General features: G+C 42.6%; 40 protein-coding genes across 78 annotated transcripts; 22 read left to right on the plus strand and 18 right to left on the minus strand.

Moving 5' to 3' along the window:
- Positions 1-17,773: 17,773 nt before the first annotated feature.
- LOC120456934 lies at positions 17,774-18,870 on the minus strand. The gene is made up of 2 exons (XM_039644074.1): positions 18,371-18,870; positions 17,774-18,230 (listed from the first exon to the last, which is right to left on the minus strand). Exons 1-2 carry the CDS (start codon positions 18,832-18,834, stop codon positions 17,774-17,776), a joined length of 921 nt encoding a protein of 306 aa, XP_039500008.1. The 5' UTR covers positions 18,835-18,870.
- Positions 18,871-19,286: 416 nt separating this feature from the next.
- Positions 19,287-28,662, minus strand: LOC120457088 (katanin p80 WD40 repeat-containing subunit B1). The gene is made up of 10 exons (XM_039644271.2): positions 28,277-28,662; positions 27,411-27,538; positions 27,128-27,345; positions 22,379-22,720; positions 22,118-22,253; positions 20,544-21,611; positions 20,355-20,482; positions 20,197-20,286; positions 20,062-20,136; positions 19,287-19,997 (listed from the first exon to the last, which is right to left on the minus strand). The coding sequence occupies exons 1-10, from the start codon at positions 28,308-28,310 to the stop codon at positions 19,763-19,765; spliced, it is 2,454 nt and encodes an 817-aa protein (XP_039500205.1). The 5' UTR covers positions 28,311-28,662; the 3' UTR covers positions 19,287-19,762.
- LOC120457089 (peroxisomal multifunctional enzyme type 2) lies at positions 23,200-26,725 on the plus strand. 3 transcript variants are annotated; one of them, XM_039644273.2, is made up of 3 exons: positions 23,200-23,362; positions 24,320-25,107; positions 25,444-26,725. In XM_039644273.2, exons 2-3 carry the CDS (start codon positions 24,399-24,401, stop codon positions 26,529-26,531), a joined length of 1,797 nt encoding a protein of 598 aa, XP_039500207.1. In that variant the 5' UTR covers positions 23,200-23,362; positions 24,320-24,398; the 3' UTR covers positions 26,532-26,725. The 3 variants fall into 3 exon arrangements, with proteins under 3 accessions (XP_039500207.1, XP_039500206.1, XP_039500208.1); XM_039644272.2 differs by lacking the exon at positions 23,200-23,362 and adding an exon at positions 23,861-24,014; XM_039644274.2 differs by lacking the exon at positions 23,200-23,362 and adding an exon at positions 23,912-24,014 and having other exon boundaries at positions 24,310-25,107.
- Positions 28,663-28,945: 283 nt separating the features above from the next.
- On the plus strand, positions 28,946-30,217 carry LOC120457091 (proteasome subunit alpha type-7-1). The gene is made up of 3 exons (XM_039644277.2): positions 28,946-29,166; positions 29,245-29,474; positions 29,541-30,217. Exons 1-3 carry the CDS (start codon positions 29,065-29,067, stop codon positions 29,956-29,958), a joined length of 750 nt encoding a protein of 249 aa, XP_039500211.1. The 5' UTR covers positions 28,946-29,064; the 3' UTR covers positions 29,959-30,217.
- Positions 30,218-30,991: 774 nt separating this feature from the next.
- LOC120457090 (ethanolamine kinase) lies at positions 30,992-38,368 on the plus strand. 2 transcript variants are annotated; one of them, XM_039644276.1, is made up of 5 exons: positions 30,992-31,244; positions 33,663-34,071; positions 36,409-36,980; positions 37,070-37,519; positions 37,763-38,368. In XM_039644276.1, the coding sequence occupies exons 2-5, from the start codon at positions 33,664-33,666 to the stop codon at positions 37,842-37,844; spliced, it is 1,512 nt and encodes a 503-aa protein (XP_039500210.1). In that variant the 5' UTR covers positions 30,992-31,244; position 33,663; the 3' UTR covers positions 37,845-38,368. The 2 variants fall into 2 exon arrangements, with proteins under 2 accessions (XP_039500210.1, XP_039500209.1); XM_039644275.2 differs by having other exon boundaries at positions 30,992-31,176.
- A 319-nt stretch (positions 38,369-38,687) lies between these two features.
- Positions 38,688-41,094, minus strand: LOC120457231 (vesicle transport protein GOT1B). The gene is made up of 5 exons (XM_039644613.1): positions 40,936-41,094; positions 40,782-40,873; positions 40,519-40,697; positions 39,865-39,946; positions 38,688-38,870 (listed from the first exon to the last, which is right to left on the minus strand). Exons 1-5 carry the CDS (start codon positions 40,958-40,960, stop codon positions 38,826-38,828), a joined length of 423 nt encoding a protein of 140 aa, XP_039500547.1. The 5' UTR covers positions 40,961-41,094; the 3' UTR covers positions 38,688-38,825.
- LOC120457233 (cytochrome b-c1 complex subunit 7) lies at positions 39,000-39,702 on the plus strand. The gene is made up of 3 exons (XM_039644614.2): positions 39,000-39,157; positions 39,273-39,320; positions 39,386-39,702. The coding sequence occupies exons 1-3, from the start codon at positions 39,118-39,120 to the stop codon at positions 39,631-39,633; spliced, it is 336 nt and encodes a 111-aa protein (XP_039500548.1). The 5' UTR covers positions 39,000-39,117; the 3' UTR covers positions 39,634-39,702.
- A 221-nt stretch (positions 41,095-41,315) lies between the features above and the next one.
- On the plus strand, positions 41,316-46,085 carry LOC120457230 (RNA-binding protein cabeza). 5 transcript variants are annotated; one of them, XM_039644608.2, is made up of 7 exons: positions 41,316-41,476; positions 41,550-41,681; positions 41,747-41,837; positions 43,563-43,597; positions 44,477-44,637; positions 44,718-45,193; positions 45,477-46,085. In XM_039644608.2, the coding sequence occupies exons 1-7, from the start codon at positions 41,470-41,472 to the stop codon at positions 45,775-45,777; spliced, it is 1,203 nt and encodes a 400-aa protein (XP_039500542.1). In that variant the 5' UTR covers positions 41,316-41,469; the 3' UTR covers positions 45,778-46,085. The 5 variants fall into 5 exon arrangements, with proteins under 5 accessions (XP_039500542.1, XP_039500543.1, XP_039500546.1 ...); XM_039644609.2 differs by lacking the exon at positions 43,563-43,597; XM_039644610.2 differs by lacking the exon at positions 41,550-41,681 and having other exon boundaries at positions 41,322-41,476.
- Positions 46,086-46,406: 321 nt separating this feature from the next.
- Positions 46,407-48,974, minus strand: LOC120457229 (endoplasmic reticulum resident protein 44). The gene is made up of 7 exons (XM_039644607.2): positions 48,731-48,974; positions 48,469-48,553; positions 47,787-47,878; positions 47,276-47,669; positions 46,939-47,205; positions 46,671-46,869; positions 46,407-46,603 (listed from the first exon to the last, which is right to left on the minus strand). The coding sequence occupies exons 1-7, from the start codon at positions 48,785-48,787 to the stop codon at positions 46,459-46,461; spliced, it is 1,239 nt and encodes a 412-aa protein (XP_039500541.1). The 5' UTR covers positions 48,788-48,974; the 3' UTR covers positions 46,407-46,458.
- Positions 48,975-49,072: 98 nt separating this feature from the next.
- Positions 49,073-55,395, plus strand: LOC120457228 (myotubularin-related protein 4). Of its 5 annotated transcripts, none has more exons than XM_039644601.2 (15): positions 49,074-49,214; positions 50,086-50,209; positions 50,274-51,265; positions 51,409-51,599; positions 51,663-51,858; positions 51,929-52,114; positions 52,184-52,348; positions 52,415-52,541; positions 52,604-52,709; positions 52,775-53,103; positions 53,158-53,728; positions 53,810-53,960; positions 54,023-54,127; positions 54,370-54,572; positions 55,050-55,395. In XM_039644601.2, the coding sequence occupies exons 1-15, from the start codon at positions 49,200-49,202 to the stop codon at positions 55,243-55,245; spliced, it is 3,657 nt and encodes a 1,218-aa protein (XP_039500535.1). In that variant the 5' UTR covers positions 49,074-49,199; the 3' UTR covers positions 55,246-55,395. The 5 variants fall into 5 exon arrangements, with proteins under 5 accessions (XP_039500540.1, XP_039500535.1, XP_039500537.1 ...); XM_039644603.1 differs by having other exon boundaries at positions 49,116-49,330; XM_039644602.1 differs by having other exon boundaries at positions 49,116-49,306.
- Positions 55,396-55,895: 500 nt separating this feature from the next.
- LOC120455774 lies at positions 55,896-58,883 on the plus strand. The gene is made up of 3 exons (XM_039642229.1): positions 55,896-56,152; positions 56,263-56,985; positions 57,175-58,883. Exons 1-3 carry the CDS (start codon positions 56,000-56,002, stop codon positions 58,207-58,209), a joined length of 1,911 nt encoding a protein of 636 aa, XP_039498163.1. The 5' UTR covers positions 55,896-55,999; the 3' UTR covers positions 58,210-58,883.
- Positions 58,869-60,341, minus strand: LOC120455775 (lambda-crystallin homolog). The gene is made up of 3 exons (XM_039642230.1): positions 60,181-60,341; positions 59,732-60,110; positions 58,869-59,487 (listed from the first exon to the last, which is right to left on the minus strand). The coding sequence occupies exons 1-3, from the start codon at positions 60,216-60,218 to the stop codon at positions 58,957-58,959; spliced, it is 948 nt and encodes a 315-aa protein (XP_039498164.1). The 5' UTR covers positions 60,219-60,341; the 3' UTR covers positions 58,869-58,956.
- Positions 60,342-61,900: 1,559 nt separating this feature from the next.
- On the minus strand, positions 61,901-64,827 carry LOC120456339 (IWS1-like protein). Its single transcript, XM_039643112.2, has 6 exons — positions 64,612-64,827; positions 63,275-64,546; positions 63,065-63,218; positions 62,642-63,005; positions 62,177-62,584; positions 61,901-62,106 (listed from the first exon to the last, which is right to left on the minus strand). Exons 1-6 carry the CDS (start codon positions 64,628-64,630, stop codon positions 61,984-61,986), a joined length of 2,340 nt encoding a protein of 779 aa, XP_039499046.1. The 5' UTR covers positions 64,631-64,827; the 3' UTR covers positions 61,901-61,983.
- A 506-nt stretch (positions 64,828-65,333) lies between these two features.
- On the plus strand, positions 65,334-69,408 carry LOC120455519 (WASH complex subunit 4). Its single transcript, XM_039641796.1, has 9 exons — positions 65,334-65,433; positions 65,498-66,000; positions 66,060-66,266; positions 66,321-67,421; positions 67,481-67,733; positions 67,789-67,943; positions 67,997-68,423; positions 68,484-68,689; positions 68,748-69,408. The coding sequence occupies exons 1-9, from the start codon at positions 65,409-65,411 to the stop codon at positions 69,189-69,191; spliced, it is 3,321 nt and encodes a 1,106-aa protein (XP_039497730.1). The 5' UTR covers positions 65,334-65,408; the 3' UTR covers positions 69,192-69,408.
- Positions 69,409-69,597: 189 nt separating this feature from the next.
- LOC120455520 (peptidyl-prolyl cis-trans isomerase) lies at positions 69,598-71,926 on the minus strand. Its single transcript, XM_039641798.2, has 2 exons — positions 71,654-71,926; positions 69,598-70,163 (listed from the first exon to the last, which is right to left on the minus strand). The coding sequence occupies exons 1-2, from the start codon at positions 71,909-71,911 to the stop codon at positions 69,738-69,740; spliced, it is 684 nt and encodes a 227-aa protein (XP_039497732.1). The 5' UTR covers positions 71,912-71,926; the 3' UTR covers positions 69,598-69,737.
- A 1,160-nt stretch (positions 71,927-73,086) lies between these two features.
- On the minus strand, positions 73,087-74,850 carry LOC120456629 (27 kDa hemolymph protein). The gene has a single exon (XM_039643551.2). It carries the CDS (start codon positions 74,577-74,579, stop codon positions 73,671-73,673), a length of 909 nt encoding a protein of 302 aa, XP_039499485.1. The 5' UTR covers positions 74,580-74,850; the 3' UTR covers positions 73,087-73,670.
- Positions 74,851-74,923: 73 nt separating this feature from the next.
- On the plus strand, positions 74,924-76,937 carry LOC120455713 (XK-related protein 6). 2 transcript variants are annotated; one of them, XM_039642126.2, is made up of 5 exons: positions 74,924-75,303; positions 75,365-75,520; positions 75,694-75,824; positions 76,008-76,160; positions 76,804-76,937. In XM_039642126.2, the coding sequence occupies exons 1-5, from the start codon at positions 75,074-75,076 to the stop codon at positions 76,926-76,928; spliced, it is 795 nt and encodes a 264-aa protein (XP_039498060.1). In that variant the 5' UTR covers positions 74,924-75,073; the 3' UTR covers positions 76,929-76,937. The 2 variants fall into 2 exon arrangements, with proteins under 2 accessions (XP_039498060.1, XP_039498059.1); XM_039642125.1 differs by lacking the exon at positions 76,804-76,937 and adding an exon at positions 76,233-76,629.
- A 231-nt stretch (positions 76,938-77,168) lies between these two features.
- On the plus strand, positions 77,169-79,711 carry LOC120455711 (calpain-C). Its single transcript, XM_039642124.2, has 2 exons — positions 77,169-77,905; positions 77,990-79,711. The coding sequence occupies exons 1-2, from the start codon at positions 77,175-77,177 to the stop codon at positions 79,299-79,301; spliced, it is 2,043 nt and encodes a 680-aa protein (XP_039498058.1). The 5' UTR covers positions 77,169-77,174; the 3' UTR covers positions 79,302-79,711.
- A 147-nt stretch (positions 79,712-79,858) lies between these two features.
- LOC120455714 lies at positions 79,859-81,936 on the minus strand. Of its 2 annotated transcripts, XM_039642127.2 has the most exons (4): positions 81,891-81,936; positions 81,080-81,424; positions 80,702-81,017; positions 79,859-80,571 (listed from the first exon to the last, which is right to left on the minus strand). In XM_039642127.2, exons 2-4 carry the CDS (start codon positions 81,418-81,420, stop codon positions 80,275-80,277), a joined length of 954 nt encoding a protein of 317 aa, XP_039498061.1. In that variant the 5' UTR covers positions 81,421-81,424; positions 81,891-81,936; the 3' UTR covers positions 79,859-80,274. The 2 variants fall into 2 exon arrangements, with proteins under 2 accessions (XP_039498061.1, XP_039498062.1); XM_039642128.2 differs by lacking the exon at positions 81,891-81,936 and having other exon boundaries at positions 80,702-81,014; positions 81,080-81,591.
- Positions 81,937-82,486: 550 nt separating this feature from the next.
- On the minus strand, positions 82,487-83,014 carry LOC120455376 (HIG1 domain family member 2A, mitochondrial). The gene is made up of 2 exons (XM_039641500.2): positions 82,784-83,014; positions 82,487-82,700 (listed from the first exon to the last, which is right to left on the minus strand). The coding sequence occupies exons 1-2, from the start codon at positions 82,926-82,928 to the stop codon at positions 82,537-82,539; spliced, it is 309 nt and encodes a 102-aa protein (XP_039497434.1). The 5' UTR covers positions 82,929-83,014; the 3' UTR covers positions 82,487-82,536.
- Positions 83,015-84,366: 1,352 nt separating this feature from the next.
- Positions 84,367-90,945, plus strand: LOC120455375 (high mobility group protein DSP1). Of its 6 annotated transcripts, none has more exons than XM_039641494.1 (7): positions 84,367-84,385; positions 85,027-85,139; positions 86,927-87,403; positions 87,487-87,648; positions 87,724-87,887; positions 88,019-88,193; positions 88,260-90,945. In XM_039641494.1, exons 2-7 carry the CDS (start codon positions 85,116-85,118, stop codon positions 88,440-88,442), a joined length of 1,185 nt encoding a protein of 394 aa, XP_039497428.1. In that variant the 5' UTR covers positions 84,367-84,385; positions 85,027-85,115; the 3' UTR covers positions 88,443-90,945. The 6 variants fall into 6 exon arrangements, with proteins under 6 accessions (XP_039497428.1, XP_039497430.1, XP_039497432.1 ...); XM_039641496.1 differs by having other exon boundaries at positions 86,948-87,403; XM_039641498.2 differs by having other exon boundaries at positions 84,368-84,385; positions 86,951-87,403.
- A 656-nt stretch (positions 90,946-91,601) lies between these two features.
- Positions 91,602-97,704, plus strand: LOC120455248 (1-phosphatidylinositol 4,5-bisphosphate phosphodiesterase gamma-1). Its single transcript, XM_039641244.2, has 4 exons — positions 91,602-93,207; positions 93,524-93,995; positions 94,053-94,906; positions 94,963-97,704. Exons 1-4 carry the CDS (start codon positions 91,903-91,905, stop codon positions 96,031-96,033), a joined length of 3,702 nt encoding a protein of 1,233 aa, XP_039497178.1. The 5' UTR covers positions 91,602-91,902; the 3' UTR covers positions 96,034-97,704.
- A 156-nt stretch (positions 97,705-97,860) lies between these two features.
- Positions 97,861-100,119, minus strand: LOC120455251 (splicing factor U2AF 50 kDa subunit). Its single transcript, XM_039641248.1, has 5 exons — positions 99,963-100,119; positions 98,824-99,387; positions 98,667-98,755; positions 98,484-98,606; positions 97,861-98,408 (listed from the first exon to the last, which is right to left on the minus strand). Exons 1-5 carry the CDS (start codon positions 99,973-99,975, stop codon positions 97,947-97,949), a joined length of 1,251 nt encoding a protein of 416 aa, XP_039497182.1. The 5' UTR covers positions 99,976-100,119; the 3' UTR covers positions 97,861-97,946.
- A 279-nt stretch (positions 100,120-100,398) lies between these two features.
- LOC120455250 lies at positions 100,399-102,363 on the plus strand. Its single transcript, XM_039641247.1, has 8 exons — positions 100,399-101,121; positions 101,185-101,293; positions 101,351-101,486; positions 101,547-101,691; positions 101,744-101,820; positions 101,877-101,992; positions 102,046-102,160; positions 102,228-102,363. The coding sequence occupies exons 1-8, from the start codon at positions 100,475-100,477 to the stop codon at positions 102,326-102,328; spliced, it is 1,446 nt and encodes a 481-aa protein (XP_039497181.1). The 5' UTR covers positions 100,399-100,474; the 3' UTR covers positions 102,329-102,363.
- A 251-nt stretch (positions 102,364-102,614) lies between these two features.
- LOC120455249 (protein no-on-transient A) lies at positions 102,615-111,294 on the plus strand. The gene is made up of 6 exons (XM_039641245.2): positions 102,615-103,062; positions 103,927-105,190; positions 105,390-105,692; positions 105,761-105,816; positions 106,912-110,859; positions 111,091-111,294. Exons 1-5 carry the CDS (start codon positions 102,712-102,714, stop codon positions 107,017-107,019), a joined length of 2,082 nt encoding a protein of 693 aa, XP_039497179.1. The 5' UTR covers positions 102,615-102,711; the 3' UTR covers positions 107,020-110,859; positions 111,091-111,294.
- A 1,261-nt stretch (positions 111,295-112,555) lies between these two features.
- LOC120455247 (furin-like protease 2) lies at positions 112,556-120,856 on the plus strand. Of its 5 annotated transcripts, none has more exons than XM_039641243.2 (16): positions 112,587-112,710; positions 114,352-115,285; positions 115,353-115,457; positions 115,519-115,594; positions 115,667-115,767; positions 116,064-116,198; positions 116,256-116,415; positions 116,469-117,996; positions 118,055-118,242; positions 118,316-118,472; positions 118,529-118,803; positions 118,911-119,196; positions 119,269-119,468; positions 119,533-119,820; positions 119,885-120,108; positions 120,172-120,856. In XM_039641243.2, the coding sequence occupies exons 2-16, from the start codon at positions 114,482-114,484 to the stop codon at positions 120,595-120,597; spliced, it is 4,953 nt and encodes a 1,650-aa protein (XP_039497177.1). In that variant the 5' UTR covers positions 112,587-112,710; positions 114,352-114,481; the 3' UTR covers positions 120,598-120,856. The 5 variants fall into 5 exon arrangements, with proteins under 5 accessions (XP_039497173.1, XP_039497177.1, XP_039497172.1 ...); XM_039641242.1 differs by having other exon boundaries at positions 112,588-112,710; positions 115,667-115,776; XM_039641239.1 differs by having other exon boundaries at positions 112,556-112,697; positions 115,519-115,776.
- Positions 120,857-121,248: 392 nt separating this feature from the next.
- On the minus strand, positions 121,249-124,565 carry LOC120456690. 3 transcript variants are annotated; one of them, XM_039643655.2, is made up of 5 exons: positions 124,229-124,565; positions 122,604-122,791; positions 122,211-122,472; positions 121,931-122,149; positions 121,249-121,867 (listed from the first exon to the last, which is right to left on the minus strand). In XM_039643655.2, exons 2-5 carry the CDS (start codon positions 122,789-122,791, stop codon positions 121,568-121,570), a joined length of 969 nt encoding a protein of 322 aa, XP_039499589.1. In that variant the 5' UTR covers positions 124,229-124,565; the 3' UTR covers positions 121,249-121,567. The 3 variants fall into 3 exon arrangements, with proteins under 3 accessions (XP_039499589.1, XP_039499588.1, XP_039499590.1); XM_039643654.2 differs by having other exon boundaries at positions 122,604-122,805; XM_039643656.2 differs by lacking the exon at positions 122,604-122,791.
- Positions 124,566-125,284: 719 nt separating this feature from the next.
- LOC120455815 (trimeric intracellular cation channel type 1B.1) lies at positions 125,285-128,463 on the plus strand. 3 transcript variants are annotated; one of them, XM_039642276.1, is made up of 4 exons: positions 125,285-125,429; positions 126,786-127,104; positions 127,157-127,429; positions 127,515-128,463. In XM_039642276.1, the coding sequence occupies exons 2-4, from the start codon at positions 126,827-126,829 to the stop codon at positions 127,792-127,794; spliced, it is 831 nt and encodes a 276-aa protein (XP_039498210.1). In that variant the 5' UTR covers positions 125,285-125,429; positions 126,786-126,826; the 3' UTR covers positions 127,795-128,463. The 3 variants fall into 3 exon arrangements, with proteins under 3 accessions (XP_039498210.1, XP_039498211.1, XP_039498212.1); XM_039642277.1 differs by having other exon boundaries at positions 125,306-125,425; XM_039642278.1 differs by lacking the exon at positions 125,285-125,429 and adding an exon at positions 126,315-126,403.
- On the minus strand, positions 128,093-131,160 carry LOC120455814 (negative elongation factor D). The gene is made up of 5 exons (XM_039642274.2): positions 131,028-131,160; positions 130,199-130,911; positions 129,672-130,118; positions 129,123-129,604; positions 128,093-129,057 (listed from the first exon to the last, which is right to left on the minus strand). Exons 1-5 carry the CDS (start codon positions 131,088-131,090, stop codon positions 129,026-129,028), a joined length of 1,737 nt encoding a protein of 578 aa, XP_039498208.1. The 5' UTR covers positions 131,091-131,160; the 3' UTR covers positions 128,093-129,025.
- Positions 131,161-131,448: 288 nt separating this feature from the next.
- LOC120455467 (serine/threonine-protein kinase ATR) lies at positions 131,449-139,567 on the plus strand. The gene is made up of 5 exons (XM_039641689.1): positions 131,449-131,741; positions 131,803-134,014; positions 134,067-134,360; positions 134,426-139,126; positions 139,185-139,567. The coding sequence occupies exons 1-5, from the start codon at positions 131,515-131,517 to the stop codon at positions 139,308-139,310; spliced, it is 7,560 nt and encodes a 2,519-aa protein (XP_039497623.1). The 5' UTR covers positions 131,449-131,514; the 3' UTR covers positions 139,311-139,567.
- Positions 139,563-143,427, minus strand: LOC120455469 (phospholipid-transporting ATPase IF). Its single transcript, XM_039641690.2, has 7 exons — positions 142,991-143,427; positions 142,805-142,930; positions 142,164-142,740; positions 141,693-142,107; positions 141,020-141,611; positions 140,157-140,949; positions 139,563-140,091 (listed from the first exon to the last, which is right to left on the minus strand). Exons 1-7 carry the CDS (start codon positions 143,190-143,192, stop codon positions 139,605-139,607), a joined length of 3,192 nt encoding a protein of 1,063 aa, XP_039497624.1. The 5' UTR covers positions 143,193-143,427; the 3' UTR covers positions 139,563-139,604.
- A 1,508-nt stretch (positions 143,428-144,935) lies between these two features.
- LOC120456336 (phospholipid-transporting ATPase IF) lies at positions 144,936-153,649 on the plus strand. Of its 5 annotated transcripts, none has more exons than XM_039643110.1 (10): positions 145,878-146,426; positions 149,187-149,394; positions 149,465-149,590; positions 149,651-150,197; positions 150,263-150,677; positions 150,744-151,495; positions 151,558-152,054; positions 152,113-152,926; positions 152,987-153,313; positions 153,378-153,649. In XM_039643110.1, the coding sequence occupies exons 1-10, from the start codon at positions 146,391-146,393 to the stop codon at positions 153,589-153,591; spliced, it is 3,936 nt and encodes a 1,311-aa protein (XP_039499044.1). In that variant the 5' UTR covers positions 145,878-146,390; the 3' UTR covers positions 153,592-153,649. The 5 variants fall into 5 exon arrangements, with proteins under 5 accessions (XP_039499043.1, XP_039499042.1, XP_039499044.1 ...); XM_039643107.2 differs by lacking the exon at positions 145,878-146,426 and adding an exon at positions 147,623-148,576; XM_039643109.1 differs by lacking the exon at positions 145,878-146,426 and adding an exon at positions 144,936-145,140 and having other exon boundaries at positions 150,263-151,495.
- Positions 153,650-154,229: 580 nt separating this feature from the next.
- On the plus strand, positions 154,230-156,540 carry LOC120456107 (TNF receptor-associated factor 3). Of its 4 annotated transcripts, none has more exons than XM_039642718.1 (6): positions 154,230-154,314; positions 154,880-155,308; positions 155,371-155,519; positions 155,576-155,835; positions 155,892-156,007; positions 156,063-156,540. In XM_039642718.1, exons 2-6 carry the CDS (start codon positions 154,955-154,957, stop codon positions 156,369-156,371), a joined length of 1,188 nt encoding a protein of 395 aa, XP_039498652.1. In that variant the 5' UTR covers positions 154,230-154,314; positions 154,880-154,954; the 3' UTR covers positions 156,372-156,540. The 4 variants fall into 4 exon arrangements, with proteins under 4 accessions (XP_039498652.1, XP_039498654.1, XP_039498651.1 ...); XM_039642720.1 differs by having other exon boundaries at positions 154,287-154,305; XM_039642717.2 differs by lacking the exon at positions 154,230-154,314 and adding an exon at positions 154,329-154,808.
- On the minus strand, positions 156,410-161,427 carry LOC120456106 (annexin B11). 2 transcript variants are annotated; one of them, XM_039642715.2, is made up of 8 exons: positions 161,290-161,427; positions 159,265-159,328; positions 158,396-158,986; positions 157,861-158,242; positions 157,556-157,785; positions 157,289-157,498; positions 157,156-157,224; positions 156,410-157,097 (listed from the first exon to the last, which is right to left on the minus strand). In XM_039642715.2, exons 2-8 carry the CDS (start codon positions 159,274-159,276, stop codon positions 157,032-157,034), a joined length of 1,560 nt encoding a protein of 519 aa, XP_039498649.1. In that variant the 5' UTR covers positions 159,277-159,328; positions 161,290-161,427; the 3' UTR covers positions 156,410-157,031. The 2 variants fall into 2 exon arrangements, with proteins under 2 accessions (XP_039498649.1, XP_039498650.1); XM_039642716.2 differs by lacking the exon at positions 158,396-158,986 and having other exon boundaries at positions 161,290-161,418.
- Positions 161,428-162,004: 577 nt separating this feature from the next.
- LOC120457111 (zinc finger protein hangover) lies at positions 162,005-177,360 on the plus strand. Of its 4 annotated transcripts, none has more exons than XM_039644321.2 (8): positions 162,005-162,807; positions 168,388-168,717; positions 169,912-170,055; positions 170,219-172,010; positions 172,535-173,499; positions 173,568-174,188; positions 174,444-175,788; positions 175,872-177,360. In XM_039644321.2, the coding sequence occupies exons 1-8, from the start codon at positions 162,481-162,483 to the stop codon at positions 176,000-176,002; spliced, it is 5,655 nt and encodes a 1,884-aa protein (XP_039500255.1). In that variant the 5' UTR covers positions 162,005-162,480; the 3' UTR covers positions 176,003-177,360. The 4 variants fall into 4 exon arrangements, with proteins under 4 accessions (XP_039500255.1, XP_039500257.1, XP_039500253.1 ...); XM_039644323.2 differs by having other exon boundaries at positions 170,219-171,998; XM_039644319.2 differs by having other exon boundaries at positions 174,444-177,360.
- Positions 177,361-177,765: 405 nt separating this feature from the next.
- LOC120457112 (cell cycle control protein 50A) lies at positions 177,766-180,226 on the minus strand. Its single transcript, XM_039644324.1, has 6 exons — positions 180,066-180,226; positions 179,577-179,845; positions 179,130-179,325; positions 178,740-179,075; positions 178,510-178,675; positions 177,766-178,208 (listed from the first exon to the last, which is right to left on the minus strand). The coding sequence occupies exons 1-6, from the start codon at positions 180,124-180,126 to the stop codon at positions 178,163-178,165; spliced, it is 1,074 nt and encodes a 357-aa protein (XP_039500258.1). The 5' UTR covers positions 180,127-180,226; the 3' UTR covers positions 177,766-178,162.
- A 258-nt stretch (positions 180,227-180,484) lies between these two features.
- LOC120455611 (protein DDI1 homolog 2) lies at positions 180,485-184,082 on the plus strand. Its single transcript, XM_039641991.2, has 4 exons — positions 180,485-181,074; positions 182,535-183,018; positions 183,079-183,364; positions 183,423-184,082. Exons 1-4 carry the CDS (start codon positions 180,837-180,839, stop codon positions 183,801-183,803), a joined length of 1,389 nt encoding a protein of 462 aa, XP_039497925.1. The 5' UTR covers positions 180,485-180,836; the 3' UTR covers positions 183,804-184,082.
- A 427-nt stretch (positions 184,083-184,509) lies between these two features.
- On the minus strand, positions 184,510-185,933 carry LOC120455612 (eukaryotic translation initiation factor 2 subunit 1). Its single transcript, XM_039641993.2, has 2 exons — positions 185,127-185,933; positions 184,510-184,981 (listed from the first exon to the last, which is right to left on the minus strand). The coding sequence occupies exons 1-2, from the start codon at positions 185,819-185,821 to the stop codon at positions 184,648-184,650; spliced, it is 1,029 nt and encodes a 342-aa protein (XP_039497927.1). The 5' UTR covers positions 185,822-185,933; the 3' UTR covers positions 184,510-184,647.
- A 17,179-nt stretch (positions 185,934-203,112) lies between these two features.
- Positions 203,113-203,827, minus strand: LOC120457188 (histidine triad nucleotide-binding protein 3). The gene is made up of 3 exons (XM_039644533.2): positions 203,563-203,827; positions 203,309-203,499; positions 203,113-203,235 (listed from the first exon to the last, which is right to left on the minus strand). Exons 1-3 carry the CDS (start codon positions 203,750-203,752, stop codon positions 203,197-203,199), a joined length of 420 nt encoding a protein of 139 aa, XP_039500467.1. The 5' UTR covers positions 203,753-203,827; the 3' UTR covers positions 203,113-203,196.
- A 207-nt stretch (positions 203,828-204,034) lies between these two features.
- On the plus strand, positions 204,035-209,726 carry LOC120457187 (eukaryotic translation initiation factor 4H). Of its 2 annotated transcripts, none has more exons than XM_039644530.2 (5): positions 204,035-204,181; positions 205,305-205,610; positions 205,763-206,049; positions 206,839-207,129; positions 207,474-209,726. In XM_039644530.2, the coding sequence occupies exons 1-5, from the start codon at positions 204,150-204,152 to the stop codon at positions 207,638-207,640; spliced, it is 1,083 nt and encodes a 360-aa protein (XP_039500464.1). In that variant the 5' UTR covers positions 204,035-204,149; the 3' UTR covers positions 207,641-209,726. The 2 variants fall into 2 exon arrangements, with proteins under 2 accessions (XP_039500464.1, XP_039500466.1); XM_039644532.2 differs by having other exon boundaries at positions 204,036-204,181; positions 205,763-205,950.
- Positions 209,727-217,749: the final 8,023 nt, after the last annotated feature.

The following is a 217,749-nucleotide window of genomic DNA, read 5'->3' on the forward strand; positions in this document are numbered from 1 at the left end:
AATCAAACTGTGTTTAAAAATAAAAGTTGAATCTAAAAAATTTTTTTTTCCAATTTTTGACCATGATTTTTGAATGTTTGCCGAAAATCGTGTTTCTGCGACTATAAATATCAGTATTTTGATCATAACTTTTGAAATATTGGTCCAATCATGGAATGTCATACCTCGTTGAGTTCGTAATTAAATTTCCAATCAAATTGTGTTTAAAAATAAAAGTTGAATCTATAAAATTTTTTTTTCCAACTTTTGACCATGATTTTTGAATGTTGGCCGAAAATCGTGTTTCTGCGACTATAAATATCAGTATTTTGATCATAACTTTTGAAATATTGGTCCAATCATGGAATGTCATACCTCGTTGAGTTCGTAATTAAATTTCCAATCAAACTGTGTTTAAAAATAAAAGTTGAATCTAAAAAATTTTTTTTTCCGATTTTTGACCATGATTTTTGAATGTTGGCCGAAAATCGTGTTTCTGCGACTATAAATATCAGTATTTTGATCATAACTTTTGAAATATTGGTCCAATCATGGAATGTCATACCTCGTTGAGTTCGTAATTAAATTTCCAATCAAACTGTGTTTAAAAATAAAAGTTGAATCTAAAAAATTTTTTTTTCCGATTTTTGACCATGATTTTTGAATGTTTGCCGAAAATCGTGTTTCTGCGACTATAAATATCAGTATTTTGATCATAACTTTTGAAATATTGGTCCAATCATGGAATGTCATACCTCGTTGAGTTCGTAATTAAATTTCCAATCAAATTGTGTTTAAAAATAAAAGTTGAATCTGAAAAATTTTTTTTTCCAATTTTTGACCATGATTTTTGAATGTTTGCCGAAAATCGTGTTTCTGCGACTATAAATATCAGTATTTTGATCATAACTTTTGAAATATTGGTCCAATCATGAAATGTCATACCTCGTTGAGTTCGTAATTAAATTTCCAATCAAACTGTGTTTAAAAATAAAAGTTGAATCTAAAAAATTTTTTTTTCCAATTTTTGACCATGATTTTTGAATGTTTGCCGAAAATCGTGTTTCTGCGACTATAAATATCAGTATTTTGATCATAACTTTTGAAATATTGGTCCAATCATGGAATGTCATACCTCGTTGAGTTCGTAATTAAATTTCCAATCAAACTGTGTTTAAAAATAAAAGTTGAATCTAAAAAATTTTTTTTTCCAATTTTTGACCATGATTTTTGAATGTTTGCCGAAAATCGTGTTTCTGCGACTATAAATATCAGTATTTTGATCATAACTTTTGAAATATTGGTCTAATCATGGAATGTCATACCTCGTTGAGTTCGTAATTAAATTTCCAATCAAACTGTGTTTAAAAATAAAAGTTGAATCTAAAAAATTTTTTTTTCCAATTTTTGACCATGATTTTTGAATGTTTGCCGAAAATCGTGTTTCTGCGACTATAAATATCAGTATTTTTATCATAACTTTTGAAATATTGGTCCAATCATGGAATGTCATACCTCGTTGAGTTCGTAATTAAATTTCCAATCGAACTGTATTTTAAAATGAAAGTTGAATTGAAAAAAAATTTTTTTCCAATTTTTGATTATGTCAAAAATGCGAAAATCGATCCAAAAATTAAGCATTGGTTATTAAGTGCACAACACAGTAATTATATTAGCTTTATCATATTTTTATGATTATGAATTTATGATAATAAGCCTACTCTATTCATTGTGAATTCTGAATTTCTATTTACGCATAAATATTTCTTTGTGTGTAAAAGGTAAAAGGCCATAAACGAATGGACATTCCATAGAGGTGATCCTAAGCGAACATTTTCAGCTAGACCATAATTCCTTGACAACGGTTTGCATTATTCACATAAAACTTTATAGCTTCGGCCGGTTTCAGGATGGAGCTCCTTTCTATTTTCACCCGTTTCCTGGCCGTCTTGTCTCGGTCTCGTCCTGTGCCTGTGCCAGTTAGTCGTCGTCCTGTGCCGACCCGGCATTTGCATTTTAAACATTAATAGGTGCATAATTTACAAAAAAAAAAAAAGAAAAAAAAGAAAAGGCGAAGCAAATGAGGCCGCTGTGGGCTAACAACGGGTTAATTAATAATTTCCAGCCTTAAAACACGGCATGTACTTATTCGGAGATCCATTCGACAAATAGCCACTCTTTAAAGAGAGGGTTATGTCGTCTTTAAGTCGCAGCCCTTCATTTTTTTTTGTCGCTGTTGTTGCTGTGGCGCCCCCCAGTTGCTCATCCTTTTTTATATTTTAATTATTATGACGAGAATGTCCAATAAGGCGCGTCAGGACTTTTAGAATCCTTCCCCCTGGGTGCAAGTAGATGCGGAGTCCACCGAACGGGTTACCCAAATCCGAGTTCTCGAGGGCAAAGTTTTCGAGTCGCCAGCGTTTACTTACTATCCCGCTCCTGATGAAGCCTCCCGTTTCCGGCCATCCGCAACTCACATTCGCAGCCAAGTCCTTTTGGAGTCCTTGACTTGGTGCAAATATTGTCTGGTCTGGTCTGGTGTGGTCTGGTATGGAGCTGGACTGGTTTTTGGTCTGGTTGTTGGACAAGTTTGCTCTGCTCTGCCGTCAGGAGATTGTCGTTTTTAATCTGCAGCGCGGTTTTTGGCTGGAGTTGGGGTGGCTCTTCATTTAAGGTAAGGGTAGGTAGGTACATATCTCTGGGTGGGTGAGTGGGTGTGTGTGTGGTGTGTGTCTGGGGTGCCAAAATGATTGCGAAATTGAATTTTCAATTTTATTTTTCGAATAAAAAATTCAAAAGCCAAAGAAGCAAGTGTACATCGCTGCTGTCGAGGCAAAAAGGCGAAATGTGAAAAGTGAAAAGCAAAAGGCACTGGCCTGTATCCAAAAAAATATTTATTGCAAGTAAACTTTTATTACAATTTGTGTTTATTTGCTCAACCTCTTTTCAATTAGAAACCAGAAAGTCGTAAAACAAATCAAACGAATGTTCGGAAAAATGTAGCATCTGAAGGATAAAAGCGATCGAAGTGACTTTTCAACTACGTCTGGGTATTCTATTGGTTTTTCGGTCAGCAGACTTAACCCTCTGGGTGTTTACATACAATTTTCTACCAAAAATGTTTATTAAAACGTTGGCCAGACAAATTGGGTCGATAATATAAATTTAAACACAAAACCTTTATACATTTAATAAGTAAGTAATAACATCGGTCCGAGCAGACATGAGATGGCGAAATTGCATCGATGGAGCTGAGGTTCAACCTTAAATCCACTGAGTCTGGTGCTTCCTGGTTTAATTTATGAGAGTGACTTGTGCTACTGCGCCCACTGCCCATTGCACAGTGGTTTGAGACCACGTCAAAAACTGGTTCAAATTGTTGTCACATGAATAAGCAAAATAAACATAACTATCTTTTTACATTGAAGAATGTTTATAAAGCTAGCAAAATTAAGCCTTAAAACGACTTTATATTCTATGGATTCGAAGTTTCTCCTTTGACCAGTTTATTGACCATTTGACCACTGTCCGTTGTGCAGAATCAGGGTTTTTGACAAATCATTATGCGAGAACAGGGATCCATATTGCATATTGAGACAGACCCCTCACATTTCCCCAACACACTGATTGTTTGCCAACACTTAGCGACTGGATTTCCAGGACACACGAGCAAGCACCCAGCACCAATCACCAATCACCAAGCAGCAAGGACCAAGGACCAAGGACTAACGAGCGCATAACGAAATGACAGAGTGTCCGCGACACGATGATGTGGCAAAGGAAAAGCAAACAGGATCGAAGCAGGAGGAGTAAAAACAATGCAAATCACGCAAACCACTGCCATGTCGAACCAATAATTGAAAAGTCCTAACGCCAAATGGCCACGACAGTCATCAATCTTTTAGGTGTGTTAGATGTGTTTCCCATTCTGCGCTACTGCTACTACTTTTACCACTGCTGCTCCTCCTGTTTTCATATTTTCGCCACATCTATTGCGTGTTTGTGTCTTCGATTTGGAAACGTACATCCCCGAATGGGACCGGATTTAACACGGAATCCGTTGCACTTTGTACTCCCCAGTGCTACTCAAACTTCCTCCTCCGCCGGACACTCCCACACTTTCATGTGAATTTTGTGTGGCTATGTCTTTCGAATCCTACAATACGAAACTACACTAATCAGGTTAACTACACTGCCATCGGCATTATGGATGTCTGAACATAACGCAGTACAGAATGCCAGTCAAATTTCATTGATTTTACAAACACGGAAGGTGGATTGTCATTCTCAGTAACTTATAAACATTCCGCCTTTGGCGTTTGACAGCTAAACGCTTTAATTAGAAAGAAATATGTATATATTTCTGAAATGTAAAAGTAGAAGGAATTGTAACTTACATTTTACTTAAGCATTCTAAGACTTTAGTTCGAAAGCTAAACTTTAATGTGTATTCCAGAAAAACTACCCGATTGGCGAAAGTTTGATGCCCGGCCATTTCCGCACTTAGTGTCCTTAGAGTCCTGCGGCCGATAATGTCCAGTTACGCGAGTGGAATACGGATATTTTGGGGCTGATTGAAAGGGTTGGCCCCCCAGTCATTTTCGCAATAGTGTCTACACTATTGATTTTCTCTAACATCTCAACATTCTGCTCCCACCGTGTGGTTGTATATTTTTATATATTTGGGGAAAAAATCCCGGTGATTTACCGCGACTTCTAATGAAAACAGCAAAGTTAAATCGTAGGTAAGGAAACGCGGTCATCCCAAAAGTAATATTTTGCTTATGTTTTTAATGTACAATTTTGTGGCTTTTAGCGGCTGTCAGGTGGTGGAGGCAAGCCCAACTTTTTATAGTCTGCGACGGTTGGGGTATACATCTCAAATGGTGGTTGTGAATGGGCAAAACTTGTTCTTTGATGCACACTTTTTTTTCTCAGTTTTTTTTTCCTTTGTTTTTTTTTTTTTTTTGAGTTCTACAAAGGAACTTGCGGCACACAGCAGCTGTGTGTGTTGTGGGGAATGGGGAATGGGGAAAATCCTGGTTGGAGGTTAGAGGTTGGAGTTCTAGATGGTGCGACGGACATTAAGTAGTAGAATGTTGTCTTTATAACACTGTGAACACAAGCAAACACAAGAAAAGCGCCGGCGAAAAGGTCACAGCATGCCCCCCGGTACAAAAAGCCAAACTCAAGTCAAACCGACACACACCCCAAGAAACAATTTTTCAATAAATTAGGTTTCTCAGCAGATTCCGCGCCGTTTGCCCCACACCTCCCACCTAAGTACTATGGAGGCCATGCCATCTATAGCTCCGCTCTGTCCATCCATTTACATTCGGGGGTCCAAGTCAAGTCAAGTAAAGCAATTCACCCCATATTTGTTTTCTGGCTTTTTGTACGCAAACGAGGAGGCAACTTCCTTCCACCTCGACCTCATCCTGTCATCTTGTTAAAAAAAAAAAAAGAGTCCTACGGGTATCGCCGAACGCCCGGGGTCGTGGAAATATGCTTTGCTACTGACGCCGCTGATTTATGCCCTTTTTAATGTGGCCAAAGTAAATGTCATTTAATTACACCCGATTTAATGGAATTTTACGCATTATCGGTACATTTTTCGAAAACTTCCTGTCCGCAGTTACTTCCGCCTCTCTCTCTCCATCTCCATCTCCACGATGCCTCGTAATTTTGTGCCTTCCTTCCGTTTGGCCGAAAGTCAAAGCAAAATTAAAGTAATGCAAAGTAATGCTGCGGGGCAGGCGAGTAATTCGGTTGAAACGCTTTCAGAAGGTTACGCAAACAAAGACTCAAGTTGAATGGAAAACGCGACACACTTCAAAGGAATGCCCAGAATTTTTGAAAAGAAAATATTTGTGCCCATCGCAGTGTATTCAGATTGTATCTCCATCAACTTGTTTTGATTACCATTCAGTGAAGGCAATAGAAATATATCTATTCACTCAAATCATATTGCAAATAGTCGGAAACATGAGAAGTTAAATGCGATTTCAAGCGATTGGCAGTGATTTTATCATTAATAATATTCAATATCTTTTCGTATTCATGTGGCGTGTGTTTTCAATTTGAAATGACATCGATTATATCTATGGTTGGTTATAGCTATAGTTGAAAACAATATATGCAATCAACTATTTCTGCTGTCCGGAAGTGATTTAGTTCGATTTATCTGACATATGATTCATGCTCTAGTTTAAATACGAAAGGAAACAAGGAAACTCCCACAAAGGACACAATGCTAAACTCAACTCATTCCCACACATTTCCATTTCCATATCCAACTTTTGTTTTTCTTTTGCATTTTTCATAAAAGGAGCAGAAAGCTGGGAGCAGAGAGGCGAGTTCTGTGGACATTAAAATGCCACAAAACGTTTTATAGTAATTTTTCATCTTTGTCGACGGTCGGCCAGCCCCAACCGCTGCCAAAAAATACCTCACATCGCAACGTTTGCGATTCAGTTTTCCAGTTTTTCACTTTTTCCATTTTCAGTTCGGTGGAAGGAGTTATGTAGGTGGGAGGGGTTGGGTTTGGGTATGAGGATGAGGGTTACACGGCGCTATAAAGCCGCCGACATTTATGTTGATCTCGTGCGGCGAAATAACACCGCGCTCCGCACCCATTTGCTGATACATTTTTATCTTTGTATGACAAGTTAATAATGTGTCAGTCCAGGCGCCTTTGTCGTCCTTTAAGGATGGACACGGAAATGCGGAAGTACGGAAATGCGGAAGTACGGATATAGGGAAAAACCCGGGGTTGCTATGTAGATTGCTCCGCATTTCGTAACTTCACCCACGGCATCAAATAAATTCTGGCACGCCTGTTGGTTTTTTTTTTTTTTATTATTGAAATTTTGTTGCGTCCGGAAAAGCCTTAGGTCCAAAAGTATTTCCTTCAAGTTTTAACGGATTTATTGTGATTTTTGGGTCACGTGTCTGCTGAGGAATTTGTTGAGCCTCGTTCGTTGATAATTGATTTTCATTTGATTCATTCGCTGGAGGTTCAAAATGGAAACGAAGGGATGCAAATGGATTAGGGTAAGAAAATGGGAAATGTTGCAGTTCCCCAAGTTAAGTTAAGTAATCTCGTCGCACTTGTTTTATTTTTATGTTGCTTAGCTATGTGACAGTTTTCGATAGATTGTTTTACATATTATCCACCAGCAAAGAAGAAATAGATTTAAATACATGCTAATAAACTTGGATTTTAAATTAAGATACATCATTTGCATTACATTATTACATTATTATTATTAATAATAACTAATTAAAAAGAAAATTCACCCATTTTGTTTCCATTTAATATGAAACAAACTTTGGTTGCAACTCACTTATTTTCCGCTCAGTGTTCAATATTGATTTCGTTGAAAAATTATCGAGAGGGTAACAAATTATAAATCTACCCACATTCGACAGTTTCGAGGCGCAAAAATTATTTCACATTCATATCTCGAAAATTACGACACCCCTGGGAAATTGGTGTTGGTCAGTTTGCGACATCTACCCCAGGACACCCAGGATACCCTGGATCCCAATACCGATATCCTCGCATAGAGGGTCTTCGAAATGCCATTTTCAGTTTGTATAAATCTTGCATCTGAATCACTGGCTAAGAATGCATAATATGCAAGTCACACGCGCGAAAATGCGATAAATAGATTATGGATATGGGCAGGCGAAGAAAAATAAAATAAAGGGGGCAGTTTTCTTTAAAATGTTGAACTTTACCAGTCGTATTCATCTAGAAGGAAAGAGTACACAAAAAATATTCAATCTCCCAGAATTTGTATTTTGTATATACTAAAATCATCTAATTTCTAAAGTAATTAATAAATGTTCTTAGTTTATTGAGAATTATTCCGGTAAACCACCTTGATATTTTCCAAAAATATTAAATGACAATTTGTTAAGTATTTTAGTGAGCTGCGCCTTTATTTGATATTCTTTTGCCACCTTCAATCTCTTTCATCCAACGAATATTGTAAATCTCCTGCTCCACAAATCGTCAAACTATAAAAGCGAAAATTGTTTTTAAGCTCAACTCCCCGGCGACTGCTAATCAAAGGAGCATCTTTGATGTTATCTGCCAACCGCCTTAGCCGTAATCCAATTGGCAAGCCGATTTGGCCATTTGGGGGAGGACAAGTCATTTGTAAATTGGGTTGGGCTATAAAATGTTCATTTTTACCGCTGCTTCATTGCCGTAATAGAACTCATTTATTGAATGCTCAGCCACACAGAGCTCAGTTCCGTTCCCGTTCCCGGTCCCTGTCTAAATTAATGTAAATTTGCATTGGCCAGGGCATTTTGCGCCAGGGGGATATCTAGAAAATATGGTATCTACTGGCATCCACGAGGCCAAGAAAAAAACAACAAAAAAAAAACGAGCCAGGAGGAAGCTGCTGTGTGACCCTTCTAAACGTTCTATAATTCGCTTATTATGCGCTCGATGCTGCTCACTTTTATGTTTTGCCACATTTCCTGGCACCCAGCACCCAAGTCCTCCTCCTGCAGCCAGGACATAAAGTACGCACCCTCGCCCGCTTTCTGGTGGGCACCCACTTCCTCAGCTCCTGCAGCTTCCTCAGTTTTCTTGGCCTAACCCTAACCCAATGCCAATCGCAATTGCGAGGGTGAAAGTGAAGCTGTGCCCTGTGGTCACGACCCCGTCCCCCCAACGGCGGTTCATATTTAGTCATAATTTATGTCGCTCTGGGTGTGGAGCTCTTCCAATGCCCCGCTGTTGATGCTCTGCATCTCCTCGGTTTCCGGCTTTTTTGTTTTTTTGGGCCAGAGGCAGAGGAACCAGCAGCATGGAGAACACCTTCTCGGCGGCAGCGGTTGATGTGAAATTTGCAAATTTATTAAAATTCCACCGCCAGATACATTTTATGGCGGCAGATCTGTCAAAAGTGCGATGCAAGTGCGTAGCCAGAAGAAATGCGTCAAGTCGACGAATTCACACTTGAAACATGGCAGGAATTTCACATTGGGTGGGCGCAGTTTATACTGGCTATGTATACAAATAAATACTTACTGACAAGCCGGGCAAACAGTTTGTTTAGTATAAAATACAAAAGAAAAACTGATTTCTACTTTAAATGGTTCTTATGTTTATTACATTTATTGAGCGTGTAAGGCATATTTTCTTGTGCACTGCGCCACAAAATTAAGGTAATTAAACTCGACCATTTCTATGCAGCTTTTTCCAGGCTTGGGAGTGTGTAGTAGCCATTTCTCTCAGTGCAGCAATGTGTGTGTCTGGTTTTGCTTACTGTTGACTGCCAGCAACAAAGCAACAATGGCAACATTGCGTCCCTGCGTGGCCCGCATATTACGAATTTCCTCTGGGATTCCGGGGCACCAGACATGAGGCATCGGGCATCAGGCATCAGGCATCGGGCCCCGTTCGTTTGATATTGTAATGCGCATAATAGGATTTTTATGACACCTTCTTCATTGGGGCAGCCGTTGCCAATGGCACTGGCTGCGATTAAACGCCATCGCCATCCGTTTCCGCTTCCGCTTCCAGTTCCGCTAAAAGCGAAAAAAAAGCGATGGAAATGCAGATGGAGATGGAAATGGAGTTGGAGTTGGAGTTGGAGAAGTGGAAGGACGATGCCGCTTGTCACCAAAGTTGTGAATTTTATCGGCCGGATGTGTGCGGCATGTGGTTTCGGCTGGATTTGCATCAGATCATGAATTTCGGGTGATGGTAATGGCCACATTAGCATCGACTACACGCGTTTATTGGCGAAGTAAGTGCATGTGCTAAATTTGTAATATGCAAATTTCGTTTCAGGGGCGGCAGAGTCCTTGAACCACCCACCATCTACCATCCACCACCCACCATTTACCATTCACCTATCAACTTTGGCATTTCATTTACACTTGTGCTGCATATTTTATTTCCATATTTTGTGTTGTACCTACACGGCATTATTGCACACAAATGGCCAGTTAGGCATTAAGGTGTATGCTTATGGCTGTGACTGTACGGCGTCGCTTCTCCTGGGGGAGATGTGAAATCCGGATGAGACTGAGACCAAAGCTGAGGATGAGGATGAAGATGAGGATGAGGCTAAGGATGAGACCCAGATCCCAGCCTTCAGACGATTGTTAGGAGCTGCGTCTGCCGCCAGCTTTAGTCTTTCTGGGGGACTGGGACTGTCGTAATGGGCCTTTGGAATTAATTTTGGTACGTTTTTTAAAGGTGTCGCCCCATGACACTGAATTTTAAGCAGTTGTTCTTCTGCTTGGTTTATGCCATGCAATCACTCCATGAAAATGAAATGAAGTGAGTGCTCACAAACATTTTTATTGCCCTAATGGCGTTTGGAAATTTCAAGTTAACTTCAGAGTAGAAAGTATGACTTAAATAACCTACAACTTTGGAACAAGAATACTTTTTTAAAGCACATGCACATCTTCTTTGGATACTGCATTATTTTAATATGCATCTTATATGAACAATGCAAATGATTTCTCGCAAGCAAAGCTGCAATTTAAGCGCAGATTTCCAATCTTTAATTAGATATGAACAAGCTCAATTGATTTGGTATGATATGTACCTTTTAATATAACCTGACAACACTTGAAGAGTTGAGTTAACCCAGTAATTAGAAATAGGTATTTGCAGTAGCTGATGGAAGGACTTGTGACAGTTGAGACACTTGATATTTCGTCACTCCTTGGGATTCCTTGCAGCTCCCCAAAAGGCTGCCTCAAAAACTCTGGCTGACTTCTTGAGGAAAATAAATCAGTGGCAGGACTTCTTAATGTTACTTTTTGATGGCCGAGCCGTCCAAGCGAAAGGACTGAATAAATATTTTTGCTGTAGAACACGTAGCGGAGGGAATTACGCAAAATGCGGTTAACAATTGTAAAGAGGGTGAAATCAGTCCTCTGTAAATAATTTCACTTTACATCGAAGCCGAAGAAAACGAGGCGCGGCAAATAATTTTTGGGAGCGTACAAATTGTCGAGTGATAAATGGTCTTAACAGGATTCTATTTATATTTATTTTTCGCTGTGCTATGCGAACGGGCAAGTTACTCTTCATTACATTTTCTCGCCGGCTTGTCGTTTCAACAAGAAAGAACAGCAGAATAGAATGCCAGGCCGGCGTCACTTTATTTTGGCATAAAAGTGTACATAATTTGACATTGACAATGCACGGGGACAACAACAAGTGCGCGGGTGGTGTGTTTGTTTTCGAAGGTCCTGAAAGACCTGAAAATCCTGAAAGTCCTTTAAACAGGAACTGGAACTGGAACAGGAACAGGAGCTGTGGCCAAACGGGCGAAGCTCTCGGGCGCAAATTGATTAATTGGTTTGTGAGCGTCTAATTAAATAAAGCGGTTCAACGCCCGCTACCAAATAGATCCGGCTCGTGGGACCCACGTCACTATGCCCTGCTTTCGAGCAACAGCAACAGCAGCCCATTTTTTTTGCTTCTTTTGTTGTTTTTTATTAATGTGACGGCTATTTGTTTCTAGTAAGCAATTACAAAGCAATTTTATAGCAATTACCTTCTTCTAACAGCTTGGGACAAGGCCTTTTAAAGCTATATTTTGCGGGTGAAGGGGCCAAGCTAACCACACCCAAAATCCCCCTCCCCCCAACCCCCCAACTTTCACTTCGAAAATGGGAAATTATTGCCCGGCTCCTTGAAATATGCAACTCACCCCGCCTGTTCCCATTTTCCGCCTCCGTTCCTCTAATTTTGTAACGTAATTTTGGCCTTATTGTGGGACAGATGTGACCAGGGCATGTGCTGTGAAATATATCTTCTGTTTTTGGCGCTTTTTCTACACAGATTTCCGCTGTTTTTTTTTTGGATCGGCTAGCGGGGAAGGACATTAGCCGCATCACCTGTAGGTAAATGTTTTCCTTTAATATCTCAGTGATTTTACGGTTTAGGTAGCTTAAAATTGCCTGTATAGTGCTATGTGTTCTAATGATGTGACAGTATCTTCAATCTTAAAGTTCTTACGCTTATTTCCTTGAATAGTGCCGAATAGTGCAACAAGGCACTTAAGATAACCTCAGTTAACATTTCAGAGTTTTAATTAGCCAAACAATATTTGGTACAAACATAAATCGCGACGGTTCATTTGGTTGGTATGAAACTGATAATTGCTCGTTGGTTTTTATGGCACTACAATTAAACGTGGCCCGTATGTTTAAGACCAAATATCGGCGATGAAATGGGCAAAGAAGGTCACCGGAATGGCGAAATCCATGCCACTTGTCTTGGCCAATTCTGGCACATTCCACTTTGCCACTTGCCACCACATGCCACTTGCCACTTGCTAGTTGCCACTTGGCACTTGGCAGTCCTCATTTGTATGGACAGCGGCAGATTCCCGCAGGCAATGAAGGCGAAATCAGGCATTATTCATTAGTCGCCGCCAATCGATGGATGCCGAATAATTTTGTGGACAAACAAACGGGGCAAATACATATGTAGAGCTCACAGAAGCGAAGGAGTGAGCTGATTTTTGGTGGCAGGGGAAAAGAACATTTAAAGAGCTCTACGCCAGCTACATTTTGATCGAACTCATTCGATGCGGATGGGTTGGCCCTTGTCCATTGTCCATTGCCTGCTTAATTGACACACACAGAGTTTTATCTGTGGGAAAACTAATTTCCTAGGCGTACTGTCTTCGGTGTGCGTGTGGGGCGAGTTTTGTTTCCTACGCGAAAAACTAGCTGTGTACATGTAGAAAAATCTGGGCTTTGTAATAAAATAAACTATGGCATTTTCAGAAAACAACTCAAAGTCTTCTTCTCCAACTGAATGAAAAGTAAAGTACGGAGTTAGCAGGTAGATTTCATACTATAAAAGACTGTTTAGAAAGCTAGTTGAGGTCTGGTCGAGTTTTTCTCTCAGTGCACGTGAGCTATGCCTGTGCCTGCTGATAAGCATTTCATGTCACATCCTTAAGGGCTTCCACTCACTCGCACCACGCGGCAGACATCGGAGTTCACATGAGGACGACATGGTGGATATGGAGGATATGGAGGACATGGAGGACATGGAGGACATGGAGGCAGTGGCTCGGGCACACCCTCCCTTTTGTCTTTACTGTCACCGTCAGCGGCGCTTAAGATTGCTTTCAACGCTTAATTGCTTTTTTTTGTGCGCTGTGCGATGTGCGAGTCCTTTTGATGTGCCAATGTGGAGAAGGCGGGCTTTTGTCATGGACCCGAACGTGTTTCATATATATATATATATATGTGGGTATAGTATGGTGTACTATAGTGCGTAGCATTTTCGCAGGAAGGACGTTATTTCAATTTCCGCCTTGCCGCTTACTGCTTTCTGCTTTCTGCTTGCTGCTTGCTGCTTTCCCTCCATTTTCGGTCAAACATCCCAGACACGCCATTATTGTTTGACGTGTCAGTGTTAATGAGTCATTGTCCATTAAGTTTGCTCATTTCAAACGGGCAATTAAATTCGACTTTATTGCACTTCACTCACCCACTCACCGACGAGATCGAACCCCAAAAACCGAATCGAATCTGACTAACGATTCTGCTCGCCAGTGGAACTGCTGCTCTTGGAATGGTTATGGATTTGGATTTGGACGAGAAATGGCCGGACAATAAATCAGTTTGTTTATCTAAATTAATGCCGCTGCTTTGCTATGCAGCACTTGTCATCCAATGTCACATGTCATGCAAGTCCCCAGGCAAAAGTAGCCATAGTTTTTGCCAGAGGCCATATAAATCAGAACGCAAGAAAACAAAATATGAGGCATGGTCGACATAAATAATTAACAAACTCTGACACAAATGATAAATTTTTTTCGCACAGCACAGACGACGGAATATTTATGACAAACCAGCAGATACAAACATACATACTACTTCTTTCGTTTACTCGCAATGCCCATGGCACTTGACACTCGAGTGGCCAGGGGCATCCTATCGTCCATTCCCTGCCCTGCTCTAATGCTCTTTGCCTCTAATCAAGGAGCAAGGGATGCGATCTGCCCCTTGTCGGTGATTTACGAGCTCCCCAATCATTCGGGACACATAGCCAAACAAGTAGATACCGAATACTAGCCGTACAACCTACAACATACAACATACAACCAACAAGATACTCGTAGTAGAAAGAACATGGCATCATAACTCGTCATTGCATTTGATTTTATTTCGGCGTTATTTATTTGAATTATTTATTTATCCTATTATTGGGACGTCGAACAAGTTTCGCTTTCTTCCTGGGGGTGGTAATCTCAACGCTGCCATCGGTATCAGTAGGGTGGAGTTCCAGAGTTCCGAAGTTCCACGCCCCGCAAATTTGACATTATGAACGGAGCGTTCCCTGTGCATGAATATTCGTAATATTGCCCAGCATATGTCCATATGTCCATTTGCGTGTCCTGCGTCCTGGTCACAGTGCCAATCAATAATGCGGACTGGAGTGGATAAAGATTTATAGGTTTTGCATTTGCCCACCGCACGCACCACTCCTTCCACAATTATACTCGCCCCACCCCTCGCAAATCCCCAACCAGCCACACCCACACACACACGGCATCCAAAGGACGAAGGATATATCTGGCATATTTGCACCACCCATCCAGATGGGACACCGCTTTGGGACAGACTGGCCAACTGGTAATTACAAACAAGAATAAGTGAGCAGTTATTCATGCTGGATGTGATGTGCACGAGTATCCGAAAGATACGAGGATACAAAGGCAAGGGCCAAACAAACTGTTTATCCCACCGAATTGTATTTATCAAATGAGCAGTATTATTAATGAGCTGGCCGGAATGCAGAAGGTCAATCATAGGTGTTATAATACGCTTTTCCGGATAAATGATACATATTTAATTTCACTTTCATTTTACCTCAGTCCACTTTCGCTTGATTTAATCAGAAAGAAGGTTTGTGCCGCTTTGTCAATTGTACTTCAAGAGTTTTTCATTCAAGTTCTAAACATGAAGAAAAGTATTAAAACTTGTTAAGAGAAACCCTAGTTTATAGAGAATCTCCGAGCAGTTCTTTAAAGTTATTTCTTAAACATGGAACTGGAAGTTACGCCAGCGATGATTAGCTTCCTGGAGCACATCCCCATCGCATTGGGCGCCACCACATCAATTAAGGGCATTCAACTTGGCCACTCCGCCGTTGACACTCTAATAGGGAACTGGAATTTTTATAGGTTTCTTTATGTCGTTTGTACCTTGGTTGCCTAATTACGTGCAAGTCTGCCCCGGGGTAGACAAATAAATTTTCGGTGATTTGTTGACATGTGGATGCGGAAGAGAAGGCATTACTCTCAACTGTGTTCGGTCCACGCAATAAGTAACTAGAGCGCATTTAACTATTCGGCGATTACAGCTGAAACACTCCGCAAGGAGTGGAGAATGAATGGCTCCATCCGTACTTTATGTCCCATCAAAAGTACGCCTACTCCATGAGGTGGTCAAGAATGGTTACTCCACGACCGCCCAAAATCAGTAGCATCCTGATGGAGAAAGTGGCTGTGGCAGTGGCTGTGGCAGTGGCAGCCATGTGGAAATACTGGCGAGACCGGGGCCATAAAGAAAAACTTCATTTATTCGGAGGGAAATAAATCTTTTAATGCACATCGGAGAGTCGTTACTCGGGCATTGTTTTCTCATTTGCCACAACACCTCCAAATACGTCCCCAAAAATCATGGGGCATATGTCGTGCCATTTGGCCATCGAGGTCCTCCAGCCAGCCAGCCAGCCAGTCAGTGTTCCCCCAAAGGTAAAGGAACATCCTGAACTAAAGCATCCAGCGCCTGGCCTGAAAAGGCCCGACTTCCCTGTCAGAGCAAATGAACGTTGAATGGCTATTTCAATGATTCTAATTATGGAGCCGCCCGGCGCAAAAGTTTGTTAAGTATCGCGTGCATCATTGTTATTGTTTTTCTTGCCAAACCCGAGATCCACAAAGCAGCCGAATTGCCTTGTTTCTTGGATATATGTGCGTACGCACAGCAGCGGGCAAGAAGCTAGATGCCTGTGGGTCTTAGAAAATACTAAGGGCTTTTGTCGAACATTGGGTTCATTTGTTTATTTGTAATGATCATACATGTTAAAGAAACTGACTAAAAACTATATAATCTTATGAAAATCCATTAAAGTTTTGCAGTCCATTAATGGCACTATTATGTTGCCCTGTGCTGTGCGAATCCATCCTCGCCTGTTACATTTCATTCGATGGGTGGTGTGCGCTCATTAGGTGGCCATCCCTGCCACTCTCACACTCACACTCACATCCATTTCCAATTCCAGCGCAAGTCCTTCGCATAGTCATGCAAAATGTCCCACAAGGACGGCAATTGTCCTGCGCTCCCGGATTCATGGGTGTGTGCCTGAGTTCATGTGTGCGTGGCTGTGACCTGTGAAAATGTCCGTGTCAAGTTGTGAGTAATAACACGGAAATGCCGCAGGAAAAGGACAGCGAAGCACAGCTCGTAAAATGGACAAACGCAGGACAGACATTCGCGCGGCTTCAATCATGTAGTAGACACGGAAATACCCTGCCTTCAACAGCACAAGAAACACCATTTTGGCGATATCTGTATCGCTAGGAAGAGTGGGCATAAATATTCTATTCATAAAGCACTTAAAAAAAGGCTTAAATGGGGATGGGAAATATGAATGTGATTTTCAGCTTGTATTGCTGTTTTAATAATTGCTCCTTAATTAATTTGTGACATGAGCTATGTGAGTTTTGATTGATGAGATAGAAGGAAGAGTTCAGTTTACGCCATTTGGCACTTGACAAATCGTGGGCATGCCATACAACAATATCGGCAACTACATTCGCCGATTCTGCCCGACAAATTTCGGGGCAAAAAAAAAAGGACATTAATTAGCAGTACGTGTTCATGCATTACAGAAGTATTTGTTGTCGCTGGTATTGGGCACCATAATAGCTCTTCAGCTCCTCTTGTGTCAAAACGACGAGGAGAACAAGGAGAACAACGAGAACAAAACCCAAACACACATAAAGCTCCAGGATGAATGGCCTTTTCGACCTTCCATGTACGTAGATATACTCGCAGCGAATTTGCCATAGATATATGCATGTTTGTGAATAATTACGAATGCTTCTCTTTACATGCAGAGACAGCGAAAAAGTTAAATTACACAAATCGCAAACTTTAATATCCCCCCTAGTCCGCAACGAAACAAAAGTCAAAGTCAAAGTAATGGCGTTGCGTAATTAACGAGACTCTGGGGATCTCGAACCGATGAACGTAATTTTGCCGGGTCTTCAATAAATCCATATCCGTAGATGAAACTTGGTCAAAACGAAGGCAAACCTGGGAAGTTGTGAATGGGCTTTATTTGCTTTGAAAGTTTTTTACACGTTCAAGTGAAGAAGATTATCTAAAGATTTCTTTCAGTTTAAGTGGGTGAACTTTTGGATTATAATTGATTTTTTTTGTATAATTTGTTTGGATTTAGAATTATTATATGCTTTATGAAGTTAATTTCTTGCCTAATACATTTAGTCCGTTTAACATTATGGAATGGTATAGTTTATGCACTTATATTTATCCTATGAATCGACAAAAAAAATACCTTATAAGATAGGAGAAGTGAGTGAAACAATTTAAGTTTAAATATATGCGAAATCATCAAAATTGCTAATAAGCTTAATTTTTAATTAATGTGGCGTAACACTGAACTGGGTGCTCATTTCCATGGGTGACAGATACAAATGCAATCGAATAATGAATTACAAAAAAAAAGGCTTAGAATCTAAATGCCCCTCTACAACGTCATTTTATAGGTGGTAGAATTACTCGCTAGGGGCCGCTGAATGTTTTTGATTTTCTTCTTGTTCTGCTTGTAAGGAGCTGAGTTCCGATCCTCTGGCGATCCACTGTCATGGTATGGTGTGCGCACAATCTCCGGCAGGTGGGCGTAGTATACGATTCGTTCGTTACGAACCGGAAAATTCAGATCTGACTGCTTCGAAGAGGCGTACTTGCTGCTGCTATAGGAATCAATGGGCGGCGCCATGGGTGGTTCACCGATGTATCCGCGGCGCAGTTTCGGATAGTCCCTCAATGGTGGGGCATCCGGATAACGGTCGGGATACATAACGTAGGGTTCCGGGTACTGCGGTATCCGGGGACTGTAGCTGTCATACGGATCGAAGCGCTGGCGGTGCATGTACATGTCCTCAAAGTACTGCGGATAATTCCGATGGTATTGCTCATCATATCTGTAAAACAGTAGATAGTTTCCAATAGATAATTACAAATTATAGTAATAGAATATTTCAATAATTGTTTAATGTTTTTTGTTTAATTTCTTACTTAACACAGATCTATATGGATCTATCATTTTGCGATCGAGACTCACCTGTCGTAGCGGCGGATATAGGGATCGTAGGACCTGGACGGGTACATTGGCGGAGCACTGGCCAGCAGTTTGCCGGAGTAGTCGCCGTACCAGGGCAGTGGCTTGTGGGCGGCGATTCCATTGACCGGCCTGTTCAGCGAAGCCAAATTCCCCTCGCCATGAATCTTAATGGCCGAGGAGGCACTAAGGTTGTTATCGGCCGCATAGGGATCCGCCATTCGTCGCGGCCCCAGATAGTAATCGTAATCCTTGTAGCCCAGTGATGGCTTCTGGTAACTCATCTGCTTCGGTTGCGTGGAATCCAGCATGCCCATGCCCATAGTGTCCACCACGCTGCTGTCCTTCGTCTCCAGATCCGGACTGCGGCCAAGGTCCTCGAAACTGGGATTCGCCGCAATGCAGTTGGCCAGCAGCAGTGGCAGCAGACAGCGCATCCAAACGGGGATGACTCTATTCGCGGACATCGTGCAGAAGTACAGCCGATGCGCTCGGAGTGCCAGGTCGAAGTGCTCCACTAATCGCTGCAAAACTCTATTGAAAGGTTGGGCATTAAACGCTACAATGATTCGGCGACATGGTAAGTTGAACTTCAAAGCCGTTTGTTCTGGCTGCTTTGTTGGTCATCATTCTATTGGAGCAGTGAACCGCAATAGTACATTCCCCGATTTCACCGCTTGCACAAAAATAAGCATAATAATATCAACAACCACCCTATAGAACTTTTCCCTAAACACAAGTCTGTGTGCTAAATACATGTAAACCCACAAGTTTAGTTGCAATTCGTCAAAGAGATAAATCAGGTAGCTTTTAACATATGTGCCTTGGATAGCCATGAACTTTTTTAAATTAGTTGTAAGCGCTGAAAAGTGTACTTACGTAAAAGAATATTTGATCACAAACCATAAATAGAATCCACTTGTTTTCTTTTATATATTTTCAAATTAGACTTAGGTGTAGGTAAATAAGTATTACATAAATTAGTTTGCATAACAAATTAATAGTACAAATCATTAAATAACTGAGCCCATTTTCTAATCATCATGGCCGCCTGAAATTAGCTTGTGGCGTAGGAAATCATAACTTCGCAGTGCTCAAGTAGACTTCATCGCAACATGATGATGAAAAGAAGGCCCTAGGGTTAATGTTTATGTGGTGGATAAACAGCGTTCGGAATAGCTCGTCTTTGAGCTGCAGTTCCGGAAACGATTGTTTCAAATTCCTTAGTTTGGCAGCTTAGAGCGACAAATGAGGCCACTCCCCACGACACTGGATTTCGTAATCAGGTTTTGGGAAGCTGGTGGTTTTCTTCTGTTGACGATCTTTGTTGTACCGTTCAAGTTGTACCGCTGATTTGAACGCCGAGGAGCATTTACAGCCGAATATGCGTAGCCCTTAGAAAATAATTATGTTTTGTAATTGTGACAGCGTGGACCCAAAGTGGGTGCTCTCGGGCAGGTTCTTGATTTGCAGCAACCACCGCTGGCACTCGGCGCACTTCCTCTGTCGATCCTCGCGGGTCACATCGACGCCCAGGCCATTGGCAGCCCAGGAATCGAGGTTCTCCTGAATGGTTGGCAAGAAGTTCGACAATATAATACGCAGGGTATCACAGGCTCTCGTAAAATGGCTAAGATAAAGATTAAAGTTACTTTGTTGGCTGTCTTGTCGTTTATTGGCATCTCTATACTTACAACTTGTGCTGGCTTTGCAAGAGTTCGTAAATCTCTGGCAGCACAAACATGCAGAAGTCCAAGTTCCACGAGGACCTATAAGGGGATTTTTAACTTCAAATGCTATCGCTTTAATATTTACATTATAACGCTTACGGTTTCTCCAGAATGGCTCCGAGTAGATCTATGAAAATGGATTTGCCACAACTCTTTGCCTGCCTTAATGCGCCCAGCACATCGTGAGCCCTACGTGATTACAAATGTATATATCGATTGATACTATCCTTGAAATCTAACGTTTAATCAATACTTACCTTGTTGCATGCCGCAGCAAATCCAGGCTAGACTGGCGATTGTTCAGCTCTTGCAGCACAGCCTCGTGTGATCTCAAGAGCATATCGAAGTCGTGATCATCCATTATGATGCGATTGTTCATTGGTTGCTGTTGGAATAATACGAAGTTGATTAATGAAGTGCACAAACCAGAGCTTTAAAACACCCACATGAATTGGCTTTTCCTGAGTTTTAGCCTGGTGCGACGTACGCATATCCAGGGTTGTGCGAGATCGCATCGGTGGCTTTGTGAAGATTTCCACGTTGATATTTTTCTGTTGATTGTTCTCCTTGCTGAACTGGCTCTGGGCGGTGCCCATGGGCCGTTTGTTCTTGTTGACGACATTCGAGGAGGAGGACTTTTTCAGTAGCATGTTGTCGTCCAGCTTGTGCAGTTCCATGGAGCTAACCGAGGAGACCTGGCTTAGTTTGCTGCTACCAAAGATGCCCGTGGACGTCTGCTTTGCGCTGCCCATGTTGTTCGTTGTCCTCTTGTGCAGGGTGGTGGTAGTGGTCTTCTTGATCGACTTGGACGAGGCGTTGATCGTGGAGGTGGCGGGCACTGGCTTATAGTTATTGGTAATGTAGTTCACGTTCTGATTGACCGGAAAGTCCTCGGCCATTTCGTAGTTATCATAGTTATTGAGTATCGGCGGATTGCTATCGTTCAGATTGAACTCCAACTGCTGCACATCCGCCTCCTCGTTCTTGTCCAGCGAATAGATGTTGTAAATGTCCGGCTTGTGCAGCGAACTGGGTTCGTTCAAGGACATCAGGCGGGTATCGATGGCGCCGTAACTACCACCATAGCTGGCCATATTATCGGGCACTCTGGAGTACTTACCCTGCCGCAGGGAGGAATCGATTGCACCGCCGTAGACGACATGATGCGGCGCCAGGTCCGACGACGATCCTGCTATCGATGCCAAGTGGACAGGTGGCAGCGAGGACATCGGAGACGTTTCCGCCGACTCCAGCACCGCCTCATTCACAACCTCCAGACTATAGTTGGGCGAGGACAGTCCACTCTTGTTGTCCTCGTGCTCCTCCTGCACCTGAGCCGGCTTGGCGCCGCCCACTGACAGCCTGAACTTCTGGTTGCCACGTGTGAAGCTCTTTCGGTTCGTCGAATTGTGCTTAAAGTTGGGTAGAGAGTTCGGCGGCTGATAGAACGGTATCACTCGGTCCAAACTAATGGTGTTGATTGAAACGGTGTCGACTTCATGACAGCCACAGATCTGCAAAGGGAAGGGCAATGGATGTGATTGCAAGTTCTATAGTTCCTACAGCTATTTCGCTAATTCAGACCAAAATTTACACAAAAAATCAGAAAAACGATTTTCGGCAAAAATTCAATATTTACGACTGGTATTTTTTGTATAACTTGGCTAAAAATGATCAGAAAGCTAAAAGAATTACAGTTTTTTACTCCTAATTACCAATATTAACCATCCATATCACTTTTTGACCCACTTGATTAAAATCAATTTTGGCCAAATTTTTGCATTTTTTGTAAATTAAAAATTAATTTTGTAATTAAAAATTGCAAAAAATGTGAAAAAACTGGAGTCCCCATTTCTGAACACAGTTCAATTGGAAATTTAATTACGAATTCAACGAGGTATGACATTCCATATTAAGCCCATTAATTTTAATGTTATGACCAAAAAACCGATTATTTTTGGATAAAAACGCAGGATAACGAAATTGTTAATTTGCTTGAAGAGTAGGTGTTTTCACTTACCAACTTATTGTTGACCACTTTCATGTCGGCCAAGGAGGACCAGGTGCTTTTGATGTGGTCTAACTCACGATCCGGTTCCCATCCAATAACCGAAATACCCGAAGAACTGCCGACAAAAAGGCACTCGCCATTGTCACTGAAATAAATGAAATAAAACATCCAGATTGTAAGAATTTATGCACTGTTTGGCACAATGACGAGGTTTTCCAACATTTTTTTCATCCATTAATAAATGATTAATGATCAATTCGCGGGACTCACCTGAAGGTTATACATTTGATGGCCTGGCCATAGAAGTGCGTGGTCTGTGAGACGAGCTGCTGGTGTTCCAGATCGTAAATGGACACAGTGCCATCGACGCGACCGGCGGCCAGCAGGAACTCGAATGGATGGAATTGTACGCATGTGATGGCCGTAACCGGCGGATCGGCTATGAACTCCATTATCTGCTTGCTCTTCCGTATGTCCCAGATGAGTATGGAACCCTCCAGACCAGCAGAGGCGATCCAAAGACCATCCGGGGAGAACTTCACGGAATTCACATGCGACATGTGACCCCGACACACCTTAATGCAGTTGTTTTCGTTCTGCACGTCCCACAGTCTGAAATGCAGAGATGTGAAAGTTATTTAGTTAGTTAGCCATCGATTATTTAAATAGGATATAACAGGATTTTATTAATTGCAATGTTTACATTTGAATGCTGAATCGTTGTATTTTGGTTTAACCTATCTTTAAACTAACACAATACCACATATTACTTCTTACTGGGCCACCAAGAAATAAAATATATATATTTATTATTTTTGAAAATAAATAAAAATTAAAAAATACTAAATACCAAAAATACTAAATTCTAAGTTAGAATAAATACCAAATAATACTAAATCCTAACTAATAGTATATACTAAATAATACTAAATACCAAATAATACCAAATACTAAGTGATACTAAATACTAAATAATACCAAATAATAGGTGCCCTCCTCTGCGCTTCTCAAAAGTTATACTTAACCAAACCACCTTTTAAGGGCTTTTTTAAAAAATACCAAGTGAAAGTAGTGATTTTAGTGGCCGCAGAAAATATCAATAATGTGCATTCGATCAAGTTAAAGTGCCTGAGAGAGCTATTTTCGAGTAGCTTCAACCAGCTGTGAGCTCTGACGTGGAAAGAGAAAAGGAGCTGGGCAAAAGGAGAGAGACGCTTAACTTTTGGCGGGAGGAAGAATCCAACGTAACCCAAGGTAAGAAGAATTATGATATTATTTTTGTTTAAAGATACGGCCTTCGAAATACATAACTTTTAAGATCTCAAATGTAAACATGTAATTTTAAAAATAGCTGCTTTTGCGGCAGCATTAGTTATGAATTATCAAAACTTATTTTCAGATTTGACTTGATAGAGTGCTTGATAGTTTAAGAAATATATAAAATTTCGTATTTCGAAATATTACTGTTCAAAGACTTTGAAAATTTTGCCACCAAAAATTGTGTGACACCTTTTTATTTGAATTCTTTTTTATTTTGAACGCCCGTTTCCGGATACTAGACCTAAGCGCTAATTTAAGATAATTCATCACTCAATATGTATTCGTGTTAATTTCGTGTTGTTCTGTGTTAAATAAAGAGACAAATTGTTCGAAATACAAAAATGGTTGGAGACACTGCTACGGCCTAGCAGAGTTCCGAACCAAGGTGTGTGTCTGCGATGCAGTGCTTTCTAGTATTGTACTACTTTACAGTGCTCGTCAACGTAAGTATTTTTTAGTGCATTTTCGTGTAATGAACCATTGCAAAATTATCTTGCCAGCAAATAGTAATGCACTTTGTACCAGTGATACAAAGTTAATCTGTGCATCTGGGCGTACTTATCGCACGGTTTAATCTTCGTAAATTGTAAGTGAAGCGTGGTGACTTTCCGAACTGCATGTGCGGGTGTGGGCCACTCACACAGTATCTGTGTTGTCACTCTGCAATGTATCTTGTATCTCGGCTTTCGGGGCTCTGGGGCCATCCGAAGCACTGGCGTTGAACCATGAACCCCTGGACTTGGACCATATCACCAGGGTAACGTTCTTCAGCCGAAGAGCCCAGAGTTACACTCACATATGCAGTGGTTGATAGCATTATCGCTTGAGATTAAGCCTATTGAATAGTGCTCTACATCCATTTTCGATTATAAACCAACCAGTTATTTTCAGCGTTTCATTGAGAGCGGAGTTCACCGGAGTTGTGAAACGAAACCAGAAATTGCGACTGCGATTGCCCAACAGAAAGACCATGTCCTCATCCGATGGAAAACTTCGATACGACGGCCGTGTGGCGGTGGTGACGGGAGCTGGCGCCGGTTTGGGCCGGGAGTACGCCCTGCTCTTCGCGGAGCGTGGCGCCAAGGTGGTGGTCAACGATCTGGGTGGCACCCACTCGGGCGAGGGTGCCTCGCAGCGGGCCGCCGACATTGTGGTGGAGGAGATTCGTAAGGCCGGCGGCGAAGCGGTGGCCGACTACAATTCGGTCATCGATGGGGCAAAGGTCATTGAGACGGCCATCAATGCATTCGGACGCGTCGATATCCTGGTCAACAATGCCGGCATTCTGCGCGACAGGAGTCTGGCGAAGACCAGCGAACAGGACTGGAATCTGGTCAACGATGTGCATCTGAAGGGCAGCTTTAAGTGCACCCAGGCAGCATTCCCGTACATGAAGAAGCAAAACTATGGCCGCATCATCATGACCTCGTCCAACTCGGGCATCTATGGTAATTTCGGACAGGCCAACTACTCCGCCGCCAAGATGGGTCTCGTCGGATTGGCCAACACGGTGGCCATTGAGGGAGCCCGCAACAACGTTCTTTGCAACGTCATCGTGCCCACAGCAGCCAGTCGTATGACCGAGGGCATCCTGCCCGACATCCTCTTCAACGAGCTGAAGCCCAAGCTGATTGCTCCCGTGGTGGCCTATTTGTGCCACGAGTCTTGCGAGGATAATGGTAAGTGGGATCGGAAGTTATCTCAGAATCGGCTGTCACCTACACGGTCTTTGTACCCTACCACTTCACTAATAACAAATTCCTATCGTCTGTTGCGCATCATATGAATATGTATCAGTTTATCCCTTTAAGAATTATGAAAATTATGCAATTTTTGGCCAACCACTCCTAAGGCATCTATACTATGTTCAGTAGTCCAATCCAAAAGTTTAACTTAATCTGCCTGATTAGGGAAATTCATACTGATAGCGTTTAAACTTAGCCCGTTTATCAGGAATATATGTGTGTGTATATATAGAGTCTATTAATTGATTTCTTCTCTTCTCCGATCCACAGGCAGCTATATCGAGAGTGCCGCCGGCTGGGCCACCAAGGTGCACACCGTTCGCGGACAGGGCTCAGTGCTGCGTCCCTCGCTGGATGATCCCGTGACCATTGAGTACGTCAAGGATGTGTGGTCCAAGGTGACCGATATGTCCAAGGCCAAGCACTTGGGCGCCATCGCAGAGGCCTCCGGCACCCTGCTTGAAGTGCTTGAGAAGCTCAAGGAAGGCGGCGGCGACGCCGTGGAGGATACATTCGAGTTCAATAGCAAGGAGCTTATCACCTACGCCCTGGGCATTGGGGCATCCATCAAGAACGACAAGGACATGCGCTTCCTGTACGAAAACGATGCCGATTTCGCCGCCATTCCGTCTTTCTTCGTTCTGCCCGGTCTTCTGCTGCAAATGTCCACCGACAAGCTGGTCAGCAAGGCTTTGCCCAGCAGCCAGGTGGACTTTACCAACATTCTGCACGGTGAACAGTACCTCGAGATCGTCGACGATCTGCCCACCAGTGGCACATTGTTGACCAGCGGCAAGGTATTCGATGTTATGGATAAGGGATCTGGCGCCGTGGTCGTCACCAACTGCGAGTCTTTCGACGAAAATGGTCGCCTGTTGGTGCGCAACCAGACCAGCACTTTCGTTGTCGGCGCTGGCAAATTCGGCGGCAAAAAGGAGCCCATCGCCGGAGTCGTTCCACTGCAGCCGACTCCCAACCGCCAGCCGGACGCATCCGTTCAGTACGCGACGAGCGAGGACCAGGCAGCGCTGTACCGCCTATCCGGCGACAAGAACCCCCTGCATATCGATCCCCAGATGGCCCTGCTGGCCGGCTTCAAGACACCCATTCTCCATGGACTCTGCACACTGGGCTTCTCGGTGCGCGCCGTGCTCGCTCAGTTTGCGGACAATAACCCTGCTTTGTTCAAGGCTGTGAAAGTTCGTTTCTCCGGACCCGTGATTCCGGGCCAGAGCTTGCGCGTGGACATGTGGAAGCAGGGCGCACGCATCAACTTCCGCACCGTGGTGGTGGAGACAGGCAAGGAGGTCATTTCCGGCGCCTACGTCGACCTAAAGAGCTCACAGGCCAAGCTGTAAACTGATCACAAAGAGACATAGTCTGCCTTAAATGCGATGCATCATCATTGATTCGGTTTGCGTCCGTTTACTTTGTACATACAAACAACCAATATGCCTAGACATATGCAATTATTAAACACCCGTGGTGGTAGAAGTATTGTTTTTCTTACACTTTTATAAAACTCCCAATAAAACATAAAATAACTGACAAAGCAATGTGGTTTTTCAATCATGGAAATAGATCTGAAGAGTTTCCAAGATAACTAAGAGTTGATAAATAATGTAAACTTTAGCTTAGCATCCCTATTATCTTTGTCCGATTCTGTGCAATGTAGCAAATTAAATCGCTTTACTTTTCTACAGATGTCAAATAAGATCTGTGCATTATTCCGATACACATTAATTTATACGCAACCATCTTATTTCGTTTCTGTAGATTTCAAAGCCAAAATTAATGTATTCTATAGGATTTAGCACAGCTAAGAAAGGGAGAGAGAATATCGCCTTCTCTTTTCAATCTACGAACACACTTTAAATCTGCAGTTGATAAGAAAACTAGAGTTTCCTTCTGACTCATGGGTGATTCAGATTATTTATATCGAGTCTTGGCTCACCTGACGGTGGTATCATTGCTCCCGGACACCACATATTCTCCGGATGGGTTAAAGTCCAGAGTGCGAACACTCTTCATGTGGCCATTCAAGGTGGAGTAGATTTTCTGTGAATTCAGATCCCATCTTCGGATTATGCCGATGTCGTCGGCGGAGTAGACAAAGTTATCCTTATATGCAAAACGCACACAATCGATGGAGCGATTGTGGCCCGTCAGAGACTGAAAGGAAAGGGTCACAGATTAGTTATGTAGAAGATAGTAAGTTATTAGCAGGTTGAACTTACCATAAAACACTCATTCTGGCCAATTGCCCAAAGGTTCACATTGCGATCCTCTCCTCCGGTGACCAGCACTCGTCCAGTTTCGCCAAGATCCAGGCTCGTGACCCTGCTATCGTGTGCCTTAATATCATCTGCAATGGATAAGCGTAGAGGTTAGATCATTTTGCCCAGTTTTCATAATATAATATGATATGATGATATTCACGTTAAACTACAACTGTAAAGGATTCAATAAATAAATTTATAAATATATTCTAAATATCTTGTACGTTATCGACATTTATGAATGGCAACGATTACTAACAATTTGAAAAACAAACAAAATAGATAACGTTAATCTATGCTCATACATACTTATGTATGTATTTATATGTAAACGTACGCACTTCAAAGAAATTGAAAACATATTCCCTGATTAAAACCTTTCTGAACTTTTACAGTTTCTAAGATTGAATATATTAGGTTTTCTACAGGATGTATTATTTGAAGCGTTGCAAAAAGTATAACAATTATTTTAAAGTTTCAAGAAGCCGTAAAATGTTTAATTGATATTGATATTGCGTTTTAATGTGGGATATTAAATTTCCTTAAAACGAACCACTCGCCTGCAGCTGCACTTTATTTACTTATTTACATACAGATATTTGTACATATGGGGATTTTCCTATTGGATACTTGCATTGTTTATGAGAACGCGTGGTAATGTTTTAAAAGTGGCAGAAGTTGCATGCAACAAACAATAGAATTTACGATAGTATTTCAAACAAGCACACACACACACACATACACGCGCCGTCTTATTTGTACGTGCGTGTGCGTGTCGTTTGTGGGAATATACAACGGTACTTTCGAACATTCGGTTTACTTACAGATCTTCGATATCAGTTTTCTGGGCAGCGCCATAATCAATCAAATTGTTGTTATATAAATACGCTGGCAGCTGCTAAATTCGGCCCGAGTGCCAGGTTTTTGAATAATTATTATCTTTTTGTAGCAGGTGTGAACCAAAGTCTCTGTGATCAGCTGTCTGGGCTCCCGTCTTTTTTGGGCAAACAGAAATCCACTTATTTACGAAACGAACAACAAAACGCACTGAAACAAAATCACACGGTGTGTAAAACCTCTACGAGCCGATATCACCGCGATCGCATTGTATTAAAACTTATAGTCTAACTGTTTAATCGGGCGATTCTGATTGACAAAAACAAATGCACATCACATTGTAATTACAGCGACGACGAGGGCTGCAGCAAACTATCGATGAACGCCGATTACCAGGGCCGCAAGTGCGAGTGCATTTTGTGCATTCAATGCGATAGTTTTTTTAATAATTACTAACCGACAATTGAACTATATTTGGCATATAAGAGAACAACAATAACTTTGAGAACTTGAACCTGTAAAACAACTTAGAAACGTATTATATTAAAATTGAAATTATGATTGAAATAAAAACTATTAAATTGTTACCAAACGATAGTAACGATATGGCTTTCACACCGAAATGGTATTATTTTGGTAGTTTTCATCGCACCACTGCTGCGGTCACACTGCGGCATTTACTCAAAAAAGCATCATCATTGCCTGCAAATTCAAGAAGCGAAGAGCTATAAGTTTATATTCTGGAAGTACCTTAGCTGTTGAATAAACCAACAAGATGTCCTCACGCTACGATCGAGCTGTTACCATATTCTCCCCCGACGGTCACCTTCTGCAGGTGGAGTACGCCCAAGAGGCCGTCCGCAAGGGATCCACAGCGGTAAGTGCAATGTAATCCCAGTCGCAGTGCCGCAAAACCGAAACAAACCTGAACGTGTTCACTTTTTTTGTCTCGCAGGTCGGAGTTCGCGGCGCCAACTGCGTGGTTCTTGGCGTGGAGAAGAAGTCGGTGGCCAAGCTGCAGGAGGATCGCACAGTGCGCAAGATTTGTATGCTCGACCACCACGTTGTGATGGCTTTTGCCGGTCTCACGGCCGACGCTCGCATCCTGATAAATCGCGCCCAGGTGGAGTGCCAGAGCCATCGTCTCAACGTCGAGGATCCCGTGACTCTCGAGTACATAACCAGGTGAGTGTTTGTGAAATAGTTGCGCGCTAAATTGGTTCCTTTACGGTTTTTGGCCTTTCATTTCAGATACATTGCCCAGCTGAAGCAAAAATACACGCAGAGCAATGGTCGCCGTCCCTTCGGTATATCCTGCCTTATTGGCGGCTTTGATGCCGATGGCTCTGCTCATCTGTTCCAGACCGAACCGTCGGGCATTTTCTACGAGTACAAGGCTAACGCCACCGGGCGCTCGGCAAAGGTTGTGCGAGAGTTCTTTGAGAAGGCTTACGACGAGAAGGAGGTGGCCACCGAGCACGGAGCCGTCAAATTGGCCATCCGTGCCCTGCTCGAGGTGGCGCAGTCAGGCCAGAACAATCTGGAGGTGGCCATCATGGAGAACGGCAAGCCACTGAAAATGCTGGACACCAAAGTCATAGCCGATTACGTTAAGATCATCGAGAAGGAGAAGGAGGAGGAGCTCGAGAAGAAGAAACAGAAAAAGTAACACTCAGCAGCTAGGAAACTTCTTCGATGGAAGGCCTTCGCATTGAATTGTTTTCCAAAAGTATCCGGCGAACCAATCTGGTATCGCCGCCCACATTTTGTCTGCTCCTTGTGGCAGGCCTGATTTTACTTGGAAAACGGTTCAAATCCAATTCGGTAAACCGAATGCATACTTTTTTTAATCTTTCTATTCTTCGGAACCCTGTATAATGGTATGAAACTATTTGATTTGTATAAAATACATGCGTCATCATACATTAGGAGGAGCTCCAGTTGGTTATTCGAATTTGGTCCTTGCACCTGGGGTTAAAGACTGTTCAGGGAATGCTTATGGGCAAGTTATAAAGTATAGTGTTAAAAAAAACAATACCAGTATGACAATGCATATAAAAGACAGCTCATCCGAGACAGTAAAACAAATTTTATTGCTGTACATTCCGAATTTAATGGATACTACAAAAGACGAAAAACAGAAAAATTCGGCTTGAGAAAAAATGATCCCTTTGCATTCAAATAAAATTTAAAATTGGCGGGCTCTTGTGAATGGCACTTGCATTTGAAAAACGCAACAAGAAATGCAATGACAGTCTGGCAACGCCGTATATACCAGTAGCTCCATGCTTAGGCGATTTTGTGAGAAACCCCTCTATAAAAAGTCTGCTCAGATAGAAAGCTTTGAAATATTTCGCTAGTTTGAAAAACTCAAGATCTAGTAATAGAAAACACGCCCATAAAGTGCCGGTTTGACAGTCTGGCAGCACTGTTCCCGAAGAAAAATTTGCCTGAAAAGAAGGGAATTCTATGTTTTCAATAAAAAATCAACTAGTCGGCTAGTTCAGAGTCCCCACTAAATCTATTCATTATAAGAAAACCACTAAAACGCGATAATTTCATTAAAAACTCTTTGCATTTCAGTGCAGTGTGTCCAGTTGGTGGCTAATCGCAAGTGCCCTCGTTCGCGCGCCAGTTCACCGAGGCGTTTTGGTATTCCCGGCAGACGGAGCGACCGGTTGAGGTATCCGATTGTTTCATCGATAGTTCGGCAGCTATATATTCCAAGACGGAACCGAATCGTTTACATCGCCCGCTGTTCGTTCCCCAGTCAAATTTGTGTGTTGTGTGCGCCAATTTCAGCGGGGGCCAAAATCAATAATCTGGTTGTGTGATTTTCGCGGCTTTTTTTTTGTGTTTTCTTTTAAAAAACAATCAATACCCGAAGGTAACGTGTGTAGACAACTAACAATTCACCTCAGTGTGCGTTTGCATTCGTTGACGCTTGACATATTGGTACACATTTTATTATTATTTTACCTTGTTTCTCGTTTTCAAAACTGAAATTGCATGCGAAACACGAATCAAATCGAATCGAATCACTATCTGAATTCAGAACCACCGAATCAGAATCGAAATCGGTATGGGAATCCTTTAAATCAACCAACAAATATCGCACCGGGTTCAGAAAAAGGATGCACGGTTTGTGGGAGGGGTCGTCGTGAGGAAGGGGCCGTGGACAGGGGGTTCTTAACCCAGAACGCGCGTAAGGCCCTTTTGCACGACCTAAATTCCGAATGGAATCTTCGATTTTGAGACTCAAAAGACGTATATTAAGTAACTGACAAAGTATATTAGCTTATCTGTATTTTAGTTTTATAAATAACATTTTAGTTTCCGAATTGAAGTAGTATTAAGGGATGTAGAGGTCCTATCGGAAACTTTGCCCGTGCAGGTGGGCCCTAATCCCACCTACTATGCACACACATGCAGTTGTACCCTTGCACGTACATATGTATGTATATTGCTACTGTATGCGTAAACTATTGGCCTGGCTAAAAAACCAAAATAAAGATGAAAAAATAAAGAAAGTGCGAAACAAAAAACATGTTAATATTAAAGCAAATGTCGCGTGCTAACGTATCCCCGCCCACCTGTCTTATTGGCCACCGGTTTTTCACCTGATTTCCGATCTTACATACGTTTGCATGTACATAATGTACACTTGCATTGCTCAACACATGATTTGCGTGGAGTAGGTACACATGTATGTACATATATATGTACATACATGTACATTCACATATTCACAAGATTAGCATTTTACGCCCTAATTATTTGTGCGCGAGTGTGGGTGCATTCCCCTGCTCCAGGAGCGGAGTCAGGGGGGTCATTTGGGGGGTTTTACCCCTAAAGAGCTCTGATTGCAACCAAATTAAGTAGATACAATTGAATTCCGATTTCAAAATGCCTTGGACCAAATTAAAAACGTAGCCACCCCTTCGTTCCGCCCCTGTATTTTAAGACATTGGCTTAGCACTGCGATCTTATTGACTTATTTCGACCCCCTTACCTTATCCCATGCAAATATACGTATGTTGTCTCGTTACCTTCTCCGATTTATAGTCATCGCCTTACGCACCTTCGTGTATTTCGAGTACACACGTCTACGTGTACTTTCGGCTGTGCCGAATTCGAATACATTTACAGTGCGGGGCAGAATAATAGTACCTTTAGCGTGAATAGCTGGTTTTTGTTCCAGGTGTCAGTATTACCAAAATGATTCTATCACATAACTTCGAGATGTTTTCTTAAGGTTTTCTTAACATCGCAGTTGCTTATCATAAATGGATAAAAAGTTTATTTCTAAATCAGCGTTTCTTGATATAGTCGAAAATGAAGACAAGATGATGGATCTAGTTAGTAGATAATGTCAGCGATAAGCTCAAAAAAGAATGGTAATCAAAAAGCGCACGTCATACCTACATACATACATCATACACTTGCATGTATATGTAATTAGAACTGCATTATGTATTATTATTAACTATTAACTATTAACAAGTTATTAGTTTGCAAAACGTATCTTCCATTACATTACTGATTAAAGTGTATCATTAAGGCTGCTTTTATCTATGTATATTGCGAATTTTGGTGTTCAACGAGGGTAAAAGAGCATGGTATCTATTACTGGAATAAAGAACTTCCTGTATCAAGTCAAAACCAGTTAACGAAATGACTATCAAAATTTCAAGGTTTATTTTCCGTAACCATTTTATATGGACTATATATATTTATATGTGTATTATTTGCTTGACAAATTAGCGGACATTTTCTCGTATAATTGTTAATTGCACATTTGGGACTCTAAAAGTGTGATCGTTATGTAGAATATTTTTATTTGACTTTGTGATGGGATTATCGTTGCACATTTGGAATAAAACTAGCTTGAATTCATTTTTTTAATTTCCAATGCCATGTCGAATCCCCAAAAGCTTTAGTTTATTAACTTTAGAATGGCTTATTGAGATTACATTTAATGTTAGCTTTACGCATACGATTACACTCAATGAATGAGAGTTTCACTTGAATGAAGTGGAAGTGTTTGGGCTATTTGCCACATGACACGCAGATCCTACTAACTGGGTGCGGTCTTCTCCATCCAAAACTCTGGTTTCGGTGCGCATGAGTGAGAGGACATGGGCGTAGTATACTTACTGGATGCGGCTACTGGTCAAGGCTGGTTTTTGGCTCATTTCGCTGTGGGTCTTTGGGGGATATCATGCTGGTTTGGTTGGGTACTCGGTTGGTTTTGCATTCGGATGATTAGCTTTTAACTAACGCTACCTACTCATTTTACATGCTGTTGTTATTGTCGTTCTATGTGTATGACCCGACCTGACACTTTCGTATTTCACATATATAATACAATAGAATGGGCACAGAAACCAAGAGCAACAGTTACACAGGACAGATTTCAACAAGTGGCGGCAACCCCAAAGTGATGAAAGATTCTTTATCCTTAGTTCGTCAGACGGTCAATCAGCAAACGCTATCGCAATCGAACCAGGTCCAGAACCAATTGAATTCACATTCAAATTCCAATTCGTATCCAAATCCAAGCGAGAGCGAAAACAAAAACAAAAACCAACACGAAAACGAAAACAACGAGCACGAACAAAATACGCGTGATATTCGAGCAAAACAGGAGGATAAATCCAGAAAAGAGGCGATTGTACCCTTTGTCCCCATATTTGTTGAGGAGGCTGACGTGATTCAAGGGGCCAAGGAACTGTTGAAGGTTATTCGACCGACCTGGGACCTCAGCCACGTCGAGTTTAAGGTAACGTAAACCCCATCAACCTTCGAAATTACCTTACCTTACCCCCACTACAATATCATAATCCCAAACAAATCAAATCAAATGAAATCACAAAACAATGCAAAACACTATACAATGCAAAAAAACGAAACCATCAATGTCATATTCTCTACATTCTCCATCAGATCAGGGTAGTTCGCAGATCGAAGATCGTTATCCGGCCCAAGAAACGATGGTGATGACGACGCTGTATGTTTCCTTATCATTTATTACGATCACTAACTGGTGTGCGGAACGTGGGATATTATATAGTACAATACATATGTATATAGAGATATAGAGTCGTAGTAGTTGCTAACATTGTTTGAAACAGGGTTATTGCACAACAACCAACCTTCCAATTGTAATAATTATATAATATATATATACAGAACAGCGTACCCGCTGCCGCCTTGATAATTGTAAATAGACATTGTTATATCAATGGAGCGAGACCCATAGGATTGTTATTCGAAATTAACATTAACAATTACGCTGGTGTTGGTGTGTTAGGACTGCGAGAGTTTCTGCGAGTCTCCAAGCGAAACTACAGAGACAGAGACTTCAGACCCCGCGTCGCAGTAGAAACTTGTTTGCTAATCTAGCCCTCGACTCCGGGGTATAAACAATAAGTGTTCCCTACAAAACGGAGCGGGGTAGAAGGTAGCAGGTGTGAGCCAAGAAGTAGGCCTTCGTGCCAATTAGTAGTCGTCGGTTCTAATGAAATCGCACAATACTTTACTTTACTTTATACTTTATATGCTGGCAGGGAAGCAGGTGCATTGACTCGAGTGTTTTTACAGATAACCATTACCGTCCGTCCGTAATTTACGGATGATCCAAATAACCGATAACCGTACGTTGTACGTTGGTATTTTTCCTTAGCCTTTTAAGGGGCTTGATTTTGTTTGTCCCAATTTGATAATGGTACGCCGTCCAGTTAGAGTTAATGTTGTACAAATGCCTGAGGCTGTTTTAATCACTCCGGTTTTGAAATGGGGCGTTCTTGCCTTATCGGCACCCACTTGTACGCCTTGACCTCGCTATCTGTTGTACACGCCGCACCACAAGCATGACGTCTAATTGGTGTACACAGCTTGTCCGTAACTCACTTATCAGCTTTATGGCAGCTCCAGTCGGATTTGCCAAGTGCTGAGTCTTGCCATTGCTGGTGGGCTATAAAACGTGGTTCATCCCTTGATCAGCGACTAGTGCATAGTACATGGTACATAGTCTAAATCATGTCGTGTCCGTTTTCCAGATATAGATACTTTAGTCGAGTGAAAAGGATTTAAGTAGCGGAAGCATCCTTGTGGAGGCTCAAAGATTTGGCGCCAGTCAGGCGATTTACATATCGTCAAAGTAGAGATAATAAAAGCTTCATAATGAATACTTGTTGACAAGGGGAAAACTGAGTTGATTCATGGACCATGGCGTCATAGTTACGGTTTCTCAGCAATTAACAAATTGTTTGAGTTTTACTTAAGTCGCACGGTTATTTATGCCGCACAACTGTCATGGTAGTAATGGGTTAACAAATATATAGAATTATTGACATTTTCATAGCTGCTAGAGTTTTAAAGGTATATTTATGAAGTGGAAAATTTACAATATCGCAACGATCTAAAACACACGTGTTTGTACTACTACCACTTTAATCTTAAGTGCATTAAACACTGAGTAAAGGAAAATAAGTGGAAAATATTAATTACTTTATTCAGTTAACTTTTCAATCAGTAAAATGACTAAAACTAATAGTTTTCGTAGATGGAAGTGATTGAACTGAACTAATTACTATATTCCTACTATTATTTCCTTCGCCTACACATTGTGGACTTTTCGCTTGGAATTGCTAATTGTGAATTTAAATTGTTTAGCATTCCATTATCTTATCTGTTTCTGTGTTTTCATTATAAAAAGCACCGTATGCGTATATTTCAAGACGAAGGTGGTCTTTCTGAGACGCTTAGCACGCAAATAGCTGGTGTCACAAAGTTTATCACCCATGTGCTTCACTCTTTTTTATATACGTACATAAAGAAGCATGTGGAGACGATAAGGAAGGTGCCTTAAGCCTTTTACTGTAGCTCTTGAGCTGCGGCTTAAAAACCGAATTCCCGAAACCGTTCCATTGAATGCTACTAATGAACATTTCCATATAGCAATATTGGTATTAGGTGATGCAATAACTTCACGTACATAATCAAAGCACACAAATCACGTAGCTTCTCCACTGACTAGTAATTAATTCTAACCCATTCACTTGATCTTGATGTGTATGTACACGATTTAATGATGTTGTTCTCTGGCTTATTTTAGAGTTTTACCGATGGCATCACAAACAAACTGGTCGGATGTTTTCATAAAGAGATCTCCAAATTGAGCGATGAGAACGGCGGACCGTATCTACCTATCAAGACGAAGACTCAAGGTCTGTCGCCGCTTCAGTCCGAGGATCCAGTCATCATCGAGAAGGACGATGATGACTACACAGACGATCGGGCAGCGGACGATGGCTCACCTGTACAGTACTCCGATAACGTAGTGCTGGTCAGGATATACGGCAACAAAACGGACCTACTGATAGATCGCAAGGCGGAGACGCAAAACTTTCTTCTACTGCATACGTATGGGCTAGCGCCATCGCTGTATGCCACGTTCAAGAACGGTCTCGTCTACGAATACGTACCTGGAACCACCCTGAATACGGACAGTGTGCTCTGTCCAGAGATTTGGCCCTTGGTCGCCCGTCGCATGGCCGAAATGCATCGCAAGGTGAGAAAGCACGGGGAAAGTTCGGCGACCAAACCCATGCCGATGATTTGGAAGAAGACGCAGAGCTTTCTTGATTTAGTACCTGAACGTTTTAGTGATGCTGAAAAACACAAAAGGTACGATACTTGATCCTTCGTCACTCATTCTCTTGATATTCATTCATTCGTTCATTGTCTTATTGCCGGGTTTATCCCTTTGATTGCAGAGTGAAAGAAACGTTTCTACCTATCGGCCGCCTGCGCGAGGAGTTCAATAAGCTATATGAATACCTTGAGGCTCTGGACAGTCCGATTGTCTTCTCCCACAACGACCTTCTGCTGGGAAATGTGATCTACACGCAAAGCCTGAATACGGTGAACTTCATCGACTACGAGTATGCCGATTACAATTTCCAGGCCTTCGACATTGGCAACCACTTTGCGGAGATGTGCGGCGTCGATGAGGTCGACTACTCCCGCTATCCCAAGCGCGAGTTCCAACTGCAGTGGCTGAGGGTCTACCTTGAGGAGTACCTACAGCGCAGCCACATTCAGAACGATGAAGTCGAACTGCTCTATGTCCAGGTCAATCAGTTTGCGCTGGCATCGCATATCTTTTGGACGGTGTGGTCCCTGTTGCAAGCCGAGCATTCCACTATCGATTTCGACTACGTAGGGTGAGTATTGCAAAGTATATAGACTATAGCATAAAATTGGGAATGCAGAATGTATTTAAAAGATATTTCCTTTATACATATATACCATATGTGTATCAGTTTTGTAAATGAGAGTAATCAACATCTATTACACATCCATTATTATTATGGATTTGTTATAGTGTACCCTGCAATACCTGATTTTTCCCCAATTACCACCATTACCAATCGATACTAATGACCAATTTCTCTCTTCCCATGTAGCTATGCATTTCTTCGCTATAATGAGTACTTGGCTCGAAAGGTGGAGTTTCTGTCATTGACTGCAGCTAAGAACAATAAGTGATTTCTCTCTCCCGGCCACTCAGCGCATTGGGAGTTACTAAATTATGTGCCCAGTGATATATGTATAAACTAAGGCTGGAACGGCTATCAATGTTATACATATGTATATATATAACGTGTGTTCAGAAATCAGAAACGAAACCGAAACAAACTTAAATTAGTGTCGTGTTCGTGCCAGCCTTAGTGTATGTACAGTGCTCACTCGAAACAGTGGACTAATGAGAACCAAGGGTGTGCACTGAATCGAATTTGTTCACTATAACGAATTACAATACAAAATTTAAAATATTAAAAAAAACACCTCGTTTTCGAAAACATAAAATTTGATTTTTTTTTACTAAGTTAAACGAAAGTTTCTAAAATTTCATAAAATAATCGTTCACTTTTACTAAAAGTTCACATATTCGAGTGTTCACTCTTAAGGGAGGGCACTGTATATATAAAAAATTTGTATATGTTCTTTAATTTGTATAAATTGATATTTTGTAGTCATAATAAAGCGAAGGTATGTACTTTAAAATAAAAGCACTATCAATCATTTTAATGAGGGGTTTACCGATGGCAGGAGCTTATCGCAAAAAATTGGGGAAATAATATTAAAATGAAAAGTAGGGACTTCCGCTTGGTAAAGCACTCCGCTAATTACCAACATTTTCAGGTTTTCAGTTTTGAGTTAACTATTTTCGATTTATTGAGGTCATTAATAATATACAACACCCGATTTACAAGTTAATTTTTATAATTCATTTAATTAAGGTTTTTTGTTAAAATAAATAAAGCTCAAATTGAGCACATTTCCATAGAGATCCCCATAATAAATTATAAATAAAGAAAGCCATAATCGTTCGGTTTGATAAACTACAAGTATTTTGTTTATGAAGGCGGATTTTTACATGGACTTAAATGGGTTTACAAGAATTTGAATTGATTTTATTTACTTTATAAAAAAGTCTTCGCAACATGGTCCACTATGAAGATGGAATTACACTGTAGTTCGGTTGACGTCTCCTCCAAGTTTTTGAACAATCTAAAAAAATACAAAAGGGTAAAACGTTAACTAAAGAAACAAATAATTTGAATGCGATGTATCGATAACGCATTGCAGTGTGTCTGTAGTATATTTTGAAAATCGATTTGTGCAAACACAACCACAGTGCATGTTGATCGATAACTGGGTGCGATAACTATCGCGAGGCACATCTCCAACGTTCTCATACCTAAAATAAAAAGGTTGGAGGAATATCTCTTTCCCGACTTCTAATTTTACGTAAACCATGTCGAACTATATTGCCAGAAAGGGACCCGCAGTTCTCTGTAAGTATTATGAACGGGTAACAATCGGACACGCGTTGAATGCAACATATCCCGTAGCGCAATAACCCGGAATATTATGATTACGTAAATATCTAATGCCAATTTTTCCCCACAGCAAATCTGGGCAGATGGGCCTACAATCTCTCCGGATTCAACCAATACGGTAGGACTACTATATAACCTAGTGATTTCTAACAGCTGAGCCTTGGTGTTTACCGATTTCTGCAGGTCTGCATCGGGATGATTGTCTGTATGAGAACGAGGATGTCAAGGAGGCCGTGCGCCGATTGCCCAGGAAGTTGTACGATGAGCGCAACTACCGCATCATGAGGGCCCTCCATCTGTCCATGACCAAGACCATCCTGCCCAAGGAGCAGTGGACCAAGTACGAGGAGGACGTCAAGTATCTGGAACCCTACCTCAAGGAGGTCGTGAAGGAGCGCGAGGAACGTGAGGACTGGGAAAAGATTCACTAAACGCGCCACTAAATCCCTATACTTTGGACTTGTAAATGTTGAAATACATAGCTTAGATAAATACCAAAATTGGCTATGAAATCGAGTCTGCGTGGTCGTTTGGGAATGTGGACCCTTCAGTTTATTCAATGGGCATTCGCATCAAGGCGAGATGAGCTCGTTAAATGATCATGAGTATGGGCTAGTTGCTATGTTCTATTTTTTTTCATGTGAAGCTCCATGCTACCTTACCTTTTGCATAAATGGCAAATTTAACAGCGATCCTAAAACAGGCACACGGCCCAGGAAATTAATAGCCACGGGGAAGAAGCCGCTGAAAAGATAAAACAAAAGGACATTTAGAAGAAGTGTCAGGGATTTTTATAGGCTTAAGAGTAAAAGACAAATCCCTAAAAGAAGTTACTTCCTCTAGTATTTCGAAGTTAAGTTCTTATGATGAAAATACCTAAATATATTCTGGTAATTCTTTAGTAGTTCCATTCGTTGGTCGTGGCTTTTTTAAAATCTTGCCATGCACAAGGTAAAAAGAGAGAGATATACATAGGCAAAATATATAAAAACACCCTAGAAACAGCGAATAATTCCTATTTCTGCTTTCTCGAGCATCTATAGCATATGATCGAGCCTACTTCTTACGCCAATCTAAAGAATTAAACTTGTTAGTTGCTCTTTTCTATGAAAGACATGAAATCGAAATCCGTATGACTTGCAGTTTTTCAACTAAAATATAAAAATCTAAACGAAACTATGAGTGCTAAGCCCTGATTTGAGAATGGAATATTTAAAGCGGGAAAGCGGGTAGACCATGTGGACTGTGTAACCGGTTAGCCCCGCTTAAATGACCTCGGACAAATCCGACTGAGCCTTGGCCAGAGAGCTACGAACCTGAAGAGTGCGAAAAATCCATAGGATTCAATAATCATGCCGAAGATGGGGAATCCCAGCAGGACGATGACGATTCCACCGAAGAAGGCCGTTGTGCCTTTGACTTTGTGCCGTTGGAAGAAAAAGCGCAGGGTGCGCTCCACGCCAATGACGCAGCCGAGGCCCGATATGAATAGAATCTGCGGGAAAGAGGCGATTGCTATTATTATAGTGCTCGAAGGGTGTGCTACATGGGGTGCATTATGTGCATGTGACGAACGTACATTGCCAATGGCGAGCAGGCCTTTATCGAACAGCAGCAGCATGCCGAGAAACAGAAAAGAAATGCCAAAACCAGCCAAGCCGATGCCAATTTCTGCGGGAAGATTTCAATAAGCGGTTTAGTTGCGCTGATGGCTTTCACGTATCAATACTTACTCTGCAGATCTGTAATTTCGATCATTTTGTGTTTGGCTCTGATTTAATTTGATTTCAGAAAAATTAAATCCACGTAAACACCAATTCAATTTCAAAGCACGAACAGCTGATTGACACTTTCATTCAAAGTTAAGTGCTAACGAATGTAAACAATGTTTGCAGGGCTGCAAGCGATTCAGTGCTGTAAAGCGCTCAAAGAGTCGATCAATTATGAAATACCTTTTGGGTTCAGTTTATTTGTATCCCATTTAAAATGTAATATGTTAAATTAGGATACGATACAAATATATGGCATATTTATGTTCCATCCCACACATTCCGCAGTATCGATATCTATATCGATAGGAGCTTCGATACACGCTTATACCAGCCCCAGTCAAGGCACATCCCTAATTAATTTTCACACGCCATTTTACAATTAAATTTGTATAGTTCTGACGCTTTATTTTATTCGGGCAGTTTGTGCGCAGCGAGTTATAGAAACTCCTGCAATTCTATTGATTGAAAAGAGGCTGCACACATCGTTTATTGGTCATGGAGCGTAAGTAGAGTTTTAAAACGCGCACAAGTCGCACCGTGAATACACTGAAAACACTGAAATATGTGCACTCTAGGTGGCGGTTATGGTGGTGGTGCCGGACAGGGATATAATAATTTCGCTGTCCCCCCACCAAACTACCAACAAATGCCAAATAAAACGGGTAACTACAACGAGCCACCTCCGAACTACGGCAAACAAGGCGGTGGTAAGGCGTGCATGTGAACTCCATGTTGCGAATCACGCACCAATATCAACACATTTATGTTTAAGGTTATGATTCCGGTTCCGGTCATCGTGGTTCTGGTGGCAGCGGCGGCGGCGGCGGCGGCTCATGGAACGACAGAGGAGGCAATTCTTACGGGTATGTTATCCCCTTTTAGTATTTCGGTACCGATCAGTTACAGGCTTTTCAAATCATGGGTAGTAGACTTCTACGGAGGTTTTTTAAGTGTTATAAGAGAAGTGTATGCATATATAAACATTTATCAATCAATCCAGACAAACCGATGAGAAAAAAAAGACCGAGCCAATACTTGAAACACAAAGCGTAATGTAAAGATGTTGTTGTAGAAATGCAAGCGATGCACGGTGCTGCATCAAAGTGTGAAAATGCTCATAGCAATTCCTGCAAATAACTTGTTTGTACTGGTTGAAAGCGCAGAAAACATCAAATTAGAAAAAATTGTAGCCCACAATTTGGCTATTTATTATTTACCCGCATGACTGTATTTCATGTACGTTTTTTTTTTTTGTCATCGAAAATTTCTCTAAAAATATTTGAAACTGGTATTCAAATAATGATTCAAATGAGTCTAATGGTAAAAAAAAAAAAAATGACCCCCTGGGGAAGCAAATATAACTGCAATAAATAAATAATACTGGTGGTTCGACAGCCGTTGAAATTCGAATAATAATGGTCGCCTAATGAAATCTATGATGAATTCCTTGATATTTGCATAGAGAATCGCGCACATTTTATTATTATCGTTTCACATACCTATGTACACTATATCATCCATTCCTGCGTAAATACGATATAGAAACAGCATCAACATGTTCAAAATGAACATTCAAAAAATGTGTGAGTTTATGACATGATGGTAAAAAAAAAACAAGATCAAACATGACACAAGTGTAATCAAAGATATAATATAAAGCTATGACCTTTGAAAAACTATCATATTACCCAAATCAACCAGCAATCATATAATCTAAAAATAAATAAATGTCGCAAGAGCCACGAAACAACAAGAAATTCAGTAAAATAATTATTAAATGCAAAGTTCGGAGAATTGGTGTGGTTCTAAGACTCTAATCATCTTACGTATACTCAAATAATTAAACAATTTCAATTACATACTATATGGTCAGTATATATTTATATACATAAGAAAGCAATGATTCCGCGTCTAGGATAGAGCTACCTCTAACAAACTAAATGTAAGATAATTTTAAACAATTGTTTTTTTTTATTTTTAATCGCATTGACAGATTTAGGTATTAATGTTGTTATTTTAACACATAATAAACCTGAAATTGCCTTTAATCTAGGTCCTGCCTCGTTTTAAGATATGTATATTATTATTATTTTTTATAGTAGATAAGCAAATAAACAGGTAGTGCTTTTTGTTTGATAACGATGGTATCTGGGTGTAAGATATTTTCTACCTAAGTGTATTTAAATGAGTCGAAAGTCTTTCGTCCCTCTCATTTTTGAGAATTTAGTAAATAGAGTCTGTTTCGGTAGTAGACTAATGCAAACGTTATTATATTAAGATTATGTGGTTAAGAGTAATACATACACGTACATATGCCAACATTACGTTGTCCTCCTTGGCAGTTTGATCAGTGATTGCCGTCGCACTTGGTTCTAATTATTAAGATGGAAAGCAACAAAATGGACATTCGCTGTTTGAACGTCGTCGTCACTGACCGAACTGCGCCGGGTGCTCTATACATGGCATTAGAATGCCATAAAGTCGGACAAGAAATATGTATTGTAAAGGGATCCTAGGCGTATACCTCACCATACTGCATTAAAACCAAAATCAAAGCATTAAATAAGTTATTCAATATCCTCTTTTAGAAATGGAGGCGCCAGCAAGGACAGCTACAACAAAGGTAAAAATAATGCAAATAATTGCAAACATATCGAGTAATGTATACCAATATTTTTCTACATATTGAACTTGAATCCAAAATCGAAATAGAACAAAAAAAAATTACAAAAAAACCCAACCGGTTAGAACATGAAAAACAGAGTCTAATTCCAAACCAAAAAAGTAAAAAAAATGAATATGCATAATAACAAACATGTTCCTTTCCTGGCGGCATTCTTGGTGGGGCCCAATTGCCCATTTGAAATTCCGTCGAAAAGTCCACGCGTCGTGGCCTTTAAAGTGTATTTAGCGTACTTATATTCAGCTCGTTGATCTCTGTTTGATCAATAATGGTTAACGACCGACTCGGTCTGCTAGGTGTAATTTAATGTTTAATTTCTGTAAAGTGTTGTATACATGTCAAAGCGTTGTCACGAATCAAAATCAAGGTTTCCTGTAAGGTGCATTATTGGTCGGGCTAACTCCTGGCAATTTGGGGTCACCTGTTTGTGTTTTTGTGTGCCAGTCAGTCAGTCTGGCTTTGAAAGCTCAAAAGCCGACCGAAACCTGTTCAAAGTGTTATCATGTTACCATGTTCTCTCCCGGAGTCGTCCACCCACAGAAGGTTTTCGAAATACACCTCAAAATTCTGGTTTCACATATAAGTATTATCCTGGTTAAAATATCACTGAACAGCCAACTATAGGAGTATCTGTAACATATGCGGGCGTGTACCTTGGCCCTCACCTTCGTTGCGTTTTTGGTGGTTGATGTGAGGGGCTAAATTCTAAAAAGAAAGAAGAAAATACAAAAAATCAAAACAATAAAATAAAGTAGCAGTTCCATTCTAAGCTATACCCTGACTTGCCAGCTCTTTCTAATATCCCATTCGTATTTGTAGGACCCGGAGGATACTCGGGCGGCGGCGGTGGAGGAGGCGGGGGCTCCGGTGGCGGCGGCGACATGATCACCCAGGAGGACACCATCTTTGTCTCTGGCATGGATCCATCTACCACCGAGCAGGATATTGAGACTCACTTTGGAGCGATTGGAATCATCAAGGCAAGTAGTCATCATATTATGCGTCAGTAGACACGTTTTAACCTTTGAATCGTTATATCCCTTTTCATCTGACTTAACAGAAAGACAAGCGTACAATGAAGCCCAAGATCTGGCTGTACAAGCACAAGGAGACCGGCGCCTTTAAGGGTGAAGCCACTGTCACCTACGATGACACTAATGCCGCACAGTCCGCCATTGAATGGTTCGATGGGCGCGACTTCAATGGCAATGCGATCAAGGTGTCGCTGGCCCAGCGCCAGAACAACTGGAACAAGGGCGGCGGTGGTCGCGGAGGATTTGGCGGACGTCGTGGTGGTGGCGGCGGAGGAGGAGGCGGCGGTGGTGGTGGCGGAGGCGGTGGTGGAGGACGCTTCGATCGAGGAGGAGGCGGCGGTGGCGGTAATGGAGGTGGAGGTAGCGGTGGCGGTGGACGCTTTGATCGTGGAGGAGGCGGTGGAGGTGGTGGCGGCGGCGGCAATGTGCAACCGCGTGATGGCGACTGGAAATGCAACAGCTGTAATAACACCAACTTCGCCTGGCGCAACGAATGCAATAGGTGAGCAAAGTTTAAACATACACTTCTAGACCAACTTCCATATTCCATCATATCATTATTCTTAAAAAAACCACACATGCCTACAAGTATGATTGAACCCAATAAGTAGACGAAAAACAAGAAGTGTTTGAGAGGCAATCGTAAAGCAATTTTTTCTGATAAGGCGCACATAATTGCCACAAGAGTTTATCTGATGGAGTATGAGAACTAATTTTGCTTTGGGGAATCACAAATTGAGCAATCTTTAGTATGTTACGATAGTAATAATCACTCCCATTTCCAGATGCAAGACTCCCAAGGGCGACGACGAGGGATCGAGCGGTGGTGGCGGCGGCGGCTACGGCGGTGGTGGCGGCGGAGGCTACGACCGCGGAAATGATCGCGGATCCGGCGGCGGTGGATATCAGAACAGAGATCGCGGTGGCAACTCGCAAGGAGGAGGCGGCGGTGGCGGCTACTCGCGATTCAATGACAATGGCGGAGGACGGGGTGGCCGAGGAGGAGGTGGTGGCGGTGGCGGCAACCGCCGCGATGGTGGTGGACCCATGAGGAACGATGGCGGCATGCGTTCTAGACCATATTAAGCGCGTGGCAGCCGATGGCGGCACCTATTTTTTTCACTTTTACGTATTAATTGTAGCGAGTACCCCTTTAAATGTACTTTTAAATTTACCAGTCAAAGCCAATTATAAATTATTATTGCCAGCACACATCTTCATTTTAACCGACTTTCTAGCCAAACCGGTTATTGCTCGTTTTGACTGAATTATATTATATAATTATGTAATCTAATTTAACAATTGTAACTGTAACATGGTACATACAAATAAATATATATATATTTACATATAGCTCATATATATGTATATGTATATATATACAAAATCAGAAACACTGCTGTGACTTTGGGAATTACCATTTAAAGATAACATTCTAGCAATCCAGCTTTGCTGACTAAAGGGATTTCTAAAGAACTCGACAAGTTCGCCTTGCCGAAATATTATTCGTATTCGTTGAAAAGAAATGAGGAACTTTACAAGTCACGCGCACAAGGCGTGTATAAGTTGGCAACTGCTCTCGCAATAACCCAGGTCGATAAATCCAGACTTTTTATTTTTAGAATTGTATTAAACAGAAACGAGGTTGCACCCGCTGTTTACATGCTCGATTGATAGCTGCTCACCTTCATCTGCTCTCGGAGAAGGTTGTTTTGTACATTTTTGTATTATTTTCTTTTATTTTCAATATACATTATTATTATTATATTACAGTTCATCTTTTTCTAGCAGGGTGTAGCGATGCTTGGATGGTCCAAGTTCCTTGAATTTTGACTCTGGAGGCGAAGTACCCTTGCCAGTGTGTGGGTCAGGTTCAATTTCATTTGAGGGATCCGGCCCGTAATGAAATTCCCTGGAAAGCAGAGGAGACCGTTTTTAGTTTTTGTGCCTTGGCTAGCACTAGGTTTTGGAGTAATTACCTGTGCAGCTTGCCACTGTAGAGATCCTGCAGGAACTGCTTTAGCTTTCCCGGCGAGTACATGTCGCTGAAGTGGGGGAACAGATACATGTGCTTGAACGAGTCGATGGCAATCAGGGGCAAGTCATCCTCGGATTTACCCAGATGGTGTAGAGGATGCGCGAATCGCTTGCCATCAGCGGTCAAAAAGTTGACGTTCTCTGAAAAGTTTTGAAAATTCATCGTCAAATTAAAAGCTCATATGTAAACAGAACACCTGCACATCTTACGTTTCTCATCCAGCAACTGACGCTCAATGATCGACTTGTAATCCTTGATTGAGTTATTATCAGTGGGGTGATGGAAGAGAATTAGGAACGGCAGACCCTCCTCCGTAAGTTCCTCTGCATTCTCGAAGGTAATTTCTCGTACCAGTGGTACACACTTCTCTTGTACCCAAATTTTGAGTTCATCGAAATTTTGTAGGCTTCCAGTGTAGGTCTCATCGTTTTCATGGGAGAGAGCTACATCGGGCCTAAATACTATAATGGGTGTGCCTGAAACAAACCAATCAATAGTTGACATCAGTATTGCCTGGCATGGCGCAGTGTCTTAGATGGATTTTACCAGGAGGATGCATGGCCTGGGCGGCTTCTCCGAAGCCGACGTGAAACTGGCAGTCTTCCTTTAGGTTTGTCGCCACCTTGCGGAATATGTCGTACTCGGGCTGGTCCCTACGATCGAAGTAGCCCAGGATAAGGCGCTTCTTGGAGTCCAGGTTCTCCAGATCCTTCAGCGATTTAAACTCCTGGATGGGATCCTCCAGCTGCTTCTTAACGAACTCGAGGAAGGCTTCGGCCGAACGCTGTCCTCGATATTCGCGCTTGCTGAGCTGCCCATTGCGGACAATTTTTAAGGTTGGATACTTGTTTATGTGGAACCGGGACGCGATGGCCGTTTCCTTGTCGCAATCCACTTTTCCTAGCACCACCTTTCCAGCCTCTGGGAACTCCTCTTTAATCTGCAAGAGATATCCAATCCAATTAAATGCCACGTATTTGTTCGATATAAACTAACTATATACATATGTAAGCATCGCATTGTTTGTAAGCTTTTACTGCCCATCCATTTGACTCACCTTATCAGCAGCTTCCGCGAATATAGGTGCTAAAATATTACTAAACCGACACCACTCCGCATAAAAATTAAGGAAAACCAATTCATTAGACGCTGCAAGAAAATAAAGCGTGTTTAATGTAAGCAACAAACTGTGTGTGAAATTGTTGTCTGTGTATTCCAAGTGTGGAAAACAAGCAAATGCATTCAGATAATAACATTAATAATATTTTAGTATAACTTCGAAGACTAACTTCAAAGTTTTGTAATAAATTGATATCGACACTATTCTTAACAATAATGCAAATTTATATTAAAAAAAATTCAACCAATAGGGCTATGCTAAAATATAGTTTTATTGCAAGATTGTATATAGAGCATATCCCAAATAAAATAGCCTTTTAGGCAAGGAACTTTTTCGGGCTAGTGCCCATTTTGGCGGACTATCGGACCGATAGATCACAGTGCAGCATGGAAAATAAACCGCCCTAATTAAGTTGTATCCAAATTTCGCACCTTGTCCTTCGCGAAACCGCATAAAACTTATCTTACCACGTTGGCAGTGCCGAATTGAACGAGCCACTGATTTTGTTTAGTGACACGTCAATGGGGCAGTCGGCTAATTGATTCCCACTCACGCTGGCGGCGGGAATGGCATGGGGAATGGTGGATGATGGGGATGAATGGCTATGGACATGTCTTACCTAGGGTCATATCGATATTATCACTGGTCATGGGTACGGCTCCGGCGCCATCAGCCGGCTGTGTGTGCTGGAGTAGCTGTAGAATCTGCAAATTCCATAAGATGTCAGTTCTGGTTAGTTAGTTATTTGGTTAGGGGGAGCCAGAAAAAGCCGGGGCTGTCTGGCCGGCCCCTCCCCAATGAGTCCACGCCCGCTGATTGAGCGGGTTAGCCATTCCAGTGACCAGAAACATGACCAGACAGAACGGAACACGTCGACTCACCGCAACTAGGGCCACACAGGGCCCAAGCTTTCCGATTCCGATTCTGGCTCCAAACATTCTCGTTCGGCTTCCGAATGGCGAGTGCGGCTGGCGAGGAGTGGGCGTGGAATTGCGTGCACCGGCAGAGAGTCCAAGCGATCGGTTCTCTTTTTTTTTGATTTCAGTTACACATCAGCTGGAATGGAATGCAAACGTACGCACAATTTATATGTTTTAACAATTTTTGGTTGATTTTATCGGCTGGCCAGTGTTGGTTAGTCTCGAACCGCACACTTCATCGCCAATCGACTAGGGCGATAGCTTAGTCACATGACTTGGCCATCGCTAGCAGCAGCGATAACAGCGATAGCAGCAAACAACGATAAAAATTTCAATGGAAATGAAACAAAAAGTGTCTAAATGAATACATATGCACACATATGTATGTGCAACAACATTTGCAAATCTTTGTTTATAATAGCTGACGCTTATGGATTTTATGGTGGTAAATAGAGCGAGAAAATCTAGAAGCCAAGCGCGTTTTCAATTCGGCAATAAGTTTTGAGCTAAATACCCTGAAAGTCTGCGGAGCGAACGGTTTGTGGAATCCAAAAACCAAATGTGTGTGCATACATATGTACGATTGTAATGTGTTATTGTTGCTCCCCGAAATATCGAAACATGTACATACCTACATATACGAATATACATATGAGTTTATGTAAACATACACATGCGTAAATGTTTAATTACTTTGTTTATGACAACATATACGGCCATTAGAATACGTTGAGTACGATAATCGGCCATTTTTCGCCTATTGGCTATGGAATCGTGATAATCTAGTCTATTGGTATATATGTGAGTGCGTATGTAATGCAGCAATATACATATATGTGCATACTATGTATTGCGCACCTTGTCGAACTACAACTGTGTGTGCTCACATAAATGTATGTGCATTGTACATTGTACATCCATACGTGCATATATGCAGTGCATTATCTATATTGCCACCACGACACTCAAAAACTCAAATATTAACTTCGATTTGTTCTAAAAGTGTTGATTGTGCCCAAATTATCATCCCAGTGACATTTATTTGGCTTTGTTTGCGCACTGCCTAATGCACATGTCCATAAGTATGTACATAGTATTATTTATTTATTTATGGTAGCCACTATACTATAGGTATCGAATCGCCCCAATAACGTCGCACACACACTGATGTGCGTAATTATGTATTCGGATGGTGGATATATGATATATATGCACCTATAAGCGATAACCGGATTTCCAATGACACCCAAATCGCCTTGCCTAAATATAAGCAAATAAGTAATTTCGAATACGTTACATGCTAAGTATTCTTTTAGCCGATTCACACAATGTCCGATGGATCGCCGCCTCCATCGATTTGCTTTATCCGTGCCGCCGAATCGTATCCAAAATCACAAATGGAGAAGGAAGACTCCCAGCTGCTCGTCCCGTTCCAAGAGTGTAGGTGCTCCCCCATATACTGTAACTCATAACACCTGCTAATCCATAGTATATATCCCACCAGTGGCCGGCGAATCGATTAAGTACCTGGGACGCACGGATGATGGCATCCTCGCCCTGTCCAATTACCGGATATTCCTCTCCAAGCTGTCAACCGGCTATGAGACCTACGTTCCACTGGGCCTAATCGAAACCGTACAGGTGCGGGATTTGTTCCAGCTGATTGTCAACTGCAAGGATGCCAGCACTGTGCGGTGCTCCTTTCCGTCGGCGGAACAGTGCTCCGACTGGCAACGCCGGATCCATCTTATGATCGGGGTTCCCGAATCACTGGAAACACTCTTTGCCTTTCCATTTTACTCCTGGACCTGCGATGTGATCGGAAGTGGTAATGGAAGCGGAATCGGAAGTGGCCAGGCGAACGGAAACGGAATAGTCGCCAAGGATCGCTGCGTAGCGCTACACAATGGCTCTGCAAAGCCCGCAGCCACGGTCACAGCGGCCAATCCTTTGCCCGATCCTGCCAGCGATACCATCTCTGCCGCCATGAGCAACCGCCTGCAACGATCCGTGCGCTATGAAAGCGACTTTAAGAACGAGGTGGCCCGCTTGGGATTCGATCTGAAGGGCTCATGGCGCATCTCAACGGCCAATGCCGATTTCAAGCTCTGTCCCTCGTATCCACCCAAATTGCTTGTGCCCTGCTGCATCACCGACGAAATGCTTCACAACGTGGCCAACTTCCGGGGTTCGCGAAGGCTACCGGCTGTCGTCTGGCGGCACCAAAAGTCGGGTGCCATCTTGGCCCGGTGCAGCCAGCCGGAGGTCGGTTGGCTTGGCTGGCGCAACACAAGGGACGAGCAGCTCCTCAAGGCACTCGCCGATGCCTGTGCCTTTGACAGGGGCGAACACGCCAGGCATTCCAACAGCGCCAATGCAAAGGCGCAACCAACAAAGGGCTCCAAGGAGACCAACGGCCAGTCGGGTTTATCCGGCAAGAGTTCGCCATCTCTGGACGATTCCTCGCATGAGGAACTCACGCTGGATGAAATAAAGGTACGTTTTGGCGTTTATAACTAGATTAACCGGGTTTCCTTGGTATAAATAATCATGTTTATAAATAAACTACTTAACACAAAGCAGTAAAGAAGTGAAAATGCCAAGTGCTGATTAAATTCTTAAATTTTATTTTCTTTCAGAAAATCCTCATTGTAGATGCTCGCAGCTACACCTCCGCAGTTACAAATCGTGCCAGAGGTGGCGGATGTGAGTGCATCGAGTACTATCCCTGTGCAGAGATAGAGTTTATGAACCTGGGCAATATCCACGCCATTCGAAAGAGTTTTCACGCTGTTCGACAGCTTTGCGCGTCGTCTTCAGATGATCCAAAGTGAGTTTACTAAGGCTATTTAACTGCTATGTGTACATATGTAATGGAATCATTATTTTACAGCTGGTACGGACAGTTGGAGAAGACCATGTGGATGCAGCACCTTTCGGGCCTGTTGGGAGCCACCATGACCGTTGTGCATACCATCGAGAAGAATGGACGTCCCGTCCTTGTGCACTGCTCAGATGGTTGGGATCGCACTCCACAGATCGTGGCCACGGCACAACTGTGCTTGGATCCCTACTACAGAACTGTCGAGGTACAGAACTGTTGATATACATATTTTCTGTTCTATAGTTAAAACTTTACCTACTTGCTTCTATTTGCAGGGGTTCCGCGTTTTGGTCGAGCGTGAATGGCTGAACTTTGGGCACAAATTCGCCGATCGTTCCGGAAATGGTCCCAATTCCGATGAAGTTAACGAGCGATGTCCAGTTTTTCTGCAGTGGCTTGATCTGGTGCATCAAATACACAGGCAGTATCCATGCAGTTTTGAGTTCAGTATAAGCTACTTGGTAAGCGGTGCAATGAAATTTCGTATGGTGTAGTGCCCATTAAGCCTTTTTTTTTTATATATCTTTTAGATCAAACTGGCGCAACATTCGTTGTCCTGTCTCTTCGGCACGTTCCTATGTAATTCGCTCAGAGAACGCATCGAGAATTCAGTTTTCGACCGAACGTTTTCCGTGTGGCCATTTTTAGCGGAAACTATGTATAGAAATCCTCTCTATAAGCATGAGACTGAAAAGGTAAATATTATTTTGGTATGCACTGTCAAATTGAAGGGCGATGCTAATGATTTTTCTATTTTTTAGGTTCTTTGGCCGGCGCACAGTGTGCGGTTTTTATATTTTTGGTCTGATGTATACCTTGGTAGTTTAGGGAACAAAAATGGAACTGATCTGCCATTACTAAGTAATGAAAGACAGAGCGGACACAATGGTGAGTAACGATGTACCCCTAATAGAAATGTACTCACTTTCATTTACTCCAATAACCAATAGGCCTCATGGCGAAGACACGATCTTCTGAAGACTTAACAACGAATGAGTTGGGACAGAGCACCATTTCCAGGAGGTCCAGTGATCCTAACCTGACCGTTGAATCCATGTAGGTCAACTAATAATTATTTGATCGGACAGCAAAATGAATTTCGTTTTTTCCTTTCGATTCAGTGTTACAGATTGCTTCAATGCGAACAGCAATTCTATGTTTGACATACGATCTGAGGCCAACAACAGTGTTAGCGCAAACGTCCAAGAAAGTCCAAGTGTTAAAGACTCCAAAGAAGTAGAGCTGGACGTAACGGATGCAACTGAAATAGGTCCATGTGGCCGTTCAAATAATCCCATTCCAGAGTTTCATAACGACCAAAGCACAGCTTCTAACCGTGATATATTGGAAGTAGAAACACAATCGCAAAGGCGAAGTTCCTTGGAGTTCTCACATCAACAGATACCTGGATCCGGGCGACCTGTCTTCATTTTCGGTTCATCCGAAAACGGTAAGTGATATTAGCAAGAAAGAGAACTGAACTTAACTATCGTAATGGTTTCAGATCCAAATCCAGTTCCTTCAAAATCTGAAGACACAAGTGATATTTGTCGCGCCCTATGGCATGGCGCTATTGAAACCAGCACTGATACCCTTATTCCCGCGGAGCCCGTACAAATACCAAACAGCGACAATAGCAGTAGAGACCACATAACACCCCCAATGGAATTGGTTATTGGTGATAAAAAACTGGAGCCGACTACCACTGTCCAAACCAGTAAAATCAGTCAGAGCTACAATAATTTGCCCAAGGTACACATAAGACCGAATGCCGTGATATGCCCGCAGCGAGTAGACGCTTTTCCACATCACCTGGACCTACAAGTGCCAAGGGAGACGACGGGAAACCCGGACCGTTGCAAGCCGGAAAAGTTAGCCAAAGATGCGAATGCCAATGGATCCCTGCTGGCATCGGATGGCTACCACGCGGAGGAAAGTCTCTTCATGTCTCCCGACCTCCAGCGATTCGTGGGCCAGTCGCCATTCGATGCTCCCTCTACGGGCGGACGAATACGGCGAAATACCTTCGGCTCGAGCTACAGTCGCGACATGAAATTCACAGCAGAAAACGGCAGGTGAGTTGTGTACCTTCTCACCTAATGGCGCTTCTCGAAAAGACAATGAGTGTATACTAAAATTACGAAATCTACTTTCAGCGCACACCAATTCCCTTCGTCGGGCATCATTTCGTTGCCCCCAACACCATTTCAGGAGAGGGCGCAGTTCACAATATCCTGTCCAGATGGCCTGGCTCATGGACTCAGCGAACAAAATATAAGACTCCACCAAATCGTACAAGAACACAAGGTAAAATCCAATGCATCAACTTGTTTCATTACATTATTTAAAATACCAATACTCGTTTTTAGCTACGTGAGGAAATGCTTCTGCGAGAAATTCACGGTATGCGGCTGGCTTTGTTGGAAAAAGGTTGCCCCAGTTGCAACAGCATCGTTTCGACAAATATGGAACATGTAAATAATGATCTATCTTGATACTCGTTTTAGATATAACATGCGTGCATATATTCTTGAAAAGCGTGGTTGATGTTAGATATAGCCCCTCGTAGCAAAGTGTGTGCAAATACGTTTAAAATAGGGGCATATTCTATAAAATAACATATTGTGATGTTTCAATCGAGGGCAATATTGTATTCTAATCATAAGTAACAATGTGCATTTACTTTCAGTCGTCTAATTATTTAACTCTTCTTTAGGAAAATGGATCGGATATCGTTGAAAATGCTTCAACATGTTCCTGGGAAGCCGTCGAAGAACGTAGCGGTCCCCCATCGTATGCCCCTTCCTCGATCCAAGAGAAAAAAGCCTCAAGTGTCCTCTGGGTACCAGATCATGCCGTTTCACGTTGCTCTAGTTGTCAAACTGAGTTCTGGCTTGGACGAAGAAAACATCATTGTCGGTGCGCATCCAACACTTGAAACTTTACTGTTTTACTCTTAATAGATTTTCAATATGTATGATTTTTAGCTTCAGTTGAATATTTCCATTTTTAGCGATACTAAATTCCTAGACCTTAAAGTCAGTTAATAAGACTCTCGTACCTTCTTTATGACTGTGCAATACTACGATTAAATTGGACTATTCAATTCTTTTGATGCTCATATTCAACTTAAGTTGAAATCGTGTTATAATTTTGTTATTTTACTGGGAGACATGACTATACTAACAGTGTAAACTATGCTAATCAAGAATATATAAAAATCAAATAACAATTCATTTAATTTTTTAAGTTATTTCATTGTAGCTTAAACTATTTCAGCAAAACAACCCAGTCAGTTGATAAGCCACTAACATATATTATTTAACTATTTTGTCTTATACACAAGCGTATTTTATGAGCAGTTAATAAAGCAAACACTATTTAATTCAATTACAGATCATGTGGAGAAATTTTTTGTGCTGACTGCTCGGAATTTTGGGCGCCGTTGCCAAACGAAAAGCTATTTAATCCAGTTAGGCTATGTGGATCTTGCTACACGACCGTCACAACAAATGTCCAAGAGTATGCTGCAGTACCTGCAGAATCCGAATCCCAGGTGAAGGACGAAGAGGCGTCTTCTGCGAATTCCTAAGAGCTTTTCCCAATTAACTTAAGTCTCCTCTGTTGTATCAATATGTACATATTATTACTCAAAAATATTTATTGCATATGTGTTAGCACCATAATAGCGAAAAGTTCATCTGTGCGTTTATATAGAACACGAAATTATACAATTTTGTTAGAAATATATATGTGGATATATGGAAACAATTGTAAATTCAAATACAATCTTTAAACAAAAAATCAAATTCATTTATTGAAATACCAATGGGTCGAAATGGAGTATACGATAAAAGGGCTTTTCAAAATTACCAAAAGCCTTTTAAATATCGTAAAAAAGGAATTGAATAGTGTGAAAGGTGTGTTTTCTTAACATTCCGATTAAATAAACTTTAATGCTCCTTGGTGTTTTTTTTATATTACTATACTGACGACTTATTTTAAACCAGAGTTTTGTTTTACATAAAATTACAGAACGTCTTTTCTATTTTTTGTACAATTGTTGATTTCTATTTTATAATATATCCTAAAAGAATAGTTTATATAAAGTTAAAAAACATTAAAAAAAAAAGACATAGACGTGGTTATATTTATCGATACTGAACCGGTGTGAACAGACCATAAAAGCTGCAGGTGAAATCCTCGGCTCAGGTAACATATGTATATCGATAACTATTAACCCATACAGTCGTAGAAGCGCCAAACACGGCGTTGTTTCGAAGTTTTTTTTTGTATTAGTTTCCTTTCTTAAATTGTTGATATTTGTGTTCGAATTGTGTGCGAAGATGTGTGATGTCCGAAATCTAATTGACTTGTCCGAATGGGATGAGCCCACCAAGGAGCCGTTGCACGAAGAGCCGGAGGACTCTGTGGTGACCACGAACTTTGAGGTGCCCTACGATCCCTTCGATCTGATGGAGAAGGAAGCTTGCATCAAGGTAAGGTTAGGTTGCATACCACTGGGATCCCCAATGCTTTGGGGATAGATCTTTACCGGTCGTATTTATTCATGCAATTCACTTAAAACTCCTTTTCCCACCAAATTCAGGGCATGACCTTGACGTCGCAGATCAAGGAAAAGGTGTCCAGTGCCGAACGACAGTATCCGGATCTTGAGAGCGAGAGTCCTCCGGTTTGCATGCAGACGGATGCAGCGACTGCGTCCGGACCCGGATCAGGAGAAACAACTCAAAAGCGGCGCTCGAACAGCTCGTTCCAGAAGCAGCTCCTTAAACTTAATGCCTCACGATCCGTGGTGAACACACCAACCCATAGTCGATCCAAATCAGAGTTTGAGAGAACAATTCTGAACGAAAACCTGCAGATGCTGGCGGCAGAGTCGCCATTGAAGCTTATCGAGGACGACGACGTCCTGTCGAACAGTATCAACTTCGAGGAAGACCTTAAAATGCTACGCATTCCGATCCTAGACGCGCTTAACAATGCAGAACCCAATGCAAAAGCCGATGAAAATCAGGGAAACGTAAACAGAATGGTTGACGTGCGGCAAGAAAGTCAGGAAAGTCCACATACACCAATCGAAGACCGATCAAATGGCAAGAGTTTGAGCCAACTCCTGGAGCAGCTGAAGATCTTGGCACACGAACACGTCGAGAGGTCCAAGTGGCATCTGTTTGACACGGCAATTGAATCCATTGCAGCGGTCATCTTTGGACCCGGTGGCTCTTGTCCGGAAGCTAAAAAGGGCGAAGCAGCTATATCATCGCCGTACTCATACACCCGCCAAGGAACATTCGATCTCGAACTTCAAGTAAGTATTACATTACATTATAGTCCTTTATTGAAAATAATTGTTAGCATTTGAGGTCTGAAGCATAGAATACATCTTCGTTGCTATTTATTATAGGAATACGCATGTTTCCTCTAAGATATTGGATTGTTTGTCCTATAGTTTTCTAACAATAAAGCCTTATTAAATTGTTTTATTTCTCCAATTCAGGGCAAGAAGGCAAAACGTTCCTTGGATGCTAACCACATACAGGAGGAGGAGATCGATCTACCAGGAAGTGAAGTTCAAAACTTTCCCGATGCCATGGTCTGCTCAACAGCCACATTTGATGGCGAATCTCGTCTAAATCCATTTGATAGGGACTCGCTTCCATCCCTACCATCGATACCGTCCGTGTCAGAAGCCAGAAAGGAGCCGTTTATGACGGAGTTGGTTGACGAAACACTCGCCCAGCAGATTAACCAGCTGCTGGAGCGGCACAAACTCGCAAACACTGGCATCAGCGATCACGAACAACAGCACGGAGTTGATCCCAGGACAGTCATACTGTTGGTGAACCCCAGCAACTACAGCAGCACTCAGGTAGCATGCAACATTTCTACCAACAACGTTGCCAAGACCAAACCAATGCCTCTAAGTGAGTCCAACGCGGCGGTCTCCATGCGCCGTCGATCATCGTCACTTTCCATTCAGGACAAGTGCAAGTTGCCCAGGGAAGTCCTGAAGTCCGATCGCCAGGTGGAAAATCTGCCGCCGCCCAGGGAGGTCAAGAACACAGCCACTGTTGGGCCGATGGCTGCAGCAGCTGCCTTCCGCCAGCGAAGCAACTCCTTCTCCACGCCCAGTAATCCGTCCACAAAAGCCTACGAAAGCAGGCGCACACTAATGAGCAGTCGCTTGAGGAATCCATCCATAAACGAATCGATGGGCAAACCTAATGGAATGCTTAAAGTGACGAAGCCCATCAAGCCGGTGGTTCCAATTATGAAAGTGACTGCAAGCAACGAGTCCACCTACCTGAATCCGGTCCATCCACGTATACCTGAGACGCCCATATCAACTAGGACCAAGCCTGTCCAAAAGATATCCTGCACGAGCACACCACTGCCACAAATGCGCATCCAGCAACGCAGATCCCTGAAGCCAATGGCCATGACCGCAGGATCGGGTTCCATGTCAAATACCTCCTATTCAACGCCCAGCATTAGGGGGCCGAGCTTCTGCAAGAAAACCGGCTCCGGATAGACGATGCATTGCGTAGACATGGGGAGCACTTTCTTGGCCCGTGGGCGGTGGCGCAATGTCGCCTGAAAGTGAATTAAAATGTGATGTCTGAGGTCAAGTTGGTAACCTTGAAGATAAACCGACAGTGTGAAAACGGCTTGGCTATCTCCCCCCATATTTTTGTTTCTTCCATTTATTTTTTGCCCGACGTCACAAGATAAAGCGAACTGATATGCAGTCTGCACTCAATACTAGACTTTACCAAATTAGTTTGCGTTTCGAAACGGATTAGCAGTGTTGCCTGTCCTTTATATTTACTTTTCACTTGAACTGATCGAACTAATTAGTTAAATTATCTTTGTGAATGCCCACCTATCATCCACTTAGTTACCTGCGAGCTCACACTGCTTAAAATCCCTTTCCCTAATCCAAGTCCTTATTGTTTCGGAATCACACTAAAATAGAATTTATCAACCACGTATTCGCCAGCATATCACAGGACAACAGCGTTTAAGACAGTTTAAGTCGTTTGACCACAAGTATCCTAAGTTTTAAGGATTTGTCTTTTATATATTACCTAGAAGTAGCTAGATAAGACGCTTGCAAAGCACACTCTCTATTATTTTCCCATCTCACAGCTGTCTTGAGAAAGCAGTGAGGAATAATTCAATAAAAAGAGATTATCAGTTAAGAAATTTCCGTATATTTAACGTACATATGTGGCGCTAGCATATCACAACAAAAAAAAAACAGCAAGATTATAATGAGTTACTGGTTGAGCTTGTTCTTGAGAATGCTCAACTGGGTAAGGCAGTTGTCGCGGTAGTTGCGGCGTTGGGCCAACTGATCCAGCGGCACCATCTCGCCCAGCTGCTTGGCCACCTCGACGGCGACGGGACCCTCCATTTTCGGTGTTGGTCCCATTGTCTCGCTGACGGCATAGATGGTCTTCGAGTAGCGCTCGAAATAGTTGGCCATGCCCTCGGCATTCAGATGGGCCGTTTCCAGGGGACCCAGGAAGGCGTAGCGCGGTCCCAGTCCATTGCTCATCACGCTATCGATGTCCTTGACGTTCAGGATGCCGGCCTCGACCAATCGCCATGTCTCGTTCAGGATGGCATACTGGATGCGGTTCAGGGCGAAGCCCTCGATCTCACGCGACAGCGTAACTGGTTTCTGGCCAATCTCCTCCATCAGGGCACGGGTCTTCTTCACCCATTCCGGTTTGGTCCACGGTGCGGGCACGATCTCGACCAGGGGCACGTAGTACGGTGGGTTGACGGGATGCGAGACCAAAACCTGTTCACGAAATCAAGCGTAATTGGGCTTAGTCATTGCGTTCTCATCGAAACCAAAATCGAAATAAATGCGGATCTAATTGGGCACAAGGACGGCGCAGCTTTAAAGTTATCAGCAGCGGGAATTTATCTCTTTGCTGAATGTGAACTATTCTAAAACATTCCCATAAACGACCATGGCACACTGTTTACCAACCCAAGGTGGAGATACTAATTGTTCTACTAATCTCAAGAATTCAACTCACATTGGCCTTGTTTTTCAGATCCGCGCTGAAGAGAGAGGGCAGAAAAGTGCTGGTGGAGCTGGACAGGATGGTGTTGGGTCCGACGACGGCATCCAACTGCTTATAGAGGGCCTTTTTCAGGTCGAGGCGCTCGGGGATGCACTCCTGCACGAAGATGGCGCCCTTGACCAGCTCCTTGATGTCGTTGGTGCCCGAAATGCAGGCGAATTGCTGGGCGGCGGTCAGCTTGCCACGGAGCAGTCCCTTGGCCTCCAGATCCAGCAGCTCCTTCTGCGTGGCAGTCAATGCGGTGGACACCTGCTCGGGCAGGATGTCGAACAGCACCACCTGGTAGCCCACCGAGGCGAACAGCATGGACCAGGAGCGACCAATCAGTCCGCTGGAATCGAAACACTGCCAGTGAGCACCGGGATATCCTCGCGAATCGCATTTCCTTATTTCCCACTTACCTGCCCACAATGCCAATTTTCTCGGTTTTCTGCGACATCTTTGTTTATTTACTTTTCCGATTTACTGCTGCTGCGGAGTTGGAATAGAGGAGCTATGGAGGAGCTATTACTGTCGACCGCCACTTGGCACAGCGTACATGCGTTTGAGCAATTAGACGGCAGCGCAACCGGTTTAATATTCGGCGATAACAACCGCCAGAGGTGAACCCAAAAACAAGAACGAGAACGAGAACCCAAGTGCTTGTGGGGTGTTGGGGCCGCTTGATGGGTGTCGGTGGAGATTTCCGAGGAGATAGTGGGTCGTGCGATAACAATGCCACCCCGATGGGCAATTGGACGATGCTGCCACGCCCACAGCAGTGTATACACATCTTGGCAGCTGCTTTGCATGTGGTCTACTTGTCTCTTGCTCCGAATTTAGACCCCAAATGTGTGTACTTCTTGTTACAAGAAATATGTATTACTAACTTGAATGCAGATAGTAAACTAGAAAACCAAGAAATATGCATCTGATTTATAATTTCATTTATAATTAAATGGAAAGAAACTTTGTAATATACTTAAGAAACTTTGTTGTAGAAAATGCAAACATGGTACACTTAATGTTGGTAACTTGCACCTTAGCTAGGTACAAAGTACGGGTACCTGTACCGTACCTCTTGCAAACGGTATTTTCCACGTGGGGGAGATAATCCATCGAGGAGCAACCGATTTCCTAGCGGGTGTCACTCGGCAAAACTGTGCCAAGATGCCCTTAATTTGACTTTTATTAATAATGCCATTTTATAATGTTAGCTACTACGGCGAGTATCTTTGTGATTGTCCATACGCTTATGTACTTGCTACCGGCACAAAAATAACCCCGCGAATTGTTTACTAAGCTTTTTGAGCTTTCGCAGTCTTAAATATAAGGCAATTAAAATTATAAATATGTTTGTATAGCAATTGGAAAAACTACGTCAAGTATATTAATCTGATTCAAGCTTAATTAGCTTTGCAAGTGAATTCGTTTTAAAACTAGTTTTAATGTACGTTTCTTTTTTCGCTACTCTGCCTGCTTAAAATGGAAACCATCTGAGAATCTTTTAGGTCGGGCGATGCGGAAAGCCAGTCATAATCTCCACTGACATATTTATCATTTACTTTCATGTGCTACGAGCTATTTCCTATGGTAAAAAAAATTTAACATTTAGATTCCTCAATCTTTGTTTTTTTCCACATAATAAATTAAACGCGAGGTCTTGAGATTAGAATGGAAAACATGATCTTTGAGTATATCATACGGTTTCGTCGTGTTTTATTTGTACAAATGGACCACCCATCCCAAAAATATAACCTTTTCAAGGGTATACAAAAAGTACTATCTTTCTTTAAGGACTCTTAGTTTTTTTTTCGTTTAATTAACGAATGGAGAATACGATGAGTGTATTAAAAGTGCAACTTGTATTCTCATTTTACTGTTTCCAAGTTGTTTAACTATTTTATTTATTTAATGTGCTTTGCTGAAAGCTGCAATATCTTATCGGTTAATGCACATTACTTCTATTACACAAGTGCATATTTACAACTGATTTTGTAGCTTCCTGATAAGATTGCAGCATACCTGATAAGAACAGCCTACATGGCTCTCCCATCTCTTTCCTTTTGAGTGTGGAATGTAGCTCATCATTTTAATTGTCTCAAGTGGACCCGCATAATACAAAAGGCTAGCTTTCTCGTGTGGAGTTATATTCAAAAATATATATTTTAAATTTTGTTCTATGATTTCGATTTTATTTAATTTAAAGTTAGCTAGAATGCTGCTTACAGTGCCATCTTCCGACCCTCTATCGATATCTCAACTGCCCTGCGGCTCTCCTTCAGTCGTTTTGAGTCCAGAAAACGTTTCATATGCTTCTCGTAGCGGTTTGGCTTGCGCTTGGTTGACTGAAATGTCCAATGAGATCAATGAATAAAGAAGGAATCGAATACCAGAGCTTAATGCTGGGCAACTAACCGTGGAGATTTCACCCTCGACGGTTGACTTAGGGCGGATGACGTAGTCCTTGTTGGAGGGCATGGGAACACGAGCGCGCGCCACCCAGCCGGGATCTCCAGGACGCAGTAGCTTGTCCTCGTTGGAGAAGGTCTGATTCAAGGTAGGTGCTTTACTGCTGGAGGAAGGCTCTGGATCTGGACTCTTATGCCGATGACGCGACATCTGCGCCAAATCACGCTCCTGACGCTCCTCCTTGCTCATCGCTGAGAAGTTGCAGCTGAGGTTAAATATCGGACGGGCCCACTCTGAAATCAGGCGACCAGCGCGATCGCGATTCGTCTTGGTCTCCTGGGGATGTTTGTACAAATACATTACAGCCTTGCCAATGCCCGACTGTTTCAAAAGTCCCTTTTCAATGGTAGGAAACTAAAGGAAGTGATCACATGAGAATCCATAATACAACAAGACTAGCATGCTACTCACATCTGATAATAGTTTAAGAATACTCTCGCGTATCTGAAGACATGGCAGACTTTTGTTTGGCAGGGGCGCTAGCCAATCTGTAAGTACATTGAGTATATTGTGCTCCAAGAAGGCCAGCTGCAAGTGCTTCTTGATCAGCTGTGACATCACTTGCTTCAGCATTGAAATCTTCTTCGTGGCCGGTTGACCCATCATGTTCAGCTGACGGTCATCGTCCGAGGCGTTCTTCATACTGATTATAAGCTGATCAATCAGATCGTCGTTGTCGTTGATCAGATCAATATCGCGCTTGCGACGACGCACTCGCTTCTCTTCCTTCTTTCTCAAGAGCATAGCATCAAAGTCCGAAATAAAGTTACTGTTTCTGTAATAGACGTAAATGTGGGCATAAATTATATTAATTTGAAAGAAATGATGTCTTACTCTGGTTCATTTGAAATTGGTGTGTTCTCATCGTCAGAGCTCTCTGTGATTTTATCTTGTGATTTCTCTTTGCCTAGGCCATTTCCCTGTTCATCCTCTTCATTGTCTGTGTCCGTGATTTTAACGCGCTTCTTTGTCACCTTCGGTCCTTCGTCTACATTGAAATCATACATTAATTACGAGTCTCTAAAAGTTGTAGCCCATATTTACCATCAGAGTCGCTGACGGCCAGTCTTTTTCGCCTGGAAGCAGTCTGGGATGTGGCACTACCCGACCGAGACCGAGATCGGGATCCCTTTCGCGAACCACCGCTAATGGAGCGACTGCGGGAACGGGAACCGCTTCTAGAACGTCTCGATCCACTCCTGGAACGTCTTGATCCGCTTCTGGAGCGTCTAGATCCGCTTCTAGAGCGCCTGGATCCGCTTCTAGATCGCCTAGATCCACTTCTTGAGCGCCTGGAACCGCTTCTAGAACGTCTGGATCCACTTCTGGAGCGCCTGGATCCACTTCTCGAGCGCCTGGATCCGCTGCGGGATCGTCTTGATCCACTTCTAGATCGCCTGGAGCCCGAACCACTGCGCGAACGCCTGGACCCGCTCCTAGAACGCCTGGACCCACTGCGGGAGCGTCTAGAACCACTGCGGGAACGGCGAGATCCGCTACGTGAGCGCGCTGATCCACTGCGAGAGCGCCTGGATCCGCTCCGTGAGCGCCTGGAGCCACTACGGGAGCGTCGAGAGCCACTGCGAGAGCGCCTCGAGCCACTTCGAGAACGCCTTGATCCCGATCCACTGCGAGATCTTCTAGATCCAGAGCCGCTTCGCGAACGTCGAGAACCACTCCGTGATCTATTTGAGCGTCTAGAACCAGATCTACTGCGAGATCGCTTAGAGCCGCTACGGGAGCGACGTGATCCACTGCGGGAGCGCTTAGATCCACTGCGTGAGCGGTGCGATCCACTACGTGATCGCTTAGATCCACTGCGGGAACGCCTGGAGCCACTGCGGGATCGTCTAGAGCCGCTGCGCGAACGTCTGGATCCAGTAGGCGAGCCCGGAGCTCCGCCAGAATGCCGGGAGCCGCTGCGGGAGCGAGCGGAACCGCTCCGCGAGCGCCGGGAACCGTTCAGGGATTGCTTAGAGCCACTGCGCGAACGCCGTCCACTGGCTGCCGAGTGTGCGGATCCGCTGCGAGACCGATGGGATCCGCTTCGCGAGCGGGAGACGCTCTTCCTGGTAGCACTGCGACTACGACTGCGACTACGTGAGCGGTCGGTGATGGCCTCGGCATTATCATCACCATTCTTGGGTGCTGGCGAAGGAGACTTGCTTTTGCCCTTTTCTTGCAATACTGAATCCAAATTGGTTGCGTCGGGATTGGAATCTGGGATTTCCTTGAGCACCGCTTCTGCGGCCGTGTATGTTGTGGACTTCTCGAGAGCCTCGGATATGGTCTCGGCTTCGTCTCCGCCGGCCTTTTCTGAAAATATAGTTTATAAAATGGTTTAACTAGAATTCCAATAAAGAATCAATTTGGTAATCAACCTTTTTCAGACGTTTCCATGCCGCGCTATGAACTATAAAGAGAAAATTTTGAAAAACACGCTTCACAACTAAATTTGCCAAATCAGTTGGGCAAACGGCTTTTGAATTCAAAGGTAATACATTAACGCACTAACTAAATATTAAATCTTGCAATGACTAAAATACGACGCGATTTGATTGCTCGGCATTTGACAGGGCCAGCGGAACGAATGGAATTGGAACGGTAACGTTTGTGTGTGTACACATACACTCATGCACACACGCTGTTTGGGGCCCTTACACACGGCAAATCTTTATAATCGATAACAAAACTTATATGATAAGAATTATACAGACATTTGAAATAACTTATTTTATAAATACATTTAAGTTCATATGCAAAAGATTGAAAAAAAATTAATAAAAGTATAAAATCAAGATAAATGCTTTGAATCCTCGGCAATCGATAACCAACCGAATTCCCTTTGTAGAAATTAATTTTATTAATGCATCAAGATAAAAACTAAATATTGCACATAATCGTAGTCATTACGACTATGTATTTTTTCCGCTATGTCTTAAATCGAATTATATATGCTTTAACTATTATAAAATGGTCTAAAGTTAATACAATATATATATCGATATCGCAATCACTCGCAACTTCCGATTAAAAATCGTATTGTGTCAACTAGCTTGTTGTAACAAAGACATCGAACATTTTCCGTTATCGAATCGGAATCCACCCACTTGAAATGCCCCATCCCTAAATTACTAATAAGAAAATCAAAACAATACCATTTTCAAATTTGGCAAACATGAAGGAAGAGCAAAGCTCTATGTGTACGCATGGAACGCCGATGTCAGCTATCTAGTATTATTCTAATCTATATATTTTCCATATCAGCTATGTTTGCCGAGGATATCCTAAGAGATTACGGCTCCTTCATATCGGAGCACGATGGGAAATTGAAATTATTGCGGGATAAAGTGCCTAATTCAGATGTTTTGGAGCCTGCACCGTGTATTTCTATGTCGCCAGTTGTCGAGGTGAACTTTATGGGCAATGACTTCAAGGTTCCGGACAGGAGCTTTGAGGAATCGGAGCTTGTGGCCAATAAGCCGCTGACAACTCTGGCAAATCTGTGCAACCAGTGCAAAAATCTGTCCAGAAAGGCGAAACGGTTTCAGCTGGCATTCCTCTTCCTCGACTTTCGATTGGATGGTTCCCCAACATCCGAGGGTTCCTCCGGCTTGGAGGGATCCTTGGTCCGCATGAGCAGCTCCATGGACTTCTTTTGCCAGGTCTACTTTTTGCTCAAACGCATGATTGTGATACTCCAAAATATTTGGAGACAAATAGCCGCATCTGTTAGCGTCCCCATGGACATCAATGAAGTCCACATATTCGTAAGTTAAAGATCTAACTCAAATGAAGTGCAGTAACCATTTGAAGTCGAATCTAACAGGCTGTCTTTGATGCTATGGCTGAGTTACTAGAACACATAGTAGTATTCAATGAACTGGCGAATCAATCAAAGATTTCCACCATGTGGGCGCTGTACAAGAAGTGGCTAATACACCTGTCCAATAGCCAATCCACAAACTTGGAGCTCAATGGCCTCAGTTCATCTCTAGTGGATATAGAGAATCTGATCACCAAGGATTTCTTTCGAGTAAGTTCAAGGGAAACGAGAATGGTACCGCTTAAATGCATGTTTCTTTAACAGATTCTACTGGACAACCTGATGGAGTTAAAGAAGCAATTTAGCCTGAACAGTGTTAGCCCCATCACCCAGCATTCCAATGCCTACATTCGTAAGAAGCTTCTCGACGTCGATGTGAATCAGAGCAACGAATTTAAGAACTACGAGGATCCCAAGCACATTGTTCGCCTTACCACCTTCGTGGTGGTGGTCCATGAGCTGGGGATCCAGATGGAGGGAAAACTGGTCAAGAATGCTGTCGACTTGGTGGCCAGGCATAAGCAGGTGCCCCTCAATCGAAGCGTTTTCTGGTCGCCTGCCGGATTCCTCTTTCTACATGCCAAAACCCTGCTGAAGTCATCAGCCCGATCCCAAGATGGACTTGCCCCAAAAGTCCATAGCACAGTTGTGGAGAAGTTTAGGCTTAGCGATCAGAAGATGTGTCGCCAGTTGGGCGTTCAAATATCGCTGTGGTCCATCAGAATGCAGAGGGTATTCGATGCCGGAGTCTTTGGGCATCTCAAGACTTTCATGCAGTTAATTCTCAACGGTCACTCCTATGCCGATCAAGTTAGCCTGCTGGCTGTCTCGCTGATCAACCGGAATGTGGCTCTGATGACGCCAATGACCAAGAACGATTGGTTCGTCGTCGCTCGGTTGCTGCAGTATCTGAAGGTCATTCAAAAGATCTTTGAGTCAAACCAAATCAATTTCGTGCGCTTTATCAGCTCGCTGATACAGTGGCAGAAACAAAAGATTATTCACCTGCTGCACACAACGAAAAAGAAGATAGTTGACCTCAAGTTGCTGCAGCGCAAGATGAACTTTTTGGCCACAATGAAGCTGGCCGAGAGGTCCATCATGGGATTTCCGTGCAAACAACGATTGACTTTCATAAATCTAGCCCTTGGAGAGTTTCTGGATAATCGCCTCCTGCCCGCCGACAATCAAAAGTTGATCAAATCGATCCTGCACCGAGTGAATAACATCAGCGACTTTATGCGGAATATCGGAGGACAACTGAACACGTCGGACTCCTCGAGTCTGGTATATAATCACTGGTTCCTGAACACTTCGGTGCTTAAGGAGTACACCGAACTGCAACGCAACCCCTACTCCTTACAGGTGAGTTTTTAAGCCAGTATGTAGCAAAGAAACTTCACATGTTTACCATTCATCTGCAGAACCTAGTATCCATGAGCCATCACCTGGACAAGATCATGGCTATGTTCAGGGGTTCAAGGTGTCCCAAGCAATCAGCGAATGACTTGATCATCGAGTTTTTGAGCAACCACCTGGAGTTCTTTCTGCGGATGGAGGCCCTTTCGCATCTCTTCCAGAACCAGGATCAACCATTCCAGCAAAGTGCCTTCGACTATCGCCTCTGCATCAATGCAGTTTCAGTTGAAAATCAAGGAGATTACCATATTATAAGGGGTAAGATAAAAGCATGTGTTTCACTGATCAATTTATAATAACTTGTTTATTTCAGATCACCTAGAGAACTATTTCACTGCCACGTTCTACAATTTAACGACAATCGCTCCGCACGACTGGAAATCGTACGAAAAGATGCGTCATTTGGCCAACAAGGTGCTGCAGCTGCGTCCCATCGATGACCACCTGCCCAACCAGATAATTGACCAGGTAACCGATCAAATCCCTTCTATTAACCATATTAACCTTTCTTGCTTTAAAAGGGCATAGACGTGCTGCAGATCATGCGGAATATACACACTTTCGCCTCTTCCTATGCCTACAATATGAACCTGCAGGTGTTCGTGGAGACGCACAGCAGGAGCAAGCACCTGGACATCATAGGCACCCGGCACGTGGCCAACTCGGTGCAGACGCACGGCACCGGTATTATCAACACCACCGTCAACTTCATATACCAGTTCCTGCGCCAGAAGTTTTACACCTTCTCCACCTTCCTCCACGACGAGCAGATCAAGTCGCGACTGCTCAAGGAGCTGCGCTTTCACTCGGAGCAAAAGTACAGCAAGGCCTACCAGTCGTATCCCTATGAGCGCGCCGAGAGCTTTCTTAAGAAGATCAGAAGGCTGGGCTGCTCCAGCAATGGCGAAACTTATATGGATCTGTTCAGGAAGGTAATCACACAAGTCGGTAAGTCTATGGCTTTAATTTAGCGAATTGGTTAAATATATTAGTAAATATTGCTTTTAGGTAATGCTGTGGGCTATGTGCGCCTTCTGCAGGCGGGCAGCAAGCATGCCAACTTCCGGAATCGCTCGTATAAGACCAGATTCGACAGCAACTTTAGTTGCGGAGGCTCCAAAGTGCGCGCTGCCACGGAGGGCTCCATTAAGGAATACGAGAAGAGCCTGGGTCACATGAAGGAATGCTACTCGGATAGCACAAATTACTTCAAGGTACAGTCAACGATCTTACCAAATTACTTAGCAGCTCAATTCATAATCTATTTGGCAGCTTCTTTTGCAAGGCTTTCAGCCCTTCCTGTGCAATCCGCATAACCACCATCTGCGAACCTTCTACCTCATCACACCGGCGCTCATCATGAACTACATTGACTACCGGGTCAAGCAGAAGATGAAGATCCACAAAAAGGACCAGACTAAGGTCTCGCTGTTCGAGGATGGCTTCGCCATCGGCCTGGTCTACATTCTCAACATGCTGAACCAGCAGACGGAGTTCCATGAGCTAGGCTGGAGCCAAACGACCACGCAGCACCTGTACGCGGAACGCTGCAAGGTGCGCGACATTTTGGCTGGTCAGCAGCGGTCGGCGCCGGAACAGCCGGACGAGAAGCTCTTCCAGACGGTGGCGATAACCGAACGACATGTGAACGCCTACGAGCATGAATACAATCTGCTGTACGCCACTCTGAGTAGCTCCGAAATATTCTTCCAATAAACAAATATCCCATATACCACCAAACGAAAACCGTAATGACAACACACAATTTAGTAGTTGGTTGCCGTTTATTTAGATTTATTAAGACGAAAATACAATTCCGATTCCGGTACATAGCGTAGAACGTTGTTATATATGCCATTAGATAATCAGCATTACTATTACTATTATTAGTAAGCCAACATCAAAAGATCAAACATTTTTCTAAGTCCCCTGATGTCTCTCGTCTCATTGTTTTTTTCTTTCTCAATGGAAATGTGAAAGTTACAGATTCAATGCATATCTTATATAGCCAATTAAACGCTGTCTGACATTGGGAGACTCTAATTTAATTCAATTTTGGCCCCCACATACAATTGGATGGCCAAAACCAAAACCCCATTGGGAATATAGTTAAACATGTCTATTGAAAATATGTTGGTTGTATTGTATTTTTCTCGTAATATTACAGTAATTGGTAAAAAAAAAATGTTTTGGAGAAAATGCAAATGGTTTTCGTCTTAACAGATTTTTCTTCTTGTAATGTTGCTTTTGCATCGCACATTCTTAAAGAGAACCAGAGTTAGCCACCATGATCTTCTTGGAGGTCTTGCCGGACTGGGATCCATAAGATTCAATCTTCTTGACCACATCCAGACCCTCGACGACCTCACCGAAGACGACATGCTTGTTGTCCAACCAGGCGGTCTTCACGGTGCAAATGAAGAACTGGGAGCCGTTCGTGTTGGCGCCAGCGTTGGCCATCGACAGGATGCCGGAGCCGGTGTGCTTCAGCTCGAAGTTCTCATCGGGGAACTTGTTGCCGTAGATGGACTTGCCGCCAGTGCCGTTGTGGTTGGTGAAGTCGCCGCCCTGGCACATGAAGTTGGGGATGACGCGGTGGAAAATGGAGCCCTTGTAGCCGAATCCCTTCTCGCCGGTGCACAAGGCGCGGAAGTTCTCGGCGGTCTTAGGCACGACATCGGAGCGCAGCTGCAAAAGGCAAACAATATGCAAAACTGGGTTAGTAAATAAGAAATTAATATTGGCAAAATACACAAACAAAGCATGACTTTCAAATGGGTCAACCATTAAGTTTCTTTTTGTTTGTTTATCACGAGCCGGACGACCTTGAGACTATTTACATTAACTTTTTTTTTGAAGACTGGACACTTTTTCGTTTAATTCATGTTGAGCGGGAATAAACAATCAGCTGTTTTCTTGACGCCGCAGACGCCGCGTTTTTGTCTCGTTTTTCGGCGCCATTTTTAGCCCTTTGATAAAATAGCACATTTTTGGTATGCTTACACATACACCCATAAATGTGTGCATAACTATACCAATGGAATAAATACATAAATATGATGTACAGAACTTGCAGTGCACTGGAATTTGAGCAATTTTCCAATTCATGCAGTAAGAGAGACAATTGTGTAAATTAGTCAAGATTAGTAAATACTTTTCCCTTTTGCTGCTTCTCTATAAATCTACAATTATTTAGTGTAGAGATTCGGCGTAAAGTACAGACTTTTTTTCGCACTGTACACATGTACATATGTGTGCATATATCCTATTGGAAGAAAAATCCTAGACATGTGGGCTTGGTTTACTTCGCGGGCAATGACTTTATTCCCAGGCCACTAAAAATACACATCAAACATTTGCTTTTCTTTTTCTCTATTCAAACATGATATGTACATTACATCATCGGCGGAATTAATAGTGAGTTCATGCTTGGAAACGGGTTTACAGAACTCGCGCATTCACACCCGAATATCTCTGTGTGTACACTGTACATCTGCGCGTACATACCCGCATACACACATGTACATATGCGAGTGACCGCTTGGAGGTTATGTTCGTGTATTGATCTGCATGAGTGTATGGGTATGGGGTTACACACACAATCAACACGCCGGAATGTACATATAGCACACACGCGCATATGCATTTAAAATACCGGTAAAAATTGCACACCATTTCAGCCAAAGTTTGCCGACACGTCAATTAAATTAAGGAAAATTCCATTCTATAAAGATAATGCCACCACTCGGCCGATTTGCGGGGGGTGGTGGTGGCTGCATGCCTGCCTGCTCGAAATTCCGCGATGTAGATATAATTATAGAGATTTTCCGATTAAACGCGCCTGTCCAATTGGGTTGGAAAATTCAAATTCACCCAGAGCGCATTGTCATGCAATTACTCATGGAAAATAATTGCACTTGTCGCTGGTAAATTAGAGGGCGACTTTGCGCTGTGTGTGTATATATTTTATTTTATACATTTTATAAAATAAAAGTAAAAAAACTGTATGTACTTATCACCCGCGGCATATAATGTAAAATACATAGGCTTAATGCGCGAGAAATGGCTTTATAGAAAATCACGTGTTTTTCACTTACTGCTCAAATTTTACAATAAAAAAAAATAAAAAACTCAACTTAAACTTTTAAAATTAAAAAATAGAAAAGCAAATAACTCACCTCCATGATGATCCGACCGAGGGGCTCGTTGTCGGCCGTCATATCAAAAAATACCCTAGGCAAAGTACTCATCTTCGACGCTTTCGAATATTCGCGAACAATCTGAATTCCAAATTGCAACTGACCCCTATTCGCACTGCACGCTGACGAAGCTAGGGTTATAGATTTTTTAGCTAAAATGGCGGACTCCGCAATCTGAAATGCCGCTGCCGACCTGTGCCGAAACTGTCGAATCAGAGTTGCACCGAAAGAGACCATCGTGTATGGCGTGCGGCCGTATGTACGATACTACGATACCGTTCCATGCGTTCTATTCCGCCCGTTCCGCTGCTGCTGCTGCGGTCGCAGCTATTGTTACATCACTTTGCGGCGCCCATAAACGCACTTTTTGCGGTCCATTCCCCGCCCAACACGCATAAATGGTCGCGTTCATGCGCCTATTAATAATTATTATTATAAAAATATACATTTATTTACACTCATTTGCAACCTTTAATTAAAACAACACATACGCTTTTATTCAAAAAATATCGTGCAAAAAATCACAGCGTCGTGATCAGCGCCCATGAAGACTTTTTATTATATATAAACCACTATTATATATAAAACCTAATTTTTAAACTGTGCCATCCTGCATCGGCATATTTGTCACGTTTTGAAAAACAGTTTAAAAATATAGACAATAAAGTAGACCATGAGAAATAATCGAAAACAAAAAAATTGTAAACTCAAAAGTCACAGTGAAATCACGTAATCATTTTAAGCATTTTTTAAAGCATATTAAATGAAAGCCCTATATGTTTTTTAATGCATATGTATACTTAGATGTAATAGTAAATTTAAATTGTTATATTTTTTTAAAATATTAATTAATATTCGATAGTTCAATTAAGCGAGTCACATTTTCAACTTTAACATTTTAAAACTATGTTTAGGCCAACACTATTGCTTTTATACATTATTATAAAAAAAAATAACTAACGCTGCTAATAAAGTGCAATTATTAGCGATATAAACAACTAGGTTTTTATAAAATTAATATAAAAATTTCATTTGGAGAAACGATGGAATGGTGATGAACAAACTAGATGAGAAATTGCACGATAAAAAAACAATTGAACTAACAAAGCAACGTTTAAAAATACTACGGTCTTTTTTAAGATTATTTTTCGATGATTTTGAATGATTACTCTCAAAAAAACATCAATTATCGAAACTATGTTTTCAAATTTTGTTCAACGTTTTCCCGCGCCTTGTGTTGGTTTTTCTGCCGCGAAATTCAAAAATCGCGCCCGCAATGAAAACTAGGTGGTGATTCATTACTGAAAACGAAATGAATGGAATTGCATGGTCTCTACTGCTCTGAGTACTTTTCACCACCTAATTGACCTTTAACTCCAAGTATTAATGAACTCGTAGTACTATCAAATAAATTTATTTTCAAATTTATCACTTTATTATTACAGTAATGATACGTATATTCATTTACAAAACTTTTCCATTCATTTTTCATACATATATAGCATTTCATTTCCAAAACCCATACCCAATCCACTGTGAAATAGTGAGATTACCATAGCTGCCCTCAGAGAAATACGCGATTTAATACAAACCCAACTCGAATCAGAACCATTAAATTTATATAAAGCATTGAGATGAACGCACGACAAAGGCCAGAAATTCAGATTCAGACTCAGCAGTAGAGAAGCAGAAGTATAAGCATTGTTTACAAATACTACACATAGAAATAGGCAATTAATTACATAAATTAGAAGCACCAAACACAAACGACATAGCTGCCTGTCTGGCCTGTAGTACCTTGACATGCGCATCGACGAAAGCGGTTGAACTATGGACACCTGTTCCACGGCAACATGCATACATATTAATATAAGCGAAGCAAAAGCTTAAAAACAGTGATTATCGCTTTGGAATGGGGCTGCCCAAGTCGAAGCATTGAGAAGGCATTTTAAAGATTCGGATTCGAGATATATAGCGGACTAGCCTAGACTTAGAACTAAGGAGACTTTTGAAAAGCGAATCGCAGAATAAGCAAAAAGATGCCCACAAATGATGGCCACATTTGTTGGAATGCCCGACTTCCTCCGCTGGCCGCAGCCGCAACGAGTGGCGATTTCTGATTGTCTCGGCACAGTGTTTGGTTCCTGATGAAGGTGAACATGGACTCGACGAGATTCGCGGGTGATATGTCCGAGCATTGCTCCAGTTTTTTGACCACACAGGCCTGCAGTGTCAGCATTTCGTCGCACTGCTTCTGCCCGACCGTCAGCTTGGGCATGCTCTTGATCCGGTTCTCCTGCAGATCGGAAAGGTTCAGGTACTCGGAGAACGTGTCGTTCACGCACTGCTGGATGTTGTCCTTCTGGGACTCAATGCATTCGGGTCCCTTTTCGGCGATGAAGAGGGCTATCTTATCGCCATCCTTGTGGCAGACAAAGTTGAGCACACTCTGGATGATCTGCTTGATGACATCCTGACCCTCGCGCTCCTCGGGCACCAGACATGGCACCAGTTTGGCCGTAAACACATCCACACACTCCACGGCATTCGAACGCCGGCTGCAGTACTTGTTAAAGACCACATCCAGTTCGCCCTTGGGCGACGCCTCCTGTATCTCCTGCTGCATCGCCGTGTAGTTGACGATGCCATTGAGGCACTCGGTCAGCACCATGAATCCCGATTCGATCTCGCCGAACGCCTCGCCGCCCGCCTCCTCGCCGGCCACCTCGATGCATTTGTTGCGGATTAGCTCCTTGGCGTCGTTAACGCTAAAGTTTGACTTGCTCAGCTGGTCGGGCAGTTGGGTCTGGATCTGGTCCAGGTCCAGCTGGGCCATTATGCCAGCAGCTGCCAGTACCACCAGCCAAATGGCGCATATCGCTTGGCTTACATATGTCCTGTTCATGTTGGCTGTATTTTTGCTCTCCTCTTTGTGTTTTTGCCTTTTGCTCCTCTTCTATTCTCGTTTGATCTGCTTTTTGCACTTTTCTTTGTGGTTTTATTCGCATCAAACCTTTATATTATTGTTATTATTATATTATTGGTCAGTGTCAATCCGTTTGGCAGAATGTGCATTTGGGCAATTGGAAAAACTTAATTTAATTAGGAAATCACTGGATGGAATTCCCAATTGGAGATTCTATCCCACCCGTTAGGCTAGAGATGGCACTTGGGCGATGACGCTATCGATGCACCAACTATGTACCGATAACAACGAACGATCTATATCCAGTTCAAATGAACAATGAATTCAGTCTTTATTCTAAACTTCAGTGTTTTAAATCGAAAACCTGACTCAACTCAACAAATTGCAGTGCAGAGTAGTTTGAAGGTCGAGGCCTTGGATATATTGTGGAATAGGGTGTCACATGTGCAATATCTCAGCTGGAAGGAGGAGTTATGGCCTCCGCGGAACAAAGAACCGAGGTGGACGCCCTCAGGATGGAGCCGATCTCAAAATTGAGCATGCTGCTCACTCTGGTGTCCATTCTGTGGCGGTTCGTCTCGATCTGCATCAATTGGAGCCTGGCGTATGCGTACTTTGTGGAGGAGTCGTACGGCTACTGCGCCTGGACCATTGGCTCCATTCTGGTGCCCATGACGGTCACATCGGTCATATACATCCACACGTACGAAATCGATAGCGTGTACTTCCCCCGAAATCTACAGATCACGAACTATGCATTTCAGCTTGAAATACACCCATTCGGGTGAGAAACGCATCGTGGAGCGAGGGATATACTCAAATGTTGTGATCTCATATCTATTTCGCGATGTCTACGCCCTCAACTATGCTCTCAAGTACTCGATGGCCAAGGAGCGGGATGACAAGCAGGAGGAGATCGGGTGAGTACTGAGTGCAATGTCAGCTTGTCGGTCATGTTTACCCATATATGTAGTATGTATGTCTAATAGTTTTCAGTAGATTTATGCCCTAAATGGGTGTATTGCCGTTTTAGTTAGTCGAATGGCCATTTTATCGTTTATTTAAAACGAAAATCGAAATTCTTATTTTGCAGATATTACCAAAAACTCATGACGGAGGAGTGCAATGTTAGTTTCGTTCGGCTTTTCGACTCGTTTCTGGAATCAGCGCCGCAGAAAATATTACAACTGGCAATTGTTTTGCAATCGACAACGGAGTTCACATGTAAAACTTAAATAATAATACTACATCAGCTGTTCTGACGTTTACTTTCGGAAATCCAAGTCAATTCAGGCTGTGCATTCGTATTTTACCCTAGCATTTTGATTGTATCCAACGAAAGTGAAACTCGGCGTGGAAAGTCAGTGGATGCAAGTAGCTATTAACCATTCAAATTACTCTCCTCAGACTACCGCCGGATTGCGCTCGTCGTCTACTTTGGCAACATAGCGTGGTGCATCCAGGCGTACAATCACTCCAATCGCCTGGCTCAACTGGACAAGCATGATATCGCGGCAAAGGGACGATTTCTTCAATTTCTCTTCCTGCTCTGTCTCACTGGTAAGTAGCACTTGGCAGTGGTGCTTAGAATCGGTAGTAGTATGCCTGTAGTTATTTGATTTTGTTTTGTAGTTTCGAGAACGCTTTGCATCGCATATGTGGCCAGTCTTTTCCCCATCGAAACAGTGATCATCTGTGCGGCACTCGCTTGCTTTTGCGGCACCATTGTATTCCTTGTGGACTCGCCAATGATCGCCGAATCCCGCCTTATGAACTACCTGTACTGCCTGTGTTTCGGCGTAGTCTACCTGTTTATATTTACGCCCGTCAAGGATGCGCCAACCAAATACAAATACGCCTTTTATCTCACATTCTGTTTGTTGCAAAATGCAATCGCCTGCGCCTTGTACATTCCTCTATACCTTGCCACCACCATTATTGCCTTGTATATTGTCGGCATCGCTCTGCTGATATTCTACTACACGTACTGCCATCCAAATACCGTGAGAACTTATTTTTAATGTACTGTAGTACCATTTTGTATAATAAACGTTTGTATGCCACTTTTGTTGCGCCTTGGAAAATAGATTTTTCTATCGATATTTCTGCCTCGATTACTAGTAGTTAGATTTTGAATTTAGTTAGTACCTGTCGTTGTAATTTAATAATGTTCACTAACTTCGATGATTGTCGGGCGAACTAGTGCCCAGATATTGGCCAGCAGTGCATCATTGGCCATTCCAGCTGCGCATGCGCAACAACCCAAGATGGTGGAGTTGGAACCAGTTGGCGGAATCGGAATCTGGAATCTGGAATCGGTGGCTGTGAGTTGAGCTGGGAGCCCAATTAAAACGGTTCCCGCTGATGAACCAAGCGGAACCGGTTCGGGATCGCAGCTAGACTTGGCTAAGCTAGTTGGCATTGTATATTTCATGCAGCTCGTTAACTTTCACTTCGGCTACGAGGGGCGGAGACCAAGGCAAATCGCAATTGAGCACTGGGACTTGGAGTAGCAACGATCAGGATCGGGTTCACGAAAGCGGGAGTGATGTGAAGGATATCAACGCCCAGAAGATGGCATCCAAATACGAGCGCATACTAAGCGATTGCAGGGCGAAGAACGTGCTGTGGGAAGACCCCGATTTCCCCGCCGTCCAGTCTTCGGTCTTCTACTACCAAACACCGCCGTTCACCTTCCAATGGAAGCGCATCATGGATCTGGCGGATGGTGGCTCCGGTACGGTGGCTGCAACCAGTGCGGGACCAGTGTTCCTTAACGAGACGGCCGAATTCGATGTGGTGCCTGGCAAAATGGGTGATCGCTGGCTGGTCTCCTGCCTGGGGCTGTTGAGTTCCCTGAGGAACCTCTTCTATCGCGTGGTGCCCGCCGATCAGACCCTAGCCAGTGCCCACGGCGTCTTTCGTTTCCGCTTGTGGTGGTGCGGCGAGTGGGTGGAGGTGCTCGTCGACGACCGTCTGCCCACCATCAATGGGCGACTGGCGTTCATGCAGCCGCAGGCATCCAATTGCTTCTGGGCCGCCCTGCTGGAGAAGGCGATTGCCAAGCTGCACGGCTCCTATGAGGCGCTCAAGTATGGCACTCGTTCCGACGGACTCACCGATCTCCTGGGCGGCGTGGTACGGCAAATGCCCATATTGGCGGACAACATTCGGCCGCAGACGCTCAAGGAGCTCCTTACCACCACCTGCATTGTCACCTGCTTGGCGGACAAGAGCGGCACCGTGGCCAAGAAGAATCTCGCCGAGCGCATGCCCAACGGGATCCTGGTGAACGTTAACTACAGGTAAGCTTTATGGGATTCTGTGGCATGCCTTGGGCAAATCTATATTTTCCCAACTACAACGACCTTTTCTCTTTGATTCTACAGACTTTCCAGCCTGGACAAGGTGAAGACCCTAATGGGTGACTCGGTGCAGCTGGTGTGCCTGAAGGACACGTTCTCCAGCAAGCCCTTTGGCGAGAAGACGCACTTCCTCGGCGACTGGTCACCGATGTCCAAGACGTGGGAGCGAGTGTCGCAGGTGGAGCGGGCGCGTCTCATCCGGCAACTGGGTCCCGGCGAGTTCTGGTTGTCGTTCTGCGACTTTGTGGAGATCTTTAGCACCATGGAAGTGGTGTACCTGGACACGGAGACGTCCAATGACGAGGAGATGCTCAAGAGTCGTCCGCTGCACTGGAAGATGAAGATGCACCAGGGCCAATGGAAACGTGGCGTCACCGCCGGTGGTTGTCGCAATCACGAGTCGTTCCACATTAATCCGCAGCTGCTGATATCGGTGCAGGATGAGCAGGATCTGGTGATTGCCCTCAATCAGCACACGGCCGTGGAGCCGAAGGTGATTGGCTTTACGATGTACACATGGGATGGCGAGTACATGCTCAGTGAATGCCTGCAGAAGGACTTCTTCAAGAACCATGTGAGCTACCTGAATTCGGACTACGGGAACACGCGGCACGTTAGCTATCATACGCACCTGGAGGCGGGTCACTATGTCCTCATACCGACCACCTATGAGCCGGCGGAGGAGGCACATTTTACGGTCCGCATCCTGGGCACTGGATCGTTCCGACTCTCCTGCCTGGAGACGCAGACCATGATACTGCTGGATCCGTTTCCGGCACTCAAGAGCACGGATGCCGAGCGATGCGGTGGCCCGAAGGTAAAGAGCGTGTGCCAATATGAGCCCGTGTACATGCAACTGGCCGATGAGAACAAGACCATTAACTGCTTCGAGCTGCACGAGCTCCTGGAGGCGTGCCTGCCCAATGATTACATCAAGGGATGCGCCAACATCGACATCTGTCGCCAGGTGATCGCACTGCAGGACAGGACCGGCAGTGGCCGCATCACCTTCCAGCAGTTCAAGACCTTCATGGTCAACCTGAAGTCCTGGCAGGGCGTCTTCAAGATGTACACCAAGGAGAAGGCGGGCATTCTGCGCGCGGAGCGACTGCGCGATGCCCTGTGCGACATCGGTTTCCAGCTGAGCACGGACATCATGAACTGCCTGATCCAGCGGTATATCCGCAAGGATGGCACACTCAGGCTCAGCGACTTCGTTTCAGCCGTCATCCATCTGACCACCGCCTTCAATCAGTTCCATCTGAAGAACTACGGCCAGGTGAACGTGATCGAGGTGCATCTGCACGACTGGATTAAGAGCATACTGAGCTGCTAATCTACGCGGGCGCGGAACCCGCTCCACTGAATTTCCATCAACACTCTCTTTTTTTTTAATCCTAAGATTTATATACTGGTTAAGGATGATGATGATGACGATGCTGCTGATCAAAGGCCAGTTTCGCTTGAAAGATTTCTTAGTTTCTTCCATTTGAAAATCAAAAGAATGTCTTTCTAAATCAAAGAAACCTTCTACATTATACCCTTCTTTAAATGTCTTAATGTGTAACTAGTTTCTGGAACTAGAGTTTAAACCCATATCAATATTATTTATATGGAATCGAGCGAAATGGGCAATGCGATCATAGATGTTTATGTACTACTGAGAATTTTATTATTATTTATTGTTCTTATGGCTAACAATTAAACGAGCGCTGAAGGCGAGACGTGTTCAGAGTATTTTCAAAATCTATGTATGTTTATTTATTCCTGACCCCAAACCGGGCGAGAAGGACTCCAAGTGGTAGGTCTATATGCAGATACAATAGTTGGCCTTTCCGATCAGCGTTAGTTGGATTATCTGATATAGTTATAGTTGCGGGTATTATTTATAAAAGACGTGTGTGTAGTGTGTAGTGTGTTTACAAGCGAGTATTTTGTGCACGAGTATTATACATGGTACACCAGCGGATACAATCCATAGTAGGCTTAAAAGATGATCGCATGTGCGTGGTTCTCTACAGTAAAATGGGTAACGATTCCAGCGCAGCTGCAGTCCGGCACTCGGGATGCTCATGCTCCTGGCTCGATAGCTTCATGTGGCCAACATTTGTGTTCCTCGAGAACAGTCCACACTTGTGCCTCACTCTTTAAAATAGTCTAAAATATCAGCGTGTAATCACTTCGATCTGCAGTTAGTGATGTGGACGACATGACCGGATCTCTCCTCCATCTCCGAGCTCCGGAATCCCAATCCCAATCCCAATGGACTCCATCCAATGGAAATGTACCATACCCAATTGACAGCACATTTACATGGAGGTGCCATTCTGGGAGGAGGCATCGCTGATGCGACGGGACAGCGTCGTCTTGCGGCTGATGGACTTGGAGTTGCCGATCTGGTTGGCGCTGGAGTGGTAGTTTGAGCTCGATCCTCCACTGGTCGGGGTGTCGTTCAGTGACTCCACAGTGCGCATCGCCGACCGCTTCAGGGAGCCAGTCACCTCGTGCGGCTCCTGGTAGCCGGAGTCCATGTCATCGTGGTAGGAGTCCATCAATGGCGTGGGATCCTCGTAGTCGTAGTCGACAAAGCCATTATTGTCAAAGGACTGCAAACGGTTTAAAGTATATATAACAGTTCGATCATACGTAGGGTTTTTCCAATACGTTTTTCTTTCATAATGAAAGACGCCCTAAGATAGGCCACGTATTTTGGCCACTATACTATACTATCCCTACCTTGACAAAGGACTGCGAGTGCTTCTCGTAGCCACGGAACACCTGGCTGTGCGACTTGCCGCGATAGTCCACCGATTCGTAGTGCCCGTCCTGGGAGTTCTCGATGATGAAGTGCCGGGTGCCGTGGGGCGTTAGGGTGGCCCACAGGAGACGGCTGTCGTTGACCAGCTGGCTCTGTAGGAGATCCCGACTGTTGGCCGTGGCGCAGGGATACAGAATTCCGCCGGATGTGAAGGCATTGGATTTGGTCGCCTCGCCCAGGGCATTAATAGCCGTCTGCTTGATATTGGCGTCATGGTACGAGAAGAAGGAACTGCTGGAATGCCAAAATAGGTGTAGAAATACAAGCAACATTTTTGTGCAACCATCAAGACTTACTCTCTGCATCGCATCACAATGAGGGCCAGGAAGCAGCCGAACACGAAGATCCCGATGCAGGAGGAGACGAACAGCCAGACGCTCTCCAGACTCTTGGAATCACTCCTGACCAGCTCCATCAGCGCGTTCCCGCTCTCGTTGTGCTGCATCCCATGGCCGCACATGAAGGCGGCGAAGCACGGCTGCGACTCATTGGAGGGCACCAGGATGTCCACCGTCGCCGGCTTGGAGATTAGAAAGGACGGCAGCGGTGGCGGCGGCATCGATAGTATAAAGTCCGGCGGTGGACCGGCCAGCTGGTCACAGCTGCCGACACAATTTCCAAAGAGCATGTTCATCATGAAGCTGAAAATGCGTCCAGAGCACACATATATGTAATTACCATCGAATCAATGGCGCATACCCCCATCTAAATCCGCCGTATAATCATGTGTATCTGTGTTGTGTTCTTGGATTCACAACATCGTTTTTGGGGGTAGGTTTTCTACTACTAACTAGCAAACGACTAATCGCACCCATAAACCCGTAATGAAATAGTTTCTATCATTTGGAAACTAGACTCTCTAGTAGGTGCTACTAAAAAAAAAGGTGCTACCAATAAGTTTGGTTCGAATACACAAGTACAAACAAAGCCATTAGCTGAAAAATTCCTTTGCATCCCCACGGGTGTTTTAAAATCCTTTTTTGGCCCCTCGATTGCACCAGAGACTTTGGGATTTTGATAACAACAAGAATGTAGGAGCTCTTTGGGGAACCCATTAACAGGCAATTAACTATACTGCAACATTTGAGATTGAAAACACTTTCGAACCTTTCAACACAATGCCCTGACTTGTGTCAAGGAAATCCCAGTCAGAACTGAGTGGTAGTAACTATTCCAAATACTTGGCTCTCCTCTCCAGCTCCGGCAAAGGTGCGCGCGCATCTCCCCCGCAGAATGGGAAATGCCAGTAACTCGACGATACCTTCGAGTCCGGGACACTTACCCCCGTGCCTTTGGACACACCCAGGTATGGTCCTGTATATGCATGGATGGTATAGGTAATCACAACTCAAACGACCTTTCAACATTAAACCATAGATTATTAAGTGAACTAAAAACTCACTTAACATCTCTAAACTCACTTAACATCTCTAAACTCATTATAATTTATATGATATGTATTATTTATTTGAATCTATTGTTTCATCACAGCTGAAACTATCACATAAATTGTAGCCCCTTAAGATTTTTGGTTTCCCACATTTCAGTACAACAAATTGAGACATTATAAAATTATTATCTATAGGTATCTTTTAGATACTATCTATATACAAGTTAACGTATATTTAAACATTTATATAAGTTTGCTGTCGTAGGTGGTAGCTTTTTGTAACATGGGACTCAAAAAAAAAACAGAATACAACTGAATGAAAATTCAGCCTATATATTTAGGATCATAATAATATCGTTAAAGTTATTTTTTATCAGTGTATGTCATGACAACGCCGACAACTAGGGCCATAACGGTAAATCCCTGAGCAGCAATACGAGTTCGCATCATCAGCTGCGACATCTTCCGATTGCCAGTGCGAAAGTTGTATAAGCCAGCTGTGAGCGCCGCCGTCGTAGCCAAACATCCTGTATGCAAAAATAATAAACAATTGCAGCAATAAATTGATATGTACATTGTTTTGTTTACATAACCCGGCAAACACACTCACCCAACGGAACCAGCGGATTCTCCTTGATCTTGCGCTGCAGCTTCTCTTTAGTCGTTTCCACCTCGGCAACGGGTCCAAGATCCTGGCGTAATTGTATCCAATCCAGTTCCTCCTCCGGAAGCGAGACTTGAATTTTGTTCGACATATCGCGTTTAGTTCCGGGCAATATTAGGAAAACGGCATCAAACAAGTCAAATTCTATTATTCATTTGGAGATGACACCGACGCATATGATGTGCGTGCGTTCACACTATTTAGCCGATAGTTTTCGCACGGCGATTAAATGAAAATGAAACCAGCAATACAAAAACGTTATTTTTAAATTACCAGAGAGATTTCCTACTTTGCATTTTTAAAATGAGATATCTTAAAAAGGATTATATTTGTCATTACATAGCCATATAGCCATATTTAAAAAAATTGTTTCGATTTAAGGAAGCCAGAAAATGGATGGTATTTTAAAGGAGCCTTTCGTGGGAGTCAATAAAAATATAAATTAAAAAAATATAGAAGTAATCGTTTTAAGCAAATCTTTTACTAAAACTAAATACATTTCTGAAGTTTGCGTATACGTATAATAAAAATCAAATTAAAAAAAAAGAAAATATTTAAATGGCCAATATAATTGAGAATTTTGTTTTTTGGGTTTTTGTGACCTCATACATTACATTTGTACATACACATACATATGCATTATTGGCTCTCTCTGTAAAACTAAACTCACGAGAGCAAAAGAGAGAGCGAAGTACAGTCACACAAAATGAAAATGTGTATGTAGCGGTTCGCTGCGATGTACATATGTTTGTGTGTTCCACACGTATGTACATACAGCTGCGTTCGTGGGAATAGTAGTGCGAGAGCATCAAACGGTTTTTTCGTATTCCCTTTTGTTAATTAATACTTTGCTTTGTCTTCTATGTCGCAAAAGGCGCAATGCAGTTATACTACATATTATATTTTAATCTTTCAGTTTCTACTGTACTTAATTGTTTTTAGGAGAACATCTCATTTCAGTCGATCATATGAACTTATCATTTAAAAAAAGAAGCATTTTTATGATGGAATATTTATATGAAACAATCAATTTAGAAAGTAGCGGTCATCTGCACTGCTATTAGCATGAACACAGTTGTATATGCTTGGTTATGTATCAATGTGTTTGCATTGATGCATATCGGTTTTGTAGAATTCGTACAGCCAGGCGTACATGCATACGTCGCATTAACGAATGTAGCTGGCAGTTAAAAATAAGATATGTATGTTTAAAATAAATTTTGGCCCTAAGAACTGTATAATGTACATATGCATACATACAGTTCTGTATTTTTCCCACACTCCACACGCTCCATAGTTTGTATGTTTGGCACGCAAGCGTTTATGTACATACCCGTGTTCGTATGTATGTACGAAAGTAACAGGCCAAAATGTTTTATAAGGCCTTTTCCCTCCACCACGTGTATGTACATATGTATGTATGTATGTATTGGCTCTCTTTGTGCTCTCACTCTCCCGCACACAAGCACAGAATTGCGCACACAGTCCAACGCAACGCAACGCATACACATTTATCCGCCCGTTTGGATTTGGAAGCACAGTAAGAAGGTAAGGCAGAGACGGCAATTCAATTCATTCGTTGTTGGTACGAGCGGCGCGCGAACGAACATCATATATTGTATTTTCCGCATTCGCATTGATACGATACCATACTGTGTGCTGTGTACTGTGTACTGTATAGCATATATACCATACCACACCAACAAAACACAAGCGATACGATACGATACAATAAAGTCAGCGTATGCAGCGCTGTTTGTTTATTTTTTACAAGCTAAAAACAAACGACAAAACAAATCCGCAAAGCCGCCCGCGTTCCGCGTTTTGCCAACTAAAAAACAAATAAAATCAAACAACAAAAAAGCCAAAAAGGCCTAGACGCAAATACAAAAGAAGTACAAAAAAAAACGTGCATTGTGAATTTTTTAGTTTTTCAAAGTTTTGGCTTGTGCTGTGTTCCTTTTTTCCTGCAAACGTGCATCGTACATACATTCGCATTCGTATCCGTACATACATACGTGCAATAATCAATACAATACGACGTACAACAAACTGCGTAGAACAGTATTAAAAAAAAAGGAAACAGAAAAAAAATCTGGCTTAAGACTCGACTCCAATTTGCGTTGGTGTGCGTATTACATACATACGTATTTGTGCTAAAAGTAAATATATATGCTTTAACCATTTAGGACTAAAAGTGAAGGATATATTACGGAAAACCCATTATAAGGCCAATCCACGATTAAAACATTCGGACTAGATCCGAAATCTCACAGTTATGGAACACTTTCATCAAATACAGGTAAGCTTGTGTGCAGGTATACGGCGTTTTATTTAAAACACACATGCACACATTTATATACACTCATGGCACAACACACATACAATCATGGCCGCGTTTTTTGTATAGGTTGCCGCGTTTTAATCATTTTCCCGCCAAACGACAATGTATAATTAATAAAAAGCCAGACGCTTATTTATTAATTATTTATTTGGATATTTCCGAACCTTTTTGCCTTTACTCAGCCACAGTGGAAACTTTTTGTGAATATATATGCTGCATACATACTTACATACGTACGTATGTACATGCAAGCGTATGTACATCCATTGCGTCTCGCTTTTGTTTTTAGTTATTAAATAAATAGGCATGTAACTAAATGCTACAAGAGTACGCCTTTGTATGTGCAAGTATGCATACAAACAAAAAAACGACGCTGTACAATCAAAATTGTATTTTGCGTGCGCATCCAAGTCCGCCATTTTTCTTATTAGTTTGTATAAATACACAAATATATTTATACCAAGAATCGTGAATGCGTGCATGTAAACGGTAAACCGCATTGCATTTCTTTTTTTTTTTTAAATATGCTGCCTTAATGCGATGTACGCACGTTTGTTTGCATGCATAGGTACATATAATATGCAAAAAATAAGGAGAATATGATGTACATAAAATAAAAATACATACACATATAAAAACCTGTACGTGAAACGGCCCAAATCGCAGCTTGCGTAATCCGAAATTGGCTATATTTTTACCCATGTGTGCATAAAATACAAATGTATGTATGTATGTGCAAATACTTGTCTATGCAAATATTTATGCGCACATGTATATCTCTGTATTCACATATGTATCTACGTAAAATGGCTCTCTAAAATACATTTATTATTTTTTGGCAGTGGTAGGAAAGTGTATTATGCTTTTTTGCACAATCGGCAAGCAGAAAGGGGCTTTTTTCGGCAAAAAGAATAATGAGTTCATTCATGTTTTGTAACTCTGACGCCCTGGTTTTGCACTTTAAGCCCTGGAATCGGAATCGAAATAAAGACAATCAAATCCGATTCACAAAACGGAACCGGTGCTACTCGCTCTGCTTCTTCTTCCCCCAACAATAGTTCCATTGCCTTGCCCGATTCATGTAAAAGCTTTCTATCTATGGGCTCAACAGCTGGTGCGATAATTACTATTAATTTGTAAACATAACAAGCTAGATTATTGACATTGAAATTACGCTTTCAATGGGAAATAAGAGACTATCTTTTGGTCAGGATTTGGTATTATATTCTGGTATTGACATCAATTTATCGGTATCTGTAGATAACGAGTATCTACACGTTTATTTACATGGAAAGTAAATGAAAAGGATAACGCCCCAATTCCGACAGATACTTTTTATATCTTTTGATGATTGCTATTTAGAGTTTTGGCTTTAAGTAAGACTAAGACTCTTCAGACTTAATAATTATTAAAAATTAGTAAAGAAAACTAGCTAAACTTTGATAAAGTTAAAGAACTGTTAAATATTTTAACAAATCAGCAAAATATTCTAAATGTAGAGATACGATTGTTAAGAAATATCCAATTTTCTGCACCTTCAATTCTTGGCGCTCATTAAACCGCAGAACTCACAAAAAAAAAAAAGCACAGTTTTCACTATCGCTAGTATTAAGGACTATCTTAGTGGTTAGTGCGATGCCAGACATCGAGAATCAAGCCAAATGATTGTAGTGTATTGTTGTAGCCCAATCGACTGGCATCGCACTAATAATGCTAATAAACATCATCAACCAACTATTGATCAGCAAACAATTCAACACTATCAGCAGCAATTGGCTGCTCAGCAACAACAACAAGTACAACAGCAACAGTTGCAACAACACCAGGTGGTGGTGCAGCAGAATCAACAGCAGGCGCACCAGAACAGCTCCAATACCACAGCCGGCGTGGGCACCCAACAGCTGTTCACATACAAAATGGCCAGCAGTTTTCCGAATCCGGCCACGACGATGGCCCAGGTGGTGGCCACATCGAACGCAGCCGGCACCACGGGCTATGACTATCGTCTAAATATGGCACAGGCAGCCGCTGCAGCAGCCGTACCCGGCTCCCAGTGGTGGTATTCGGCCGCCAATCAGGGCCAGGTCGATGCCAATACAGCGGCGCAACTGCAGCACCAGCAGCAGCAACAGCAGCAGCAACAACAACAGCAGCAGCAACAGCACCAGCAGCAACAACAGATGCAACAGCAGCAGCAGCAACAAAATGTCATCAATTCGGCGGTAAGTTTGAATATGAGAATAAGCCATTTTCATTCCCTTCAGCCAGCTAACCTCGTTCCCATTTCCGTTCCTCCAATCCACAGAGCCCCATGATCAGAGGAGGCAAGGCCGATGCCAAGCCCAGAGGCCGAATGACCGCCTACGCATACTTTGTACAAACTTGCAGAGAGGAGCACAAAAAGAAGCATCCCGATGAGACGGTGATATTCGCCGAATTCTCACGGAAGTGTGCCGAAAGGTGGAAGGTAAGTAATGAGAATATCAATTGCCCTAAGGACTCCTTGTTTTAAAGTGGTTTGCCATCTATCCCATCCGTCTAGACAATGGTGGACAAGGAGAAGAAGCGCTTCCACGAAATGGCCGAGAAGGACAAGCAGCGATACGAGGCGGAAATGCAGAACTATGTGCCGCCCAAGGGAGCGGTCGTGGGACGTGGCAAGAAGAGGAAACAAATCAAGGACCCCAATGCTCCAAAACGTTCATTGTGAGTTCGTAGCAAAGTCAATTATCATATTATGCTATATTGTATACACAATTGTGACTGCAAGATAATGAAGCGAATCAGATCAATAATGATTTACTCCGCCTTATTCCATCACCTTTTTTTTCGCTTAGGTCTGCGTTCTTCTGGTTCTGCAATGACGAGAGAAATAAGGTGAAGGCACTTAATCCCGAGTTCGGAGTGGGCGACATTGCCAAAGAGCTGGGACGAAAGTGGTCCGATGTGGATCCCGAGGTCAAACAGAAGTACGAGTCGATGGCCGAGCGGGACAAGGCTCGATATGAACGCGTAGGTTTTTTGATATGCATAACCACTTCGATATCCGATTAACATGTGAATTTTTGCCTTTAACAGGAGATGACCGAGTACAAGACAAGCGGGAAAATCGCCATGTCCGCACCGTCGATGCAGGCGTCGATGCAGGCGCAGGCACAGAAAGCTGCGTTACTTGCCGCCGCTGCCCAGCAGCAACACCAGCAGCTGGAAGAGCAGCACGACGATGACGACGGCGATGGAGATGATGACGAGAACCAATAGGTTTAGCAGTAAATACTCTTCACTATTTATACACACGATCGTTGTCGCGATGGAGGAACAAACATGATAACGTTGGTCGATCTATTATCAGGTTGGCCAATGTGTGTTGAATATATATTTATATATATAAGGGTGTGCCCTTTTAGAGGTTTCGCTTTCCGGTGACAGAACACTGTCACAATTTGTTCAGGATCATCTGGCAAAGCTATTATCAATCGTGTTTTGATTAAAGACAGGCTAACAATCATGGTGGAAAGGTTCCTTTTTTTTTTGTTTTGTTTAATTTTTAAGCATCAAGAATGTGCATAGAGCTCTTGTGAATCTCTTTCCTTTTTTTTTCCATTTGTAGCACCCCCGAATGAGCGGTGTAAGTCTCTTTCAGAAATATTAGAAATATAGAACCAATGTCCAACTAAAAATCCAACTATCACAGAAATCTCTCGAACTTTCAGAGAAGGTTTTCATAGTTGACCGAAGAGGAGACCATTGTTCCTAGTGTATTTCGAAATCTCGTGAGATTCTGTGAAATTTAAGGATTTTTCAAGCGATTTCCATGCCAGGCGTGGGCAAAATGTCTGCAGAAGATTTCTGTGATTGGCAAACCAAAGCACAAATTGTTTTGTTTCATTTTTCTGTGACAATTTGATGGTTATCGGGAAGTGGAATCTCTAAAGAAAGCACCTATTATATATATGTAAATGCATATATATAAATAATATATAATTTTTTTTTTTAACATAAGTAATCAAATTTCCATGAATTATGAAGATAAATCACAAAGAAACCTTTTATAAGTTCTATGTTAAGATGATTAAGATGAATACGATTAAGTATGGTTAGATTAAAATGACACTCATCTGTCTGCAAACCTTATTTGTGCTTCAGTGCTAAGTTTCTCCTAAAGTAATAAGAAGAATTATTTTATAAATTGAAGAAATTCATCATGATGTCATTCGTTCTCAGCAACTATGAAGGTTACCACTACATTTATAAATATTGGTACATATTTCCCATTTATTAAAGTTAGATTCACCATAATGAAACTATAATTAATGCGTTCGAGTTTATATGTTTCCCACACGAAACAAACTCAATGAAACGTGATAATGTGAAATACTTAACTCAGTGGCGGGTGATATCTCGATCTATTTATTTTTGCCGCTCTCACAACATTTATATCCTCCAAATTCCATTTCATTCAACACATGTTTACTTAGTTCATTTACCAGTTTACCAGTTTAGTTTGCGATTCGTGAATCAAAAGATCCTTGGAGATAATTGGGTTTGTCCTCATTTGTAAATAGATACACATCAACTATAATAGCCACGATCATAAGATACGGAATGTTGGTCTTCGGTTGTTCGGCGATTCGAGAGAAGGAACAATCAAAACGATATCGGACATTGCAACAATTGTTGTTGACTTGGCCATGTACATACTATTTGAAGTATTATTTAGATGAGACTACGTAGAAATTAACGAGAATCGAGAGCAAATTACAACATACAACCCTAATATTAGAGTAGATTTCAGCGGGACTGCAAAGTAATGTAAAAACTAGTTTTTGCGTCGGCCTTAAAAACGCCCAAATGTTCCAGGCACAGAAACAAATCAGAAACAAAAACAGAAACAGAAAAAGAAACAGAATGAGAATGATAATGAGAAAGTGTTTATGCAGATGTAAAGGGAGACGTTCCTCCGGCCTTTGATAGATGGGTATGCATGGATAGAGATCACCACCCGTTGGCCAAAACGGTTGGAAGGATGTTTTCCTTTAGATCGCCTGTATAAGCCAAGTAGTGGTTAGATTATAACGTGATAAGAGAGGAGCTGAAACTATTACCATGGATGCGTCGATGGTCAGTTAACCAGGACGCCTCTAGCTGTACGCCTAACTTCGCTCTCGCCACGTTATGAGTGCGAGATATGCGTGTATATGCATGTAATTATATATATATATATATAAATAAACATATATATTTTTTAGCATGATTTTGATAGAGAATAACTCGCCACCGAGATTATATTCATAGAAGTGTGTCTAGGTTAAACCTTTAATTCCTAATTTTCTACAATTTGACGGTAATCCATCCCCTACATAATAAATTACTATGAAAATTCCAGTTCCCTGTGCGCTTTGTTATTAAGAACTAAACTATTATAAAATAAACTTTTAGAAATGAGATTCCTTTTTTTTTTGTTCTTAAGATGGAATGATGATGTTTTCTTCAGAACCATTTGTCTTTATCTTTATTTTTAATTAATGCTTGGTATACGTAATAGATGAAGAAGAACTTTTATGTTAAAAATCCCAATAATGAACAGCTTTAGCTTTTATATTTGATAGACACAACACTCGGTTGGAACCACGACCGAGTTCCTAAACTTAAAATGTGTGAATTACATTAGCAATACTATAGTAGCCACTAAGTATTTGTTTTTTTTCCTAAGAATTTACACAATACTGTAAAAATAGTTTGAAATAAATTTAATTTAGCTAGATGTACGCTTGTAAAGGCAAATCAGAGAAAATTTCTTAAGAGTTGTTTTGCGTATGTGCGAGTACTACGAGTGGTACTGCTGTGTGCCAAAATGGTTTTGCAGGGGCAGATATATGTATGTACATATTATTATCAGATGGTTCAGATGATTTCGTCCAAATAATATCCAAATGTTTTTCCCAGGGCCACGCAGAGCTTCCTTATCCAAATGTGGGGTTTTCAAAAGAACAGACCTAATTCACTACTGAAATTAAAACTGAAATATTGCGCACTTATATCTAGGGAAGTTGAAAAAGCTAAAATGAATATATCCGATATGGAGCTACGTAAAGCAATCAATTGCCTAAGCTTATTAATTTGTAAACATATTTTAAATACAATAACAAGAAAACTTATGTTTGTTTTGGTTTCGAGAACTTTATCCACGAAAGGTAAGTTATAATTGCTTTTAGCTTCTTCAATCTGGTTAGTATTTTTAATTTCCCTCTTTAGATATTAAAGTTTGTAAGCAAACCAACTTTTAGAAAAATTTTTTCAAATTAAAAAATTGTATTTTGACACTTCGAAATACACCGAAGTGTGTAAAGCCCATTTGCGTGGATTTGGTAGATTTTTTACTACACTGCAGTCTGGCAACACTGGCGGTTTCCTCAACAGCTGGCTTATCTTATCTGCCTCTGTGGTATTTTTTGGGTACATTTTAGTTATTGCATTGTTAAACTCGGGTTTTTGAGTCCAGTGGCCGTGATTTGTGCATCAAATCACAATCAAAGAGAGGGAGCAGTTAACCTGCGAATAGTTCCACGCGCTGGAACCCATAGTTTGCATGCATTGCATTTAGTCTGGCGATCGGTTGGCGAGGCGTGGAACAACCTGTGGCAGCCAGCGGAATTCGAAAGGAACTGGATTCGAATAGGAATCAAGACGTTTGGACGTTTGCACGTTTGGATCGGACAGGATGAGCTGCTTTAGTGCGATGAGTGCCCCGCTGCTGGGCGAGATGGAGCAGACCATTGGGATGCTGGAGCGCGGCACCATTGTGACCAAGTTGTATGGGAAACAGCGTCGTCCAGATCGTCGACACCTGATGCTCATCCGAGAGACCCGACAGCTGCTCTGGGCCACGGTGGCCACCCAAACGCCACGCACCGACTACGAGGGTGCCATACAGCTGCGTGAGATTCGCGAGATACGGGTGGGCAAGCACTCCAAGGAGTTCCGCCTGTTTGCCGACGACTGCCAGCGCTTCGAGTCCAGCAAATGCTTTGTCATTCTGCATGGCAATCACTTCAAGCTGAAGAGCTTCTCTGTGGTGGCTCTGTCGGAGATCGAAGCCGATAACTGGGTGCGGGGATTGCGTTACATGGTTAAGGACACTCTCGGAGCACCCTATCCCTTGCAAATTGACCGCTGGCTGCGTCGCGAGTACTATCAAATCGAGAATGTGAACTCGCATTCTGCCAAGGCCACGGAACAGTCGCCAGCCCAGGTGACTATCAAGGACTTTAAGCTCTTTTTGGCCGGAGTTAGCTGTAAGATGACCACCAGCAAGTTCATGGAGCACTTTACCGAGGATGTGCGGCGCAAGCACGATCTCAAGTTTGACGACTTCTCGCGGTTCTATCAGAAGTTGCTGCTGCCTAACGGATTTGCCAGCGTTTTGTCGGGATCGGGAGTGGCCAACTTTACTTATTCGGAGGACCAACAGGTGGTGCGACCGTCTGAGCTGAAGCAGTTCCTGGAGACGGAACAACGCGATGTGAGCGCCAGTGAGATCAGTAACGCAGCCATTGCCTCCTTCATTCGGGACTTTGTTCAGGATGTGGAACGGGACGTCCAGGAACCGTATCTCACCATTTCCGAGTTTGTTGACTTTCTCTTCTCGAAGCAGAACGACTTGTGGAACAGCAAATACGACCAAGTGTTCATGGACATGAACTTGCCGTTGTCCTCCTACTGGATCGCATCGTCGCACAATACCTACCTGACGGGGGATCAGTTCTCTAGCGAATCCTCCTGCGAGGCCTACGCCCGCGCCCTTCGCATGGGATGCCGCTGCATCGAGCTAGACTGCTGGAATGGACCCGACAACCTGCCCTACATATTTCACGGCCACACCATCACCTCCAAGATCAAGTTCATGGACGTCATCAAGACAATAAAGGACCACGCCTTCACCAGCTCAGAGTATCCGGTGATACTGTCCATAGAGCAGAACTGCTCCCTGGAGCAGCAGCGGAATATGGCGCAGGCCTTGATCGAGGTTAGTTGACCTAATCGAATCTATTAATAACAACAATTTATATATGCCATACAAACAGGAGCTCTGCATGATTGCATTTTGATTCATTCGCTGTAATAACGAATTCTTTTATAGCTTTCTTTGTGAATGCTTTTCTTTGCCAAACACAATACATAATTGAAATAGGTTTTGTAGATTGGGACAGTTGCTAATATGTATATGTATGTCTATATTTAGAATACGCGTTTTATTCCTTTGAATCTAACTTTAAATATATCGGAGCAATATTTTAAGTTATTAAAGCCTATTGACCTTTACCTCCTATACCACATTACAGGTTTTCGGCGATATGCTTCTTACGCAACCTTGTGATCGGAACGAGCAGCATTTGCCATCGCCGTACCAGTTGCGTCGCAAGATAATCCTGAAGCACAAGAAGTTGCCGCAGTTTGACGACATCACCAATGGGATTTCTGGCACGGGTTCACTGGGCCATAGATCTTCGCTGGGAGGAGCGGGCGGTGGGGAGAACGATGGCGAGAATGTGCGCAAGGTGTTCAAGGAGGGATTGCTATACTTCAAGGATCCGGTCGATAAGTCCTGGAATCTGTACCAGTTCGTTCTGACCCATCAGGAGCTGATCTACTCCTCTGAAATCAACGAGTCGCGCAATGGAAACTCTGAGGATGACGACTTTGGGCTTTCTTCGTCGTGTTCCTTAAACAGCAACATGCAGCAAAAGCAGAAGGATACCTCGGCCAACGATGAGCTGCACTTCGGCGAGAATTGGTTCCATGGAAAACTGGAAGGTGCCTTTATTGATTGAATATTTAATCATTTACTTTCTCTAACTATTTACTTTTTAGGTGGCAGGAAGGAGGCGGATGATTTGCTGAAGAAGTATAAACATTTTGGCGATGGAACATTTTTAGTTCGAGAATCGGCCACGTTTGTGGGTGACTATAGTCTCTCGTTTTGGCGACGAAATCGCCCGAATCACTGCCGCATTAAGTTAAAGCATGAAAATGGATCAATCAAATACTATCTAGTGGAGAATTTTGTGTTCGATTCACTGTACTCACTGATCGTTTACTACCGCAAGAATATGCTGCGTAGCTCAGAGTTTTCGATTATACTAAAGGAGCCTGTTCCGCAGCCGAAAAAGCACGAGGATCAGGAGTGGTTCCACCCAAACACCACAAAGGAGCAGGCCGAACAGGGGCTGTTTAGGCTGGAAATCGGTTCGTTTCTGGTGCGGCCATCGGTGCAGAGCATTAACGCTTTCGTCATTTCGTTTACAATCAATCGGAAGATCAAGCACTGCCGCATTATGCAGGAGGGACGTTTGTACGGCATCGATACGATGAATTTCGAGTCTCTGGTCTCGCTGATTAATTACTATACCCGAAACCCACTCTATCGCAATGTTAAGCTCAGCCATCCGGTCTCTCAGGAGCTGCTGCGTCAGGCGCTAGCGGAGGCCGCCCAGGGCGATCACAGTGGTAGCCACGACGACAACGGTGCCTCCAACTACATGGGCTCCAACTTAGAAGAGCACGTCACCTGCAAGGCACTCTACAGCTACAAGGCGAACAAGCCAGATGAGCTCTCGTTTCCCAAGCACGCCATTATAACGAATGTCCAGAGGGACAACTCGATGTGGTGGATTGGGGATTACGGTGGCATGATAAAGAAGCACCTGCCGGCAAACTACGTTAAGGTATGATGCGAATCTTTATTTTAAATAATATTATAATTGAATATTTCAAAATCTAGGTTATCGATTCGACCACGGAGGACTACAACTCGTTGAACGAAGAGGGTACAGATGGACGCACCGACTCCATTGAGATTTTCGGAGCTGTTGCCTCGCTCTTCGAGTCCAACGATCCGGGCATTATCTTCAAGCTGCAGATACAAACGCCAACGATGCAGAATCCGTTTGTGATTGGCTTCGACAACCAGGAGACGGCGTACGAGTGGATAAAGGCAATCCAGGAGGCAGCCCTCATCGCCAGTCAGCTGGCATCGGAGAGAAGGAAAAAGGAGCGCACTGCCCGTGTGGCCAAGGAGATGTCCGACCTGATCATCTACTTCCGCAGTGTGCCGTTCCGCGAACACTCGTGGATATTTCAGGAAATGTCAAGTTTCCCAGAAACAAAGGCGGAAAAGCAGTTTTTCCAGCAGAACACACAACTGTTTCTCTCCTACCATCGCAATCAGATTAGCAGAGTGTACCCGAAGGGTCAGCGCTTGGACTCGTCGAACTTTAACCCCATGCCATTCTGGAATATAGGATCACAGATGATCGCACTGAACTATCAGACAGGCGATAAGGCCATGCAGCTTAATCAGGCCAAGTTCCGAAACAATGGGCAATGTGGCTATATCCTAAAGCCGTCGTTCATGAAGTCAGATAGCTTCAATCCGAACAATCCGCTGTGCGATGGCCTAAGCGAAGTGAAAGTAAGCATACGGCTGATAGCCGCACGTCATCTATTTCGGGGCGGCAAATCGAACAATCCTCAGATCGTGGTCGAAATAGTTGGCGCTAGCTATGATACAGGCGTTAAGTACCGCACCAAAGTCAACGAAAATGGTTTTAATCCGGTGTGGAATGAATCCTGCGAGTTTAACGTGCGCAACCCACAATTCGCGATTCTTCGCTTCGAAGTACAGGACGAGGATATGTTCGCCGAGACGCACTTCATCGCCCAGGCGTGCTATCCGCTGACCTGTATTCGTCAGGGCTATCGCAGCGTCATCCTGCGAAATAAGTTCAGCGAGGAGCTGGAACTATCGTCCCTGCTGATCAACATCAAGGTTGCAAATGCCACTTCCCCGTAGGAGGATTATTAATATGGATCATTAATATGCTTAGAGTGCAAACTATGATTCCAAATCTATATGTACATGTGAATAGGTGTCGTCGAGTGTTTATGAAATCAATTGCTAGAATTGAAGCAAAGCGCAGCTATTGCACAAAAGCAATTTATCGAACACTGTACATACCATTTCACTAAACTATGACCTGATTCTCCCACTCATAATAATCTTAAAACATAAGATCTGGTAGTTCATGACAATGAGTATTCAAATAGTAATTGAAAGCATAATTCGGAACTCCTGGAACTGAAATCAAGTTGTTGTAATCCCTGCAAACTCTAACGTAGAAGTTATATTTATACGTGACATTGATTCAGGACAACAAAATATTACGGATAAGGTTTAACTATCCGTCACCTCATTTAATAATAAGCAAAAGTTTTACATTAAGTTGATTCCAAAATAAGAAACAATCCGAAAACAGCTCAAAGGGAATCAACTGAATGGGCATTTGATATTCGGTTTCAGGACTTTTTTAGTCCTTTTACAACAACTGATCAGCTTTTTATAAGTATTATATTACATTCTTCTATTGAAAGTCTTAATTCAATTGAAGAAAATAGAGCACTTGTAGGCACTTAAGCATGTTGATTGGCTATCATTTGTGACCATTCTTTCCATTCTTTCTTTCTTAGCACAAATACTCAAAAAGCATTTTAATCATTCACCTTTGCTTTCCTTCTGATGCTTAAAATAATTATACAATTAATGAAAAGCAACCATTTCTGCTAAAGGATCAGGTCTAACAAAACTTAAACCTCTTTGATTACACAAGTCTTCCAGTTGTTTAACAATTACGATATCCCACGAATTTGTGTCTATGTTGTTTTATCACGATTGTTGTAGTTGATGTTAAACTCCATCAGAAAAACTAAAAGTTTGAAAACAATATTAAAACAAAATTAATACAAAATGTAATTGTACCTGTGATTCAATTACATTTATTTGGAAGTGCCTAAAAATCTAAATTATCGAAATTTTAAACAAAAATTAGTTTTAAATCGTGTTCTATGTGTGTCACTCTAGAGAAATTGTTAAACGTGGAATTATACCTGTTGTAACTTAAAGATATATATTTTTACAAAATCCAAGTTTTAAAACATATCGTGAAATGCAACTTACCTTTTTCTCTCTACTAAACTGCGAAATCTAAATATTAAAACACTAAGTTCAGTAGGCGTATTTATTATTGAATGCATAATGTAATTTATATATTAAATATCCATAAAATGCACTAGTCGATTTAAGAAGTGGAAAATGAGTTCTCTATGCGTATCAATAGATTTTGAATCTGAAACTGATTGCATTCCATTTGAATGCCCACTGAAATGATCGATACGTATCTACAGAAGTCATTTGTCATGCATTTGCATTTAATTATTTAATTAACATTCTGCGGTTTCCATTCGCACAATAGATCGCTTTTTGAGCATTAGCAAATCATGCTTAGTTTATGTACCCAAAATGTATTTAATTTGTACGTTCCGTTTTTAAGTGATTTGTATGTACGTCTAATAGATATTTGCAACTCTTTTGTAATTGCCTTATATTCAGTAAACACACAATACGTATACATTCATAATTATTTAATGCCAAATAAATGTTTACCGGCGTTAGGTGTCTATATACAAACTTGTTTTTATGTTCTATTTTTGAGGATTAATTTATGATTTTATATTCCCGAAAAACGCGCGTACAGTTCCACCCCATTACAAGCATTTTGAGTTCAGTTTCCAACTCGGACTGCTCACATCGATATAATCGCCTATCCCTTTCTATTTCATGGTATTTTCGTAGTCAAATCGTAAATTGTTACTTTTATTGTGATATTTATTGGACAATCGGTGAATGTGAGAAATATGATTTACTTGTATTTAGAATTCGCGTCTATGGTACTTGTCAGGATCGAAATATGATGTGACCACAACGCGGTCGCTAAATTTGCGTCCGGTAAGTGCTTGCTGCGCCTTCTGACAGTCGAGAACCGAGTTAAATTCGACAAAGACCTTGCCGCATCCCGGAACTTCTACGCCCTCGATGGGACGCGGGATTTCCACGCTCCGCACAACTCCGTATTTCGTGCACTCTTCCTTGATATCCTCCAAGATATCCTCGTACTCCTCCTCGTCCCGCAGTTCATCGGGCGTTACCATGTTGAGCAAGCAGAGAACCTCAGTCGGTGGTCCAGAGGTCACCACATTTGACAGGCCCGGAACTTGTAGCATTACGGACTGCGTGGTGTTGGCTGCGTTCTGAGCATTCTTGGCGCCCACACTGGCTCGTTGAACAATCAGTTTCTTGTCACCCAGCTGCATTCCGTTCAGGCCAGCAATTGACTGAAAATTGTATTGCGAATTAAAAAGAGAGAGAGTTAATATTGTATTTGTTTGCAATTTAAAGTAGTTTCATACCTGATCTGTGATGCTAAGATCCACATATTCACAGAAAGCGTAGCCTTTGCTTAACCCAGTAGCAGCATCCTTAACAAGGTTAAAAGCTCGTAGCTTGCCAAACGACAAAAGCAGTTCCTTAACCTAAAAGAGAATACATGTTTTAAAGAATACAAATAGAAACCCATAATAAGTTGAACCAACCTGATCGTCGTTTAGATAGTTCGGTAGACCTCCAATGAAGATTTTGTGAGGCGAGTCCGGGACCACTGTCGAAATAACACCACTGGAAACTGTTGTGGGATGGATTTGATTAGACCTTGTAACAACAAAGTGAAAAATAGGGATCTTGGTTACTTACCAACAGCGGGCTTTATTGCCGGGGTGTCTGTAATACCCGGCATGGGCTGGTAATCATGCGGACGCCTAATCTTTAAGCTCTGCCCCTTCAAATTGATGCCATCGAATGCCATTGCCTGGGTGGTTTCATCAATCGAACGGAATTCGAGGAAAGCAAAGTTTTTGTCCAAGTTGATCTGGCAGGCCAAGACGGGACTGCCGGCCGCCTGAGCGAGGCCAACTAAATGCATCTGTTGGTTGAAGAATTCCATCATTTCCTCCTCGGTGACGCCAAACGGAATGTTGCCGACATACAGGCGGCGCGCCTGTCGGGTAATCGTCGATCCGACCACGGGCACCGCCGTCTGTGGCGTATCCGGCACAACGCTGGCCGGAATCTGTCCGGACGCCTGCATGGCTTTGTACTGCATAGGGGTGATGTGCTCGAATCCCGGCGGCGGCACATCCCAATAAAGCGAGGGCTTGCGCCTCGAGTTCCGGTGGTGGCGACGATCCCTGGAGCGTTCGCGATGGCGGTCACGGGAGCGGGAACGATGGCGGCGTCTTTCGCGATCACGTTCACGGTCTGCAAAAATAATATGCAAGCATTAAACAAATTTATTCTCCAATCGCGATTTTCGCAAATGTGTCCCCTGAAGTGCACGCAATTGTTACCAGCTGCATACACACTGATTCACGTACACACACTTGTAAGACTTATACATGAATATATTTTGGTGTATGTTTTCTGTGCTTAAATGCGTTTATGGTTATAAAAACTTCACTTTATTCTTTGTATGCAAATATTTATGGTTGAAATTTATTCTTATCTCAAAATGCACTGTATTTCATTAAAAATAGACACAAAAATCGACGTTTGTACATATGTATGAATGAACAAACCGCCGAAGCAGAAAAAAAAAAACAACCGGTCTAGAATGAACGCGAATATTATCAAAAACCTAATCCAACAGACCTTTTTAACATATAAAGTAATGTAGGAAGGAGGAGACTCTAATGCCGTGATAAACAAATTCAGTTGCACATTTTTCCCTTTGCATAAATTTATAGTTGTATGTATGTATACACATACATCTATTTATGCACACTTGGGCACCAAATACAGTGCGACCATTTACTTGCACTGTTAATTGAACTCACCATCATAGCCCATTGTTGTTGCTGAATCAAATGTAAATCTCTTTTAACGAAAACAATTTTTACTATATAAAATGCTGATGAAAAATCTATCCCTCTATTGCGTATATTAACACAGATACCAGTGAAACGACTTAAAAAAGAACACGTGAAAACTGAAGAACAATGGAATGGACCACCGATGGCAGAGTACTTGCAGTTTATCGAACTGTGGCATTTTCGGAAGTATCGCGAAACGACTTATCGACATGACCTTAAATTGTAAGGTGTAAAACCTAGGATTAAAATGGATTACTGATACCTAAATTATTTTTGTAAATTGTTACACAGAAAAATACGTTTAAGCAATAACATTCTGCAAATCTGTAACTATTTTTTTCCCGATATTCTCGTAATGAAACAGAAAACTGTGACGTCACGCTGAATTGTACACCACCTTCTCAAGCATGCTGCAATTGTTTTGTTTTGATTGAGAGCAGAAATACCGGTGTTTTTGTCATTGAATCGATTATATTATGAGCATTAAGATATATCTACCGTGCAACCATTATTACCTTAAGAAGCCCACCAATTTGTATGGTCAAGTGCAGATAAATGAGGATAATGTCGTATCGTATTACGTTCTGGAAGCATCCGATTTGGAGTTCAGTGATAAGGCCATACATCATGAATCGGGCAATATGCGTTTCCTGGGCTCCATTCTCAACGAGGATTTCAATGCAGATCAAAACCAATATCTAAAGTTCAATATGCGACTGTGCTTCACATACAATAGCAGTCAGGCAAATATAACCCTGGTTTACCTCGGCATTACACCCGAATATCTGAAGCACATTAAAGTAATCCTGTACGATAAGCAAATGGTACGAAATCTGTACGTATCTGGGGAATCAGTGAATAGCCGATCCTTAGAATACAATGATAATGATAGCATTGATTGCGACTTTCTGGAGCTCTCTAGACTGAATCAACCCACTGTTGAGACCCCAAACTATCCAAAGAACAATGCCAAAAAGAGTATCCAATATGGGTTCACATTCATTGCCGATTCTCCCATTAAGATTTTTGAATATATTGCTGAAAATGTATTTGTTAACAGCATTATGGTTCATACAACTATTTATAAGCATTTTAAGGAATGGCAGGCAGCATGTGATAAAGGGTAATTAAACTAGATCGATGGTACTACATTTCATATTACTATTACTAGTTTTCTATCACGCAGATCTCGACCGGCTAATATAGCACTTGATAGAATACTGGGGATTCTATTGATGTTAATACTATTTTCACTTACCACACAGCCAGGTGATTTTCTAATACAAATATCTCATGTAAGTCCGCCTTCCAAATTTGATTGTATTTGACATTTATTTGCTGATTTATTCTAGTATGTCATTGACGAATTGTACAGCCTGTTGAAAGTATTAGAGGGCAGCCCCATTGGCCTCAAGTTAAATATACATTTAAATAATTTCTTTCTCGACTGCTTTAAATATCATATTGAGCTGTGGTCAACATTTTTGGGTAAGCGTTCCGTCTACTTAAAATCAAGATGAGATGGTTAACATTGTTATTTTACTACAGATTTCATCGAACCTTTAGTGCGACAAGTTTTCTTGGCCATCGGAGTGATTGGGTGCTTGGGTTTCACATTCCAGATAGCATTACTAGTGGATTTAATATCCATTATTGGGCTACATTCGCATTGCTTTTATATTTATACCAAAGTGTAAGCTTCTGTAACATATACCGGCCTCTTTTAACCATTCTTATTTTTATAGCCTTTACAATGTGGAAAGAAGAGGTCTTTCTGTTCTATGGCAAGTGGTTCGAGGCAACCGTTACAACATTTTAAAAGGCATGTTTGCTAATATAACCACAAGGTTCAGTTTAACAAATTGATATACCTTTCAGGCCGCACAGAGTCCCACAACTATATGAATCGGCAATTATATCTAGCAACAATATTTTTCTCGGCCATTCTGTTTTTGTTTCCGACTACCCTTGTCTACTACATAGTTTTTGCTGCTGTAAGTTTGATAGAAACTTGTTTAATTTGATTATAATACAAGTCCCTTTATAGCTAAAGGCACTCACATTTGCCGCTCTTAGTATATTTGATTTTTTGCGAAGAAAACTAATGTATCTCCCGATTGAAGTCTATATAAAACGGGTTTTAAGAGGGTGTAATGATTTAGGTAATTGTATGAAGAATGTGCATGCATAAATAGATATTTATATCATGATTTCTCCATTGACTTTCAGATTCTATTCAAATCAAAGATGTTTCACACCACGAAAACGCTTTTCTGTTGCACAAACAACAGAAAACCAACGTGACAGTGTATAAAATTACAACTTTTTAATCGTAGCAATAAATAAACTATAAAATACATGTAAATATTATATATTGTGACTTTATTTGCTCAAGACATAAAAATAGCCTACAAATCACTATGGTACATTAACATTAATAATAAAAACAACGAAATTAGCAACTATAGTTTTGTTTCGCATTTTTAACAGCAAGATGTATTCGACATCTTTGTTTTTATTATATATTTATCGATATCATTATTGTTCCATTTCACACAGACCAAAATCGGCATTGTGCCACCACCTTTGCTGTATACGTCTAATCGTTTCAAGTGCTTTGTTCCTTTACATTCAGTTTTTCAATTTTGAGGACAGTTGTCAAAGAGTTGTAGCAAGCACTTTTTAATACAAAAAAGGATATAATATTAATAAAATGGAAAGTGCGGGGAAACAGGACAATAACGCCACACAACCGTTGCCCCAACGCCAGCAGCGGGGAAATCAGCAGGCCAACAAAAATCTCGGAAAGCACAATGCTCAAAAACAAAATGATTCCGTGGATGGATGCCCGGCTGAAAAGAAGTCGAGATTCGGTGGTCCAAATGCCCAGAATCAGAACCAGAACCAAAATCAAAATGGTGGTGGTGGTGCAGCTGGTGGCCCCAATCAAAATAAGAACTTTGGAAACAACAAGGGTGGGTTCGCTGGAAACCGCAATCGCAACAACAACAACAATCGGGCTGGAAATCAAAACCGGACTTTTCCAGGCACTAACAATGCCAATGTAAGTTATCTTAATTTAATATATTTGATTAGATTGCAGCGGTAACTTCATTGTATACAAACATTAGGTATTATTCACTTTTTTCGGGTGTACTTGCCACATACATCTTTAAACAAACGTATACATACATGCATATTATTGCCGTTACGGATAATTGTTGCAAATTTATTTATGTACAAATGTGCAATTATTTAGCGAGCATATGTGTGTGTAATTGTATCGAATACATACAAAATGAACAGTTGTAGCCAAATATACAGGTGCATGTAAATACATAAGTTCATCTATGTATATGTGCGTCTTTTCTAAATAAAAAAGAAGTCACATATTTTATAATGGTTTGCTTAATGGTTTGCTTATTGAAAAAATTAATTAACCACGACCAATTTTGCTTCGTATAGTGGACTTTGCTAGGATCCAAAAGTATCGCGTGCTTACTGAACTACAAATAGTAAAATTGAGCAAATTGCTTACCTTAGTCTATAACCTGTTTACCCTGGCACTTAAAGCATAAAATCAATCGGATAATTGGTGCTAGATAGTTTTTATAACAACCAGCAAGAGATTGTGAATTGTATACATTATAATCTAGCATCTGTTGACTTCTATCCCTTAGCTGCTAGGGCTTGTAACCTTATCAGATATTAATGCTGTATCTGCTGTACATGTATAAAAAAAAACTTTGCATTTATATGGGGGGATAGTAAATACCTCTACGTTTCAGTGGCCCGTCTGAAGCGCCAATTCAATCGATGTTACATCAGTTCGTATTCGTCTTTGGCTGGATTGAATTGACGGTACTCCAGATGTGGCTCACATACCAATCTCATTTTGTACTTATTCAACTGTATAACACAAATATAGCAAAAGCCCAATAACGAAACGTCAAAGGCGGACGGTGCTAATGCACCTGCTAAGAACAATGAACCGCAAACTGCAGCTGCTGGCCAAAATCAAGCGAATCAGAACGCCAGCAAGGGCCAAAATCAACGGCAAGGGCAAAACCAAAATCAAGTCCATGGTCAAGGAAATCAAGGAGGACCTGGCAATCAAGGAAATCAAGGAGGAGCAGGCAATCAAGGAGGCCAAGGAAATCAAGGAGGACCAGGAAATCAAGGAAATGGTCAAGGATTTAGAGGTCGCAACGTTGGTAACAATCAAGGTGGCGGTTTCTCCGGAGGTCCGCAGAACCAGCAGCGTGACAACAGAAACCGGGGTGGTCCACGTCCTAGCGGAGGTCCTGGTGGTATGATGAACAACACCAATATGGGTGGTGGAGGTGGTGGTGGTCCGCGCGGCGGTGAGGACTTCTTCATTACCCAGCGGTTGCGCGGCCTGTCTGGACCAACCTTTGAGCTGGAACCAGTAGAAGTGCCCACGGAGACCAAGTTCTCTGGACGAAATCGTCTCTATGTGGGCAACCTGACCAATGACATCACCGACGATGAGCTGCGCGAGATGTTCAAGCCATATGGCGAGATCAGCGAGATATTCTCGAACCTGGATAAGAACTTTACATTCCTAAAGGTCGACTATCATCCCAATGCCGAGAAGGCCAAACGCGCCCTAGATGGATCGATGCGAAAAGGTCGCCAGTTGCGGGTACGATTCGCACCCAATGCCACCATTTTGCGGGTGAGCAATCTCACACCGTTTGTGTCCAACGAGCTGCTGTACAAGTCCTTCGAAATCTTCGGTCCGATCGAGAGGGCCAGCATCACCGTCGACGATCGTGGCAAGCATATGGGCGAGGGTATAGTTGAGTTTGCCAAGAAGTCATCCGCCAGCGCCTGCCTGAGATTGTGTAATGAGAAATGCTTCTTTCTGACTGCTTCCCTACGGCCGTGCCTGGTGGACCCGATGGAGGTGAACGACGACACCGACGGACTGCCGGAGAAGGCGTTCAACAAGAAGATGCCCGACTTTAACCAAGAGCGGAGCATTGGTCCGCGCTTCGCCGATTCCAATTCGTTTGAGCACGAGTACGGATCGCGCTGGAAGCAGCTCCACAATTTGTTCAAAACCAAGCAGGACGCACTCAAACGCGAGCTGAAAATGGAGGAGGACAAGTTGGAGGCTCAGATGGAGTACGCTCGCTATGAACAAGAAACTGAACTGTTGCGTCAAGGTTAGTATATGCCATGATTTAATCAGATTTTCCAAAGACCAATGCATTTTAACAATTTGCCTATAGTAATAATACAATTAAAGTGTTAAAATGGTTAGCGCAACATATTTAAATTGCTGCTTAAATGTCAGCTATCAGAAATCTTCGGGCGATCTAAAATGAATTTCTTCTCTATTAAATACATACACTTATCTTTCAGAGCTACGAAAACGCGAAGTGGACAACGAGCGCAAGAAATTAGAGTGGGAGATGCGCGAGAAGCAGGCCGAGGAGATGCGCAAGCGCGAGGAGGAGACCATGCGACGCCATCAGACCGAGATGCAGAGCCACATGAATCGGCAGGAGGAGGACATACTCCGTCGGCAGCAGGAAACACTGTTTATGAAGGCGCAGCAGCTTAACTCGTTGCTGGATCAGCAGGAGGGATTTGGGGGCGGCGGCAACAACTCCAGTTTTGACAACTTCGGCGGTAACAGCAATTCGCCATTTGAAGTTTTTAGAGGTATGCGATTTAATAGCTATTTTTCAATGATCCTCCTTTAATATAACCGATATTTGCTTTTGCAATAGGCAATAACAACAACAATTCCACAATGATTGGAAACAATTCTGGCCCCAACACACAGGTATGTCCAAGTCCAAAATACTATACAACGAAATATTCAGTGCCACCAGATTTGTGGTTGAACGACTGTCTATAACCCAATACATAATATACTTTATGAAAATTCATATAAATTACATACTTCTCGGGCAATTCTCCAGATCGGGTCAATTTCGAAAAGTTATAACCGTTTTTCGGGGAGAATGTAGAGATTCTAATAACATTATAAAAGGGGCGGGTAGCAACTTTATTAAATGTTACACAGGAGGATTATTCTTTAAATGCGCTAATGTAAAGCGTTACAATACATTTGCTTTTGCAATTATTTCTGTAAATCAAACTTCAAAACTGGGATTCGCATACTTATCTTCTCTTATAAACTTTATATGTTTTGGGTGCCTGAAAAATAATGAAAAGTCAAAAGATGTCGCTATTCGCCGCGAAATAATTCACCATCTTTATTCTTAAAGGTAGGAAACATCGAAATGCAAGTTTAACTCTTGGGTTTGTGAATTGTGGTAGCACTTCTCATTCTTAACTAGAGGTTAAGTATTAAAACCTCAGATCAAAGTTGTGTTATCATCTAATAAGTAAATCTGTCGAAATCGTTGGAGTGTTTCGTATGACAGCAGTTACAGCATCTTCGTCTAAGGTCCATCTGCTCGAAGGTGAAACTTTAAACAATAGAAAACTATGCGAGATGCTTAAATAGAAAATAGTTATAAATAATCTCTGATAGCTGCTTTCATCAGCCATTTCGTTTATATCTGCAGGTCTGGAAAAATATAAATTATATAAAATGTGGGATACATTTAGGATTTTTATATGTATTTAATTTTGCGTTGTGATTAACATGTTTCATCATAAATCTCATTAATGTATTGTGCTTAAAGTGCTTGTAAACAAAGTCAACTCTTTGTGCATACGAATCAGAAGTTGGGAATCGAGATTTCATCGATATATTCGGTTTGGGAATATGCGGTTAGGTATTTAATAATGGGATTGGGTGTGGTGGGGCCACAGACACAAATATAACATAATTCCCCTCTTTTTGAATTGGGCTCCTTATGGCTAATGCAACACTCAATTGAACACTTGTATTTCCTTGCTTGAATAGGACTCCTTCGCTTTTGAATTTGGGGTTAACAATATGAACCAAGGCGGCAATCAACGTGGAAATAATGGCGGAGGAAATAATGTCCCATGGGGACGACGACGTTTTTAGACACTGGATCGATCAAACATATAAGGATGAGACTTGACGTACTCTCAAATATTGATAACATTTCACATTTTAACTGTTCGCTTGCGAGCAAACAGAACGAACTTGCTTAAAAGGATCGTCTTGTCGAATGCACCCAAATATGATTTGATTTAATATTTAGTCAAATATTATCAATCGTCTATCGGTCATACATTTTAAAGGCAACTAACAAACTATGAGTAATGACACGCAAAGGATGAACCTTACAAAATATTATACAATTTGAATCCCAAAATGATTGCTTATAGGTGCAACGCTGCACCAAAAAACGAAATCATTACGTACATATGCTTAATCATACCTATAATTTAAGATTATGTATGTGTCGACTACATTCTCCAGTAATTTAATTCTTTTTTGTCCATCATTCAAATGAAATATATATAAAAATATATTGCTAATCGACTTATTTGATCATAAAACAAAATATAAAATAATTCAAAAACGTAAAAACACTTCGAGAATCTGGTGAGTATTCCGGATGAGCGCATGGACTTGATCTGGTCTGGATCCTTCAACTCATTCGATGTCCACTAATGGATCTTTAGGTTGTGCAGAAATATTCTAAGCATTCCCAGTATTTTGTTGATCCCTTCATTAATTTATGATTAACAACTTTGTTTCTGGGAGTAGTCAATTACAAGACTAAAAATTTCTTGAGTCTAAATTACATATTATTTTCTGTACAATTTTATTGTCCATTTTAACTATTGATCTGGAAAATAAGAAAATTTTTTGCGCATTTCTAACACTAAGTTTGGTAATAATTTTATTTTGCTTTTTGTTGCATTTTTTTTATATGTTTATTTATGTTATTTTTTGTCTCCTACCCTTTTTTTTTTTGTAAACTATCCTTGCTATTCTACCAAATATGTAGAAAGATTTATCAAAGCTGAGTATTGTAGTATATGGAATTTTTGGGAAATGATTTTTGTGATTGGGGAAAATGTAAAGAGAAAACGTTCAAACGCTAATGGATACATTTCTCGCCAATTTTGGATGCTACTGGAAAACACTTCATTCTTAGACCTAGATTTTGGTTATCTACGCCGTTTTCTTGCAAAATCCCAGACCGCTACAAAAAATTGCTGATTTCTATGTTAACACAAACACTGTGTTTGTGTTTTATACCCTTTCACCTTTCATTTTGCTTAAAAATACATAGGCAGACCCACACAGCAGCAAATTAAATGTAGATGTTATTAATTGTCATACAAATCATTTTAATATATATATATTAGAATATGGAAAAGACTACTTTAATCAAACAAACATTGATCTTTGAAATCAAACATGAAATATTTACATTTTGATTAATTCTGGGTGTTGGCACAGAAAATTAATAATTTTAATAAATTAATAAACAATGCCGTGTATAGCATCTCTTTCATTTTTTTAATTTTGCCGGGATGAAAAATAAACCGAAATAGACTTCCAAAGTTCCCATGCGAACATTACAATGTCATATTGGAATGAAGATGTCAACTTATGTTATTCGGGATTTACCTGTACTTATTATATTAATATTCTTATACCCTTACAGAAAGTATTTTTGTCACAAGTTGCAACGCATCAATGGAAAGAATTCTTAAACAGCATCTCACCATAGCAATTTAACTTAACGATTGTTATTTCAACAATTTATTCGGGGCAGTATTTTTTTTTAGTTTTAACGAACGCTGTAGTCGAGTACCTCGACTATAAAACACCCTGTATTTCTAGGGGTGTTATGGTATACAAGCAGCAGGGACTGCTTCCGCGCTGCTAAGCCATATGGAATTTATCTGCTTAATCTAAAGTTTCACTCAAGATACGGACAGACAGTCTAGTCGACAAGAAATCCCCATCAATTAATTACAGATATCAACAAATCTAGTATACTCTCTTACTCCCCGAGTAACAGGTATATAGACTTCCAAGATAAAACTATCGGATGGGTTCTTTCTCTTCATATATCATACGTATTTCTTTGCTAGAGCACAATATTTTTAACATTTACATTACATTTCCCAATGTTATTATTAAAAAGGAACAAATATTTTGGCCTTTGTGCTTTCTTCATTTTTTAAATTCTATGTTTTAATAATGCCATTTTAACTGTTTTACTCTCGCATCGTAATATTTATTTGGCCGAAAATCGGTTATGAAGAACAAGGCATTGCATATGGTTTTTAGCAATCAAAGGCGATAAATTTGAGTAGTTATTGTGGTTTATGGGAGAAGAGGGGGGTATTGTGAAATGAGGAATGTGGGTTAACAAAACAACGTCTCGCGATTTCCCATGAAAAATGCTCTCTGAGAAGGATGAATATTTCAATGCCATGGCGATTGGGAAAAGGTAATGCCTGCCCTTGTGAAATTTTTATTAATTTACCTCCATACAGCTAAAATAATTTAATTATTTTCATATTCAAGTTCTTTTACAGGTTTATTTAATGAATGTATGATGACTTGCATCGTATTGCATGTACAATGACATTGGAATCTTTTTAGACGGAACGTCGCTCTATTGCACTTGGTGTAATATTGTGAACACGATTAATATTTGCACTTTTGGGATATTGTCTTTTATGGCACAACTATCCATTTGGGTATCGAAATCGATTTCTTCTGCCAGCAATTAATTGCACAATGATCAGCTTTTCTGTACCCTTACACAATTGATTTTGAATAGGCCTGAACTTCGGGTGCATTTTGCTGAAATGTAGGGTATACTACCTTTCGACCTTAGGGAGTAGTAGTTTCCCTCGCTTATTTCTCATTTTTCTCCTCCTTCCAATCTTTCAAAACAATACTGGTTTCAATAAACTATACGTTTATAAAACATCTAACCGCTACTGCTTCTCGCCTATTGTATAATTTTATCACCAAAAAGGGCATCAATGAATGATTATTAAATGTTTTAAAGCACTATGTTGTGGCCATTCATGTTGATTGAAACATGAAACTTGAAACAGCACATGAGTGGGCGAATGTCAAGAGTAATCTATGTTTATAAACAAAATAATAGTTAGATGGATAAAACACATCCAAATTGAAGTAGGAATTGGCAAAGGATATCTGTTGTTAAGTTACTAATCTTTTCTTCTAACTTCCTAAAAACAAAACAGTGATTCAGTCTTGCTTCAAAGGTTTAAAACTACAAAACTGGATGGTTTCCGTCTCAAAAAGTAAATTGGTAATGAATTTTATTTGTGATTTTTTTTATAATAAATGGTGGGTAGTCGGTTTTGAATTTTTTTTTAATATGGAATGACTGCATTCTAAATGCTCACAAATGAAAAGTTTATCTGAATTGGTACGAACTTGTTCTTTTACGCATTTAAATCGATATATTAATATATCTATAAAATCTATAATTCGTTGTTCTTAAATCAGTCTGATAACTCACAACTAAATGTATTGCATTTAAATATGCATTGTATATTGATATACAGAAATACTTTGGTTTTTGTAATAAAATGCGTTCGGCGATCAATCAAACATACGATAATCAAGTACGAGTATGTTTATTTGTTTTAATGCATTCAATCGAAAATAGATCATTGCCCAAGACTGGCTATATAAAATATCTACTAAATTTTAGCGACTGAAATATAAATTAAAATGTTTGTTTTGTGGATGAGATTCTCTTAAATTATTTGCGTGTGGATTTTTGGGTTCGAGCCAGCGATTAGCTGTTTTTTCGATGAAACTCTTCAGCTTTGGCCGAAGATGATATATTTTCAAGATCGCAATACGGTGTCTTTGCTCGCAAATGAAGTCCAAATCGACTGGCAGCAAAGCGCTAACTTAAATCAGGTAATCTATGTTAAAATGCCTCCCGCACTTTTAAGCTATAAAGTGTTTCCTAAAGAAAATTAGCATTGTTCGATCAACGTTGCTTGGTTCTATAAGACCCTGCAACGTGGGCCTGTTGTCGATTTTCCGTTTATTTTTTTTTTTTATTTATTATGCAGCACTTCCTTAACTGAGCTGCATTATCAAAAACTCACTACCAGAATTGTTGACTAATACAGTTTATGTTTGCAGGAGATCAAACGTATTGACGATCCTATAAATGGAACTACTTCAAACATCACCCTACCAGATTTGGATTCAAATATAATGGCTTTCATATTGGAACAGTTCTCGTCTAATGTGCTTTATACAAAAATTGTACAATTTGTTGGTGGCAACTTTAAAAACCACACTCAGCTGGATCAAATATTATTAAAAAATGCATATACAATTTCATTTGGCCAATTGTTTTATAATTATTTGGGACGGACCTGCGATGGGCTGAAATGAAAAGCTGATTTAAAAAGTATCAAAACATATTAATTAAAATAAATAATATCACTTCTAATCTACTGCTTTAATTTAACGTTTAAATAATATTATTTAACGTTATTAATCAACGGCTGTTTACTTATGATACCCATCTGGCAACACTGCAAAACTGATCTAAAAATATATTTCAACTGCATTTTACGCAGGATAACTGGCATTTAAAACTATAAAGAGCGACCAAAAAGAAAGCTTATAATTTAATATAGCTGAATAACAGGCAAGCTATTAATTTTTTTATTTATTTTATGGCGAAACCAGCTTGACTTAATGGCTTGCCGTATTTCGGGCAACATAAAATAATGCGCCGATAAGCCTAAATTAAATAGGACTTCATTATAATGTTACTTCCAGTGCGGTTTTATTACAGTGTACCTTCAATTTGCGTCTGCTTAAGGTTTGTGTATTACTTCCCATTGGAAACAACCATAACCTGTCCTAACTGCTAATAATTGTTTAATGGCGAAGCAGCAGATATTAAAAAGTAGCGCGTTGCCTTCGCATCTATTTGTATTTGCGTGTGTGTGTGAATACCGGGGCTTAAAATGCATACATACATACATTTCGGATTTGCCAAAATCTCTGGCTTACATACATACATGCAAACATATTTACGGGGGATTTTGTACGACTGGATTCATTTGTTTTTCGGGTCATAAAAAAAGCGGAAAATGGAAACGCTAATCTCGGCTAACCAATAACAACGAAAACCTTGCGCTGCCGCTAAATGTTATCTCTTGTTTGAATGTCAGCGCTTAGAGAGCGTCTTCGCACGTATGTATGTACGTTACATACATACGTATGTATGGATGGATGGACAAGCTTCCAGCGGTTTGTGTGTATGTATGTACTTGGCTTGCACGAAAGTTTCAGTTTCCTATCGAAACACGTCTTAAATGTGTATTTATCATCGGCTGTGGTACGAAATGCACGTCGGTGTATGCGTGCGTACGTAATAGTTGATATTTCTCTTTTTTTATTGTTACAGCACGGTTGCGTGTTATGTTTTGCATTTTGTTTTGAAAGCTCCAAAAGCTGTGCTTTATGTAAAAACATACATACATACGTACTCTTGCCAATGTACGAATGTTTGATTGCACGATTGTATGTATGTTTGTACGTATGTTAATACTTGGCGTGTGTTTGTGTATGCGGTTAGCACAAATCCAGCGAGAAAGAAACAACCAACGTTGGCTATATGTATTAACTTCAAAATAAAGTTCAGTTTAAGCTGGAGCGCAGTCGAGGTTGCGTCGCTTGTTCGTTCGGTCGGCTTTTTGGTCTTTCGGCTTTCGGCTAGTTCCTATATTGTATGTACGCATGGTAAGCACGCGTTCTCTTTCGCTTTTCAAGTCTCAGTTTCCGTTTTCAGTCTGTTCGATTGCGCTTGCATCGCATTGCATTGATTTAACAATAAATAAATAAAGCTTAAAGAGTGTATCTGTGATTTATTTCTAAATGTGACTACTTTGAGCCAACATATGCATAAATATGTATGTACATATAATGCTTGGGATTACATGAATCGCTGTTGCCATTTCTGATGCACAATGATGTATGTATGCACGCAAAGAGCATACAAATGCATGCTTGCATTACGTGATTTCATACATCTGTGATGTATCTATGTATGTATGTATGCACCATCGAAATGGCAACTCTTACGCATAAAAATTGCAAATGTGTATAAAGCCCCACGGACACACACAGCCACACAAACATTATCAGACCCAAATGTATACATACAAAAATAAGTTGGCTTGGTGGCTTAATTGTTGTTTTTTTGTTGATAGTGTGCACACAGTGCGAAATTAGTGTGATTAAATATGGAGATGTGTGATTTAATAAGTGTGTGGGAATCACAGCGAGAGTGAGTGAGGTGGAAAATGGGAGATGTACAAGCTGAACTTGCCCAGAAACATACATAAGTACATACAAACATGTTTGTAGGATTATGTTCGGCAAAGTGAAGTATTTCCTTACAAGCAAACACATCCATATACGTTTTTAGACGAATGGCACAGTAAAACAGAAACCGGAATCGATGTTGTATGTACATATGATACTGTTGATATGATAGTGTAGCCATAATTTTATAGCCTTCTTATGTTGCACTTGCGTCTAGCTATGCAATCACTGGCATGCATAACTACCTATGTATGTTCATCGGAAAATGGGATAAACATATGTATGCATACATACATGCGTATGCACCCATAAAAATTTAAAGAAGCGTGCACAAATTTAAACATCAATAATATTAATTTACATACAGCGCCGTGTGCAGGCATACATACATTATTTTCTTATTGGCAACGCATTGGGAATGTCCAATTGGTTTGATTATAAAACTAAATTTCTTCGTTAATTTACGTTTTTGGGCTATCCCTCTGATTTAATAGTGTTTTTAAATAAGGAAACGGTTTTTGAAGGGCTAGTAACTACTATCTAGTTTTCCGTTTACTTAATCATAACTTTTTAGTTCCATTGTGAATTTAATTGCTATATGGTTCACTAAAAGTTCGGGTTTCTTAATGTGTTAATTGGATATATGATTAGAAGGGTTCTTGCATAATGCACATTTGGCAGACCAATTGCATCTTACATTTTGGAAAACTTTCCGGCAGAAAACAATAGAATCAAACGATATGTGGATATACATAGATATACATATACCTCATGTACGGAGATATATGGCTTACTCATTGTTAACACTTACCTGTAGTTCCCCACAGATGATTCTGTTGTGTCATCCCACGAACAATGGAACATCGCAAATAGGCACCTCATTAATAAGTAAGCACAAACCATTTCGGCCAGAAATATCTGTGATATATGAATCATTTTGGCATCTCTGGTTATAAAACAGCCCACGTTTAACCGGTCCAAGGTTTTAATTTGGGTCTCTCACCCAACTCGAATTCAATCTACAATTGAAGTGCTTTTTCGTGTTCTCTTTTGCAGATACTAGATCGTGAGATACGAGATCAAAAAAATAGATTCATGAGTACGACAACAGGAAAGGGAAACGTCGCAAAAGGACTCTTCGGGAGAATCAAACTACCTTAATACCATTAGCTAAACTTAGTTAAATATGTCAAATACGGGTTCCAGCCGAGTTACCATCGGTAGAATTGGATCCACGCCACAGATCACAGATCCATGGTCGTCCGGCTTGGAGAAGAAGCGACCTTCCCGCTGTGGAGGTCCCAAATCTCTCGGAGAGCCAACGTACCGAAAGATCGGACGGCGGAAGATACTCCAAATGCGAGTCCATGACCCTGGAACGACTGCAACACAAAGAGCAACAGAAACGGCAACGGCAAAACTCAATAGAATCTATTTATGTACAATTAACCGAATGGCACAGAGCTGTATATATTTTGTATTATTTTTAGTAATCCTAAGCCCAAATACTAGTTGTGCTCTGCGGAGTAGTGCGGGTGAGACTCAGAATTATGCCGGAATACTCAGCAACGATAGTGCATCGACCACCACATATGATGTGTCGTCGCTGCACAGCAGTAGAAGAACAAACCCCCCATCATCATCTGCTAATGATGATGCTTATGTTGATTATCATAATGATACAGAGCTCCACAAGGTCGACTCAGGCCTTACGGGAGGTGATAGAGCGGGTCAAGCACAGGCCATTAGCGGCGGCAAATATGATTATAACTATAAAAATACTCACACACATGCCAGTGCGAAAGATGAAATTGTCGACCCGCTTGAACAGCAGTCGAATAGCCTCGACTTCGACGGGGTCGATATGTTTGGCGCCTTCAGCATTCCCGAGGAGGCGATATACACAAATGAGTTCGCCGTCAACATTCCAGCTGGCAAGCAAATGGCGGATGTTATAGCTTCCAAACATGGATTTATTAACAGAGGACAGGTAAGCAATCATCCTCAATCGTCCAGCTTTTAAATGGCATTAGGACTCACACTTTTCTCCATTTTAGATCGGATCCCTGGACAACTACTACCTGTTTCAGCACCATCATGTATCGAAGCGTTCGCTGCGCTCCAGTCGCAAGCATCAGGGCGCTCTTAAATCAGAGAACGAGGTGTGTACTATTCAACAGATATCCAGTTGGAGCAGACATGCAAATCTTGATTGCCTTACAGGTGAAATGGATGCAGCAACAGCACGAGAAGGTGCGCCGAAAGAGGGACGGCCCCTATCAGGACTTACCCACCTACAGTCCGTATAATCTTTTACGCCAACACGGCGGCTACGTTGTCGATCCGAATCCGCATCTTTCATTCTCCCCAGAATCGATTTCGTTAGCCTCGCACTCACAGCGTATGGAGTACCGGGATGTCAGCTCGCATTTTATCTTTCCGGATCCGTTGTTTAAGGAACAGTGGTATCTGGTGAGTAAAGTATGTAATCATCTCTCATTTAAATGCATGCTTCATGAATCCATATATTTTATAGTCCATTAGTTCGATTGTCTTTCCCATCTGCGTAGTTTCTGTTGAAACATTCAATTATTTGCTACTAACCGTGCGTTATGTTGATTTCCAATACTTTATAATTGTATAGTCTTTTTTTTAACATGCCTAATTTGTAAATGTTTGGATTTCTTTGTTGAGTGATTGCCTGTTTTTGCATATCTTTTTACTCATCGCCAACCAATCTATTAAATCCCACGATAATCGCTTTGTAGAATGGCGGCGCCAAGGATGGCTTGGACATGAACGTGGGCCCCGCCTGGCAAAAGGGTTACACCGGCAAAGGCGTGGTTGTGTCCATTCTGGACGACGGCATTCAGACAAACCATCCCGACTTGGCCCAAAACTATGTAAGTATCACTCAACAAAAAAAGTCAATCAATTGTTAAAAAACTATTTAAACACAGGACCCCGAAGCCTCTTTCGACATAAACGGCAACGATTCGGATCCCACGCCACAGGACAATGGTGACAACAAACACGGAACCAGATGCGCTGGCGAAGTGGCCGCGGTGGCTTTCAACAATTATTGCGGAGTGGGAGTGGCGTACAATGCCAGCATTGGTGGTAAGTGATCATGGTTAGTATCAACTTTACTCTATTAAACTGTCCGCTATTAGGAGTACGAATGCTGGACGGAAAGGTCAATGATGTGGTTGAGGCACAGGCATTGAGTCTCAATCCCTCCCACATCGATATATACAGCGCTTCCTGGGGACCGGAGGATGATGGCTCCACCGTTGATGGTCCTGGTCCGTTGGCCCGCCGTGCTTTCATCTACGGAGTGACCAGCGGTCGACAGGGCAAGGGCTCGATTTTCGTTTGGGCCTCTGGCAACGGTGGGCGCTACACCGACTCCTGCAACTGCGATGGCTACACCAATTCGATCTTCACCCTTTCCATTTCGAGTGCCACTCAAGCCGGGTACAAGCCCTGGTACCTGGAGGAGTGCTCCTCCACGCTGGCTACCACCTACAGCTCCGGAACGCCGGGACATGACAAGAGCGTTGCCACCGTCGACATGGACGGCAGCCTGAGGCCCGATCATATCTGTACCGTGGAACATACGGGCACTTCGGCTTCGGCACCTCTGGCAGCCGGCATCTGCGCCCTGGCGCTAGAGGCCAATCCGGAATTGACTTGGCGCGACATGCAATACTTGGTGGTTTACACCTCAAGACCGGCGCCACTGGAAAGGGAGAACGGATGGACGCTGAACGGTGTGAAGCGAAAGTACAGTCATAAGTTTGGATACGGATTAATGGATGCTGGAGCAATGGTGTCGCTGGCGGAGCAGTGGACATCCGTGCCGCCGCAGCATATCTGCAAGTCGCGAGAAAACAATGAGGATCGCAAGATAGATGGTGCATATGGGTACACTTTAGCCACGCATATGGACGTTAATGGATGTGCGGGCACCATCAACGAAGTGCGTTACCTAGAGCATGTACAATGTCGCATTACGCTACGGTTTTTCCCGCGAGGAAATCTCCGCATCCTGCTCACCTCGCCGATGGGCACTACCAGTACCCTGTTGTTCGAAAGGCCGCGCGACATTGTCAAGTCCAACTTCGATGACTGGCCCTTCCTGAGTGTTCACTTTTGGGGCGAGAAGGCGGAGGGCCGCTGGACCCTGCAGGTGATCAACGGTGGCCGCCGGCGCGTCAATCAACCGGGCATCCTGTCCAAGTGGCAACTGATATTCTATGGCACTTCCACACAGCCCATGCGGCTCAAGTCTGAGCTGCTCAACAGCAGTCCCCAGCTACGCAGCCCCAGCAGCTCCAATCCATTCCTCTTCCCATCAGCCTCAAACATTGGCCAGCCTGCCAACGAGGGAGGAAACTTCAACACAGATAGCTTTGCCAGTTACCTTAACTATCAGAACATCTTTAGCAGCGCTGGCTCTGATCCGGAACCGGCAACAGCTACGCTTGACGGTCAGAATGTTACCGCATCGATTGCTTCCGGTTCATCCGCTGATACCCTTGGATTTACCGCCTCTGCTGCCCAACTGGTGGTGGCGCCCGAAACGAGGGACGGCGACAAAAAGATCCTGCACTCCTGCGATGCCGAGTGCGACTCTTCCGGCTGCTATGGCCGTGGACCCACACAGTGCGTTGCATGCAGTCACTACCGCCTGGACAAGTAAGTAGTGCACCATGCGATTGGGAAGCTGTGGCTTAATAGTTTTCTGTTTCCACAGTACTTGTGTAAGTCGCTGCCCCCCGCGCTCCTTCCCAAACCAGGTGGGAATTTGCTGGCCCTGTCACGATACCTGCGAAACGTGCGCTGGCGCCGGACCCGACAGCTGCCTCACCTGTGCTCCGGCCCACCTGCACGTCATCGATCTCGCCGTCTGCCTGCAATTCTGCCCGGACGGATATTTTGAAAGTAATAAGCGCTGTTCTTCAAATATCATAAATTCTGATGTTAAACAAATATTTCTTTGTAATCTCCATTGCAGACAGCAGGAACCGAACCTGCGTTCCCTGCGAGCCCAACTGTGCCTCATGCCAGGACCATCCCGAGTACTGCACTAGCTGTGATCACCATTTGGTCATGCATGAGCACAAATGCTACTCGGCCTGTCCCTTGGATACGTACGAAACGGAGGATAACAAGTGAGTATAAATGGCAACTGGAATAAGTAAATTGTTAATCCTACAAACTTGAATAGATGTGCCTTCTGCCACTCGACTTGCGCCACCTGCAATGGCCCCACGGACCAGGACTGCATCACGTGCCGCTCGAGTCGATATGCCTGGCAAAACAAATGCCTTATTAGCTGTCCGGACGGATTCTATGCCGACAAGAAACGGCTGGAGTGCATGCCCTGCCAGGAGGGATGTAAGACCTGCACCAGCAACGGAGTTTGCTCCGAGTGCCTTCAAAACTGGACGCTGACCAAGAGGGACAAGTGCATCGTGAGCGGCAGTGAAGGCTGCAGTGAATGTAAGCGCTGATTAACCAGTACTATATTTGCTTAGCATCGTAAGCTTACCTTATTTATAATTAATTGAGTTTATGTATATTATGTCCTATTACTCTCCCGTCTGCAGCGGAGTTCTTTAGCTTAAGTGAGGGACAGTGCCGCCCGTGCCACGCATCCTGCGGCAGCTGCAACGGACCGGCGGATACGAACTGCATGTCCTGCCCCCCGAATCGACTGCTGGAACAGAGTCGCTGTGTGAGCGGCTGTAAGGAGGGCTTTTTCATGGAAGCGGGCTCCCTTTGCTCACCATGTCTGCACACATGCAGCCAGTGCGTCTCGCGGACGAACTGCAGCAACTGCTCCAAGGGTCTGGAGCTGCAAAACGGCGAATGCCGTACCACCTGTGCCGATGGGTAAGCTGTTCAAGTTCCACCAGCGTCCTGGAACTGCAGCTCAATGTCTGCCGTGTTTTTGTGTCATTATAGTTACTACAGCGATCGTGGCATTTGTGCCAAGTGCTATTTGAGCTGCCACACCTGCAGCGGGCCGAGGCGCAACCAGTGCGTCCAGTGCCCGGCTGGATGGCAACTGGCTGCCGGCGAATGCCATCCCGAGTGCCCCGAGGGCTTCTACAAGTCTGACTTTGGATGCCAGAAGTGTCACCATTACTGCAAGACGTGCAACGGTATGATATACTTATCTAATTGGCGATCTTCTTGTTAATGTGTTTGCTCCTATTTCGTTTCCAGATGCTGGACCATTGGCCTGCACTTCGTGTCCCCCGCACTCGATGCTCGATGGCGGCCTGTGCATGGAGTGTCTGAGCTCACAATATTACGATACCACGTCGGCAACCTGCAAAACGTGCCACGATTCGTGCCGCTCCTGCTTTGGACCCGGCCAGTTCTCCTGCAAGGCCTGTGTTCCGCCGCTCCACTTGGACCAGCTGAACAGCCAGTGCGTGTCCTGCTGCCAAAACCAAACGTTGGCCGAAAAGACTTCGTCAGCAGCGTGCTGCAATTGCGACGGAGTAACCGGTAAGGACGCAATTCAATTTGTGTTAGTAGCATATAGTGTTATTTAAATCGAAACACATTTCAGGCGAGTGCAAGGCCACGTCGACGGGTGGCAAGAGGCGCACGGTTGTTGGCAGCGGGAGTGCGTACAAAAGCAGCGAATCCAAGCACGGATCCTTTGAGAGCGATGGCAATGCCAGGGAGTTCGTCCTGCGACTGGACTCTCCGCTGACGGCGATCACAGCCATTGCTGTGGCCATATGCCTGCTAATAATAACAATATTCTCCATAATTTTTGCTGTTCTACAGGTAAGCGAGAAGCAGAGGTAATTGAATAGCGTTATAACGTAATGTTTCGTACTTTTTGTGCAGCGCAATAGCAACCATGTGTCCAGAAATTCAGTGCGATATAGGAAAATAGCGAACACGTCGTCGGGAAGGCGAAAGAACTTGTCAGCTAAGCCCACTAGCGATGCAAGATTCATTTTTAACATTGGCGAAGACGAAGATACAGATGGTGATAATTCCGATGACGAGATGGACGGCAACGTGGGCACGGATATAAACAGGATCGTCTACGACCGCAAAGGCAATGAACATGGACACGAATTTTACATTGAGAGTACAAATGATATAGATGCGATCGAGTTTCACTGCAAAGGAGCCCAGAAAGTAGAGACCCAACCACGTAGGTGCAATGCGAACGGAGATGATGATATTCTTCAATACGATAGGAATACGAATACGAATGCGGACAGAAATCCGTCAACCACAAGCCGTACAAACATCCGTAGCTGATTGATTGATCAATGGACAACGCGACAGCGAACGTAATTGTACCAACCAACCAACCAACCAACCATCAAGAACTTTGATCTTGGCTTTCTTGCTCTGGACTAGTAAATTGTAACCTTGCTTTGAGGAATATAGCGAATCGAAATATTTAACATCTGAAAATGATAAAAATTTATATGTGATTGTGAATTGTTTTTATATATATATTTGTAAATTTAATGTTTGTATTAAATTTTTATGAAAAATGTTATGTCAAGTTGAATAATGACAGTGTCTTTTTTATTGTTCCAGCCATATCTTTTCTATTATAGGGAAGATCAAATGGTTTAGAGAGAAAACGGCAAAATAAATTTTGATCGATTTATTGGCAATCCGAGAACAAACAAAAAAATCGCTTTTGATGCAACAAAATTAGTCTTAGGATTTATTGTTTTTAGTTTAATAAATTTTGTAATAAATGTAAACAATTTTAAGGATCTGAACCGATTATTTTGTTATTTATCGTTATTTAATATCAAATATTTCCTGGACGCACGTAAATGAAAGAGAAGGCATTATGGTTTTCATTTTTTCCTTTTAGTTATGTTTTCAGGTTATAAACAGCTTTGTTACCACAACTCCAAAGATGGCCCAACCTTCCAAGTGAAATAGAGCTTTTGTTGGTAGAAAATGTTTTATTTACAAAAATAGAAAATATCTACATATTTAAATATACATATGCTTCGATCACTTATTCAAAATCAAGCCAAGAGTGCACAACAAATAGTTGTAGTAATGTAGTTTTGGATTTCGACACATTTATTCGAATGTTCATAATGTTAGTTCCATGTAAACCATTATAAATTCGTTAATACTTCTGTTTTCTTCTGTCTTATGCAGATGCGTACGCTAAGTATACAAAATCGAATATATATTTTTACATAGTTCCTTGAGAGGTATTTTACATGGACGCGGATCCGTATTAGCGATCCATTTAAGATATAGTACAGTCGCAGCACATCAGTGAGTAGTACAAACATTTAACGACTTTCTCATCGTTGTCGTCGGCTTCCTTGCATTTCAATTTAGCCTTGTCATTGTCGTAGCCAAAGGATTTGGCATCCAATTGGTCGGCGTCCAGGCCCTCCACCTTCTTAGACTTCTTTCGCTTATTCTTATGCATCAGTTCGTTGCAGTTTCGCTGTTGCACCATCTCGTCGATCCAATCGAAGTCAATGGCGTTACCCTGAAACCTTGGGAAACTCGAAATGCTTTCAATCGAATTGATATCCTCCTGATTGTGCAAAAAAAAAAATTTATAGTTTAAAGAACATTATAGTTTACAACGAATATATACCTGATTGTTGTTGTGGTTCTTATATCTACTTTTCTGTGGCGTAGTTTGCTGGGAATGGGATGCGGGCGGCGACGAGCCCGGCTTATGGTTGGCCAGTGGCGAAGAAGTGGTTGCTATCGATGCTGTGGTTCCCGCAGAGCTATTTAGCACCACTTCTGTGTCCTGTGCTGCCGGCACACTTGGCACTTTGGGCAAGTCCTCAGGGCTTACAAAGTTGTGCTGCAACAGGACAATGGTTAGAATTCATTGAATTAAGCGGACACAAAATAACGTAACATACCAAGTCCTGTATTACAACGGTGGTAATCACGTTGGGCGAAGTCATGGCTCGGGTGGATGCTGTTGCAGTCTCGGAAGTAGGACTATCTGGGATCGGTGAGTTGGGACTCACAGGCGTGGTTGGCAATGTGGCAGTCTCCGAAACGATGATCAAGTCATCAGTGGACGCTCTCTCGCTGCTTGTACATCCTTGAACCATCGAGCAGGTGGCCACAATGCTCAGCGACGATGATGGTGAGTTGCCAGACAAATCGGGGGAGGGACTGTAAAATGGTTAATAATTAGATTTCTTATCAATACAACAAATTAGGTTGGGTAAAGCCGTTTTATAAATGTTTTGTTAATACAACTAAATCTACTTTAGTTACATATTACGAGTCTCCACCGTACTTACAGGTCAATTAACTCGGCCTGAGCCTTGCTGCCGCCCAAGGACCATACTTCGCTATTTTTCTGAGGACCCGAGTACGAGATCTGCTTGTTGGTGGTATTAAACCGACCCTTGGAATGGGACTTTCGACCCGGTATCCACAATATGCGCATACCGCTGGACTTGCTTTTCTTCGTTGAATTGGAAGCCATCTGAAAATCGTATACTGAATTCAGAAATTGAATGGTTATAATAACCTGTCTTTTGTTTATGTTCTTGTGTTTGTGAATTCTTTGGTCAAGTGTCATTCAGAAGTTTTGATAAAAATATTGGCCAACTACGCTTGAAAGTAAGCCTAAATACTCAATATACTTTAGACATAATTTTGAATTGTTATTTCAATTTTAATATAAATACTAATAATTACTAAATATTTTCTAAATCTATTTCTAAACACTTGAAACAGTCGTTGAGTTCGTAATTAAATTTCAAATCGACCTGTGTTCAAAAATGAAAGTTGAATTTAAAAAAAAATTTGTTTTCCAATTTTTGACCATGATTTTTGATGTTTGCCGAAAATCGTGTTTCTGCGACTATAAATATCAGTATTTTGATCAGAACTTTTGAAATATTGGTCCAATCATGGAATGTCATACGTCGTTGAGTTCGTAAATAAATTTCCTATCGAACTGAGTTCAAAAACGAAAGTTGTATTTTTAAAAATTTTTTGTTCAATTTTTTGTTCTTGTGTTGCTATCAATTCTTTGGTCAAGTGTCATTTCGAAGTTTTGATATAAATATTGTCTTTAGACATAATTATATTTAAATTTTAATATATATACTAATAATTACTAAATATTCTCTAAACACTTTAAACAGGCTTTAAAAAGTAGGAACATTAATACAAATATTTTGAATTTTTTCCAATTCGCTAATAGGATTCTAATCAGATCAAGTCTATGAATACTATACATACATAGATACATCATTCGGCAACATATCACAACATTCAGGGAATTGCGAAAATGACTTGCTAAATGAAGTAAATATTTATTTTCCTAAAAGTTAAGATTCTTAATGGGGTTTTTTTAAAATGAAAACATTGATTAAAATATACTCAATGCAAAGATACGTCTATTCATGAACACAGTATAACAAAGAAGAAGTAAATATTTATCGTGGTAAACAGCATGATATTGTTTGCTTACTACTTAGAAGAAATAACTGTTTACTTTAATTTCTTGTCAAATTGGCGCTATGAACGAAGACATTGTACGGCATAAATACGTCCACAAACGCTTGAAAAGGTATTTTCCCAATTGGAATTTGTTTTTGGATTACGTTATCGTCTGTATGTATGAACATACATATATATGTACGATGCGAATCGCGAAGACGTGAATAAAATTGAAAAAAGCGGTTTACCAAATAAACACATACAAATGTACAAAAGTCGAGATTCACAACACCACGCACATTTACTCCGCTATTAACATATATAACCACACATATATTTACTGCCTACACATATGTACATATTTTTGGGTGACAAATAAGTAGCAGAAGCACAAAAGCGAAATAATGTTAGTGGTTTAAACAGAAATTAGTCTATTCCTTTAAAATTACAACAGAACTTGGAATGCACTCACCTTTTCTCCTCAGATATTGACCTCAATATCACAAGGTTTTGTGCAAATAAAGCATTTGTGTAAGCCAAGTATATACATACGTATATATACTATCGTATGTGGGCTTCAATATATGTACATATAAACCGTGATGTGGTTTGAGATTCACAGTTAGAAAGTCACCGAATTTCTCTGAACAATGCCGTTGTTATGTTTATACCATGGGAACTTTTTGCAGCATTTGGAAGGGGGTCATTAAATTCTAATGATTACAAAGTTCGCGTTACATTATTTTATTTGTTTAAGGATCCGAGCGCATGTATATATCGAATAAACAAAACTCCGAATTGCTAGTGTTGGAAAAAACAGTGAACTCGCATTAGCTTTCTCTTTTTCTATCGCTTATCGTAAAATGCGTTATTCACACCGCAAACAGTAAGCTATCGATATTGTAGTCGTAGCCAACCATTTGAAGAAGTGGAATTTAAATGGCAATTAAACTAAATTACAAATAAAACTAGTTGTTGCCGCCTTTGTCCCAGCTATGCATAATTTATTTTTATAATAATTCAGTTGTGAGCCCTAAACGTCGATTGACTCCATCAACGGAAATGATATTTCATTTAAACATTTTAAAATATACTTTAGGGTCTATGTATGGGGTAAAAGTATCAGGTATTATACCATTTGAATTATCGCATTAATTATATTAAGATACCAACACAAAATTAAAAGTAGTGGATGAGAAGCATTCTTGAGTGCCCCTCCATGAGATTTATGAACGCGAACGGTCACATTTAACACGAATTGTTTAGTTTCGCGGAGCTTTTATCTGTTTGTTTACGTTTAGTCGCAATCAAATTATTTATGTAAGCACCCAACGAGCGTAAACAGTAGTTTCCCCAATAATAACTCCAAATGATCAGCATAAGCCACAGGAGTTTATCCCATTTTATGTTTACTTAGTCTGTAAATCGGTGGATAAATAAGTGCCACATAGTGCGGGCAATCAATTTCCGTTGAGTTTGAAAGAGCCGTCAGATTTCGATAATAGCACTCTGCTCGCGAGAGTTTCGGTTCTCTAGAAAGTCGGACATTCTAATAATATATCAGGTTCTCGAGAGCAGACCCCATACAATATAGTATAATATCTGGCCCAGTCTCCCAGTGTTCGTGCTGCAGTCTGCTATCCATTATCCGTTTGCTCGCGTGTTAGACGTAGGTAATTTCCTGCTTAATTCGTTTATTACTTACAAATATTTTCATTTTTCCTCACCGCGTGTGTGTGCCCGGATTGTAAGAGTGGCAGATAACTCCACTCACCTTAACCAGCCAACTATATAGATATAGATTTGTACCATCTTGTACATACATTATGTGCCTGCCGCCGACAAATCTCTTCCAACTTACGCCGCTCAAAAATAGCCAGGAGGCAGGCAATATATAGTATATGTACATAATAATACAGCTGTGGCTAAAATATTAGCACTTCTAGCGAGACTTATCCCATACATGTGTACATAAATATTTGCCAACTGCCAGGCATTACAAACCGAAACATCGGTCATTAGCCCTCGTCAATTTTGCAATATTTCGCTTGGACTACTTTAAAGTTTAGTACGATTAGATAAGATTAGGTGCCACTAGTCGGTATATGAATCAAATGGTAGTAAGTGCCTTTTCTAAACGAAAACTCAATATGCCGATTAGAAAAATGCATATCCTTTAAGGATATTTGTTTCGACAAGATATTCAAGATTGGAAACTTGTACACTTTTTTCCAAGTGCCAATTACTCAATTTCCAAATAGTCTTAGTCTTGCGAACGACTATTTTTGAGTTCTTGCTGGGCAGCAATCAATCTTCTCATTGCTGAAATCCTAAGAAAGGTGCTATTATCTTGGCCCCCATTGTCGGTATAAACAATCGTACGTTTGTATATATGTACCTATATGTCAGGCCCGACCCGGCGCGCTTCTTTTAACAGCCCTCATGGTGAAATTTATTTTTGGAGGTGCGGCAAAAACAGCGCAATTTTAATTCGAATTTTTTCTATGTTTCGTCTGCATGAACACACAATCTGACAACTTCTACAACACATCCCCTGTGCATCCGTGCACCGATTGCGCTGCAGTTAGAAAACCGCTTGAATTGCATTTGAAAAACAGCCCGCCAATACGTCGATATTATTGGGAATGTAAGGAAACACTAGTTGAGCGAATTGGGAACCGGTTATGAGCATAGACTCATGGGTATTTTTTGGCCATTATCCCCAGAATTACAGAGAATTTTCGAAAATATTGAAACACGAGTTTCTACTTTTCAGTTATGTAACGTTTTACGAAGCATTCATAGGCTGTGAAAGCTTTATTAGATTTTGTGGAACAACGTTTATTTGCACAAAATAATTTTATTCATTATTAAAGTAAGCTAAATTCGGTAGACTACATTTTATGAATATTATGAGGTGTGAAAAAAATCTAGGTGTCTAAAAACTTAATGGCTAGATGCCTGTTTCTGCAATATTTGTGAATATTTTGTTTGAAAAGTTTGAAACATAATGGAACTGCCGCTTTCAGATTATCATCCGTGAAGGCAGGACACAAGATCGGCTGTGATCATGGACCCGGAAGCATTTTTGGACGTGGCCAACCAGGTCATCAAGCTGAAAATGTTTCCGTTCTTCGACATCGCTCACAGTCTACTTGCCGCGCTGGCCGTGCGTGAGGACTTGGGCGCCAATGCCCAGGCGTTTTCGCGGAAGCATCCGCTCGCCTGCTGGCTCTCCACCATGCTGGTGATCTTCGCCGGCGGTATGGTGGCCAACGGACTGCTGGGCGAGCCGATATTGGCTCCCCTCAAGAACACGGGGCAGCTCCTCGTGGGAACTGCTGTGTGGTAAGTACATACGATGTTTGGTCATTCAAAATCTGAGTTAAATGTCGCGCAGGTACGTCGTCTTCTACACGCCATTCGACATCGGTTACAAGGTGGCCAAGTTCCTGCCCGTTAAGATCGTAGCCAGTGCCATGAAGGAGATCTATCGGGCAAAAAAGGTGTACGATGGTGTGGGACATGCGGCCAAGCTGTATCCGAATGCCTGGATAATCATGATCATCATCGGCACCCTGAAGGGCAACGGAGCCGGATTCACCAAGCTGATCGAGCGACTCATCCGTGGAGCATGGACTCCAACGGCCATGGAATTCATGCAGCCCAGCTTGTGAGTACTTCGCTTGCCTTTTTTGGCTTCTTTTTTTTAAACCTGGAATCCGGAATGTTGACACTTTCTGCATCTTGTAACACAGCTACACCAAGGCTTCCCTGCTGGCCTCGATCATCTTTGTGCTGGACAAGAAGACCGACTGGATCTCAGCGCCACATGCACTCGTTTACTTTGGCATCGTCATATTCCTGGTCTACTTTAAGCTGTCTTCCATCCTGCTGGGCATCCACGATCCCTTCCTGCCGCTGGAGAACCTTTGCTGTGCCATCTTTTTCGGCGGCATTTGGGACAGCCTGGCAAAGATCCTGGGCCGCGGGCAGGCCAAGGACGGCGATAGCAAAGATGTTAAGAAGAGCAACTAAACTATTTGTAGTCCGCCCTTCCCACGACAAATAGTACTTAACGCTGCCAACCAAAGCTAACGCCTAAACCGCACACAATTTATACATAATTAGCAATTTATACATAACGAACGAGATCTTCCCATGTGATTCGATTCAGAAGCGCAAGCCAAAGACATTTTTTGTGAGGCGTGAAAGTTTGCTCTTGAGGATCAGCACTTGGTTGGGTGTGCCAGCTGTTCCTCGACTCCGATTTCACGCCGAGTGTAAGCCCTCGAAAATTTGTATTGTTTTACGATTGGTAGGTTTTTTTTTGTTGTTTGTGAAAAAGCAGCTGCAGAAAGCACAGACTTATTAAGATGCCATGCTTAAGCGCTTTAAACATGGCCCTTACAGCTCATCTACAACTAAGACGACAGCCAATAATGATTTTAGACAAGGAGCACGCCGAGTCTTGTGACTTTTGCTGCAAAAGCGCGTGCTCAACGAACGAAATGTGTAAATATTGAAGTCGTTTCCATTGCAACCTTTTTTTTTTGTATACATTCTAAGAGATTTTTTTGCCGACGACCCATTCGAAAACTGAATGATAGATCATTGCTTCAAGATTGTGAACACGTATTCAAGCTGAATTTAAGGCAATTGTATGAGGTGTGAATGTTTATTGTTTGCAATAAAATTAAACTACGATTTTGGTTGACTTTCTTGTTATCTTGTGCAACGAAATGGGATTTCATGGGATTTATCCTGCTGCCAACATTGTTGTCAAATTTGTATTTTGCAATATATTTTGTTATAACGTACCATATCAGTAGCTTTATTATGTTTGTCCTTAAAAACTAAATATTTATACAATTAATTTTTCCTAAGATCTATACAATTTTTATGGATTCGAAAATATTGTTTTTTGGAAGCATAATAATGTAGTTCAAAATGTTGAATTAAATGCGTTTTTATAAATGTTAAAACAATTAAAAAGCACAGGCAATCGGCTTTTGAACAAAATATAAAAAAAGGACGAACAGTTTTTAAAGCCTAGTGAAAATTTACCAGTATAGATTTTATGTATATAATTAAATTTAGATAGATACATTGTAAATTTGTTTCATTTTTTAGCTTATTAGAAGAATTGCGTACTTCTCTTTGAAAGACTCCTTAAAAAATGTGTATTTAAAAAAAATGTACTTGAAAATTGGGTTTTTAGGGGTCTTTGAACAGAAGTCGCCTGTAAAGCACGTTCTATTGTCACTATCTATACAGTCGTGTAATGCGCCTTGCAGTGAACTGAAAAGGAGGAAAAACGTGGGTAAGCAGGTGGTGTGGCAACAAGTGGGCTACCAATAACATACCAATAAACTCGGACACGGGATCGTTGTCGCCCTCGCCGCGCATTGTGCCGGTGATCTCTTCGTTCTCCACCATCGGCAGGAACAGTTGCACGAATTCCGGCGAGTACGGATGTGTAATGGTCTCTAGCACTTCGGTGACAAAGTATCGGATTAGCGAAATGTCCGTGTCCTCGATGGCGCAGCACTGCTTTATGTATCTGAGAACAGGTACAACGCAGCCGCGTGTCAGCAGGTTAACCATCCGGTCCAGGATCATTTTCTTCATTTCCAGTTGAACGAGAATCTCCAACTCATCCTGCTTTGACTCAAACAAGCGGATGAGCAGGAACAGGATCTGCTGCTGCAGGGTGGGATGGACAGCGGCCACTTCATCGAGAACCGCCAAATGCGTGGGACAGCTGTCGGTGGAAAGCTTAAAATACGAAGGCTCCATGACCACGTTTTCGATCCACCGAATGACGCCAACGCCCACCACGGGATATCTATATTTAAAAGAGACATCCTAATGTTAGAGAAACCAATCATTTTCGGTCATATCGGTCTACTTACTTGATGCAATTGTACAGCGTCTGCAATTCGGCGATTAGCTCGGTGGATCCCTGGTCCACATTACAAATGGTATGTGCCTTTTCAATTGCCTGAATGGTGCTCTTAAGCTCCTCCTTGTTAAGCATGCGCTCAGTCATTGGTCGCTTTTTAGCCGGCTGGTCGATAACCGCGGACGCGTAGGCGAGCAGAAACATATACTTCGGCTTGTGCTCGGGATTAATCTTTACACCGGAACGAAAGAGGGCGTCTACCAGCAGCTCCAGAAACTGGGGGTTTCGTATCAAGTCAATGGGCGGTGGATCGGATCCGGAGTAGTTGCGAAACAGCACGGTGATATCGGCGGGATTTAGTGTATTGCGGGTGAGCATGGATGTTAGGGCTTGACATGCCTGCGGATAGACCGCCGAACCATTCAGGGCCATTGTAATAGGCGTCACATTTTGATTGCTAAACAAACAAGGAGGAAAGGTTTTATGTTACGTCTAACTGTGTGTACAAAGGTATAAAATCTTTAGATTTTTCCTTACTTCTGCAAGGCGTATTTAATAATTTCCTGGGAGAGACGCTTCATGTTGAATCCGCCCTTCTGCTCCTGGCTGAGGACCTGGATAAGCACCTGGGAATAGACGTAGGTGTGCTGCCCATGGCAGACCATGCGGGCGCACTCCTGAATGGCGCCATGCACGTCATCCGGATTGTTCAGAAACTTAACGATCGAGGTCTTTAGCACCCGCGAGAAAACCTCAATCTGCTGTGCCGCCGTCGAAATGGAAGTGATCTCGCTCTGGAAGCCCGCGTCCGAGATCAACTTGATTGTAAAGTTGAGCATCAGACAGTCGGGATACTCTTCGGCCAGTCGGTAGATTAGCGAGCGCCACGTATAGTGGTCGATCATCTCGGTAAGCCAGTCGGGCGTCTCACCCTCCTCCGTGAAGATGGTGTCCGCCTTCTTGGGATCGAAGGACTTAAGGATCATTTCCTTTAGATGATTCTCCACCATGGCCTGCACCTCGGTCACCTTGACGCCCGCCAAGATTAGCCACTCTGCAAGCAGGTTTGCCATCTGGGCCACCGCCTTGTAGTTCTCCGATAGCATCGATATAACCTCCTCCGGAGATCCGCCCGACTGGAAGTAGCGCTTCAGCTGCGTAAATATACCCGGCTCCATGATGTAGTCCGGTGTGAGGAACTTCTCCAGGCATTCCTGTATCGTCTTCTGCGGATTGTCCTCGAGCATTTCCTTTGATTGATATAGGAAAACATGGTCTTTAGTTGTTATCTTTTATGGTTTATATAGTAGCGTCATCAAATTGCCGGGATTGCTTGCCACGCCGTACACGCTTTATACTCAATTACCTCTGGATTGGTTTGCCCTTTGGCGCGGCCCTGCCAACCAGAGTCGTCGTATTCCACTTCCATATTTTCTTAAAAACTTATTTACAATAACATAAAAATATTTCTCTTATTTTGATTAATTCTGCATTTTTAGTGTGACTGTATATTCTAAACGCAAAAATGACGCCCACAATTGCGCGGGTTATGCGCCGTTTACACTTGGCAAACGCTTCAGTTAATTTGCTAGTAGTTTATCTTTTTATTCACTATTATATTATTCCATTTATTTATATTTATATATATTCCTTTATTTATATTATATATATTATTATAAGTTATATTTGTAAATATATATATTTGTATATATATGTAAATGCGTAGTTGGAATGTGGCTATTATTCAAGAAGAAGAAGAAGTACCCAAACATATCGATAATCACAATTGCCGCGGATGCCGGTTTTCGTAAACAAAGGTCGTGTTTTTGCGGGTTTTTAATAAACTTGGAAAAATGTCGACCCAACGGAAGGATATGTGGAAGTTGCTCTACAACCACGTGAACCGGAACGTTAGCAACTTTTCCGGGGTGTACAGCGTTATCGAAGACATATTGTGCCAGGAGCCGAGCCTGATAAGCTGTTCGTTGGTGCGGGAGCTGCACAACAAATTCCAGGACACGTTCCTCCTGTGGCTGCTCAACAAGCTGGCCAAGTGCCTCAGTGAGTCTCCAGATAGCAGGTAAGATTGACCACAAGCATTGGGCGCCAAACTTATGACCCACTTTTTTTTTTTGTTACAGCGAGTGCATCAATTTGCAAAGGAAAATACTCAGCTCGTGCTGTTCCAATCATCCAAAGCTTTATGAACGCCTTGTACTGGCCTATGTGGAAGCCATCGAGGAGACGCACCTGCAGCTGAGTTCCCTGGACTTTGGCAAATTGTCTAATGAGCCAAAACCCACCATAACTGTCAGGATTTTCCGATGCGATGTGGAATGCCTGCAAGAGTTCGATCCGCACTGCGCCATCGAAGACATCAAGGTGCCCCTTGAGCAAGCCGACATGTATGCCAAAAGCCTACTGGAGGTCCTCCAGCACGCCCATCACATTGGATACGCCACGCACGGTGACATCTTCTCGGGCAGCCTTCATCAGGCCCTGCTAATCCTCAAGGAGTGCGACATGGACACAAAACTGGCCAGCTTGAATTACTGCCACAGTGTCCTACGATCACAGTCGGCCAGCAGCTGGATAACAAATCCGGATGTTGAACATTACTCACACTTAACGCTAGAGGCGACGGCAATCATGTGGTCTGCGGTGGTCAAGTGGCTGGAGATGGGCTGTATGACGCGCCAGGAGTTGAAGCGGCTTAATATAACCACCAAGCTACTGCTGGAAGTTATGCAGATGCGTGCTCGGCCAGCCCACCATCTTGGCTACCTGCTCTTGAACGAGATTCTTAGTTTGCCGACTTCCATTGAACTAGACGTTGGATTGCTGGAGACCTTAAGTTCCTATATTCAAGGCCAGCTAGAGCATTCAGTTGTACCATTGGAGAAACTGGTGCACTTGCAGCAGCTTTTGTTAAGCCATTGGCACTGCCACCCCACACATTTAGTGCCCTTATTGGCGATAATGGGCTTGAAACAGGCTGAGATGCGTTCAGAAGTGGTGCATGTCCTGACCCAAAGCCTCGTTCAAATCATGCAGAAGGAGGAGGTATCGACGATGGATTGGCAGAAACTGATTGCTATTTTACGTGGCTTTAGGCAGTTGGAGCAACTCGTGCTGTCACAGAGTCAGCATAAAATAGCTGAACACGAGGGTCCCATCGATTTCTCAGTTCTGGCCATGTTACCGCTGCAGTGTGAAATCATAAAGGTGGCGGATACCAACTGGAATAACTTTTCAATGCAGTTGGTTGAGTTGGAATCAAGTTGCCCCTCAGACAAAAGGCACATATACTTGGAAATCTGCTCTCTTTTGATGCAAATCACATTTATCCGGCACTTTCTCAAGACTCAAACGCAACACCAGCTGCTGGCCATTCTTCAGCGACATATGGAACTGTCCCACCTTTGCGCCATTCGCTTGGAGCCACCTTCTAGTGTACATACCCAAATGCAAGGCTTCTATGCCCAGCAGTACATGAGTCTTATTCAATCCGAGGAGACACAGGAGACGTTTTGTAATAACCTTTCTCTGCTGTACATATCGGGTTTTATAAAGCCGGAGCAACTGATGAAAGCTCTGCCCACCATTATCAATCCAAGTGGACGTGCTCAAGTTATTCGACTATTGCTCTGCTCACAGCCAGGTACTTTAAGTGTTTTTAAAGTCCAAGATCGCATTGAGCTATACTGCCCGAAATGCATGCCACTGCCAAAGAAACTGCCAGGTACTTACCTCGGAAAATGCAAGCAACAGCTGCCATGTCCAGACTTTTCAAGCACCTCCCTCGAAATGATAGCAAAGGATTTTTTATTTCATCCCGATTTTCCATACATTGCCCAGCACCTGGATCTTCTCAGCTTTGAACCCAATGTGATTCTTGGTCTGCTGAGAGAAACGGAGGCACTGCAAAAGGTTAACATTAAGATCATCGGCCTGCTGGTCTCTGCGATGCGTGTGCGTTCGTCAGAGTTCTTGGAAAAATTGGCCAACCTTGTCCTAGCTGCTATTAAAGCAATGCTAGAGAAGCCGCTAGCAGAGCAAAATGTACTGCAGCAAAGACATATGCTCAACGTACTGACCGCCATTGCTCACATGGAGGACGATGAAATCTGGCTCTTTCACTGGTTCAAAATGACGTTCTTCTTTCTGGTGCACACTCGCTCACTGGTGGCACAAGAAGCTGTGCTGGCGGCCACCGAGATGTGTGCCACCCAGGGTCTGCAGACGATTCATCTATGGAACTGGTACAAGCGAGATGCTCTAGACCTCGCCGTTCGCCTGGCATTGAACGTTTATCTTTCGGATGGCGTACGCTTCACCCGATCCCTCAGAGCGGTGAGTAATTATATGAACTTTTTAGCACCAAATTTGACCGGTCTGTTTGCAGCTTACGAAAATGTTGGGATTCACGTGCGTTCAGGAGTTCACCTGCAAGTACCATCGCCTTTTGACGGCCATGGTCCTGCCGCATTGCATTGTGAATCCGCGTTGCAAGGGTGTTTTGGTATTGATAGCCAAGCAAATGCAGAAACACATTGGCACCTTGTTCTCCATCTCGTTCCTGCGGATCTACACGCACGTCTTCCTGACCGAGGAACCGGAGCTGGCCAACAGTTGCATTGAGCTGGTGGTCAGTTGCACACAATCCAGCCTGCAACAGCTAATGAATGCAGATGTCAAGGTTGGCAGCAGTTTATTTATATTTTTTATTATTTTCTTATTATTTTATTTGGTTATCTTTTGTAGCAAACGGTGGCCGAGTTGCTTATTTATTTCAACCGGAACCCCACATTCGTAATGCGATCCTTCCAAAGCCTCTTGCAGTTATCAATCGGTTCCGTGGAGGAGTTGTCAAGTCAAACCGCCAATGCAGAGTTTGCGAATTTCATTGCTGAGCGTTTCCTTGGTGTGATCACCTACTTCGAGAGCTGCCTGAGCGAACCGTCTTTTGAAAAGCCATTGAAGGAGGAGACTTTGTACAGTTTGGGCCAAATAATGCGATTCGTGGGCTCCCAGCATGTCACCCAGTTTCGATTCAAAATCATTGCCATGCTGAGTTTCGTTCACACCCTGCAGGAGCCACGGCTCCAGCGAATTTGTCTGAAGATCTGGCACATATTTCTGCATGTTGTAAATGTGCAGGAGCTGGGACCCTCGCTGGGCAGAATTGTGGCCACCTTGCAGCCGCTGCTGGCGGACAGCGAGAGCGTGAAGCAGGTCAACGATCTGTATGAATTTATAATCCTGCGCAATGCCTCCATGCTGGGCACCTTTATAACAGATCTGTACTTTCTAGATCGCATGGAGAATGTTTCGCCCTCCATTCAAAAATGCATCAGAAGGCACACAGCACACCTAGACCTGAAGGGATTGGCGGAGGAGGAGGATGGTCAACCGCCGCCGTTGGTGGAGCAGTTGCGTTTCCTTCAAAAGCACATAACCGATGAATGCCTCCAGGTGCGCGTCTATGCCCTCCAACATCTTGGCGAACTCTTCGGTAGGCGACGATCCCAGCTAAACAGTACGATTCTTAGGGAACTTCCGCTGGAGCCACTGCTTGAGCAGATTGTGAATGTTCTAATGGCCGGCTGCCAGCACGATGACAGTCAACTGCAAATGGCATCGGCCAAGTGCCTCGGAGAACTGGGAGCCATCGATGCAAGCTACCTGCCATCGAACTATAATTTTGCTAGTCCGCAGCAGTTGCCGCTCAACATTTTATCGGATGATTTTGCGGTTTTGGCGCTGAATTCGCTGTGCCGCGGCTATCAGTTCCAGCAGAAGACAAAGCATGTGGATAGTTTTTCGCTGGCCATCCAGGAGACGCTAGCCATTTGCGGCATCTCGCCCAAGGAACAGAAGAAGGTGCAGCTATGGCAATCGCTGCCTGCACGAATGCGCCAGGTAATGGAACCGATGCTTCATTCCTGTTACACCTGCGTTCATCGACCCAGCACCTGTTTGCAGCAGCCGCTCTTTGGCAGCCACTACTCTCACAACTTCTATGAGGAATGGGCGTTTCTCTGGGCAAGCCGATTGATTGACTACATCCCATCCTCGGATACGCGCCATCTGCTCAGCTCCTACAAGCCGTGCATCAAGCGGGATAGTAATATGCTAAGCACATTCTATCCGTACATTCTGTTGCACGCACTGATTGAGTGCACGCCGGAGCAGAGGAATCACATCCAGGAGGAGTTCATGGCGGTGCTGCAGGCCAACGAGGAAAGCTCGAGCTCAGTCAGGGGCCGCCAGGAACTTGGAGCCATTAAGGAAAACGCCTTCAAGCAATTCGAGTCTAAAAAGTACGCCGCGGGAATCAAGCCACTGGCTAGCAATTTGGTTTCGGAGCGAAAGGAAGATTCCAGTCGTGTTCCACGCTTGGCTGGCAAGCTGTGCGCTGAACTCTTGGATTTCCTGCAGCGCTGGCTGAGGGAGTGGCAGCGAATTCACGGCCGAAGCACCGGCGGAAAACCACCAGAAACGATAGATCCTAACTACCGAAAGATCCATGAGTTTGTCAATCTGATACCCAAGCTATTGGTATCTCGAGCCAGCTACAATTGCGGCGAATATGCTCGTTCGCTTAGCTACCTGGAAAGCTATCTGGAGGAAGGCGAGGACAAGTCGAAAAGGTTGTTGGAACAATTTACATTCCTCGTTGAAGTGTACGGCTCACTCAGGGATCCCGATTCTGTGGAGGGTGCCGTGCAGGTTCGCAGCTACGACATGAGTGTGACGCAAGACATTCTCGTCAATCGGCTGGTGGAGCGGCAGCAGGACATGATCACCTCCTACGAGCAGCTGCTCTCCAGCACGGACCAGATGCAGCCGGATCACGTGCGCGCCATGATCGATGCATACTTGAGGGACACCCCGAAAACAGCACAGCTAATCGCCGATGGTCTGTGGCAGCGACTATCCGATCAGTACTCCGATCAATGCTTTGCCGAGTGCAAATCAGAGTTACTCTGGCGCCTGGGCAGCTATGATGAGCTGGAGGAGCTGCAGTCCAACTGGCCAGCTCAGTGTTCGCAAGGCTGTCTTAAGCTGCGCAGGCCACTTACCACGCGCACCGAGTTCGACTCGTTGCTGGACGAGATGCGCGAATCGGTGCTGGAGGAGCTGCGTAGCTGCTCGGCTGTTCAGCAGCACTCATATGCCAATGCATACGATGCCGTGCTGAAACTTCACTTGGTTCATGAACTCCACTGCAGCCAGGAGCTCGTGGAGAAGCTCGAACAGGATCAGGATCGCGACAAGCAGGAGAAGCTAATGAAAACATACTTCGAGGACTGGCAGCATCGCCTGCAGGTTATACAACCGCAAGTACGCGTCCAGGAGTCTATATACAGCTTTCGGCGAAATATACTCGCCGAGCTACAACGCCGCCTGACATCACAGCGCACCCATTTGCTGCCCCATCTCAAGACGGAGCTGGCCAGAATCTGGCTCAACAGTGCCCAAATCAATCGCAACGCCGGTCAACTGCAGCGTGCCCAGCTTTACATACTCAAGGCGGCGGAGTACCAGCCCACGGGGCTCTTCATCGAGCGAGCCAAACTGCTGTGGCAAAAGGGGGATCAAGTGATGGCCATGAACTATCTGGAGGAGCAGCTGTCCATCATGCGATCGGGCTGCCAGGGCAACGTAAAGCAACTGGCACCGGAGCAACGGCATCTCTTCTTTCGCGGAAAGTACTTGCAGGCGGTGTATAGCGCCGAGTCCATGCACCTGTGCGCGGATGCAGTGCTGAAGTACTTCCAAGAGGCCATTGCTGTCCATCGCCAATCGGAGAGCTGTCACGTACAGATGGCGCAATTCTTGGAGAAGATACTCGAGGCCAGGCAGAGTGGCAAATCGGAGCACACTGGCGAGCGCGACGATATGCTGATCAATGTGATGGTCAACTATGCCAAGTCGCTGCGCTATGGCAGCGAGCATGTCTACCAGTCGATGCCACGACTGATCAGCCTCTGGCTGGACACCACCGAAACCTCCACCAACACAGAGCAGGTGAAGAAGATGAACGATTTGCTGACAAACTGCTGCACCGCACTGCCCACGGCTGTGTTCTACACGGTGTACTCCCAGATGCTGAGTCGCCTCTGTCATCCAGTGAACGATGTGTTCACCGTTCTCCGTAATGTGATAATCAAACTGGTGGAGGCGTATCCGCAGCAGTCGCTGTGGATGCTCTTGCCGCATTTCAAGTCGGCCAAGGCGCACAGGATCAAGCGCTGCAAGCTAGTGCTCACCGATAGCCGCCTGCAGAATTCCACGTTCCAAAAACTGCTGCAAGACTTTAACTCGCTCACAGAGCGTCTCATGGATCTCACCAACAAGGAGGTAGCCCTGGATCGCACGTACAAGTTGAGTGACCTGGACACACGCCTCTCCAAACTATGCAAACAGCCAGAATTTTCCAACATACTGCTGCCGTTTGAGAAGTACATGCAGCCAACACTGCCACTAAATTCCGACTCCAATTCATCTGCGGTGCCGCATCTTCAGGCAAGCACATCGACTGCCAACTGGTTTCCCTACCAGCAGATCTACATCAGTGGCTTCCAGGAGTCTGTGCTAATCCTGCGCTCGGCTGCCAAGCCCAAGAAGCTGACCATACGCTGCAGCGATGGCAAGGACTACGATGTGCTGGTGAAGCCCAAGGATGACTTGCGTCGCGATGCTCGCATGATGGAGTTCAATGGCCTGGTCAAACGATATCTGCACCAGGACGCACCGGCCAGGCAGCGGCGCCTCCACATCCGCACATATGCCGTGCTGCCGTTCAACGAGGAGTGCGGCCTGGTCGAGTGGCTGCCCAATCTGGCGTCGTATCGAAGTATATGTATGAGTCTGTATGCTCAGCGCAGGCAGGTGATGTCCACCCGAGTCCTGCAGAGTCTGGCTGTGCCGCTGCACGAATCGATAGAGCGCAAGAGAGAGGTCTTCACCAAGCAGCTGATACCTGCCCATCCGCCGGTCTTCCAGGAGTGGCTGCGTCAACGCTTCGCCACACCGCACAGTTGGTACGAGGCGAGAAATACCTACATTCGTACCGTGGCCGTCATGTCCATGGTGGGATACATACTCGGGCTGGGCGATCGCCACGGGGAGAACATCCTGTTCGCCGAGGGCAACGGCGACGCTGTTCACGTCGACTTCAATTGCCTGTTCAATCAGGGCGAGCTGCTGACCTATCCGGAGGTGGTGCCCTTCCGTCTCACACAGAACATGATCGTTGCCATGGGCCCGCTGGGCGTGGAGGGCAGCTATCGCAAGTGCTGCGAGATTACGCTGCGTCTTCTGAAGCAGGAGACCAAGACCCTGATGTCCATCCTTCGGCCCTTTGTCTACGATGTGGGTGCACAGACGCGGAATGGCGCCGCCACGGCCAAAATCACAAAGGATGTGCAGCGCATCGCCGATCGCCTGCAAGGACACGTAAGTACAGTGCCTCAGCTTTGTTGTTTCAAGCTAATGAATGCTTTACTTCTTGCAGGTTAAACGCCAGCAGGCGAACAGCATTCCCCTTTCGACCGAAGGACAGGTGAACTTCCTCATTAACGAGGCCACCAAGGTGGACAACTTGGCCGTCATGTACATTGGCTGGGGAGCGTTTCTTTGAAGCGTTTCTCTGTTGTTTTATTCATGTTGAATTTATATAAGTCAGGGAAAGTAGATATGCACAATTATTGCCTCGATTGTTAATTGTTAAGTATCCGGGATACATATACATGCTGTTGCATTTGACAATAATTCCTTCTGTTACACAAGTTAAAAAGCACATACTTAATTAAACTTAATACCTAATTAAATACACCTCTGTTAACTGTTATGTACAAAGCACTATTATAAGGAAATATTCATAAACTGTCCATCGAATTCATTGGCTGCTTTATTAAAATCATTTGTAAGTGTCTTAGACAACTGGCCCACTCTTGGGTGGCACCTTCCTGTACATATCGTTAACGACCTTGATAACAAAGTCGGGCAGCAGGCAAGCTGCCGAGCAAATGATGGTGAACAGCCAGATGGGAAGCGAGCTGAGGAACTGGTTGTAGACATCGTACAGCTCGCCACTGGCGTACAGGTTGTAGAGGTAGGTGGTCAGCATGAAGGCGGCAATGGAGGCGAGGATCATGGCAAAGTTGCGATAGGTCATGTAGCGGGCAACCAGCAGCAGTTTCAGGTTGCCCACAATCACGATGATGGTGATGAGCATGGTGCCAAAGGTCTGGAAGCTGGCAGTCTGTCCGCCATTGAAGAGGACATTCGCATCGTTGAGCATCGCGTAGGTGAAGTAGAAGATTATAAAGCACTGGACAAATCCGTTGAGTATCCACAAACTGAAAACTCCCATCGAGGCTTGCCTGTTGTGCGCTAGTGGCTTGTATAGCTCCGGATGACTGTAATGGCAATGGAACAGGGTAAGATGATGCACTTGTGGCATAAGCAATATTGCCATCCTTACCTGAGCAGTGTCTCCTCGCTGTAATCCTTATCGGAAATGGCCAGAACCGTGAAACTGAACGAGATATAGACGATGTCGAAGAGCCAAAGATACAGCGAATTGTAGACGTTGGTGGCGGAGTATAGATCGTACACCTGGTAGAGAGCCATGCACCCGGTGATGATTATGTTCTTGTAGCAGTAGAACAGCACCAGGAAGGCCAGGCGCTGTGAGTTGTAGTGCCCGTGGACGAGCAGCAGGCGGCGCAGCATTTCGAAGCGGGCAATCGCAAAGTCGGCACATCGGGCGGCTTGTTTTCCCTCACGACCCGTGATCCCAATGCCAATGTGCGCCTCCTGGATCATGGACACATCGTTGGCGCCGTCGCCAATGGCAGCCGTAATGTGCTTCTTGCGCCGCTTGATCAGCGTAACAATCTCGCACTTTTGCAGCGGACTTAGGCGGCAACAGAGTACCGCGCGGCAGCGCAGGGCAAGATCGGCAAACTGACGTGGTGTGTGCGCCAGCAGGGCGGCTATAGTGGTTCCATCTATAATCAGCACCTCCGGATCGTCAACGCCAATCATTTCCAGTCGTGCCAGGAGCTCCGCTGGCTCCGTCATATTGATGATAAAGTGCTGCTTCGATCCCGGCGGAATGTGGCGACAGGCGAGTCCAATGTTGTAGGCCGTTTCCACTTTGTCGCCGGTGAGCACCCAGATCTTTAGGCCAGCCGCTTGCAGCGCCTCTAGGGTCTCGCCCACTTCCTCCTGCAGTGCGTCTTCCAAGGCGGTGGCGCCCAGCAGGTCCAGCTCTGTGGAGAGTTAAGAGTTCTTATTGCTGAAAGTCAAGTAATTCGATGGACCATATTTGCTCCTGCTTACCATTCTCGACTGCTTCATAGCACTCTGATATTAGTTCGTTCCTGTTGCTCAGCTGGGTGTTGGCATTCCGGTAGAGCTCCTCGAAGTGGGTTAACTCTGCATCGGTCAGTGTGCGTCGTGCCACTGCCATTGTGCGCAGGCCGTTCTGGGCGTACTTCGTTATCTGGGCGTCCGTCTGCTCCACGAGAGGATTCGGCTTGCAACGTGGAAAGATGGCGCTCTCCGCTCCTTTTGAGTACAGCCAGATTGTGCCGCTCTGATCCCTGACAATGACGCTCATCCGCTGGCGCTCCGAACTGAACTCCAGAACGTGCAGTCTTTGGAACTGCAGCTTCTCTGCGCTCGGATACCGGCAGATGTGGAGGACATCATTCCGCTGACCCTCATACACTAGACCCAGACTGGCACAGCCCTCGAGGAGAGCCTTCTCATCGGGACTGGACGCCTGGTAGCGTTCAACAATGTTCCTGCTCATCAAGCGACTGCGTTCCGACACGGATTCCGACGACTCCAGAGTCTTCTCTCCCACTTCCTGGAGCACTTCTACCGTGTGGCACACGGCCAGTGCCTCGAAAAGCACTGCTGCATCAGCCTTAAAAGGAAGGCAAAGTAAAAGGATATTTCTTCGATAGTAAAAGGATATTTGCTTCGATAGAAGAAAAGCGGCACTTACATCGAGATTTTGCAGTTCAAACTTTTCACCGTTGCCCTCTGCAATAAGTTGGGTATTTTGGAGCTGATAGTTGATATTGGACACATAGCAATTGACGAACTTCATGAGGTTCTTGGTGAGGGTGCCTGTTTTGTCGGAGAATAGGATATTGACCTGACCCAGTTCCTCGTTCAGATTGGACGCGTTGACGCGACAGGGCTGATCGGTTTCCTCATCGTACAGATGCAGATCATTGTGCATGAAGTGCATACCGAATATGCGATACACTTCGATGTTCATGTACGCGGAAATGGGCACCATGTAATTGAAGAGCAGCAGAAAGGAGAGGAAGTCCTCGAAGATTTGCCACGCAGAATTCAAGTTGGTGGGTGGCCCCATATACGGCATGGTGGGCACAATCTTCACCTCCTTATGACTGCAAAAAAAAAACAGATTTAAAAACAAGATCTCTCATTGTAGATATAGACCCACCGTTCGATGAGATACAAAACCACCACCACCACAATCATTCCCACGATGAGGGCCACCATGAACCTGTTGATGTACTTCTCGCTGGATGCCGACTTGTTGCCGGTGTAGCGGCTATTCAGCTGCAACTTGGTGTGCATTCCGGTGTAGATGGCACAGCCCACCACCCGCTCGGTGCTCTTAACTCGGACACCGCGCAGGAGCAGATTATCAATGGTCAGGGGCAGGGCGTCAGCAGCGTCATTCGTCCCTGTCCTCAACTCCAGACGGCCATTGAAGCTGTAGAGATCAGCGGTGGAGGGTTCGCACACAATGTTATCCCTGCCATCCTTGCCATTCCTGCCCTGCAGTTCATGATCATCGGGGGAGAGCACATAGTTTGTCGGCACGCAGATGGTCTTCAAATTGGTCTCGCCATCCAAATTGGCCGTGGTCACGTAGCACTTGCGATCCGCACTGGACGATTGAAGCAGTACCAGATCACAGGGCACATCCCCGTCGTTTCGCACCACCACAAGATCGCCTGGCACGATGAACTGCGAATCTATGACTTCCTCCTTGCCGTTCCTTATGACAGTTACTAGATATGGAGATAATCAATTCCCCCAAGCTTTTCTCATATTTTGCTAAATAGATTTCCTTACCTCTCGCTGCATTGACAAGTTTATCGCTTTTCGCTCGCGAATAGTCCTCCAATCCCTCCTTTAGAGCCGTAATGATCATGACAAAGAGCAGCGGCAGCAGGGAAACCAGTGGCGATATTGTTTCATCTAGTTGTTAAAATTATTGTTAAATAATTGCCCCATTGCCGAACAGCAAACCGTACTTACTTACGAAAAACGATACAATTGTGATGATCAGAAAGTAAAAGTAAACGGCGCGCCTAAACTGCTCATAGAAGTTGAGGGGCAGGAAAGTGAACCATGTGTATTTGGTGGTTGTCACCCGGTTGAGTGGCTTCTTTTGGCGACCATCGATGCCGCCAATCCTAATCCGCAGCGGATCCACTGACTTCTTCTTGCCAGCTGCCATTTTTTTTTTTACCAGTATTTAATGAGCTAATGCTGCCTTTCGGAGCAGAAGTTAGACTGAACTGTAGTTAGCCCACTGAATTAGCCACATAAATTGGCCAATGATAAAGATAATGTTCCATTCCCCCCCACTTATATAAAACCCATTTTGGCTTCCAAGTGGCCCTGTCACAATGGGTGTCCCATTGAAAAGTAAGGAATTCTTGTTTCCGTCGTTTTTGCCGATGACAGATTAGTCCAACCCAAGTTTAGATTAGACGCAATCGAATCATGTCAGATTAATAATAAAATTGAATTTTAATATTGGCTGGCATGTCTTCCTTTAAACACGTCCAACTGCTGTTCAAGATTACTTCACAGCAATTGTGATAGCGCTTTCCCTTAACTGATTAATTCTATCGCCTGCCTAAAATTCGCATATCTAATCCAGCTGATATCGGTTTACATACTACGCTAATCACCGCTCTAATCAGCGAAGCACTTCGATTATGGCACTGCCACTTGGCGCTGTTTTTTAATAATAAATGAAGATCTTTGAGCTCTGGACTCCTTGCTCCCTACAAACCATAGACACGACTAGACGATATCCTCTAATAACTTATTGCTTTGTAATAGATTAAAAACTAACAACAAAAAGCTTTTGCTCAAGCTGAAATGGTTTACCTCCTCTGGCAAAACTAAAATACTTATAAACAATTTGAATTTTTCATTTATTGAAAGTCTATTCAAAATCAACAGGTCATCAGTAAATTTAAAATACACTTAAATATGACATTAATAGTAAGTTTTAACTGCAATGACAAGTGTTAAATTGGAAATATATTTGTAGCAATGAATATGTTTCAAATATTACTCATCCGCCATGTTGGCTCATTCTTAAGATACTATACCCATATACCTATGTTTACTATATAAAACATACTGTTTTCTAAGGTGTGATTGCAGCACGGCCTTAATAACTCCTCAGAAATGCAGCTTAAATCCAAAACGAAGCGTAGAAAGGAATTTTATGGCACTGATTCCTTTATTTTGATACACAATGCTAGAACCATTTGCGTATAGCTTACCTTTGACTCATCGCGTGGCCAGTGATAAGGTGATAAGGTCATGGGACATTCGCATTTCCACAGACAATGCAGACTTGTTAGGCGGGATGAGTGAGTCAAGGTGGAAGTTGCACGATTTCAGATAGGCTTGTCCGTAAGCCCCGAGGGATATGTGTTCGTTTCTGGAGTCCGCTCAATGCCGAGCGATAAGATATTGCTATCGACATTATCTCTTCGACGGATGGCAAACCCGCGGGCTTATTCGCTCGCGAGAGCGCCATGTGAAAGGGGCTACCAATAAAACAACAAAAAAAAACAAAAAATCAAAAAACAAAAATACAAATAAAAACAGCTAAGAGAGCAGCTCTGAGGATCGTAGGGGCCAGCATGGCGTTACCAACTATTGGAGAGTGCAATGCACTGGCTGCGAACTGGCTGCAAAGGGATATCTGAAAGTTGGTAAGACCCCGGTGCGATATGGGTACGGTATGGGTTTGGCTATGAGAATAAATATATACATTGTATGTGTATATGAATATGAATATGAATATACATACATGAACATGCATGGAAAGGTCCGTCAGGCTGTGAATATATGTACATATGTATGTATGGCGACTTTGTTAGTGGTATCGGTATCAACAATTCTTCGACAGTTTGCCGATTGATCAGTTTGCGCGTGGAAGGTCTCTCTTTCCTTTCGTTTCGGTCTACAATAATCTATATATATATATATATATATACATATATACAGTAGTCTATATATATGATATCTGTGATCCATAGCGATCTTATATATACTATTTCGCCCACTCAGCTCGCCGTTTGTTTACCCGTTTGTTTGGCTCGAGGACCTCGGAGCACTTCAAACTCTTCAAACTTATTTAAGTCACCAGAAACATGGTAGGTTTGCCCATCGCAGAGATATCACATAAAAACACACATCCTGGCATTCGTTTATTTTTACAATTCGCACAGCTTCATATGAATTTGGGTAACGTGTGTGTGGAAGATGAAGTTTTCAAAATATTCAAAACAAAGTTATTAAGTTTACAAAACTATTTGCAATACCAAAGACTTAATGCGCTAATTAAATTGTGAAATACGTGGTGGTAAAGCCATCTTTCTCCAGTGCATGTGGCCTTTGAAGTGATAAAGCTTTCTGATAAAATTACTCCCCCTCGAAATCCGTATCTCTTATCGCAATTTATGGACCCTAAAATGACGAGAAGATGTTGAGTTTGGCTAGAAGTTTACCTCGATCATGGTGACGAAAGGCTGCATTGTATATCCAACATACATACGAGTATGTACATATGTATATCTATTGCTCGGCGCTACAGTGAACCCAACCCAAGTGGGAAACATGCCATCCAATCCAAATGCCGCTCAAATGTACCCCGATTAGTCAGCTGAGGTGCTCGGCAGCTCAGATATACCCATAATCTTATCAGTTTTTTTTTTGGCAGTCTACACATAGGCGGCTAGATATGGGTGCGTTTCGCTGCTCCAGAGAGCTTCATACTGGCTGTATTCTCAAGAAGAGAACACTATCGCCATATACAACTGGCTGAGGATATGGATATGGGATGATGGACCCGCTACTCCGGCACGGATATCAGTTTGCCACACGGAGGCTCTATGCACGTGCACGTTGCTCGTTTGTGAACCCAAAAGCAAAAGACTCGAGTGCCAATGCATTCAGCCATCTGATAACTTAACAATTTTAACAAACATATAGTAACAATGCAACAATCATGGTAACTCGATGGAACACTACTAGGCCCACCTCCGAGAGGATTGGTCTATCCTGAACGCGAGAGTGTGCGAGGTTCGGCTTTTACAGAAACGAAACTGATCGGAAATACCTTACTCATCGGAATCTAGCAAAGAGATTACCTGGCTAGTCGGCTATTGGTTTCAAATAAAAAAAAAGAAAAAAGCGAAAAAAAAAAAAACTGTTATTACCGATAAGCAATACGACGAATTCGTGGTAACGAAGTATTTTAGAGAGATACAGAAATCGGTCAGTTTTAGTCAGTTATGCTATTGTTTCGCGTCGGTGTCACATTGTCCCCAAATTGCCAACGTTTGTATATGAACCTCGTGAGGATTTAGGCCCCAATCGCAGTGGATAAAATCAAGGCAACATCATGGGCAAGTTCTTCGAGAGACTTTTTCAGAAAAGGGTGAGTCCTCCGGCACTTTGGCACTCGATGTTGTGTAATATCGACAGGGAGAAACACAGTGAACATTGTTAAGGTTTTCTTGTGTGTCAGTTATGTGAGTGTGTCGCCATATCCATCAACAAATTTCTATATATTAGATAAGCGGCTATAAAGCAACGTCGTTTGTCGATATGTGAGTGAAAATGAGATAGCGTCGCTTAGATAAAGTGGGTGTTGAGTGTGTTGAAAATCCAGCGTCTTTCAAATTGCTTTTTAATCTACCCCAATGGTTGGTTTTTCAAATTATATTTGGGTTATACCCTTTTTGAAGCCAACTGATCGACTTTTATGGTCATCGTGTGAGTCATTCTTCAGTGCACAGAAATTACGTATACGACGTGTTGGCTTTGCGCTGTTATATTATTTAAACAATTTATGGGAAAGCTTACGCTTTTCGGAATAAGAATCTCGAAAAATGCCCATTTTTAATTGCTCAAGGGAGTATTTGAAAACTGTTTGGCAAAACTTAATGGAAAACTACCAAGTTTAGCAAGGGAATACGTAAAAGTGAGGTGATTGTGAATTAAAATGGGGTTTGTTTTGAAATAAAAAAGACTTTATCAGTGCTTACGTACTACATTTACTCATTTTGTAATCTATCATCATTACGCTTTTCAATAGAACTCATTTTTATTGCCTTTAAAGATAAACAATGGCTTTCGAGTACCTAACAAGCACATAAAGCTATGTTTTCTAAAAATGAACTTGCTTTTGTAATAATGCATAAGTTGAGTAAAAGTTAGTTAATGAGAAAGTCAGTGCAAGATCTTAAGCAATTGAATTTGATGAGATTTGATTTGAGTGGGACGTCATCGAATTGACAATACGCCAAATTAACTATGCACTTTGAACCTATTAGTTGCCGAATGTGTGAATGTCTGAATGCCTGAGTGCCTGAGTGCCTGAATTTCATCGTGTGTCGGTACATCGCAAACTTGAACTGGCGACGTCAATAAGTTTTCGAGCTTTTTATTGGATGCCCGAAGCTGAATGTGAAGCTGCGCCAGTACGACCGATATTTGAAGCTGTGAATGGGAATCGGAATGGGAATGACTATGGCTATGGGTATGGGTATGGGTATAGGTATAGGTATGGCATCCGAATAGCCATAGAAATGCAGATCGAATTCTCAGTGTGAGAACGGCTTTGCACTGGCGCACATCAAGCGGCTCTCTCGCGATCCACTAGTTTTTAGACTACACATAGAATGTATATCGAAAGGACATTGAATGTTGTGATATAGTGAATAGATACGCAGTGTGTGTGTGATGTACAAGTGGAGTGGATATTCTAGATATTATCTTTGTAAATTCGTATGCAAATACGCACTGATATAAAGTACAAAGCTATCAAATACAAAATCAATGTGTATAACTACATATGTGGATTCAATGGTCGTGGACGTGCACCATAGAACTGTTCAATTGAAGTGTTAAAATTGCCCACTTAACATCGTTTTAAGGTTATACACTTAAGTGTGCTGAGAAAAAGTCGATAAATATACAAATGGGTGTATGTGCATTAGGGTGGACCGTAACGTTATTGGCCACTTGGCACAGTGTTTAGACTCCACTTCGCTTTCAACATTCTAACATATCTAGTTAGATAGTTAGATTTGTGAAAAAAAAGCACCCATAAATACGTACATCATAGAGGTCCGCTCCATTGTGCATACAAGAGCTATGTGCGATCGAATGTCGATGAATAAACAATAATTAACAATAGCCAAATAGCGAGTGAGCGCATAAACAAGCAGGTGTTTGAAAATGTGATTGCCCCAAAACACGAGAATTGTCGTATGCAATAAAAACAAAATAAAAAAACAAGAGAAAACAAGAAAAAGGAACAACTATTTTCCCTCATCCGGAAAAATCAGAGCTACCGGCGTGAGTCTGAGGCAAAAGCTTGGTGAGCGATGATCGGGCGCGTCAGTGGTCACACCGCTGCCAAATGCGCCAGTCCTAGAATGAGGAACCATGAATCTCTTTGGCCATGACCATCTGAGCGGATTTCGACGCATTGATCGGCTAGGAGACCACCACCGCCAGACACCGTGGGCCGATCAGGAATCCTTTCATCTCAAGGACGCCTTTCTATGGAATTGGCATAAGGTGTGTGTGTGGTTAATGGAACGAATACCCTAAAAAATGGGACTTTCCCATTACTTATTGGTCACTATTTCAAGAAAGTCAGCCGTTGGAACTATCAGTTTTGAGTTTAATTCAGCGATTCTTTGCTATAAGATTACATCTGGCTTATGTGGCGTATGCGTGATATTTACTTAAGTTGCTAGGCGATTGCGCAAGCTCTTCACCAACAAAGTACATAGTATAATGCTGTCATTTTTGCTCTTTTGTTGCTAAAGTTGTTAAAGTTTATCCCTGAAAGATTTGATATTCTGAGCATCTCTTCAAATTACAATTTAATAGAAAATTCGGTTAGTTAGCCGCTTTTCTATCGATCTTTTTAACTGTAGCTTGCTGTATAAACAACTTGATGGACATTTTTCTGCCGGAATAAGTTAATTAATCTTAATAATAAACATTTTAAGGAATTCGACAATCAATGCCATCAGGCAGTGGCCAAAAATGGGCGCTGATTCATTGGCAAAACTCATAAATACTCCGATAATTCGAGTTCTTATCTCTAGAGGTCTACCATTTGTTGTTCCGATGGAACAATTATTCCTTGTCATTTATTTATTTATTAATTATATTCCAGGGCTCCAGAGTTAGTACAGCAAATGATTGGCTGCAAATACAAATCGGTGGCCCGCAGGATGTGAAAAAGAAAAGGCCAAAGGGCCAGAATCGCATCAAGTCCACCAAATACACACTTATCACATTCCTGCCACAAAATCTACTGGAGCAATTTCGCCGCATTGCGAATTTCTACTTCCTGGTGATGACAATTATATCACTTTTAATTGGTAAATAATACAACAAGTTTATATTACACTATTTCTTATATATATCTATTTCATTTTTATTTCATTTCAGATAGTCCAGTGTCGCCGATGACCTCACTTTTACCTCTAGTATTTGTAATTGCTGTGACCGCTGCTAAGCAAGGATATGAAGATATCCTGCGATATAGAACTGATAACGTGGTCAATTCTTCGCCAGGTGGGTGAAAAAATAAACTATGATAATACGAATTAATTAATATATTCCTTAACACTTTAGTTACTGTCATCCGCGATGGCAAGGAGGCGATAATCAAGTCGCAGGACGTGATACCCGGCGAACTGATCGTCGTGGAGCGAGACTGTGATGTGCCATGCGATCTGGTGCTGCTGCGTTCCACCGATCCGCATGGCAAGTGCTTCATCACCACGGCGAACCTGGATGGGGAGTCCAATCTGAAGACGCTGATGGTGCCGCGTGATCTGCCCACCGTCGATCTGCCGGAGATGCACAAGCTGGGCATGATCGAGTGCGAGAGTCCCACCACCGATTTGTATAGCTTCAATGGCAAGATCGAGCTGAAGGGCGGCGATGGCCGTGTGCTGCCCCTGTCCGCCGAGAATGTCCTGCTCCGCGGATCGCGGGTGAAGAACACGGAGTGCGTCATCGGTTGCGCCGTCTACACGGGCATGATCTCCAAGCTGCAGCTGAACAGCCGGCTCACCCGGAACAAGAACGCCTCCAGCGAGACGTACATCAATCGCTTCCTGATCGTCATTCTACTCGCCCTGATCGCCATCGTCACCCTGCTGTACTTCCTCAAGAGGTGAGTTCATACTCCTAAATGCATACTCGTAAATTGATTAAATAAACAATCTATTTAATATACAGGTACAACGAACTATTTGTGATACCCAAGCTGACCTATCTGGGGGATGCGACGGATAGCTACAGTGTGAAGCAGTTCCTGCAGGACTACCTGTCATTCCTCATCCTCTTCAACTACCTGATACCCATCTCCCTCTACGTGACCATCGAGCTGCAGCGCGTCATCGGCAGCTGGTTCATGGAGTGGGACCTTGAGCTCTACGAGAATGAGACCGATCAGCCGTGCGTGGTCAACACCTCCAATCTGAACGAGGAGCTGGGCCAGATCAATATACTGTTCTCGGATAAGACGGGCACGCTGACCAAGAACGAGATGAACTTTCAGCAGTGCTCCATAAATGGCAGCAAGTTCCACTTCAAGAAGACGCGGCTGGAGGATGAGGAGACCAAGGCGCTTCTGGACATCAATAGGTTTTCCGTAAGTCTTTTTTCACACCCTATAATTTCGATGCCTTTTCTAAATGTGACCAATGACACCTTGCAGGCCAGTCAGCGTGTGTTCTTCCAGGCCCTGTCCATATGCCACACTGTTCAGGTCGCCTCCGGATCTCTGGAGGAGGCGGATGCGGGCACAGCCAAGCGTGAGCCGGTGACGGCCATCAAGTCGGGTCCGCCGGAGATGTACTCCATTTCGGACATCACCGAGGAGAGCCACAATGCTAGTCAGCAGAGCGAGCTAAATGTGAGCCACACCATCGATAATTCGGTGTCGGCGCATCCCAATGGCGTCGGTTCAACGATCACTTCATCCGATGTTAATCCCCTGTTGGTTTCCGACGACGGCTATGGCGTGGAGCGTCGCAAGCGTCCGGTGGTGGTCAAGAGGAGTCCCAACTTTGCGCGCTCCAATCGGATGCACAATGCTGCCGCCAGCGACCAGAATGTCAGCCAAACGGACCTGAATGTGGCCACCAACGGTGTGGCGGATGCCACACCCAACTTTCGACCCATTTCGCTGCAATTCCGACGCTCCACCTCGGAGAAGGATCTGCAGCAGTCGTGGGAAGCGCCCAATGGCCAGGCGCCGGGTCACCGAAGGGCCCACTCCTATGGCGCACCCAATGCCTACCTCACCAGCCCGGTCACCGCCAGCACTCCGCCCGCCAGCGTGCTCTTCCGCTCACCGAGCACCACCTCCCGGGAATCCTACGCAGCGCCCACCTTCACCCGACAGCCCACCATTCTGGTGCGGGCTGAATCCCAGCGCCGGAAGAACGAAATCCGTGAATTTATCTTGTAAGTGAACTTAGGCAAATCATTGGGGAAGCATCCTAATTCCTCACCATCCCTTTCCGCAGCACCTTGGACTATCAGGCGTCCAGTCCGGATGAGAAGGCCTTGGTGGAGGCGTGTGCCAACTTGGGCATGGTCTACACCGGCGACGATGACGAGACACTCCGTGTGCGCATTGTACCGCCGCACATGGACTACAAGCGACCGTTTGGGAAGCCCAAGGAAGAGACCTTCCAGCGGCTCCATGTGCTGGAGTTCACGTCGGATCGCAAGCGCATGAGCGTGATTGTCCGGGATACGGAGGGCAGGCGATGGATCTACACCAAGGGTGCCGAGAGCTATGTCTTTCCACTGTGCGCCAACAGCTCAGCGGATCTGGTCACGAAGACGGATGCGCACATCAGTGATTTCGCTCGACTGGGATTACGTACACTGGCCATTGCCAGGCGGCTGATTGGCGAGGAGGAGTACCAGGACTTCCTCGTGGAGCTGGCACAGGCGAACAGCTCCCTCGAGAATCGAAAGCAGCTCAGCGAGGAGTGTTATGCCAAAATCGAAAGCAGTGAGTATTAGTGCTTAGCTTTCAAAGACAACTTATTTAATTTGCGTTTCTTGCAAAGATCTGGATTTGCTGGGTGCGACAGCGGTGGAGGATGCCCTGCAGGACGACGTGGCCGATACGTTGGTGTCCCTGCAGGCGGCTGGCATTAAGATCTGGGTGCTAACGGGCGACAAGGTGGAGACGGCTCTGAATATAGCCCTATCCTGTGGGCACATACCACCCGATGCCAAGAAGTACTTCATTGTGGACTGCAAGAACAGGGAGGAGATGCTGCTGCACCTGAACGCCCTGGACCGTGAGATCATCTTCGGGATTGGCCAGCAGTGCGCCCTCCTCATCGACGGCAAGAGTTTGGGCGTGGCCTTGGCCGAGGCCAGCTCGGAGTTCCGGGATGTGGCTGTCAAGTGTACGGCGGTGCTGTGCTGCCGCCTCAGTCCGCTGCAGAAGAGCGAGGTGGTGTCACTGATCAAGTCCTCCAATGAGAACTACAATACGGCCTCCATTGGCGATGGCGCCAATGATGTGTCCATGATCCAGGAGGCCCATGTGGGCATTGGCATCATGGGACGCGAGGGCAGACAGGCGGCGAGATGCGCGGACTTTGCCTTTGCCAAGTTTTGCATGCTCAAGCGACTGCTCCTCGTCCATGGACACTATCACAGTGTCCGATTGTCGCTGCTGGTGCTGTACTTCTTCTACAAGAACATCGTCTTCATGGGCATCATGTTCCTGTTCCAGTTCCACACACTGTTCTCCTCGTCCTCCGTCTACGATTCGCTGTTCCTCACCCTGTACAATGTGATATACACCTCGCTGCCCATTCTGTTCATCGCCATCTCCGAGAAGCCATACACCGAGGAGAAGTTGATGAGGTAACCATGGCTCTGCTATATATCTTAAACTAAAACTAAACTAGAACAACTTGATTATAGAACACCACAGCTGTACAAGAAGAACACGGACAACAAGCAACTCCACTGGCCGTACTTCCTCATGTGGGTGCTGTTTGCCATCTACCACAGCGTCATCATATTCTACTTCGCCTTCTGCCTCTTCTCCTACAACAACGTGATCCTGAACTATGGCCAGACGGTGGCCTTCTCCTGCTTCGGCACCCTGCTCATGTGGACGGTGGTGGTGGTCGTCAATCTCAAGCTGTGGCTCGAGTCCATGTACCTGTCCTTCTGGTACATCTTCACCATTATCATATCCATTGTGGGCTTCATAGTCACAACGGTTATCTACAACGTAATCAATCTGTAAGCTTCAAATGTTCCCATTTCACATTTATTATGATCTAATATGGAATCTTTGATATTCCAGGGACTATGACACGGACATCTACTGGGCGTACAACAATCTGTTGGCCTCACTGCCCGTCTGGCTGTGGATCACATTGACCTGTGTGGCCTGCCTGGTGCCCGACTATACCATCCGAATGCTCCAGCGGGCGCTCAACATCAAGAGTTTCAGCATTTTTCCCGGAAAACAACGACAACTTAAGATGCGCCAAAAGTTCGAGTCCACATACTTGTAATCGACCAAGCGATAGGCTATAGTTTTTATACCCCTAATTTATTTATTTCCCTATGTATACACTCTTTTTTTTTGTTAGATAAACAAATTTTTTGTTGAAACTTGCTTATTGTTTGATTTCTGGCCACCTCAGAGGCAGGAAACTATCTCAATATTCCTAAAAACAGAACCTTGAAACCGTATGCTATCAACTGGAAGTACAACATGTTATGCTGATAACATTTTTATCATAATCTCGGCGACTTATTGAGGGCAAGTGCAACTACACTGGGAAAAATAGTTCGTTTTCAAGTATGCAATCGATAAATACGATTGAATGAATCCAAATTCATGTGGCATGTGGTTATACCTAACTTTTGTAATATTGCCCCAGTTTTGATGCCATAAAGTAGGGCGAGCCCAATCTACGTAGGGCACCTGTTGCCCTCCTCCATACCCAGTGCCACGCCCACGCCCAGTCCCGCCCATCTCATGGTTATGTGGCTGATGGCGTCGTTACCATTTTCATAGCTGCTGCAATACTGAAACTTTTGATTGTGTGTCCGTTTTTCATTGATAATGATATCTGCCTCGCATTCCGAATATGTTTGCACAATGGGAGATATGAGCATTTCGCAGGTACATATACGCATATAGGCATATAGGAATATAGTCGCATTCGCTGCGAGATCTGGTGACGGTTGAACGATTTCAGTGGACAGTGGATCCTCAGGTGGTGCGCCAAGTTAGTAGTGGTCAATAGGAGTGCCGGTCGGTGGCTCTCGCATTTCGAAATAGAAGTAATCACACCAAATGGCAGTGCTATCAGCTCGAGGTTGTCGTATAGATTCCATGGACGCCCTAATGCTAACACATGTGCAAAGCTATATCTAAGCCACGTCTGTGTGTGCTGTGTGTGTGCTGTGTGTGTGATGTGTGCTGTGTGTGCCGCGTATGACTATGCCGCAGGAAATTCTTAATCATTTTCGGCTGAGTTTAGTGTGCATAGGGCGGAACTTGTAGCGCCAGAAAATTCGCTGATCCAAAGTTGGATTTTTCTACCTTCTGGCCCGATTTCGTTTTCCATTCAATACAATGTCACTGACCAAGTCGTCGTCGAGAAGAGACCTAAGTGAGCAGAATCAGAACGGAAGTCAGCCCAAATCGACGACCATAGTCAAGTATGAGAAGTCCTCGTGCCTCTTCTGCAACGAATGGTTCGATGCCCAGACATTCACGGTTATAATCGCCCAACTTATGAGTTCACCTTTGATTACTATTACATTACTCCCCTTTGGATGCGACTGCAGGAACACCTGATCCACTGCGGCCAGGTGCTGGAGGAGTGTCCCAACGGCTGTCAGGCCTTCATCCCACGCATACGGATGCGATCCCATCTGAAGGAGTGTCCCCGCAATCAGCACAATTTGAGCAGCCAGCAGCGGATGAGTGTCAGCATGGATCGCCTGGATCGGCAGTCGGATCAGCGTCTCCTGGTCATCGAACAGGACGTGGGCACCATTCGTTCCGTTCTCAACGAGGAGATACGACAGCGTCTGCACCTCATCACCGATGTGGGCAACATACGGAAGCAGAACCAGGTCGTCGAGGATTGGACCCGGGAAACCGAGAAGGCGATGGACGAACTGCGTCTCCAGATGGAGGAGGAAACCAGCCGCAAGGCCTTTGCCATCGAACAGAACCAGCTGGATGTCCAGTACTGCTGCGATATCACACAGGTGAGCTAATGCTACTTACATTTTCATATATCTACACTTTAACATACATATATGCATCGTAGTCGTTGAAGGAGCAAGTGGAGTCCAGGCTGGATGAGGCCACCAAGCTGGTGAACCAGCTCTCGGCGGACGTGACCTATCACCAGAATCAGCTGAACGACAACATCCTGAAGCTGGAGGAGCTGATCTTTGAAAACGAGCGGCTCAATCGGTAAGTGCCAGCTACTCAAATATAACTATGAGATTCTAAATCCTTCAAATCCTTAGGGAAAAGTTCTTTCAGATCGAGGAATTTCTGCAGCAGATCAATGAGGACATCAAAACCAAACTGGGCAATAGTGACTATGTGACTTCCAAGCAGGCCACGCTGGACTACGAAGTGAAGAATGTAAAAAACATTGTGTGCGAAACGGAGGAGCGTTGCGATAAGTTGGATAGAGCTCTGCATCAGACCATGCAGAATATATCCGATTTGGAGACCCAAATGGCCATGCAGCAGCGGATTGCCAGTGTGCAGAATATAAGGGGTATGTTTTGATTTAATATAGTAATTGAAATTGAAATATAATGCCACGCTTTGCAGGACACTTGATTTGGCGCATCAAGGACTACTCGAAGAAACTGGAAGAGTCCAAGCAGTACGACACCATACTCCACAGCGCCATGTTCTCCAACAAAGCCTTTGGCTACGCTCTACGGGTGAGTTGAGATCGCATCTTGATTGGACACACGATTTATACATATGCCTCACCAGCTGGACATCTACTTGAATGGCAAGGGCACGTGGAAGGGCAGGAACATGATCGCCTGCTTGAACGTTCTATCGGGGGAGTACGATCCACTTTTGGCATGGCCCTGCCGCCTCCAGGCCGAGATCATCATCCGGGATCAGTGCTCGAATGCGGCAGATGCCGAGGATTATGTGAAGACCATCTTTGTGCGCAAGAAGAGCGATGACTTTATCCAGAGCAACCAGTACTTTCATATACCCCACAAGGTGATCACCAGTCGCAACTATCTTCGCAACGATTCCATGTTCATCGAGGTACGAGTTCTCAAATAAAACCCAGGATCGATCGATAAGGAAAAATGCCATTGATGATTGCCACAAACATGTATCATAATTTATTCCATTGAGAGCGAACTAGAAGTTAAAAACCCGCTTACAAGCACGAGTATGTGTATATAGTGTATAAGTGAATACAAAACGATTCATCGATTCAATATGCGTATATTGTAGTGTATGTCATTGCAGTTTTAAATGCTTTTTTTCGAAGTAGGCAATATAGTCACATTGAGGCACTGTCGAGACGAAGTCGGTAGGTAGAAAGCATAGCTTTAATTGCAACATTTTCGGGTTTACTTGGTAAAATATAAGCTAATCTTTTGGTTCTTTCGATTTAAAATAATTAACAAGTGTTTTTCCGCGAGGAACTTCCATAATATTTGTCTTTTCGAACGCGTTTAAATACAAAGGTCTTTTAATAAACGACGGTAGTTTTCCATGTTCATTTCGTTTAAGAGGTATCAAATGTCTGATCCCGTTCAGGTATTACTTGCGAGCACTTATAGTCTACGTTGTGGGTCATAATTGTCTGGCTCCGTTGGCGTGTGTGTTGTATGTATGTAAATGAACGAATACATAAAAGAGATAATACATATTCGAATAATTGATTTCACGTCGGATTTGGTTTGAATAATACATATATATATGCGGAGATTCTTAAGAGGAGCGCTGTTCACCCACCAGGGCGTAAAGGGCGTGCTTGTAGTGGCCCGAAGTATCGCCCTGCAAGAAAGGTTTCAAATGATTATAGACATCTCAAAAGGAATGGCATACACCTTACCTTGATCCAGCTCTTGAGGGACTTGCCGTACAGACGTTCGAAGGCCGCCTTAATGTCCGTCATGTCAATCTAAAAGAAGTTGCAAAAACTTAGCGACGTTCAACTTGAATAATGGTTATATAGATGTGCCTACCTCGCTGCGCGTGATGATCACACGGATCAACTGGGTGTCATTGGTGCCGATTCCGGCCATCGCCTTGTGCAGACGCGAAGCAAAGTATTCGGCCTTGTTGGTGACGCACTTGTAGATGGCAATCAGGCCCTCCATCACATCGCCGGAGAACTCCTTCTTGACGGCCTTCTCCAGCGAGTGGCCAGTCATGCCCTCGTACTCTTGGAATATCTGCGAATTGGTAGGATTAAGTTGGCGTTTCAATTACTCAAGTATCGAGCAGCATACCAGTTTCAATTGTTGGTAGTTCCTCTGGCAGAGGATCATGTTGAACATGCTCTCATCGGTGCCGACGCGCAGTTCTCCAGCTTTCAGCAGCTCCCTGGCATCGTTCTTGGCCGCCATGGGATCCACGCGACCACTCTCGTCCCGCGCCGCCGTGCACAACGAGGTGAGCAGCCGCTTGAAGTTGCCCGACGTCTCCGACTTCAGTTCAGACTCCAAATGGGCGCCGTACACTGTGCACAAAGTTGGCAAATCAAAATCATCATTAGCATAGTGAAAAAAGGGATAAGGCAAATAGGTGAACCAACATCGTAAGTACTGGTTTTTGATCGTATTGATCTCCATGTTGGACAGCGTGCAGAGGATCTCGATGAGGACCTCCTCGTCGGTGCCCAGGCCAGCCATGGCGTCGTTTAGCTCGGCGCAGTAGTAGTCCACGATGGGACGCAGCAGGCCGACGAGGAGCTTTTCAAAGTTGCCGCTCGTCTCCGACTTGATGTCCTCGATGAGGTCCTTGCCAAAGTGGGTCTTGAACTGGCGCTGGATCTCCTGGCGCTGCTCGTTCGTTCGCCGACAGATGATGTTAATCAGGGCATCCTCGTCCGTTCCAAAGCCCTTCATTGCCTTGCGCAAGTCGTGAGCATCCTTGACGGCATCGAAGCCGGCGGCCGGCACCACAGTGGGAGTTCCCTGGAAAGAACAATCAAAGATCATTCAATATAAGCTCTAATCTCATGGGTATGATGAACATGTTATTTTTAGACCCGCCCCGAAACAAATTCTACTGAGGATGTGTGGGAGTGTGGTTGGTGTGGACATGAGTCCAAATATTTGATGACCAACCTCTCTGTGAGCTGGGAGTGACCGATGCGCGTACAACTGACCATTCCCATGTCCCTGTCCATGCCCATAGCCCTGCCCATGTCCATGCCCATATCCATGCCCATGTTCATGTCCATGTCCTGGCCCATGTCCGTGCCCATGTCCATGTCCATGTCCTGGCCCATGTCCATGTTCATGTCCATGTCCATGTCCTTGTACTTGTCCGTTTCCGTAGCCATAGCCCGCATCATATCCACGATCCGTGGGATAGGGACTGTTCGCAACCGGTGGCTGCTGGTAATGATTGTGCGATGGAGGAGCGTATTGTGCCGGGTAAGGATTCGAGGTGGGATAGGGTGGATAGGATGGGGCGGCGGACGGGTACGGTGCCGACATGGGTGGATACGGAGCAGGAGCTCCGCCTTGATATTGCTGATGCTGCTGAGGATGCATATGGGGCGATGGCTGTGAGTGCGGGTGTGGGTGTGGCTGGGAGGGTGGTGGGTATGGCGAGTTCTGCTGCGTCGGTGGCACCCAACCAGCTCCAAAGGGCGCCCGTGGTGGCTCGTGGTGGTTAGTGGAGGTAGGGGGGTGCGATGGCATTCCAGAACCCTACAAAAGTCAGAAAATGTACATTTCAAGTTGCCTCCATGGAGCTGTTTAAACACAGAAGTCACACAAATGACATCCATCGCCAAGAAAAATAAATCAGACTAAAAGCGAACTCATGCAAAATAATCATTACAATTTTGTAACAAAAGGGATGTTATACAAAATTTTTATAAAATATATGGTGAATATAATATGATATTAAATAAAAAGAAGCACTTATTAATATTATGTGTGTTGCTTTCATAACTAAAATCTACAGGATGTGTTTCAAAACTTACGAAGGGATACATTTTGATGGGAGATTCTATTCTGTGGATAATTTCCGGTGATTGAGATTCAGTACTGGAAAAGAATAAAACAGGAATAATGGGTTTCATTAAATTGAAAATATTTACACACATGCACATGTACATGTATAGTTTAAATATTTAATCAGCTGTCATGATCAACACGCTTATTTGGATACCATACACATGGGAATATGCTAAAGATTGGGGCTCATAAAAATAAAAAAAAATACAAGAAAAAAAGTCTACTAGCGGCTATGAACCGAAACTTTAGATTACACTGCGCAACACAACGTGCTAATGAACAAACCAAACTTCAAGTTCTACTTTTCTAACTTTTATACATATTTGTATACTTTGAAATCCCATCAAATGGGTTCGACTTATCGAGAGTTATTTGTTGATTGCTTTTGTGGATAAGAACAGTTTTATAATTTGAGCGGGAACTTTGAAACTAATATACTGATATCAATGGCCATGTGAGGCCTCTCTGAAATATGCAAATGCGATCCAATGGAAAATTTAAGTTCATCAAGTTTCTGCCCATCCAATAAACTTATTAAACTCAGCGATAATAAACCGTCCCTAAAGACCTCATAATGGTCCCAATGAAATGTCGCCAAAGTAGACTTTCGCCACATTTATGTATGTATGTATGCTACACCCATTTCTGGCTCACAACTCACTGCATACATTCATATGTATATATAAAGTTTGGGTTTTCCCTTTTACCTACACATATTATATATGCACAATATAGCTGCGGGTCATGCGTGTTACTTGTAATTCGTAATTTTTTGCTTCAGACAGTGGGACGCCGCCTGACTTAATGGGAACGAGAACAAATGTTAGGCCTGAATATATTATATAAATACGATTATATTTGCACAATGCCTTTTGTAAAACCTTTTTTGAAAACTTTTTAATTGGTAAATACAAACAATTCATATACGATGTGTTCAGGAATGCTACGTAAGTCTACCACTTGGTAAATATTTAACCAAAAAGCTCGATTTCTTTGGACAAAATTTCACAATGGCTCCTCGCAGCGCAAATAATCAGAACAATGATTTCTGCGGTCCATTAACAACGAAAAGGGCTTTTTCCATGGCAACAGAACATTTTTGCTCACTTCGAGATGATTCATCTTACACTCAAACCCACGTCAACAAAGTTTACCTCTGCGCATATATAAAGGCATATCTATGTATAATAATTGAGTCATGCTTTAACAAATGAATCAGGCGAAAAGTTTCCTGCGAATTTTCGAGCCGAAACGCTTAACATTCACGAAATACAATTTTAGAAAAGCCTTCTTTTTCTATTTATTGTTGTACATTTCAACTTTAACTTTCTTTCTTTTGTTATCCTTTTTGCACCTTAAATTCTAAGGTAAATTAATTTAAATTTAGGAAATGCCTCTCTGACTCGAAAATGCCTTTGCAATGATCAAGATTCCGGAAAAAACTATGAGGTTGATCGCTTTCACTTTAGTACAACCTATTAAAAGCGCACATGAAGATTGGCATTTTGGCATAAATGTGGACCTTATGTGCACACTCCTACATAATTAGATACATGTGTGTGTAAGTGGGTTTCCTATTGTGTATCATAATTTATTAGATGGTAATTATTTACTAGCAAGGTCGCAATCAACAGATGGGTAAGACGCACACAAGTGCAACACATCAACACGTGTCAGTGCCGGTTTGCGTGTGTGTGCGTGTGCATGTGTGGGTAGTTGCATTTTGAGATACAATTGTATCTTAGTATCTGAAGATACCAAACGAATGTTTCTATTACTGGTTACCCCGCTGTCAGTCGTACGATATATATATTTTTGCTCGGTAGATACACACACACAGGCACACAAATACGTTTGTCTTGGAGAATATTTGGGAACAGAGTCTTAAAGTTAAGATTTCACAAGTCTACGGTCCAGTTAATGGCTATAAGAACACGCATGCTGCGAGGTAAACGAGTACACACAAAAAAAAATATAATGCTTTTAATTACTTTAAGTATCTGAAAACGCGATGTTAGCACTCTGCGGGTATTTTGTAATGCCGAGGCGAATTTATCAACTGACTTACCGCCAGGGCGGGACAACTACCTGTTGTTACTTTGATTACTCGATTCTAGTCGATAGGCGTGCCGTTTTGAAATCGGATTATCGGTGGTTATCGAATAGCCGGTGTAGTCACATCTTTATTGCTGCTCTACGTTATGTGTAACGCTTAGTTTATTACTTAGTTAAGCACTCACACTTTAAGCTTAATGAATTCAGATACAAATTTAATAGTAACAATTAATTAAATTATTAATTACATCTTGAGAAGAGGTTAACTTGATATCATAGATTTTTGTTAACTTTTACTAAAATACTTAATTTTCCAATAAGAAAACTAAAGAAATTTAAACTACACTACAGTTCACACTAAGGTATATAACTTCAGTAGTAAATAACTTGTTTATAACTTTTAAGTACAGGTTTTTATAATTTTATTTTGAAAAACTATATCGCCGCGAAGCAAAAAGTCGAAAACATCGAATAGTCGAATGGAAAATGCCTTTTTCGATGTCTATTTCCCAGTGTGACCAGACCCTCGGCCGCAAAGAAACACCGCCCTACATGGACGAGAGTGACCGCGTCTGCGTGCGCCACAAACGACAGCGATAGTATCGCCAGACATCGGCAGGCGTGCTCATCTCCAGTCAAAAGCGACTTTTATCGCCAGAAACCGTTTTACCGTTTTGCAGCCCGGCGGAGCACGTCGCAGATACGCAACCGCAATCCGCAGTCCAGTGTAGCGTTCATTTTTTTTCCAGTGCGACTCCTCCACTCGTTCCAAACAAAAGCGAAGCGGAAAAGGAGGCGAAGATAAGGGAAAGCCGAAAGCTAAACTCCAAATCCCGAATCAGCGCACAGGATCATTGGAGGCAACAAAATAAGTAAAAAGAACCAGTGCGAACAATGTGCGAAAAGTGGGTGACGCGAGCGGCGTGGTCGATTCCGTCGGAGAGCGGATAATATAGCAGTATAGTTGTATATTGTAGTAGTGGATGGTGTGGAACGATTGCGAACGGACGCAGACCGAAACAAAAGTGAAAACGTGCAAAAAACAAAACCCAAAAACAAATTCAACCGAGAAGTAGAAGCAAGCGGCAAAGAAGAGAGCGAGAGGCGACGAATACAAAAGCGACAAAATGTGCGACGCTGCGGCGGCAACAGCAACAACAACATCATCAGCAGCAGCAGCAGCAGTAGTCGCAACAACAACATCAACGGTAACAGTGGAGGCCATAGCGACACAGCCTGGAACGACGACGGTAGCCACTGCGTCAGCGGGAACCACATCCCCTGAAGCAGCCATTCCAACAACAACATCGGCCAGAAACAGCGAATGGTCGGCGCGACAAAACTGCTGTCGCCTGTGCATCGCCCCACAAACCGAATGCATCTCGATCATCAATAGCTATGCGGCGGACAAGGAGCCACTGTCCACCAAGATCCACAACTGCGTCGGCATCAAGGTGAGTATGGGTATGGGTAGGGGTATAGGTGTGGGTATGGCTATGGCAATGGCTTGTGGGCACGGGCACGGGTAACGGGTGCGGGTATATACATAATCCGGCTGTCGCCATCGCCATCGCCATTGCTGCCGTCGGTGTCGTCATCCCGGGTCTCCGAATCCGATTCCGAGTCCGAGTCCGGCGCTCTCACTGAATGCTCTCTTGGGTGCTCTGGCACTCCCGGTGCTCTGGTGGTTGGACACCATTAACAGTTATACACACAGATCCCAAATGGCCAGTGGAAGGATGAGGCGGTGGCCACACCCGTTCGCTGGACAGAATGGAAAAGTGAGGTTACGGATGATGCCGAGTAGCCATTGGGCATTGGGGCATTCGGCCCCGGGGTTCAAGACCCATCGATGTGGGATTGTGCCAGCACCAAAGATGATGGCCACATCCAAAAACGAAAGACCAAGCAAACAGAAAATAAAGCGAACGAACCGAAAACCAGCCATACTCCGCCTCCTCCACCTCCTCTGCTTTGGTATGGGTGTGTGGCTAGCCGCATGGTCCGCTTTTTGGGTTTCCAATGTTTCCACTGCCAAGTCACGATGCAGTGGGAATGGAAGAGAATGGGTATGGGTATAGGAGGAAGAGGAGGAGGAGGAGTAGATGTGGAGCTCCATTCTGCCTGAAATCCAATCACGACCACAATCTTTAGCTCATAATCAAACTTGAACTCTACACTTTTGCTACTCCTCCTCAATCCATTCCATTCCATTCCTTCCATTGCCTTCCCGCTTTGAGGTTAGAACTGATCCTGCTTCCTTTCCAAAAATCTACAGCCTGCTCCGCTTGCTCCTCTTCTTCCTCCTGCGGTTCATCCGTTTCCTCCTTCTCCTATTCATCCTCCTCATCCTCCACTTCTCGATTGCCTCTTCCCAGCGGGCGAGAGCAGCTGCGAATGGCCAGCACAAAGCATAGAGCCCGATGAGCGCGCCGTCGTCGCCGCCGCCGCCGCCGTTGTTGCCTTGGTATTTGTGTGCCTGGCTGCGTTTGTGTCCCCTGGCTGTTTGTGTGTTGGTGTGTACGTGTGTGCGGCGGACACACAGAGATTCAGAGATTCCAGGCCAGAAAACCGAAAAACCAAAAACCCAAAAACCCAGGCCAATTACATATAATTTTGCGCTGTGCTGCCTGCTGCGTACCTTTTTCAAGGAATTTTGCTTGGAGGGCAGCAGTTGCTCTCTGCTCCGCCGCCGCTCTCTCTTTGCGCGCGCGCATCCTTGCGAGGAAATGGAAGTGGCGGAGACGGAACAGGCGGAACAGGAGGAGGACTTGGACTGCGGCTTCGCTAGCTTCGTTTATTGATTCTTTATACGGGCTCTTGCATGCTTGCTTTTCCTGTTTTTCCGCTGGGTTCCCCCGGCATTCCATTTAGTATGTGTATCCCCAATATTCCATATCCGCTTGGTCTGCTTGGTGCCCTCAATGGATGGTTGGATGGATGGATGGGTCCAATGGTGCTCGGTTCTCCGCGATTCTCTGTTCTTTTCCCTGGGCTTCGATTCGATTTCATGGCAATTGCTCTTCACACAAACACGGGAACATGGCCACATGGACACACGCACACCATGGCACGCCAGTTGGCTCCGACAGAGGTGGTGTATATGTACATATATAAGTTGGCGTCATCGTCGTCATCGTCGCTAGCTCGACTGCTTCTCTTGCTGTTGCTCTTGGCTCTTCCTCTTCCACTGGCACTGGCACTGGCTCTGGCTGTGCTGGCTCTTGCTCTTGCTCCGTTCTCGTTATCTGGAGGCGGACCACATGCTCGCCATGGCATACACACGCACACAGCACCACAGGCACACGAAACAAAGACACTGGCAAAAGAGACCGGGAAACGGGAATGGGTATATGGGTATGGGAATGGGAATGGGTAGGCATGGACTTGGGTATGGGCTCGGGCTTGGGCATGGGCTTGGGCTTGGGCTTGGGCTTCGGCATGGGTATGGGCATGGGCATATGGGCACGGTTATGGAGAAAGAGCAGGGGTTGGCGGTAAGCGGACAACGGTCAGCGGCGGAGACCCAAAACCGGGCACACAATTTCGTCGAGTGGTTTCACCTTGGGCACACCAGATTACCTGGCGGGATGTTGATATATTTCTGCTTTATGCCTTCTTCTGCTTCTGCTTCTTTAACTGGCTGGATGAGCTCCTCCTGCGGCCCGCATCGAATTTCCAACAACAAAAGCAACAACAAACAGAAGCAGCGGGCAGGCAGTTGAGCGGCGTCTCCATTTTGTGGCTCTTGGTCCCCAGGTGGACCAACTTTCTCCCCTTGGCCAAAAAATGCGACGACGACGACGACGGCGACGATGAAGATGAAGCGACGTGACGAGATGACAAGCCGATAAAAGAGGGATTCCGAGGGGTGCGGAGGGCTTGGGGATTGGATTGGATTGAATTGGAGAGGAAGCCAACAAGGGCACACAGCGAAGCAGTCGAGGCATCCGCACATTTCCTTCCATTCCCTCATCCAAGATGGCGGGTAAGGGCGGACTGGTTGGAATAGGTAGCCGGGAATCCGTGAATCAAGGATACACACTTGACGGATACACAAATGTCCAAGGATGTGGCCCTGCTTACCCAGAAAAGGAAAAATGGCTTGCGATGAAGCGGTGATCCAAGATGAAATTAAGCGACATTATAAAATTAGGAGCTAAAAACGTTGTGCTTAAGGGAAGTAGTTAGGAGAGATAATATACAAATTATGAAAACATTTAACGGAAGTGCAAAGATTGTTGAAATACCATTAGGGTTTCTTTGAGAACATGTACACATTTAAAGAATGTAATTAAATGTTTTATATTATATTTTTTCATAAATCATACGTCACTATAAAGAAATCTTTCGTCTCCAAAATGGTAAACTTTGAAACGCTTTGAATTTGGGGATATATGTGTGGTATTTAATTCCTAGAATCCATTGCTATTTGCTCTTCCCCCTCGTCCCCCTTGCAACTACGCCGAAGGTTCAAGTCCGTCGTCTTTATCGATAACTCATTCGCATTGATCTCCGCAAGAACGATAACAGCTGTTCGGAAGCCCTAGGGTGGACCCTGTTGCACTTGCGTTCTTATTTGTATTTTGTTTTGCGTCTTGCGTTTGCCTTTGCCTGCGACGAAATTCAATATGCCCGAAATGAACCCTGATTCCGAATCCGACTCCTCATCGTCCTGCTCCTGCGTTCTTGTTGTTGCTATGTTGCTGCCCTCAAGATCTCCGGTCTGCTAAATATGAGGGTTACTTTTTGGTTATTTCTACGTCTTGTTGTGCGTGGAACGGACAGGACAGGATGCTCTCTTTCTCTTGCCCACAGGCACACATACACTCCAGTGTATACATATATAGATATAAACAGCATGGGTTTGGAACGAATAAGGACACAAAAAGGAGAAGAACTTGTTCCACGACGAAGGAGCTAAGGAGGCGGGGAATGGAATGGCATGGCTTGGATGGATGGTCCATGCTCCGTGGCTGGTGATTATTGCACCTGGTGGCCAGCAGAAAACGAAGGCGGCAGCTGGTGGAATCGCATCTGCAGCTGCCACAAGTCTTTCTGCATTATATATGTACATACATACATACGTACACCATGACCACTATGTATTTATATGTACATACTATGTATATGTACATATGTAACTCCTGCCCTTTTGTGACTTTCTAAAATCTCACCTTATTGCGTAGCATATCGCCACAATGTGGATAAACTCAAACCCAAATAGGTTTCCAATGTTGTCTCATTAAAGTGCAGTCCGCGGAACATGGGAATCCTTGCATCCTGTATCCAATTGCATTGGGAAACATGGCGGCAATAAAGGAAACGCTGGTTTGGGCGAGGTGAATGAACAACATATTATCGAAACGGAATGGAGTTGGAGTGCAGCTTGAAACGGAGATGGAGCAGCTCACTCGAAATCCCCTGCTGGTAGTGTGGGATAATTGTACATAAGGATGCAGTAGATATTTACTACTATAATACATATACATGCATACATATGTATGTATGTAGGCCCAAAATTGGAGGCGGGTGCCAGTGTATTGTGTGTGTGTGTGAGCATGTGACTGTGTTTAAAGGACCCTCTGGGCTTTAATATCCTGAGGTTTCAATTACACTGGCACAACAATACGAGCAGCAACAACAACAGGCATTCGATTATTAAATTAAACACACCAACACAAACAAACGCATGTCCACACATAGCTGGAGTCGAAAAGACAAATGCAAAACAAAACATTTCCATCGTTTGTTTTGATCACTTTCATTCGCCTTTCCGATAGCTAATTCTTGTTGTATTGCTGTCGATATTTAAGTGAGGAAAGTGGAAAGGGGGAACATAGGTGATAATTAGGCGTTTTTCAAGCCAGGTATTTCAAGCTACTGATCGGATTAAGTTTAATAAAGTAAACAGATTTTATTCGACGTAATTATTGGTCAATTAAATTAGTTACTAATATATAAATATTTAGTTTTGAAAATAAACTTATACATTCAAAATTTGTAACTTATTTTGCTATTAGAACTTCTTTTTAAGTATTTCGATATGATTTAAAAAAAAATTATCAAATATGTGCGTGGCACTGCTTTAAACGAGAGATTAAAATAGCTAAACCTTTATACATTTTTTATATTACATATGAAATATGATATTTTGGCATACCGTCTTGTCATCACTGAGAAACTGCAACTGCTGCTTCGATAAGCGATTACGATAAAAGACGCCTAACCGCGGACTTAGATAATTGAGATTTAATAGATTTTGCGGAGGGGGCGACCAAGATGTTTTCAGCCTGGTTTCCCGGCGAAATCGACCCATGTGCTGTGTGTGCTTTGCGACAGGACGGGCGTACATAGTTATGTATGTATATAAGGGCGGACATGGACTTACATACATACATAGGCTTGCAATTCAAGCGATACACACAGTCGTACACGCACACAAACAAACATGCGCACACACTGTTATCAGCCAGCAGGACATTTGATATGATTTGCGCAGTGTTCTGTGTTCTGTGTGTTTGTATTGGTGGATGTGGTGAGGGGTGGGCGGTGATGAGGTGGGTGGCGGACTGAGGGGGTTGTGGGATGCTGTCGCAGTATTGCATATAATTATAAGCAGGTCATTGACATTAATAGGATAGTTGGTAGCCGGGGACTGCTGCCACTGCCACCTGCCTGCATTCTCCGCATCGCTGGACACACACAGAAATCTCCTCTGTTGTCTCCCTTCCCCCAAAAGTCCGAAGGAAATGACCATAAACCGAAAGTGTGGGTTATCTATACTTTAAATAACGCACTTTGCATCTTATAAAGGTTATTGTCTTGTAAACTTGTATACAACTGAGCTTTATTTGCCTTGTGAGTTATACTGGTAATATCTACAAGCTCACTTTATGTACATTGAATTGCAAATTGTTATGTTATTGATTTGTTATTATAGGTTGTGTGTTTACTGCTGTTACCTTACATTTCTTTATTCGAAAGCAAACCATTTAATTAACGATCCACAATTTTTTGAAAACTATTTTCAGGTTACACCGCAGGATCGGCTGTCGCAGCAAATTTGCCACGCCTGCATCAGTTACCTGAACTCATGGCAGAGCTTCAAGAACCGGTGCTTCAGCTCGCAGGCGAAGCAGCGCCAGTGGCTGGATGCCAACAAGAGCAAGCTCCTCAACTACCTGGACCTGAACAGCGCCGAGAATGGGGGAGGAGGCTCCTTCGATCAGCAGCTGCATCAACAACAGCAATCGGAGAATGAGCTCGAAGCGGAGAAGGCGACGCCAACGGCCGCATCGACCGCGGCCAACATTTTGGACGGCATACACTCGCTGAAGAAACGCAAATCCCTAACAGTCTATGTGAGTCCTAAACCGCAGCAGATGCCACAGCATCAATTGCAGCAGTTGCAGCTGCAGCCACCGGCCCGAATGACCGCGACGATCAGCAGCGCACAGCAATCGCTGCAGACCCTTCTCTTGCAGGTACCAGCATCGGCGGCGTCGGCGGCTAGCTGCTCATCCACATCCACGTCCACCACATCCGCATCCCAGCAGCGGGAACAGCAGCAGCATCAGCAGCGCCAGCAATCTCACCAATATCGCAGATACCATCATCATCATCATCATCAGCAGCAGCAACATCAGCAGCGCGGCAAGCAAATGTTGCCACATCATCAGCAGCATCAGCAACAGCAGCACAGACGACAGCGACAATTTCGCCCACAGCGTCCAGCTCCAGTTCCGGTGGTCAATCCGGCTCCAACATTGCGCAAATTTAAACCAAAGCTGTATTTGCCATTGGACATAACAGTTCCTCCGCTGCCACCGCTGCCAACGATACCAACTTTGCCCCCAGTGGCCCCTGGATCCATTGCTCCGCCTTCTGTTGCTGCTGCTGAACCGCTGCCAGGGATTTCGGGTGTGGCTGGAATGGAGAGCCTGTCGCTGTCGCTGCCGCTTGATTTCAGCCAGAGCTGCAGCAGCAGTGGTCACGTCCAACATCAGCAGGCTGGTGGTCTGGCCACGTCGACGACTACGTCCAATCCGCCGGTCAGCGTCGTTTCCGCCACGCCTTCTGCATCTGTATCTGCTTCTGCTTCTGCTTCCGCATCCGTGTCAACGGCTCCGCTGCTAATGCCGGTGACGCTCCAGAGCGCCGCCCAGCAGCTGCGCTTTTTCAGACGCTACTCCTATAATGTAATTGTATCGTGCATTCGAAGCGTGAACGAATCCCCTGACCCAATCCTGTACAGCGCTCTTCTACCTGTTATCCCGAATGCGAAATTATGCAAAATCATCAATGTCCGTCTGGATTTAGTCTTGCTTTTGCCGGTTTTTTTTGGAATGCATCAATTTATAATACCAACTCGGCCATAGCTCTCTGGCTAACGGGTATCAATGGACGTACTGCAGCGTCCATGATCGATGTTATTAATTTATCTCACTATGCCATTTACGAACTTGCAAATGTTGTATATTCGATATAAACTAATTTCCGTTTCGTTCGGCACTGTTTGCTCTTTCATTTTTGGTTGAATGTTGGATTCCCTGCAGCCACTGCCTGCGATTCCAATCAAAGATGAGCCAATTGACACGGATGACGACTACCAGATGAAGTCCATAGACGAATCCGATGACATGGTCGATCCCACAATGTTCCTAGAGCGCTCCGAGCACGAGGGCGATGTCCCGCTGACGGTGAGTCACCAACTATACTATTCGACTATTAAATGTATTTAGGTATCTTTATTATCCATATTACTGATTAAATCATTTTAATTAAACAAAATGGAAGACTTACATAAAGCAAGATTTCCCTGTCAGGCTGACTATAATTTATATTTCATTTGTACACCCGCAGGCCTCGGACTACGACTACACTGCACAGCATGGCGTGAATGCCTCGTCGGTGGCTGCCGCGCTGCCGCCGAATGCGGTGGCCAATGTGGCAGCCGCCGGGGACTCCAAGGTGGCCAGCTGCAGGGCATGTAGCTTGCAGTTCTCCACCCGGGCCAACGCCCGTCGCCACGAAAGGAATCTGCACCCAAACCTGTTCCAGTTGTCCACAGACTCTCCCCACAACACACCCATCACGAAGCCAACGCCCGCCCTGGCTGCCGCCTTGGAAATCCAACGGGCAGCGGCAGCGGCGGCCACCGCGGAGGCAAATCGGGCAGCGGGCGCTGCTGGCGGGAATATCTCCACGCAAAAGTACCGCCAGGTGGTGATGAACGCGTTTATTAAGTGCGAGGGCGGCGGCTACGACTACGATAATCCCGAACAGTACCGACCACTGCTCACCCGCGACAAAGTGGAGTTCATTGAGCAGAACGACGAGTTCCTTGAGCAATACCAGACGATGACCTGCCGATGTTGCAACAAGTACTTCAGCACGTACAAGAACTTCATGGCGCACGTGCGCAAGAAGTATCCGCAGCTGCCGCGCAACCTTTGCTTCAATTGCCTCAAGATGAACGACTCCAAAGCGCTGTTCATCTCGCATCTGAAGAAGCGAAATTGCATAAATCTCTTTAGAGTGTTGAATGCGCTGCGTGGTAAAACAACGACAGTGATGGTGCCCACTGCCGAGGATATGACAGACGATGGAGCAACAGGAGTTGTTGCGATTGCCGATGCCGGAGCTGGAGCGGTGGCCATGAATAGTCCCACAGTGACAGCGAGCGGTGAAGTTGTTACACCCGGCGGTGGCTCCGAGCGCCCAGAGAAACTGCGCGCCAAGGAACTTCTGGTCAACAAGCTGTACGAGTGCAAGCTCTGTCCCAAGGGATTCCGCACCAAGCACGAGTTCCGAACGCATGTTTACGACAAGCACGCGGATGTCCAGCGCAAGGATAACAACTCGATACAGTGCAGCTTCTGTGGGCTGGATTTTGCTGATCCCGTGGACAGACGGCGGCACTACAACAACATGGACTGCATTGTCCGGCTGCGCTGCATGACGTGCGATGCCAAGCTGGAAACGCACCAGCGATTCCTCGATCACGTCTATCAGGATCATTTGGGCGGCGTGGGTGGTGGGGCGGTCAGCGACAATGCCTCCACCACTGGCAGCGGCATGGCCAGAAGCAACAGCATGGAACATTCGCCGGGCAAGAGGAGCCTGCTCGGCGCCTTAGGTATTGGTGTTGGTTCCTCGGCGGAGGAGTCGCGAAGCAGCAGTGCGGCTCCGCCACTGACCTCCACACCAAAGCCGGCGGGGGGTACTCAGGTGGGTGGCGGTGGATCCACCAGCGCCTCTGCCGCCGCAGCCGCTCAGAACTCAGCGAATCGGGATGCATCCGCACCCAAATCCCAGTACTTCTCCCGTATGCCGCAGGTATGCCCCATTTGCGGCCAGCAGTACAACAACTACAACAATGTGCTGCGCCACATGGAATCAAAGCATCCGAACAAACTGCCAGAGACATACAAGTGCGTGCGATGCGGACTGGGTTATCCACGGATCTCCTACCTACGCGAGCATATGATCAATGTGCACGGCGTGGACAAGAACCGACACTCTGGCGGCTTCGAATACATTGTGAACGCGGATGCCGTGAAGTTGGCGGACGGAAGCACGCCGAACGTCTACACGGGTCGCTACGACTACGTGATGAAGGACCTGATGTCGATAACAAATGGTGGGACACTCGGTAATTAGGCTTAGATTGTAGACGTCCCCCCGCTGTGCCTGTTTCACGTTGCCTCTGTCTCTACCACCGTTTCATCTCTATAAATGAAACTTAGCAAATTAAATTCACGACTAAACAGTTAGGTCACAGATATACGGCCTCTTAAGATAGGTTTTGATTAAAAGTATCTCAACATTCGAGTCAAGCAGATGTAGTCCTTCTGAAGTTGATGTGATCTTAAAGTAAAATGTAATATATTTTCATCGATTGGTCTTAAATGTTACCATTTTTCCAACCACATATGTTGTCATGTTAGCAATTCTATTTGTTGTTCCCCCCGAGCTCTCATCTAAATTTTTGGTGAATGGTAAAGCACCTCGTTCAACTTAAATGAGATAAAAGCTCTACCCACATTGCAAATTCATATATCAAAGGCTTCAACATGCTGGTATGTCTCGCGTTGCCTATAGCTTAATTTTTGTTCTTATTTGCGAGTAAGATAATACTAGAAGTGCCACATTAACGCGCTCTACCGTCAATTCCAGATGATGAAGAGGAGGAGCCTGGCAGCGTGGCCAAAAAGATGCGCCTGGATGACAGCAGCAACAACAGCAGCCTGGTGGGCGTGGCTAGCCAGCAGAAGGAGTGCCCCATCTGCAATGCGGTGTTCAGCAACAACATTGGCCTGTCCAATCATATGCGTTCCCACTATACGGCATCGAATGCAGTCAATGCAGCTTTGGCGGCTGCCAATCGGATGACACCCAAATCGCTAACGATTACCGCAACACCAGCAGCGGATTCGGATCTGGGATTTGGAGGAACAATATCAGAGTCGGCTCCAGCAACACCTGCTGCCAATGTGCCACCGGCAATGGCCAACCAAACGCCCCAGGAGCAGGCAGTTTTTCGACGTAGCCTTGATCAGGCAGCCGATCGCCGCTTTCGGCGAATGCGGTGCCGCATCTGCCAGCGTCGTTTCAGTTCGAAGAAGTCCTATCGCTACCACATGCTCACCGATCATCAGGTGCAGAATGTGCAGTTCATCAAATGCAAGCTGTGCAACGCTGAGTTTGCCTACGAGAAGGGCCTGAAGGTGCATCTGTTCAAGGTGCACGGAAGGGCCATCAAGGATGAAATGATTATCAAGCAGTTCGAATGTGAGGTTTGCTCGATCGTCTATAGTTCAGAGACGGAGCTACAGCAGCACAAACGCAGCGTTCACAAGCTTACTTCCACATCGGCGTCCACGTCCTCTAAGATTGACGATGACTCTCTTATGGACGAGGTCAAGCCTACAGCAGCGGATCTAGCTGATCTCTCCACCCTCGCGGCCGGTGCATCCACTGCATCTGCTCCACTGTACTGGTATCAGTGCAAGTACTGTCCATCAAACTTTAACACCAACAAGAAGCTGGCCATCCACATCAACTCGCACGACGAGTTTGACTCGAACGATTATTCCTGCAAAGATTGCGGAAACGTCTACAGCGGACGCAAGAGTCTATGGGTAAGTCTGGCTGGGATTAACCAGTTTATTCGGTTCAATACAACAACTATATTGATATTCGTCCACAGGTTCATCGCTATAAGAAGCATCCGCAAGTGCCCAACCCAGCTGAGTGCTCGCTGTGCCGCAAGGTCTTCTTCGACCGCCAGATGCATGACAACCACACGCCCACCTGCAACCGCAAGCCGATCACCTCGACAGGTGCCCACCAGCAGCAGGATGCACAGCTGCAGCAACAGCAGGCGCTCCAGCCGGCCAGAAGAACAGTTTTCCGGCATAAGACCGGCGATGACGATGACGAGGATGATGACGATGAGCACCAGCAACTGGAGGAGAGGGGAAACAGCGATGGCAATGGCACAACTGCCGGAGTGGCGTCGGGCAGTACTGTAACTGCGGGCACGTCACTAAAGATTCGCATTCCGGAGGTGGCGTGCACCATTTGCGGTGCTCGTTTCACCGACCAGGAGCACTTTAGCAAGCACATCCAGAAGCACGAGCAAGAGCTGTACGTGGACAATCCACTGGCGGCGATGTTCGACGATGGGCCGGCGGATGCCGGTCAGTTCCAGGTGGAACGACAAAATGAGAACGGGGAATACGCGTGCGATTTGTGCGCCAAGACGTTCCCCCAGGTGATCGCACTCAAGGTGCATCGCAAGTGGCATTTCAGAGGTGATAGCAAGCAGGTGAGCGTTTTTGGGCTTGTGCAGCGAGGAGGACAAGCGACGGACGATGGCGAGGATCGTCGTCTGTCGCGCCACCAACAACTTTTGATGTGCTGATGATGATGATGATGCCTCCGCACCAGTCGCAAAAAACAGATATCAACATCTCGTCATTGCCAATTGAATTTGTACTAATCTTTATTTTCTCTTTTTTCTTCCCCACCAACCCAATTCCCGCTGTATCCTGCTATTCCCCGGGCATATTAATCCTTGCAGAACCCCATCGACGGCGAAGCGACACAGTTGACCAACAACAATCACACAACCAACAACAACAACAACTCGATGCTGCACCTCCGCGAGCTGCATGCGGTGGGCCTGATGCCCAACCAGCAGCAGCAGAGCCTCAACAACTCGTGCAACAGCAGCATGAACCACAACAACAGCAGCAGCAACCGCAGCAAATCAATGAAGCGGAAACGTGAGCTGAAATGCGAATACTGCGCCTCCACCTTCATCAGCAATAACAATCTGCGTCGCCACATGTACGAGCTACACAAACACGAGGTAAGCAATCTGCCCGAGCCGCCGGTGATTGTGGTGGACGATCACCTCACCTGCCGTCGCTGTCAGTTAACGTTCGACACAAAGGAGCTGTGGATCGAGCACAAGCTGGCCGATGCTAAGGTGGTGCGACCCTTCTGCCCCTTCCAGTGGGGCTGCGATCTGTGCGGCGAGTATCTGTCGCGCAAGGAGAAGCTGATGAACCACATTAATAACCATTTAAAGGAGGAGGTCATAGTGCCAGTGGCCACTAAGGCGGCCATGGAGAGAACAGCGGCCATGGAAGCAGCGGCAGCAGATGCAAACACATCGGCGCCACTATCAACATTAGGCGAAGGAGCAGAATCTGAAGATAATTTTGTAGAGAAAGGTGAGGCTGCAGGAGCAACAACATCAGAAAAGATGTCGAATCCCGATGAGGAAGATAGCGATGATTTGGACGAGGATAGCTCCGGCGATGAGGATGAGAGTTCAGGCACCGGAGATGATGACGATGACGACACGGACGATGAGGATGGCGAGGGTGAAGACGAGGACGAGGAGGGAGATGGTGGCGAAGGCGAGGACGAAGAGGGTGTGCAGCCTCCCGCTCAACTTTTGACACAGAAGCAACACAAAGCGAGTCTTAACCAGGACGACGATGATCTTGTCGAGGAGGTCATCAGCTCCGAAGACGATGAGGATGATGATGGAGAAGTGGAAAGCGACGATGACGACGATGATGATGACGATGAGGAGGACGATGTGGAGGAGCCGGAGCCAGTGGCATTGCCGGTGCGACCGCTAATGAATGGCAAATCAAAGATGCCGCCGCTGATAGTGGCCAGTTCGGAGGATGAGGACGATGGTGTGATGCCCATAGAGGACATCATCGAAGAGGAGTTCGATGAGGATGCCGATCCAGATCCCGATCCGGAGGATGCCATTGAGGAGGTAGACGACGATGATTTAGATGAGGGGGATGTGGAGGACGAGCCGAATGTGGTGTCGACGGCCTCCTTTTCGGAGAGCGAGTCCACCACAACGACCACGTCCAATTCGCATTCGCATTCAACGGGTGAGCGGCGTAAGAAGGCCGACGATCAGTTGAATGATCCCGGCTTTACCTGTGATCTATGTCAACTTTGTTTCGATTCTCAGGAGCTTCTCCAGAGCCACATCAAAAGTCATATCCTCAATGGGCCAAAGCTCTCAACAGCGCCAGCAGCAGCGGCAACAACAGCAAGCAGCACGGCAACCGCATTAGTAACGGCAGCCAAGACGAAGCCTGACTCCAAGTCAGCGGTGCTGGCCAACAATAACAATAGCAAGACAAGCAGTAAGACTGTTGCTGCCACGGCGGCAGCTGCAGCAACTGCGACAAATTGAGTGATCATACTACCGCCACTCCCACTACCACACCTCATCATCTCAATCCAAAATCACTTGAAATGTACAAAGCCAATCCACTCAGACACCGCCATCATCATCTCATCATAATCATTTGAACAATGAATACATCAGCAACCACATAAACATCAGCAACGCATTCCATCAACAAATCAGCCACGTTTATGTATAGCACGAGATGCGTGTGTGTGCGTGTGTGTTATATAAACCTTTTTTTCTTGCTTCTAGTCTTAAGAACCTAACTAACATATATGTACATCATATATAAGACTTTTTTTTTTAAATGTTAACCTAGTATGTACCGCGCACACACCCACACACAAAGCAAAATATGGGATTTATATACACATCCCCTTAGTGCTAAGTTTCGCTATTAAATTATATATATATATATACATACATTGATATAGTAGGCTTAAGCATAAAGAAAACTACGTCTTAATATGTTATACAACAATTAACAAGCAAAAAGTTTACGACGCACCAAAGCAAGCGACAGAAAACGCAAGGGAAACCGCTCAGTTAGAGTTAGTAAAAAACCATCAGGATTTTCAAGTATTTCACACAACACCATGACACTCCCAACCACACAAACACAACGCGGCAGTTGTTGAGACGTTTTTTTTTCAGATTTAAGCCTTGGTCTTCCAAAAATGTTGAATTCAATTTAAAACTTTCATGAGGTCCTTCGAGGACCTATAACACTTTTATTTCCTTACCAGTAATTTTTTATAGAAGTCTGAATACTGAAATTCTATGACAGGGCCACAATGACTAGCCTTCTTACCAAAATGAAGAAAATGTAACTAGTTTTTTTTTCTCCGATACGTATTTTTAATCCATTGAGAGAGTTTTGTTTTGTTTCACATTTTTTACCACGTTTATTCGAGCAGAAAATAAGTTCTTGGTTGGAAGTATTGGAAATGTATTCACCGTCTACGCATTCGAAATCAAGTTGATGTGCACGGAAGACCAAGGTCAATAGTGGATCCATACTTAGAACCGTATTTACATAGATTGAGATTCATTCATATGGCTTATATAAAGATTCAGCATAATATGTACATTACTTATATTTCACACCATACACCCACACGCATGCGCACACAACTTTAACATTTATAGACAGGACTAATAATGGCGGCATTATAAGTAAAACTAGCTTAAGCAAACTTCTAAACTGTAACTGGAAATGTAGTCTAAAACGTACAAAATAAATTAAAACAAATGCAGAATCATATAAGCAAACTTTTGTCCCTCACGCGTTGAAGAATCGAAAAGAAAGTAATAAAAGAAATGTAAACCTAAAATATATATAGGAATTGAAAAGTATTTCTTCTTTGGTGGGGTTTGCAGATTCCGATACCACACTTTTGAAGGTCTTATCTGAAATCAAGCAGGAAATACTTAAATAGCGCTGATAACCACGTGATTACGAGTTCAACTCGTTCATACTGTCATTCAATTGTATTCGTTTAACATGAATACGGTGGTACCTTTGCCAAGAACATCACAAATATCTTAACGACTATTTAGAAAAATGTAAACAGAATCCTAAACTTAAATATTACAGTCCCATATAAGCAAGGAATCTGGAATAATTTGAAGTTGGCCCCATTTACTTGCCAATAAAACAAGGGAGCTATGCCATTAACAATGTTTATTTGCGCGTATAAACGTAGTAAAAGGCAATACAGATTAGGTCAGGCACAAAGTATTACTTTGCAGTTTGTAAAGCAATGGTGGAAGTTCGTGTGGATGTTGCGAAGGGCGCCACTTTTGCTGGGTGTGATGTGCGGAATAAGTTATACAAAAAATCACAATTTGGGTGCACACATATAGAGTCAAAGACGAACAGAATCAACAAAAGGCACTTGGCCAGCACATCGCATGGCCAAGAACACACAGTTAAACATAAAGAATAGAGCAGTCGAGAACACGGTGCCAGTTGGTTAATAGAAACTATTTTATGCTGATAGGGCTTAAACAGATGGATCTACTAAAGCTAAGTGAAGCAGCCCGGAATACTGACGGTGCTCGGTCTAGGAGTACTGCGTGTGCGGATTCACGTTGATCATCTCCATGTTGCTGCGGGGAAAACAGAAATAAAACCATGATTAGTTCAAGAGCCCTTCGAAGGTGTCAATCATTTTGGTCAGTGCCCGATAAGGTATAAAGCTACTATCAAACGCTACTTAATTGTCAATACTTATCGCGCACCGAGCAAAGCTAATTTGGCCATGAGAAACGATTCGGCTTCAATGGGATATGAAATACTCGACTCTTAGCTGACCTAATGGACTATAATGCTGCGGGAGTAGGAATAAGGGCAGGATGGATGACGGTACAATGAGGATGAATTAATTTATGATGTGCGAGAGCCACTCACCTGCGACTGCATCGCATATGGATAAACAGCAAGGCCAGGCCCAGGGTGATGCATATTGCGCCGACCACAATGTACGCAATGCCCAGGAACGGATTCTTGCCACCGAGCACGGATGTGGTGGAAAGGATCATTCGCTTAGTGCCGTCAAACGACACCACCGGGTATTCTGAAAGGCAAAGCGAAAACACATTAGACCCAGCATTCGGGATATGCTAGCCATTGGTACTTACGATACGTAATGTTAAGCGTATAATTGCCAGCCTTGAGGCCGCTGGCATAGTTGGTGTTCGTCTGGTTAAGCCGGCGATAAAGCTTCCGGAAGCTGGGCAGAGCGGCTGTGCGCATCCACACGATCAGATCCTCGTTCTGGAAGCCGTTGTTTTCCGGATTCTCTGGGTCTAGGTCGGCCAGACCCTTCTTCCAGAATATTGGCTGTGAGAATCCCTTAAGGGAGACGTTCAGGTTACCCTCTGGGTTGCGGAACTTGACGCGCTTGTCGGATGGCCAGGCTATGCCCGTCTTCAGCAGGTTAATCTCGGAGCCACCCTGCAACAGGGTCAACGTGTCTGGAAGGGATTAAGGTTAGTTGCCGTGCAATTGAGGTAGTTTGTGTACCGCACCATTGAACAGCGAGTTGGCAATGGCACCGCACGGCGCGATGGGCTTTCCAGAATCGGGATCATAGGCGAAGGGGGCACAGTCTGTGCTGGGCGTTTGCGACAGGTGACCCAGCAGCTGCTCGTCGTCCCGTGATTTCACATAGCGCCGATGGTTCTGATAGTAGTTGGTAAGTCCGTAGTACATGTATACGACACCCTTTAAAAAAAAAGTAAACGAAATACCTCAATGAAATTCACTCTTTAGTTTGTTAACATTTTAAGTATTTAAAAATCCAAATCCACTAGTATTTACTATCAAAAATGATCAATATTCCGTTCAAACCAATCTGCTTGATAAATACTTTTTAGATTATAAAAGCCACATATAGCTTTTTATGTGAACTACTTAACTCTCTATTGATTACTTAAGCTGGGCATTTACTTATGCTCTGGATCCCTTTAACTCACATTGAAGTCCGAGGGCAGGACGAAGGGCACCTCGCAGTTGCACTGACCGCCGGGGTTGGCCTCCAGATACTCCGCACAGGTGGCATTTCCGCCAGAGGGCCTGCACTTGGTGTAGTCGATGATCAGCTCGTTTGCGGTGTTGCTCAGGTGCAGCAGGACCACGCCGATGGGTATAAAGAGAACTCCGATCACAAAGAAGGTGGGCAGTACGGTGCGGGCGGTTAGGACTGGCTGCCAGGCGGGCAGGCGCTGCTGCTTGAAGGCCGAATCTGTGGGTGAACAGGAGGGGAAAGTGGTAAACGTGAGCGACTAGGCGTGACCTCATGGTTAATGCAGGGCAACCAGGATGGGCCCCGAAAATCGATTTGTGATTGGACATTAGTCATTCTCCTCCTTATCACTTGTTACGCGTGTAAGTGTAGGTGAGTGTGTTTTTGGGGGGTTTGATAGTTTGAAGGGGGGGTGGCTCTCATGAAACTGGGATTTTACCTGAAGGTCGCTTGGACTTCGCCGCTGCACTCTCCTCATTCTCCGCTGGCTGTGTGGACATGGTGGCTTATCTGGTTTCTCACTAGGCACCTCGAAAAGCTCCTTGGTGTCCAAACGCTGCAAGTGACTCCAATTGAATAAAGTAAATACAATAAATTTTCGATGACAGCACATGAGTCATCGATAAGTATCGCTATAGTTTACTGATAGTGGGTGGCAGATATCGAAGAACTTATAATTATTTATTTTTCAAATGTGAAATGTATTCTTTTGGAAACACAATTTCTATAATTAAAAAAAGTGCCTTTCAACGAGTAACTACAGAGTCCAACGTTCATAATGAAGACATTTAACTTATTTTTTAGGAACTAGGGTCTGCTTTGGGTAACATGTCAAACATAGGTAAATCAAAAATCATTAGTCCCTCCAAATTTGTCGTAATACCTTCATAAAGGTAATGCTCTAACCATCCCATTCAGCCATCGATAGGCAAGCCGCGAATAGTATCGATAAGGCGCCGCATGCAACTGCGTGGAGGCGGCGTTTTCGTTGTTGTGTCAAAACAATACGCGAGCAGCAGAATATCAGCACACCACCCAACCAGCCAGCAAAGATAAAGGCGAAAAAGGCTAGGCCAGCAGAGATTGCGATTTACCTTGCCACCCGCCAGTGCAATACACACCCGCGCCCACTCATCCGATCCCCCGAACCCACGCAAACAACAACAACAAAAACGCTAACACACACACACACACACAGCACACATCGGCGATGAAAATCACAGTGACGACCAGCGATGACAAGGTCTTCTGCTTGGACGTGGCCCAGGATCTGGAGCTGGAGAATCTCAAGGCTCTCTGCGCGATGGAGATCGGTGCAGAAGTGTCCCAAATAGCGGTCATATTCAACGGGCGGGAGCTTTCCAGCGACAAACAGACGCTGCAACAGTGCGGCGTCGGCGATGGCGACTTCATCATGTTGGAACGACGCAGGAGCGCCAATCGCTCAGGTGAGAGGGAGTTGGAAGTAGACCTGGAACAGCAACGGGAAGGAAGAGGGGAAAGGGGTAGTGGTCGGAGAGGAGTGAATGAGCGAGAGGAGAGCCATTAATCCTTATGTGGGTCACGTCTTGTGAGGGTGGGGGCGGGGACGGATCTTGAGTAGGGGTTTGGGGAGTTTGGGGAGGGTGAAAGGGGTTCATTGGTCAGATAACGTAAATTCAGACAATAAAATTCGAATTTGTATAATGATTATAATAATGATACCTAAACACGTAAATATTTAAAGACTTTAGCAACATTCTATTTGGGACGGGGAAACCCCAGTTACGTAGTACGTAAAGGGGAAAATTTCATGTATGCATTAAAAGCTAACAACACTTTTGCAACGTGAAATTTGAACTCTGCACACTTTTTTTTTTGCAAATGCTTGCGTTTTTTAGTTTCTGTATTTTTATGGAAAAGCACAGACCGAGCACAGCTCATCTTTTTGCGGCGCAATTGGTGTTAAAAATAAACGCCTTGCTTCGTCTGACTTTCTTTTTGCGAATTCCAAAATAACAGCGGCACACAGACACGGGAACACTGGAAGTGGCTTATCTGTTTCCACTGCAGCGCAAGTGGCAGAGGAGCGGGAGGGGAATTCCAATGGAAGAAGAGAAGCAGCAGCTGGTGCGTTGCCTCTGCCTCTGCCACCGCCTCCGCCTCATGGATCCACCCACTTGGGCCGCCCACTGTGGCCCACTGTTTTGTTGACCCCTGAATGCGCATTTGGCCTTGTCAGTTTGTCCATTGAAATGGGATCGTAGCATATATAAATGTTTTGCTATATATTTACATATTCATGGTTTTCTGCACACATGTATCTACATACACACTTTTTTTTTTGCCACTGCAGACAGGTGTGGGCGGTGAACAATTTTTGATTTCATTTACCATTGCGCACAGCGCTTTGGACTCCATGATTCGCATAACAGCAATCACATTTTTGAGTATAAATCCAAATTTCAGTATAAATGAACCCGACTATATATCATCTATTTATAAATATGTATTAACTAGTTAACGCAGCTGCACTTGCATGTTTTTTTTTTGCTTGCCTAATATTTTTAATTCGATGTTGGATTGTAGATCAATTAAGATCAATCAAAATCGGATGACGGTGACTTAACCAATCTCCACGACAAACGTTTATACATATCTATACATACTTTTTTTTTATAACAATTAGCAATAATTTATTTCACAATTAAGCCATATTTTTTAGGTATTGCCTGCTCTTTCTTTCTCAAGTTTTCCCCATTTTACACGCTTATGGGGAATTAATTCTTATTTAGTAAGATTTGTTGATATGTATGTACATATACATATGTATATAGTTCATTTCGAAAAAATATGGGCAAAGTAATCCTGGAAACCACCTCAAACGTCGGATCCCTCTAACCAAATTGCTTTCTTTCAATAAATTCAGGTGGCGGAAATCCAGCAATCAGCACGCTGGACTTCAGCAGCATCGCCGTGCCGGGCACGAGTTCCGGCGGCAGTCCACCTTCGAGGAGTGTGCAGCAGCAGGGAGTGCAGCAGGCGCAGTTCAACAACCTCACAGACATCCCCATGACCGATGAGTTCAATGTGAACTTCGACGACGACCCAGAGACAGTGCGACAGATGTTCCTGTCCAGTCCCGAGACGCTCTCGCTCCTCCGGCAGTACAATCCCAGTCTGGCGGAGGCCATCGATTCCGGCGACAGGGAAACCTTCGCCCGGCTGCTCCGCGAGCATATTACGGAGCGGAAGAGGAGGAACGAGCACCGCATGCGCATGCTAAATGCCGATCCGTTTGATGAGGAGACGCAACGTTTGATTGCCGAGGAGATCAAGCAGAAAAATATCCAGGATAACATGGCGGCAGCCATTGAATACAATCCGGAGATCTTCGGTACGGTTACAATGCTGTAAGTTATTGAACAAATTATTCATATTTTGGGAATGAGTCACTTTTTGTGCATCATTAGGTATATTAACTGCAAAGTCAATGGAATTCCTGTGAAGGCCTTTGTGGACTCTGGCGCCCAGACGACGATCATGAGCAAGGACTGCGCCGAACGGTGCCACGTCAACCGGTTAATTGACACGCGCTGGAATGGTGTGGCCAAGGGTGTTGGCACACAGCCCATTCTGGGTAGAATACACATGGTCCAGTTGCAGATTGAGAACGATCACCTAACGTCCAGCTTTACTGTTCTGGGCCAGCAGCCCATGGACATGTTGCTGGGTCTGGACATGCTAAAGCGACATCAGGTAAAGCAGTCAAGATTAAATCAGGATCAGGTCAATGCTAATTAATTGGTTGTTCCAGTGCCTGATTGACTTGCAGCGAAATTTGTTGATTATCGGCACCACGGGAACAACGACACCCTTTTTGCCGGAAAGTGAGCTGCCGGTCAGCGCCCGACTCACAGGACACTCGGAGGAATCGATGGAACAGGAGGCAATTGCCAATGCAATCGAGCAAAGTAAACGGGAGAGCGGTGGCGGCGGAAGTGGCGCCGGTGGCGGACCCAACACGATTAATCCGCAAGACCGATTCACCGAACAGGACGTTACCGATCTCATGGCCTTGGGCTATCCTCGCAGCGATGTGCTTACCGTGCTGCGGCTGTGTGGCGGTAATAAGCAAGCGGCCAGCTCCGTGCTGCTCCACCGCAACGATGCCGCCTCGGGAGGCGAACTTAGCTGAACGCGGCTAGACCCACAGCTCACACCACCTAAAGCCGAACTCCCCACAGCCAGAAACCGGATTGCAACAGGATGATGAACAGACTGGACCCCACTAACTGGTTGCCGTTCCAACGAAATACTCCGAGCAATACCAAAAAGTACGCAATACCACGCCGCATATAAAGTCAAATAAGAAATAGTAAGGACTACACACAACCACAAAGCAATGAAAACAGAAACGAAAACCTTTCTAATTTAGTGAAATTTTTATAAACTGAAGTCACTTCTTTTATACGAATCGTTTGTTACGATGTACAATATCTAATTATGGTGCTCTCCAGCACCGGATCATTTTTAAAGCAGAGCAGGGTTGGTTTTTTCTAGAGAATATTGAGAGATGGAACAGAAAGCGATATAATCTAAAATTTAAGACAAAAGTAACAAAGTATAATGGATGGAAATCTGGACGGTGATGGAACCAAGCCGCATCAACGAAAATATTAAACAAGTAATTACAAAACAAAAACAAAAATAAGAACGCCTGACTATTAAATAATAATACAATTATACACATATAAAGATTATACACAATTTGAACTAGTATTAAGGGTCTGTCAAGCAAAACTGAATTGGGTTCAATAATAAATGGTCGATAGCATTGTTTTGGATTTGAAAAGGAAAGATGAACAAGCGCATTTTGATTTGTCTTCTTGGGCAACTCGCTGTTTTCACTTTTATAAATCTTTAATAGCATTCGTTATATGTTATGTATATAAATTATAAAATTACAACTTCTGATTTTTGCAAAACTCGTTTAATCGTTTGTTACAGTTGCTATAGTTGTGTCTGATGCTGTGGCTACGCTAATCCTCTTCCTCTTCCTCATCATCCTCCTCGTTCGCACGACCCGCCCCCGATCCCTTGTGATTAAACTCCTTCTCTGGATCGAACTGCATGCCCTCCTGGTCGGCACCATCCTCCTCGTCATCGTCGCCTGCCACCTGGGCGTTCTCGGCCTCAGCACGCTCCAGGCGTCGTGCCAGATCCGCTTCGTCGATGGCCGTAACCAGTTTGGGCGCCATGATCACCTTGAACTCTCCCTCGTACTCGATGATCTTGGCGCGAATGTGCTCTATGGCCACCTCCAGAGCCTTCAAACCGTCTGTCTTCTTGGTAGTGGATGTGGTCATTACATAGCTAAAAGGATTAGGGTGGACGACGATTACTTTTACGCCCCAATACACTCATTTTTATAGTCAAATATTTTAACATTTTTGTTATTTCTATTTCACAAGAACTTGTGAAACAGCTACAATATCTTAGGTAATCGTATTCAACTTACAGTGGCGGTGCTATCAGGTTGATGCGAATGGGCAGCTCCTCAGTGCTCAGCTCCAAACCCTTGGTAAGCGATGCCTTGACAGCGTCGATGCCCTCGTAACCGTAGCAGGAACACTCAATGTCCGCACGGATCTTGACAGTAGGCGAGACCAGCTTGCGCTTGATGTTGCTCAGTAGGACCTCCTTGGTCTCCGCGTCCAGGTTGCACTCATCGAAGACAGACGGATCGGTGACCGATTGCTTAAAGATGTCATAGGCGACCGTCTTGCTGTTGTACTTCTTCTCGAAATGCCAGGCGGTTTTCTGGTAGAGCTCCTCCAGCTTCTCGTTGCCCTCGTAGCCGAGTATGTCGGCGACATGGCGGAGCAATGAGTTGATGGCCTTGGCCTTAGCGAAGCGCTCCGTGCACTTCTCGACATCTTCGGGCGAAACACGACGCTTCGACAGATCGATGTAGCCCTTCTCCTTGTCCACACGGATGACCACCACCGGCTCTGTCTTGCCGACACGGATCAGCTTGTTGATGGAGCGGATGCGACGGCGGGACAGCTCCGACAGGAGAATCATGCCCTCGATGTTGTTGTACTCCAGCAGATGAACGTAGGCGCCCATCTCGGCGATGGACAGTACGTTCACCATAACGACATCCTCGATCTCCGGATACCGCTCGTTGTAGAAGCGCGACGTGAGGGCCATGTTCAAATCCGTGGACTCTGGCCAAAAAAATAGGGAATTCGCACTTTTCGAAATGAAAAACGTGTACAATTTCTGCCGAGCGGGCGTAAGAAGAAGAAGCGTAAGGTATGACAGTGGTGATATCGATAATTGATTGCTGCAGCCGGCAACACATCGGTAGACGCTTGCAGCTGGTCACACTGAAAAGGTGGGGTAGTGGAGGGCTATCGATTGTTTTAGCCATTACTAAAATGTTCAAAATAATCAAAAAATTATTTTTTTTTTGTTGATTTTAGGATTAAAAATAATCTTTTTTTTTTCGATAGCAACAAAAATAGTTGTCCAAAAGTGGAATGCCATACCTCGTTGAATTCGTAACAAAATTCCTTATCCAAATATGTTTACAAAAAGAAATTCTAATTTTTTGCCATTTTTTGCAAATTTTGATGATGGTACCCCTTATCGAAAATGCGAAAATTTGTTAAATTTTTTTTGTGTTTATTTAAAAAAAGGGAGTAAAAAAGCAGTAAAAATAGTTGTCCAAAAGTGGAATGCCATACCTCGTTAAATTCGTAACAAAATTCCCTATCGATCCATGTAGATACATAGAAATGCTAATTTTTTGCCAATTTTCGCAAATTTTAATGATGGTACCCCTTATCAAAAATGCAAAAATTTGACTTTTTTTTTTTTGAATTATCGAAAAAGTAGGGATAGACATAGTTAGATATGTTTATAAGCGGCACAAAACAGTCTTTATTTCAACTGTGCGGCCATTTTTGGCCAAGTTATGGCAAAAAGGCCTATTGAAAATATCCGATCTTTTTTACAACTTTTTTTTTTAGATTTTTTGATACAAAATAATCAGTTTTTTGTCGATAGCACTAAAAATAGTTGTCCAAATGTGGAATGCCATACATCGTTGAATTCGTAACAAAATTCCCTATCGATCCATGTACATACTTTGAAATGCTAATTTTTTGCCATTTTTCACAAATTTTGATGATGGTACCCCTTATCAAAAATGCAAAAATTTGTCAAATTTTTTTTTTTGAAATATCGAAAAAGTAGGGATAGACATAGTTAGATATGTTTATAAGCGGCACAAAACAGTCTTTATTTTAGCTGTGCGGCCATTTTTGGCCAAGTTATGGCAAAAAGGCCTATTGAAAATATCCGATTTTTTTTACAACTTTTTTTTCTTCGATTTTTTGATACAAAATAATCAGTTTTTTGTCGATAGCACTAAAAATAGTTGTCCGAATGTGGAATGCCATACATCGTTGAATTCGTAACAAAATTCCCTATCGATCCATGTACATACTTTGAAATGCTAATTTTTTGCCATTTTTCACAAATTTTGATGATGGTATTATGGCCTTATCAAAAATGCAAAAATTTGTCAAATATTTTTTTTTGAAATATCGAAAAAGTAGGGATAGACATAGTTAGATATGTTTATAAGCGGCACAAAACAGTCTTTATTTTAGCGGTGCGGCCATTTTTGGCCAAGTTATGGCAAAAAGGCCTATTGAAAATATCCGATTTTTTTTACAACTTTTTTTTTCGATTTTTTGATAAAAAATAATCTGTTTTTTGTCGATAGCACTAAAAATAGTTGTCCGAATGTGGAATGCCATACATCGTTGAATTCGTAACAAAATTCCCTATCGATCCATGTACATACTTTGAAATGCTAATTTTTTGCCATTTTTCACAAATTTTGATGATGGTACCCCTTATCAAAAATGCAAAAATTTGTCAAATTTTTTTTTTTGAAATATCGAAAAAGTAGGGGTAGACATAGTTAGATATGTTTATAAGCGGCACAAAACAGTCTTTATTTTAGCTGTGCGGCCATTTTTGGCCAAGTTATGGCAAAAAGGCCTATTGAAAATATCCGATTTTTTTTACAACTTTTTTTTTTCGATTTTTTGATAAAAAATAATCAGTTTTTTGTCGATAGCACTAAAAATAGTTGTCCAAATGTGGAATGCTATACATCGTTGAATTCGTAACAAAATTCCCTATCGATCCATGTACATACTTTGAAATGCTAATTTTTTGCCATTTTTCACAAATTTTGATGATGGTACCCCTTATCAAAAATGCAAAAATTTGTCAAATTTTTTTTTTTGAAATATCGAAAAAGTAGGGATAGACATAGTTAGATATGTTTATAAGCGGCACAAAACAGTCTTTATTTTAGCTGTGCGGCCATTTTTGGCCAAGTTATGGCAAAAAGGCCTATTGAAAATATCCGATTTTTTTTACAACTTTTTTTTTCGATTTTTTGATAAAAAATAATCCGTTTTTTGTCGATAGCACTAAAAATAGTTGTCCGAATGTGGAATGCCATACATCGTTGAATTCGTAACAAAATTCCCTATCGATCCATGTACATACTTTGAAATGCTAATTTTTTGCCATTTTTCACAAATTTTGATGATGGTACCCCTTATCAAAAATGCAAAAATTTGTCAAATTTTTTTTTTTGAAATATCGAAAAAGTAGGGATAGACATAGTTAGATATGTTTATAAGCGGCACAAAACAGTCTTTATTTTAGCGGTGCGGCCATTTTTGGCCAAGTTATGGCAAAAAGGCCTATTGAAAATATCCGATTTTTTTTACAACTTTTTTTTTCGATTTTTTGATAAAAAATAATCTGTTTTTTGTCGATAGCACTAAAAATAGTTGTCCGAATGTGCAATGCCATACATCGTTGAATTCGTAACAAAATTCCCTATCGATCCATGTACATACTTTGAAATGCTAATTTTTTGCCATTTTTCACAAATTTTGATGATGGTACCCCTTATCAAAAATGCAAAAATTTGTCAAATTTTTTTTTTTGAAATATCGAAAAAGTAGGGGTAGACATAGTTAGATATGTTTATAAGCGGCACAAAACAGTCTTTATTTTAGCTGTGCGGCCATTTTTGGCCAAGTTATGGCAAAAAGGCCTATTGAAAATATCCGATTTTTTTTACAACTTTTTTTTTTCGATTTTTTGATAAAAAATAATCAGTTTTTTGTCGATAGCACTAAAAATAGTTGTCCAAATGTGGAATGCTATACATCGTTGAATTCGTAACAAAATTCCCTATCGATCCATGTACATACTTTGAAATGCTAATTTTTTGCCATTTTTCACAAATTTTGATGATGGTACCCCTTATCAAAAATGCAAAAATTTGTCAAATTTTTTTTTTTGAAATATCGAAAAAGTAGGGATAGACATAGTTAGATATGTTTATAAGCGGCACAAAACAGTCTTTATTTTAGCTGTGCGGCCATTTTTGGCCAAGTTATGGCAAAAAGGCCTATTGAAAATATCCGATTTTTTTTACAACTTTTTTTTTCGATTTTTTGATAAAAAATAATCCGTTTTTTGTCGATAGCACTAAAAATAGTTGTCCGAATGTGGAATGCCATACATCGTTGAATTCGTAACAAAATTCCCTATCGATCCATGTACATACTTTGAAATGCTAATTTTTTGCCATTTTTCACAAATTTTGATGATGGTATTATGGCCTTATCAAAAATGCAAAAATTTGTCAAATATTTTTTTTTGAAATATCGAAAAAGTAGGGATAGACATAGTTAGATATGTTTATAAGCGGCACAAAACAGTCTTTATTTTAGCGGTGCGGCCATTTTTGGCCAAGTTATGGCAAAAAGGCCTATTGAAAATATCCGATTTTTTTTACAACTTTTTTTTTCGATTTTTTGATAAAAAATAATCTGTTTTTTGTCGATAGCACTAAAAATAGTTGTCCGAATGTGGAATGCCATACATCGTTGAATTCGTAACAAAATTCCCTATCGATCCATGTACATACTTTGAAATGCTAATTTTTTGCCATTTTTCACAAATTTTGATGATGGTACCCCTTATCAAAAATGCAAAAATTTGTCAAATTTTTTTTTTTGAAATATCGAAAAAGTAGGGGTAGACATAGTTAGATATGTTTATAAGCGGCACAAAACAGTCTTTATTTTAGCTGTGCGGCCATTTTTGGCCAAGTTATGGCAAAAAGGCCTATTGAAAATATCCGATTTTTTTTACAACTTTTTTTTTTCGTTTTTTTGATAAAAAATAATCAGTTTTTTGTCGATAGCACTAAAAATAGTTGTCCAAATGTGGAATGCTATACATCGTTGAATTCGTAACAAAATTCCCTATCGATCCATGTACATACTTTGAAATGCTAATTTTTTGCCATTTTTCACAAATTTTGATGATGGTACCCCTTATCAAAAATGCAAAAATTTGTCAAATTTTTTTTTTGAAATATCGAAAAAGTAGGGATAGACATAGTTAGATATGTTTATAAGCGGCACAAAACAGTCTTTATTTTAGCTGTGCGGCCATTTTTGGCCAAGTTATGGCAAAAAGGCCTATTGAAAATATCCGATTTTTTTTACAACTTTTTTTTCGATTTTTTGATAAAAAATAATCCGTTTTTTGTCGATAGCACTAAAAATAGTTGTCCGAATGTGGAATGCCATACATCGTTGAATTCGTAACAAAATTCCCTATCGATCCATGTACATACTTTGAAATGCTAATTTTTTGGCATTTTTCACAAATTTTGATGATGGTACCCCTTATCAAAAATGCAAAAATTTGTAAAATTTTTTTTTTTGAAATATCGAAAAAGTAGGGATAGACATAGTTAGATATGTTTATAAGCGGCACAAAACAGTCTTTATTTTAGCTGTGCGGCCATTTTTGGCCAAGTTATGGCAAAAAGGCCCATTGAAAATATCCGATTTTTTTAAAACTTTTTTTTTAGATTTTTTGATACAAAATAATCAGTTTTTTGTCGATAGCACTAAAAATAGTTGTCCAAATGTGGAATGCCATAAATCGTTGAATTCGTAACAAAATTCCCTATCGATCCATGTACATACTTTGAAATGCTAATTTTTTGCCAGTTTTCACAAATTTTGATGAAAATGCAAAAAATTGGCAAATTTTTTTTTTTCAAATATCGAAAAAGGAGGGAGAGACATAGTTAGATATGTTTATAAGCGGCACAAAACAGTCTTTATTTTAGCTGTGCGGCCATTTTTGGCCAAGTTATGGCAAAAAGGCCTATTGAAAATATCCGATTTTTTTACAACTTTTTTTTTTCGATTTTTTGATACAAAATAATCAGTTTTTTGTCGATAGCACTAAAAATAGTTGTCCAAATGTGGAATGCCATACATCGTTGAATTCGTAACAAAATTCCCTATCGATCCATGTACATACTTTGAAATGCTAATTTTTTGCCAGTTTTCACAAATTTTGATGATGGTACCCCTTATCAAAAATGCAAAAATTTGACCTTTTTTTTTTTGAATTATCGAAAAAGTAGGGATAGACATAGTTAGATATGTTTATAAGCGGCACAAAACAGTCTTTATTTTAGCTGTGCGGCCATTTTTGGCCAAGTTATGGCAAAAAGGCCTATTGAAAATATCCGATTTTTTTACAACATTTTTTCTTTTCGATTTTTTGATAAAAAATAATCAGTTTTTTGTCGATAGCACTAAAAATAGTTGTCCAAATGTGGAATGCCATACATCGTTGAATTCGTAACAAAATTCCCTATCGATCCATGTACATACTTTGAAATGCTAATTTTTTGCCAGTTTTCACAAATTTTGATGATGGTACCCTTTATCAAAAATTTAAAAATTTGACCTTTTTTTTTTTGAATTATCGAAAAAGTAGGGATAGACATAGTTAGATATGTTTATAAGCGGCACAAAACAGTCTTTATTTTAGCTGTGCGGCCATTTTTGGCCAAGTTATGGCAAAAAGGCCCATTGAAAATATCCGATTTTTTTTACAACTTTTTTTTTTAGATTTTTTGATACAAAATAATCAGTTTTTTGTCGATAGCACTAAAAATAGTTGTCCAAATGTGGAATGCCATAAATCGTTGAATTCGTAACAAAATTCCCTATCGATCCATGTACATACTTTGAAATGCTAATTTTTTGCCATTTTTCACAAATTTTGATGATGGTACCCCTTATCAAAAATGCAAAAATTTGTCAAATTTTTTTTTTTGAAATATCGAAAAAGTTGGGATAGACATAGTTAGATATGTTTATAAGCGGCACAAAACAGTCTTTATTTTAGCTGTGCGGCCATTTTTGGCCAAGTTATGGCAAAAAGGCCCATTGAAAATATCCGATTTTTTTTACAACTTTTTTTTTTAGATTTTTTGATACAAAATAATCAGTTTTTTGTCGATAGCACTAAAAATAGTTGTCCAAATGTGGAATGCCATAAATCGTTGAATTCGTAACAAAATTCCCTATCGATCCATGTACATACTTTGAAATGCTAATTTTTTGCCAGTTTTCACAAATTTTGATGAAAATGCAAAAATTGGCAAATTTTTTTTTTTCAAATATCGAAAAAGGAGGGAGAGACATAGTTAGATATGTTTATAAGCGGCACAAAACAGTCTTTATTTTAGCTGTGCGGCCATTTTTGGCCAAGTTATGGCAAAAAGGCCTATTGAAAATATCCGATTTTTTTTACAACTTTTTTTTTTCGATTTTTTGATACAAAATAATCAGTTTTTTGTCGATAGCACTAAAAATAGTTGTCCAAATGTGGAATGCCATACATCGTTGAATTCGTAACAAAATTCCCTATCGATCCATGTACATACTTTGAAATGCTAATTTTTTGCCAGTTTTCACAAATTTTGATGATGGTACCCCTTATCAAAAATGCAAAAATTTGACCTTTTTTTTTTTTGAATTATCGAAAAAGTAGGGATAGACATAGTTAGATATGTTTATAAGCGGCACAAAACAGTCTTTATTTTAGCTGTGCGGCCATTTTTGGCCAAGTTATGGCAAAAAGGCCTATTGAAAATATCCGATTTTTTTACAACATTTTTTCTTTTCGATTTTTTGATAAAAAATAATCAGTTTTTTGTCGATAGCACTAAAAATAGTTGTCCAAATGTGGAATGCCATACATCGTTGAATTCGTAACAAAATTCCCTATCGATCCATGTACATACTTTGAAATGCTAATTTTTTGCCATTTTTCACAAATTTTGATGATGGTACCCCTTATCAAAAATGCAAAAATTTGTCAAATTTTTTTTTTTTGAAATATCGAAAAAGTAGGGGTAGACATAGTTAGATATGTTTATAAGCGGCACAAAACAGTCTTTATTTTAGCTGTGCGGCCATTTTTGGCCAAGTTATGGCAAAAAGGCCTATTGAAAATATCCGATTTTTTTACAACATTTTTTCTTTTCGATTTTTTGATAAAAAATAATCAGTTTTTTGTCGATAGCACTAAAAATAGTTGTCCAAATGTGGAATGCCATACATCGTTGAATTCGTAACAAAATTCCCTATCGATCCATGTACATACTTTGAAATGCTAATTTTTTGCCATTTTTCACAAATTTTGATGATGGTACCCCTTATCAAAAATGCAAAAATTTGACTTTTTTTTTTTTTTGAATTATCGAAAAAGTAGGGATAGACATAGTTAGATATGTTTATAAGCGGCACAAAACAGTCTTGGCTGGTGATGAGGATTTTTGATGGGATAGGAAGTGGAAGTGGGAGTGGGAAGTGGGAGCGGTTGTGGTGCTGATGATGACGCTGGTCGAGGAGGACAATGGCGCACGCACTGCCCGTTAATGGCCGCTGCCACGCCTCCCCCGCCTACCACACCACGCAGCCACAACGCCCAGCGTTCCACCGAAATTTTTTGGTCCGTTTAAGGGCCGCTCACGTACGCAAATACATAATGTCGGTTTGCTAACTTTTAGCCAACTGAAACGTGATTTGCCGCAAACAAATAATTTTCTATAGCCAGCCAGCCAGCCAGCCAACCAACCAGCCAGCCAGTTTGTTTGGTTTTTCGAGGAGGTCCTGGTTGCCAATATATGTGCAGCATACTTTCGGGGCATTTATTTGCAGAGATCGCATTTACGGCAAAAGCGGCAATTAGCACGGCTCGCTCTTAAAGCCAAGATGAATCGAAACTGCACTGTGATGGTGGCCCTAATTGGTTAAATAATAATTGGCAAGCTTTAATCGCTCACAAGTGCCATGAACGGTGATTGCTGTTTAAATTAGAATTTCGCGGAATTTTTTTTTCGGATGGAGGGGATGGCGAAAGGTGGGGCGACAACCATAATTGGATAAGTTTGCCACACTTTAATTACACACTAATGGCAATCAGGCATAATTGTTGCCTATTTTGTTGCACTTCTATCATGAGAACTTATTGATTACTTTATGCATCCAATTAGGGCGGTTGCAATTTGTGAAATTTGCGAGATGCATGACTTAATTTATTGGCCAAGAAGCAGCAGTGGGTAATTATTATGCTTTAAGGGCTGTCAGCACTGGAGGCACCGAATTTTGCACTCGGAATAAAAATGATCAGAAATGATTAGAAGAAATCACTATAATACGCACTTTCTAAGTAAGTAAGTAGGCAACGAAAAAATACACAATCAGCAGATCTCATCCCTTCCATCAGCCCAAAAGTATGCAACTAAAAATTCCTGATCAGCTGGTCAGCGTTTTTCGACAGATCCTAAAAGTATGCAACGGAATCTTGGCCGCAGCAAGAATTTCTTCCTGCAGCCCAAAAGTATGCAGCTAAAAATGAATGAATGTTTTTTTTTAATAATAATTAATAAACAAAAATTATTATAATTAAAAAAAAAAAATTTTTTATTTATTAAGGCATACGGGGAAACTTGGAGCCCCTTTGTGTCCTTCTTTTCTATTAATTCAGCCCATTTAGGCGCGCCGGCTAACTACAGTTAGCTTTTTCAATGAATGTTGCAGTACATCAGCTACACATATTGCATACTTTTGGGCTGATCGAAGAAATGAGATCTGCGGATGTGTATTTTTTCGTTGCCTACTTACGAGGGCTGCTTGATTTTAAATTCTGCAAAGTCACCTCCTTAACTGCCCACCGTAATCGTCTCGCCAGGAGATTACAGGGGGCTATCCCAATTCGCAGGCTCAAAAGAAGACATTTTGGGCTGCTTCTAAGATGTTAATATGAATATATTATTTACCTGAAACCTCACTATTCGAAATTTGACCTATTCCTATATATTAAGATGAAAACAAATTATATTTTATAATTAAGAGATTATTTACTTAAGACAACATTTAGGTTAAAGGCTTTAATTAGATCTGTTCCTGAATAATATTAAATAAAGATGTTAATTAATTTAAAAATAAAGTCACCTCCTGACATTTCTGTTTGCCTGGTATCTGAAATCCATAATCTCTCAATTTTACCACCACAACTCGGCTTAAAAGTTGGGTTTTTGGGACATTTTATTGTTTTATGCACCAGGCAATCATAATTAGCAGTAGGTGGCTACTAAAATCGAAATGATCGTTGGCCACTTACTGACATTTCTGTTCGGCTGGTATCTGAAATTCGAAATGTCTTCATTTTTCGAACAAAATTCGGATTAAATGTCCGGTTTTTGGGACATTTCGTTGTTTTATGCACCAGGCAATCATAATTAGCAGTAGGTGGCTACTAAAATCGAAATTATCGTTGGCCACTTATTGTGATTTCTGTTTGCCTGGTATCTGAAATTCGAAATGTCTTCATTTTTCGAACAAAACTCGGATTAAATGTCCGGTTTTTGGGACATTTCGTTGTTTTATGCACCAGGCAATCATAATTAGCAGTAGGTGGTTATTAAAATCGAAATGATCGTTGGCCACTTACTGGCATTTCTGTTTGCCTGGTATCTGAAATCGAGAATCTCTCAATTTCACCTCCAAAACTCGGCTTTAAAGTCCGGTTTTTGGCACATTTCGTTGTTTTATGCACCAGGCAATCATACTTAGCAGTAGGTGGCTACTAAAATCGAAATGATCGTTGGCCACTTACTGACATTTCTGTTCGGCTGGTATCTGAAATTCGAAATGTCTTCATTTTTCGAACAAAACTCGGATTAAATGTCCGGTTTTGGGGACATTTCGTTGTTTTATGCACCAGGCAATCATAATTAGCAGTAGGTGGCTACTAAAATCGAAATGATCGTTGGCCACTTACTGACATTTCTGTTCGGCTGGTATCTGAAATTCGAAATGTCTTCATTTTTCGAACAAAACTCGGATTAAATGTCCGGTTTTTGGGACATTTCGTTGTTTTATGCACCAGGCAATCATAATTAGCAGTAGGTGGCTACTAAAATCGCAATGATCGTTGGCCACTTACTGACATTTCTGTTCGGCTGGTATCTGAAATTCGAAATGTCTTCATTTTTCGAACAAAACTCGGATTAAATGTCCGGTTTTTGGGACATTCCGTTGTTTTATGCACCAGGCAATCATAATTAGCAGTAGGTGGCTACTAAAATCGAAATGATCGTTGGCCACTTACTGACATTTCTGTTTGTCTGGTATCTGAAATCGAGAATCTCTCAATTTCACCTCCAAAACTCGGCTTTAAGTCCGGTTTTTGGCACATTTCGTTGTTTTATGCACCAGGCAATCATAATTAGCAGTAGGTGGCTACTAAAATCGAAATGATCGTTGGCCACTTACTGACATTTCTGTTCGGCTGGTATCTGAAATTCGAAATGTCTTCATTTTTCGAACAAAACTCGGATTAAATGTCCGGTTTTTGGGACATTTCGTTGTTTTATGCACCAGGCAATCTTAGCAGTAGGTGGCTACTAAAATCGAAATGATCGTTGGCCACTTACTGTCCTTTCTGTTCGGCTGGTATCTGAAATTCGAAATATCTTCATTTTTCGAACAAAACTCGGATTAAATGTCCGGTTTTTGGGACATTTCGTTGTTTTATGCACCAGGCAATCATAATTAGCAGTAGGTGGCTACTAAAATCGCAATGATCGTTGGCCACTTACTGACATTTCTGTTTGCCTGGTATCTGAAATCGAGAATTTCTCAATTTCACCTCCAAAACTCGGTTTTAAAGTCCGGTTTTTGGGACATTTCGTTGTTTTATGCACCAGGCAATCATAATTAGCAGTAGGTGGCTACTAAAATCGAAATGATCGTTGGCCACTTACTGTCCTTTCTGTTCGGCTGGTATCTGAAATTCGAAATATCTTCATTTTTCGAACAAAACTCGGATTAAATGTCCGGTTTTTGGGACATTTCGTTGTTTTATGCACCAGGCAATCATAATTAGCAGTAGGTGGCTACTAAAATCGCAATGATCGTTGGCCACTTACTGACATTTCTGTTCGGCTGGTATCTGAAATTCGAAATGTCTTCATTTTTCGAACAAAACTCGGATTAAATGTCCGGTTTTTGGGACATTTCGTTGTTTTATGCACCAGGCAATCATAATTAGCAGTAGGTGGCTACTAAAATCGCAATGATCGTTGGCCACTTACTGACATTTCTGTTCGGCTGGTATCTGAAATTCGAAATGTCTTAATTTTTCGAACAAAACTCGGATTAAATGTCCGGTTTTTGGGACATTCCGTTGTTTTATGCACCAGGCAATCATAATTAGCAGTAGGTGGCTACTAAAATCGCAATGATCGTTGGCCACTTACTGACATTTCTGTTCGGCTGGTATCTGAAATTCGAAATATCTTAATTTTTCGAACAAAACTCGGCTTTAAAGTCCGGTTTTTGGGACATTTCGTTGTTTTATGCACCAGGCAATCATAATTAGCAGTAGGTGGCTATTAAAATCGAAATGATCGTTATCCACTTACTGTCCTTTCTGTTCGGCTGGTATCTGAAATTCGAAATATCTTCATTTTTCGAACAAAAATCGGATTAAATGTCCGGTTTTTGGGACATTTCGTTGTTTTATGCACCAGGCAATCATAATTAGCAGTAGGTGGCTACTAAAATCGAAATGATCGTTGGCCACTTACTGACATTTCTGTTTGCCTGGTATCTGAAATTCGAAATATCTTCATTTTTCAAACCAAACTCGGCTTTAAAGTCCGGTTTTTGGCACATTTCGTTGTTTTATGCACCAGGCAATCATAATTAGCAGTAGGTGGCTACTAAAATCGAAATGATCGTTGGCCACTTACTGACATTTCTGTTCGGCTGGTATCTGAAATTCGAAATGTCTTCATTTTTCGAACAAAACTCGGATTAAATGTCCGGTTTTTGGGACATTTCGTTGTTTTATGCACCAGGCAATCATAATTAGCAGTAGGTGGCTACTAAAATCGAAATGATCGTTGGCCACTTACTGTCCTTTCTGTTCGGCTGGTATCTGAAATTCGAAATATCTTCATTTTTCGAACAAAAATCGGATTAAATGTCCGGTTTTTGGGACATTTCGTTGTTTTATGCACCAGGCAATCATAATTAGCAGTAGGTGGCTACTAAAATCGAAATGATCGTTGGCCACTTACTGTCCTTTCTGTTCGGCTGGTATCTGAAATTCGAAATATCTTCATTTTTCGAACAAAAATCGGATTAAATGTCCGGTTTTTGGGACATTTCGTTGTTTTATGCACCAGGCAATCATAATTAGCAGTAGGTGGCTACTAAAATCGAAATGATCGTTGGCCACTTACTGACATTTCTGTTCGGCTGGTATCTGAAATTCGAAATGTCTTCATTTTTCGAACAAAACTCGGATTAAATGTCCGGTTTTTGGGACATTTCGTTGTTTTATGCACCAGGCAATCATAATTAGCAGTAGGTGGCTACTAAAATCGCAATGATCGTTGGCCACTTACTGACATTTCTGTTCGGCTGGTATCTGAAATTCGAAATATCTTCATTTTTCGAACAAAACTCGGATTAAATGTCCGGTTTTTGGGACATTTCGTTGTTTTATGCACCAGGCAATCATAATTAGCAGTAGGTGGCTACTAAAATCGAAATGATCGTTGGCCACTTACTGACATTTCTGTTTGTCTGGTATCTGAAATCGAGAATCTCTCAATTTTACCTCCAAAACTCGGCTTTAAAGTCCGGTTTTTGGCACATTTCGTTGTTTTATGCACCAGGCAATCATAATTAGCAGTAGGTGGCTACTAAAATCGAAATGATCGTTGGCCACTTACTGACATTTCTGTTCGGCTGGTATCTGAAATTCGAAATGTCTTCATTTTTCGAACAAAACTCGGATTAAATGTCCGGTTTTTGGGACATTTCGTTGTTTTATGCACCAGGCAATCATAATTAGCAGTAGGTGGCTACTAAAATCGAAATGATCGTTGGCCACTTACTGACATTTCTGTTCGGCTGGTATCTGAAATTCGAAATGTCTTCATTTTTCGAACAAAACTCGGATTAAATGTCCGGTTTTGGGGACATTTCGTTGTTTTATGCACCAGGCAATCATAATTAGCAGTAGGTGGCTACTAAAATCGAAATGATCGTTGGCCACTTACTGACATTTCTGTTTGCCTGGTATCTGAAATTCGAAATGTCTTCATTTTTCGAACAAAACTCGGATTAAATGTCCGGTTTTTGGGACATTTCGTTGTTTTATGCACCAGGCAATCATAATTAGCAGTAGGTGGCTACTAAAATCGCAATGATCGTTGGCCACTTACTGACATTTCTGTTCGGCTGGTATCTGAAATTCGAAATGTCTTCATTTTTCGAACAAAACTCGGATTAAATGTCCGGTTTTTGGGACATTTCGTTGTTTTATGCACCAGGCAATCATAATTAGCAGTAGGTGGCTACTAAAATCGAAATGATCGTTGGCCACTTACTGACATTTCTGTTTGTCTGGTATCTGAAATCGAGAATCTCTCAATTTCACCTCCAAAACTCGGCTTTAAAGTCCGGTTTTTGGCACATTTCGTTGTTTTATGCACCAGGCAATCATAATTAGCAGTAGGTGGCTACTAAAATCGCAATGATCGTTGGCCACTTACTGACATTTCTGTTCGGCTGGTATCTGAAATTCGAAATGTCTTCATTTTTCGAACAAAACTCGGATTAAATGTCCGGTTTTTGGGACATTTCGTTGTTTTATGCACCAGGCAATCATAATTAGCAGTAGGTGGCTACTAAAATCGCAATGATCGTTGGCCACTTACTGACATTTCTGTTCGGCTGGTATCTGAAATTCGAAATGTCTTCATTTTTCGAACAAAACTCGGATTAAATGTCCGACATTTCGTTGTTTTATGCACCAGGCAATCATAATTAGCAGTAGGTGGCTACTAAAATCGCAATGATCGTTGGCCACTTACTGACATTTCTGTTTGCCTGGTATCTGAAATCGAGAATCTCTCAATTTCACCTCCAAAACTCGGCTTTAAAGTCCGGTTTTTGGCACATTTCGTTGTTTTATGCACCAGGCAATCATAATTAGCAGTAGGTGGCTACTAAAATCTAAATGATCGTTGGCCACTTACTGACATTTCTGTTTGCCTGGTATCTGAAATTCGAAATATCTTCATTTTTCGAACAAAACTCGGATTAAATGTCCGGTTTATGGGACATTTCGTTGTTTTAAGCACCAGGCAATCATATTTAGCAGTAGGTGGCTATAAAAATCGAAATGATCGTTATCCACTTACTGACATTTCTGTTTGCCTGGTATCTGAAATCGAGAATCTCACAATTTTACCTCCAAAACTCGGCTTAAAAATCCGGTTTTTGGGACATTTCGTTGTTTTATGCACCAGGCAATCATAATTAGCAGTAGGTGGCTATTAAAATCGAAATGATCGTTATCCACTTACTGACATTTCTGTTTGCCTGGTATCTGAAATTCGAAATATCTTCATTTTTCGAACAAAACTCGGATTAAATGTCCGGTTTTTGGGACATTTCGTTGTTTTATGCACCAGGCAATCATAATTAGCAGTAGGTGGCTACTAAAATCGAAATGATCGTTATCCACTTACTGACATTTCTGTTCGGCTGGTATCTGAAATTCGAAATGTCTTCATTTTTCGAACAAAACTCGGATTAAATGTCCGGTTTTTGGGACATTTCGTTGTTTTATGCACCAGGCAATCATAATTAGCAGTAGGTGGCTATTAAAATCGAAATGATCGTTATCCACTTACTGACATTTCTGCTTGCCTGGTATCTGAAATTCGAAATATCTTCATTTTTCGAACAAAACTCGGATTAAATGTCCGGTTTTTGGGACATTTCGTTGTTTTATGCACCAGGCAATCATAATTAGCAGTAGGTGGCTACTAAAATCGCAATGATCGTTGGCCACTTACTGACATTTCTGTTCGGCTGGTATCTGAAATTCGAAATGTCTTCATTTTTCGAACAAAACTCGATTTAAATGTCCGGTTTTTGGGACATTTCGTTGTTTTATGCACCAGGCAATCATAATTAGCAGTAGGTGGCTACTAAAATCTAAATGATCGTTGGCCACTTACTGACATTTCTGTTTGCCTGGTATCTGAAATTCGAAATATCTTCATTTTTCGAACAAAACTCGGATTAAATGTCCGGTTTATGGGACATTTCGTTGTTTTAAGCACCAGGCAATCATATTTAGCAGTAGGTGGCTATAAAAATCGAAATGATCGTTATCCACTTACTGACATTTCTGTTTGCCTGGTATCTGAAATCGAGAATCTCTCAATTTTACCTCCAAAACTCGGCTTAAAAATCCGGTTTTTGGGACATTTCGTTGTTTTATGCACCAGGCAATCATAATTAGCAGTAGGTGGCTATTAAAATCGAAATGATCGTTATCCACTTACTGACATTTCTGTTTGCCTGGTATCTGAAATTCGAAATATCTTCATTTTTCGAACAAAACTCGGATTAAATGTCCGGTTTTTGGGACATTTCGTTGTTTTATGCACCAGGCAATCATAATTAGCAGTAGGTGGCTACTAAAATCGAAATGATCGTTATCCACTTACTGACATTTCTGTTCGGCTGGTATCTGAAATTCGAAATGTCTTCATTTTTCGAACAAAACTCGGATTAAATGTCCGGTTTTTGGGACATTTCGTTGTTTTATGCACCAGGCAATCATAATTAGCAGTAGGTGGCTATTAAAATCGAAATGATCGTTATCCACTTACTGACATTTCTGTTTGCCTGGTATCTGAAATTCGAAATATCTTCATTTTTCGAACAAAACTCGGATTAAATGTCCGGTTTTTGGGACATTTCGTTGTTTTATGCACCAGGCAATCATAATTAGCAGTAGGTGGCTATTAAAATCGAAATGATCGTTGGCCACTTCCTGACATTCTAAAATAAAATAGATTTCTGCTCTACAACGGCTCTTTTTTAATGCAATTAAAAAACACTATCTGTTTTAAAACTAAAATTTTCTATAAAGAGATCAAGTTTTTAGAAGTGGATGGGTGACAGGTGGCCAGGTGTCCACAATCGCTCACCGTATCTATTTCCCTGCCGAGTGCGTTGATAGTAGAGCTTAGCTTCAAGACAGATTACAGCTTAAATGATGCATTAAAGCACACCAACACACACTCTCAGCAAGTCACAGTCACACCGGCGTATCCTAGTTTATTATTGACTGCTAAAGAGTCAGGACTAAGCCAGGACGATTCTACCGAGAGCGGCCAACGGCAAATGCCTTGGCATTTAAGAGGATTTGGGGCAGACGTCGCTCACACCTACACACACACACACGCACACACACACGCACACTGGCACGCAGATATTTGGTGTCAAACTTGGTCAATCAGGGCGTCAGGATGTGGAGGATGACCTGGTCAACACTTAGCCGGCGATAAAAAGTGCCCCTCTTGGAAAACGACTGTCCACAGTTTGGATGGCAAAAGGAAAATTAATTATAAGCGCGGACTTCTAGTTAAGATTAACAATCTGTGAAAATTGCTCAGCTTTAATTGCTGTGCGGCCATTTTTTACCAAGTTATGGCAAAAAGGCGTATTGAAAATATCCGATTTTTTTACAACATTTTTTGTTTCGATTTTTTTGATAAAAAATAATCAGTTTTTTGTCGATAGCACTAAAAATAGTTGTCCAAATGTGGAATGCCATACATCGTTGAATTCGTAACAAAATTCCCTATCGATCCATGTACATACTTTGAAATGCTAATTTTTTGCCATTTTTCACAAATTTTGATGATGGTACCCCTTATCGAAAATGCAAAAAATTGGCAAATTTTTTTTTTTTCAAATATCGAAAAAGGAGGGATACACATAGTTAGATATGTTTATAAGCGGCACAAAACAGTCTTTATTTTAGCTGTGCGCCAAATTTTGGCCAAGTTATGGCGAAAACGCCGATTAAAAATATCAGACTCCCCTGATTTTTTTAAATCCATTTTTCAATATTTTGTTAATTTAATAGTTAATTTCATTATAAATTACACTTTATAATAGTTATCAGTATTAGTTGGCTCCGTTTATTAGTTATGTATACATACATATGTAGTAAATTTAACAATTGTCTATAATAGTCCCGATCTATTCCTTCTCAGAAATGTAAGAACGCGCCTCGTCCGCCTATAATTGAATAGATAAGATTAACTGCAGTGAAACTGTAATGTAATCATAATCAGTATATCCAAATACGTACGGTTTTGAACCAAACGGAGGGTCTAAAGATCAATCTCGATAGGAAGGTCATTTGGGTTCGAGGGGCAATGGCGTGCATGTGAAGGTGCTTCACCGTGATGAACGGCGGCAGATGGAATCCGAAGAGTGCATCATCGATAGGAATCCCCTTGCCCGCCAGGAACTCCTTCAGGGCGCTCTCCATGCGCTGCACTGCAAGGTATCCAAGGATATTAGGTATGTGCATGGCCTGATTGGCGCAAATTCAAATCTTACCCAGTTGGTCATGCGTTTTGTTTAGATCCTTGAGGCTGGCATAGTGTTTTTTGGTCACTGCTAAGTAATGGTGCTCGGAAGCGGGTTTAATATCCTGGAAAATGACAAACTCATCGGTTTCCACTTCCAAAACACTATTGGGGTCCTGCCCGTCGGATATTTGGCAGAAAATGCAGTTGTCGTCCGCCATGACTTAATTTTAAGTTTAATCTATATTAAATATAGCAGTTTGTACTTTCACAGCTGATTAGGTGCACTGTCGATAACGATAAAAACTAGCCTAAGGCCCAAAAATAAATACCGCTAAATGCAGTTTCAGTATTAAAGGAAAACCTATTTGTGTCTCAAAATCTGTATATATATATATCTATAGCAAAAAATTTGCATTTCTTAATACTACTACTTATATATTCCATTTTATTTCAGCTTAAACTATGTTTTATTATAAAAAGAACAATACCAAAATTGCGGCAATCGGTGAGTTGGTGTGGTGACACTGCCGGCCCAAATTCGCCGCGATAGTATTTTTCGCCCGTGTGTTCACACTGCGGTTTGCAGCGAATTCGCTCATTTGAAAAAAATAAAACATGGCTGGAAGAGGTGGTTATGAACACGCTAGGTAAATATTATTAATTATTTTTGCAATCGCGTACGCTCCGCGTTGACCGCGACGCGCCGGTGCCTGTGAAAGTGGACGCGATGCGATCGAATTGCGCGAGTGCCAACAATTTGCTCAAAATGTGTAATAATGCACGCGGTTTTTGGGGTTTGGGCAAAAAAAAAGGCAACACCAGCCCACCAACACACGCGCACGCTCTCGCCTCGCCGCTCGCACACCTATACACCCATATGTGCATGTGTATTGTACGTGTCGGTCGTTGGTCGCCGCCGCCTTTGTACGTGCGTGCGTGTGCGTCTGTGTGTGTGTGTGTGCGGGGCAGTGTGCGTGTATTTTTTTTCTTAACATTATTTTTCGGTTTTTATTTTGTCGATTCTTTTCATCGCCTGCGTTGTTTTTCTTGGAAAATTCTGCTGCAGCCGGCGTCTGCGTCAACGTCGACTGCGGCGCAAACAGCACACCGGCCGATTTCAAATTAAATTCCCCCTTCCCCCGACAAAAAAAGAAAAGGAGAAAAGAATATGAACCCAAAAATAGTTGCAAATTCCATGCAAAATGCAGTTTTCGCCAAAAAGCGCGCGCGATTTTTTTTTCCCCCTCACCATTTGACACCTGTCCCATTGCATTTGTTGTTCTTCGGTTTTGTTATTTGTGCCTGCATCTCTGTTGACTGTTCGCCGGGAATCCGAGCCAGCGTTACCCGCCTACACAGATAAACGGCAACCATGTGCGTTTTGCCCCAAGGGGTGGCGCCACACACACACCCATTCCCCTCCCCCGCAAGAAGGAGGAGAAAGAAGAAGAAGAAGCAGAGACAGACACACCCCCATTAATTGGATTCGATGTCAAGGTTCCCAGGCCACGGAGTACTCCGGCAAACAAAGGGGCATAAGAGATACCAGGAGCACAGAATCGAGTCCACGACTCAGATGGTTTGGTTGGCTAAATCTCTACATATAAGGGGATCTTGAATCGAACTTAAGACGCCTTCTTCAGAACGCTTATTTCCAGGATTCTTTAGCTTTAAGAGTATTACTTACTCCCGAGAAGTTTCGGAACATACTTTGTACAAGAAACCAAAGATGTGCTCTACTAACTATCCATTTCTGTTCCTTCATTTCAGAGGCGGATTCGGTGGGGATCGGGCATCCAAGCAGTTGCCCACGGAACCACCCTTTATCGCATTTGTCGGCAATCTGCCACAAGGCCTTGTGCAGGGCGATGTGATCAAAATATTCCAGGACTTTGAGGTGAAGTACGTGCGGCTGGTGAAGGACCGGGAAACGGATCAGTTCAAAGGCTTCTGCTACGTGGAGTTCGAGACGCTGGACAATCTGGAGCGGGCGCTAGAGTGCGATGGTCGGATCAAACTGGACGATCTGTCGGCGCCGCTGAGGATCGATATTGCCGATCGGCGGAAAAATGATCGGTGTGTTGAGGCTAAATAATATATTCTTTAGATTGAATCGATTGGAACTCACTTAATTATGCAGTGACGATTCCTCCAATCGATCCACACCCACTACCATACCCATTTACCATTTGACTAACCATATTTCTGTACTCTGTATTTTCTTACAGCCCTGGTGGCGGTGTTGGCGGCGGCAACGGCGGCATGACCCGCGGCGATGGCGGCAGAGACGGTTTCCAGAAGCGCGGCCCACCTCGCCAGGGCGGCAGCAGTCAGTCCTACAGCCGGGGAGGTCCTGGCACTGGCGGCGGCGGTCGGGAGGGCGGCGGCGGTTCGGGTAATCGCGGCGATAGTAGAGGTTCGTACAATGATAGTTATGGTGGTCACAATGATAGAAGTCGCGGCGGCGGCGGCAGCGGCGCGGGCTCCGGCGGTGGCATGAATAGAGGATACAATGGTAAAGCATTTTTATCTGCCGTCCAACCAACCAACCAACCAACCAACACGTAGCTGCATCCCTCGTAGTGCCGCCAAAAACCAGTTGATTCTGATTACCTTTAACGATTACGATTCAGTCGCATGGCTGGAAGACACATCCATGCTGCAATCCTCGAAAGTGATCCCAGAATCTCCCCTTCTGTTCTGTTTCGATTTTCGTTTCTGCTCCTTCTTTGGAATCCTCCTGCGGTTCTACATCCTGATCTTGAGTTGGTTTTGCTTTATGTTTCATTGGTGTGCTCCACAAAGAGTTTCCACAAGACAAACTATACAATTCATTGTCCATTAGTAAGAGTAGTATATATCCTTAAGAAAGGTGTAAAAGGCAGCGGTGTTTTCATTTCCATTTATTTAGTAGTAGTATTCATATGTTTGTTTTCTATGCATAGATGCGCATAGAATAATTTATGTCTTTTGTTTGGGAACTTGGTTATTTGAAAAATTGATTGATAGGAATCCAATAATTACTTTTGAAGTGGATTTGCTGCATACTGACTACTCCTGGACTGCTAGCTGTTACCTCTTATTTCCCACCTTCTTTTGAGCTTAGTTTGCGTCCATTGAAAACGTCCACCCCGTATAGCTCCCTTGTAGCAGTAGCCTAAGCACACACACATTGATAGACTTGAAACGACTTTCCACCCGCACGCTTTTTTACCTTCAACTGCATTTAGCTAGCATGCTGAGCCTAATCGTAAGCAGGTTTCATCATGACCAACAGACACTAATCCAGTTGCTTCCGTTGCAGATCGGCCGGCAAATCGTGGTCGGTACGGCAATTTCAACAACGACGATCGACCATTCGATCGTAACCAGGATCGGGATCGCGGCCAGCGGGAAGGCAGCTATGGCAATCAGTCGCGCGACGGCGATCGCTACAACAACTTCAGCCGGCACCGCGACCGCGAGCGCACCCACTACAACCCCAACCAGCAGAGCGAACGTCCCAGTGGCGGCATGAGCGGCCTCGGCGGCGGCTCCGGCGGATCGGGAGGCCTGGGCGTTGGCGGTGGCGGTGGTTCCTCAATGGGCGCCATTGGTGAGTTGCATAGATAGAACTACATAGATGGAACTAGGGAAGTTAGACAAACAAATATAACATTAGAAGCATTTTATGTTATGTAAATGTTTAATAATTTATTTACCCTTGCCCACAGACGTTTTAAATTGTTTCAAGATACCGATTTCAAGATAATTTTCCAATGTTTGAATATCAAGAATATCAAGAATACCAAATTGTGTATTTGTCAGTTCAAAATCAAAGATGTTGCATTATGAATGCAGGAATTGGAAGTACATTGCATTTAATTGAGTTTTAAGAGTATTAAGTTTGACCAACCGTTCACCTACTTTAACATTAACCTATCCGTTCCTTTCCCGCAGACGATAATGAGCGGCCACGTCTGCAGCTGAAGCCACGGACCATTGCCGCGCCCATCAACGCGGTGGCAGAGACCAAGCAATCGGCCTCGATCTTTGGCAACGCCAAGCCGCGCGAGGAGAAGCTGAAGGAACTGCAGCAAAATGTCAATCACAACGGCGATAACTAGAGGGCAGGAGTCGGTCCGCAATACAATATGCCTGATATGATATTTTGGTGTGCGAGAACGAGGGAAACCGAGATAGAGCGAGAGAAGGAGAGAATATGGAGGAGTATGAGAAGGAGGAGAAGGAGAACAAGGAGGAGGAGAAGGATGAGGATGAGGATGATGACAAGAAGGAGCATCAGCAGCATGCATATATAAACACATACATTAATTAATAACACTACGCTACATACCTATTATATACGAAAGATATGTACTACATTACAAGATCGAAGATGAAACAACAGGCTGGCCTCTGTGTCTCTGTGTCAGTGTCCAGTGTCAGTCAGCAAGCAATCAAGCTAGCAAGCAATCAAGCTAGCAAGCAACTTAGCAGCAAGAGCAACAGCAATAGCAGTAAAATCAGCACAGCAACAATCAACATGCAACATACAACATGCAACATCAGCAACAAAGCCAAGCAGCAATTATGCAACCATTCTAACTCTTTGCAACCACAAAAAAACATCCGCAACAGCAATGGAAAGTCTATAAATGTTAGTCCTTAAGCAGCGATAAACTTTAGTCTCGTGCATATGGCCTATATATAGTATATATACGGTTATGTGCGATTCATGTACAGCAGCTGTATGCACGCTGCTATTTGTTAGTTAAGTGATGCATATAAACCAACAAAACAAAACAAAAGAAAAGTTCTACCATTAAGGTATAAATAGTAAACAAAAAACAAGTAAAACAAAACAAAAAAATGAAAAGAATACAAAACAAAAAAAGCAAAAAACTCGAAAAACAAAGCAAAAATCGAAAACAAAAACTTTTTGACAAAACGTTCAGCGTAGCAGGCAGGCAATTTATACAGTTTATATAGCAAAAAAAAAAGAAGAAAAAAAAAACGAAAAATCCAAAAAAAAACATAACGAAAACAATTATTGAACATATATACCTTATGAAATTTAAAACACCAACAACAGATCTTACAAAACAAATCGCAGAGAAGCAGAACATCAACTACGTACGTAAAATACAAAAAAAAAAGATAAGAACGGAAAAGTAATCGTTGAAGATCCACTAAAAGAAATGCGCAGAAACTTTATATAGCTAGCAAGAAAGCAATCAACTACATAGGTCTTATGTAGCTGAAGATAAAGTTAAAGCCTAAGCAGACCAAACTATGCAAATATTATTTTGATATCCACCCATTATACACTTTAACCATTTATGTCAGTTTCATTTACAACTACCTTCGGTTTAAATATTTCTTTGCCTATATTTGTACATTTACTTTTCTAATATTGAATTGTCGTGCACATAGGATCTGATTTCTTTGTAGATACCCTTGATATAAGACGAAAAAATTATGGAAAGCAATGTATACATTTTATTGTTGTTTGTGTGTTTCAATTATTATTTGCATAAGTAAAAAGCGTTTTTCCCTTCTTAACGACCTCTTCTTTGTTTCCTCACCAGTTTTTTTAAACAATTTTTTTTGATACCTTGCAAGAGCTGATTAATCGCGAAAGTTGTAAATTAATTTGAAAATAAAGCGAAAAAAATTAAATAAGAATGTACCGTATCGGTTTGGTGTTTTCCTTCGGACATTTCGGAATTCGATTTTTTCGGAGTGCGGCTCAAAAGTTAAAGGCTCAGCACTTTGTATATACAAAATAATCAAATCTTACCCCGTTGCCGCAAGTAAACCACTGTTGTGTAGTCCAGTCCGAATCGGCCATGTCCTGCTCTGGATTCCGATACCAAGCCCTGCCCAATCCAATCCAATCCAATCCAATTTAATCTAATCTAATCTAATGCAGTGCAGTCCAATTCAATATCCCAGAAACACAGGAACACAAAAGCCGAATTGACCGACTTAACCGACTTGACCAGCAGGCGCAGCAAAGAAGCAAGTAGGAATACAGATCAGAGTGTGTGTAGCAGTTAAAGTAAAGTAAATTACGTTTAATATACCTTTAAAGCTAAAGATAAACTTAAAATATATAATTTTTAGCACCAATACCGTAAGCAGTCAATGATTTACACTAACGAAAGCGGACAAACAATATTTGTAACTCCTCAAAAAAAAAAAAAATAACAAAACAAAACAAAACGAAAACAAAAATAATTGAAAGTAAATGAATAAATAACTTGATCGAGTTGACAACTTAATTAATTGCTGCTCTATACCTAATTAAGAACTTTGATATGCATTTTAAAACGCCCATAAAGACAAAGACAAAGAATTGTTTAAATTATTAATTAAACCAAAAGCAAAGTAACACTAAAACGAGAATTTATACAAAGCAAGAGTTAGACATTAACGTACATCATAAAACATCTATATATACACAGATTATAAATAAATATACGATTGTGCTATGATTAATGACGAAACTGATCGAGTAAGCCAGGATTAAATAGCAATTCTACTCCTAGCAACCGCAATAAATTAAAACAAAATACACAAATGGAAAACTAACCGAAATTAGCAAGCAGTTAGAGGAAACAATCGTAGACGTGAACGAATTATATACATTTTTACCAATTACCAACATCAGCAGAGATCGCAAAATGCTAACTTCATGTAACTTACATAACAAGAAATTAATATAAACAAATCAACAAAGTCAAATCTACAGACAACAACATGTTTAATTAAGTGAATAATGAACGAACGCTAAACAAATAATTCACACACAACATTATAACGAAATATATAAATATATATATTTTTTGTTGTTTGAACATTTTGTACGATACGTATATATACAACATATATATACACATAACTAAATAAATAAAACAAAGTATAATACAAAACTCACCTCGTTTTGATTATTCGAGTATTCAGCTAGCAAATAAAACACGAACAGGTTTTCATTTGCATAACAAATTCAATTAAATCTCATTTTATTTCAGTTTTGTTTGTTTGTTTTTTTGTATTTTTTACAATTTATTAAGCTAAAGTGTGAAAAAATTTCGCTTTTAATTTATATATATATCCTTTTGTTTTTGTATTGTTTTTTTTTGTTTTAATTTATTAAATTACAATATTTTTAGGTTGCCCCTTTATTAATTTGATTTATTTTGGTTTGCATTATTTTAAATGTTCGGTTTTTTTTTTATAAATTATACATAAATTATGCAACTTGTTTAAGAACTAAAAAAGCGTTAATTATTTATATATAATGAAAATAAAAATCGTTTACTTTTATCTCATTTTCTTTGGGCTTTCCTTTGTATTTGCTTTCTTTTAGTTCATATTTTTACATTTAGATGTTATTGTGCAGTTTTGGTTTCATTTTTTGTTTTTTTGGGTATGGTTGCTTTTTTTTTGTTTTATTTTATTTGGAATTAACTAATTATAATTCTTTTCTTTTGCGTAATAAACTAATTCAGGCGTTTGTTTTGTTTTATTTTTGTTTTGTTTTGTTTTTTTACTTTATTTTAAATATATTAATCGAATATATCTTTATAAAAACAATTTTCGTCTGTCCGTGTGTTTTACGAGTGTTCTTTGTTTTCTTTTGGTTTCCGGTTTGTATTTTCCCTTTTGGTTTTCCCTCTTTTCTTTTTAATAAAAATGAATACATACAAAATTTGTTGTTGTGTTTCATTTGTCCCATACAGATTTCCTATATGTTGTTATAAAAAAAATATATATGCAGGTATATTTATATTAATATGTGTGTTTCTGGGCAAACTTAATGGATTATCATCTGTGGTTGGTAGTAAATACACGTATTCTATCGACAAAAATTGATAACAAGAGGCTGGCTTCAATCGAAAATCGAAGGTTGTGCCGGCGAAAACATTACAATGTATGACAGCGATGTCCCTATTCGTATTATTTTGCAAGATTTAGTTATTAAGAGTATCGCTAGTACAAGTTAATGTCCCTTTAAAAAACTAGAAAACAAAATGCAGATCGTGTGCCTGTCTGTCTGTGTGTGTGTGGTTTGTGTGTGTGGTGTCTGTGTGTATGGTTCTGTTTGTCAAGCAAATGGACAAAGTGTTATACTACACATACTATTATACTGCTACATAAATATACTCATATTATCATATATATATATTTGTATATATATATACAGTCGATTTCTTTTTAGTAGAAAAGTGGCGGGTGTCATTAATTTTTAGCAATTTCTTATTTGGTTTTTCGGTACTTTTTCTAGCTGCTTTTACTTGATCGCACATATATATTCTATACATATACATATTCATATGTATATATCTTTATCATCTTTAAGGGGAGAGAATTTCAGTGTCTGTGTGGGCGTGTGTGTGTGCTTGTTTGCATGTATGTATGTATGTATGTACGTGTGTCCGGTTGTCCTATAGCCATCTGAACCACTAAGAATTTGTAGCCGGGGAAGTTGCTATCAAATAGAGTTGCTCAACAACGGCTCTGGCTCGGGTTTGGGGGATCTAGGAGGTCAAAAAAAAACTGGCTAAGAAATCAGGGTGGGCTAATGAAGTACAAAGCATACAAGGGCAAGAAGAAGCCTGAACACTTTCTTCGGCCGGTACGTGCAACCGTTGCATCGTTTACAACCAGTCCATGGTGCGCCTCTCTCCGCGCTTCTCATCGAGGGCAAGTCGGCCCTTGTTCCGGATGATGTGAATGCACTTACTCAGGAGTTTGTCTGTCTGTCTGTGTCTGTGTCTTGTCCGCACAAGCGAGAGCGAGAGAGAGAGAGAGAGAGAGAGAGTGGGAGAAGGTAGGGGAGGGAGAAAGTGTCGAGTTCGTGTCTCAGTGTTTGTGTTAGAGTCAGACAGCTAGGCAGATGTAGGCATATGGCAGGCATATATAAAGTCTTTACAAAGACATCATCAGTTGCTTCGGTTTCTCACTAATAAATTACTTCAATTTGTTGATTTTCGTATTCGTTTGCTTAAATTGTATTTGTATAAAAAAAATATGCTAACTGTGCCTGTGTCTCCTCCTCGCAAACGTTTTCATTGTAATCTCGCTAATATTTGCTTTTGTCAGTTTCTGCTGTTGCTTTAGTTTAAGACGTCCTTTAATATGTATATTTAACTTATGCTTCTCATTAGTATTATGTATCCATTTTTTGCTAACTTGCTGGTGTATAAATATAAATACATATTTCCCTCACATCTCAATCTATTCATGAGCTACTCAATCGCCAGTGTGTGTGTGTGTCCGTGTATCTGTGTGTCGTGGGTGGGCGGTCTTGTGGGTCGTGGCAGGATATCCGGCCCCCTGTGTGTGTGTATGTGTGTGTGTATGTGTGTGTGTATGTGTGTGTGTGTGCGAGTGAGTGGATGGGGCTCAGCTCTGGATGCATGTAAAAGCAGCTTGGCAAATTGGTGATTCTGTTCATATAGCTTGGATGCACTTGTCTCTATTGGCTATCATTACATATATATAAATTTTCTTGTTAAATAATTCTCATTTTCTTCAGTCTGTTTTTGGTTTTCTTCTCTTCTCTTTTTTTTTTTTCGTTTTGTTTTCGTGTTCAACGGGCTTTATATAAACGGCTATTAACTCTTGCTCTCAATATAAATTGCAAATACTTCGCTGGATGGCAACTTTCGTAATTGTGTGTTCTTGTGTTCTGTTTGGATTGGTTTCGGTTTCGGTATCGGTATAGTATAGGCTTGGATTGGTATCTTAATCTCTGCTGCTTGGCGTGGTTTTCCTCTTATCCGGGGTCTGTCTGGTAATGTGTCTCGTGTGGGTCCTTAATGGCGTCTGTCTATGTGGCTGAATGGCTGGGTTGGCAACTGATAGCACTCGAAATTAGGATAACGACCTATATTCACAGGTCGCCGGAAATCAAATTGTACTTACATACGGATGTATTCGGGAATGCGCATGTGTGTGTGTGTGTTTTGCTTGTGTGTGGTTGCATATGCAACCTATGTTTTACTAAAGATCTCGAATTTTTTATGTAGAATATCTAATTGCAATAATTGTTCTTATTTCCTGCTCCTGCTCTGTATTTTGAATTTTATTAGCTATGCATAATAACTGGCTGTTTTACATTTAAATGTTTTCTCTTTTTTTACAGTTCGTTTTGGGGTTTCTTCATTTTTGTTTTTTTTTTTGTTTTGTTTCGATTTTTGTACGCTATTTATGAATTTACTTTGAATTTCATTTGCTATGCTTCGTTTGATTTGGTTTTTTATTGATTTTTTTTTTGCATTTTTTTTATTTGTAAAATTTTTTTCGGTTTTGCTTTTGTATAATTATAATTTATAATATATTTTCTATTTTTCCTTTGTTTTTATGTAATTATCTAGACTTATGTAATATATTACAAATGTACGAGTATAAAGCTAAAGTTTTTGTCCATCTTTGTTTTCATTTTAATATAGTGAGTTAACAAAAAAGGAATTTATTATTAACTAATATAGAAATTTCCACGCTTTGATTTTTGAAGTGTATCTAAAAATGTTTAATCGCTTTCTGTATCCGCAACATCTCCTAGCATTTGCCATTCCATTTGTTATTGGTATTCGAGAATGCTGCTTTCAGTTTCCTGGTTGCGTACTTTGCGACGCCACTGTGCGTCGCTCTCTTTCGCTTACAGTGGCGGTGCAAATATTCGCCAAACTTCTGTGATGAGCGTATGTGTGTGTGTGTGTGTGTCTGGGTGAGGGTATGTGTGTGTGAGTGAGTGTGGTTTTATTGCTCAAAAATTGTTAGAAATTTATATATGTTTTATTGTTATCATGTTTTTTGTTGCGTTGTGACTTTCTTCAGCAGCACAAAATATGCAGTTGTTTTGTTTTGTTTTCTTTTTATAATTATTAGTGGTAGTTTTGTTCTTGTTTTTGTTTTTTTTTTGTATTATTTTTAGGCATATTGTATATATAATTAATTTTATTTTGTCTAATGGCAATGATGCGCGTGTTGCTTCGAACGTAACTTCGGCACAAAAAATATGTTTACACGTATGCTAAAAATATGAAATAGATTTCCTTATCAACATCGTTATCATCCATCCACGACGTAGTCGTCGTCCTTTTCGTCATCGAGTTCTCATATATAATTTTCAACTTTTCGATTTCGATTTGCGTTTCGGTTTCGTTTTGAATTTACCGCTTGCTAAAATTCATATCCCTCTCTCGGCACTTATTATTGTAAATTTACACGTATATTATAGTATAGTATCTCTTTCTCGACTTCTTGCTAAGTTTTTTGTTGCTTTTCAACGGTTTGCTTGTCGCATAAGCTTCATGTGTGGCTGTTGTTTTGCATATGATGTTATTCACACATTGATAGTATAATATCTTGAAGTATATACCATTATAATGTTTTGTTTTTGTTTTTCTTTTTCTTTTTCGTTTGATTCGTTTTTGTTGTTGTTGTTGTTGTTCTTGTTGTTTATTTAATCTCGCCCCGCCCCTCGTTTATAACAGTGCACTCAGTATAAGTAGATATATTATGCGTTAAGTTCTCTCAGTATTATATGCTTTTTTCGTTAAACTTATGCATTTTGTACGGAATTTTCAAACTTAATTTTCTGTTATTAGTTTATAGCATGTTTCGTTTATTATTCTCGACTAAGCGATTTATCGTTTTGCGTTATTTCCATGTGATCTATTATTCATCAAAGTGGGTACTCGTATTATTTGTCAAACAGCCAACAAAATGTATATAATAATGAAGCTACATTCAAGTCGTTACAAAATTGGCAATCGGCAAGCGTTAAATCAATGTGGGATTAAAATACAAATACGTAATACGATGATTGTAAGACGAACCAAATCGGAGTCTGTTCGAGTCGGGTTGCGTTGCGTCTAGGTTCAGGTTTGGTAAGGGGTTAAGCGGTCACGGGGTCAAGGGGTCACGGGGTCAATCTGATCTAAACGACAAAGCTCTTTGGTAAAAGCGTGCGCAAATAAATAAACACTTAATTTTTGGGCTTTAAGGCAACGCTTAAACTGGTCCCCATAATGTACACAAGTTATTACTCTACAATTTTTGTTGTTTGCGTTACTTTTTTGTGTTGGCTAGGATAAATAGTGATTGATCGCGTTGTGAATTGGGAACGGTCTAGTATTGGGAAGCTATTGCGGAATACTTTCTATATGCTTTCTATATTACTTGTTTTGCGAACAAATTAAGACAGCTGATCGATGTTAAGTTGCCAAATGTAACTGGACTTAAAAAATGGTCAAAGATGTTATACAGCTGCCAAACCGTTATACAAATGCCTTACGATTGACTTATCAGCTCAGTATGACAGAGATTAAACTGGTATAAGCGTGTTAAGCTTCTAATGTAGGACTGTCATATAACGGTTATAATACTGTTATACATTTACTACAGGTATCCAACACAGAAAGTAAATATAAACACTCTGGCCACTAAATGAAGAGAACTGTAAACCGGAAATTGGCATCTACTAAGAAACAAAACTTAATGGAACAGAATTTCATATGTCCAAAGGGTCCAAATCAAAGCATTGGTTGGCCGAGGGTCATTTGTCAAATTCCCAATGTTGATTAATTTTGTACGATGCTGTTTACCTTTTAGTGGGTAGATGTGAATGTGCTTAGAACAAGTTCCGCATTTGTATTTGATTCAACAGATAGTTAGAAGTCAAGCGGTGTGTGAAAGCATGTTTCGTATAACAGTTTCAATTCGTGTTGTGTTGGAGAACGAGTGAGAGCAAGTCAGCGAGAAGAGGATCGTTTCGTCACTGAAAGAAGTTTCTCCTTTCAATGCCCAAGTCTGTAATTGTGTATGTTTTCTCAAAAACGTGAGTAGTGTCAGTGGGTGAATTGGTAGTGGTTTTATTGTTAAAACTAAAAAACGCATTGATCCCAAAGTATTCGTTTCTCATTCACCTCCTACGATTGCAGCAATTTCAAAGCAAAAGCAAAGCATTTACATGTATCTGATGTCTATATGTTGGGTGAGTGTGAGTTCGGGCAATGTGGCGAGTGTGTACTGTACTGTAATGTACTGTACTGTACTGTACTGTGTACTGTGTACTGTGTGCGCAGTGGAACCTCACATATAATTATCACTCTGGTTGAACTACTCCACAACCATCAGTGTAGCGGGGCCATTCGATGGAGTTTTATTGAACGTTATCGTAATCGGTATCAGTTATCGTTTGTTTGTCGATACATAACTGAACAGCGGCGAAAAAGGCATTGCTAGCTAGTAAATCATACGACAGAGAAACCAAAGAAATCAAATGCAGTAAAGCTGTTTCAAACAAAGCTTAGCTTGGCAAAATTGGGCACAACTGATCGAAATACTTTCTTTTTTTGTTTTGTTTTTTTTTTCTCTTCATAATTTGGTAGTTTATCAGTTATCGATTTTCGGTTTGCTTACATCTCCATCGTCTATCGTTATAACGCGATTGCGGCGGATACGGAAATGAAAGCGAATGCGAAGGCGACTGGCGCTGAAAAGTATGCTACGCTTTTAAGCGGTCGGGCTAAAACTTTGTTTGAATTCAATTCAGTATTAATATCGTATTTTAGTTAAATTAGTTATGTTATAATTATGTGTAATATATATTCGTTTGGTATTTACTCTCCTTGCTCATTGTGTAATTAACCATTTATCTCGGTCTTTGCTCGATTCTACTTGTAGGTTAAAGATAAAAAAAGAAGTATGTGAAAATAGAGCACTTTGAAAACAAAAACTTGTTCAAATTGTTCACTCGTTTTCGTATCTCTATTTGCAATATATTTTTTTTTTAATTCCGTGCTAGGCACAAACGCTTCTTCTGCTATTTTCCGAATTGTTTTTATTCTCTCGTCTTTTAGCACTTGTTTCGCATCGCTTTAATCTTGTTTCGTTACTGGGTTCTCTTTCACTTCACATTCTCGGCATTGTTCATTTCATTTATTCACTTCTTGCGCGTTTTCTTCGTTCTTCGTTTTTCGTTCGTCATTCTTCGTTCAGCGTTCTTTGTTAATTGTTTTTGTTAATCGGTTGTTGACTGATCGAATTCAAATTTGAATTGCTAAGGTCTTCGTTGAAGGTTTCACTCGTCTTTGTCTCACTTTCTGCGGCTCCATGCGCCCCAAACTCCAAGGATTTGTTCGGTACTGTTGTCGCTTTGTGTCCGTGTTTTGGGTGTGTGCGTGTGTGTGTTTGTGCGTGTGTGTGTGTGGGGGTG

The sequence above is a fragment of the Drosophila santomea genome, chromosome X (genome assembly GCF_016746245.2).
Source record: "Drosophila santomea strain STO CAGO 1482 chromosome X, Prin_Dsan_1.1, whole genome shotgun sequence".
In the NCBI taxonomy this organism is placed as follows: Eukaryota; Metazoa; Arthropoda; class Insecta; order Diptera; family Drosophilidae; genus Drosophila; species Drosophila santomea.

What these genes read in the sequence shown, in the direction of transcription:
- LOC120456629 (XM_039643551.2), bottom strand. Translation starts at nt 74,579, where the DNA reads ATGAACAGGACATATGTAAGCCAAGCGATATGCGCCATTTGGCTGGTG.
- LOC120455815 (XM_039642276.1), top strand. Translation starts at nt 126,827, where the DNA reads ATGGACCCGGAAGCATTTTTGGACGTGGCCAACCAGGTCATCAAGCTG. An exon ending in CTCGTGGGAACTGCTGTGTG is followed by an intron (nt 127,105 to 127,156) that starts GTAAGTACATAC and finishes AATGTCGCGCAG; the next exon opens with GTACGTCGTCTTCTACACGC. An exon ending in GAATTCATGCAGCCCAGCTT is followed by an intron (nt 127,430 to 127,514) that starts GTGAGTACTTCG and finishes CTTGTAACACAG; the next exon opens with CTACACCAAGGCTTCCCTGC.
- LOC120455774 (XM_039642229.1), top strand. Translation starts at nt 56,000, where the DNA reads ATGTGTGATGTCCGAAATCTAATTGACTTGTCCGAATGGGATGAGCCC. An exon ending in AGAAGGAAGCTTGCATCAAG is followed by an intron (nt 56,153 to 56,262) that starts GTAAGGTTAGGT and finishes CACCAAATTCAG; the next exon opens with GGCATGACCTTGACGTCGCA. An exon ending in CATTCGATCTCGAACTTCAA is followed by an intron (nt 56,986 to 57,174) that starts GTAAGTATTACA and finishes TCTCCAATTCAG; the next exon opens with GGCAAGAAGGCAAAACGTTC.
- LOC120455519 (XM_039641796.1), top strand. Translation starts at nt 65,409, where the DNA reads ATGAAGGAAGAGCAAAGCTCTATGT. An exon ending in TCAATGAAGTCCACATATTC is followed by an intron (nt 66,001 to 66,059) that starts GTAAGTTAAAGA and finishes CGAATCTAACAG; the next exon opens with GCTGTCTTTGATGCTATGGC. An exon ending in GAAGGTAATCACACAAGTCG is followed by an intron (nt 68,424 to 68,483) that starts GTAAGTCTATGG and finishes TATTGCTTTTAG; the next exon opens with GTAATGCTGTGGGCTATGTG.
- LOC120455520 (XM_039641798.2), bottom strand. Translation starts at nt 71,911, where the DNA reads ATGGTCTCTTTCGGTGCAACTCTGATTCGACAGTTTCGGCACAGGTCG. An exon ending in TCGGTCGGATCATCATGGAG is followed by an intron (nt 70,164 to 71,653) that starts GTGAGTTATTTG and finishes TGCCTTTTGCAG; the next exon opens with CTGCGCTCCGATGTCGTGCC.
- LOC120455612 (XM_039641993.2), bottom strand. Translation starts at nt 185,821, where the DNA reads ATGGCCCTCACGTCGCGCTTCTACAACGAGCGGTATCCGGAGATCGAG. An exon ending in AACCTGATAGCACCGCCACT is followed by an intron (nt 184,982 to 185,126) that starts GTAAGTTGAATA and finishes TAATCCTTTTAG; the next exon opens with CTATGTAATGACCACATCCA.
- LOC120457230 (XM_039644608.2), top strand. An exon ending in CAAGGACAGCTACAACAAAG is followed by an intron (nt 43,598 to 44,476) that starts GTAAAAATAATG and finishes TCGTATTTGTAG; the next exon opens with GACCCGGAGGATACTCGGGC. An exon ending in TGGCGCAACGAATGCAATAG is followed by an intron (nt 45,194 to 45,476) that starts GTGAGCAAAGTT and finishes TCCCATTTCCAG; the next exon opens with ATGCAAGACTCCCAAGGGCG.
- LOC120455249 (XM_039641245.2), top strand. Translation starts at nt 102,712, where the DNA reads ATGGAAAGTGCGGGGAAACAGGACAATAACGCCACACAACCGTTGCCC. An exon ending in GCCATTTGAAGTTTTTAGAG is followed by an intron (nt 105,693 to 105,760) that starts GTATGCGATTTA and finishes CTTTTGCAATAG; the next exon opens with GCAATAACAACAACAATTCC. An exon ending in ATTCTGGCCCCAACACACAG is followed by an intron (nt 105,817 to 106,911) that starts GTATGTCCAAGT and finishes TTGCTTGAATAG; the next exon opens with GACTCCTTCGCTTTTGAATT.
- LOC120455469 (XM_039641690.2), bottom strand. Translation starts at nt 143,192, where the DNA reads ATGGCAGCTGGCAAGAAGAAGTCAGTGGATCCGCTGCGGATTAGGATT. An exon ending in AATTGTATCGTTTTTCGTAA is followed by an intron (nt 142,931 to 142,990) that starts GTAAGTACGGTT and finishes TTTAACAACTAG; the next exon opens with ATGAAACAATATCGCCACTG. An exon ending in ACTTGTCAATGCAGCGAGAG is followed by an intron (nt 142,741 to 142,804) that starts GTAAGGAAATCT and finishes CTCCATATCTAG; the next exon opens with TAACTGTCATAAGGAACGGC.
- LOC120455376 (XM_039641500.2), bottom strand. Translation starts at nt 82,928, where the DNA reads ATGTCGAACAAAATTCAAGTCTCGCTTCCGGAGGAGGAACTGGATTGG. An exon ending in GAATCCGCTGGTTCCGTTGG is followed by an intron (nt 82,701 to 82,783) that starts GTGAGTGTGTTT and finishes TTTTGCATACAG; the next exon opens with GATGTTTGGCTACGACGGCG.
- LOC120457187 (XM_039644530.2), top strand. Translation starts at nt 204,150, where the DNA reads ATGGCTGGAAGAGGTGGTTATGAACACGCTAG. An exon ending in GGTGGTTATGAACACGCTAG is followed by an intron (nt 204,182 to 205,304) that starts GTAAATATTATT and finishes CCTTCATTTCAG; the next exon opens with AGGCGGATTCGGTGGGGATC. An exon ending in CATGAATAGAGGATACAATG is followed by an intron (nt 206,050 to 206,838) that starts GTAAAGCATTTT and finishes CTTCCGTTGCAG; the next exon opens with ATCGGCCGGCAAATCGTGGT.
- LOC120457088 (XM_039644271.2), bottom strand. Translation starts at nt 28,310, where the DNA reads ATGGCGCTGCCCAGAAAACTGATATCGAAGATCT. An exon ending in AAAACTGATATCGAAGATCT is followed by an intron (nt 27,539 to 28,276) that starts GTAAGTAAACCG and finishes TATCCATTGCAG; the next exon opens with ATGATATTAAGGCACACGAT. An exon ending in TTGCAAAGCCAGCACAAGTT is followed by an intron (nt 19,998 to 20,061) that starts GTAAGTATAGAG and finishes TCTTTATCTTAG; the next exon opens with CCATTTTACGAGAGCCTGTG.
- LOC120455711 (XM_039642124.2), top strand. Translation starts at nt 77,175, where the DNA reads ATGGCATCCAAATACGAGCGCATACTAAGCGATTGCAGGGCGAAGAAC. An exon ending in CTGGTGAACGTTAACTACAG is followed by an intron (nt 77,906 to 77,989) that starts GTAAGCTTTATG and finishes TTGATTCTACAG; the next exon opens with ACTTTCCAGCCTGGACAAGG.
- LOC120457229 (XM_039644607.2), bottom strand. Translation starts at nt 48,787, where the DNA reads ATGTTTGGAGCCAGAATCGGAATCGGAAAGCTTGGGCCCTGTGTGGCC. An exon ending in CCTGTGTGGCCCTAGTTGCG is followed by an intron (nt 48,554 to 48,730) that starts GTGAGTCGACGT and finishes TGGAATTTGCAG; the next exon opens with ATTCTACAGCTACTCCAGCA. An exon ending in TAATATCGATATGACCCTAG is followed by an intron (nt 47,879 to 48,468) that starts GTAAGACATGTC and finishes ATTTTCTTGCAG; the next exon opens with CGTCTAATGAATTGGTTTTC.
- LOC120457112 (XM_039644324.1), bottom strand. Translation starts at nt 180,126, where the DNA reads ATGTCCACACAGCCAGCGGAGAATGAGGAGAGTGCAGCGGCGAAGTCC. An exon ending in TCCTGCCCTCGGACTTCAAT is followed by an intron (nt 179,326 to 179,576) that starts GTGAGTTAAAGG and finishes TTTTTTTTAAAG; the next exon opens with GGTGTCGTATACATGTACTA. An exon ending in TGCCAACTCGCTGTTCAATG is followed by an intron (nt 179,076 to 179,129) that starts GTGCGGTACACA and finishes AATCCCTTCCAG; the next exon opens with ACACGTTGACCCTGTTGCAG.
- LOC120455251 (XM_039641248.1), bottom strand. An exon ending in GGCAATAAAGCCCGCTGTTG is followed by an intron (nt 98,756 to 98,823) that starts GTAAGTAACCAA and finishes ATCCCACAACAG; the next exon opens with TTTCCAGTGGTGTTATTTCG. An exon ending in ATCTTAGCATCACAGATCAG is followed by an intron (nt 98,409 to 98,483) that starts GTATGAAACTAC and finishes TACAATTTTCAG; the next exon opens with TCAATTGCTGGCCTGAACGG.
- LOC120456336 (XM_039643106.2), top strand. Translation starts at nt 148,442, where the DNA reads ATGAATCTCTTTGGCCATGACCATCTGAGCGGATTTCGACGCATTGAT. An exon ending in TTCTATGGAATTGGCATAAG is followed by an intron (nt 148,577 to 149,186) that starts GTGTGTGTGTGG and finishes ATTATATTCCAG; the next exon opens with GGCTCCAGAGTTAGTACAGC. An exon ending in CTGCTGTACTTCCTCAAGAG is followed by an intron (nt 150,198 to 150,262) that starts GTGAGTTCATAC and finishes TTTAATATACAG; the next exon opens with GTACAACGAACTATTTGTGA.
- LOC120456339 (XM_039643112.2), bottom strand. An exon ending in GGCCGTCAGCGACTCTGATG is followed by an intron (nt 63,219 to 63,274) that starts GTAAATATGGGC and finishes ATTTCAATGTAG; the next exon opens with ACGAAGGACCGAAGGTGACA. An exon ending in CCAATTTCAAATGAACCAGA is followed by an intron (nt 63,006 to 63,064) that starts GTAAGACATCAT and finishes CGTCTATTACAG; the next exon opens with AAACAGTAACTTTATTTCGG.
- LOC120457091 (XM_039644277.2), top strand. Translation starts at nt 29,065, where the DNA reads ATGTCCTCACGCTACGATCGAGCTGTTACCATATTCTCCCCCGACGGT. An exon ending in TCCGCAAGGGATCCACAGCG is followed by an intron (nt 29,167 to 29,244) that starts GTAAGTGCAATG and finishes TTTGTCTCGCAG; the next exon opens with GTCGGAGTTCGCGGCGCCAA. An exon ending in ACTCTCGAGTACATAACCAG is followed by an intron (nt 29,475 to 29,540) that starts GTGAGTGTTTGT and finishes CTTTCATTTCAG; the next exon opens with ATACATTGCCCAGCTGAAGC.
- LOC120455714 (XM_039642127.2), bottom strand. Translation starts at nt 81,420, where the DNA reads ATGATGAACATGCTCTTTGGAAATTGTGTCGGCAGCTGTGACCAGCTG. An exon ending in ATTGTGATGCGATGCAGAGA is followed by an intron (nt 81,018 to 81,079) that starts GTAAGTCTTGAT and finishes TTGGCATTCCAG; the next exon opens with CAGTTCCTTCTTCTCGTACC. An exon ending in ACTCGCAGTCCTTTGTCAAG is followed by an intron (nt 80,572 to 80,701) that starts GTAGGGATAGTA and finishes AACCGTTTGCAG; the next exon opens with TCCTTTGACAATAATGGCTT.
- LOC120456106 (XM_039642715.2), bottom strand. An exon ending in CAAAAACCAGTACTTACGAT is followed by an intron (nt 157,786 to 157,860) that starts GTTGGTTCACCT and finishes CTTTGTGCACAG; the next exon opens with TGTACGGCGCCCATTTGGAG. An exon ending in ACTACCAACAATTGAAACTG is followed by an intron (nt 157,499 to 157,555) that starts GTATGCTGCTCG and finishes ACCAATTCGCAG; the next exon opens with ATATTCCAAGAGTACGAGGG.
- LOC120455814 (XM_039642274.2), bottom strand. Translation starts at nt 131,090, where the DNA reads ATGGAAGTGGAATACGACGACTCTGGTTGGCAGGGCCGCGCCAAAGGG. An exon ending in AAGGGCAAACCAATCCAGAG is followed by an intron (nt 130,912 to 131,027) that starts GTAATTGAGTAT and finishes TATCAATCAAAG; the next exon opens with GAAATGCTCGAGGACAATCC. An exon ending in TCCCGTGTCCGAGTTTATTG is followed by an intron (nt 129,058 to 129,122) that starts GTATGTTATTGG and finishes CCTCCTTTTCAG; the next exon opens with TTCACTGCAAGGCGCATTAC.
- LOC120457233 (XM_039644614.2), top strand. Translation starts at nt 39,118, where the DNA reads ATGTCGAACTATATTGCCAGAAAGGGACCCGCAGTTCTCT. An exon ending in AAAGGGACCCGCAGTTCTCT is followed by an intron (nt 39,158 to 39,272) that starts GTAAGTATTATG and finishes TTTTCCCCACAG; the next exon opens with CAAATCTGGGCAGATGGGCC. An exon ending in CTCCGGATTCAACCAATACG is followed by an intron (nt 39,321 to 39,385) that starts GTAGGACTACTA and finishes CGATTTCTGCAG; the next exon opens with GTCTGCATCGGGATGATTGT.
- LOC120457111 (XM_039644319.2), top strand. Translation starts at nt 162,481, where the DNA reads ATGTGCGACGCTGCGGCGGCAACAGCAACAACAACATCATCAGCAGCA. An exon ending in GCAAATCCCTAACAGTCTAT is followed by an intron (nt 168,718 to 169,911) that starts GTGAGTCCTAAA and finishes GATTCCCTGCAG; the next exon opens with CCACTGCCTGCGATTCCAAT. An exon ending in AACAAATGGTGGGACACTCG is followed by an intron (nt 172,011 to 172,534) that starts GTAATTAGGCTT and finishes CGTCAATTCCAG; the next exon opens with ATGATGAAGAGGAGGAGCCT.
- LOC120455248 (XM_039641244.2), top strand. Translation starts at nt 91,903, where the DNA reads ATGAGCTGCTTTAGTGCGATGAGTGCCCCGCTGCTGGGCGAGATGGAG. An exon ending in TGGCGCAGGCCTTGATCGAG is followed by an intron (nt 93,208 to 93,523) that starts GTTAGTTGACCT and finishes ACCACATTACAG; the next exon opens with GTTTTCGGCGATATGCTTCT. An exon ending in GTTCCATGGAAAACTGGAAG is followed by an intron (nt 93,996 to 94,052) that starts GTGCCTTTATTG and finishes TTTACTTTTTAG; the next exon opens with GTGGCAGGAAGGAGGCGGAT.
- LOC120455467 (XM_039641689.1), top strand. Translation starts at nt 131,515, where the DNA reads ATGTCGACCCAACGGAAGGATATGTGGAAGTTGCTCTACAACCACGTG. An exon ending in AGTGAGTCTCCAGATAGCAG is followed by an intron (nt 131,742 to 131,802) that starts GTAAGATTGACC and finishes TTTTTGTTACAG; the next exon opens with CGAGTGCATCAATTTGCAAA. An exon ending in CCGATCGCCTGCAAGGACAC is followed by an intron (nt 139,127 to 139,184) that starts GTAAGTACAGTG and finishes TACTTCTTGCAG; the next exon opens with GTTAAACGCCAGCAGGCGAA.
- LOC120457090 (XM_039644276.1), top strand. Translation starts at nt 33,664, where the DNA reads ATGGGCACAGAAACCAAGAGCAACAGTTACACAGGACAGATTTCAACA. An exon ending in TCAGCCACGTCGAGTTTAAG is followed by an intron (nt 34,072 to 36,408) that starts GTAACGTAAACC and finishes GGCTTATTTTAG; the next exon opens with AGTTTTACCGATGGCATCAC. An exon ending in ATCGATTTCGACTACGTAGG is followed by an intron (nt 37,520 to 37,762) that starts GTGAGTATTGCA and finishes CTTCCCATGTAG; the next exon opens with CTATGCATTTCTTCGCTATA.
- LOC120457231 (XM_039644613.1), bottom strand. Translation starts at nt 40,960, where the DNA reads ATGATCGAAATTACAGATCTGCAGA. An exon ending in CGAAATTACAGATCTGCAGA is followed by an intron (nt 40,874 to 40,935) that starts GTAAGTATTGAT and finishes ATCTTCCCGCAG; the next exon opens with AAATTGGCATCGGCTTGGCT. An exon ending in GCCTGCTCGCCATTGGCAAT is followed by an intron (nt 40,698 to 40,781) that starts GTACGTTCGTCA and finishes TCTTTCCCGCAG; the next exon opens with ATTCTATTCATATCGGGCCT.
- LOC120457188 (XM_039644533.2), bottom strand. Translation starts at nt 203,752, where the DNA reads ATGGCGGACGACAACTGCATTTTCTGCCAAATATCCGACGGGCAGGAC. An exon ending in CAAAACGCATGACCAACTGG is followed by an intron (nt 203,500 to 203,562) that starts GTAAGATTTGAA and finishes GATACCTTGCAG; the next exon opens with TGCAGCGCATGGAGAGCGCC. An exon ending in CCTCCGTTTGGTTCAAAACC is followed by an intron (nt 203,236 to 203,308) that starts GTACGTATTTGG and finishes ATTCAATTATAG; the next exon opens with GCGGACGAGGCGCGTTCTTA.
- LOC120456107 (XM_039642717.2), top strand. Translation starts at nt 154,665, where the DNA reads ATGTCACTGACCAAGTCGTCGTCGAGAAGAGACCTAAGTGAGCAGAAT. An exon ending in TCGATGCCCAGACATTCACG is followed by an intron (nt 154,809 to 154,879) that starts GTTATAATCGCC and finishes ATGCGACTGCAG; the next exon opens with GAACACCTGATCCACTGCGG. An exon ending in GAAAACGAGCGGCTCAATCG is followed by an intron (nt 155,520 to 155,575) that starts GTAAGTGCCAGC and finishes TCAAATCCTTAG; the next exon opens with GGAAAAGTTCTTTCAGATCG.
- LOC120456690 (XM_039643655.2), bottom strand. Translation starts at nt 122,791, where the DNA reads ATGGCTTCCAATTCAACGAAGAAAAGCAAGTCCAGCGGTATGCGCATA. An exon ending in CAGGCCGAGTTAATTGACCT is followed by an intron (nt 122,473 to 122,603) that starts GTAAGTACGGTG and finishes ACCATTTTACAG; the next exon opens with TCCCTCCCCCGATTTGTCTG. An exon ending in CCGTTGTAATACAGGACTTG is followed by an intron (nt 122,150 to 122,210) that starts GTATGTTACGTT and finishes GTCCTGTTGCAG; the next exon opens with CACAACTTTGTAAGCCCTGA.
- LOC120455247 (XM_039641239.1), top strand. Translation starts at nt 114,482, where the DNA reads ATGTCAAATACGGGTTCCAGCCGAGTTACCATCGGTAGAATTGGATCC. An exon ending in CAGTGAAGGCTGCAGTGAAT is followed by an intron (nt 118,804 to 118,910) that starts GTAAGCGCTGAT and finishes TCCCGTCTGCAG; the next exon opens with CGGAGTTCTTTAGCTTAAGT. An exon ending in CAATTGCGACGGAGTAACCG is followed by an intron (nt 119,821 to 119,884) that starts GTAAGGACGCAA and finishes AACACATTTCAG; the next exon opens with GCGAGTGCAAGGCCACGTCG.
- LOC120455775 (XM_039642230.1), bottom strand. Translation starts at nt 60,218, where the DNA reads ATGTCGCAGAAAACCGAGAAAATTGGCATTGTGGGCAG. An exon ending in AAAATTGGCATTGTGGGCAG is followed by an intron (nt 60,111 to 60,180) that starts GTAAGTGGGAAA and finishes TTTCGATTCCAG; the next exon opens with CGGACTGATTGGTCGCTCCT. An exon ending in ATCTGAAAAACAAGGCCAAT is followed by an intron (nt 59,488 to 59,731) that starts GTGAGTTGAATT and finishes TTTCGTGAACAG; the next exon opens with GTTTTGGTCTCGCATCCCGT.
- LOC120455250 (XM_039641247.1), top strand. Translation starts at nt 100,475, where the DNA reads ATGAGCATTAAGATATATCTACCGTGCAACCATTATTACCTTAAGAAG. An exon ending in TTCTAATACAAATATCTCAT is followed by an intron (nt 101,294 to 101,350) that starts GTAAGTCCGCCT and finishes GATTTATTCTAG; the next exon opens with TATGTCATTGACGAATTGTA. An exon ending in GCTGTGGTCAACATTTTTGG is followed by an intron (nt 101,487 to 101,546) that starts GTAAGCGTTCCG and finishes ATTTTACTACAG; the next exon opens with ATTTCATCGAACCTTTAGTG.
- LOC120457089 (XM_039644273.2), top strand. Translation starts at nt 24,399, where the DNA reads ATGTCCTCATCCGATGGAAAACTTCGATACGACGGCCGTGTGGCGGTG. An exon ending in CGAGTCTTGCGAGGATAATG is followed by an intron (nt 25,108 to 25,443) that starts GTAAGTGGGATC and finishes TCCGATCCACAG; the next exon opens with GCAGCTATATCGAGAGTGCC.
- LOC120455375 (XM_039641494.1), top strand. Translation starts at nt 85,116, where the DNA reads ATGGAACACTTTCATCAAATACAG. An exon ending in AAAATGTCATCAATTCGGCG is followed by an intron (nt 87,404 to 87,486) that starts GTAAGTTTGAAT and finishes TCCAATCCACAG; the next exon opens with AGCCCCATGATCAGAGGAGG. An exon ending in AGTGTGCCGAAAGGTGGAAG is followed by an intron (nt 87,649 to 87,723) that starts GTAAGTAATGAG and finishes CCATCCGTCTAG; the next exon opens with ACAATGGTGGACAAGGAGAA.
- LOC120457228 (XM_039644601.2), top strand. An exon ending in GCTCGTCCCGTTCCAAGAGT is followed by an intron (nt 50,210 to 50,273) that starts GTAGGTGCTCCC and finishes ATATCCCACCAG; the next exon opens with TGGCCGGCGAATCGATTAAG. An exon ending in TTTCGGTTCATCCGAAAACG is followed by an intron (nt 53,104 to 53,157) that starts GTAAGTGATATT and finishes TAATGGTTTCAG; the next exon opens with ATCCAAATCCAGTTCCTTCA.
- LOC120455713 (XM_039642125.1), top strand. Translation starts at nt 75,074, where the DNA reads ATGGCCTCCGCGGAACAAAGAACCGAGGTGGACGCCCTCAGGATGGAG. An exon ending in TCGGTCATATACATCCACAC is followed by an intron (nt 75,304 to 75,364) that starts GTACGAAATCGA and finishes TATGCATTTCAG; the next exon opens with CTTGAAATACACCCATTCGG. An exon ending in CTTCCTGCTCTGTCTCACTG is followed by an intron (nt 76,161 to 76,232) that starts GTAAGTAGCACT and finishes TTTGTTTTGTAG; the next exon opens with TTTCGAGAACGCTTTGCATC.
- LOC120456934 (XM_039644074.1), bottom strand. Translation starts at nt 18,834, where the DNA reads ATGTCCGCGAATAGAGTCATCCCCGTTTGGATGCGCTGTCTGCTGCCA. An exon ending in TATATCCGCCGCTACGACAG is followed by an intron (nt 18,231 to 18,370) that starts GTGAGTCTCGAT and finishes ACTGTTTTACAG; the next exon opens with ATATGATGAGCAATACCATC.
- LOC120455611 (XM_039641991.2), top strand. Translation starts at nt 180,837, where the DNA reads ATGAAAATCACAGTGACGACCAGCGATGACAAGGTCTTCTGCTTGGAC. An exon ending in TTCGGTACGGTTACAATGCT is followed by an intron (nt 183,019 to 183,078) that starts GTAAGTTATTGA and finishes GTGCATCATTAG; the next exon opens with GTATATTAACTGCAAAGTCA. An exon ending in ACATGCTAAAGCGACATCAG is followed by an intron (nt 183,365 to 183,422) that starts GTAAAGCAGTCA and finishes TGGTTGTTCCAG; the next exon opens with TGCCTGATTGACTTGCAGCG.